Source organism: Schistocerca serialis, chromosome 1, assembly GCF_023864345.2.
Source record: "Schistocerca serialis cubense isolate TAMUIC-IGC-003099 chromosome 1, iqSchSeri2.2, whole genome shotgun sequence".
Lineage (NCBI taxonomy): Eukaryota > Metazoa > Arthropoda > Insecta > Orthoptera > Acrididae > Schistocerca > Schistocerca serialis.
In genome coordinates this window covers 578,202,636-578,490,993 of record NC_064638.1, presented here as the reverse complement: position 1 = coordinate 578,490,993, position 288,358 = coordinate 578,202,636, and the positions used below count along the sequence as shown (strand labels likewise).

The window sequence follows — 288,358 nt, the reverse complement described above, 5'->3', positions numbered from 1 at the left end:
AAAGAAACAAGCATCTCACTCGTAGGCAGATCGCTGCAAACGTTGCAACCGCTACCGGTATACGTGTCTCTGCCAGAACTATTTTGCAGCGATTAAATCAGGCTGATTTCTATCCCCGGAAGCCTATTAAAAGCACCCTATTTCAACCACGGCATCGTAGAGGAAGAGTTTGTTGGTGTAGGGTGCATGTTGGTTTGGATCAGCAACAATAGTCCAGAGAGATTCTCTCCGACGAATCTCGCTACACTGTGGCAGTGGTTCTGGCTACCTGTTAGTGTGGAGAGAGAGAGGGTAGCAAATTACGTGCGACAGAATGTTCTTGGGCGTCACCGGTATGGCCTAGGCCTTATGTTGTGGCCAGGTTTTATGTACAGTGGCCGAACACCGCTGCATATCTCTGAGCGAGATACCGTTACAGCACAGTGGTATCGCAGGGAGATTATTCTGGATCATGTTCGTCTGTCTAGGGATGCGGTAGGTCCCGACTTTCTGTTTATGAACGACAATGCCCGCCCACACAGGACCGCTGAAATATCAGACGCGCTGGAAAGTGAACCTATGGAATGGCTGCCGTCTCCCCGGACCTGAACCCTATAGAGTATAGAACATACCTGGGACGCCCGTGAGAGACGTGTCTCTCTACGAACACCCTCTCCCCGAACCGTTCAAGAACTGAAAAGAGAGAGAAGTGGGACAATATCCCCCCAAGGACTCCTCAACAGTTTGGTAGCCAGCATGAATAACAGGTGCAGATGTGGATTAACGCCAGAGGAGGGCCCTCTACCCTGTGTCAAACATGAACCTTATTTATGTCTGTTGTCCGCTTTTTCATGTTGTGAAAGGTATACCATTTTTCGTTATAATTATACCATTCCGCCACTATTACGTGTGTACTGCGTTTCATGCCGTCCATCATTGCCTGTGATTATACCTGTCCAACAATGTCTCTGTACCTTAACAATTGTCAAGCAGTGTAACACATACGTATTGTGATGCTGTCTGTACGGTAAGTAGCGTACACAAAACGCCAATAATGTTTTTAAAAAATAAAAAGTTTCTGTACAGCGGTTTGCAGATGTTAGAAGCGGTCAGCACGTGGGAAGCCGACAGGGTCCAGCGCGTCGCTTGAGCGGTGCCTGGTGATCGTCAGATGGCGTGCGCGTCTCTGTTTGTTTGTTTCCAGTCGCGCTGTATAAACGGGACTGTTCGTTTATTAGCACGGCCGGGGGCTAAAACCAGATCCTTTAATTCACTGACGCCTCACTGCTTCCTGAAGACCTGAACTTCCATAGCTGTCCGCATCTGGCCTTCCAGCCAGCACACACTGACACGGCACAAGCTCACGTTACAAAGTGTAGACAAGCACCAGCATCTTATATTTACATATAGACATAAAGAAAATTATAGTGTCAAGCTACACACTCAGTATCTCAAGTTAGTTACAATATTTTTAAAAAAAATTTCTGTTGCTGCACGTGGGTTATTGGTGAAACATTGCAAATAATTCTACACGAAGAAATACTTTTTTGACTATGCTCTAAAATTTTTTTAAATTTAATTCACACAACTGAAACAACTATGATCCTCTATAGTAAATAATGCCATTGTGTCAGTATAGTGTTGTAACTAAATACTATGTTGTAAGCAACTCTACAAGGTGTAAGAGATAACAGTATACAAATTTTGGAAATCTGTGGTAAGTTCCTATGGGACCAAACTGCTGAGGTCATCGGTCCCTAGGCTTACACACCACTTAATCTAACTTAAATTAACTTACTCTAAGGACAACACACACACATGCCCAAGGTAGGACTCGAACCTCCGAGGAAGGGAGACGCGCGAACCGTGGCAAGGCGCCCAAAACCGCGCGGCTACCACGCGCGGTGACTGTATGTAACGTAACACAGTGGTGTAGGTGAAGTCGTGACGAACAATTTGGTACAGGACACTTGCTGTCTATCAAGCCGGAAAACAACCTCAAAGTGGCCTACAAAACTCACCTAACTAGAGAGCTTACGTATCGCCAGGGGTTTAGGCTAAATCGTCCTTGAAAATTAAAAACCCCTTGTTCTCGCGCTTACAAGATATAAAATTAATATTTGTGTGATACTTATCTCGAAATATTGAGAATTTTAACAGCATAAAGCCAACAAATCATTTTGTTTGTCTGACCTCCTTACTACTAAACTACTGTACTTGTAAGGGCTATGTGTAAATGGACTTGTAATTAGTTTCTGCATAATGGTTACAAAGTCTTTTTTCTTTCATTACCTTCGTGGCACAGTTAAAATCAACAGTGTTAAAGAAATAGCCGACTAAGGCGGTGGTGTAAGAAAGCAAGAGGATATTGAAAATCCTGTGCGCCGCTCGCTCATCGGCTAGTTTTTGTAGGCCAGTTTGAGGCTGTTTCCCGGCTTGATAGAGCGCAAGTCTCCTGTATCAGATAGCGTGCCTCGATTTGCCCAGACCACGGCGGTCGGTTGTAAACAGCTATAGTTTACACCTGTATCTTTAACTCGTAACATATTGTATAGTGCTCCGTCAACTTCTCGTATCGCCACTAAGTTTCCCTTTTGGATATTACAAGATAGGGATGTATTTCATATTGCCACTTAATTTCTTTGGCAGTCTTTATTGCATACTATGCTGCAAGATGTGAAAAACATCTTTCGCGCCGCAACAGTAGGTGGCATTAATAACTGTGAAAAAGTGTAGTTTCTTGTGTAATAAATGTATGCGTTCAGCGTGCTTTTGCAGCAAGCTGTTCCAGTTTCACTACATGAGTTATCTAATTGGCACGTATAACTGCAAACTCAGATTTCTGCAATGAAATAAATGGAAGCTATAGCCTTCATTGTCAAACATAAATGACAACATCGCTTCTTTTTAGTAAATCAGCGTAACTGTATCTTCATTGCCTCATGCTGTTAAGTCGGTTGTCACAACTCGTTTTGGCAGCGTTTTGCTATCTTCTGGTGGCTACACACTTTGCTAATGACCAACACATCTTCCACAGAATTCATAACCAGAGACGCAACTGGCTACACCTCTGCCAATTCTGTACCCAGACACGGATCCCCACAAAATCATTTTGCTAAATGCATTTTTACATACACTGAGGTCCGAAAGTTATAGGATGCCTTCTAATATCGTGTTGGAGCTCGTTTTTCCCGACGCAGGACGGCATGTCGACGTGGAGAGGAGTCAACAAGTCGTTGGAAGTTCTCTGCAGATATACATAGCAATGTTGCCTATATAGTCGTCCATAATTCCAAAAGTGTTGTCGGTCCAGGATGTTGTGCACCAACTGACCTCTCGATAATGTTCCATAAATGTTCGATGGGATTCACGTCGGGCGATCAGGTTGGCCAAATCATTCTCTCGAATTGCCCAGAATGTTCTTCAAACCAATCGCGAACAGTTGTGGCACAATGACATGACATCATTGTTTGGGAACACGAAGTCCATGAATAGCTGCAGATGATCTCCAAGTAACCGAATATAACCGAAGACCGTGTAACCACAGCCGACAAAATTGTGGAGCCAACTTCCACAGTGTCTTGTCGACAAATTGGGCCCATGGCTTCGTGAGGCCTGCGTCATAATCGAAATTATTACCAACTGAATCTGGACTTATCTGACCAGGCCACGGTTTTCCAGTCGGCTTGGGTCCAACCTATACGGTCACAAGCCAGGAGAGGCTCTGCAGACGATATCGTGCTGTTAGCAAGGGCAGTAGCGTCGGTCGTCTGTTGCCATAGCCCATTAACGACAAACTTCTCACTGTTCAATAAAAACAATACCAATCGCGGTTGTATAGGTTTATTTCTAGGCAACCGGTTTCGACGTTACACTACGTCATCTTCAGGCCTAAACTGCTCCAATCCAGTAGCTTTCGTGTTACAAATAATGACGTAGTGTAATGTCGAAACCGGTTGCCTAAAAATAAACCTATACAACGGCGATTGGTATTGTTTTTATTGAACATTGAACAGCCCTAGTCTCATACTCCACCAGAAGATGGAGTTACATTCATTGAAACTTCTCAATGTCCTAACGGGTTCGTTCGTCATACACCTCTCATTGATTTCTGCGGTTATTTCACACAGTGTTGCTTGTCTGTTAGCACTGACAACTCTACACAAACGCTGCTGCTCTCAGTTATTAAGTGAAGACCATCGGTCACTGCATTGTCCCTGTTGGGAGGTAATGCCTGAAACTTCATCTACATCTACATCTACATTTATATTCCGCAAGCCACCCTACGGTGGGTGGCGGAGGGCACTTTACGTGCCACTGTCATTACCTCCCTTTCCTGCTCCAGTCGCGTATGGTTCGCGGGAAGAACGACTGCCGGAAAGTCTCTGTGCGCGCTCGAGTCTCTCTAATTTTACATTCGTGATCTCCTCAAGAGGTATAAGCAGGGGGAAGCAATATATTCGATACCTCATCCAGAAACACACCCTCTAGAAACCTGGACAGCAAGCTACACCGCGATGCAGAGCGCCTCTCTTCCAGAGTCTGCCACTTGAGTTTGCTAAACATCTCCGTAACGCTATCACGCTTACCAAATAACCCTGTGACGAAACGCGGCGCTCTTCTTTGGATCTTCTCTACCTCCTCTGTCAACCCGACCTGGTATGGATCCCAAACTGATGAGTAATACTCAAGTATAGGCCGAACGAGTGTTTTGTAAGCCACCTCGTTCGTTGATGGACTACATTCTCTAAAGACTCTCCCAATGAATCTCAACCTGACACCCGCCTTACCAACAATTAATTTTATATCATCATTCCACTTGAAATCGTTCCGTACGCATACTCCCAGATATTTTACAGAAGTAACTGCTACCAGTGTTTGTTCCACCATCATATAATCATACAATAAAGGTTCTTTCTTTTATATATTCGCAATACATTACATTTGTCTGTGTTAAAGGTCAGTTGCCACTTTGTATTCTCGGCATGCTCCTGACATTGTGGATATTGGAATATTGAATTCCCTAATGATTTCCGAAATGCAATATCTACATCTACATGGATACTCTGCAAACCACATTTAAATGCCTGGCAGACGATTCATCGAACCACTTTAAAAATTCTCTATAGCACGCGGAAAGAACGAACACCTGTATCTTTCCGTTCGAGCTCTGATTTCCCTTATTTTATCATGGCGATCGTTTCTCTCTATTTAGTGTTAGTTCTCCCTTTACTTCTGCTAATGTTTATTGTTGTACATATCGGTCATTCGGTGCGGCAATTTGGAAACAGAAAACTTTCCGACAAATCGCGTAACAAATTCCACCGTAAAGCGGCGCTGCGATTAAGATATGGAACAAAAGTTACTAAAGTATGGCACCGGAATGGTTGTAACAATAAGAGAGAACGTACATTCGTGATAAAATCAGACCACAGATAAAAAATAATCCTGTTTCTCAAATATTTATACTGGTTAGTTACGTGTCCCTCTGTGAAACTCGCGAACGTACACTTCGTTCAGAGGCACGCATGGCCTGTCCCTTGTGGCCTACGTAAAGAAAAGTTGGGGGGAAAATACATTTATTTTATATTTAAAGAAACAAACTGGATCGGACTTCATGAAAGGAAAATAGTTACAGGCCCCTGATCGCGGCTTGCCATGACCTAAGAACTTAATTAAATATGTTGGCCACAAAAGGAAGTAGATAAGTGCATCCACGTACCTCAGTTATTACGCATCGTCGTATCGAAGATCAGCGACCAATCTTATACGAGATTTTGAAAGTATAATTTCCAAGAAATAACTTCGAGGGATTCCAAGGTTGTAGATTCGATGGACCGTCAATGAAAATCTGTCGATACGGGGCCAGCATATTGCACACGACCCATTCTCATAGGTCTTTACAGTTCGACTCATAGAAAACGAAAGACGACTCTTCGCCGAAGAAAAAATTGAAGGTGAAGCGGTTCTTTGTTTTTCCGCGTTATCCCATCCTACAGCTTACATACATCTTTGAAAATAAATCTGTTTGAAAATTATTATAATATTTACTGAAAAGAGAAAAGACAATAAATAGAAATAAAAAATGAATATTTAAATAGTTCTTCTTCAGTAGGCCGGCATCAACAAAATATTTTCGCATTCAGAGGAGAAAGTTGGTGATTGGAATTTCGTGAGAAGATTCCTCCGTAACGAGAAACACCTTTGTTTTAATTATGTCCATCCCAAATCCTGTATCATTTGAGCGACACTCTCTCCCCTATTTTGCGATAATACAAAACGTACTGCCTTTCTTTGAACTTTTTCGATGTATACTTATATGGATATGGTGTCTGTTCTTTCGGACAGTATGTAGTTCAGGCAAGGTATAGTTCTGGCAATACTGGGCATGACCTTCCTCTTCTGTGCGTATGACACATATTACCCGAACTCTTACGGGACTTGGTAAGAATGTCTTCCACGAGAAATGAGTGTGTTGGGTAGGGACACTACGAAAATAGTGTGTGGACATACAAGGTGAGAATGTAGGTCTCGCGGGAGGCGTCTGCGAGATAGTCCCTGCAGTTGCACTATCCTCTGTGCCCTCGGTGGCTCAGATGAATGGAGCGTCTGCCATATAAGCAGGAGATTCCGGGTTCGAGTCCCGGTCGGGGCACACATTTTCACCTGTCCCCGTTGATATACATCAACGCCCGTCAGCAGATGAAGGTATGAATACATAATTATAATTTTCTCGCTGTAGTCCGTCAATCCTATCTGGTAAGGATCCCACGCCGTGCAGCAGTATTCTATAAGAGGACGGACAAGTGTAATGTCTCCTCAGTAGATCTGTTACATTTCCTAAGTGTCTTGCCAATAGAACGCAATCTTTGATTGGCCTTCCCCACAACACTTTCTATGTGTTCCTTCCAGTTAAAGTTGTTCATGATTGTAATTCCTAGGCATTTACTTGAATTTACGGCCTTTAGATTTGACTGATTTATTGTGTAACCGAAATTTAACGGATTCCTTTTAGTACTCGTGTGGATGACCTCGCCCTTTTTTTTATTTAGGGGCAACTGCCAATTTTCGCACCATCTTTTCTAAATAGTTTTGCAATATGTTTTATCTTCTGATGACTTTACTTGTCGATAAACGACAGCGTCATCTGCAAACAACCTAAGATGGCTGCTCAGAGTGTCTCCCAAATAAGAAACATCAAAGAGCCCACAACACTACCTTGGAGAACGCCAGAAATCACTTCTGTTTTACTCGATGACTTTCCGTCAGTTACTAGGAACTGTGACCTCTCTGACAGGAAATCACGGATCCAGTCACATAACTGAGACGGTATTCCATAGGCACGCAATCTCACTGCAAGCCGACGGACGCGTTTGTGGTGGTGCCGTGACAGGGAAGCATGTACTGCTGATGAATGGCGCCGCACTGCGTTCAGTGATATAACGTGGCTCTGCGCTACCCACGATGACCATCGTCGGCTGGTATGAGGAGAGTCTCATTCTTTCAATGACTTGGAGAAGCACAGCGGTATTGCTCCTGACGTCATGCTGTGGAGAGCCATCGGGTATGACTTCGGGCTGCGGCTGGTAGCGATTCCACCATGGCACGTGTATCTATGAATTCTCTGTGCTATACCGGAGCCAAGGTAGCCCCTGAGGGCCGGCAACCCATATTACAACACAGAAGACGACGTTGTCTATGCCCAAGGCGTACCAAAAGCATCGTGGTAAGCACCGGCTATTTACATACAAGATAATGGAAACAGCACTACTTCCTGCAGGGGGAGCTCGAGCCACGGCCTACAGGAACTATCAGTTCGCCAAAACCTGATTGGCTGCAGACAGCTATTTAGGGGATAGAACCAGCTCCGAAGTTCAGTTCGCGCCAGATGCTGACCTCGTGTACTGCGACCGTTGAATATTGCGTCTTCGTCTCTGACTTAGACTGTTACTAGCGTGCGCGTGCGCGTTACCACGAACCTTTGTGGAAAATTAGAAGTGAACTTTTGTTGGCCTCAATTAGGAGACGTTTCTGGGATCTCTATTGTTACCTCTCGTTTGTTGTTCAGTCATCAACCTTGTGAACTTACATCAATAAAAGTTGCTTGTGAAAAATTGTGAATTGTCAGTAACAACAGTCTGCATGATGTTGAGGTACTCCTGTGGCAGGCAGGAGCCCTAGATCTGCTCCCTATAGTGCATGTGTGGGACCAGCTAGAACGCCAACTCCGTCTCAGTGTTAAAATCCAGGATATCAACGACCAGAAAGAACAGTTGTGAGCCTACGTGTCCCAAGAGAGTAACAACGGCCTTATGACAGCTTTCCCAACAGAATCATGGCATACGTGTAGAATAGAGGGGGTACAACGTCAATCTGATTAGTGGCCCCGTACCACCAAGTTCTCTTTAAAACCTGACTCGATGTTGTACTTGTTGAAGTAATATCATGTTTCCTCTCATCCCGTGACGTTTCGTTTCGTTTCCTCCCCACCCCCCTTGTAGCTCCTCCACTACTTTTGTCAGGCAGTGTAACATACCGATGGTCTGTAACTGAGAACAGCATCCGTTGACACAGAAATCTGTGCTGGCTCTCGCAGAGCGGCTTTATTTGAGGCCGAATGTCGAACAGCGATTAGCCGGTGGTATCTCATAGGCAATACACGGGGCGACGTCACCGATGTGCGCTTCGCGGAGTCTGGCATCAGGTCTACCCATTGGGCAACTTTCATGACGTCATAAGAAAAACAGCTTGGGCGTTTAGCACGAACCAATAAATTTCTCTGTAGTCTTTACATGTTGCTCACTGTAATGTGTCAATATGCTTTCCAAGATAACACGTAGGGTCACTACTACTTAGTGTGTTCCTGCACTTCTCTGGGACCCAAACTAATCTTTCACGAATTCAGTTTGTGTCAATCTTTAAAACCTTCTACAACAGCTCGTGTTAGTATTTTGCAACCGTAGCATGTTAAATCCATGGTTCGCTAATATTCACATCTGTCAGCACCTGCCTTCCCTGGACTGGAATTATTACACTCTTCTACAAGTATGAGGATATTTCTCATGTTTGATACATCCAGGATACCATGTGAAATAGGTTTGTCATGGCTGGCTCTCTCTGAGGGAATTTTGTCTGCTTCATCTGCTTTAAATCGACTTAGATCTTTCAGTGCTGTTTCAAATTCTTCTCACAGTGTCATATCTCCCGTTTCATCCCCATCTTTTTCATAATACTGCCATCATGTTCGTTTCCTTTGTATAGTCCTTCTATATATTTTTTGTGCTCTTTACCTGCTCTCATGTTTTCAGTACTGGCTTGCCGCCTGAGTTCCTAAAATCCATGCTGCTGCTTATCTTTTCTCCAAAGCTATCCTGAATTTCCCAACGCGCAAAATCTTGTCCGTAGTTATGCATGCTTCAACAGCTTTGCCCTTCTCCTCTTACTGTTCTTGCTTTGGCCTATAGCATGATTAATATACAGAAGTCTCTAATTGGTCCTCCAGTGAACAGTACTGCCTGTGTATTCTCCTGCATTCCTCTGTATAGGCAAGCGGATCATCCACTTGATCAGCAGGTTGCAGCACTCTAGGAGTAAAATCCCTGTCGTCGCAGCATCCTGATTGTAACGTAGCGGTGCGGCGAATGTTCCCTAACGGTATCATATAACATGAGGTAATATCAGTATTGAGCCGTCTGCCCACACAATCCATATGCACCTCATAAACATTTCACGCAAAGTCACCGCTTTCCTTGCATTGTTAACGTTCACGCGCAGAGATTTTTTTTGTCAAAGCCACTTTCATTTTTATGTAATCTTCCCTTATTAACACTCCGTTTTGGGAATTTTTATGTTGAGTAATGTTTACGTATTGAGAAAGACGTACTCCTTGTTTCAAATCCGACACTGGAGAACCGGTTCGAAAAATACATAGCACATCTGAGTATAGACAATTTTATCGTTCGCTAGTCCTCCCTGACGGTCACTTTAGCGACATTTGGACATGAGAAAGAAAACATTTAAAGAAGTCAGCCATCTGCTATTGACTCAAAATTCTTTATTAGCTTTAGATGTTCTTATTAATAACGGTTTAATTTCTTTCTTTATTCGGGATTGTACAACTGCCATTCCAAAACAGGTCCTCAGAAGGCTTCTATACATCCTGCGTTGGCTTTCTTTTAATACTTGAAACTTCAGCGATAATAGTGTTCTTCCCCTCTGACCTGTCTGTTAAGAGTTATATTGTAGTTCGGTGTAAGATGCCAGTCAGTGAAAGATGCCACAATGTTCATATTTCTGCTAGTACTCAATGAATGACAGCACTATCCATCATCAAATTTTACTGAAAATGTGCTGTGTCTACGAAGAAGAGAGTTGTCCGCATTTATACATAACAGACGCAACATCGGAGAAAGTAGTGAGTTAAATAGTCGTAAGTACGCAGTTTATAATTCCGTTCTTGTTAATAGTAACGATTTTCCTCGTGAATGTTTGGCTTATGATCATGATTTTAATGGGTACTTTGAAACCGCATTGTATTGCTTTCAGATAGTGAGTTTACTCGTAGTCATAACGGTGGTTACGTTGAACAAAATGTACGAGGGTGAGTCAAATGAAAACCTTAAATTTGTAATAATAAATCGAAATTTCGCGCCGTTATCCTGTAAGTTGGTAAGCGCTTTACAAACAGCGTGCAGAATGGCCTGTAGGTGGCAGCGTAGTGCAGATGCAAACATACCGTCGCAGTATCAGTATAAAGATGGCCACTCTACTTGCGACTTGCACCAGGGAAGGACAGCGTTCTGTTGTTCGGTTTTTGCGTAGTGAAGGTGTGAAACCTATTGAAATTCATCGACGAATGAAAGTTCAGCACGGTAATACATGTTTGTCACAGCATCAAGTCCACGAATGGAGTAGGAAGTTCGCTAATGGTGTGACTTCAGTGGAAGATGCTCCTCGTCCAGGTCAGGCACAACGAGTTGTGACTCCACAGAACATTGCAGCAGTTGAAGCCATAGTGAAGGAAAACCGCCGAGTGACACTGAATGACATTGCAGCATGTTTACAGATCAGTCATGAGTCAGCACACCACATTGTGCATGATGTGCTCCAGTTTCACAAAGTGTGTGCAAGATGGGTTGGTTGGTTGGTTGGTTGGTTGTTTGAGGTTAAAGGGACCAAACAGCAAGGTCATCAGTCCCTTGTTTCAAATAGACTCCATTCTGCTAACGGGACATCTCAGTATAGTCAGAAAAAATAAAACGGATAAAGGGGAAACGTAAAAGGGCAGTCACGTTGTCATTAGTAAAAACAAATGAGGGAAGTTGGCAAGAGAACGAACCCAACACTATGCTGAAACAGCATAGGCAAGACCACCTGTGACTTAAAAGGTACAACTGCTATAATGCAGAAAGTACGTATGGGAATAGAAAAACTAACCAAGCCTTAAAAAGAAGGGGTAAAAACAGAGTAAAAGGGAAAGAAAAGAGGATTCCGGTCAGGGAGGTGAATCGGGAATCTCTGAACACTGCCTACAGTGGGAGACACCCAAACACTCACCGCCCTGCCCCAACACCAGAGGGAGATTAAAAACTTTAAAACTGAGAATAAAAACCACCCTCCCGGAGGAAACCTAGAACCAGAGAGACCATCCGGGAATCGTCAGCCAACATCAAAGGTAAAGTGTGGGGGAGTCTGTACTTAGCACGCAGAGCCAAAAGAAGGGGGCATTCAACCAAAATGTGGGCCACTGACTGGAAGGCTCCACAACCACATAGCGGGGGTGGCTCATCACGCAAAAGGAAACCATGGGTCAGCCTGGTATGGCCAATGCGGAGACGACACAGTGTGGTCGAGTCCTTGCGGGAGAGGCTAAAGGAAGAACGCCATGGGCCTGTATTCACCTTAATGGCACGAAGTTTATTAGACAGCGGAGTAGCCTCCCAAGAATTGGCCCATGACTGTGCAAAGTGGGATTTGATGTGAAGCCGTAAATCCGCTGCAGGAGGGGTTACAGAAAACGGGGGGTAAGTAACTGCTCCCCCAGCCAAACGATCAGCGAGCTCATTACCCGGGATACCCACATGGCCCGGGACCCATAGGAAGACAATGGAACAAGCAGCACGGTGAAGATCAGCGAGATGGTCATGGATGGCAGAGACCAAGGGATGGCGCGAAAAACACCGGTCAATAGCAAGAAGGCCACTCATCGAGTCCGTACATAACAAAACGCGGTTGTGTTGGGATTGTTTAATAAAGGTAAGGGCCCGGGAAATTGCCATCAATTCCGCAGTAAACACCCCACATGAGGGTGGCAGTAGATGATTTTCCGTTCCAACGAAGGACGTGAAGGCATACCCAACATGATCAGCAGATTTAGAGCCATCAGTGTAAAAAACAACAGCATCCCGAAACTCCCATAAAATTTGGCGGAAAAAGGAACGGAACACCACCGGGGGGATGGAATCTTTCGGACCGCGGCGGAGATCCATCCGAATTCGAGGCCGAGGAACTAACCAAGGAGGGGTGGAGGGGAGGGAGCAAGGAAGACAGGACAAAGAAGGAAGCCGAAAATCACGGGTAAGAGACGCAAGGCGCAGCCCAACCGGTAAACCCGCCCGAGGGCGGGAGTCAGGCGGGCGACGTCCATGGTCTGGGAATAGGATAGAATAGGAAGGATGAGCGGGAGAAGAACGGATAGTAAGGGCATAAGACACCAGAAGCTGTGACCGCCGAACAGAAAGGGGGGGGGATCCCAGCTTCAACCAGGAGACTATCAACAGGGCTAGTAGGGAAGGCACCGGTGGCCAAACGGATACCACGATGGTGGACTGGATCCAGCACGTGCAGCGTGGAAGGAGCAGCTGAACCATAAACTTGACAACCATAGTCCAAACGTGACAGAACTAGAGCACGATAAAGACGGAGGAGGAGGGAACGGTCCGCACCCCAGGAGGAGTGGGCAAGGAAGCGAAGGACATTGAGTTTACGGAAACATCCTACCTTCAGGAGTCTGATATGGGGCAGCCAAGTGAGCTTGTTGTCGAAAAGAAGACCTAGGAAACGAAACTGTGGAACCACAGGCAATCTTTGTGCAGCGAGATAGAGCTCTGGATCAGGGTGGACCGTAGTACGGCGACAGAAGTGGACCACCCGCGATTTTAAAGGAGAGAATTGAAACCCGTGGGAGAGGGTCCATGCAGAGGCACGCCGTATAGCCACCTGGAGCTGCCGTTCTGCAGATGGCATCGAGGAGGAACTAACCCAAATGCAGAAATCATCCACATACAGGGCAGGGGCGACCAAGGGACCGACAGAGGCCACAAGTCCATCGATAGCAATGAGGAAAAGAAGGACACTCAAGACAGAACCCTGTGGGATGCCCGTCTCCTGGGTCCGGGGAGAACTAAAAGCAGTACCAACTCGAACTCTGAATGACCGATGGATCAGGAACTGGCGGATAAAAATCGGGAGTGGGCCCCGAAGACCCCACTGATGAAGGGTTAGTAAGATGTGATGGCGCCAGGCCGTGTCATAGGCCTTGCGAAGGTCAAAAAACACTGCAACCAAATGGCGGCGCTGGGAAAAAGCCTGCCGAACTGCGGATTCCAAGCGAAGCAAATGATCGATTGGAGATCGTCCCTCTCGAAAGCCACACTGGTAAGGGGACAATAGATCCCGAGATTCGAGGACCCAAGTGAGACGACGGGCTACCAGCCGTTCAAGTAACTTACAACCAACATTGGTCAAACTAATTGGCCGATAGCTGTCAACAGATAGGGGGTTCTTACCAGGCTTAAGGACAGGAACCACAATGCTATCCCTCCACTGAGAAGGGAAGTCACCCTGGAGCCAGATACGGTTAAACACCCGAAGAAGATGGTGCCGTTGTGGAGCACTGAGATGTTGAAGCAGCTGGTTATGAATGGAATCTGGGCCAGGAGCTGTATCATGAGAAGCAGATAGAGCAGAAAGAAATTCCCATTCAGTGAAAGGTTCGTTGTAAGATTCTGACTCACAAGTGGTGAAACATAAGGTGACAGCTTCAGCCTGCTGTTTTTGATGAAGGAAAGCAGCTGGATAGGAGGCCGACGCTGATGCCACTGCAAAATGGGTCGCAAGATGTTCTGCGAGAACTAATGGGTCCGTACAAATGCCATCTGGGAGGTGAAGGCCTGGGAGGGTGGACTGCCGATGGCAACCTTGGAGAGAGCGAAGTGTAGCCCATACCCGTGACAGAGGGACAGTGGAACCAAGGGAAGAAACGAATCGTTCCCAACATATCCGCTTGCTCTGTTTGATTAAATAACGGGCTTTAGCGCGAAGGCGCTTAAAGGTAGAAAGGCTGGCTACAGATGGGTGCCTCTTAAACTGTTGCAAAGCTCGACGGCGATCACGGATGGCAATGGCAATGGCCGTACTCCACCACGGGACTTGCCGACGACGAAATTGTCCAGATGAGCGCGGGACAGCAAGGTTAGCAGCGCGAACAATCGCGTCAGACACGTCACGTAGGACGTCATCAATACAACCCGACAAAGAGGGAGAAAACTCGACCTGTGCAGTATATAGAGGCCAATCGGCGCGGTGGAAAGACCAACGAGGTAACCTCTCCATCGGGGAGCGGGAAGGGAGCGTGATAATCAACGGGAAATGGTCACTATCACAAAGGTCGTCGTGTGGCGACCAGTGTAATGAAGGGAGGAGAGAGGGAGAAGAAAGAGAAAGATCAATGGCAGAAAAAGTACCATGACCAGCACTGAAATGAGTAGGGGAGCCATCATTAAGAAGGCACAGGTCGTGGTCTGCAATAAATTGGTCGATAAGAAGACCTCGTCTAGATGGAAAGGCACTGCCCCACAAAGGATGATGAGCATTAAAATCCCCAAGGAGGAGGAAGGGAGGAGGAAGTTGCTGAAGAAGGGTGGTTAAGGCAGCAGGTGTAAGAGTCCTGTCAGGAGGGAGATAAAGATTGCATACTGTGACTGCAGAGTCTAAGTGGACCCTAACAGCAACTGCTTCCAATGTAGTTTGGAGAGGAATCCACGTGCTAGCAATGTCTGTACGGACCAACGTACAAACGCCACCAGAAGCCCGCAAGGGTCCGACCCGATTGCGACAGAAAACACGGAACCCACGGAGGGTCGGTGAGTGAGCATCAGTAAAATGAGATTCCTGGAGAACCACACAAGCTGCTGAGTAGGACGAAAGAAGGGATTTCAATTCCGGAAGGTGACGATAGTAGCCATTACAATTCCATTGGAGAACCACAGAACGATGGTTTAAATGAGGGCTGAACACGCTAAATCCAGTCATACCGCCTGGTCCCCACCCGTCACCGACAAGGAGGGGGCGACATCCATAAACGACAGGTCAGAATCCGGTTGTGAAGCCGGGGAAGGGACCTCCGGTGACACCAGAGGCTCTTTGTCCCGGGACTTATGTTTCTTCTTCTTTTCAGGCTGAGATCGAGGAGGGCTGTGTGGCATAATGGAGCCAGCTGCAGCAAGATCAGGAACAGAAAGAGACCGGGCGACTTGGGGGCCGATAGACCGCGGCTCTCGCGGTCGCCGCGCTGCAGCAGACCTTTGACCTGGAAGGTGCCGGGAAGGGGCATCCCGGGAGAGGCGCCCTTGACCGGCAGACGCCGAAGGAGTGGGACACTTCTCCGGCTGGGGAGGGGGAGCGGCGCCCAGAGGAGAAGGTGTGGGAGCCGCAGGGGAGGGGGTAAGGAGAGGGGTCCGGGAGGGGGGTAAGGAAGGGGGAGGAAGGGATGAAGATGTAACCAAGGCGTAACTAGATGTCATGGACACAGGGTGCAATCGTGCATATTTCTTACGGGCCTCTGTGTAGCTTAAACGATCAAGAGACTTATACTCCTGTATCTTTTTTTCTTTCTTATAGACTGGGCAATCTGCTGAACGTGGAGAATGACTACCATGACAATTTACACATACAGGAGGGGGAACACAGGGACTCCCCTCATGGAGTGGACGTCCACAGTCACCACAGAGAGGGTCCTGGGTACAGCGAGAAGACATGTGGCCAAAACGCAAGCACTTAAAACACCGCATAGGAGGTGGGATGTACGGCTTCACATCACAGCGATAGACCATAATCTTAACTTTCTCAGGAAGGGTATCCCCTTCAAAGGCCAGGATAAAGGCACCAGTATCAATACGATTATCTTTAGGACCCTTCTGAACACGCCGAACAAAGTGAACACCCCGCCGTCCGAGATTGTCCCGAAGTTCCTCATCAGTTTGAAGGATGAGGTCTCTGTGAAAAATCACACCTTGTACCATATTTAGAGACTGGTGAGGGGTAATGGACACGGGAATTGTGCCAAGATGGGTACAGGAACGAAGGGCCGCAGATTGGGCAGCCGAAGCAGTTTTTATCAGTAATGAACCCGACCGCATCTTGCTCAGGGAGTCCACTTCGCCGAACTTGTCTTCAATGTGTTCCACAAAGAATAAAGGTTTGACACTGGTGAAAGTATCTCCATCAGTCCTGGTGCAAACTAGATAACGGGGGAAAGGTTTTGCCCCTAGACGACGGGCCTGACCCTCCTCCCAGGGGGTAGCCACGGAAGGGAAGGCCGAAGGGGCAAGAGAAGCAGCACTTGAGGAATCAGTACCACGCAGAGAGACGGCCGCAGAAGAGCGGCCAGAGGTTTGGACCCTTATGCGTTTCATCTGCATAGCGTCCGCCCTGATACCACCCACTCCGATCAGGGGCTCTCCTCATGGGCGCCACCCAGCCACAGCAAGGGCCGTCTGGCACGGCGGCCATTGCCGGGAGTTCCGATGCTCCAGGAGGACGAGCAACCACTCCAAGGCATGCATGAGGAGGTCACAGCTCAGGTATCAGAAGTGTGATCCCTGTGTGTTCAGGGGGCTCAACCAAAAGGGTACATAGCGACCCCACCACACGGGCTGGCTACCGTGCTGGCTATGCACCCTAGCATCAGACAACGACGTAGAAGAAAAGGTGGAATATACTAGGAGGGCACACGTCGGAGACACTAGGTAAGGTGCTCTTCCCCAAATGGCTCACACTACGGAAGAGAAATTTTGGAATGGAGGTCAAACCCCAGAGGGGGACCAAGGAATGCCAAAAGGAGGAGATGATTACGCAACAAAGCCAGAGTGTAAAACCAACAGAACCAGGAGGATAGCGGGGGCCAACATAAGCAAGGACACCAATAGAGGGAGAGGAGAGGGCGAGGGGAAAGGGGTATGGAGGGGAAAGGAGGGGAAGGGAAAGGAAATGCAGCCCGGGAGAGAAAGAAGGCTGCAATGGCTCGGGGCCCCGTGCTCGCCACGCACGTATCCACGAAAGAGTTGTGGACCCCCTGGGGGGTGCAAGATGGGTGCCACGGAAGCTGACTCCTGAAATGACAGAACGACGTGTTGATGCTTGTGAAGAACTTCTTCGGCGCTTTGAACGAGAAGCTGATGGCTTCCTTGCAAGAATCGTTACTGGGGACGAAACCTGGATTCATTTCCACCAACCGGAAACGAAGAGAGCGAGCAAGGAATGGCGCCATTCCTCATCACCAAAACCAAAGAATTTTCGAACAGAACCATCAGCAGGGAAGGTTATGCTGACTCTCTTTTGGGACGAAAAAGACGTCATTTTAGAGCATTACATGCCTAGAGGGACCACTGTCACCAGTGCATCATACACAGATCTCCTAAAAAATCACCTGCGGCCTGCAATCAAATCAAAGCGGCATGGATTGCTGTCAGCATGTGTCCTTTTGCAACATTACAATGCAAGGCCCCACACCACCCGTACACCATTGCAACAATCACAGACCTGGATTTTGAGTGTCTTCCTCATCCACCATACTCATCAGACCTTGCCCCAAGCGATTTCCATATGTTTGGACCACTCAAAGACGCAATGGGATGGAAGAAGTTCCGTTCTGATGAAGAGGTACGCCACGTGTTGCGTGAGTAGTTGCGTGGAATTTTTTTCTAAAGGAATGTATGTACTCTGTTAGCGCTGGAGGACTTGCATTGAGCGTGGGGGAGAATATGTTGAAAAGTGATACAGCTTTGTACCACTTCTGCACAATAAATAGTATTTTAAAAAATATTTAAGGTTTTCATTTGACTCACCCTCGTATGTTGCATCTTCCCCATATAAAATGGATAAAATTCCACTTCATTAAAGGATTATTCTCCGTGTGCCAGGTAAGTTCAAAAGATTTGTGTATTTTTAGGTATTTATTTTAATTACTTACGAATGATTAATTACGTAAGTAGTACATTTAAATTTTAGTTTTAAGAATTGGTTTTATTTGAGGTGTACAGTATAAAGTACCTCACGTGTAAACTTTCAGTTTTCATTTAGGGCCACCTCGTCAGTACGAGAGAAAAACAAATGGTGCTTCATGGTCAGAAGCTAATCTTCTAATGGCTGTAGAAGATGCCTATAGTGGGAATATGTCATTGTGAGATGCATCTAAACTCTATCAAATACCATTCAGAACACTGAAACGGAGGAAGCAAAACAAAAATTTAACCAAATGTTAACCAGGCCCTTCAGGTAAGAAACCATACATATTATAAAAATGGATGTACATATTCATTCGGGGTGAATCACCTAAAACTTGCGCCGCAAATATTGCGGAAATGGAAAGTGCAGTTAATGCGCGGTTTTCACAGAATGGATTGGTAGCCAGAGGCTCGTGTTGTTGGCCAATAAACAGATTGTCGTAATACTTTAAATGGAAAAATGCCTCTTGATATCAACAAACTAAAATTAGTGTAAATTAGATTGTCAGTGGTGTTTGTTACAGGATTCTAGTACGAGTCTTTTACGTGATATCGCATTTTGAAAAGATAACTGTAATATTCTAATTATTGTGCCAGTTGTCGTTCAGCTGATACAGAGAAATGACCAAGTGCGATCACCAGGAACGGGATTTTGTGCTCTGGCTGAAAAATAAAAATATTCCAGACAATATAAACCAGACTCGTGCTGAACTCTTGCAGTTCGTTAATTTATAAAAGTCATGTGACAGAATGTACAAATTTGACTTTCTTACATGTGAATGTGGTCACACAGTTTTGCGTTTACCCACATATGACTGTCAGTATAATCCGATAGAATTAATTTGTTCACAGGTAACAAGCTATGTGAGGAAAAATACCAAACATTCAAGATAACAGACACCGGAAGGCTTGTGCTTGAAGCAATAGACAGCATCCCTCTTCAATGTCGGCACACTGCGTGTGTCATGCTGAAAAGTGTAAAGAATAAGACTTTCACAGGGAGATGAAGATGGTTAACAGCCTTGATTGTATCATCCTAAATTTACAATCAAATGGTTCGGGCATGGACTCAAGTAGTAGATGGTATTATGATGGAGACTTTGAAACAAATTAATGATCTCTCTTCGTTTTAAAGACTCATGGTTTAAAAACGTTTTGTCAACATATCAATTGCATACACTGTACATGAGAGCTTCCTAGCTTTTATTTATTAGGAATATGTAGCCTGTGAAGAATTCAGACTATAATGTTCAACACATTGCCCAAGGAGAAGTTAAACTTTTCCCAGCCTGTTGTATTACTTGCGAGAACGCGGCTGGATAAATTCGTCACAAACTCCAGTACGTCGACTTGTAAACCCCTGTCATTTTCATGTAACGAAATGAAAGGGAGGGTTACCTGTCGATGTATCGGTGGTTTTCGACGTTAGTGGTCAGCATTCCTTCGAGTTATGTACAGAAGATGGTTAGTTGTTAGCTTGTTCAATGGACCATAAGTGCGTTCTCACACTGTAATGTCGAACGAGTTAGTTTAAACTCATAATGTCTGTTGACACTGAAAAATATGATAACGTACTGACAATTTTTACGATAGTCTTTTGCGTTAGTGTTTGCTACCTACATCCAACTTCACTACCTTCTCTGGTTTCGGCTCTTGAGGAAGAAAGGGTTGCCGTTTCGTCCACAGAAATTCAGACACCGCATCGAAAGAGTCCCCAGCAGAGTTCAAGCCGTCATAAAGGCGACCGGCTGAATATCTCATGTTAATATCCACTAACAGGTGTCCGGATGCTTTTGCTCAGCTAGTGTATTTCTCCTCTCGTTTCGTTTCTTCACATTCGCTCATATTCCTTCTTTTCTTTTTTTTCTTAGTTTTGTTTACCGCAACACCACAACAATCTGGGTTTAAATGGAAAGTCGACTAAGTTTCAACTTACAAATAGTACTCCAAAAACTGCACACTGTGTTTTCGAAAGGATATTTGAAAATGCAGTACCACATTGCGCCTTTATTACTCCTGCCCCAGAGTCACATCTTTGCTCTACCTCCAGTTCATCATCTCTCAAGAAGTATATATCTAAGAACTTGGCACTTCGATTCGATACAGGGGGGGGGGGGGGGGGGGGGGAACTATGAGTTATGCAGTCACTTCACCCATTTTCACCTTCGCCCTCAGCTACAAGGGTGCTACCGGTGCCTTTACTGTCACAATAATTTTTTTCACATACGTAGTAAGTGACACGTGTGCCAAGTTTGAAAGGAACTGCTTCAGTTTTTACAGAGATATGTTTATACATTACTGTCTTTGCAGTCCCATCTTCCCCCGGCCGTAAAACGTCATCGGGATTGCCACCAATGAGTCGAGTGACTCCATGAAGCTATGATTCTAATACTAATATCTGTCGTTAGCCAATGTTTTGACCTGTCACGGCATTTCACACCAGCTTACCCCTAGAGGTGGTAATGCTACATTACACCCAAAGAATTTTCATACACATAATTATACATCTAACAGATCCAGTAATTTAGGAGGAGATGTGGGACGTACATGTTGTTGTTGTGGTCTTCAGTCCTGAGACTGGTTTGATGCAGCTCTCCATGCTACTCTATCCTGTGCAAGCTTCTTCATCTCCCAGTACTTACTGCAACCTACATCCTTCTGAATCTGTTTAGTGTATTCATCTCTTGGTCTCCCTCTACGATTTTTACCCTCCACGCTGCCCTCCAATGCTAAATTTGTGATCCCTTGATGCCTCAGAACATGCCCTACCAACCGGTCCCTTCTTCTTGTCAAGTTGTGCCACAAATTCCTCTTCTCCCCTATTTTATTCAATACCTTCTCATTAGTTACGTGATCTACCCATCTAATCTTCAGCATTCTTCTGTAGCACCATATTTCGAAAGTTTCTATTCTCTTCTTGTCCAAACTATTTATCGTCCATGTTTCACTTCCATACATGGCTACACTCCATACAAATACTTTCAGAAACGACTTCCTGACACTTAAATCTATACTCGATGTTAACAAATTTCTCTTCTTCAGAAACGCTTTCCTTGCCATTGCCAGTCTACATTTTATAACCTCCCTACTTCGACCATCATCAGTAATTTTGCTCCCCAAATAGCAAAACTCCTTTACTACTTTAAGTGTCTCATTTCCTAATCTAATTCCCTCGGTATCAGCCGACTTAATTCGACTACACTCCATGATCCTCGTTTTGCCGGCCGCGGTGGTCTAGCGATTCAGGCGCTCAGTCCGGAACCGCGGGACTGCTACGGTCGCAGGTTCGAATCCTGCCTCGGGCACGGATGTGTGTGATGTCCTTAGGTTAGTTAGGTTTAAGTAGTTCTAAGTTCTAGTGGACTGATGACCACATATGTTAAGTCCCATAGTGCTCAGAGCCATTTGAACCATTTGATCCTCGTTTTGCTTTTGTTGATGTTCATCTTATATCCTCCTTTCAAGACACTGTCCATTCCGTTCAACTGCTCTTCCAAGTCCTTTGCTGTCTCTGACAGAATTACAATGTCATCGGCGAACCTCAAAGTTTTCACTTCTTCTCCAAGGATTTTAATACCTACTCCGAATTTTTCTTTCGTTTCGTACATACACATATAGAATGATTGTTACAAATATGTACATTTTTCTATAGGGTTGGTGAATAAGTTCGTGGCGTTTTTGTTTTGTCTGTTGGTATTCCGGTTGCTATGAATTTACTTATCGATTTTAGTTCACTGTTCCTTTTTCAGTTTGTGTTGTCATTTTGTCATTCAGAAATGGTGAACAGAACTGTGGGCTATAGGAAACGGAGTGTCCAGTGGACAAATCGGAACTTTTCCGACATATTCTTCTGTACGGGTTCAATAGAAGGGTGAAAGCAGCGGAGACAGCCAGAAACATTTGCACCGTGTATGGGGTAATGCCATTGGACAGAGCACGGCAAGAAAATATGTTTCTCGTTTTAAGAAGGATTGCTTTCTACATCTACGTGATTACTCTGCTATTCACAATAAAGTTCATCGCGGAGGGTTCAGGAACCACCTTCAAGCTGTCTCTCTACCGTTCCATCCTCGAAGAGCGCGCGGGAAAAATGAGCACTTAAATTTTTCTGTGCGAGCCTGATTTCTCTTATTTTATCGTGATGGTCATTTCTCCGTATGTAGGTGGGTGCCAAAAGAATGTTTTCGCAATCGGAGGAGAAAACTGAAATTTCATTAGAAGATCCCGTCGCAACGAAAAACGCCTTTGTTTTAGTGATTGCCACTCCAATTCACCTATCATGTCTGTGGCTCTATCTCCCCTATTTCGTGATAATACAAAACGAGTTGCCCTTCTTTGTACTCTTTCGATGTCATCTGTGGGTCCCACCTGATTCGGATCCCACACCACGCAGCAATACTCCAGAATAGGGCGGACAAGCGTGGTATAAGTAGTGTCTTTAGTAGACCTGTTGCACCTTCTAAGAGTTCTGCCAATGAATCGAAGTCTTTGGTTTGCTGTACCCACAACATTATCTATGTGAACGTTCCAATTATTTCTAATTGTAATCCCTAAGTATTCAGATGAATTTACAGCCTTCAGATTTGTGTGACCTATCGTGTAATCTAAATTTAGTGGGTTTCCTTTAGTACTCATGTGAATAACTTCACACTTTTCTTTATTCAGGCCGAATTGCCACTTTTCGTTCCATACAGATATCTTATCTAAATTGTTTTGCAATTCGTTTCGGCCCTCTGATGACTTTACAAGACGGTAAATGACAGAATCATCAGTAACAATCTAAGACGGCTATTGAGACTGTCTCCTATGTCGTTAATATAAATCAAGAACAACAGAGGGCGTATAACACTTCCTCGAGGAACGCCGGATATTACTTCTATTTTACTCGATGACTTTCCGTCCATTACTAAGAACTGTGACCTTTGATGTTAGTGACTTTCCTCATTCAAGAAGACCTTCGGGGATCGATGAAAATCGTTTAAACGCATTAAGCTACAATGATCGGCATCAGTGTAATCGAGAACTGGCAGATGTGATGAACTATTATCGCACGACCTGTAATGCAATGGGGGAGGCTAAAAAATCGGGTACATGGGTACAGCATGCTCTAAAACAAAATCACAAAAATCTGCAAGTGGTCATATGTGCATCTCTACTTGCTCGTCATCAGTCGGCTCATGAACAACACCGATCATTCCTATCCTATATCGTTACTAGCGACGAGAAACAGTGTCTTTATGCCAACATAAGGAAAATAGAACGAATGTCTGAGCCCAAACAAAGCAGCAACGCCCCGTAAAACGACCTGCGCGAATCAACAAAAGATAATGACATACTTTTGGTGGAACAGCGAACGTGCGGTCTACTACGAATTGCTTCACCGAGATGTAACCATCAATGCTGACATTTATTGTCAGCAACTGAGACTCTTGCAGACGAAATCCACAAACAACGCGTGAACTGATGCTATGCCACGATAACTCCCGCCCGCAACCTGCTCGACCGATAAACAGTACTATGTACGTGTTGGATTGGGAAATTATTCCGCACCCACCTTATTTGCCTGATCTTGCGTTCTTAAATTTTCATCTTTTCTGTTCTCTATCGAACAACCTTCAAAGCACTTCGTCTCAAAATCACGTGATTTTTACAGTCGTGGAAACGAAAAATTGTCCCTGCACTGGCAGACTGTTGTGTGTGAAGGTGAATATATTGTTCATAACTAAAGTCTTTATTATGTGTATTTTGTGTTTATTAAATTTATGGAAACGCTACGAACTTACACACCAACCCCATACTTTCTCATATCGCCATTTTTTTGTAGAAATAAGTATGTTATTCCATACTTTAATTAAAAAATAACTTCTTGGAAAAGTGATAAATTCGTTGCAAAGAGTCGAAACCTATGCACCTTAATAAATCTATTCTTCTCAAAATCTCGACATGAATCACACTTGTTTATCTACATCTACATCTATTACGCAAACCACTGTACGGTATAGGTCTACGTCTTACCAGTATCACCGATTTTCTTTCCTGTTCCATTAGCATACTTGGCGAGAGAAAAATCACTGCCTCTGTACGTACCCTAACTGTCTAACATTGTGGAGCGATAGGAGAATGGTTACACACCGTTTTCTTCGAACATAGACGTCATGCCGGCATCTGGGAGTGGTATCAGTTGCACCATATGGGTAACTAAAATTCGATTTTCAATATTTAGCTTAATTGCTGACCAGATTTAAAAAATTTAAATGCTGTCATAATCTACTCAGTAATAGGTTGTAAAGGAACATATTAAAGGCTTTACTTCAATGAAGTATGCGATACCCTCCAAATTCAACCAGTTTAACGAGTATTTATGATTATAGAAAAGTTATTGTGTATGTTAACAATGATTGCACAACATGTCTCCATAAACAGTCAACCCATTAAATTATACTGAATAACTGACCCACACAAAAGTTATATCACTTGATCACTGATACAGCAAATGTCATCATGTAAAAACACTAAGTTTATCTTAAATAATTAATATGAAGTACGAAAAATAGTGGCCAACTTAGGTATTTTGGATCTCCTTAAATAAAAATCACCCAGTGAAACCTATTTGTTCACTAGGAGCGTTTTCACTCAGTATTCACGTAATCAATCCTATTTTAGACGAAAACCAATGTAACTCTTAATAATTCATGTTACTTACTTATTTATGCAAATTAGAGAAGTCAATTGACAAACTTCTAAAAAACGGCCTTTTCGTAACAAAGAATTATTCTGTCAAGTCAACAAATCTGTCTGTCATTTTCATAACATGTTAAATTAAGTCACTCGATGCAAATTAATAACTTATCTGCACAAATTATGGTAACAGATGTACATGTGACTTATAAACTATATCTCTTTTTAGTAGTTCTTTGACAATGTTATAAATACAAGCAGCAAGAAGGGTCGAGGGTGCAGTCGGAATGTCACTTTGATAAAGTGTGTTTGTGTGTTATTGTTTGAGGTGGATAAACAATGCAAAGAACATGTAAAGGAAGTACTATTTTGTGTTGTGTCATGGTCTTTGGTGGACAGTGGAATTAAGATGGCCACCAGAGTAATAAATATTTGAAGTTTACATATTTGTTGGTTTCGCTCGTTCTTTATCATCAAAAGCACATAAAAAACACCCTAGACAACCAGATTTAGAGCCAGCATCAGCATCAAGACACAGCAGCGATCCAGCAAGCAGCAGCGATTACTACAATGCATTTTAATGGCGCCAACCTAACATCAAGTGCTAACAAGCTCCGTAAATTGGAGTGAAACAGTGCGATTATAGTAATTAGCAATATCTACGACTAGGCGACCATTACAAGGTACACGGAAGAGCCAAAGACACTGGTACACCTGCCTAACATCGTGTAGGGCCCCCGTGAGTACGCAGAAATGCCGCAACACGACGTCGCATGGACTCGACTAATGTCTGAAGTAGTTCTGGAGAGATCTGACACAATGAATCCTACAGGGCTCTCCATAAATCACCAAGAGTACGAGGAGGTGGTGGTCTCTTCTGAACACCACTTTGCAAGGCATTCCAGATATACTCAATAATGTTCATGTCTGGGGAGTTTGGTGGCCAGCAGAAGTGTTTAAACTCAGAAGAGCGTTTCTGGAGCCACTCTATAGCAGTTCTGGACGTTTGGGGCGTCGCATTATCCTGCTGAAATTGCGGAAGTCCGTCGGAATGCACAATGGACATGAATGGATGCAGGTGATCATACAGGATGCTTACGTACGTGTCACCTGTCATAGTTGTATCTAACGTTTCAGGGGTCCCACATCACTCAAACTGCACACACCCCACTCAGTTACAGAGCCTCCACGAGCTTGAATAGTCCCCAGCTGACATGCAGGGTACATGGATTCATGAGGTTGTCTCCATCCCCATACACATCCATCCTCTTGATAGAATTTCAAACGAGACTCGTCCGACCAGGCAACGTGTTTACAGCTATCAACAGTCCAGTGTCAGTGTTAACGAGCCCAGGCGAGGCGTAAAGCTTTGTATCATGCAATCATCAAGGGTACACGAGTGGGCCATCGGCTCTGAAATCCTATGTCGATGATGTTTCGTTGAATGGTTCGCACGCTGGTACTTGTTGATGGCCCAGCATTGCAATCTGCAGCAATTTGTGGAAGGGTTGCACTTCTGTCACATTGAATGATTCCCGCAGTCATCGTTGGACCCGTTCTTGCAGGATCTTTTTCCGGCCTCAGCATTGTTGGACATTTGATGTTTTACCAGATTCCTGATATTCATGGTACAAATCCCCACTTCATCGCTACCTCGAAGATGCTGTGTCTCATCGTTCGTGCGCCGACTATAGCACACGTTCAAACTCATGTAAATCTTGATAAGCTGCCATTGTAGCAGCAGTATCCGATTCAACAAAAGCGCCAGATTCTTGTCTTATATAGGCGTTGCCGACCGCAGTGCCGTATTCTGCCTGTTTACATATCTCTTTATCTGAATACGCATGCTTATACCAGTTTCTTCGGCGCTTCAGTGTATAATCTGTATGTCAAACGTTCCACACAACAAGACACGTATTAAAATGAGAAACTGTGTTTCTCTCGAAACAGGAAGATTATACAATGTGACGTGCCGAAAATGTTGACCACCAATCTTCCTGTTTCGAAAGAAACACACAGTTTCTCATTTTAATACTTGTGTGAAACGTTTGACATATGATTATACGCTGAAGCGCTAAAGAAACTGGTATAGGAAAACGTATTCAGATACAGAGATATGTAAACAGACAGAATACGGCGCTGCGGTCAGCAAGCCTATATAAGACAAGTGTCTGGCGCCGTTGTAGGATAACACATTCACAACACAATACATGCACAAACACAAATAACTCATGCAAATAAACTACCATGTCAAAACCCCCTAGCTCGTGACAGAAGGCAAAATGGCGAAGTCCACTGGCCCTTCGGACGCTAACGGGCAAGACCAACAAGCCCGACATGATACGCCGTCCGTCCGTCCGTTGTAGGATCGGTTACTGCTGCTACAATGGCAGCTTGTCAAGATTTACGTGAGTTTGAACGTGGTGTTATAGTCAGCGCACGAGCAATGACACACAACATCTTCGAGGTAGCGATGAAGTGGGGATTTTCCCGTACGACCATTTCACGAGTGTACCATAAATATCAGGAATCGGGTAAAACATCAAATCTCCGACATCGCTGAAGCCGGAAAAAGATCCTGCAATGACCTTCTGCCTGAAGATATGTAAAGCTTCATTTATGCTTTTGACCACGTTATTTCAACTGAAGAGAGAAATGATGTGTCGGCAGAAGTGCCAACACCGTGTTGTTTGAGGAAGCCGAAATGCACGCTATAAGCTCACGCAGGCTGGCGTGAGGTCTGAAACAGGATACGTAATGAATGCTATAAAGAAAAGTACGTAGCTGCTGGAATACTTAACTTTAATCCACAATTGGTGAACATTGGTCTTGTTACTGTACATGCTTCATTAGATACATAGCAAAGGATAAATGGCGCCTTGCTAGGTCGTAGCAATTGACTTAGCTGAAGGCTATGCTAACTATCGTCTTGGCAAATGAGAGCGTAATTCTCAGGGAACCTTTCCTAGCAACGTCGGCTGTACAACTGGGGCGAGTGCCAGGACGTCTCTCTAGACTTGCCGTGTGGCGGCGCTCGGTCTGCAATTACTGACAGTAGCGACACGCGGGTCCGTCATGTACTAATGGACCGCGGCCGATTTAAAGCTACCACCTAGCAAGTGTGGTGTCTGACGGTGACACCACAAGAAATATTGCAATGACTGAGTGAAAACTATCAAAGCCCTAGATCTGTTGTCCACCTATTGCAAGAAAAAACACCTGGAACTAAATGCTTCAAAAAGAAAGATGTTTACATTCCACTGAAAAACAATGAGGCCACAGGAAACTAGCATATCGCCTGGGAAGAAATGTTGCTTTAATAATGCATCAGATACCTTTTACTCATTTTGGACTTTGTTCTGACCTTTAGGAACCATAATGTCAACATCATATAAAAAATGGGTGGAAGCAACAAGCTATATTTTTACTTTTTATTCATTTATTCATAAATTCATTTGTTGCACAATAACTAAACATTGTACAGATGTCATACATATTGCATTTTAAAGATAAACTCTGAAAGCATTTTTTACAAACATTTGATATGCAAAGCATGAGTGACCCAGCAGACGTCAGTACGTTAATGAAATTCTTGCCATACCTGTCCCAGTATGGCATCATCGACGGTGCAGTTACTACCCGTTTTCTCTCCCTACATCACGTGGTAGGGGCGGTACATACACCAGATCTTTAATGTGTCCCCACAAAAGGAAAGTCACACGGAGTGAGATCTGGTGATCATGGAGGCCATTTCATGAAACAGCTGTCCCCTTCTGTAGCATAGCCGATCCATCGATGTGGCGGCTCCATGTTCAGGTGCCCACAAACTTCACGATGAAAATAGGGTGAAACCCCATCCTGCTGAAAGATAAATGGAGAGTCGGACTGCATTTGAGGCATCAGCCATTGCTGCAACATGTCCAAGTATGAATATCCAGTGACAGTGGTCTTGGGGAAAAAGAATGGCCCACACAGTTTTCGACATGACAAGGCACAAAGAACATTTACCTTTGAGGAATCGTGCTCAAATTCAAGGCATTTGTGTGGACGCTTTGTACCCCATATTCGGCAATTATGCCTGTTCACTTTCCCATTAGTGTGAAAAGTGGCTTCATCGCTAAAAATTAAGTGATCAACAATGCCATCCCCATCCTCATTCAGTTGTCGCAACTGCAAACAAAACTCAAAATGCTTGTCTTTGTCATCATCATTTAGCTTCTGCGCTAGCTCCAATTTGAATGGTTTCATAGACAGCTTCTGTTGCAGGACTTTCCACACTGTCATCAGAGCCATTTCAAATTCACAGGATGCATGACACAAGGATATCTTTTGATTCCTTATGAATGTCTCTCATATGCGCTCCACATTTACTTCACTGACACTGAGACACCCGCTTCTTTTTGCCGGACACAAGGAAACTGTCATAACGAATTTGTTGTGCCAGTGGTAAATGGCATCCCTTGTTGGTGGCTTCTTACTGTACTTGGTTCTAAACATCCATTGAACAGCTGTAGCACACTTGCTTTTGTTTCTCGTGGTCGTGCGGTAGCGTTCTCGCTTCCCACGCCCGGGTTTGATTCCCGGAGGGGTCAGGGATTTTCTCTGCCTCGTGATGGCTGGGTGTTGTGTGCTGTCCTTAGGTTAGTTAGGTTTAAGTAGTTCTAAGTTCTAGGGGACTGATGACCATAGATGTTAAGTCCCATAGTGCTCAGAGCCTTTGTTTTTGTTGAACTCCAACACACAGAAAGCTAACTTCGCACCTGAACTTGCCATGTTTGCGACTAGCGCTAACTGTCAGCAAATTACCGAACTATAAGTATAAATGAAAAAAACTTGCAGGGTTTCTCTTCAAAATGACATATATATGATATCTCTACAATGTTTGGTTCTTGTGCAATAAATAATTGAGTGTTCCCAGAATTTTTGTGCACCCTGTGTTAATTTTATACTATAAATAACACAGACATATCTTAATTCAGCCAAAACTTATCATCCTTAAATGGAGTCTACTGTAGCCTGGGATACTACCCATCTGCTTCAACTAATGATGTTTTCACCATGCCAAAAAACCCTATTTTGAGTGTATGACGTCACACAATACATCATGGCCCAGTGCAGCTATGTGATGGGTCAAAGCAGACTGGTGAAATCCTACAACCAAGCATACCCCTTAGATGAATATCAAAGACAAATCAACGATTTCCTTAATATGAGGTGGATAAGATAAAAACATGATTAATCACACTTTGTCATCCACACAAATTCTTGCACTCATCTTGACATTTTCACTATTATAGGCTTACACCTTCAACATTTCACTTTTGCAACATACATCTCACACTCACTAATCTTCACTATCTTACACTCTGTCAACTTCACTTTGTAGCATCATGTCTCTCCAAGGCACGTGGGGGAGAAAAAGAGCATCCACCATTGGGATCATTCTTATACAACAAGAAAGTATGTGCAGTGTATGTTTATGTCTCGTGGTTTATGGAAACACAGCTCTCTTAACAATTTTTTGTTTGAAGGAGATCATCTCTACTGTTTAGCTTCTAAGTATTCTTTTGGACTGTATAGTGACTAAGAGAATTAAGAATCTCTTAATTTATTTTTGAATATATTTATCTTTACAACGCATTACCATATAACTGCATAATGGATTAAGATGCAAAATAAATATGTGTGGCATGCACACATGATTGCACATGCTGTGAAGAAGAGTTACAGCCACAAATGAAATCTAAATTAATTAAAAACAATGTACAGTAAGTTCATTATGTCGTAATGATATATATCCATAGGTAATTATGTGTAAGACTACTTCACTGGTTGCACAATACAATAATACAATATGAGTGTACATCGGGTATTGACAAGTAAAATATATGCAAACATAGTCACCAAAGAAACATAATAAAAATATAGTATTGCCCGTGGATTGCAAAATAAATTAGAAAAAAGTGTGCCGAAGTTGGTACTACTATTCAACAGCATTGCTGAAGCAGAGATGTGGAATAGGTTATTTGAGTGGAGGATGTGTGTGTCCATGTGTGTGCAATAAAAATGAAAGTTAGTAAGTTGTGGGAAGTCATATGTTACTGTTGTCTCTCTCTCTTGACTGCAGCAGCTGAGTATTTGATTGAGTCGCATGTGTTTCAGAAGAGTCTGGATGGCACAGAGTGAGAATTCTTTGTGCTAAAAACGAGTTACTGCTGAGAAGTTGGATGGTACAGTGGCCACTCAGATGCAGTGGCAGGTCAGTTGTTTACATGAGTCACGTGTGTCTCAGAAGTGACTGTATGCTGTGGCATGCAAGTTCTTCCTGGTGGAAACAGTATGACAGCCACACATAGCAGCATGAGTGCCAAGCATGTCTGGCCTGGTGCAGAGCCTTGGGAGCTACTGTTGAGCACTGCAGATGTGTTCAGCATAATGTGACATCTCTCCCTACAGACATGTTATAAGTGGACACAATGTGACTTTGTATTTTCATGGTACATTCTGTATGTTAAGCATTAGTGGCATATTATGGATGTGTGTAGGGCAGTTGGAACTGCAGACTCTTCCTATATGGATACCGCCTAGTTATAATAGAATTATGACCATTCTTAAAGTGATTGTTTCATGAGTTCTTTGGCTTTGCCCAAAGAGGTGTTAGCAGCTAGTGGGGTATTACACTGGTTGGGATTATTTGCCGTGCAGTTGTGTTGCGGCTGTGTCTAAACTAAACATGTGACTTGTTCCTAAAGTACTTGTGTTTCAGGGAACATGCTGTGATTAAGTAAGAAAATAATCTTGTTCAAGTGTGTGAAGGACATGTCCATGGACCTGATTTCTTATTGGTGTGGATAACCACAAATAATAGATTTCAATCTATTCAGTTCCTGAAGGGATCACTTTGTTGCCCATCTGTCTTTCTGCCTGTCTGTCCAACTGTTAAGAACCCTTTTTCTCAGGAACAAGTAGATATATCAAGTTCAGATTTATAGTACACACTGAGGTCTACAGTCCCCTGGTGGCACAATACATTTAAGCTTGTAAGTCAATGCAATCAAAGATACAGATATTTGTGTAGCTGTCACTTCAATCTTTTGCTCAACCTTCATTTATTCCATTTCTGGTACTACAAAACATGTCTTCAAATGATCTAGGCTAATCTATATAATCCTAAATGCCCTTTACTATTATTATCATTATTATTATTATTGTTATTAGTGTCATTTATCATTATCTTTATCATTATTATTATTATTATTATTATTATTATTATTATTATTACTATTACTGGAGATGTTTTGTAATATCTCTGGTGTGTGTTACTTCTGATCAGATGCAAGAAAAGGATTTGAGACCACAGGCTGATCAGGCTAAAAATAGCAATAAATAAATACATATTTTGTTACTCACAAACTCACTCATTGAAACCTATAGAGTACATTCGATGACCTAGAATCATACTCACAAAATTCACTCACTGAAACCTGTAGGGTACATTTGTTGACCTAAAATCTTGAAATTTAGCAAGAAGCTAGATTTTTCAGCAAAAGTAAAGAAAAGAATCTGAAAATTGTTAATTTGTAAATACATCACATGAATAATTTTTTCGGCAGTTGTTGTCTGATTGTCTGTCTATCCGGCTGTTAAAACCCCTTTTTGTCAGGAATGGGTAGATGTATCAAGTTTATGTCACATTTTAAGGTATATTGCCCATTGGCAATATCAAAAAATTAAGCTTCTAAGTCAATGCAATTAAAAGATATGGCCATTTTTATCACATATTTTGATACTCACTCATCAAAACCTAGGGTACTTCACATTGACCTAGAATCATGAAACTTGGCAGGAAGCAATGTTTCACAGTGTAAATAATGGAAAAAAATATTCTAAAAACTCTGAAATTGTAGTTAGACCACATAAAAAATATCTTTTTGTGATTGGAAATTACATTGCATTCATCTTCTGTCAAAAGCTTAATAGAAAAATATTACTGCAGACAAACATAAAATATAAGCTGTAGTTGTGTTTCAGTAAGTAAATAAAGTATTTTATTAAATCTTCTCTCCCTACATATGTATGCTGAGGCCACCTGCTTGCTTCTTTGTGTATGTCCACACTTATCTCAGAGACTACTGTAGAGATTTTGACAGCATCCTGGAATTCTTGGGACTGACATCTTTGCAGTATCGACATCTGGCAAAAATTATTGACATTCTCGATTCCTGAAATGGATGAACTACCTGTATAGATAATTTGTACAGAAATATTATAATCTGTACAGAAGTCACTTGTGGCCAATATTAAATTAAAAAAACCACTAATGATTATAAACATTTCCTCAGTTAACTTTTTTATTATTTAATAAATTGTTGGAATTTTGATTGTGCGTGTATCCTTTTGAATGATAGGTTTATTATGTGGCAAGATGTACAGCCAATATAAAATTATTATTGAAAATTATTTATTGGATTCTGATATTATCTTGCTGATTTTTCTAAAATACCTGGTAGAGGGGTTATGGATGCTGCCTATTTGAGGAGAGGTGATCTGACTTACGAACTCCAGAGATGAGGCATGGAATCAAAAGAAAATATAACAGAACAGGTAAATCAGTAAAGACAAAACATGCAACTCCTGGCTATACAGAAGATCACAGAAAAGAATTTAAGTTTGGCTGCTGATACCATTTGCACCACTCTGGGAGAAATGTTAGAAAATATTGAAGGAGACGACAAGCCAGATATGCACATTACACTGATTGCTTGGTGAGTGTGTACAAATAGACAGTAGAGGGAATGAAATGCTATGTAAAAATGGTTGGTGTTTTGCTTGCTGACATAGGATGGGCTGGGAGTGAACCTGGAAATATTGTGGGGAAAGGTGAGCAATGTCAGTTGAGGGAGTGTGCAACATCAGATAACCATTTGCAGAGCTAGCCAACCCATTTCAAGGACGTTCGGTAGAGTGAGAGAACTTATCATTGGATTTGGTTGAGGAAGTTATTAGGTTTCTGTATTTCATTGTGGAGTTTCAACAGAAACCTAGAGTGGTTGATATGATGGATGTGGAGATTGAAAGTTATTAATGGGGAAGGTTATGGGTAGTTTGTTGAAACAAATGTTGGGAGCTATACAAGAAAGCAGATGATAAATCAGTTTAGAGCTGAGATATGTAGACCTATTTCACAACGAGAATTGCGGGAACTGATTTATATACAATATGGAAGGAAACAGCATAATCAGGAAACTATTATTAAGTATGTGTAAGAGTAAAATGAAGTCCACTAGTTTTAAGTTCAGAGTTACTGCGAGCCAGGACTGGGCCCAGGGCAAGCTGTGTGACTAGGCCCCATCTGTAAATATAGCAACCCAATTTTATTGCTATTTTAAAGAGGTTTGACATGATTTAAACGTCACTAAACTGGGGGAATAGTTGAGAAATGCAAGAGTTAATAATTGGGGTGAAATGCAGAATAAATATAATTTCTTATTAATCACTGAACGTATCTTCACAAATGCAATTCATCCATACATGACAGTGCTCTTTACCAGTATCTTATAAAAAACTGTACGCAAAAATGCAATTTTTCAGAGTATCGTATCGTAGGTTCTACCGATCGCAGAGATAAGGGGTCAACTGTTTTGGATAGTTCTTGGCCAAGCGATCATTTGTATACCTGCAGGAAGAACTAGCATGCTGTAGCTATCATATAATACAGGGTCAAAATTTAAACATTGCACACTTTCTCCAGCTCAGGTAAATTGAGTAAATTGGTTGGTTCTTTTGCATTAGATGTGGTCAGGGGTGGAGGGTCGGCACATAAAAGCACAATTTTGAGCGGTTTGTGAGTAAACCCAAAAACCACAATTTTTTGGACATGAAGAGTGCCAGTTATGGAGATGGGCACTTTGATTATTTCTGTTCATGGCAGATCATCAAAAATTTTACCATATGTTCTGAAGATGATACTCTTGGGGAATGGAGAAAACTGTAAAAACTGTTTTTGCACAGTGGGCCACAGTTATCTAAATAGCTAACCATAACAAATGGCTCAGATTTTAACTGTACATTCTTCAGACATTCAGGTAGAAATTCCATTTCCAAGTTTTTGAAAATTTGTACTCGTTATCATCATATCCCCAATAACCTTAATTTTTAGGTACCAAAAGCACCAATTGTGAGGATGACCTCTTCTATAATTTCTATTAATGTCAGAACGTTGAAAATTTTACCATATGTTCTTAAGATGATATCCTTGGGTACCTTTGAAACTTTTTTTAATATCTTTATCCATTACCAAGAACCAGAGATTCAAATTTGCCATACTTATGCAGTAAAATAAGCACGTAATATCTGGCCTGTGGCATAAATGTAGTTTTAACTCAAATAGCAAACACATGGCAAGGGTTCAGGGGCATCACAAGGGTACTGATATCACCAAACTATAATTTTAGTTAGCATTTTTTCACCAATAAAGCTTTATGATGCACTGTCTCTGCATAATGGGCACTTCATGCCCATATTTATGTGCCCAAAGTGGTACTGCAGTTGCAAAAAACTGGGCTAAATTGGTCTATTAACATAAATATTACTACATTTAATTCAAACATATCAGTGTCTCAAAATAAATTAATATGTGAAACTGGAAAGACTGCAAATGCATTGTATTATGGTACAAATCATGATCCAGCTGTTTTCGATGAATTGCGACTGATGAGCAAAGAATTGAAAAAAGAATATAAAGCAAAAAATTTTGTATTAACCTTATATTTTACATAGTTATTTGTTATATGTGTCAAAGTATGTAAATGTATCAAAGTATGTAAATAAATTATCAAAAACTTTCTGACTTATTTTATCTGCTTTATATAAGCTGTATATGCTGCTGCAGGAGGAAACCAATAGAAAAATGATGAACCTGTCATAGCAGAAAAAGGCACATGTGTTCCTCTTCAAAAGACTGGCAGGAAAGGGGGGAGCCATCTGCCTCAGTCCTCATTCTGCTCTCCTTACCAAAAATTTTTGCTTGCGAACATATTCGTGCTTTTTTGTGCTGAAAGAGGATAGCAGAAAGACAGTGATGGTAGGAGAGAGAGAAGATGGTGCCAGTGTGAGAAGAAGAGAGAAGAAACAATAATGGTGGGACAAAAAGTGGCAGGGAAAGAGAGAGAGGGGTGGATGAAGGCAACAGCAGTAGCAGCTAAAGGGAGAGGACATGCTGATGATCAGTGAGGACAGAGGCAGTAAAAGAGATACATGGAGGTAGAAGCAGTGGGAGGAAAAGAGAGAAGAGACAGTGGAAATGAAAGAGAGATGAGTTGACACAATATGTAAGCCTGGGGGTCTGGATCCTTCCAGACCGATGAACTTTCACTCATAGGTCTAGGGGAGGGGGCATTTTGTCTATTGCAATGGGAGAAAAAGGAGACAGTGGGAGAGAGAAATATATAGACAGTGGCAGTGAGAGGGAGATGGTGAGTATGGTGGCTTCACTACAAAGAGAGAATGAATAAATTGATTTAGAATGTTCTGTGTTAAAAGAGCGTGAACATGTTCCCATGCCCAAAATTTTTGGTGAGGAAGGTGTAATTAGAACTGAGACACCTGATTCCCCACTTTTCTGTCAGTCTTCTCAAGAGGAACAAATCTGCCTTTTTTTTGCTCCGACAGGAGCACATCTCTTTGGTTTATACTACGGTTCTATTGTTGTCAGAATTTTATTTTAACAGTTGCTCATGTAGCAATAGGTTGATTCAAAATGCATGGTACACATGTGTATCTTTGAGCCACTTTTAACAGAACTAACTTGGGTTGCATGTTGGATGTAATGTTATCCTGTATTACAGAACATGTGAACATTTGAGGAAATTATGCAGACTGTCATATGTCATTAATTGCATTTAGAAACCGGATGCACCCAAAGAAATAGCGCAAAGTGTTCCAACACAGAGCAGAAAGTTTATATGCAGGTATTACCAGAGTAACTATTCCTAATTTCCTGATGTTATAGAGAACAAGGATGCAAACATCACTTATGAATAATACAATGTCTGCAAATGCTTCATTTTCTATGAAAAAACCAGTACTCATCACTCTGTGTTTAGATGCTTTCACTTCACCATTTATTCTTACCTCAGAAACAATGGACTACTGATTTTCAGTTTTTACTATTGGTCACAGAAAATCTTCTATGGAATTTGTTTACATAGTTTTGGGTATTAAAGTATGTAACTTTGTTATTCTATGAAAGTGGCTAAAGAAAGGCTTCCTGATTACAAAACTAACACAAAAAGTTAAATTTGCTGCCTCAGATATGTAATTTTTTCTCAAGTACATTTTCTGCAGTCACATTTCTGATTTCCACACATATTTTCAATCATAATTACAGTATATTGTGGTAGCTACAAATTTAAACAAAATTTATAAATATAATTCCAATTTCAATGTATTTAATTATAATAATTTCATCGAAATGCACTTGTGTGCCATTACTGACATCATCCTCTAAATTTCATACTCAATTTCCAATGAAGTTCTTCCAGAACTTTTATTACAACACATGGTTTCCTCCATCCCAGTGCAAAATCAAAACAACCCATTATTAGACATCACTTTGTTAAGAAAATGTTTAATTCCATGCCCATTTCAGGAAACTAGAAGTAGTTATTATGACATGCCTTATGTACTGCTCTATTACAATTAAAATTCCAAGGAATGTAGAAACACAAAAAATTGTCATAAATCATGTCACCAGTTCCTACTATGTCTTTCAAACAACTAACACAGCAATTGGATGAATCTTGAGTGAGTGCGCAAAGGTTAAATATATCGAGAAATAATACTAGTGCCATGATGCTTTCATGGAGTAGGAGACTGAAAGAATCATAATAAACTGGTTTTAAAAGTATGTTAGTAATGAAGACAGTTGTCAGGAGTCCAAGACCACCACTGTTAGTGAACTGAATGATGGCTCAACCATCACCTTCATGACAATGTAGAAATCTGATATGATTGACAGAGTTACAAGTTTGGCTTCAGTTGCTACTCAATAATGCATTATTGTAAAATGTAAGTGTCGTCCATTTAATTTTATTTTTAAAATTTATTTAATTTACTTTCACTTCACTTTAAAACAAAAGGATGAGTTTTATACTGATTTGTACAGTGGTGAAATGTCTGGTGCCAGCAACACTGCAATACTGTGTTCTATCCCCACTTGTTCCCTGGTGTGCCCACACATTTCAGTTGATAGATATAACTGCACTCACATGTCAACAACCACGGGTCATGCAATGGGTAACATATAATAACCTACTTGCATGCAACAGTGCCAGTGGCACTTTGCTAGCCTTTAATTCAGGAAATGTTTGAGTGACAGCATAAAAATCTGCCAGATTGCAGAATGACCTTTCTGCTTCGCCTAACTCACTGGAAAGAATGTAAATAATACACATAGCTACACATACATTCAGAAGCAACCTTAACATGTTAAGTTTGTCTATCCTATTCAAGAGTTTTAATGGTTCTAAAGTACTGTATTGGAAGTATGAAGTATGAAATGCTTTCAGATATATCATTTCTTCTTTTAAGTCTATTATGACATAATTAGGGTATTCATTGACAAATAACTTGCTCGCCTCAGTGACCTCGTGATCAGTCATCTTTGGGTATTTCCTTAAAAGCCAAACATTTCATCTAAAATCTTCATTGCCTGATATCAGGTTTTCAAGTTAGACAACAGACTGTCAATAATGATGTAAAACACATTTATCTTGAATAAGTCTTCTGAATTCACATCTGTCACTTCATTTCTGGTTTCATCATGAAATGATGTCCTCTTGTTAGTGCACATCTCTGAAAATTCAGGATCAATATTAATTGCACTGGGAATAACTTTAGCTCAGAGATGATGCCGTCCCAATTTTGGGGGGGATATTTTGAGTCATTTAATATGCTTTCAAAGTGACTTCCCTGAACACCTATGGTAGTATTTTGAGCTTGTAGTAATTTGCTTTGTAGTCAGTTGGCACCAAAAACTTTGGTTAAATTGATCCCGTGATTAAACACATTAATGCTCTCATGTAATCCAAGCCACCCCATACCACAGAATGTGTGTCACCTGACAAATTTATCTTACTGAGAGTTCAGCAGCAATGGGAGTCTTATCCAAGTGATCTGCAATTGGTATTGCACTCCAGTGTTTATCAGACATGGAATACAAAGAACTTCCAACACATTGTTTCATAAATTTCCATCACTGAGGACTGCTGCTGAACAGGGTTCCAAGAAGGCACACCCAACATCATGGGCACAATTAGAAGTAAATTCATTCTCACATATCACTAGACAGATAAAAGCACTTGTAAACACTATCCAGCTTCTTGTTCTTCTCTAACCTTGCTAATGTGTTTTGCCAGAACTGGACCATAATGACTCAAGAGCCCTAATATTCTGAGGAAATTTCCATTTTTTGAACCTCCAATTTTCTGAGCTGAGCCTCTGAAGACCAAACCTCTTTCACAGTGGTGGCTGCTGTGTAAGAGCACAAGAGAATGTGGACACCCTAACTTTTGACACCTTGATGATTTATGGGTTATTTTCCTTTGAATGCTGTTAAACACGACATAGACGCTGCAATCTGAAATATATGGCACTTACATCTAGCGCACTACTGCTCCTCAAGACTCTTTGAAACTTGGCATCAGAGATGCTAGCACACCTTCAGTTGTGCATGTTTTAAAGAGCTTTTGTGCATATGGAACTCCCATGACATAATTGCCTTATGGACCAAATCCATATGGATTTGATAAACAGTGCACATGGTTCACAATGTGCCCAGCTAGCCCTTGCCACTCAATTAGAAGTTTACGTCAGTGCCATCAAGTGGTAGCACACTGTGACAGACTTTTATCCCTATTCACTCAGCATAAATCCTGCTAGATCATAGCACACCCCTCAGATATGCTAATTCACTCACTGTGTAGTAAAATTAGATCAGACGTCAATGTATTTTATAGTTGTACTGACAGTAAACTAATTTTTGGGTTTGTGAATGAGTTATAGTATATTAAGTTATGAATTTTATCATACAGTAATCCATTTGAGGTGCTGAGAAGCCTAAGGACCTAAACCACATCACTGGTGATTGTGAGACTGTAGCATTTATTTGTGCTTCTGAAATCTGTTGATCTCATAGTGAGTCAGGTATATCTGTGCTGTAGGCCCACATTGGATGCACGAAAGTTCACAAAAAGCTGTACCACTGGTTTCTCTGATATTCACTTGAATGTGGGACTGATGGCAGTATGCTTTCGGCCCTTATGTATCTCAGTGCTCATCTGTATTCTAGTCAAGTGACCATGTTGGTAGACATTACTACTTGAGTTTAATCATTTCCACAAATGGCACTTTGTGTTTGGAGCTGGTTGTTTACTGGGCAGGAAATGGCTTTCATGTGAAGTGTAAACATGAACTATATTAACCTATGTTAAATACTAACAGAAAAGTAAAGCTGTGAGGATGGGTCATGAGTCATGCTTGGGTAGCTCAGTCGGTAGAGCATTTGCCCACAAAAGTCAAAGGTCCTGAGTCTGAGTCTCAGTCTGGCACACAGCTTTAATCTGTCAGGAAGTTTTATGTAAGTGCACACTCCACTGCAGAGTGAAAATCTCATTCTGGAAACAGAAAAGTAAATTACCAGGCAAAGTTACACACAAAGGGACTAGGGCCTCCGAGAACAGATCCTTTGATTGAGAGAGTGATGAAATCAAATAAGCGTGACTACAAGCAAACATTTAACAAGGCAGCAAACAGTTAGCACAAGTTTCTGTGTGGATTCAGAATAAGAATATCTGATTTTCAGCCTGGAAGTAAATTTGTGAACTAATACATCTCTTAGGAATCTTGTACATTTGTCTGAAAAAATGGAAATGCATGAAAACTCCCACTTACACAAAAATGTAAAACGCAGAGCTGTGAAAGCTTACAAATTATTTTGTTGTTGCCCTAAACTGTATTTAATTATGTACAAGACAACAAAAGTCCACAAAGTAATTCATTCAGATAAGTTATGCATATTATTTCTACTACTACTACTGTTGTTATTATTATTGGCAGTGCCTGTAGTTGTATAAACTTGTTGATTAGCAGAATTGTTATACAGCAGAGGCTATTAATTTCACACTGTCAAATGTATCTGAACACTCACGAGCTGTCACTGCTCTTTGACCAAGAAATAATGTCTCAGGTAAGTTGCTATTCTATGGATGAATGAAACAACAACATTACCTTTTTATTTCTGAGCACCATCAATGTGCTCCTTTTACGTTGTTCCATTCCTTTACTTTTATGATTCTTCTGAGAAAGCTGCATACAAACAGAAATATTTAATTTTGTGTTTACTCTTGAATGCAAAATATTTTCTGTATAGGTTTTTAAAATTACCTTGTGGTGGGATCAGAAGAGCCTTATCTTTCAATGCTGTTGGCAGACCTACCAAATTATAATGATGATTCACAGCTGTTTCCTTATTTATTTGCAGGGGAGATGGTTTGATGGGATTTTCCAACAACATTTAAGGAAAGCGTGTTTTCAACTCCATACCAAGGTGGTTTTGGTGTGTGATGTCTAAACAAAATATAGTGCATTCAAGATTAAACATGAAACACAACCGTATGCATTTTTGATGTCAGGAAGAATTCCACTCACAATTGGTAAAATTGTTATTTGTTAAAACATGACTGGTTTCATGGCTTTAAGCTGCATCATCAGGTGAACAGTGTTAAAAGTTCATAGGCATACCCATCAGTCCTTGTCAGAAGCTACTATTCAGAGAATGTTGTCAATGTTATGGTGAGTGAGAGGTAAAGAAGAAGTGCCCCATTCATTAAAATTTGCCTACATCAGTATGACAGCCTTCTCCCATGAACCATGGACCTTACCGTAGGTGGGGAGGCTTGCGTGCCTCAGTGATACAGATAGCCATACCACAGGTACAACCACAATGGAGGAATATCTATTGAAAGGTCAGGCAAACATGTGGTTCCTGAAGAGGGGCAGCAGCCTTTTCAGTAGTTGCAGGGGCAACAGTCTGGATGATTGACTGATCTGACCTTGAAGCATTAACCAAAATGGCCTTGCTGTAGTGGTGCTGTGAACAGCTGAAAGCAAGGAGAAACTACAGCCATAAATTTTTTCTGAAGGCATGCAGCTTTACTGTATGGTTAAATGATGATGCTGTTCTCTTGGATAAAATATTCCTGAGGTAAAATAATCCTCCATTCAGATTTCCAGGCAGGGGCTACTCAGGAGGACGTCGTTATCAGGACAAAGGAAACTGGTGTTCTATGGATTGGAGTGTGGAATGTCAGACCCATTAACTGAGCAGGCAGGTTAGAAAATTTAGAAAGGGAAATGGATAGGTTAAAGCCAGATATAATGGGAATTAGTGAAGTTCACTGGCTGGAGGAAGAAGACTTTACAAATGTAATGTATTGCGAATACATAGAAAGAAGGATCCTTTATTGTATGATTATATGATAGCGGAACAAACACTGGTAGCAGTTACTTCTGTAAAATATCTGGGAGTATGCGTACGGAATGATTTGAAGTGGAATGATCATATAAAATTAATTGTTGGTAAGGCGGGTACCAGGTTGAGATTCATTGGGAGAGTGCTTAGAAAATGTAGTCCATCAACAAAGGAGGTGGCTTACAAAACACTTGTTCGACCTATACTTGAGTATTGCTCATCAGTGTGGGATCCGTACCAGGTCGGGTTGACGGAGGAGATAGAAAAGATCCAAAGAAGAGTGGCGCGTTTCGTCACCGGGTTATTTGGTAACCGTGATAGCGTTACGGAGATGTTTAATAAACTCAAGTGGCAGACTCTGCAAGAGAGGCGCTCTGCATCGCGGTGTAGCTTGCTGTCCAGGTTTCGAGAGGGTGCGTTTCTGGATGAGGTATCGAATATATTGCTTCCCCCTACTTATACCTCCCGAGGAGATCACGAACGTAAAATTAGAGAGATTAGAGCGCGCACGGAGGCTTTCAGACAGTCGTTCTTCCCGCGAACCATACGCGACTGGAACAGGAAAGGGAGGTAATGACAGTGGCACGTAAAGTGCCCTCCGCCACACACCGTTGGGTGGCTTGCGGAGTATCAATGTAGATGTAGATGTAGATGTAGGTCAGGTGAATACAGGGTTATAAATACAAAATCAAATAAAGGTAATACAGGAGTAGGTTTAATAATGAATTTAAAAAATCTGGGTGCATGTAAGCTACTATGAACATCATAGTAACGCATTGTTGTAGCCAAAATAGACACAAAGCCCATGCCTACCACTGTAGTACAAGCTTGTATGCAAACTAGCTCTGCAGGTGACAAAGAGATTGAAGAAATGTACAATGAGATAAAAGAAATTATTCAGATAGTGAAGGGAGATGAAAATTTATTAGTCATCAGGGACTGGAATTCGATAGTAGGAAAAGGAAGAAAAGGAAAAGTAGTAGATGAATATGCAATGGGCGTGAGGAATGAAAGAGGAGGCCGCCTGGTAGAATTTTGCGCAGAGCATAACTTAATCATAGCTAACACCTGGTTTAAGAATCATGAAAGAAGGTTGTATACATGGAAGAGGCCTGGAGACATGGGCAGGGGTGCCAACTTATAAAAAAAATATTGGGGAGATCCATACTGGGGGTCTTGCCCCAGGAAATTTTCTGGTTTAAGAATCATGAAAGAAGGTTGTATACATGGAAGAGGCCTGGAGACATGGGCAGGGGTGCCAACTTATAAAAAAAATATTGGGGAGATCCATACTGGGGGTCTTGCCCCAGGAAATTTTCTAAGTTTTAGATGAAAAATAGTGAGTTTTAGAGTTTTTTAAGCATTTTAGAGTCATATGATCAACATTAGAACCCCAAAAACTGGAATCTTGATGACTCAACACTCTGGGAAACTTGACAAACCTGACACATTTTTTGGCTTTGAAAAAAGAAACAAAACGTAAACACGCAAGATATTTTCATAAAAAGCTAATTTAACTTACAGTATTAATCATGCTTACAGACTAATACAGAACAGTCAATATATAGCTCTCAAAAGACTGAAATTATGTTTAAATAAATCCTAAACTATCATTAAAAGAATAAAACATAAAATATTGCTGTCGTACAGTAATAGCACTTTGATTAAAAGTGAAATAGCTAATTTAAGCTTACTCTGAATAAGGCTTAGGGTTCATTAAATAAAAACAATATCTCAAAGTTAATGCTTTAATACAGTTAATGAAGTTAATACAGTATGCCTAATACTTTCAGTCAAAAGTTTATAAATAGCAAGTTTTAGTTGGGTCTTACAGCCTAAAAATATTTAATTATTTGAAAATAACTAATACAGTACTATAGTAATACACTACTAAACTAGTACTAATATTTCAGAAATGAAAATTTAATATTATGTATGCATTTAATTCTCTATTTCATAGAGATTTTTAATATTGTTCTAAAAGCCATTATTAAGGCTAGAGTGTTCTTAGAAAGGTGCAAATGTTGACTGTCTAACTGGATTACTGAATATGAAGTCATTGATAACTGGTCAGGTATCCAATTCATCCAAAACATCTCAGTGGATCACTTCTGTCCCATTGTTGATCGGAGATATGACTTCAGATGTCTAAGGACGCTAAATGACTATTCTGATGTTGCTGTCATAATTGGAACTACTTGGAGAAGCTTAATGCACTTCACTATTTCACATAACATTTCTCTAACTGCAGACTCTTGTGTAATGTACTTTCTTACATCACGCATGTTTTTGAGACCAGTTGTTTTTATTAGCAATATCAGCTAACATATTCAAGTGTAAGCTCAGTCTCTCAATATCTAGGTCATTTTTGAAAAACTCAGTTGATTTTTCATAATTTGTTTCACCTCTGTTTACTAAAAGCAAGCACTCTTGTTCAACTGCAATGACCTGTGTGAGTCCAGTTGAAGCAAACTGCTCAGTAATGCAAGATTGCACCATTTCACAAAATTCAATGTAAACAGCTTTGTAGTATTCCTTTGGGGTTTTGAGAGTGTGGGATGAACTGGCTTCATTGTTTTCATACTTTTTTAGTACATTTCGATTCCAAGGAAGTGAAGTATCATCAGCTTGTGTAGGTTTTTCTTTTAAACACAATTTCCAAAAGTGTTCAAAACTATCACACCTTCCGTTCAATATACAAATCAAGCCCTCATATATTTTTTCCAGATCAGCAACACTTAGATGAGAGCATTGAATTTTTTAATTGAGATCCTCTACTGGGTTCACTGCATGGCAATAAAGACATAAAAAGAAATAAGTCTTGAATAGTAACATTGACTCAAGGTAGCTTGCACATTTGTGACCTGCCTCTGTTTTGTCCTCTTCAGAAAATATTTCAAAAAACTCTTCAAGTTTTTCAGTTCTTCAATATTCTCAAGATACTAGAAGCTTGTGGTGAGCTGGCTTCATTGTTTTCATACTTCTTTGGTATGCTTCAATTCCGAGGAAGCAAAGGATCAACAACTTGTGAAGGTGACAGTCTACCACTGCCAAGTCTAAACTGTGAGCAGTGCAGTGCACATAACATACTTTTGGTTGTATATCCAAAAACTAACTTTTTTAGTCCTTTGAATTTACCTCTCATATTCGAGCCACTGTCCTCTTAAGTTATCTGTTGACAAATCAAGATGAGCAAAAGCGCCTTTTAATGTGCTAAACAGAGTTTGTTATTCAGTGTCAGGTGTCTTGTGTAAGCCAATAAAGTCTTCATTGATGATTAAGGACCCATCAACAGTATGAATACAAAATGACACTTGTTCATGAATTAAAGAATCGCTTGTTTTCATCAACCATAATATAAAAATGATTAGCCTTCTAGATTGAAGCCAATACCTTTCCCAACACCGAGTTTCCTAGCATTTTCAATGTTGTGGGATGTCCAGTTATACCCCGAATGCCCTAACCAATCTTTAAACTCAGGTATGTTATTCTTTCATAGTTCCAACAATTGAGAAGAATTTATATTTACATCTTCATGCCCTCTAATTGCTAGTCCTTGTTGGCATAGAAACTGCACGGTAGTAAAAATTGTCTCTAGAGCTAAACAGCCTTTCTTCATATCACTATCTAACTCTTCATTCAATTGGGAGGTCGCACGTCAGTTAGTGATAGAATTTAGTTCAGGACAGCTTTTTTATGCATGAACGTGTTTTCATGAAGACAGAATTTTCCCAAAGCCTTTTTCCAGCTAGAAAACCCTACGGAAGTAAATGCATCATCTTCTTTTGAAGAAAATTGTAATAGATTTTTAGCATCTGCCTCTTTTCAGGTTTTGCAAAAAACTTTTTTGGTAGATGCTTCATATTTTAGCCATGTATATTTGATCAACAAAGACTTCTGAAATGATCTTACCTTAGCGGATTGTCCAAGTTTCGGTTGCAAAAGGTTTTTGTCTGAAGACGACGGAGCAATTGACAGCACAATAATTGTTGGAGGTTGACTTGCAGTATCATCAACTTCCAATTTATCTATTGCAAACTTAATTCTCAATACACTAAGAGACTAAAGTAAATGAATAAAAAATAATCACATAAAATAGTCCATAAGACACTAAAGTTCGAACACTAAACACGTCTGCAGCATGCACTGAACTAAACTATCTACACTGAATGACTGCTTTATAAAGCTGCAGCATCGTAATGTCTCAAAGCGTCAAGGCAATGCAAGGCAGAGGGTTCCAGGCACTTCTGCTACAGACTTTTTAATGTTGCCATGGCCGCAGTGCTGACCCAACATCGCCAGCCTTTACTCCAAGGCTCGCACACCGGGACAAATTCTAAGTGTGCCCACAGCACTGTAGCATTATCATGATTCACGCAACTTGTTTTCAGTTAACCTGCTAACTATTATAATAATTATTTGTTTTAACTCATTACTGAATGTATTTTAAAATGTAACTATTGTCAAACAAGAACAGAAAAAAATTATAATATAGTTTTGTGATATTACAAAGCATAATACAACTAATGATTTTCTCCTCAGGCCCCATGGAATTGCCGCCTGTGGACATGGCAAGGTTTCAGATACACTGTGTGATCAAAAGTATCCAGACACCTCACTGAAAATTACTTAGAAGTTTGTGGTACCCTCCATCGGTAATGCCGGAATGCAGTATAGTGTTGACACACCCTTAGCCTTGATGACAGCTTCCGCTTTTGCAGACACATGTTCAGTCATGTGCTGGAAGGTTTCTTGGGGAATGATAGCCCACTCTTCATGGGGGAGAGGCATCAATGTTGGTTGGTAAGGCATGGCACAAAGCTGGCATTCCAAAACATCCCAAAGGTGTTCTATAGGATTCAGGTCAGGACTATGTGCAGGCTAGTCCATTACACCGATGTTATTGCCATGTAACCACTCCACCACAGGCCATGCATTATAAACTGGTGCTCGATCATGTTGAAAAATGCAATTGCCATCCTCGAATTGCTCTTCAACAGTGGGAAGTGAGGTGTCGTATGGCATTTACCAGCATGATGTGTGGCTTAAGAGCAGCTGCTCAACCATGATATCAAAGTTTTCTCACCTCCTCCATAACTGTCATAGTACTTGCAGTGGATCCTGAGGCAGTTTGGAATTCCTGTGTGATGATCTGGATAGATGTCTGCCTATTACACATTACGATCCTCTTCAACTGTTAGCAGACTCTATCAGTCAACAGTCGAGGTCGACCTGTATGCTTTTGTGTTGTATGTGTCCCTTCACATTTCCACTTCATTATCACATTGGAAACAGTGGGCCTACAAATGTTTAGAAGCATGGAAATCTCACATACAGACGTATGACACAAGTGACACTCAATCCTCTGACCACGTTCGAAGTCCGTGAGTTCAACAGAATACCCATTCTGCTCTCTCAAGATGTCTAATGACTGCTGAGGTCACTGATATCGAGTACCTGTCAGTGGGTGGCTGCACAATGCACCTAATATGAACTCTAAATTAAAACTGAAGAAACTGCAAAAAGGTGGGAATTTAAGGAGATGGGACCTTGATAAACTAAAAGAACTGTAGGTTGTAGAGAGTTTCAGAGAGAGCATTAGGGAACGATTAACAAGACCGGGGGGAAGAAATACATTAGAAGAAGAATTTGAGAGATGACACAGTAAAGGTAGCAAGGGATCAAGTAGGTAAAAAGGTGAGGGCTGGTAGAAATCCTTGGGTAATGGAAGAAATATTGAATTTAATTGATGAAAGGAGAAAATATAAAAATGCAGTAAATAAAGCAGGTGGCAAGGAAAACAAACGTCTCTAAAATGAGAGTGATAGGAAGTGCTAAATGGCTATGCAGGGATGGCTAGAGGACAAATGTAAGGATGGAGAGGCTTATCTCACTAGGGGTAAGATAGATACTGCCTACAGGAAAATTAAAGAGATCTTTGGAGAAAAGAGGACAACTTGTATGAATATCAAGTGCTCAGATGGAAAACCAGTTCTAAGCAAAGAAGGGAAGCCAGAAAGTAGGAAGGAGTATATAGAGGGTCCATACAAGGGTGATTTACTTGAGAGCAATATTATGGAAATGGAAGGGGATGTAGATGAAGATGAAATGGGAGATATGATACTGAATGAAGGGTTTGACAGAGTACTGAAAGACCTAAGTCGAAATAAGGGCCCGGGAGTAGACAAAATTCCATTAGAACTACTGACAGCCTTGGGAGAGACAGTCCTGATGAAACTCCACCATCTGGTGAGCAAGATGTATGGGAGAGGCAAAATACCTCAGACTGCAAAAAGAATATAATAATTCCAATCCCAAAGAAAGCAAATGTTGACAGGTGTGAAGATTACTGAAGTATCAGTTTAATAATTCATGACTGCAAAATACTAACACAAATTCTTTACAGATGAATGGAAAAACTGGTAGAAGCTGACATTGAGGGAGATCAGTTTGGATCCTGTAAAAATGTTGGAACACTTGAGGTAATACTGACCCCATGACTTACTTTAGAAGGTAGATTAAGGACAGGCAAACCTCCGTTTCTCGTATTTGTAGACTTTGAGAAAGCTTTTGACAATGCTGACTGGAATACTCTCTTTCAAATTCTGAAAATGACAGGGGTCAAATACAGGGAGCATAAGGCTATTTACAATTTGTACAGAAACCAGATGGCAATTATAAGAGTTGAGGGGCACAAAAGAGAAGCAGTGGTTGAGAAGGGAGGGAGACAGGGTTGTAGCTTATCTCCAATGTTATTTAATGTGTATATTGAGCAAGCAGTAAAGGAAACCAGAGAAAAATTTGGAGTGGGAATTAAAATACATGGAGAAGAAATAAAAACTTTGAGGTTTGCTGACAACATTGTAATTCTGTCAGAGACAGCAAAGTACCTGGAAGCACAGTTGAACAGAATGGGCAGTGTCTTGAAAGGAGGGTATATGATGTACATCAACAAAAGCAAAACGAGGATAATGGAATGTAGTTGAATTAAATCGGGTGATGCTGAGGGAATTAGATTAGTAAATCAGCCACTTAAAGTAGTAGATGAGTTTTGCTGTTCAGGGAGCAAAATAACTGATGATGGTAAAAGTAGAGAGGATATAAAATGTAGACTGGCTATGGCAAGGAAAGCATTTCTGAAGAAGAGAAATAGTTAACATCAAGTATATATTTAAGTGTCAGGAAGTCTTTTCTGAAAGTGTTTGTATGAAACAAGGACGATAAATAGTTTAGACAAGAAGAGAATAGGAGCTTTTGAAATGTGATGCTGTGCTGCAGAAGAATGCAGAAGATTAGATGGGTATATCATGTAATTAATGAGGAGGTACTGAATAGAATTGGGGAGAAGGTGATTTTGTGACACAACTTGACTAGAAGAAGGGATCATCGGTTGGCAGGCCACATTCTGAGGCATCAAGGGATCATCAATTTATCATTGGAGGGAAGCACAGAGAGTAAAAATCATAGAGGGACACCAAGGCAAGAGTACACTCAACAAATCCAGGAGGATGTAGGTTGCAGTAGTTACTCAGAGATGAAATAACTTGCCAGGATAGAGTAGCATGGAGAGCCGCATCAAACCAGTCTCTGGACTGAAGACCACAACAACAACAACAACAACAGTATGACAGCAGGGTAGCTCAGCGTAGGGCAAGGTAAAAGTGGCTCACACGAACGACAAAGAGAGTCTCTCTCTGACTCAGTTTTGTGGGTGGACTGTGGAGCAATGTTCACTACATGTACCCATGGAGTCAGCTTGTGTGGTAGATTGGAATTAGTGCATGGGGCACAGTGGAACGTAACGTGCCTACTGGAGGTGGACTGTTTAAAGATTTTTTTGATGTCAGCATTACTTAACTGTATTAACCATTAGATTAGACCATGTTGCTATGTCTAGAGACATTGGACTCCTTTCTCAAAAATGCCAAGTCCATGCCAGCTGGAAATCTCAAACACCAGTCGCCACAAAATAAATTCACGAGCTGTTTCTTTACACACATATACTTCACCTGTGTATGTACATTCCATGTTACAGGATATGATTTAACAAAGTACACTATACATATTAGCCTTCCCATTTTCATCCTGTATGTTCTCTGTGAGTTTCCCTTGACAAGTGATGTCATGACTGTTGTCTTGTATAGTGGAGTTCTGTGGTCTGCAGTGAATCTCCACGGTGGGGCAGCATTCTCATGGAATAACTGCCCCAAACAGCAGGTGTCTCCATGTGCAGGAATCCAAGTGTCCATCACCCCTGCCTTGCAGATAGGCTGCATCACTTTCATGACACACACAAAAAGAAAAAAAAACAGAAAATTTTCCGTACAATATGTGGTCCAAAACAAACATTGATTTACCGAAATAATAAAATGCTTGCTCAAGGTCATGACTGTCCTTGGTCAGCTAGAGAGACAAAGGGGAGTAATACACCACTTTCTCCAAAATTATATTTACCCCTAAACAGCAGCATCTTCAAAGTTCAAAAGTCACCAGTGGGTGCCCTTAGTGTATGTGGTGATGCAGACTTAAACTGTATTTTGTGTTATGAGTTACATGCCTGGAACAAACTGTGTGTAAATCAAGGAACATTCTATGCCAGAAAGCAACCAAATGAGGCAGTGCAGTTGTTAAGATACTGACCTCAAACGCGGGAGGATGGATTTTCTCTGTCCGACCATCCTAATTTGGGCTTTCCACAGTTTTCCTAAATTGCTTAGGCAACTGTGGAAATGGTTCCTTAATGAAGGCTATGGCCAGACACCTGTCCTATCCTTATAAAGTATGTTATGGGTTCTGTGTATTATATATTTTGAGTTATAGATTTGCATTGTATTTGCTTGACAATTCCTATATCATTGTAAAGTGATCCTTACATAAATAAAGATAAATATAAGAAATAAATGTACATATGTACTTTCTTTTGTGTTGCAGCTGGTTAATATATTCAACCTATTTAAGTTTTAATTTATTTTAAACTAGGAAATTAAATACATTTTTCTCTGTACTTGTTCTCAGCGTCAAGCTCTGATCACTGTGAAGCAATGTACTATGTTTGTAATAGGGTGAGATGTGTTTCCACAACACTATAAGTAAAACTCTTTTCTTGTAAATTATCTAATGACAACACAGTTATTGTCTCAATGCATTTTCATGTAATTTATGTAACCATACATTTTGATACTAATATTGCAATTTTACAGACGTCTTGGAGTTTGTTAGATGCAGTTTTTTTTGTCTAAGAAGTGAGCACCCAGTCAGAACCTTAAAAATGTTCTACAGTGTGAATCTCTTAAAATGATCACTGAATTTTCTTACACTGCTGAAATATTAACTATGCCAGGTTAATTCTTTAATTACAATAACACTTGCATATCTAGGAGGAATTTTTACTGTGGAGTAGAGCATATACTATTATGGAACTTACCGAGAGGTTACAGTTGTGTCCTGAACCCAGACTTCAACTAAGACCTTGTCATTTGTGGACATAGTTTTGCTGTGCAGCTGGTGGCTTGAGTCTCCCAGCATCTGTCCGCCAGTTATCGAAGTCCACAGAAGCTCACAAGCATGCTCGCTGGACTACCAACACTATAAGAAAGGATATGGTAGCCTACAAGTTCTTCTTAGAATGAATACTTCCTTCTTCAATACAGTTGATGTTGTTTCAATGTTCCCTAGAACGCTTAAATTATGTAGGACATGTGGCTTCCAATTTAAATTTTTGTCTAATTGTAGGCCTAAAAACTTCACCATGATTACTTCATTATTTTTCTGCCCATTAGAAGCTCTATTTATTCCAACCACTTCTAACTGCATCATCTGTGTTTTTGTTGCATTCAATATCAGTTCATTTGAATGAAAACAGGAAAAAGTACACCCACCCACCCACACACACACACACACACACACACACACACACACACACATACACAGTACAAGAAGGACTGAAAAATATTTTAAATAGATGGAAGACTTTTATTACATTCACTTAGCTGTCACAACTATATGTGAAAAACTCAAAATTAAGTGGTTAGTGTTAAAAAGAACTCAGTGGGATTTTGGACATTGTTTGTTCCCCTTGAGAGAATCAATATCTGGATTAAAATGGTTAATTTTAGCCTCAAATCGGTATCTATCTCCAGTCTATTCCTATACTTATTTATGAAAAAAGTAAAGTTGAAAAGGCTTGTTCACACAGATAAACTTTCAAAAAGCCCACCAAGTATCTCAGTATAATTTAGGCAATTGTTGGATACTCTTTCTGAAGACTTACTCAGAACGAGTCTGATGGTGTCATTTCAGAGAACAATTTTGATGTGGTCCCATGATATTTCAATGAATTAGTCTTCTTTACTTCATGACATTTCCAGTTTTTTTAAGTAATCTTCTTCAATGGAATTTCTGATCCAAAAACAAACAAGAAAAGGCTTGTTTACTCTTCTAATAGGTATAATCACTTAATTTCTCATTCATGTGAATGAAGAAAAGAGTGAATAATCACAGTTTAAGACAAGTAATTAAAATAAAGTATAGTGAGTTTTAAAAATCATAGCATTTGAAAAATGTTAGATAATGTTACTGTTTAGCCCCCCTCCCCATTAACCACGGACCTTGCCGTTGGTGGGGAGGCTTGCGTGCCTCAGCAATACAGATGGCCGTACTGTAGGTGCAACCACAACGGAGGGGTATCTGTTGAGAGGCCAGACAAATGTGTGGTTCCTGAAGAGGGGCAGCAGCCTTTTCAGTAGTTGCAGGGGCAACAGTCTGGATGATTGACTGATCTGGCCTTGTAACACTAACCAAAAGAGCCTTGCTGTTCTGGTACTGCGAATGGCTGAATGCAAGGGGAAACTACAGCCGTAATTTTTCCCAAGGGCATGCAGCTTTACTGTATGGTTAAATGATGATGGCATCGTCTTGGATAAAATATTCTGGAGGTAAAATAGTCCCCCATTCGGATCTCCGGGCAGGGACTACTCAAGAGGACGTCGTTATCAGGAGAAAGAAAACTGGCATTCTACGGATCAGAGCATGGAATGTCGGATCCCTTAATCGGGCGGGTAGGTTAGAAAATTTAAAAAGGGAAATGGATAGGTTGAAGTTAGATATTATGGGACTTAGTGAAGTTTGGTGGCAGGAGGAACAAGACTTTTGGTCAGGTGAATACAGGGTTATAAATACAAAATCAAATAGGGGTAACGCAGGAGTAGGTTTAATAATGAATAAAAAAATAGTAGTGCAGGTAAGATATTACAAACAGCATAGTGAATGCATTATTGTGACCAAGATAGACATGAAGCCCACGCCTACTACAGTAGTACAAGTTTATACGCCAACTAGCTCTGCAGATGGTGAAGAAATTGATGAAATGTATGATGATGTAAAAGAAATTATTCAGGTAGTGAAGGGAGATGAAAATTTAATAGTCATGGGTGACTGGAATTCGAGGGTAGCAAAAGGGAGAGAAGGAAACATAGTAGGTGAATATGGATTGGGGGTAAGAAATGAAAGAGGAACCATCTGGTAGAATTTTGCACAGAGCATAACTTAATCGTAGCTAACAATTGGTTCAAGAATCATGAAAGAAGGTTGTATACATGGAAGAATCCTGGAGATACTAGAAGGTAGCAGATAGATTATGTAATGGTAAGACAGAGATTTAGGAACCAGGTTTTAAATTGTAAGACATTTCCAGGGGCAGATGTGGACTCTGACCACAATCTATTGGTTATGAACTGCAGATTAAAACTGAAGAAACTGTAAAAAGGTGGGAATTTAAGGAGATGGGACCTGGATAAACTGAAAGAACCAGAGGTTGTACAGAGTTTCAGGGAGAGCATAAGGGAACAATTGACAGGAATGGGGGAAAGAAATACAGTAGAAGAAGAATGGGTAGCTCTGACGGATGAAGTATTGAAGGCAGCAGAGGATCAAAAGTAGGTAAAAAGACGTGGGCTAGTAGAAATCCTTGTGTAACAGAAGAAATATTGAATTTAATTGATGAAAGGAGAAAATATAAAAATGCAGTAAATGAAGCAGGCAAAAATGAATACAAACGTCTCAATAATGAGATCGGCAGGAAGTGCAAAATTGCTAACCAGTCATGGCTAGAGGACAAATGTAAGGATGGAGAGGGTTATCTCACTAGGGGTAAGATAGATACTGCCTACAGGAAAATTAAAGAGACCTTTGGAGAAAAGAGAACCACTTGTATGAATATCAAGAGCTCAGATGGAAACCCAGTTCTAAGCAAAGAAGGGAAAGCAGAAAGGTGGAAGGAGTATATAGAGGGTCTATACAAGGGTGATGTACTTGAGGACAATATTGTGGAATTAGAAGAGGATGTAGATGAAGATGAAATGGGAGATACAATACTGCGTGAAGAGTTTGACGGAGCACAGAAAGACTTGAGTCAAAACAAGGCCCCCGGAATAGACAACATTCCATTAGAACTACTGACGGCCTTGGGAGAGCCAGTCCTGATAAAACTCTACCATCTGGTGAGCAAGATGTATGAGACGGGTGAAATACCCCCAGACTTCAAAAAGAATGTAATAATTCCAATCCCAAAGAGAGCAGGTGTTGACAGATGTGAAACATACTGAACTATGAGTTTGATATGTCACAGCTGCAAAATACTAACACGAATTCTTTACAGATGAATGGCAAAACTGGTAGAAGCTGACCTCGGGGAAGATCAGTTTGGATTCCATAGAAATGTTGGAACATGTGAGGCAATACTGACTTTACGGCTTGTCTTAGAAGGAAGATTAAGGAAAGGCAAACCTACATTCCTAGCATTTGTAGACTTAGAGAAAGCTTTTGATAATGTTGACTGGAATACTCTCTTTCAAATTCTAAAGGTGGCAGGGGTAAAATACAGGGAGCGAAAGGCTATTTACAATTTGTACAGAAACCAGATGGCAGTTATAAGAGTCGAGGGGCATGAAAGGGAAGCAGTGGTTGGGAAGGGAGTGAGACAGGGTTGTAGCCTCTCCCCAATGTTATTCAATCTGTATAAAGAGCAAGCAGTAAAGGAAACAAAAGAAAAATTCGGAGTTGGGATTAAAATCCATGGAGAAGAAATAAAAACTTTGAGGTTTGCCGATGACATTGCAATTCCGTCAAGGACAGCAAAGGAGACCTGGAAGAGCAGCTGAACAGAATGGACAGTGTTGTGAAAGGAGGATATAAGATGAACATCAACAAAAGCAAAACAAGGATAATGGAATGTAGTCAAATTAAATTGGGTGATGCTGAGGGAATTAGATTAGCAAATGAGACGCTTAAAGTAGCAGATCAGTTTTGCTATTTGAGGAGCAAAATAACTGATGATGGTCGAAGTAGAGAGGATATAAAATGTAGACTGACAATGGCGAGGAAAGCTTTTCTGAAGAAGAGAAATTTGTTAACATTGAGTATAGATTTAAGTGTCAAGAAATCGTTTCTGAAAGTATTTGTATGGAGTGTAGCCACGTATGGAAGTGAAACGAGGGTGATAAATATTTAAAAAAAGAAGAGAATAGAAGCTTTCGAAATGTGGTGCTACAGAAGAATGCTGAAGATTAGATGGGTAGATCACATAGCTAATGAAGAGGTATTGAACAGAATTGGGGAGAAGAGAAATTTGTAGCACAATTTGACTAGAAGAAGGGATTGGTTGATAGGACATATTCTGAGGCACCAAGAGATCACCAATTTAGCATTGGAGGGCAGTGTGGAGGGTAAAAATCATAGAGGGAGACCAAGAGATGAATACACTAAACGGATTCAGAAGGATGTAGGTTGCAGTAGGTACTGGGAGATGAAGGAGCTTGCACAGGATAGAGCAGCATGGAGAGCTGCATCAAACCAGTCTCTGGACTGAAGACCACAACAAAAAAATACTGTTTAGCAGCAATTAGTATTTACAATTAGGCCTGTTAAAATATTTGCATAAAATTTAGGAAAATACATAACTTTAAATTACCAGAGGTTGGAGGTCAATGATTTCAGATGATCTGTTATCATTGTAGCCATTGTTTCGTCAGTATTTTACTTTGTTCATTTCCAGAAAATACATGAAAGGAATCTTGTTCCCTTTTTTGATCTCATTGTTGAAGTTTCATTTAGCATTGTTTCTACTTTATCTTGCACAAAAAAAACTTATAACCATCCTTGCCCTGCAGAGCTGAGGGCACCAAAAGTATCTGCCAAATATGTCCACCATGTTAAACAGTTTTCATTAGTCACACACTCTAAGTAGGAACTTGCTGGTCTTCCACCAAAGTGTCCAACTGTAAATGAAATCCTGACAGTATGTCATGGCTTGACAGCCACTGAACTTTGCGGTGAAGTAGAAGCTGTGTGTGTTCATTGCCCAATTCATCAAGCAAAACACCAAACAGTTTCAAGTTTTTAAGCTTGCTTTAATAAAGTTGACAAGTTATACTGCACTCTCAGGAGCTGTTTGGGACACTCATCCAAATCTTTAACTACAAGAGCCTCTTTATATATGCTGCAATGTGTCCATTGAACCAAGGGAGCAACTGATCTAACCTCGGTGACTAAGCTGGTATGAATACCTGGCAGCATGCGCCCCATCAGTTGTCAAACCTCCACTCTATGACCAGTCTACTCTTTGTTCTTTCATAAATTTGTCAACAGATTTGAAAACCTCTTCACCAGTTGCTTTCAATGCAAAACAACAGTTGTTCTTCAGTATTGCCGTTCAACTGGTAATGATGAAAAGCAAACAAATTAACCTCTCCAGCAACATTTGGACTACATAAAACTGTGGCAAAAAATATTCAATTAGTTTGAAAGCAGTAGTGACAAATTCTTTCATGTTTTCTGACATTTCTTCAATTCTTCTCCTCACAGCTGTATTTAATAACAGAACGACATCTAATTTTTGTGTACATATTTCACCAAACAAAGCATTATTTATTAGTTTTGCTGCAGGTATATTAAGTTCTGCTCCCACAGTGCAAGCTGATGCTTCTTTGCAATTAACAAAAGTACCTCATGACAAATTCTAGTACATAGTATGTTCTGCTCTCAACATATTTCCATGGTGGATTTAGTCATAGAAGAATTTCTTTTCTCGATAATATTTCAAAAAAATCACACACACACACACACACACACACACACACACACACACACACACAAACTCTGAGACAAACTTACAGAATAGGATGTGGCAGTTGGACCACCACTTTGTTGCCTTGTCTTGCCACAAGATCCCATCTGAGAAAAGCACCTATAATAGCATGAAGTAACTTTAACTGACAGCAGACACAACCCTGTCATATAACACCCAGTCACAGATTGATGGGTGGATTTACAAACATAAGTGACTCCGCAATTCCATGAATGACTCATGATTCCACTGATATCATTGAAAGTACTGTTGTACAAATTTAAATAACAGTGTTTGCACTTGTCCTTGGAATGACTGTTACACTGAAAATTGTTCTCTCACTGTCTCCTTTCCTACACATCTTTCAATCTCTTATTGTGTCTGGATATTAAATGAACAAATCCGAGCAAGTCTTTCTTGTGAATTACTGTGACCAAGAAACTTGAAAAATTATAATTGCCTTATGACATGTTACAAGGCCCTCCATATTCTTTATTCTGTTCTCAGTATTGGTTGACTTATTATGTATCATGCATAATACTTAGTCAAGTTTTCCACTTCTTAACACAAATTGAACATTCTGCTGATGCCAAACTGTAGTGTGTAACATGGTGGTGTGTAACGTAACTAAGTTGTAATAGAGTTTCTGACCACAGAAGAGTTTGTCTACACATAGAGCACTCTCTCCTTCAGCATGACAATGCCAGACCACACACGAGGACTGTGACATCTGAAAAAGCCTGACACCTTGGATTCACTGTCATCTGTCATCCTTCATACAATCATGAATTGGCCCTATCCAATTTTTATATGCTTCCAAAATTTAAAGGATGCCTTTGAGGACTTTACTTTGATAGTGATAAGTGGTGCAAGCAGAGATGAAATTGTGACCCTACAGTGAGGTTATCAACAAACTGGTCTCTCATTGGGAGAAAGGTGTTCATCATCTGGGTGACTACACTGAGAAATAAATATGTAGACATGAAGATGACATCAATATTTAAGAGAAAGTTATTTGCACACAACAGAAACAGATTCATACCTAGAATCAAACCGTGTTGGACCCCTTGGCAAATTGTCTTCCAGTCCAAGATATAAATGCTTAAATTTGCTAGTAAAGTTATGCTTTTTTTCCTTTCACTCAAATGTGAAGTGGACCACAATGCACTGCCCTTGACATCATATTTCTATTGTTTGTAAAGATGTAGTACATGAGTTACTGAACTGATGAGCTTTTGTCAGTTCACAGAAAACTCCTGTGTAGACTGCTACTCACTGTAGAAATGACCTGTTGAGTTGCGATAGGTACAACAAATAGAATGTTACAAATTATAGCTTTTGACCAAAGCCTTCTACAGAAAAAAAACCAAAAAAAACCACACACACACATTTACACAAGCAAGCACACTCCATGCACACAGTTCCAACTGCAATGCAATTGTCATGTGAATAGTAATGTGGAGTGGGGCATGGAAAGAGGAGGGATAGTAGGGTACAGGTAGGGAAAGAGAAGAACACTGTCTGGCGGGATGTACAGGAACTAGATGGTTGCCTGACAAGACTACCAGGCACAGCATCAGGAGGTGGGGTCTGAGGGAGAAAATGGGGAGCAGAAATGGAGAGGAGCAGGGAAGGGCAAAGGGCAGGTAGATATATTGGCAGAAGGCAACTGACAGTGAGGGTAAAGGATTGTGGAATGGGAGGAGATGATAGGACAAAGTGGGCAGGAACTGTAGGGTGGTGGATTTGGGGACAGTGGGTTTTGTAGGTTGATGCCAGGCAGATAATGTGTTCTAAGGATAGCTCCCATCTGTGCATTTCACAAAAGCTGGTGGTGGAGTAAAGGATCCAGATGGCCCAGGTTGTGAACAGCCATTGAAATCAAGCATGTTATTGTCAGCTGCATGCTATAGGGTGGTCAAATTTGCTGCTGGCCACAGTTTGGTGGGCAGCTGGTTGGTAGCCATACCAATGTAAAAAGCTGTGCAGTAGTTGCAATAGAGGTGGTATATGACATGACTGCTTTCACAGGTGGCCCAGCCTTTGATGGGGTAAGATAAGCCTGTGACAGGACTTAAAAAAGAATTGCTGGGTGGGTGGATTGGATAGGTGTTGGAACTCGATCTTCCACAGTGATAGGATACCTGTGGCAAGAGATTGGGATTGGGAGTGGCTTAGAGATGGACTACTATGTTGTAGAGGCTGAGTGGGTGATGAAACACCACTTTAGGGAGGGGCAGGAAGGATGTTGGGTAGGATGTCCCTCATTTCAGGGCATGATGGCAGATAACCAACTCTATGACAAAGGATGCTGTTCAGTGTTCCAGTATTATGTGGCAAAGGGGACATCTCTTTGTAGCTGGCTCCTTAGGGTGGTGAGAGGATTGGGTGTGTGGGGAAATGACATGGGAAATCTATCTGTGGGCTAGATCTGGGCGATAGTGCCTGTCTGTGCAGGCCTTGCTGAGACTTTCAGCATACTTGGAAGGGAGTTCTTGTCACTGCAGATGTGTCATCCCTGAGTGGCCTAACTGTATGGAAGGAACTTTTTGGTGTGGAAGGAATGGCAGCTGTCAAAATGCAAGTACTGTTGGTGGTTGGTGGGTTTAGTTTGGACAGAGGTGTGGGTGGAGCCATCAGAGAGGAGAAGGTCAAAGTCCAACAAGGTTGTATTCTGAGTTGAGGAGGATCAGGTGAGGTGGACAGGAGAGAAGGTGTTGAGGTAATGAAGGAATGAAGATAGCATGTCTTGTTCCTGAGTCCAGGTCATGAAGATATCATTAATGAACTCGCACAAGTCCATGGCTTCAAGGCTTTGGGAGCCTCGGAAGGTTTCCTCTAGGTGGCCCATAAACAGGCTGACATAGGAGGGTGCCACATGAGTGCCTGTGGCTGTGCCACAGATTTGTTTGTATACATTTCCTTAAAAGGAGAAGTAGTTATGTGTTAGGAGAAAGCTTTTTAGTGTATGAGGAGTAAAGTAGTGAGTTTAGAGTCTGAAGAACATTGAGAAAGGTAGTGTTCAGTTGCAGCAAGACAATCAACATGAGGGATGTTGGTGTATAGGGAAGTGGCATAAACAGTGACCAGTAGAGCACAAGGAGACAAAGGGGTATGGATGGTGGAGAGTTGGTGAAGGAAATTGTAAAGTCTTGTACCACAAGAGAGCAAGGGAGAGGATGTTGTTATGGGTGGCTGGTATCCTCTTTCAACACAAATGCACATGTGGATTAATACGGTTCTTTATTTACATAAACTGGAAGTTTTACTTAACTTTAATAGAGTCCATGTTTGTGGTACAAGCTCATCAGCAATAGTCCTATAATAGTCACTAATCTGATCGCTATGTACTATCATAGCCTGTGATAAGCTAAACCTGCTTTGTGAGTATAAGGACAGATCCCAAACTGAATGATTGAGTGAGGGAGTGAGGCCTTCCAGTCAGAGGCAGTGGCCTAAATACACACTGTTGAGAGGCTGTTGGCAGTGTGTTGCTTGTGGATGTGTCTCTGGCCTCTCTCACGATAGCCGCACTTGATCCTGCACCTACTAATCGATCTATGCACTTCATCTTTGCTGACCAGTGTGCTGGTGACAGCACTCACTAGCACATTCCTCCCCACAAAATGCCACACTGTTGTTGTGTAGGGGGAATATGAATGACATAATGGATGTACAGACCTGAGGGCGTGTCCTGGGATGGTGATGGCAGCAGCAATGATGGGTCCATGTCCATTGGGTTGGCGATTGGGGATGGTGAGGGCGAGGACCCATCATCCATCCTCTCCTCCTGGGGTGTGCTGGTGGCACTAGCAGGCAGTTGCAAAGGCCTCACAGTCCCGTGAAGCTGTGAATCTGGGGTAAGAAAAGCAGTAGAATCACGGGGCAAATGACACTCACGAGTTTGGTTCTGGTAGCGGCACTGCAAACCATCAGGACCTGCAAACAAGAACATAAAAGAGCCAATGTGTTCCTGGATCACACCTCTTTCCCAGTGTCCACTGTTGCCATAAACCCTGGAAAGAACAAGATCATGCTGCAAAGCGATACTTGCAGACCATTGGTGGCTCTGGATGCTGTGGTGGATGTAGCATCATCTGATGATGGTGGCCATGCAGAAGTTCCACCAGTGATGATCTGTCTCATGGTTGGGAGCAATAGGAGTTGAGAAAGAGTTGCGGTGCCTGTTCCCATGTGTGGCTAGTTTGAAGCTTGGCCATCTGTTGTTTAAAAGTGTGTATGAAGTGTTCTGCATCTCCGTTGAACTGGAGGTGAAACGGAGTACTTGTTAGATGACAAATGCCATTTTGTTGACAAAACTGTTCAAAATCATGTGAAGTGAACTGTGGTCTGTTGTCTGACACAAGTACTTCTGGCAAATCTTCTGTGCAAAATATAGAGGACAGTGCTTGAATGGTACTATGTGACATGGTAGAGTTCATAGGTACCGCAAATGGCAACTTGCTAGAAGAGTCTACTGCAATAAGCCAATGATTGTTCCAGGATGGTCCCACAAAGTCTATGTGTACTTGTTCCCATGGGGATTGAGTGTTAGGCCAAGCTGAGAATGTCTATGGTGGAGCAGATTCGTTTTTGACACATGTGTGACACTGTGAGATCTGTTCAATACAGGCGTCCAAGTACAGTGCCAGCACGCTAACTGTTTAGTGGGAACAATTCCCCAATGCCCACGGTGAAGCAGTTGTAAAATACCCTTTTGCAACACTGTGAGAATGAGCACAGGCTTTAAACAAGAATCACACCCTGTTGAACTGAAAGGTTATGGCAACAGGCAAGCAAAGTATCAGTGCACTACTGAGTTCTGAATACTGTTCAATGAATGAGACCAAAACTTGTGAATGTAAGGCAACAAAATCTTGAGATCTGGGTCTGCTTCTGTGACCTGCACAATTTTCCTGCAATGCAAGGGAAAATATTTCAGACATTCAGAGTCCTGTGCATCCATTTGGTAACAAGATGTGGCAGATGCATCAAAATCAGAGTCTGGGCCAAACAGAAGGTGAGATAGGGCATCTGCATTGCCAAGTTTGCCATATGTCTGTACAAAATTTCATACTGATACTGCAAAAGCAACAAAGAGCTGCACGGGGTAGCCATGCGGTCTGAGGTGCCTTGTCACGGCTCGCGTGACTTCCGCCCATCGGAGGTTCGAGTCCTCCATCAGGCGTGGGTGTGTGTGTTGTTGTCCTTAGCATAAATTAGTTTAAGTTAGATTAAGTAGTGTGTAAGCTTAGGGACCAATGACCTCAGCAGTTTGGACCCATAAGACCTAACCACAAATTTCCATTTTCCAGCAACAAAGCCCCACGTTGCAATTTTTGAGCAGTGTGTATAGGAACCAGCTTCGACAGATGAAATAAGGTCTCCAGAGAGTTGTGATCTATCACCATAAAGAACTTGCAACCATACAAATAGTGATGGAATTTTGTCACACCATAGACAATAGTGAGACCTCTTTCTCTATTTGAGAATAATTGCACTGAGTTTGAGTGAGCAACTTTGAGGCAAAAGCAATGGGTCTGCCTTGTACACTAATTCTGTGCAAAAGCACAGCACTGATTCCATAGGAAGAAGTGTCAACTTTCAAAACTACTGGCTTGGCATGGACAAGATGCATTAAACATCTGTAACTGAGCAAAGAATTTTTGAGTTCCTGAAATGTGCCTTGACAGTCTTTAGTCCACACAAAAGGTATATTTCTGCAATTCAAGTGATGCAATGGAGCCGCTATCTGATTTTTATTGGTTATGAACCAAATTTAGTATGTCATCTTGCCTAGTACTGACTACAGTGCAGCCACATTGCGAGGAACAGGCAGGTCACGGACTGCAAGCAAATGAGATTGGATGCAGTGCACACCCTGACTGTTTGTCACATGATCTAAGTACTGTAGTTCAGTTTGAAAAAAGTCACACTTTTTGAGACAACACTTGAGTCCTGCTTCTGATGACACTCAAAAAAGAGTATGCAAATTGGCAGTGTGTTCCCCTGGTGGACAACATGAGACAACAATTTTGTCAAGGTAGTTTGAAGAAAATGGCACTTTTGCAGTCAGCTGTTGCAAGTAACATTCAAAAATGGCAGATGTGGAAGCACTGCCAAAGGGCAATTGCAAGTACTTGAACAGGCCTAATAGTTTATTAACAACAAACACTTTCTGTGATCCTTCGAAATTTGCAAGTAGACATAATGCAAATCTAACTCAGAAAAGTTATGTCCTGCACCAAGCTTGTTCATGAGTTCCTCATGGCAAGGTAATGGATAAGTGTCAACCACTGTCTGAAGGTTGACTGTAGACCTGAAGTCAATACAAGTTGAAATGCGACCAGAAGAGTTAGGCAACAAAACGAGAGGACTTAACCATTGAATGGTTTGAATGGGAGCAATTAGACCATTATCTTGCAATTTTTTCAATTCACTGGCTACTTTGTCTCCTAAAGCAATTGGAATGGGACAGGCTGTGCATCGTCTTTCAATGTAACATGCTCTACAAAGTTATTAGCTTTTCCCATTCCTTCTGTAAATAGTTCAGGAAATTTCTTAAGCAACTAGCTACGCTGTCTTTTGGTCCAAAAGCAGACACTGAAAGTACACTGTGTTGGATGCTAACTCCAAAAAAATCAAAGGCTTCTAAACCAAATATATCTTGCTGCCTCTTGATTTCAGCTCAGTAAAATTCACTGTCCTAGTGTTAGATTTGTAAGTGGCAGGCAAACTACACTGTCCAAGCTTTGGTATTTCCTGTCCATTGTAAGCAGCTTGCTTGATTTAGAAAGGTATGGTGAGTCTAACTGTTCGTACATGGCATGATTAAGCAAAGTGGCTGAAGCACCTATGTCTAACTGAAAGTTCACATGATGGCCAGTAATTTGTAATGAGGCAAATGGTTAGTTTGAACATTGTTGCATAGTACTAGGGCAAGAAGGAGGCCCAATATCAATCTTACTTTTGTCAGAACCTGTTGTAGGTTTTGAAAACACAGCATTCACCACATCTGCATGAGCCTGTTGTGTCTGGGACTGGGTAAAATATAGTGTTTTTGTGCCACTGCAAAGAAACGGCTTATTTTTCCATGCATCTAACATACTGTGTTGTGTGATGGGCAATCCTGTCTTTTATAGCGAGCAAAGCATTTAGGGCAAAACTTCATTACATTCACTGGCCTGTTTACATGTCTTTGTTGCTGTCTGCATGGCTGTGTGCATGCTAATTGCTGTGGTGGCTCAGGGCAGTTGTGAACAAGAGGTGACTCGACCCAACAAATTGGGGCCTGCTCAAACTTATTGGTTGCTATGGCACATGAATTATATTGCTCTAAGATTTTCAATACTTGGGGAAATGGTGGATCAGAACACTTTAAGATCTGTTCCCATATCGTGCTATCTGGGATAATGAATGTTATTGTGCCACATATCATTAAATCACTGTAAGAGTTGCCACAACTAACTTAATAATACACTTCCTAGTCATTCCCATTAATTCTGTGTACCACTGGCAGTAAGTCTGTTCTGGCTTTTTCTGCAAGTGAAAGAACTGATATCTAGCTGCAGCTACTTGGACTTGCTGGTCATAGCATTGAGTTAATGCAGCTGTTACTTGGTCATAGACAAGTTTGTCAGGAGATGTGGTTGGAAATAGATTTTTTTATTAATGTGAACGCTGGGGACCCTGCTATCAAAAGGTGTATTGTAACTTTGCAGAACCTTGAACATGATGAGCTTGACATTGTTCTTGGAACTGAGTCAGGTAATCAACACAGCTTGTGCAGCCAGTATTGTACCATTGTCAGTAAGGCAGTGATGTTTTGGTTCAGAAACTGAAAATGTTGTGTTAGATCCATCACATTGGCCATCTGCGGCTGAGATACGGGGGCATTAGAAAGGTGCTGTTAGCAGTGACTAGAAATGTATGGTGCATTGATGTTCTGGGAACTGTCCTCACTGTACTGCACCTGTCTTCCAATAAACCTGTGAAGAAACAAAGAACATTTTAACGCCCTGTATTTCATGGAGTATTTTGTGTACAACTCTTTCAGATTAACTAAAATAATTCTTCTCTGCATGTGAACCTTCTTGTTATTTACCGTGATGGAAACATGATATTTCCTTCCTTGCATGAAGCCTTGAAAAACTGTCATTTTCGTAAAATATCACTATGTCTTCTTTCACAATTTCAAGTAACATTTGTAACCACTCCTGTATTCTGGAGAAATAATTACAACACTGCTTTCTGATTTTTATTGCTACCCGTATCATGTGCTCTGTAACACCGACACTAGACACTATTCTGAGACTTTTTGATGAAAGTAGAACAAGTGATAAAACTTGAATCTGTTCAATGCAAGTTCAGATCTACATTGCTAAGTGAGAAGCTCCAATACAAAAGAAAAATGGTTTTGCAGTTCACATGGGCTCTCCACAAAATACAGGGCATTAATATGTTATTTGTTTCTTCACAGGAGATCAAATCATAAGAAGGTTTACTGGAACACTGGAACAGTACAGTGAAGACAGTTCCAGGAATATGATCACATGATGCACTTCTAGTCACTGCAAATAACATCTTTCTAATGAAGACACTTTCAGCAGGTGCAAATGGGACCACTGTTCCTACAAAATCTCATGAAAATGTTTTGTAGAAACGGTTGAAAGTCAGGCAATATGTGGCTTTCAGATGCAATGAAAATGTGCATAGGACACACTTCCCAAGTATCACATGAATTTAAAGATGTCGCAGTTATTTGTGTGTCTCTTGCTGAGCCAGTTCCTTTTATAACTCAGCAGGAAAGATGTTTGCGTCCCTTATCCAGTGTTATATGTAAGTTGGATTTCCCTTCATTACAAAGTCACAGTGCATAGTTGTATAAATTTGACAATAAGTGCTATGAGAAAGTGGCCTCTCTCATCGTTAATTGAACTCATTTCGTTTGTGTATCAAGTTGTTAAGGAAAACATAGTTGTATGCAAAGTGGAAGAGTTTTAAAAATGCAATTTCTTTCTTTATATCTAAATTTGTTTGTAAAACTGTCCTTGAATTTTTATATCTGTCCATACTGGTACATATTTAAAATGTTTTTAATGTCTCTGCTTACTGCTTGCATCTCTTCTTTTGTTTCACTGAAGTTGTCTATTTACTTTACAGTAACAAAACAAGGAGATATCATCACATTTGTGCACCCAAGCTGTCTCTTGTAATTCTTTACACTGAAATCACATTTAACAGTGAAATACAACATGTGTTTTCAGCTCTCATCTGTTTACAGTTCTGACTTACAGGAAAACCACAAATATTTTAGGAACAATTTTTCAAGGAGTACACATGGTTTTTATTTATGGTTTTTGTTTATGGTTTTTATTTTTGGTTTTTATTTAACAATTCCTTGTAGTGTTGAATGTGGATGATATGAGTAAATGGCATTTTTATTTAAATATTTAGCAATGAATAAAGGCAGTGAGGATATTCTTTCTTGCACCTAAGATTGCTTGCAGATATTTAACCATTTCAGAAAAATGTCAAGCTGAGATTCAACTGTCTACATACATTTTCCCATCACTGCCAAACAGTCAAGAGAGTCTTGTGCAGAATTAACACTCTTAATGGAAAGGATATAGTGGAGTCAATAACTTAATTTCATCAAGACTTACCAGATTAAAGTATTTTTGTTCAAATGGAATATATTCTTTGCAGAATGTGTTTTTAATTAGTTCCAAGTCTGAGACTAGGAATTACCTATGTAAGAATACTGAGTTGCTAAGTAAGTTATACTCAGATGGTTCAACTGAATAATCCCTGTTCATCACGATGAAGGATTCTGACAGTGCAGGGTACAAACAAGTATGAAGACAGTAATCCACATTCATAGCATGCTGTTTCCTCTTCTCTCAGTGACATAAAGCAGTGATTAATGTTATGACCTCACAGGAGGAGTATGGTTCAAGTCTGCATCTGGCCATTGAGATTTAAGATTTCCTTTGAGCTTGTTCTTCAAACTTAATTATCTTGTTGTCAGTGGATCAGTAAAATACTGACCTTCCTTTTCCCTTCTTCTTAGCCATGCAAAGACAAACAAAATATTGCAGGGGCCATTCATTATTTTGGCCTCTGGAGTTTATTTAATATCTCTTCAGTGGCTTCGGAAACTTTCACATCCAACTTGAGAAACAGTCTTTTTATTAAACAAGAATCACTAAATGCATGAAGACAGTCTAGTATGCAAATGATTTAAATAATGAAACACTGTACCAGTTATGTGTATTTCATGCTTAGCATGATGCATTTCAAGCACTTGTTCTTATTGTCAAGTGCAGATATTTATGTAAGTATTTTTGTGTCATATACATATTTTCATTTGACAGTAACAAAAAATTCTTGAAATGTGTCATTCTGAGCATAAAAAATATGTAACTGGTGTGGTGTTCCTCATTTAAATCATAAATGAAACAGTTGAAGGCTTTCTAAAAGCATTGATTATAATGAATGAAGTGTAGCATCCACAGTTGTACCTGGAAAGTCACCAATTGGGGCATGTACATGGCAAAACACTTTACATCTTTAGCATTGCAAACATGTCCTTATCCATTCTTGACAGTCTTTTTCCATGCCTGGCCACACAAAATGTTGGGAGATGAGACAAAAAGAGGGATGTACTCCTATATAGCACAAGTTATGGATGTTGTTGAAAGCTTATTTTCTGAATGCTGTGAAAGAAATGGGCAACATCATCCATGAAAGAAGTCACACTAGAGCAATACCAGTGAGCTGCAGTTTTAATGCTGGTGACTCATCATTGATGAACATTCAGAGTTCCTCATCTTCTTGTTGCATGCAAGCCAGTGCAGGAAAGTCAACAGGACTCATCATGCTGCTGACTCATGAAAGACAGACAGCCACAGTGTTATTGAGTCCCAAAATGCGCTTTATGTCAGTAGAAAACTGGGCTACAAATTCTAGATTTTTTTTAAAGAACATCTTATTCACCACTGACTGTAGACGTTATTTATTTCACAATTTCAATTTCGACTTTTGAGCCATTTTCAGGTGGTACTGCAAAATATTTGCTTCAGCACATGTCAGACATTAAAATCCACTGACATGTGTACATGTCATTGTCAAAAATAGGTCTTTTCACTGTACAGCAGTTAGCTGAAATAGCACCTGTGAAACAAATAATTTCTACAGTCAACAGCAAATATGATGTCCTTTAAAAAATTCTACTTGACTGTGAACCCTGAACATGAGAAGTTACTCAGAACTCAAGATGACTGAACTGGTGAGGACAGCATTTGGCACTGTTCCATTTGAATGCAAAAGTCAATAATTTATGGTCCATGAATATCATGAAAACTTGCACTTCAACTTGAGGGCAGAAGTACTTCACTGCTTCATATACTGCCAGAAGCTCACAATCATAGGAGTTCCATTTTCTCTGAGATGGTGACAGTTTTTGCAAAAAGTATGCCAGTGGTTTCATGAACTGTCTGACCAATGGTGTAGTCCATGCCAGTAGCTATCTGGCTTGCATCTGCCACTAATGCCCCAGTCCACTGCACAGGGGAACTGCCTTTCGTCCAGTCAGCACCACTGTCAATGGTTCGTGCAAATCTGTTGTGTGAGGCAAGTGGCAACAATAAAAATTCAGGATACCAGGCACTTGATGCAATTAATTGATTGTGGTTGGCCTAGGTAACTGCAAAACTGCATCAACTTTCTCTGTCAGAGGTGTGGAGGCTGAAGCAGAGATTCCATGTCGCAACAAAGCCACTTAAGATTGTCCAAAAACACACATGGTCACTTTCAACATGATTTCATAATGCTCCACAATCAGGGACACCTCTTGTAAATGTTGTTGATGTTGTTCCTTAGTCTCCAAGAACATGAGCACATCATCCAGGTACACAAAATGAAATCGGAGGCCTTAAAGAACAGAGTCAATGAGTCTTTGCTACATCTGCACTGCAGTTCATAATCTAAAAATCAAATACATTCTCTCTTTGAAATGTCCTCTTTACCCACATGTATCTGAGTATATACCTTAGCAGAGTCTAAGATGCTGAATGTCATCACAACATGTAACATAGTTCTAATCTCTTAAATGGTACAAGATATCAGTCCAGCACTGTTCTTGCATTCAATGCATGATAATCCCTGCTTGGTCACCAGACCCCCAACTTCCTTTGGCACCAGATGTAAGGCAGAGGACCATGGACTATTCAATGGTCTAATGATGCCCTCTTGCAGAATGATGTCAAAAATAAATTTTGCAGATGCAAGATAATCCAGTGCTAAATGTCTAGGTCAGCACAATACTGGTGGTCATTCCACTGTCTTGATGCAATACACTGTATCACGCAGAATCTATCTGGGTGTACCAGGTGGCCTGGTCAAATTTGAAAACTGTTTTAATAGTGAAGCATATTCACCCTCAGGTGCCTGCATGAGCTTTGCACTGTGGGTCGTTACACTGCAATGAAAACCAGTGACAGTAAACCAGTAACACTGTCCAACAGTTGGGCATTTGGCACACTAGAGATTGTAATGTGCCAGAAGATACGTGCTGATAATTGCTAGTAGGATGTCTAAAACAGTGAAATTCGATGTGAATGGATGATGAGAGACCTAAGTTCAGCTCCATTCACTAGGCTCTGTAGGTCGCAATAGTCGAATTATTGACAGCTGCTAGATAGATGTTGAACACCCATGAGATCTGTTGCTTCTGCAAAAGCTGCTGGAGACCTTAAAATATTAATTTTCTATAAAAATCTCTGTACATTCTTTTGTGTACCAGTGTTCATTTACAAAGATGATATTGATATTCACACATCCTGAAAGCATTACTTGAAGTACGTCAGTCTTAGAATACCTAAGGTTTGGAAGCTCTGCAGCTAGTCATTTATATACCAGTGCATTAAGGAAGCATATAGTTCAGCTCAAGGATCATTTTGGGGTCACCACTTGTTGGGATTGGTGTAATTCAAATGATCAACTTAATAATACTCTTTCCATTTGATGCCAGTAGTGATTGTATGAGATCTGGCAGACGAAATGGTGCACTCCTACTGAGCCATGCCTCCAGCAGCTCATTACCATGACAAATGAAGAAGGCACTTCAGTTTGCTTAACAGGTTGTTGCAACTGGAAATAGAGATTTATTTTCATTAACACAGCAACTGATCTGCATTTAGGACGGCCAGTGGTACCCAGATGCCTCACTTTGAGCTTGGAGCCTCATCACTTTGGCACCATCATTTGTGCTTAGTTCAGCAAGCCTCATCCTAGTTTTTATTGTATAAGCTTTATTTGCTGCATTATATGTAATGAGTGTCATTCACTTAGAGAAATGCAAGTTAAGTAAATCTTCTGTTTATCATGTTAACTTGTAGGCTAATCATTTGTGCTCCTGTCCAGCTTTCTTAGGATGACAGTTGCTGCACCACTCATTAGCCCACCTCTCCTTACCATTGTGTATGAAGCAACACACAACAAACAGGAAAACTCTGTATCCAGTGACAGCAGGAGCCTAAATGAACTGAAACCCAGAGTGACAGTGTAAAATGTAAAACACAAAAAAAACGCTGGTATAAACATCATGCAAGGAGAAGGTACAAGTACATTAGAAAAAATAAAAAAAGTCAGCAACTCTGGTGGCTGTGATTCACTTATTACATGCAAAAACACAGCACCTCTGGTGGCATGGAACTACAGCTGTGATTCAGCTTTAACATATCACATGACACTGCATATACACACAATATGTGAACACTTCACCTTTCTGCACTAGCGCATAACAACTGTCATATTGGATACTACAAAATATTCTCTTACTCTATGATTTCTTGAGGTATGATAGAGAATGCAAGAACACCCATGAGATCTGTTGCTTCTACAAAAGCTGCTGGAGACCTTAAAATATTAATTTTCTATAAAAATCTCTGTACATTCTTTTGTGTACCAGTGTTCATTTAGAAAGATGATATTGATATTCACACATCCTGAAAGCATTGCTTGAAGTTCATCAGTCTTAGAATACCCAAGGTTTTGAAGCTCTGCTGCTAGTCATTTATATACCAGTGCATTAAGGAAGCATTTTTATCCTTATGCATGATTTAATCACAGCATTAGTTTGTTTACATATACGCTTATTTTTGATAAGCACTTTTGGTTCATTACTTCTGTCAGATGATCTGATGTCTTTAAATGTTTGTGGTAGTTTTTATCCTTTTCACTTTTATCTGGGATGAGTACAGAATTTATGCAATAAGACAAAAATATATTCTAAAGTTGTTGTTTGTGTTTTTTAATGTATCGTGGAGTCTGGATGTCAAAATTCTACTAGATGAGAAAGGCATGCTTTTTGAGCACAAAAAAGAGTAGAAAGCTGGGATAAAATTTATGATAATAAAAGAAGCTGAAGATTACATCACATCTAGGGATGAAATTAACCAACAGAGATGTGCCCAGTAGTCAGAGACAATAAATGCAAATTCCTTCACAAGAATTATACAGAGCAATGAACAGCAGACTCCAGGAAATGACTACACAATGAAAAAGATTTTTCTAAGAACTTCTGGAAGTGACAATGATGTGATTTAGGTTGGAGAGCTATAGACTTTTGTGATGAATGTAAGAATATCATTCTCAAAATTGAAGGGAGAGGAACTTTTATAGTTAGCATGTGAAGAGAACAATAACAGTAAATACAAATGGTCTGATTGACAAAAGTAATGCACCAACAAAATTTGTAGCTTAGATTTAGTTACAAGAATAATATTTCATCCGCTATGTTAATGAAAATAACTGTATATTTCCAGTTGCAACAATTTATTAAGCAAACTGATGTGCCTTCTTCACTTGTAGATCACAAACTCTTTCTCAAGGCACTAGTCTGACTAATAAAAATGTCACACATGACATGTACATGTGGGCTGCAGATGAAGATATAAAGTAAGTATTAGTGCAGCCTTAATACTTTACAAAGGAAGAATCATCAGGTGCAGTGTTGGCTGTCTGCAGGATACATAAATGTGAGAGGCAGACTGTGTAACAGCAGCTCTAGGTGGTATGATCAGTGATAAACTCTGTCACTAATAAGTGAATGAAATTTTTATTAGTTATCATAAAAATGAGATTTTAATAATTTTTCAGGCGTCTTGAAGCATTTTGAAAAAGGTCATTTAAAAATAAGCTATCCCTTCCACACTTTTAATTTACCTCTATGATTGGATAGATTAATGTATATATTTTTCTCACTGTTCCCTTATGCCACTGTTTAACTTCCCTGTGTATGTTTGTATCACTTACTGATTTCCTGCATAAAATTTCACTGATTAAATAGCTGTCTCAGTCAAGTATCCAACAAGAATTGGTTATGCTGTCTATTACTGCTTGCCCTACAAACTGTATATTCAGAGTTCTTCATTAGTTTTGACAAAGTTTGGGTAGAAAATATGAACTTTCAATTAGAATAGTGTAGGGCCAATTTTGCACCAAAAAGACTCTGAAATCTTCCAGGGATATTCTGGGGTATTGTGGATGAGGGTAACAAGTCTCTTATGGTTTGTGTAGCATTCATGATATAGGCACAATAATTTTCATATTTTGAGGCTTTGGTGGCTAGATAATATGTGTTATTTCTGCAAACCAATCTGGAATGTTTTTAATACTGTAAAAGGAAACTTCTGTCTTTGAAGATGCAGTTTTCACCTGGGAATAATGTGTCACTGAATAACTATAGTCACTAAAGTGGTTCCCAGTTATTTGGCAGACAGGTATCCTACCATTGTAACTATAAAACCCATTGAGAACTAGGAAAATAACCAGTCAGTCCCTTACATAACTCCCAAGCATTGTGGCCCACCGGTTCTAGGCGCTACTGTCTGGAACCACGCGACCACTACAGTCGCAGGCTCGAATCCTGCCTCGGGCATGGATGTGTGTGATGTCCTTAGGTTAGTTAGGTTGAAGTAGTTCTAAGTTCTAGGGGACTGATGACCTCAGAAGTTATGTCCCATAGTGCTCAGAGCCATTTGAACCATTTGAACCTTACATAACTTCAATCATGATTTACAGTTATTAAACAGCAAACTGGACTACACAGTTCTCCTGGTGTCCTCATTACATAAAGAACAGTGTAAAAGTAGATACAATGGATGACATTACTATTAGAATGTGGTACATTTATATTTAGAGTATTGGTAGTGTCAAGAGAAATCTCAACAATGAGTGTGTATATGTGTACAGCACATCAGTCAGTCAGTTCTGAGCCATGAGAGTGTTCACTCCATAGGGACTGATGCATGTTGTATCTACCTTGTTGTTGATAAATGTTCTTAATATGGTAGCAGTCTGCAGTTGTTAACTATAAAAAGAAGGTTGTTATTTGGAAAAGTAGTGATCAATTGTGAACAAAATAACTGTTATTCAAAAAGTGTGCTTTTTGAAATTGGTCATGGCTGACATTAAGAAAGCACTGTTTGATGGAGAAGAATCTTGGAAGTGAAAATGGTCAATGTAAATTTATCTGAAACTGAAGAAATGTCACACAGTGGTTTCAAGAGCAAAAACAAGCATTGGTGATGTGGATACCTGGGATAAGAAAATTTGACCACAGTGGGCTGTGCATATGAAGGATTCTGAATGAGCAACTGCAATTTGTAAGTGATCAGGAAAATGCATTTGAAATAATGAAAAAGTTTCACAAATTATACTCCAAGCAATCAACAGCACAGCAAATTGTTTGCAGAAACAAGTTGCACAAATTAAGGTTAAAACTATAGTGACATGGCAACATCCTTCAGTATTTTTGAAGACAGTGTGAATGAATTTAAATTAGCAGGTGCAAAAGCGACAGAAAAGAAAAGGTAAACTACACATTGAGAATCTTGTTGGAATCTTTTAGCTGTATTGGTGACTTGATCACTGTTTTGAAAGAAGATCAGACAGCTGAATAGGTTAAAAGAATGGTTCAGATGATGGATTTAAAAGACAATGATGTAACTGAAGGTGTAAAATCCAATCAATTCACACTGAAAACAAAACCAGTATCAGGTACCAGGAGCAGTTATGTTACAGATGTGGCAAACCAGGACAATGCAAGAGGGACTGTCACCAGTCAGGAACAAGCACATATTCATGGACACTTGGCAGACTTCATCGAGAAGGTGGTCATGGCAGTTGGAAACATGGACAAATTGATCAGCATAGTGGGGATAATGATAACTGGTCGAGTGGTTGAAGTAAGAGATGGTCATCATCCAGAATGCTGAAGCTCTCAACAGAATGGAACCACCATGAGCAGTTTTGTAACAGAGGTATAGTCTAAGATGGCATGTAATAATGTTGAGTCAAGTAACTAATGGTTCAAATGGCTCTGAGCGCTATGGGACTTAACATCTTAGGTCATCAGTCCCATAGAACTTAGAACTACTTAAACTTAACTAACCTAAGGACATCACACACATCCAAACCTGAGGCAGGATTCGAACCTGCGACCGTAGCGGTCGCGCAGTTCCAGACTGAAGCACTTAGAACCGCTCGGCCACTATGGCCGGCAAGTAACAATGAACAGAATGATGGGTTATTGGATAGTGGTTACACAAAACATGTTATTAATAATGAAAATTATTTTTCTGGGTGTATAACTTTTAAAAAGCCTGTGAGTGTAAAAATTGTGAATGGTCAAGTTTTGCAAGCCACAAAAAGAATAACCATAATTGGTTTTTTTCAGTTTATGATGACATGATTTCAGTTGAAATGAAAAATATATTTCAATTGAAAGACATGATAAAAATTAGATTAGCTATGCTAAAGTAACTGAAAACATAAAATTGTATGTATAGGCAATATCTCAAAAGCTTTTCATAAAGACAATAACCTACTTGTGATTGCTTTGAAAGAAGACAGGCTGTATAAAATGACAAGTAGAATTTATGAGAGAAAGATTAATGTAAATAGGGTGAGTAGTAAGGATAGTATGTCAGTAAAGTGGAAATGACACCATACACTTAAGCATATGAATTGTAACAATTGTAATAAGTTATGTAAACATCAGTTAACAAGTGGTTTGCTACCAAATTCAGAATCAGGATTAATGAAGTGTAAAGTTTGTACTGAAAATAAAATTCACAACTTGCCCTTTGAAAACAACAGAAGCAAAGCAAAAGAAACACTGGAGATTATTCATACTAATTTGAATGGGCCTCATTCAACTCATGGTTTGCTCAGGGAAAGACATTTTCTCACTTTTACTGATGACTGTAGTTAAGTAGCTAGAGTCTACACAGTCAAATTAAAAAGCAAGTTTATGATTGTTATGTGAAATACATTAATTAATTGGAAATTCAGCTAGTAAAACTATTAAAAAACTGAGATGTGACAATGGGAAGCAATACAGGGTTATTACAAATGATTGAAGCGATTTCACAGCTCTACAATAACTTTATTATTTGAGATATTTTCACAATGCTTTGCACACACATACAAAAACTCAAAAAGTTTTTTTAGGCATTCACAAATGTTCGATATGTGCCCCTTTAGTGATTCGGCAGACATCAAGCCGATAGTCAAGTTCCTCCCACACTCGGCGCAGCATGTCCCCATCAATGGGTTCGAAAGCATCGTTGATGTGAGCTCACAGTTCTGGCACGTTTCTTGGTAGAGGAGGTTTAAACACTGAACCTTTCACATAACCCCACAGAAAGAAATTGCATGGGATTAAGTCAGGAGAGCGTCAAGGCCATGACATGAATTGCTGATCATGATCTCCACCATGACCGATCCATCGGTTTTCCAATCTCCTGTTTAAGAAATGCCGAACATCATGATGGAAGTGCGGTGGAGCACCATCCTGTTGAAAGATGAAGTCGGCGCTGTCAGTCTCCAGTTGTGGCATGAGCCAATTTTCCAGCATGTCCAGATACACGTGTCCTGTAACGTTTTTTTTTTTTTTTCCGCAGAAGAAAAAGGGGCCGTAAACTTTAAACCGTGAGATTGCACAAAACACGTTAACTTTTGGTGAATTGCGAATTTGCTGCATGAATGCATGAGGATTCTCTACTGCCCAGATTTGCACATTGTGTCTGTTCACTTCACCATTAAGAAAAAATGTTGCTTCATCACTGAAAACAAGTTTCGAACTGAACGCATCCTCTTCCATGAGCTGTTGCAACCGCGCCGAAAATTCAAAGCGTTTGACTTTGTTATCATGTGTCAGGGCTTGTAGCAATTGTAAATGGTAAGGCTTCTGCTTTAGCCTTTTCCGTAAGATTTTCCAAACCGTCGGCTGTGGTACGTTTAGCTCCCTGCTTGCTTTATTCATCGACTTCCGCGGGCTACGCGTGAAACTTGCCCTCACGCATTCAACCGTTTCTTTGCTCATAGCAGGCCGACCCGTTGATTTCCCCTTACAGAGGCATCCAGAAGCTTTAAACTGCACATTCCAACGCCGAATGGAGTTTATCAGTTGGTGGATCTTTGTTGAAATTCGTCCTGAAGTGTCGTTGCACTGTTATGACTGACTGATGTGAGTGCATTTCAAGCACGACATACGCTTTCTCGGCTCCTGTCGCCATTTTGTCTCACTGCGCTCTCGAGCACTTTGGCGGCAGAAACCTGAAGTGCGGCTTCAGCCGAACAAAACTTTATGAGTTTTTCTACGTATTTGTAGTGTGTTGTGACCATATGTCAATGAATGGAGCTACAGTGGATTTATGAAATCGCTTCAATCATTTGTAATAGCCCTGTATTTAAATTCAGTTGTTTATCTGTTTATAAGAAAGGAAGGAATTATTTTAAATGCATGTACTCCCTATGTATGTGAGTTAAATGGTACATCTGAAAGATACAACAGGTCAATTGCTGATATGTCATGATGCCTATTAGCTGAAACAAGAGTAGATAGGAGATTCTGGTCTAAAGTTATTTGTGCAGCTGCATGCCTTAAAAGCAGAACTGCAGCTGATTCTACTGAAAGGAAAACTCAATGAGTTTTTGTTTGGGAAGAAACCTAATGTCAAACATTAAAGTGGTATGTAAATAGGGATTTGTACATGTACCAGAACAACTGAGAAAGTCAAAGTGGGATTGTAAATCAGATTTGGGGAACTTTAATAGGTCACAGTGAAATTGGATACACTGATTAACAATAAAATTATCATTGCTGGATATGTTGTTACTGTGGAACATTTCAATGATTCTGATTATAAAAGTATAGAAAATAAATCTATAAAGGAACAAATAGGAGAAAAGTATATTGAAGAGAGTTCAATACATCAAAGCGAGGTCAAGAATGCAAGCTGATATGGTCAACTAGATAATGTAGAGTGCCTCATAGATTTAATAACAGATATTGTGATGCAAACATTGAAACTTTCAGTGTCTTATTGTTGTGAAAAGCTTTTGGCTGTATAAGAAATAGATCTACATGCTGTGTTTCTTAATGGTAATAGTTTTTCATAAATTTGTGTAGAGAAATCTCAACAATATGAGTATGAAAGAGAAAAAGTTTGTAAGCTATGTGAAGCATTATATGGTTCAAGAAAAAGCCCTCAAGCATGATATAATTGTTTGGGTGAGTTTTTAAGAAGTCTGGGTTTTAAAAGGAGTAAATACGGTTATTGCCTATAGGCCTGTATATTGATAGCTGCAAATTATGTGATCTATATAATTGTGTTTATTGAAGCTTTGCTAATTTATGGTAAAAGCAAAGGTAAAATACAAGAAACAATGAATCTGTTATCCAAGCAATTTCAAATGAAAGACTTAGGTGAAATGAAGAATTATTTTGGGATAAATATTTAATATGATGATGCAAAGAATATAATGAAAGGAAACTTATATTGAACTACCAGCTAAGAAATATCAAACTGAACAGTCAAAGTTGACAGTAAACCAATGGATGTTAATTTGAAATTAAAGCCAGCACAAGCTCCCTTCTGTACATTAGCTCCGGAACAAGGCCAAACACAATTTATAGTGTAAAGTCAAAACTGTTGCAATAATACTAATTTCAAGTATGCTATTTGAGAACTGAAGTACTTCTATTTAACAAAATGTTAGGACTTAAAGTTTTGAAGGATTGAAATTACTGATTTCTTAGATTGTTTTGTAGAAGTGGATTGGGCATGTGATTGTGAAGATTGTAAGTTCACATCAGGCTCTGTAATTAGACTATTTGGAAAAATAATATTTTGGAAATATAAGAAACAATCTTTTAGTTTTGCTGAATAGACAGTATTGTCAGAAGCTGTCACTGAGATTAAGTTAGTAGTTATTCACTGTACCCTGCCACGAAAGATGGATGAAGAGTAATAATGTGAAACATTGAAATAGTACTACATGACAGATATGATAAAAGATGGATCTTGCCATTGGTGGGGAAGCTTGCATATCTCAATGATACAAATATCCTTACGACAGGTGTAACCACAATTAAGGGTATCTGTTGAGAGGCCAGACAAACTTATGGTTCCTGAAGAGGGGCAGCAGCCTTCTCAACAATAACAGGGGCAATAGTCTGGATGATTGACTGATTGGACATTGTAACATCAATCAAAACAACCCTGTTGTGCTGCTATTGTGAATAGCTTAAAGCAAAGGGAACCTACAGCTGCAGTTTTCCCCCGGGGTATGCAGTTTTACAGTATGGTTAAATAATGATGGCATCTTCCTGGCTAAAGATGTAAAGATGTAAAATAGCCCCCCATTTGGATCTCTAGGTGGGACTACTCATGGGAATGTTATCATTAAGAGAAATAAAACTGGCATTCTATTGATTGGAGTGCAGAATATTAAATCCCTTAAACAGGCAGGTAGGTTAGAATACTTGAAAATTGAAATGGACAGGTTTAAGTTAGATATGGTGGGGATTAGTGAAGTTAAGTGGCAAGAGGTACAGAACTTCTTGTCAGGTGAATACAGGGTTGCAAATACAAAATCAAATAGGGAAATGCAGGAGTAGGTTTAATAATGAATAAGAAAATGTGTATGCAGGTAAGCTACTGTGAACTGCATAGTGAACACATTATTGTATCTGATACAGACGCAAAGCCCACACACACCACAGTAGTACAAGAGAGATTTCAGAATCAGCTTTTAAATTGTATGCCATTTCCAGGGGCAGATGTAGATGCTGACCACAATTTATTGGTTATGAACTGTAGATTAAAACTAAGAAATTAAAAAAAAGATAGGAAATTAAGGAGGTGGAAAGAACCAGTAGAGTATGAATTTGAAGCTTTGAGAGATGAAATAGTGAAGGCAGCAGAGTACCAAACAGGTAGAAAGCTAGTAGAAATCCTTGGGTAAAAAAGGAGACTAATTAATGAAAAGAGAAAATATAAAAATGTAGAAAATGAAAAAGGCTAAATGGAATACAAATGTCTAAAAAAATGAGACTGAGAATGGCTAAAGGACAAATGTAAGGATTTAGAAGCATATATCACTATAGGAGAAACAGTTACCACCTACAGGAAAATTATAGAAACCTGTGGGGAAGACAGAAGCAGCTCTATGAATATCAACAGCTAAGATGGAAAACCAGTCTAAGCAAATAAGGGAGAGCTGAAGGGTTGAAGAAGAACATAGAATATTCAGAAATTCCCATTACAAACTTCAAGGACTTGTGCATAATATTCTGAATATGAACTCGTGCCCAAAAATGTACTATTTCTGTTGTATGATGGTTTCAATTCAGATGTTTAACTCATTCATTTCTGAGTGAGAAGCTGAATTAGGCATGGCACAGTACAATTATTAGATAACAATTCAAATGGAAACATAATAAAACTTCTATTTATCACTTAAACAAATTTGTCTGCACTAACACACAAACTGTACTTTTTTTCATTTTCCCAAAAACAGAAGAAAGAAACAGTGTACTGTACACGCAGAACAGTACTGATGCATTACAACAGTGGCTCAATGTGACAACCACAAATGTTGTTACAGACATTGTACCTAAGGAGCATGTTCTGGTACACACTTTTCATCCCACCTAATGTCTCTTCTATTTCCAACAGTGGCCAAAACTTGTGCTAGCAGATCTTCCTCTATATACACAGGAGTAACATAAAATTAATCTCTGGATGTGACCCCACAAGAAGTAGTCCATAGGAGTTAAATCCAGTGATCAGGCAGCCACTTGGTTGGACCATGTCGGCCTATCCATCTTTCACCACATCGTCCGTTGCAATGTCTCCAAACTGCATGTGAATAGAGAGCTGGTACACAGTCATACTGGAATTCCATTTCCTGATGGATACAGCTTCAAATAAATGGTCCAATACATTTTTTACGAAGATCAAGTATGCAGGACCATTTAGCTTGAGTGGAAGGAGGTATGACCCAATCACATGACCATTCAGAATACCTGCTGACATATTAATGCCAAATCAGTGCTGAAATCCTGAACAAGCATGGCATAATAGTTTTTGTCTGGTCAGGCATGGCTGTCTTGTGAATTTAGAACATAGTCCCTGGTGAATTAACATTCACCTGAGAACATAACCAAATGTGGAAACAGGGGTGTGTTGATACAGCAGTGCAGGAAACACATGCAGTAGGCAACATACTGTGAAAATTCAGCTGGACCCATAGTGTGTACTGTCCATAAATGGCATGGATGTAATTGTTCTTCATGCAGAACATTTGAGACAATACCATAACTAACACCTATTGCATGCCCAGTTGTATGAGTACTCATTGAGGGGTTCTCTTCATCATGATGCAGTATATCTTCTTCAAACTTGGGCATGGGGCATTGGCGTGGAGCACCACATTCCTGCCTCCTCACAGTGAAGGTACCTGATTCTCATGGCTGCTGTGTAACTTGGGTAAAAAGTTGGTGCGATGGTGTGCTATGTTGCAGAAAATGTTCGTGATTCAGCTGACTAGCAGCTCTTCCATTATCCTGAACTTCGCTATACCCAAGGAGCATGTCTGTACTCTGAAAATATCTGGCAAAAAATGTTTACTGTATCAGATATGCACAGGCATTGAACAGGGATCACAGCAAGGAGACATTAAGTGACATCAGGTGACCGTCTGATGTAGTACACATTATCCTGTCTACCCTGCTGCATACCAGAACAAGCAACTCTCAGACTTTTCTCTTTCCTTCAGCAGATGTGGATGTGTTACACATCTGAATTTAAGCCATCATAGAATGGAAACAATATGTCTTTGGTCATGGGTTCCTATTCAAAATATTGTGTAATTACTCCCCTCTACAAGTCCTGGAAGTTTGTAAAGGGGATTTCCAAACACCCTCAGTAGACCGTCTACACAAGGAAGGTGTACCTGAAGACAATTTTATAGAAATGGAAGAGGATGTAGATGAAGATGAGATGGGAAATACGATACTGTGAGTAGAACTGATAGAGTGCTAAAAGATCTAAGTCAAAGCAGTGTCTCTGGAGTAGATGACATTCCCTCAAAACTACTGATAGCCTTGGGAGAGCCAGCCATGTTAAAATTCTTCTATATGGTGTGCAAGATGTATGTGTTAGGTGAAATACCTTCAGTCTTCAAGAAGAACATGATAATTCTAATAGCAAAGAAAGCAGGTATTGATAGGTTTTAATATTACTGAACTATCATTTTAGTAAGCCATTGTTGCAAAATAATAACACAAATTCTTTACAAAGGACTGGTAGAAGCTGACCTCATGGAAGATTAGTTTGGGTTCTGGAGAGATGTAGGACCATATGAAGCAATACTGACCCTACAACGTACGCTAGAAGATAGGTTAAGGAAAGACAAATCTGCACGTATAGCATTTGTAGACTAAGAGAAAGCTTTTGACATTATTGACTGGAATACTCTCTTTGAAATTCTGAATGTAGAAGGGGTGAAATATGGGGAGTGAAAGGCTATTTACAACTTGAACAGAAACCAGACAACAGTGATAAGAGTCAAGGGGCTTGAAAGATAACCAGTGGTTGAGAAGGGAGTGATACTGGGTGGTAGCCTATCCCCGATTTTATTTAGTCAGTACATTGAGCAAGTAGTAAAGGAAACCAACGAAAAATTTGAGTAGGAATTAAAGTTCAGGAAGAAATAAGTAAAACTTTGAGCTTTGCCAGTGATATTGTAATTCTGTCAGAAACAGCAAAGGACTTGGAAGAGCAGTTGAACGGAATGGACAGTGTCTTGAGAGAAGGATATAAGATGACCATTAACAAAAGCAAAATGCTGATAATGGAATGTAGTCAAGTTAAATCAGGTCATGCTGAGGAAATCAGATTTGTAAACAAGACACTTAAAGTAGTAGATGAGTTTTGCTATTTGGGCAGTAAAATAACTGGTGGTGGGTGAAGCAGAGAGGACATAACATTTAGACTGGCAATGACATGATAAGTGTTGCTGAGGAAGAGAGATCTGTTAAAATTTAATATAGATTTAGGTGTTAGGAAGAATTTCCTGAAAGTATTTGTATGGAAGTGAACCACAGGTGATAAGCAGTTTTGATGAGAAAGGAATGATTCAGATTCAGATTCAGATTCTTTATTAGTCATTCAGCACTGTTACATGCAATAGACTTCGTCAGTTCACTTAACTTATTAATTTTACAAAAAAAATTTTTTACACATTTAAGTTGATATTAGGCATTTCTAAAAATTCTTCTAATGAATAGAATGGATTGGTTAACAAGAAGTTATGAACATTGTCTTTAAATAATTTGTCAGGCTTGATTGACCCATTTTTAGACAATTTGTTATATATTTTAATTGCCATATACTTATGACTATTGTTAGTTTTGGCTAATCTATTTTGTGGCAACAGCAGAGAAGTACACGTTCTTGTATAGTAGCCATGTCTTTCATTTGTTACACTTAAATTAGGTAGTTCAGCAAGTATGTAGTTAACACTGTCAAGAATATATAAATTAATTACTGTTAAAATTCTATATTTAGTGAACAATGGTTTACAATGTGTTCTATTATCTACCTTAGCCATTACTCTGATTGCTTTCTTCTGGATCACCATAATTTCATTTATTTTTCTGCTGTTTCCCCAGAGTATTAACCCATACCTTAAAACAGATTGAAAAAAGGCAAAGTACGCTGTCCTTACGTACTCAAATGTCACACAACACATCAGTCTCTTCAACAAATATATAACTCTTGACAACCTAACCACTATGTGAGAGTTCCATGTTAGACTGTTGTCAAGTACAATACCTAAAAACTTTGCCTTTTGTTTTTCTATTTTTGTAGACTTTGATAGACTGAACCACATATTCTGGGTCTTTTCCTCATTTAATAGCAGACCATTGGCATTAAACCATGATGTTGCAGTTTCTTTTGCCAATTTCATATCACTTACAAGGTTATCAAGTACATGGTTTACAGATAGAAAAGTTGTGTCATCTGCATACATATATGTCTTTACATCTATATTTCCTGGTAAGTCATTTATGTGTACAAGGAAAAGAAGTGGTCCCAATTTAGATCCCTGTGGCACTCCATGTTGAACCTCGAGTATGTTTGACAGATGACTTCCTGAACTCACCACCTGGTTCCTTTTATTGAGGTATGATTTGATGAGTTTTAAACTTTTATCACATATTCCATAGTACTCAAGTTTAGAGAGCAGAAGTGAGTGGTCAACACAGTCAAAAGCTTTGCTCAGATCACATAAGGTTACCTGTGCGTGCGCATGGTCCTCAAATGCTGCTAGAATGTCTCTGACTAAGAGCTCTATGGCATGTATAGCTGACCTTCCTTTTCTGTAACCAAACTGTGATGCACTTAACATACCATTTAGTTCTAGGTACTCATACATCTGCTTATATATTATGCCTTCAAAGACTTTTCCTAGTACTGGAATTAGTGAAACTGGTCTGTAGTTTGCAGGATCTGATTTGACACCCTTCTTAAAGACTGGAGTTACCTTGGATAGTTTGAGAGGATCAGGAAAAAACCCTTCTATGAGACACAGGTTTATAGAATATGTTAATGGTGCTGCAATGTAATGTATGATTTCTTTCAATAGATTGTTTGACACATTAAAAATATCTGTACTGTATGAATTTTTCATTTCTTTGACTATTTTAAGAACTTCATGTTGGCATACCTCTCTGAAGTGTTTCAATGATGATCCGGCCCTATTATGATTTAGGTTTGCTCTCTTCAGATAATCTATATATGTTACATTGGGTTTACTGATCAGCTTTTTGATATCATCAGCACAGCTTACAAAATATTTATTGAATGTATCTGCTGGTATTGGGACTGTCTTGTCGAAGTTTCTGACTTCACCTTTAACAGTATTAATTACTGACCAGGCTGTTTTGCATTGGTTTTTACTATTTTTTATGAAATTTGTATTGTATCTTAGTTTCGCTAATTGCAACTCTTTCTTATACAGTTTCTTAGTGATTTTTTCAAGATCCTTAATTTCATTAGAATTGTTTACTTTGGCAAGACACTTCAACAGCAGTAGCTTATTTTTTAGATTCTCCAGTTCTTTGGTGTACCAAAATTTACCTTTTCTTGTTTTATGGTATTTCTTTTGAACAAGATGGGCTTTTAAAATACCTGTTAAGTAATTGTGGAATGTTTCATAAACTGTTTGGGCACTGGAATCACAGTTTTGAAATAATTTGTCCCAGTTTGTTATGCTCAACTGGTGTGTTAGTTTTATGAGATTGTGTTTTGTTAATATTAAGGTATTAGATTTTGTTAACTTTTGTCCAGCCTTGCTCTCATCTCCTTTTATAAAATGTCTTAACTTTACTGTTAACATGGAGTGGTCTGTGAAAACAAACTCCTTTACCTTGGTGGAGTACATATCACGAGCACAGTTGACAAAAGCATTATCCAAGCACGCTTGTAGTCTTGTTGGTTCTGAATTTACATGATGGATGTTGTGCTGCCTCAGCATATTCAGTAACTTATTTACACTGGGTTTGTTACATGTTACATCAAAGCTTGAATTAAAGTCTCCCCCAATTACAGTTACATACTGTTTCCATTTCGTTATGTAGCAGAGTACACTGTCTAAATTATCTAAAAAAGTTTTATCATCTGAGTCAGGGGAATGGTAGATACATATTATGATAAGTTTCATTATATCACATATGATCCCGGTAATTTCAAAGTGTTTCTCTACACATGCCCAACCAAGATCTAGTTCTCTACACTCTATTTCATTTGAAACATAGATAACAGTACCACCATTACGGTACTGAGATCTGCAAAAACTGTTTCCATATTTATAACCTTCTGGTACATAGTATTGTATTTGTTCTGGTTTAAGCCAATGTTCTGATATACATAAGAAAGAATACTTATTCTGTGGCAATGACTCATCCAGAATTTCAACTTTATTTTCAAGACCCTGAATGTTTAAAAATAGGATGTTGTTGTGACTTATCTGTGAGTTAGCAGGCTGGTTTTTCACATTTTTATTTTCTTCTTGGCTTGAAACCATAAAAAATTATCACTGAATGACACAGACGTATTTTTCCTTTGGCTCCTCCTTAAGCATTGCTGTGTTGCTGCTCCAGTCGTTGTTGGTTCTGTTACTGCTGCTGCTTCTGCTGATAATGATGGTGCTGCTGCTGTTTCACTTATTTCTGGTGTTTGTTGTTCCATAACTGCTGTGCCTTTCTGTGAATTATTAACATTTGGAGTGTTCACTTGCATTAATAAAATTTCACATTTGTCTTGGAGAGGTGTAGCTTCACTGATAGCAGATTTCACATTGGATTCTACAGGATACACACACTTCCTGTCCATGAGAGGTATGACTTTTTTATCATCACACTGAACATTTGAGATTTTATTTACAAGTTCTAAAATTTTGGTTACTATTACGTTTTTTCCCAGTACATTTAGATGGGAACCATGTGCTGTGTGAAATCTTTTCCCTAAGTTGCTGATGTTCACAAATGTTACATTTTCAAACCGCTTGCAAATATTTTGCATCTCTTTATTTGCAGTTTCAATTTCTTTATTTACACAAGACCATTCTATCAAGTCGTAACGGTGTGGCACTGAAAAAACAATAACATTTGTTCCTCTCAGCTCATACAGTTTTCTTTTTAGCGAGATTAAGAGATCGTTTTTTTCGTTCCTAGCTATATCATTTGATCTCGCCAGGAAGATGGAAAAGTCCTTTTTGCTCAATGAGGAAATTTTTTCTTGACTCATTGACGTAGCAGCACTGAATTTTGCTCCTGGTTTTATTGTACAGTTAAAACTAAAATTCTGACTACTTGTACGCCGAAATTCAGCGGCTGTATTTCGTCCTTGGCTGTCGGCATACAGTTCAATTTTACCGGTACTTGCTGTTCCGAGATTGCCTGTTTTCTGCCTATCTTTGCAGTAAGCGAAGTCTTGTTTGGCACTATTTATTATGTCTTTCTTGCTAACACATGTCGATATTGTCTCAGTAGAGCAGCTTAGCGGTGGAAGATTTTTCGTGAGCACTTTCGCATATGATCTTTTACTTAACTGCTGCTGAAATATTCCATGTTTTACCTTATTCACAAAGTCGTTTGATTTTCCACATGGTACACTCGCATTGTTAACTTCACTTTCACAATCCGTAGTCGAAAGAGCTTGAAAGTAATTTTCGTTCACTATATTTATGTTTCTTTCGCCGTTTTCTGTATCTTGTATTATCTGTTTGCGTCTTTCGTACTTCACTTCCGTCCAGTTCTCCGACATATTCGTACTTTCATGGCGCGAGTTTTTCATGTTCCGTTCACTTTTTTCTTCTTTAAGTTTCTTGATATCCATCTTCAAGGAACTGATAATAAATTGTAAACTAGACACCCGTTCGCTGAGCTTTGTAATTTCATCCTTACAACTGTCACAATTTTTCTTTTTCACGGCAAAATTCACACTTTTTCTCGGACACGCACAACGAATTTTTACACTAGCCGCCATCTTACTGTGAATGGAAGCTTTAGGAGTGTTCTGTTACAGAAGAATACTGAAAATTAGATGGGTAGATCATGTAAGAAATGAGGATGTACTGAATAGAATTAGGGAAAAGGGTTCAATTGATAGGACACATTCTGAGACATCAAGGGATCACCAATTTAGTACTGGAGGAAATTTTGGTGGGTGAAAATCGTAGAGAGACCAAAAGATGAATATAGTAGGAAGTCTCCAAAGGATGTAGGTTGCAGTAGTTATTTGAAGATGAAATGGTTATACAGGAAGGAGTAGCATGGAAAGATGCATGAAATCAGTCTTCAGACTGAAGACCACAACAACAACAACAGCAATGACAAGAGATATGTAAAAAGCAAATGTTGGTGTCCCAGAGCCATTAACCACTCTCTATCACTCATGTTTACTTCTCACACTGTCAGTGTATGACAAATAACATGTTGCCACAATAGACCCCCCCCTCTGTTTAGTATGGAACAGTGAGTGACCAGCTGTTGAACATTATCAAGAACAAAGCACAGATGGACAATTTTTGCATTGAAACGGTCTTACCAGCTGTACTGTTATTATCTGAGTATGCAAGGCAACAGCTGAATCATCGGGTTATCACTGAAAGAAAAGTCTGCTTGTGGAATCCAGGGGTCCCAGTTTTGGAAGGGAATGAAGGGCATGCTTGCATGCCCCACTGGAAAAAAGAGAGCTCTGGAAGGTCTCAACATTGTAATTGGAACTTTGTTGTGACAGGTGGCTGCCAGGGGAGTGACAAAGTTGGTAGAGGTGGTGATGATGGTGAAGGTTTCTCACCTCATGTGGTGTACATTAGGGGAGCTGCTCCCTGAAGACTCTTCATCCGTAATGTAAGCAGGCTTGAATTTCTCAGTGGAGTCTGCTGTGACTTTGCTGTCTTGAAGTCTTTTGAAGGTGTGCGAGACACATAATACCTGATAGGGTACATCATTAGGAAGAAACAATGATGGCTTGACTGTATCAACATTTATCCAAATCTGTGAACAGTACTGGAGGTCCTTCTGAAAAATATTTGCATGATGCCCTGAGAGGCTGGTGCTGCTGGGACGAGTCACTGCATTGTGTGATGCAATGCTTGTGCATTCTCTTGCAGTATGTAGGCACTGTTACTACTTTGCTCTGTATGAGGTATATGGGAACCCATATATGTTGTCCATAGACTAACTGACTTTTGGCCAGACTAATATCTGTTTTTACAGCAGTTATTGAATACAGTAATACAGCAGGCAATGTACCACTCCAGGTACTTTGGTGGCAGTCTTTCTATCATTCCATTGCTTGCAGGGTATTAGGTAATAGTTTTGAGAGAGACGATTCCCCATAGTTTTTCAAGCTTGGTAAAAAGCATGCAGTCAAATTTGTGATTATTGTGGACAAAACTTCAAATCTGGTAAACAATGTGTGAACTAATTCTTTGACCACAATTTCCATAGAAATATCGGTAACTGACATGGGTAAAGTTGTCTATTGTTGTTAATAAGCATTTTCAGCCATTTTAGTAGGGAAGTGGTCTTACTATGTCCAAGTACACGTACATAAATGTTGTTCTGGGGTAACTATATTGCTGACTGACTGACTTTGTTTTGTTAACAACGTAAACAAGTTTCTGCTAGCTGGTGACACTGTTTGTCAGGTCCTGGTCATTTAAATATTTGAGTTACAACATGCTCTGAAACACAAATGTCTGGGTAGTATAACACTAGCCTGTTGTTATAGGTCACTCTTCCCTAACTACCAAACCTGCTATTCCTGTCCTGGGAAAAGTCACGTATAATGCTAACTTACTGTGAAACAACCTAATGTTACCCTCTGAGAGGATTTTGAATTTTGACTGCACGTGTTTCTAATCGGTGAAGGTATCAGACTATAATTTTGAACAAGGCGAAATTAACAGAAAAACTAAACTGACTTTAACCTTGGGAGTTAATGAAAGTGGTGAAATTCATATGTGAATGAAAAAATGAATGATCACCAGCCCAATTGGGCAAATTAATTTGGAAAGATGTGTTTAAGAAAATTGGATAATGGTTATTAAAGTTACTTTCATTAATGTTTCCCTTTGAATAGCATACAGGATACAAACTGAGCTGTGTGTAGCAGCAGTCATCAATAACACATACTCCAGTAATTATGGAAAGCAAATTTTGCACTAAACTCATACTAATAATGGCTACACTCAGGGTCATAACTTAAGTCAATACTGAAATGTTACTGCAACCCCCCCCCCCCCCCCCCCCCCTCGTCTGCCCCTCTCTCTCTCTCTCTCTAGGGAAACATTCCACGTGGGAAAAATATATCTAAAAACAAAGATTATGTAACTTACCAAACGAAAACACTGGCATGTTGACAGACACACAAACATACACACAAAATTCAAGCTTTCACAACCAACGGTTGCTTCATCGGGAAAGAGGGAAGGAGAGGGAAAGATGAAAGGATGTGGGTTTTAAGGGAGAGGGTAAGGAGGCATTCCAATCCCAGGAGCGGAAAGACTTACCTTAGGGGGAAAAAAGGACAGGTATACACTCGCACACACACACATGTCCATCTGCACGTACACAGACACAAGCAGACAGTTTCCTTAGCATCAGTAATAATTCAGTTATCTATATAATATGTTAAGATTATGATGAGGACCCACAAACTAGTATACCATCACTAGACAAACTCTATATGATTATTTCAGTAAAAAAACTAATTCAAACAAAGCTAATCTTTAACTTCACTTGGAATAGTTTACATTTTACTTTGCAAGGCAAAAAATTAAACACTGAGCTCAATTGACTTTAAAAAAATCATTCATGATAGTAATCAAGACTACATTATGTTTAATTTGAGCTGAACTTATCTGCCTTTTTTATCACCTGTCAAGCAGCTATTTTGGACAATAACATTTACATAATCTGGCACTGTAACCTTGCAAAACTATACTTTGCAATAAACTGAAAGTACTTTAGCAAAATCCTATCTGACTTCACTTTTGTGGTTTTAGCTTTAACTTTTGCGACTCCTTTCACATTTGAAAAACAAAAAAGAAACCACTTTTAAACACTTGAAAGCAGTAACTGTTTATTTAAACATGATACTTGGTTTTAGTATAACTTAGGAGAGTAACCTGCATAGGTTCATGATCAGGATAGAAGATACGATTCCAAACACAGATTTATAGCATTGGGATTATTATTAAAACCACTCTCACAAATTAACTGGTCCATGCTCATATACAAATCTGGATGTATGAAGTTAGTGAAGCAGTGGCAAAGTTTTGGTGGCAAGCGACATGGTGGCTAACTGTACTCACAGCTCTTGAGGAACGAATGCTCTATAAAATCTCTTTTCAACATGTTAGAGCCATTCCTTTTTGCCGAGAATACCAAGTAATAGCCAGAGCCACATCCGAGGTGAAAATCCCTTGCAAAGCTCCTTTCAATTGCCTCTCTTGGCAACGTCAAATTGTACCATGCTACAGCAAGTCACTTACAGTGTACTGTTCCCACCAAGGAGCTGCCCAGTTTGACCGCCAAAACCACCTTTTACATCACGCCATGCCACTTCCATTGCAGAGGGACTTCACTACATCTTTTACATTTTCAATACAAGTGCCCTAAGCATGAACCAGCTTTCAATAAACCTTTTCTTTCTTATAAAGATACACATATTACAAAATTTCATTATTTTAACAAATCATTTTGCTTTTTTTCACATATATATTACAAAACTCTAAATTTCCGGTTACAAATCAGTGACTTTAAATAACACATAATGCACACTCCATAATTGCAGATACATAGTTACATAATATAAACCTGCTTCTAATCAATACAAGTGTTACAGTGGGGAAGATCAAGAACAGTCTGGAATATCCACTGATTGTGTCGGATGCATGTGAGAGACAATCCGTGATAAAGTCTTAGGAACTGCCAATATGGCAGATGTTTATGGTAATTGTCTTATATGTTCTAGGTGTCACAATAGCAAGGGAAGCCTTTACTTTTGGAAGGCACTGTTGTTAGGGTGGTGATTAATGAAGATGGTAAAAGTCTTTGCCTCAAGTTCACTGCAGAGGTATTTTACTGTTTTGTACACTGCGAGTAGTTTCTGGTCTATTGATGGCCAAAAGGTTTGAGCCTGTGTAAGTTTGTGAGAAGAAAACACTAAAGGCTGTCAAGTTTGTGATACCCACTGTTACAGTGTTGAGACAAAGACTATTTGACTAGCATCTACTGACAGTGCTAATTGTATAGTGTGGCTTGGATGAATGAGTAAGGTCACCGTTTCCAATGCATTTTTTAAGTCTATTGCATCATTGTTTGTGGCCATGGTACCTTGTGTCTGTCAGTAGTAGTATTCCCCGATAGAACTGTATTGAGAGGGGGCCTAGGTCTGTGGTACTTTTGGCAAGTATCATTAATAAAAGCCCATTATGTCCATATGTCTTAACTCATGGTAATTTTGGATGGAGCATATTATGAATTGCTTGCAAACTGTTGTTGAGGGGTTTGATAACAGTGTATTTTTTCAGTTTCCCCCACACTTCCTTCACTAGTTTTAGAGTGCCAATCATCTATAAATAACGGTCTTCAATCAGCATTAGAATGATGCACAAGGCCCTCACATTTTTCTTCTTTTTCTCCACATCCAACTGACTGTAACATGTTCCAAATCTGGGTTCTGTGTTATCCCATGCCCCACAGTCTTGTATCAGTGAACAAACATGAAATTAACACACAGAATAGTTATTGTGGCACAGGCGATCAATTTTTACTAATGATTCCATCATACTGAATTGTTTCCTTTGTCATCAGCTGAGGTAAAACATCAGATACATCATCTTTGTCAGTTTTTGTAACTAATGCTATTTTTTCATCAAACTTTCATGCTCACCACACCCATGCACTGACCCCATAACCTGTTATAATTTTTATGTGTGCATGGACATTGGTGGGCGATTGAAATAAAACATGCACATCGTCATTCTTGGTATATGTATTGCAGAAAATACATGCATAGAATACACAGAATGGCACCACCATCCCACTAAATTCTTTCCACAGAGACGTTTTTTGCACCCTACTCGAACTGCACCAAAGAAGCACACACAGAGAAGAGAAGCATACACTAGAAGCCTTTGGCTTCCAAGTGCTCTGGGAATGGCACTGAGTTCAAATGATTGTCACCACACTAAGTAAACATAATTCCAATGAAAATTTTCTAGGACGTTACATGTTATACAATGAATTAAATTCATTACATTTCAGCCAGAGGTTTTATAACTAAGTGATTAGCATTTTCTATTTTTTTTTACTTTCTCCAAAATAATTTTAATTATATTAACACAATGTTTTTATATCAGTTTACTCAGTGTATATATGGTGCAATGCTCTGAAAATTTGAATGCTTTTCTCTAAGTAGTCCCTGAGATTTAGAGAAAAATGCAACTGAAAATGTGAATTTTCAGTATCAGCTTACATGTTATACACTGAATTAAATTCATTGCATTTCAGCCAGAGGTTTTATAACTAAGTGATTAACATTTTCTATTCTTTTTACTTTCTCCAAAATAATTTTAATTATATTAACACAATGTTTTTATATCAGTTTACTCAGTGTATATATGGTGCAATGATCTGAAAATTTGAATGCTTTTCTCTAAGTAGTCCCTGAGATTTAGAGAAAAATGCAACTGAAAATGTGAATTTTCAGTATCAGCTTCTAAAGTTTGAAATGACTAGCTGTTTTCTATTTTTACCCACTCAGAAGCACACTACACTATGTGTAATTTTGTTTATTATTTTATTCTCTCTACTGGATTCCCTAGTTATCATTTCTGCTGGATATTGCCCTTTATCAATTCAGACCTCGTCCATCTGTTGAAATTCTCCGATATATCGGTACATTACTCAAGGAATAATTCCCATATACTGTAACACTTTCACTCTACTAGTCTTGCCATCATTAAAAGCAATAATAGTATAACAGCCCCCCATCTCCAATCAGTTTTAGTGCTCCCCCCAACCCCCCCCCCCCCCCCAAAAAAAGGTATGCCAGTCTATATGAGATTGTTGACTCAGTTGGATTCTCAGTCTGTCCAAGTAGACATTTCAACACATCAAGATGTGATGGGTCTCTATAAATGATTTTTATGACTTCTATGACTACTACTGGAATGGAAAGTTTCTGAAAGGTCACTTGGCAGCCAAAAAGCATTTCAGCAAGTGTTTGGCCTTGGATATCATTCACAGATCAGACAATCCCTGGTTGTCACTGCTTTGGTGAGTAAAAAAGACAGTACTTACTGGACATATGGTGTTTTTAGGATGTCAGTGCTAGGACTTTCCCAGATTGTTATGTCTTTCCTAACATCCAAGAAATTCACAAGTGCATTACGTGGTAGAAATAAAAACAAATAAAATAGTTTCTGGATCATTCTATGCAAATAGACCTAGAAAAGGCATATGACCGGGTTCCTAGGAGGAAGTTATTGTCTGTTCTACGAGATTATGGAATAGGAGGCAAACTTTTGCAAGCAATTAAAGGTCTTTACATGGATAGTCAGGCAGCAGTTAGAGTTGACGGTAAATTGAGTTCATGGTTCAGAGTAATTTCAGGGGTAAGACACTGTCTCCACTGTTGTTCATATTATTTATGGATCATATGTTGAAAACAATGGACTGGCTGGGTGAGATTAAGATATGTGAACACAAAATAAGCAGCCTTGCATGTGTGGATGACTTAGTTGTGATAGCAGATTCATTTGAAAGTTTGCAAAGTAATATTTCAGAGCTAGATCAGAAATGTAAGGACTATGGTATGAAGATTAGCATCTCCAAAACGAAAGTAATGTCAGTGGGAAAGAGATATAAACGGACTGAGTGCCAAATAGGAGGAACAAAGTTAGAACAGGTGGACGGTTTCAAGTACTTAGGACGCATATTCTCACAGGATGGCAACATAATGAAAGAAATGGAAGTGAGGTGTAGCAAAGCTAATGCAGTGAGCGCTCAGCTACGATCTACTCTCTTCTGCAAGAAGGAAGTCAGTACCAAGACTAAGTTATCTGTGCACTGTTCAATCTTTCGACCAACTTTGTTGTATGGGAGCGAAAGCTGGGTGGATTCAGGTTACCTTAGCAACAAGGTTGAGGTTACGGATATGAAAGTAGCTAGGATGATTGCAGGTACTAGTAGATGGGAACAATGGCAGGAGGGTGTCCACAATGAGGAAATCAAAGAAAAACTGGGAATGAACTCTATAGATGTAGCAGTCAGGGCGAACAGGCTTAGATAGTGGGGTCATGTTACACGCGTGGGAGAAGCAAGGTTACCCAAGAGACTCATGGGTTCAGCAGTAGAGGGTAGGAGGAGTCAGGGCAGACCAAGGAGAAGGTACCTGGATTCAGTTAGGAATAATTTTGAAGTAATAGGCTTAACATCAGAAGAGGCACCAATACTGGCACTGAATAGGGGATCATGGAGGAATTTTATAAGGGGGGCTATGCTCCAGACTGAACGCTGAAAGGCATAATCAGTCTTAAATGATGATGATGATGATGATGATGATGATGATGAATCATTCACTTGTTTATTTTACCACTATGCATTTTTATAGTTCACGTCATCATTATCATGTGGAAAATTGTTTATTTATACGGCTGTTGGTGGTGAAGAGCACAAACATCTTTTCACAGTCATAGACCAGGGATAGTGTAGGTTATATTGCATCTTTTGTGAATCATAAAAATTGTTTATTTACAAAGGCACTTTAGAGGTTCAAAACATGAATTTCTGACAGTGAATTCTTTTTACAGGGACAGTATGTTTGTAAAAGGTCTGCATACTGTTTCCTGATGTATGTCCTCTCCATTGCAAATTTCATTTACACTGTCACTTCAAAGATATTGTAAATGTTACAGATATGTTCATTTACACTGGATACAGAAATAAAAGATTAAATGGTTTCTACGTAAATATGATTTTTAAGTAGATATGAGCAGGCTGCATCAGAATATTGACACGTGCACAACTCAGTTATTATATTAGCTAGCTATACATACATTATTTAAAAAAAAATGCAACATTGGATACTAAAATATTGATTAAATGGTTATGTACATAAACATAATTTTCCTTCCATTTTTTAAAAAACGTGTGCATGGGCTGCGCTTTCTGGCAGTTTCCAGCGACTATAGGAAGCCATGTGGTGCTGGTGTGCAAGACTCACATGTCCCCTTCATCATTGGACTTACTTGGAGGTACTTTACTGATCTTCTTTTCAGGATAGCTGGCTGTGTCGATCTCCCGACGCAAACAAGTTAAGAGTTATTTAAAGGTAGACCCGGGTGACGCGATCAACCACTAACTGCCGATAGAACTACATTGCGTGACAAAATTAAGCATTTGAAAGAAGGAGAAAGAGAGCATATGGAAGAATTATTGTGGGAATTTAAGAATTTGTTTTTTTTCCACAAGGGCCATTACCAGCAACTCCATTAGTTCAACATAGGATACCAACAGGGAATGTAGCACCTGTTTACCATAAAGCATACAGAATACCGAGGTACTTGCTGCCGATTGTGGAGGATTTCATTGATCAGCAGCTTGCGGACGGTATTATAGAGCATAGTAATAGTTGCTGGGAAGTGGGCACTGTTGTTATGCCTAAAAAATCTACAGATGGAACTAAGAAATACAGGTTCCGTTGTGACTACCGATACCTCAATAATAAGACAGTAATGGACGCATACCCCATTCCAAACATATTGGAGACTTTGGATCACTTAGGACAGTGCCAGTACTTTTCTACGATGGGTTTGACAAGTTGTTATCATCAGTTACAGGTGGCTCCAGAGGATCGTCCAAAAACTGCTTTCTCTACACCTGGAGGCCATTACCAGTACATAAGAATGCCATTCGGTTTGAAAAACGCTCTGGCAACATTTCAGAGGTTGCTAGTCAGTGTCTTGAGGGGTTTGAAACTACAGCAGTGTCTTGTCTATTTGGATGAAATTATAGTGATTTCAAGTAGTATGGAGCAACATAGGCAGCGGTTAAGGGAAGTATTTATGAGGTTAAGAGCAGCTCGTTTGACGTCGAGCCTGCAGAAGTGTCATTTTGCATTAGAGGCAGTAAAATATTTGCGTCATATTATCAGTAAGGACAGAGTGCAAACAGATCCAAGGTTTGTATAGGCTGTAAGGGATTTTCGGAAACCGAAAACAGTTAGGGAAGTGCAATCATTAATCGGAATTTGCAATTTATATCGAAAGATCGTGAAGGGTTTTGCAGATTTAGCACAGTCGTTGACGTGATTGTTACGGAAGGGTGAGAAATTTGAGTGGACAGAAGTGTCAAAAGCGGCAAACTGAAAGAAGTGTTAACATCAAGTCTGGTTCTTGTGTTTCCAGATTTTGAAAAGAAGTTTATGCTAGCATGCGATGCATCGAATCAAGCATTAGGGAGTGTTCTTAGTCAGGAAACTGATGGGAAAGAACATCCTGTAGCCTATGTGTCGAGGCAGTGTAATGCAGCAGAGAGGAATTACTCAACAACAGAGCGGGAGATGCTTGGCGTAATCTATGGAATCACATATTTTAAATGTTATTTACATGGGAGAAGAAGGGGTAGTGACAGATCGTGCTGCATTGAAGTGGTTGTTGGGGTTGAAGGATCCGTCACTAGACTCGCTCGATGGGCTGTGAGGCTTAGTAAATTTGACTACGAGGTGGTGCACAAGCCTGGAAAGAAGCACTGTAATGCGGATGCACTGAGTAGGAAGGTGGCAAAAATAGAAGTCTTAGATTATGACCTAGCAGTGTGGCAAAAATTACAGGACTCTGACAACGATTGTAAATTGTTTCGGACACAGCCACAATTCAATATGTATGACGGTGCAGGGAAACGAAGTTAGGGTCAAGGGTAGTAGTGCCAGCGAAGTTGAGAGATGAGGTTTTAAAGGAAGCACATGATCATATGTTGTCTGGTCATGGAGGGTGTAGAGCGACGAATAGGAGAGTGGCGGAGAGGTATTGGCGGAGAGGTAGGAAAGGAGATGTGGATCAGTATGTCAAGAATTGTATACCATATGTACAGAGAGCAGATCTGAGTCGGGAACAGATAGAGCTACAACGATTATCAGAAGGGACATGTCCATTTTCTTTGCTGGGGATTGATGTCTTAGGACCTTTTAGACAAACACCATCGGGGAACAGATTCGTCCTGACAATAATAGATCATTTTTCAAGGTATGTGGAGATGATGGCTATGCCAAATCAACAGGCAGCAATGGTCTCGCAAGGGTTCGTAAACAATTAAATTGTGAAGTTCAGTGTACTGGAGACAATAATTAGGCCTACTGACCAAGGAACCAACTTCATGTCGGATTCATTGAAGGAACTGTGTAAATTGTTGAACGTATAAAAGTTGAGGACAAGTGCATTGAATCTACAGGCGAACGGAAGGACAGAGCGGGTACACAGAATAATCAAGAAGATGCTGAGTTTTTATGTGGATTCTCATCATCATCAGTGGGACGAGTATTTGAGGCATATTGTATGCGCATACAATGCAGAAGTCCATACAAATATTGGCTTGTCTCCATATGAGGTAGCGTACAGATGAGAAATGCCATCACTGTTTGATTTAGTGAAGCTACAGAAAGGAAGGACTGGTGAATCTGTACGTCAATTCGCAAGGACAATTCGGGGTGTTTGGAAACAGGTACAAAAGGCGAATACAAAGGCTCTGGAAAGGGAGGAAGACGCAGTGAAATGGAAAGGAAGTTTACCGCAGTATAGAGTTGGGTAAACGGTAATTTTGTCCAGCCCCTATATGCAAAAAGGGAAAAGGAAGAAGTTCGTCACGAGGTATCAAGGGCCATACCAAGTTGTTGAAACTACATCCCCCGTTAATGTTAGGCTTCAGCTGCCAACTAGAGCAACAATAGTACACATTGGGCAGTTACGGGCATTTAAGGGTTGCCCGGTTGTGATTCCATGTGTGTCACAGGAAGGAAAGAGGAAGAAAGAGAGAGTGAAAAGAGGTGCTAAGTGCAGAGAAAACCAGGAAGGTAGAGTACAGTATGAAGTACCGTATGCTTTGCAAACCAGAAAGTAGTAGAGTATGTGTACTTTTTTTGTTTTGTTTTCTTGTTATGTATCATTGGGTTTGCATAGATTAATCAGGCGGACAGCAGTCCTTTTGAAGAGTGAGGAAGGGTGATGGTGATCCCTGTCCTCGGGTTACTGAAAAGGGAAGTGCAGCCTCTGACGTATGTGGAGTGTTGTTGGAGGGGAAGCAAATGCGTCAGAGTAAATTTTTGCATACGATGTCAGAGTTGTACGATTTCCTGTTTAAATTTTGGGTCAGGAAAGTCGTGTTTATTGCACCAGTTCGTATAATGTAAATTAAGGATGAAAGTAGTGATACAATCGGTGTTGAGTTTCGATCAAAAGTAGTAAATGTTGGAGGAAAATCTTTGAAGCTACAAATATGGGACATGTGCACGGTGCAGCCAGGAATAGACTGTCCAAGGTACATCGTAGAGCCTAAATTGAGCTTGCAACAGGTCGGGATGCATTGGATCTTCTCCATCTATGAGAATTTGGTAGTAGTAGCAAGTTGTTTTGAGCGGGGAGTATTTGCGGAAGCGAAACGTATAGAGCTCAAGGGAAGCGGAATTTTAATCAGTGGAACTAAGTGTAACATAATAGGACCAACCTTCCATGTGCCTGCGTTAATTTCAGGAGTCACGCAATTGAATGTTATGCAGCCACAGCTGTACCGGCCAGAAGCCGCTTTAGAGTTTTTGCCAAGGCAGAATCTGACATGTTAAATCAAACTCTGGAGCCAGGTCTGTTGAGATCCGTAGGCGCATATCAGCAGAACAGCTTGTTCAACATGTCGCTCAGTAGAGGGAAAGGCAACGGCAAGTAACGATCATTATGAGCACCTCTGTGCCAAGCGTCATCGCAGCCTTAACTTTGGTATGTGTTGTTTTCTTTCTGATCAAGCGGAGAGCTAATTCCAAAAGGGCACCAAGGGTAGTCCAAGTCCCAGTGGATACCGAGGGTGTGAGACGAGTAGATAAGGAGTTGATCGAGCAATGGTCGTCCAGTAAGGAATTTTTACGTTTTGTTTCATGTCATGGTTTTAAGAGGCACTAGACCACATTTAAGTTTTCTAATAGTAAGGAAATATGCCATAGGTGCCGACGCAAACAAGTTAAGAGTTATTTAAAGGTCGACCCGGGTCGATCAGGTATTTCCAAATGGGGGAATAATGTAGCGTCACCACTGTTTAGGATAGGGAAATTTAGTTTTGTGCAATGTTCTGAGCACAAGTTACAGCCAGGCGTGGGCTTGTTGACAGTAAGTTACACTGACCATATGTTCCGTAGAAGAATGGAGGCCACAGGGCCGTCGAACCACTTAAAAGAGTAAATGCAGCGGTTTGTATGTCGCAAGTTACAGGCAGAAGGGGCCCACTGGCACAACCCGGGTCTTGTGTGTACATGACTCGGAGCAACGTGTTAGCAAAACACAGGGGCACAGCTGAATATAAATAGGTGTTGTTTCCTAACAAGAGTCATTCAAGTGTGGCAGCTCTCCTGGACGGCGGGGCGTGTCACACCACCAGCTGCACGCAGCAGTAGATGGGGCGCCAGCATTCCAGTCCACAGTGGGTCGCTGGTTTGACCCTCTGAGGCCAACGTGGGGTACGTAGCCAGCCAGCCAGCCAGTCAGTGGTGGGCCACTCCACGGCTCACCACCTGGCTTTCAACACACGCCAGAGGCATCCCGAAGGCGAGGCTGCAGATTCGGACGCCAGATTGCAGGCACTTGTGAGTGCCATGATCTCAGCTATGCCAGTGAGGAAGGAAGCAGCGAGCCACTTGGCGGCTCCCAGCAGAGCAGGGCTGTCAATGGGGAGGAAGACCATGAGCCAGCTGCAGGCACAGCCCTGACGACGTGGTCCTACAAGACCGACACACAGGAGCGCGTTGTGCTGTGTCGCTGGGGCAGCGGTCTCAGCATTGTGGGACTCTGTGGTGTGGACTGATGTGAATGGGCACTGTAGTGGAAACAAATAAATCATTTGGAAAGCTTGAACAAGTCTTATTACAGCACCTTGTTGCACCAGCCTCTGCAATATAATGCTGTTTGGAGGAATTTCCTCTACTCTCAAAATGATTCCACACACTCAAGATACTTAAATCAATCCCACTGTATTTTCATTTCCACAAACAGAATACCAAATAACAGTTTTCACATAAATAAACAATATTTCATAAGCACAATGACTCGTGGATCGTCAGAACTATTAAGACTTTTACAATAAATTCAGTTCCAAAAATCTCTCAAAGTTGCGCAAGCCCACCATCAGAATCTCAAGAGAGTAAGTAAGTAAGTGCCTTTTTCTTTTCTTATAACATAATTCAACTGTCCACAATAATGACTGACGTAGCACTGTCACGGAGTAAGGCGCACTTGCTCCTTGTGCTGGGCACGTAGCTTCTGTGGCAAGTGTGGCAACCACTTGATCACATCGATCAACCATCCACATTGTAGCATTCTCTTGATACATGTCCACCCTGTGCCTACAGAAAACCAGTGCAAGGTAGACATTCTCCCATCTCTCACTTTCATACGTCAAATATCAGGTGGTCGAGACGGTGGAAAGCCGAGGGTCTCTAGAACTGGTGTCAAAATCCTTTTTCCAATTGCTGCTGAGTAGAAGTTCCTCAAATGTGTGTGTTTTAATTCAACTGACCACCTACACTCATGTGCCAATACTTGCTGCACACATAAAAACTATAACAGGTTATGGGCCTGGTTCATGGGTGTGGTGAGCATGAAAGTTTGATGAAAAAATAACACGAGCTACAAAAACTGACAGAGATGATGTATCTGATGTTCGATCTTTGCTGATGATGAAGGAAACAATGCAGTATGATAGAATCACCTGGAAACATTGACTGCTTGCTCAGCAATAACTATTTAGCGTGTTCATTTCATGTTTGTCACTGATACAACACTGTGGGACATGGGATGCCATAGAACCCAGATTTGGAACATGTTATGATCAATTGAATAAGAAGAATAATGAAAGGGCCTTGCTCATCATTCTAATGCTGACTGAAGACCGCTACCTAGAGGCGATTGGCACCCTAAAACTAGTGAAGGAAGTGTGGGAGAAACTGAAAAAAATACACTTGACACTACATCCAAGATCAGGGACTTAGTAAATACGAAGAAAGAAGACAATATGACTATGGATGACTATGCAGTGGAGCTACTGGTTGCCAAAAGATTAGTGAAGCAAGGGGGCTTTATCTTTTATGACAAAACTGTTGCAGGCTTTAAACTTCTAGGACTGCCTCTGGAGAAGTATGAAGACCTGATTACAAGTTTAGAAAGAGACCAAGACAGATTGACCACAGACCTTGTCATCAACAGACTGGAATTAGAAGAGAAATTCCTGGAACCAGATTCAAAGTCCACTAAGAGCTGAGAAAAAGCCAACAGATATGTAGCACAAGGTGTTGGTCATAAACAACACAAGTTTGGCTGGAGTTACTTCAAATATCATAAACAATACCGAGAAGGTGAGAAGAATGCACCCAGAAGTAACAGACTATGTTTCTCCTGTGGTGAAGCAGATCACAGTGCAGATGAGTGTCCACATTTCCATGGAAAACAGTGGATGCACCAAGCAAGCAGAATGTTCTCAAGAAATCAGCATACAGTGCAAGTGGGTGCAAGCTCAACAGTGCTAAGAAGTATCCAAACAGTGAAGACTCAAGTGCAAGTTCAAAGGAGGATGATGAAATAGTGGCCATGACAGTGACCAAAAGTGGAGGAGGTGCTGATGGAAAGGTGTGGGTTCTGGGTTCAGGTGCATCACATTACATGACTAGTCACCAAGAGATACTGCAGGACTTTTGGAGAAGTGAAACTAGATGATTGGAAAGTTACTAAAGTGACTGGTAAGGGAAGTGCTACCATGTAAGATGAAAAGTCTTGCAAAGGTAAATCATTCCAATTAATAGAAATGCTTCTGGTGAAAGAACTGAATGGGAACTTGTTGTCTGTTAAGCAAGTTGACAAGATAGGAATGGATGTTAGTTTCGAAAATTGTGATGTTCATGTGCCTGTTGGTGAGAAGGAAGTGTTGAGAGGGAGATCATCAGGTAGTGATGTCTATTTAGTGCACTGTGAATATTACAAAGTGAATAACAAGACAGTGATTCTCCAAAACAACAAAACACATTAACCAATGGAAAATGAAGCAACAGCCAGATGGACAGAAGTTTTGTGGCACCAGAGACTTGGACACAGACAAGCTTTACTCCAAGTATGTGGAGCCACTAAGTACGAAGAAAAATGTGAAGTGTGCGTGGAAGGAAAAATGAAAAGACAGCCTTGCAAATGAAGCCAAACTACTACTGAAAATGTTCTTGGACTGGCACATAGTGATGTGGGCTATATTAGACAGACCTCCTTAGGTGGAGCAGATTACTATGATACTTACCTGGATGATCACTCAAGATATTCAGCAGTAAAAGCACTAAAGCAGAAAAGTGATGTGTTTGACTCTTTTGTGGTGTTTAAGGGATGTGTAGAGTGTGTGACAGGTAGTAAATTGTAGAGTTTCCAATCGTACAATTGGAATGAGTACATCAACAGCAAATTTGAGCAGTTGTTCAAGAAAGAGAGCATATTACGCCAGAAAAGAACAGTTTACTGTTCCCTATCCAATAGAAAAGCTGAGCATCTGGAGCAAACATTTATATCCATTGTGAGGTGTCTACTATTCCAGGGTGGTCTGCCAAACACTTTTTGGGAAGAAGTTCTAACGTTGGCCTGCTACATCTGAAATAGATGCCCAACAAGATTCCTTGGTGGAAAAATCCCTTATGAAGTCAGAAAGCAGAAAGAACTCACTAAAGAAGATTTGAAGATGCTCAAAGTGTTTGGCTGTAGAGCCTGGACAAGCACATTGACATCTGACAAACTTGGGGAATAAGCAGAAGAATGTGTTTATCTTGGAGTAGAAGTAGGATCAAGAGGATATTATATGTGGAGCCTTAGACAAAGAAAAATACTTTTGAGAAGAGATGTCATCTTTGATGAGAGAGTTTTCCCTCTGAAGGTTACAGTAGACAAATAACTGTATCTTCAAGTGGAAGTAATCATGAAGCAGATGGTAACAGCTGATCCACACAGCAACGAGGTGACAGGAGACAACACCAAAATGGTGCACTTGTGGTTTCGTGACCTATCGACAGATGTTGACAACACACCATTGAGGAGTGCAGAACCAGCAGCAAATGATGCGACTGAGTCAACAGCTATTCGAGGAGATGGGAGCCAATCCGAGGTTGGAGAAGAAGATGGATACAATATTGAAGGCAGTGTAGTGACCAGCAGTGGAGATAATAATGTGTGTGAGAAGTGTGATACCATGTTGGGAAGTGAAATTTCTAGTACAAATAGTGAAGTAGAGTTATGACAGTTTTCACTTCTGGCAAAACCAAAAAAGTGTGGTTCATGTCTCTTTATATGTTTTTTTGCCACCATGTGTCAAGTGAATTCATCTGATCCAACATCACTAAAAGAGGCTTTAGCTTCAGTTCACAGGGACAAGTGGTGTACAGCCATGGAGTCAGAGATGAGTAGCCTGAAACAGTACAATACATGACAACTTGTCGACAGATCAAAAGCTGAACATGTTATAGGAAGTAAGAGGTTATTTACAACTAAGGGAAACAGAGAAGTTGAGATTACTAAATTTAAAGCAAGGTTAGTAGCTCTGGGTTATAGCCAGATATTTGGAGTAGATCATTTGGAAAGCTACAGCACAGTAATGAGACAAAGTAACTTGATGATTATGGTAGCAACTGTTGTACTTAGGGGATGTAAAATCAAACTCAATGATGTAGAAACTGCTTATCTCAATAGCCCCATAAGTGGCACTGTTTTCATGGAGCAACACAAATTGTTTAATGGGGGGAATAAATTGTGTTTATTGAATAAGAGTTTGTATGGGCTTCACCAAGCAGGTAGGGACTCTAATGATTTTTTTCTGCTCTGTGATGAAAAAGTTAGGTTTCAAACAATGTTAAAAGGATCCTTGTGTATTCTTCTCTAATCATTTGATCATTGGGGCTCATGTTGATATTGTTGTAATAATTGAGCAAGAGAGGATTGAAAAATTCAGGGATGTTTTGAAATGTCGTGTTAGCATTCAAGAAATGGATGACATGCTGTTTATTTTAGGACTTGAGATTGAGCTGTCTCAAGGACAAGTAAAATTAAACCAAACGAGTTACATTCAGCAGACACTGAGAGAGTTTGAAATTCATGATTTCAGGGGCATAACTACACCATGTAATGGCAACCATTTTGGTCATGACAAGAATGTCAAGTCATCTGACCGAAAACTGTACCTAAAGGTGGTGGGTTGTTTATTGTATATATCCAAATGTACTCGACATGACATTGCCTTTATTGCAGAAAGGTTGAGTCAGTTCAACTCTAAACCAAGTGTTTCTCATTAGACCAGAGTAAAAAGTGTGTTTCATTACCTGCAGCAGACTAAAGATTTGAGCTTATGTTTCAATGCCAGTTGTTCTGACCCTAGTGCATTCAGTGATGTTGACTGGGCAAATGACCCAGCTGATAGTAAATCTGTAACAGGGTATACAATTTTGTTAGGTGGATCAACAATCAGCTGGAAGAGTTGAAAGGCAGTCCATCATAGCCACCTCTACAGTGGAAGCTGAATACATTGCAATGTTCAATACACGCAAGGAAGGGGACTGGTTAGTATATTTTTTAAATAAGATCTGGTGTTCTCCATTTCTTAGAGTAATCCTGCAGGTCAATATTATCAATGTAGGTGCCATTGAGATTACAAAGAAAAAGTGTGAGTCAGAAAGAACCAAATGTGTCAGTGTGTGCTATCATAAATTCAGGCAGACTGTTTTGGATGGTTTTCTTAAGTTTATGGTATGTGTCAACAGATGGTAAATTATTCTTGTATGGTGCCCACTGAGGAGAAGCATTATAATTATGTTTAGTTAATGTGGTGACAATCATTCGAATCCAGCAGCATTCCCAGAGCACTTGGGGCCAAGCATTTCTAGTGTGTGCTTCTCTTCTCTGTATGTACTTCTTCGGTGCAGTTCAAGTAGGGCACGAAAAACATCACTATGAAAAGAATGTTGTGTGATGGTAGTGCCATTCTCTGTATTCTATATATATTTTTTCTGTAATACATTTATCAAGAATGACAATGTGTGTGTTTTAGTTCAACCACCCACCAACATAAGAATCACAATTTTCATGTCCATTACTACAATGGTTTTGAAATACAGGGAAGCCAATTAACAAAATTTAACATTGTTGGTATATGGCATTCCAACTGTGTGCTGTGAACCAATTTTAATTCTGTCCATAATACTGATGGTTGTGTCTGCTATGTACGTATTTTGGTCCTGTCTCAGCATATTTGTGCCACAAGCAAACGTCTCAGTTCACCAGTGTCCCTCTAAGTCATAGATGTAAGACAAATACAGGAGTGAACCAAGGGCTGAAGTCATTAGTATGAAATTTTCCATATTTAATCATGGAAACTAGCTATATGAAAGTCACTGTGTCTGTAGTAGATTAAGAAAGTAAATTGACACTAGATAGAAACTAGGTGTAATGTACTAATAACACCAAAATATTTACAATGTAGTGTGGCCCACTGCCAGATGCAAGCCATTTCCACTGCTTGTGTTTCAACATAGTTGCTTATGCATTCAAATAATTTCATGGTTGCTTGCATGAGGATGAGTACATCTCTGTCAGACATTTCAGTGTTGAGAAAAACTGTTAAGTTTTCTGGGAAAAAACATAGGAACCTCAGTGTCAGAAGTTATCAGTATTAACTGTTAGGTCACCAGAGTGATCTTCATTTCACACTGAAACAGGGATGGTGTATGTGGATAGTTGGGGGACAATAAGTCATGTTCTGTACACCTACATATATCCACACTGTCCTTTACAGGTTACTTTGATAGGATGTAGTTGACATCTTGTCTATTGTTAGCTGTGATAATTCTCCTAGTGAAAAAATAAAACTGTCTATGTATGTGTTAATGTCAAGCTCAGTACTGTATATGGTAAACCTCAGGAGGCATAACATTTACATCAATGTTGGATTTCACCTTCCCCCCTCATTTAAATCTACAGCTATACTCTACAGGTGGCTATAATGTGAGTGGGAGAAATGAAATATTCACTTATCAGAATGGATACAAAAACTATCAGAACCTGACTTTCATGTTTGCATTTAGTGTGTAATATTCCATGTAAACATTCCAAATATGTGTCATAGTGTGAGTGAACTTTAAACTCCGTAAGAAGTGATTAAAGTGATGGACCTGTATGTAGAAGGAGTAGAGTTCAAATCCTCTTTGAGCCATGCTGATTTATGCTGTTGTTAATTTCCTTAAATGTCTTAAAGTGAATGCTAGAACTGTTCCTTTGAAATGATGCTGACTGTTTGCAGATTCATCCTTGTCAGTTTCAACTTGTCTTCTGTCTTAATGACTTCATTGTCAATGTATTAAATCCTAATCCTCCTTGAAATCTTTAAATTTCCACAACCTTACTTTTTCCCATCATTTCCAAACAGGGTAGAGACCATTCTGCAGAATTTACACTCCTTTGGAAGGCTACAGTGGAATCAATAACTGAATTATATCCTCAAGACTTATTAGAAAGAAGTGTTTTTGTTACAGTGGAGTATGTGTCATTAATTAGATATAGGTATGAACCTAGGAGTTACGTACATAAGAAAACTGAGTTTCTAAGTAATGAATACCTATAGGACTCCACTGGCTAGCTTCTGCTTGTCAGCATGAAGGACTCTGACATGAGCCAAACTGCAAGGTACAGACAAGTGTCAGCATTAGATGTTTCCTCTTCAGTGAGCGATAGGGAACAGTGTTTAAGGCACTGACCTCATATACAAGAAGGGTATGGTTCAAGTGTGCATCTGACCATTGAGATTTTTCTCCACATCAAATGATGTTGCTGTCCGTGGGTCGTTGAACAATAACCTCCCTTTTCATCCCTTCTTAGTCCTGCAAAGAGAAATAAAATAATACAGCTGCTGCTCATGATTTTAACTCTGGAAGTTAATTTTATTTCTTGGCATTACCTTCAGAATCTTTCAGATCCAACTTCAGAAACAAGTGTTCTCATACAATAGTTAGTAGAGTAGGGAGGGGGCATAGACTTGAGGGTGCAAAGTATTTCAAAAATTTTGGAAGACAAATGGCAGCTTGTCAGTAGCCATAAAAAAGTTCCAGTTCTGACCCTATTAGAAATATCAACGTTCCATCTTGTTTTTGGAAAAAACCTGTCCACTCTACGGTTTTTCCTTCCCCTGAGAGCTAGGGGATGGGGATTGGGATGTGCAGTGGCTAGAGATGAGCAAAACTGAGAACTCTGAAGAATTGAGCTCTCTTCTCAAGAACCAAAAGCAATCAAATACAAGATCAAGAACTATACAGCACCATCTGTTTTGCCCACCTGAATACTAGTACCTCTTTGCATGCAGTTATAAAGATGATGTAACTTATTTGTGTAACTTGGATCAATGTTTTTCTAGGTAATACTGATTATATTCACTTATCTCATGTATTTTGGAAAGGAAGATTCTTATCAAACTTTCTACACCAATAATAATGAGAAATTATTCAGAAGTTTAAGTGTTTCCTGTTACCAGAAAGCCAGAGAGTCCCAAGTTCATTTCACCATAAGTTTTTGTAGGCCATGAAACATTTTGACTACAAGTGAGATCAATTGAACTATTCTCTCATTCAAACAGTTACTAGTTCTGATATCTAAAAGCCATCATTAACTTTTCTTGATTTCTTAGAGTTTGTAAACAGTGTTTGCTGAATAAGTATTTTAGGAACAAAGAAATTAGTTGCTTTAATTATTGTGGCTTCTTGCTTTCATTACTGATATAGTGGTGCATTCAAAGCACTGTGACAAAAGTTTCTGCCAAGCTCTTCGTAGAATTTGTTCAAGCAGCAGTCTGAAACTGTGATGCTCATGTTCCCTAAGAAAGTGACATAAACACTTATATTGGCTTTTGCAAACCCATTTTGGTAGTGCACATTTCGTGGTAAAAAACCAGCAACTTCGCTGACTGCTGTCAGGAGTCTTTTGCCATTCAGAGTACAGAAAGGCGAATTCCAATAGAAAAGCTTTTCCATGTTCTACATATGTATCTATATAGATAATCTACAGTCCAGCTGTACGGCACATCGCAGATGGTACCCCATACTGCTACCAGCCACTTCCTTTTGTATTCTACTCACAAATAGAGTGAGGGAAAAATGACTATGTATATGTCTCTGTATGAGTCGTGTAAGAGCAGTGACGCATCATGGCATGGGAGCAATGAGGCCTTGGTAGGTCGTTGGAGGGAGTTGACACGACATCTACACACACAAGTCATCTACCTACCGTATTCCAGGGAGGGGAACGATAATCTCTGACGCCATGTTCGATCACATCACAGACGTGTTGAATTCGAATCAGATCTGGCGAGTTTGGGGGGCCAGTATGTCAATTGGAACCCGCCATTGTATTTCTCGAACCATTCCATCACACTCCTGGCCTTGTGACATGGCGCATTATCTTGTTGAAATATCCCACTGACATGGGGAAACATGATCGTCATGACGGGGTGTAAGTCGTCTGCAACCAGTCTACAACACTAATTTTGTCGTCATGATGCCTTGCACGAGCTTCATGGAGCCATGGATGCCTACGTGAATGATCCTCAGAGCATAATGGAGCCGACGCCAGCTTGTTACGGTCCTGCCATACAGGTGTCAAGGAGCTGTTCCCCTGGAAGATGACGGATTCACACCCTCCCATGAAGAAGGTGTTGGGATTCATCAGACGTATCGATCTACCGCTGTGCCAACAACATCCGGTGCCAAATGTCATATACCCATTTCAGTCGTAGTTGCCGATGTTGTGGCGTTAACATTGGCACACGCATGGGTTGTCGGCTGCAGAGGCTCGTCGTTAGGTGTGTTCATCAGTGACCTGAGTGTGTTCTGATACACTTATATTCTGCCCAGCGTTAAAAGTCTGTTGTTAATTCCGTCCGCTGCCTGTCCTGTTTTACAAGTCTGCCTAGCTTACAACGACTGCCAGATGTAATGAGGGTGGCCGCCAAACCGCACGACATCTGGACCTGGCTTCACCTTGGTTTTGCCACTTATTGAAGACACTTACCGCTGCAGTCCTTAAACACCCGACAAATGATGCAGTTTCCGAAATGCTCATGCCGAGCCTCCAGACTACCACAATCTGCCTTCAGTCAAACTCAGATAGATATTGCGCCTTCCCCATTTTTCATACGGACAGCACGCTTATTGATACTATAGGCGCCGTGCATGTGTGTGACTAGCAGTCATTCCTCGCTAGGTGATGCTGTTATCGCCGGGCGGGTTTGGATGTGTATTAGGTCGGTGGTCATAATGTTCTGACTGATCAGTGAATGTTGGAGGCAGTAAAATCATTCTGCAGTCAGCATCAAATGTCGTTTCTCTAAATTTTCTCAATAGTGCTTCTCGAAAAGAGTATCGCCTTCCCTCCATGGCTTCCCATGTGAGTTTCTGAAGCATGTCCGTAACACTTGCATGTTATTTGAACCTATCAGTAACAAAACTGATTTACTTCAGTGTCTTCCTTTAATCCGACCAGGTACGGATTCCAAACACTTGAGCAGTACTTGAGAATATGTCGCACCAGCGACCTATATGCAGTCTCCTCTACAGGTGAACCACATCTCCCTGGAATTCTTCAAATTAATCGAAGTCGATCATTCACCTTTTCTAACACAATCGTCACATGCCCGTTCCATTTCCTGTCGCTTTGCAAGGTTACATCCAGATATTTAATGTTGTGACTGTGTCGAGCACGACACTACTAATGCTGTATCCAAACATCATTGGTTTGTTTTTCCTAATCATCCGCATTACCTTGCATTTTTCTACGTTTAGAGATAGCTGCCATTCATCACAACAACTACAAATTTTGTGTAACTAATCTTGTATCCTCATAAAGCATTCAACTTCGACACCACAGCATCATCAGCAAACAACCAAAGATCGCTGTCCACCCTGTCCGTCAAATCATTTGCGTATATAGAGAGTAATAGTGGTCCGATCACATTTCTTTGGGGCACTTCTGACGATAGCCTAGTCCCTGCTGAAGACTCGCCGTCGAGGACAACATACTGGGCCCTAAAACTTAAGAAGTCTTAGAGCCACTTACAAATCTGGCAACCCATACCATATACTCGTACCTTCGTTAACAGTCTGCAGTGGGGCATCGTGTCAAACGCTTTTCGGCAAACTACAAATATGGACTGTGCTTGTTACCCTTCGTCGGCCGCTGTGGCCGAGCGGTTCTAAGCGCTTCAGTCCGGAACCGCGCTGCTTCTACGGTCGCAGGTTCGAATCCTGCCTTGGATGTGTGTGATGTCCTTAGGCTTAAGTAGTTCTAAGTCTAGGGGACTGATGACCTCAGATGTTAAGTCTCATAGTGTTTAGAGCCATTTGAATCAATTTGTTACCCTTCATTTGTAGTTCTCAGGATATAATGTGAGAAAAGGTCAAGCTAAGTTTCGCACGAGCGATGCTTTCTAAAACCATGCTGATTCGTGCACATAAGTTTCTCGGTCTCAAGAAAATTTATTGTATCCGAACTGAGAATATGTTCAAGAATTCTGAAGCAAACAAATGTCAGGGATATGGCCTGTAATTTTGCAGGTCTCTTCCCTTGCCCTTCTTATAACAGCAGTCGCTAGGAACTTCACGCTGGGCGAGAGATTCGGGCCAAGCGCAAGCTAGCAAGGGGTCAATGCTGTACAGTACTCTTTGAAAAACCCAACTGAGATTCCATCGGAACCTGGTGACTTATTTGTCTTCAGTTCTTTCAGTTGTTTCTCTACGCCAGGGATGCTTATTACTATGTCGTCCATCCGGGAATCTGTTCGATAGTCAAACGACGGTATGTTTGTATGATTCTCATGTGTGAACGATTTCTTCAACGTGAAATTCAGAACTTCGGCTTTCGTTTTGGTATCTTCATCTTCCCCACTAGACTGGTCAACTAAAGAGTGGATCGAAGTCTTAGACCCACTTACCGATTTTACATAGTACCAAAATTTTCTCGGGTTCTCTGACAAATCTTTTGCTAAGATATGACGGTGGTAGTTGTGTGCTTCTCGCATAGATCTTTTTACAGACGCACGACTCTCTACTAACCTCATTACTCTAGCAGTCCCTAAAAAAACAGTGGACCTAGTAAACGAATTCAGTCCGAGGACTTCGTGGCTGGGGATTACCGTTCTCAGGTTCTCTGTGTTTGAGAGTTTGGTATTCGCGGTTTCTCTGTTCGTAGCAGCAGTATCCGTTTATTTTTATTGACGTAGGACCATAGCTTGTTTCTAGATCTGTGATACCGTCTAGTGGCTTTAAAATAGTGAATATTGTTTTCGAAATTGACCATGGCTTCAAGAACGAATAGGTCTGACGTTTGAGAACTTTTTGTGTGATGACTCGTTTCAGTGTCTCGCAACTTACCCCGTACAGAATAAAAATATTTTGGAAACTCTGCAAAAATTTAAAGAAGCACTTACAGCGTATTCAGCCCACATACAGCTTGTGCAGAGAAACTGATCAAGTCACAAGCACAAATATGAAAAACTATGGCGAAGGGCAAGATATAACAGAAGACATTAGAGTGTCTCAAGAAAACATTGCGCGCATTTCGGGTGAAACAACAACTCGTGAGCCGTCCGCTGTGGACGAGCGGTCCTAGGCGCTTCAGTCCGGAACCGCGCTGCTGCTACGGTCGCAGGTCCGAATCCTTCGGGCATGGATGTGTGTGATGTCCTTAGGTTAGTTAGGTTTAAGTAGTTCTAAGTCTAGGGGACTGATGACCTCAGATGTTAAGTCCCACTGAGCTTAGAGCCATTTGAACCATTTGAACAACTCGTGATCAAGAACTTTTAATAAGCAAGAAATCTCACCAGTTGAAACTTTGTGCAGTCAGTGCGAAACTAAGCCTCTAAGAAAAGGAGGACATTGAGTATGCGCAGATAAAAATGATATTAACAAATTTTCAAGCATTTTCTGTTGTTTAAAATTAAGGGTTCTATGAGTTAGTTTACAGCCGGAACTCAAAATACAAATTGCGTTCGTGAAAACAGCCCTGAAGTATCGCTGCCACACTTTTATCAATAATCCAAGAACAACATATTATCAAAGCCGAATGAAACCAATTTTCTGACTGTAACGATAGTCCCATGGTCTTCTGACAGCTCTGAATTGTATGTGGCAATAACATCCCATTTCATACGCCAATATGTTGTGTGCTCGAATTACATTTCAACCAAAAAGATTGCGTCTTCTCATTCTGGAGTAAACTCGTACGCAGGCTGTTGAACATAACATTCAGTGAGTATTTAGAACAAAATCGTAACTGTCATTACTGACAATGCAGCAAATAATAAAAATGTTAATGCTCGTGTGAGGGAACACTACCATCCTTGTGTAACTCACACCCTTAATTTAACTGTGAATGAGGCAATGGAAACAAGTGACACTTTTCCAACATACGGAAAAATTGCTGGACCATTGTGATTTATTTTAAGCAGAGTATTCTGGCTTCAGGAAAACTCAAGTCAACTGAAGAGACGATGGGCCACCAAATTCTTAAAGTAAAGAGAGGCTGTCCAGAGAAATGGAACTCTGTAATTACTATGATAGTGAGACCCTTTTCGTTGTGAGGAACTGTTTAATGACAGCGCCAGATTTCCTAGACGCAGAAGAGTAGAAAATACTAGAAGACAGTGTTTCTTACTGAAGTCATTTAAGTCAGTGACACCGTACACGTCAGGTGAAACTTAGATCACTATGTCATTAATCCCGCCACTGATTCGTGGCTTACAACCTGCAGTGAAAACCCATACAGCCCAGCAGCGAATGCGTTCAGCAACTCCAAACCAAACTTCTAGAAGTTATTGATAGAAGATTGGGAGACCTTGAAATCAACAAAGTTGTAGCGAAAGCAATATTCTTATACCGAATGTTTAAAAAAGTAGGTTTTGGCACCGAAGAAAGTGCTATTATTGCGCGGCGATGGGTCACAGGAAAACGTACAACGATAGTAACCTCGGAGAGAAGCCATCTTGGAAACACTAGGAGGGACTGAAGTTACAAAACCAGCACCAGAAGATGCAGAAAGACCAGCGGCGGATATATCGGCATTTTTTGAAAAAAATGTAGCTCAGATAGTCACATGTTACACATATAGCCGAAGGCCTTGTGTCAGTCAAATAATATTTGGACATACCTTATTTGGGATGAGAGGAAATCCCAAATCATAAACTGTTTTTTTTTTTCAGAACTGTATGCCTTCCAGCAACTACTGTTCCCTCTGACAGTGATTTTTCTAATGCTATTAATGCTCGACAACTCACTAACATGAGACGAAATTGTTTGTCACAAAAAACTTGAACATGATATCAACATTTAATTCGTTGTTAAATCGTTTTTGTGACGTGGTGGAGTACATTACTTACAGCTGGGAGCGTTTTGAGGAAATTATCTGCAGAAAACAGACCCAAAAGACTTGCCATCTGATAGCTGTATTAATATTTACGCATCCAAACAATACTGGGATTACGCAAACTAGTTTCTTATTGTTTTAAGAAGTATTGTCTAGAGAAAGACATGGAGAGGTACTACAGTTTGAAGGTGGATAGTAGCGACTATATCAATGCAGCTAATTTTTTCGTGGTAACTCAGGAAAGGCCATTCCGTGAACCTACAACATGCAGAACGTATACAGGGTGGTCCATTGATCGTGACCGGGCAAAATATCTCACGAATTTTTATTACATATTCGTGTAGTACGTAAAGAAATATTAATGTTTTAGTTGGACCACTTTTTTCGCTTTGTGATAGATGGCGCTGTAATAGTCAAAAACATATGGCTCGCAATTTTAGACGAACAATTGGTAACAGGTAGATTTTTTAAATTAAAATATAGAACGTAGGTACGTTTGAACATTTTATTTCGGTTGTTCCAATGTGATACATGTACCTTTGTGAACTTATCATTTCTGAGAATGCATGCTGTTATAGCGTGATTACCTGTAAACACCACATTAATGCAATAAATGCTCAAAATGATGTCCGTCAACCTCAATGCATTTGGCCAAACGTGTAACGACATTCCTCTCAACAGCGAGTAGTTCGCATTCCGTAATGTTCGCACATGCATTGACAATGTGCTGACGCATGGTTGTCAGGCGTTGTCGGTGGATCACGATAGCAATTATCCTTCAACTTTCCCCACAGAAAGAAATCCGGGGACGTCAGATCCGGTGTATGGTGCTTCGACGACCAATCCACTTGTCATGAAATATTTTATTCAATACCGCTTCAACCTCACGCGAGCTATGTGCCGGACATCCATCATGTTAGAAGTACATAGCTATTCTGTCACGCAGTGATACATCTTGTAGTAACATCGGTAGAACATTAATTAGGAAATCAGTATACACTGCACCATTTAGATTGCCATTGGTAAAATTGGGGCCAATTATCCTTCCTCCCATAATGCCGCACCATACATTAACCCGCCAAGGTCGCTTGTCGCAGACATCGTGGATTTTCCGTTGCCCAATAGTGTCATATTATGCCGGTTTACGTTACCGCTGTCGGTGAATGACGCTTCGTCGCTAAGTAGAACGTGTGCAAAAAATCTGTCAAAGTCCAGTAATTTCTCTTGTGCCCAGTGGCAGAACTGTACATGGCGTTCAAAGTCGTCGCCATGCAATTCCTGGGGCATAGAAATATGGTACGGGTGCAATCGATGTTGATGTAGCGTTCTCAACACCGACGTTTCTGAGATTCCCGATTCTCGCGCAATTTGTCTGCTACTGATGTGCGGATTAGCCGCGACAGCAGCTAAAACACCTACTTGGGCATCATCATTTGTTGCAGGTCGTGGTTGACGTTTCACATGTGGCTGAACACTTCCTGTTTCCTTAAATAACGTAACTATCCGGCGAACGGTCCGGACACTTGGATGATGTCGTCCAGGATACCGAGCAGCACACATAGCACATGCCCGTTGGGCATTTTGATCACAATAACCATACATCAACACGATATCGACCTTTTCTGCAATTGGTAAACGGTCCATTTTAACACGGGTAATGTATCACGAAGCTTATACCGTCCGCACTGGCGGAATGTTTCGTGATACTACGTACTTACACGTTTGTGATTATTACAGCGCCGCCATCTATCACAAAGCCAATAAAGCGGTCCAACTAAAATATTCGTATTTCTTTTGCGTGCTACACGAATATGTAATAAAAATTGGGGTTGCTATTTAAAAAAACGCAGTTGATATCCGTTTGACCTATGGCAGCGCCATCTAGCGGGTCAACCATAGCGCCATCTGGTTTCCCCCTTCAAGCTAGACGAGTTTCGTTCTATATAGTTTTTTCGTTTGATGGTTATTTCGTGAGATATTTGGCCCGGTCACTATCAATGACCACCCTGTATATTGTAATGGTATATGTCATAACAGTACATCATTTAGAAAATTTACAAAGTGTAAAAACTGAAGTATTAGACAAGGTCCCTCAAAAGATGCAAAATAAATTTGAAACCATCCACAAATGAAACCACACTACTTCGAAGAGAGGGATTTTTAAGAGCTCTGTTTGTATTTTTCTTTTTAAATTTGTCCTATCGAGTTCTACCGACCAAACTTTGAGTGAAATACAATATTAGACATGTTATTAATCTGTAAAGTGATCATAAACACTATTTGTTTTCAGTTAATGTAGGTCTCCCACCAGCACCCCTTCTACAGGGTAACCCCGTAATGTTAAAAACTTCCAGGGATGATGGAGAAGGGAAAAATCTATCAATCTACGGTAAGAGACACTGGTTCGGATGCAAATGAATCATAGGATATAAGCGAAATCGTTCTGATACCTCTGTCAGTGGACTACTTTGCTTTCCACATTTAGAGAGGAAGTAGTAGGAACCAAATGAAGAAAAAAAATATGTAGTACACATGGCTGTAAAATGCATACCTTCTGAGCTGGGAGCTTTTGTTCAGTAGAAGAGACAGTTTCACAGTAGTAGAGATGAGCAAGTGCTCATACCTTTTAAGGTATGCACTTTAGAGCACATGTCTACTAGACAAATTTACTGGATACTTTTTTCTTGTTTTGGTCCATATTACATCCTCCCAAAATATGGAAAGCAGAGAGCTTTCAGAAAAGAGGACAAGAGCTCCAGTGTTAGAGGTATTAGAACGATTTTCGCTTATAATTTTCAACTCAGTTGTTTCTGGACCATGGTCCGTTACCTGAATTGATACATTTACCCTTCTCCATCACCCCTGAAATCTTTTAACATCATCAGGAAATCACCCTCTGTAAGTGAGTCAAGACGGTCGCATACACGCACAGTAATTTGTCCACACAGTAAGTACTGGTAACATGTGACTCAAATCGCGTGAAATTACTGCAGCGCTTCAAGAGACACGTCCGAAATATACGTGCATGCTATCGTTCAGATCTCATCATAATTGCTATTATTCCCTACATATTACGTATTACTAACATAAAATTTTGTTTTCACATGTGTAAAAAACAACTAGTCTGATGTAGGTTGACACTATTATTACGAGCCATACCGAGGATGCACTCGGCAATAGCACATATAAATGTCCATGTCCGTCCGTCCCCCCCCCCCCCCCCCACCCAAGACTACAAACGCCTACCTGGCTAACGACTTTCGACTCCTGCAACTCCTGCACAGATGTTTCTTGTGGCTGTTACTCGTGTCTGCGGTGCGCACTTAGAAACTGTTGCCGGTTCCCGTATCGTTAGTTGTTAAACATCTTCATTATTTCATCGCAACTTGTTTGCACAACATTTTCTCCACTTTCATTTTCACAATCATTTTTGAGAGCTAATGAAACACTTCATTAGACAATTCTGTGTATTTGGTGTTGTAAATACAATGTATTTTAATGCATTTTTAATTCGACATTCTAATTTGTTTAAAAAATGAAGATATCAATGACTTTGCCTGAATTCCGGTAAGGCAGCAGCCACAAAATGGAAACAAATACAAATCTGACAACTGGAAACTATCGACTCATTCTGGTCAACAGAAAAGAATATATAACGGAGAACTGAGAAGTGAGAACTATGAAGCGAGAACTTAGAAACGAGAACTGAGAAGTGAGACCAGAAAAGCGGGAACTTAGAAGCGAGAGCTCAGAGACGAGAACCGAAAAGCAGCACCCGAAAACTAAGAAGAATTCAGAAACGAGAACTGAGAGGCGAGACCCGAAAACTGAGAACATAGAAATGAAAACTTAGAAACGGGAACTGAAAATCGACACCCGAAAACGGAGAATTTAGAAATGAGGCCCCAAAACCTGGATCTTTTGCATGGTAACTGTCATAAAAACATTTTAAACACAAATTCTTGTTGCATTATGGACAAAATGACGCAGATGAAAATTTAAACGAAAGGAAAGATTGTAAAACAATATTCGAGTGAAAAGAGAAATGTAAATAATGATTTCAATAATAAATATAAATGACAGAACTGAAGAAATTAAATCAAAGTTAATACATAAAAATTATTTCCAATGGAAAATAAAGTGCTAAGAAAAATAAGGAGGGCAAATCAAGTTAACACGATGATTAACATGATGCAGCAATGGATTAGAAATAAAAAGAAATATTTAAACCAAATAACTGAATAATAATAATTATCGAAGTTATTTCGACAAAGATTTAAAAGTCCTTTCAGTAAATATTTGAAAATATAAATTTTTAAAGAACCAAAAACCAATAACCTTCAGCATGACACAAACATTGATTAATCCCCAAAGCTATGTGGCCTTTACCACATTACTATTAAATTTGATACATCGATCAAAATTCTAGCAAAATGCTACATTACCTGTAATTGTGCCAGCGGTAGTAGTACAAACTTTTGCATCAACAACTGAAGGCTCAAGTGCCAAAATCATAAATTTAAGTATACTAGGTAACAGTTGGCCATAATTGCACTATTAATGAGTTTTACGTGAAAGTTAAGCATAGTATGGATTTAGTTAACAAATTACAAATGTTGTATTGTAATAGTATGGAAAACTTAATGAAAGTGGAAATGCAATGGAAACCTGTAAGTGCCATAGTTCAGTGGTCAGCAAAAATATAGTAAGAGTTAATACTGCTTTTGTAAAACTATGTGTGGCCATCATTTCTCAGATTCTGCGTTATTTCAATCAAATATTTCTTCTCATCTTCACATTCAGGGCAGATAGCTGCATTTTCTTGATGTCCTAAACTTGTACATCTTTTCTCAAAATATGGATACTTTCCCAGGCATCAGTTTCATTTAAGCTTCTTCTGGCCTTAACGACATAAGGCTCACGTTTGTCCAACCATAGCCTCTGTACTTTTGATATATTTACATTCGCTGTATTTATATTACAGTCTGCAGCTTTCTTGAAATCTAAGAAGTTGCTGATGATAAACAACTTTGTCTTAATTGCTATATCAAATCCATTACATCTTCTTGAACAATACATTTTGTAACTCAGAAATAAACATTTTGTCCAGTTATGGTGCATGTTAGCGATCAGTAAGAGACTTGCTTCCTGTGCTGGAGAGCTTTTGCAGGAATACATTTATTACTTTAACTTCCGCATACATTTTTCTCCTGTTTCCTCATTGATGCCACACTACCTTGTCTTTGTCGTTTGCTTACACTCAAAATGCTACAAACATCTGCTGCATCCACCCTTTTATCGAACAATAAGGATTAAGCGAGCGGAAGATAGAGTCTTTCAAACGCTAACAGCAATGGCTGTAAGAACCGCATACTGGTACCATTGCATTTGGTGCTTGCTACATTTTCATTCGTGGCGGTTTGAGCCTTTTATACGTTGTTGAGCTTGACATGTAGATCGCATTTCACACAAAACCTCAGAATTCCTTACTTGGCACTTACAGCCTTTTTTATTTCAACTCTTCAATTTTCTTGCACTACGCAGCGAGAACTGAAAACTGAGAACAGATGTCGGTTCTCGAGAACGACGAAAACTTTTTGAAATCGGGAAGTTTGCAGTTCTCGGTTCTCAGTTTGGTCATCTGTGTCATAGCTCCCACTTGCCTCCGGGTATATGCATTCTTGTTCAGAAACAGTCGTTACACACGAATTACCAAGCGAATGAGGAAAGTTTAGTGCCTTAAGTTCTGTCAATGCGGATATCATTACCGAGGGAGCAGTAGCTCGGATTGAAGAGTATCTGGAAGGAAATACGCCATAGCACTTTCGAGGAAGTCATCCTTTCATTCGAGTGAATCGCTTGGATAAAACGTGGAAAACTTAAATCTGGATGGCCACATGTGGACGTGAAATTATGCTCTTTTACAAGTACCAATATAATTGAAATGCCTTAACCACAGTTTAACTTCAATTAGTGCTAGCTAATTTGTCAGATTGAGATCAAGTGCAGTTAGACATCCTGAAGATAGAGTGAAACACAACGTACATTACAGTTGGTGTCGAAGTGTCTTGTAGGAGAAATAAAAATAATATCTCACTTTTAATTTTTATTAATAAATGGTACACGAATACTGCCAAAATTAAGTACTTATGTAATTGATAAAAGAGCTATTGGTTGTCGCATTTTATGCCAAATATTCAGTTATTCAACAAAGTTAATTTTAGCAAATGGATTTTCTCCTGCGCGCCATCAGATGTGTCTGTAGATGTTGAAGGCACTGTGTTCCAAAGCTCTGAGGCGTGACTGTTCCAAAGAGAGTAACGCCGGGTTGCGCGCAGAAAACTTGATGTCTGCCACCTACGGGTCGTGCACCGTCTTGTAGGTGACCTTTCCGTTGTCGTCCACGCCGACGGTGGCCGTCTTGAAGCTGGTCTTCTTGCCGTTGACGTCGCTGCTGCCGCTGGAGCTGGACGTGAACACGCCGAACGAGTTGCCGGCTGGCGGAGAGATGTCGCCGCCGAACCGGGACGACAGCCCCGTGTCAGGGAACAGGCTCGCCATCTGCAACACGACGCAACGTTGTGTAGATTGTTATTGACTGACGATTTCACAATTAGGATTCACATATACACTGGAAACGTGCGTAGGCCTACTGCCACCATCGCTTTCGGACGCCAGCGAGTGTTTCCACGTCAATGTCGGGATTCTTACAAGCACGGTATCCAACAACTTGTCAACAGAAGTGCTTCGTGCAGGTGTCCAAGCGCTACCGCTGGTTTCAGCTAAGGAGCGAGGCGTCGACAGTGAGGAAGCGGAAATATTTCAGTATGAAAGTGAAACGTTTCATAGTTGCCAATCCAGAGACAGGAACATACGCGTAGGGACTTTTGGCTCGTTTCCCCAAAATGTGGTGGCGGATTTCCATCCCTCCGTAAAACGTAATTAAAAAAGAAAAAGTTGCCAAACTGCATACATTTTAAACATTGAATAGGTCTCTCACCATTGTGTACGGAAAGTTGGCCTATATGGACCTATTTCAGAGGCGAAATGAAGTGCAGCAGGAAAGTATTTTAGTCACTGTCTGGAGAGGGTACGTGACGGGGGAAATACTGACGTGTTTGCTGCTTAGGGCTCCTCGTGCCGACTAGTTCCTTCCTTCTATGGTACAAATTTCGCACGAAAGTAACACAGATTCGGGAATGCGCATTACGAAACAATAATTTTCGATTGCGGTACTTACTCGTAGTAAAGAATGTAAATTAAACTGACGTTATTGCAGTGCAACGCGATGATTAGAACAAAAGTGGCCACTGTTGAGGAGACGCCGAAGCTAGCAATAACCGTAAATAGAAGAAAAGCAACGTAGAGTGCTCCCCATGGGGCTGACATGCGACGACCAAAACCAGAAGCCCTTCACAAGGGCGCCCATACTACAGTTTATAGGGGGGGGACAAGACCTGGGAGTATGGTATATCTTTTGGAAGAGGAAAGGTGACTTATAAGTGTCAATAAAATGTTTTCAGATCTTGTCATGTTAAAAATATTGTGTAATACTAATTTTTCTTGAAAGAAAAAAAACTGAATGTACTATATTTTTTTCTCTCTCCTGGGTGGGGGGGGGGGGGGGGATCGGCTCCCCCTTGCCCAGATAAAAGGTATGGGGGCCCTTGACCTATCAGTCAACTCTTAGCGCTGCTACTGTAATCTTTGCACCATTGTTACTTTCATAGTTACGTTCTTAACTTCCGCGGCGGCAACTGTATTTCTGTCTTTGTTGTGTGTTCATATGTTGAAAATAAAGAATAACAGCTCGCGTGGATCATTAAATGCTTTTAACCTTAACATAAAAGATATTTAAAATTAAAAATAAAAACCAAAAATGAGTCTTTTCTTTTCAGTCACCTCCAATGAAGAAGAACTGGAAATAGTGGGTCATTTCCAGAAGAAAGACTCATTTTCGCTGCGTCTGTTGGCACTTTTAGTAAGAACCACAAAGTGACGTACTGCCTCATATGGCGTAGAGACTAACGGCAGGAAGTTTCCCAAATAACACTGTGAATATTTTGTTTGAAAACAGTGACCGTTCCGTGCACGAAATTGTTAATAAAGGGGAAATGTTACTACTCAATATGTGATTTTTTCCATCAGTCTAGAGATTTTTACGGTTGTAGCGACTTTCAGGACGAACGTAGGACTTTTCACATGTCGTATAGGGACATATTCGAAAGTGAAATGGCAACACTGAAACGTTTACTGACGTCGAATACCCTTATGAACGAATTGTGCACCGACGATTGCCAATCATTTTTAATGTACTAGCTCTTCAGAGCAGGGCATCAACACGTGTAGTAAGTGCAGTCCATTGGCAGGCGTTAATAACTGAAGGGATTATGCGAAAAGAACGTAGCTCCAGTTTTCGGTACACTGAAAGAAATCATTTTAAGAATCATAGTTCTAAGTTACGTGAAAACTTTCTTTCTGAGTACGTTCTGTGGTGGTTATCAGGGCAACACATGACTATGGCAATATTTTCACTCAAAAATACTATATATTTTCCTGATATCTTTCCACATGTTTCATTGCTGGAGCTACCTTTTGTCGCAAGTCCGATTTTATTCCTACTTTTATTAAACAGATGGTATAGGAAAATACTATCTAGAATAATAATAACTGTGCCGTGAAGGGATGGGAACGCCTTTTTAGAATTTTTTTTTTTTTTTTTTTTTCTTTTTGCGAACAGATTACAAACGGTTCAAATGGCTCTAAGCACTATGCGACTTAACTTCTGAGGTCATCAGTCGCCTAGAACTTAGAACTAATTAAACCTAACTAACCTAAGGACATCACACACAGCCATGCCCGAGGCAGGATTCGAACCTGCGACCGTAGCGGTCACGCGGTTCCAGACTGAAGCGCCTTTAACCGCACGGCCACACCGGCCGGCAACAGATTACAGAGTATTGAGAAATCCTTAGACTAACATTCTCTCTTCTCCGGTGATCTCGACTGATACAAATGATGCCTCCTAAAGAAAGGCCTTGTGCTCGCTTTTCACCCCCACCTGATTAAAAGTATCTACTAGACACACTGTTTCATGATCGGTAAGTTTACCGGTACATTTCTACCTACACACAACAATTCGGCGTAATTTATGTATTTACACTTACGGTTTCTTTTTCGTCTTGTCTTCAGTAATTCACCGTCTCCTTAGTTTTGTATCGTTGTACCAAGTTTTAAAACTTATGGATTCTTTCCGAATGGGAATGCGATGGCTGTTTCACCATCTTCAGTAGAAGTGATTTCTTCCCCGTCAGTTAGTTCGAATAAGTCTCTTGATCCAGCGCTAAATCGTCTTTTACCTTCCGAATCAGTCATTCTTTCAACAATACCCTATTATGTTTGTTTGAACCAAAAATACAAGATGCGAGTGAGAAAGATTCCGCTCTTTGTGAGATTGCTGCGTAGCAAGCTTGTAAATAAACCAGTTCAGTGTCCTGATGCGATAAGGAGGTAACTCATGACCCGCCAATTTCTTGAAACGAGCCAACGTTTCGGACAGTTCCCAACTCTTCAGTAAGAAGTGAACCACCGAGTGGAGCAAGACCTTTCTAGGACAGACCGAAAGAGCTTTCGTTCCTTCACAAGACGGGTACTTCAAACACTCTAAGAATAGAGCTACCTCCTTTTTGCAGCAAACCCTTTAATTTCTACCCGCTGAATCACCGTAAGCCGCCTCGGAAAACGTGTATTAATAACTTGGACAGTAGAAAGGAAGCTAGTTTTGCAGCATAACTATCGGAAAATGTAATATGCCTTGGAAGGAAAGTGTCTGTTAGCGATATGAGGTGATATGTTAAATACCAACTCGTGGTATGTACCTCCAAAAGCTAGGTTCGTAGTATTACTGACGCAGGAACTCTGTGGTTTGTTCTTCATACCAGCTGATGTAACAGCAGACGGGAAGTAATTAGTGACATTGATCGCACAATGGTACTCTGACGCATTAGCAGCACAAAAATGATAGAATCGCTTCCTGGGCTCTGTGGTAGGACATCAGGTATGAATAGCATGCGACACGAAAGGGACGCCAGGGATGACCTTAGAATTTTGTACAGCGCTTTATTCAGTCTCTGGCGCTGTTTAAAGCGCAGTATGTAGAAGAAGACACAGTAGTCTCACCGCAAAACTTCCGCGATTCGAATGCTCTATATGTTTACAGACAAAAACTGCAGTTCAGTGCATTAGCCACACGCTGCCTTTCGGTTTTGACGATCTATTTGTAACTATACCTCGGACTTTTTGGGTCGTGTGTATAAAAATGAAATGATCGTATGGCATTCATTGGCTGGGATATCCCCTAATGGGTTCGGCCGCCGTATTGCAAGTCTTTTTAGTTGACGCTCTTTCGGCGACTTGCGTGTCGATGATGATGGATACACAACACCCACTGCCTTCCGGACCCCTTTTCGTGGTAGGCGGTAACATTACCGCTGCGCTACGGAGGTGGACAGATCGACTGTATAAACATCGATGACTGGAAATGAAATATGACAGTAGATCAAAAGTGAACTGTGTTCAGGATTCAGCTCTACTGCACAACACGAAACTTGGATCCTCCGAAGCAAATTCAGATTTGATCTTAGGTAGCACTTGACATGCTTGGCAACACGGCTAAAATCGGCCATTGTCGCAATTATTGTGCCTCGACCGCAGACATTTATCGTACATCATAGATACGCAGTATGTATTATCGAAGGTCTGATGCTGTAACCATGGGAGCAAGTAAACAGAAAAGGGGGCCTTCATCTAACTTTTTTCAATACGAGAAAGATTTGCTGCTGGAAATTGTGTTGGGCCAGTAGGAAGATATAATTTAGTGAAAAAAAACACAGATAAAGTCAGTGTGGCCAACACGGTAAAGGCATGGCGAGACTTTGCTGTTGACTTTTATTCTCTGCTAAGGCTGATACCTTACAGACAGTTCTGCTTTGAACAGATCATAAACCATTATCTGAAAGGTCCCTGTGGCGTAAAATCTTAAGGTTAACAGCAACTTGCACATTGCTGTCAGTGGTTGGTTTTCTTTGATTGGTTTTATCGGATGGTCTCTGAGCCTTAGTCCCAACTGCTCTACAGTACTTTTCTTCAAACGAAATCTCAGTTTAGATGAGGGGTTATTTAACTCCAAGAGTGGGTTCAACTTTTCTCGGAACGTGTGAGGAACTCGTTGGATCTCGTCATAGTTGCCCTCTGTGCACACATCTGAATGCTCAGATGTTCGTAAATTAAACGAGAGGAAACAATGTAATTCACATCGGGTAGGGTTATTGCGCACAGGATGTTGCCCAACAGTGGTTTTTTATTTATTTTATTTATTTATTTATTTATTTATTGTTCCGTGGGACCACATTTAGGAGAAGTCTCCATGGTCATGGAACGAGTCAATACATGAAATTATAACACGATTGTAGAAACAGATAAAATGAAATATAAGAAACATATTCAGGCGACAAGTCGTTAGTTTAAATCAAGAATGTAACACTGGAATTTCCTTAATTTCTTATCTCTTCCAGGAGCTCCTCGACAGAATAGAAGGAGTGAGCCATGAGGAAACTCTTCAGTTTAGACTTAAAAGTGTTTGGGCTACTGCTAAGATTTTTTAGTTCTTGTGGTAGCTTATTGAAAATGGATGCAGCAGAATACTGCACTCCTTTCTGCACAAGAGTCAAGGAAGTGCATTCCACATGCAGATTTGATTTCTGCCTAGTATTAACTGAGTGAAAGCTGCTAACTCTTGGGAATAAGCTAATATTGCTAACAACAAACGACATTAAAGAAAATACATACTGTGAGGGCAATGTCAAAATTCCCAGACTATTGAATAGGGGTCGACAAGAGGTTTTCGAACTTACACCATACATAGCTCGAACAGCCCGTTTTTGAGCCAAAAATACCCTTTTTGAATGAGAAGAATTACCCCAAAAAATAATACCATATGACATAAGCGTATGAAAATATGCGAAGTATGCTACTTTTCGTGTTGAAATGTCACTTATTTCAGATACTGTTCTAATGGTAAATAAAGCGGCATTTAGTTTCTGAACACGATCCTGAACATGGGCTTTCCACAACAGCTTACTATCTATCCGTACGCCTAGGAACTTGAACTGTTCCGTTTCGCTTATAACATGCCCATTCTGTCTGATTAAAATGTCAGTTCTTGTTGAATTGTGGGTTAGAAACTGTAAAAACTGAGTCTTACTGTGATTTAGCATCAAATTATTTCCCACAAGCCACGAACTTATATCATGAACTACATTATTTGATAATGTTTCAATATTACACACAAGATCCTTCACTACCAAGGTGGTGTCATCAGCAAACAGAAATATTTTTGAATCACCTGTAATACTAGAAGGCATATCATTTACATAAATAAGGAACAGCAGTGGCCCCAGCACCGACCCTTGGGGAACGCCCCATTTAACAGTGCCCCATTGGGACTGAACATCATTACCACTCTCAATATTGCGGAGGATTACCTTCTGCTTTCTGTTCTTAAAGTAGGATGCGAACCAATTGTAAGCTACTCCCCTTACTCCATAATGTTCCAACTTCTGCAGTAATATTTTGTGGTCAACACAGTCAAAAGCCTTCGTTAAATCAAAGAAAACACCTAACGTTCGCAACCTTTTATTTAATCCGTCCAAAACCTCACAGAGAAAAGAGACTATAGCATTTTCAGTTGTTAAGCCATTTCTAAAACCAAACTGTACATTTGACAGCAAATTATGTGAATTTAAATGCTGCAGTAACCTTGTATATACAACCCTCTCGATAACTTTAGCAAACACCGATGGCATAGAAATAGGTCTATAATTGTCAACATTATCCCTGTCTCCCTTTTTATAAATTGGCTTCACTAACGAGTACTTTAATCGGTCAGGAAACCGACCACTCCTAAAGGAAAAGTTACAGATATGGCTAAGTACTGAGCTAACATACGTGGAACAATACTTCAGTATTCTGCTAGATACCCCGTCATATCCATGAGAGTTCTTGGTCTTTAGTGATTTAATTATTAACTCAATCTCCCTCTTGTCAGTATCATGGAGGAGCATTTCAGGTAACAGTCTCGGAACACTTTTTTCTAAGAGCGCTATATGATTCCCTGTTGGGACTAGGTTTCTATTTAGTTCACCTGCTATATTCAGAAAGTGATTATTAAGTACTGTACATATATGCGACTTATCAGTAACACGGACATCCCCACTACGCACTGATTCTATATTCTCGACCTGTCTCTGCAGACCAGCCACTTCCTTTACGACTGACCATATGGTTTTAATTTTATCCTGAGACTTAGCTATTCTATCTGCATACCACATACTTTTTGCCTTCCTAATAACTTTTTTAAGCACCTTACAATACTGTTTGTAATGGGCTGCTGCATTTAGATTTTGACTGTTTCTAACGTTTTGATATAATTGCCACTTTGTTCTACAAGATATTCTTATCCCTTTAGTCAGCCACCCAGGCTGCCTGTTTGTGCTAGTACCCTGTTTTGAACGTTCTAACGGAAAGCAACTTTCAAAGAGCACGAGAAAAGTCTTGAGGAAAGCATTATATTTATCGTCTACTGTATCAGCACTATAAACATCTTGCCACTCTTGTTCCTTGATAAGGTTTACAAAAGCCTGTACAGCAACTGGATCAGCTTTCCTAAAAAGTTGGTAACTATATTTAACATGTGTTGCAGCACAAAAATCTTTTAGACTTAAAATTTGTGCATCATGATCTGAAAGGCCATTCACCTTTTTGCTAACAGAATGCCCTTCTAATAATGACGAATGAACAAAAATATTGTCTATGGTTGTTCTACTGTTCCCTTGCACTCTCGTTGGAAAGAATACGGTTTGCATAAGATTATATGAATTAAGGAGGTCTACCAGCATCCTTTTCCTTGCACAATCACTTATACAATTAATATTGAAGTCACCACATATAACTAACTTTTTGTATTTCCTATAAAGTGAACCAAGAACCTCCTCTAGCTTTAGCAAAAAAGTTGTGAAATCGGAGTCTGGGGATCTATAAATAACAACAGTAAGAAGTTTAGCTCCACAAAATTTAACCACACCTGCACAACATTCAAACACCTTTTCAGTGCAGTACTTTGAAACATCAATTGACTCAAATGGGATACCGTTTTTCACATACATGGCTACTCCCCCACACCGCAAAGAGCTCCTAGAAAAGCTGCCAGCCAACCTGTATCCTGGTAAAGGAAGCCTCTGAATTATCTCCTTATTTAAGAAGTGTTCAGATATACCAATAATTTCAGAGTCAACATCTATAAGCAGTTCACTAACTTTATCTCTAATACCTTGTATATTTTGATGAAATATACTAATTCCCTCATTAATCGGATACCCAAGCTTTGTAGAAAGTAGTTTCTTTGTTAGAGAGACTTCCCTTAAGCAGGAATACTTATCAGCTGACTTCAATCTAAAAAAGGTACAGCTCTAACACCCACAACTACCGGAATTTTCCCATGAGTGATCCCACCACCCCCACCTATGCTGTCACCTATAAGTTTTGCCAACCTCCCCTTCCCATACAGGACCCCTCAGAAAAGGAAGAGTATCGTATGATTTCAGTGGTACAAATGACATGGTAACGTTATTATAATTATTTTTACGATCAATAATGCAGTGCTAAGAAGCGGAAAAAATTTCTAGAACTGACATGGGTTCGAACATGCGATCGTTTGCGTTGTAGTGCACAACACAACCTACGAGCCAGAGAAACGAATGAAACAGATCAACATACTTGCTTATGTTCTCTTTATCGACGCACGTAAATTCTCATAGCAGTTCAAGGATGTGTTCGGTGGTTAACACTTTAATACGAATTACATAGTTACTGCTACTCGAACCGAAAGGGAACATACATAAGTGATGTTGAATTGTTACTGGCTGCCTTCAGAATTACCACACTTAACTATTCACTGCAAATAATTCGAATTTTCCTTCCTCACTCAGCTGCTGAGTGTCTATAAAATGTCTTTGAACTAATCACATGAATTACGATTCGTCTCCCGAGAGCGATTATGAAATTGATCATTAAGTACACTCGGTAGCCGGTAATTTCCTTAACCTAATCTTCCAGATAGAAAAAAAGTACGTTGAACATCAGCGGCGTGGAAATGCCGTGTAGTCACATATTTACTTGCCATTTTTGTGTTAATCACAACTTTTTAAATTATTATTTCAATTGGTATCTGCTAAAAACAAAAGCGATGAATCGTAGTGCCACTACACTATAAACTGACGATTAGAGCTGAACCTGACTTTGAACCGCGAATTTTCGCCGGTCAAATACGACCTGACTTCACGGCGATGTGATCTAGGATTAACGTTTATATAATGCGTATTTGCAGGTTAAGTTTGATATAAGGTCATTTTTTCTCTTAACCTAAGTTTAAATGCTTTATACAATCGGCCCTTTAATGTTCACCACGACGTGACTTGAAAGCTTCTTAACTTTTATTATAACAACACCCTAAACTCTTGGAAAGCTGTTTTTATCTGTAATGTATGAATTAATTTTTCGTTTTGTGAATAAAAATCGCCTTTTCTTGCGGCAATGTATTTTATTTCTTCTAGACGCGTTTCGCCTTTTACTTTAAAGCATCATCAGTGGAATCTAGAATAATACAGTTTTGTTTTACTACGCGAGATTTGTAGATTAAAACAGTTCAAGTCTAGTTTTTTACGTAAGACTAATAGCGCTCCACAGTAATTATGGCAAGCAATATGAAAATTGTGAAGAAAAAAGTTCAGAACATGAAAACGTGCTTATGTGTCGTAAGTGAAGTTATAGTGCGATGTTCAGCATGTGACCAGATGAGAGGAAACGCAGATGCCAACAAAAAACGCGAAAAACTTAAGTAATCACTTATTTACGTAAAAAACAAGATGTGAACTGTTTTGTAATCTATAAATATCGTACATTAAAACAAAGCTGTATCATTCTAGATTTCACTGAGTAAAAGACGAAACATGCCTGGAAGAAATAAAATACCTTGCAGCAAGTAAAGGTGGTTTTTATTTACAAGACGAATATTTCTGTGTTTACTGGGAATGATGGCCACATAAACAAACTTGTTGTTCAGTACTTTTCTTTGTTACTGTGAAACAATACCTCTCCGGTACAAAGTATTTTTCCTTGCCAACACTGCTTTGAGCAAGCTCTAAGGTTTCAGGTAACATAGTCTGGAAAAGTCTGACAGATGCCGTTTCATGGCTTCGCGTCCGTTCCTTGATACCTGTAATATCCACGTGTCTCTTTAAACCAGTGCTGTACTCCAAATGTTCAGTCTACTTTGATCATCTCTTATCATATACACTATTTGATCAAAAGTATCCGGACACCTACTACTGGACATTAATATGAGGTGCGTCCACTCTTCGCCTCTATCACGACTTGATCTCTGTTCGGGACACTTTCAGTGACGTCTCTGAATGTCTGTTGAGAAATGGCTGCCCATTGTTTCTCAACGGTCTAAAACAGAGTACGTAGTGAACTAGAACGCTGGGGTCGAAGCGAAGTCGACGATCGAAGTTCTAACACATCCCAAAGCTATTCCATCGAGTTCAGGTCGGGACTCTGGACAGAACAGTCCATTTCAGGAATGTTATTGTCCACAAACCATTACCTCACTTATGTTGCTTTATGACAGGATGCTTTGTCATACTGATACAAACAGTCATCGTCTCCGAACCGTTCCTTTACTGTAAGCAGTACACAGCGCTGTAACATGTATTCATATTCTTCCATATTTAGCATTTTCTTAAGCCAAGAAGGAGACCACAACACAACCACGAAAAACACCCGCATACCCTAACACCACCTCCTCCGTACTTCACTGTCGGCACTACACATGATGGCAGGTAATGTTCTGCAGGCATTCTCTAAACCCAAACCCTTCCGTCGGATTGCCGCGGGGTATGCGATCAGTCCAAATCACTCACTTCCAGTCGTCCACTGTCCAGTGAAGTCACTCTTTCAGCACTACAGAAATGTGTGGCTTATGAGGAGCTGTGCGGTCGTTGTACCACTTTCTTCATAACAGCGTACACACAGTCACTGTATTCGTTGGGCTGCTGTAGCACTTTGGAACTCGTAACTGATTTTCTTCAGCTGATTTCTTGCGATTTTTTCCATCCAACCTCCGCAAAACAACCTCAGTATATGAACACATCACAAACATTCGACTCGGCCAGCTTTAGAAGGGTTGAAATGTCCCTGATTTATGCGTTACCCAGATGACAGCCAGAGACAAGCCTCTTTCAAAGTCACTGAGCTGTCCTGACTGACCCATTCTGCCGTCACTCCTTGTCTACTGACAATGCATGCAGACACAGCAGCTGGACCATCTTTCTAAGCTCGGCCTGGAGCAGGCTACAAGCAGTGCGCTGTTCCTAAAGTACCTGACAGGATTGGCCTGACGGACTGAGGGTCCTAACAGTTGATTTGGGTTTGTCCAGAGTCTCCTGGAAAGCGGATCACTCCTACAGCTGGTCCGGCCAACGTTCTTGTTGGCTGGTAGTGTGGTTAGTGGCCTGTGTCCATGATGAGCCCGTTGCGGGAGTCACCCTCTTTCTCGTAGAACTTGCGTGCTCAGCAGCAAGACGTCTATGTCTTCATGCAGTTGTTGCGTGGGGTAAGTCATGGGTAGGCGCAGGGCGATTTTAAGCTCCCTGTTTTGGACCCTATGCAGGGTGTCAGCGTCATTGCCTCATACCATGTCACTTGCTCCAGTACTGGACATATCAGTGTGAGGCAAAGCTTGATGTCATTGTGGGGAGGCAGGGTCGACGCCGGGTTGAGCGGAGATTATAAGATGCGGAGGCGCCCTATAGCTCTCTCCCTAATCCAAAGAATCTGAGGGACCACGAACTGATCTAGCTTGATGCCGAGATAAACTGCAGTCTTGTTCCACGGGATGTGGCTTCCTGCGATGGTGAGTGGCGCAAGGTCTGGCAGTATCCTTCTCTAAGCACAGGCTACCGCCTGGTTCTTGGTGGGGTTGAAGTTGAGGCATCACTTTGTGGACCAAGCCCCCAATGCATCACAGCTGAGTTGCAGACGCGTCCTGTGGTGTGAGCGTTCACGGTACATGTGAACAGGGCAGTGTCGTCAGCACAGAGAGCTAACTCCACCCTGTCCACCTGCAGTGCATCAGACATATAAAGGGACCCCTGAGGCACCCCAGCTCGGACGGTCGCTCCACACATATAATGTGTGGCCAGATAGGTATGACTTCAGGAGGACCACATGCGATGTTGGGACCCTGTGTACAAAGAGCTTGTATACGGGGCCGCCATGCTACACAAAGGCCTGGGAGATATCACTCGTCTCCAGGGCCCTCATGTTGGGCTCCACCAGACGTAATAGCTGGCGAGTGGTGGCATGGCCACCCCAAACTGTTCACCCCGGAGGAGACGTTCCTGATCGACATGTTGAAGAAGGCACTTCATGTAGATCCTCTCGAACACTTTCGAGAGGGCCGGTATCAGAATAAAGGGTCGGTAACTTGATGGTAATCGTGGGTCCTTGTTGAGTTTCACGATGGCCACCACTTCCACCTGCTTCCACATGGAAGGGAAGATCTCGTGTTTGGAGGCAACCCGGTCAGGTTGAACGCCTTAGACACACTGTCCAGCGAGTGCAGCAAGGTGGAGCTTCCCTGCTGTTTTGGGTTGGCTTTATATGGGGCCGACGTACACCACTGGTGTTCATGGAAGGCGCCATAACGGCTGTACGATAAGTGCGACCATATCGGCAGCATATTGGTGATGCATTCGTCTTCATGGACGTCTCCATCGTGCACATCTTGTGAATGACTTCCTTCAGGACAACGACATCGCTCGACTTGAGTGGCCAGCATGTTCTCCAGACATGAACACTATCGAACATGCCTGGGATGGATTGAAAACGGCTGCTTATGGACGACGTGACCCACCAACCACTCTGACAGATCTACGCCGAATCGCCGTTGAAGTGTAGGACAATCTGAACCAACAGTGCCTTGATGAACTTGTGGATAGTATGCCACGACGAATACAGGCATGCAGCAATGCAAGAGGACGTGCTACTGGGTATTAGAGGTACTGGTGTGTACAGCAATCTAGAACACCACCTCTGAAGATCTCGCTGTATGGTAGAACAACATACAATGCGTGGTTTTCATGAGCAATAAAAGGGGCGTAAATGATATTTATGTTGATCTCTATTCCAGTTGACCGTACAGGTTCCGGAACTTTTGGAACCGAGTTGATGCAGAACTTTTTTTATGTGTGTGAATGTGAAATCAGTGGACAAATTGAGTATCGCCTTTTTTAGTCGGTAGCATCCACTGGCCGGCTATATTATTACTTAAATAATTATTGAGGTCACCGTGAAATGTTATGACGTGATGGTAAAATTGGAGTAGCAGTACAGCAAACGCAAAATACAGTGTAAAAATGAAACTAAATTTATCTGCTAATGTGAGCATGGTTGAGTCTGGCCATTGTTAGGAAGTGTACTATTTAAGAAATAAAAAAACGAAGTAAATGGTATGAACTGCTAAATTTCAAAGCAATTTTTTCACTTAAATGTGAAGAAATTTAACATTCCTAAGGAAAAGAGTGCGATTTCGCTTTAGGCAAGGGAGGGAGGTACAACCGGTTACATGATGTAAGCAGTAAACCGTAGTCATATACGTATCTGATGATCTGAAACACTTCTTCCTTGGATTTTTACCTTTGTTGCCTCCGATATCCACAGTCATTGTCCTCAAATTTTCAGCACCTTATTCCTCTTTACATGGAAAATCTTTTCTCGGTTGAAACTTATCATGAAGACCTCTATGTTTCTTCAGTTACTATGTATAAACTGTCAGGTTTAAATTCTTTTGATTACACTTCCCTAAATTACTTAAGATGAATGCCATAATGATATCTTGACAGGCACGCTTCTCGGTTCGAATCCCGAAGCTGCACACAATTTTAACCTACGTACAAGTTTCAACCCTATTCCATACACCGTACACTGAATGGGCGACGTATCAAACGAACGTGCAGGCCGGGTAAGCAGAGGTACTAGTCGTTGCTATGCATCTGATGCCTCTGAAAAGGGTTGTAATCAGTGTGTGGAACAATTCTGAATATGGTGGTTAATACGAAAACTACCCAAAAAAAGAGAGTTGCTTAGCGAGCAATGAAGAGATGCGTGTTGGGAAAACAAGTAAATCGGTGGAAAAAATAGAGTAGTAAACCTAATATTGACTGGAATGAAAATGAAATTGAAGTGGATGGGTCAGAAACGAGGGATACGAATATACTTTTAATTATCACATAGATAACTTCATGCACTGTCATTTGAACATCAAGGACCGATCCATATTGATTCCAAGACATACTGAATTACTCGTATAAAAGGGGCAGTCAGATGAATACGAGACAGATGGTAAAATGTAAACTGTTAGTAATTTCAGAAGATATCGCCGTAGCAGTTAATATATTTATCCCACTGCGAAACGAGACCCTCAATTACTTTTTTTTTTAAAGAAAGAAAGAAAAGAAACTTTTGCGGTTGGCTATGGAACTGTAATTGTACCCAGGCGTGCCCATCTTCGACCGAAGGAAATCGACGGCTACGAATGACTTTCTTCATGGCTCCAATAATATGGAAATCACATGAGGATCTGTGAGGGCTACCCAGCAAAACGTCTGCAACGAAGCTGAAAAAACCTTAGGAACAAGCAGGCGGGCAACATGTGTGCGTCCCGCTGTCAATGCAGCGGTGGATGGTGCCGTCAGAAATGACCGACGGTGGAAGGTGGAAGTCATTCTTCTTTTCCATGAAGGCAATTACTGTCTTGTCTCACAGTGGGATAAATGTATTAACAGTTATGGCGATTACTTTTGAAATAATAAATAGGTTACTTACTTTCTTCCATCTGTCTCTTTACATCTAACTGCCCCTTACTTCGATTCCGTCGAAGTTACATGTAGCTTATTTTGCGTCTCTTTGTTATTTCGATAGAATGAAGTAAGCTCGGTTTAATTTTCCTTTTCGAAGTCTCCATTTATGGAAGTAATCACTCAATATCGTCAGCTCACTTGTCACGCGCATTCTTAGAGTGCGAAAAATCTTTACTCTGAAGGACTAAATCTATCCCACCGGATTTTCATGGAGTATGTGTTTGGCATGTGATGGACATACAGGTTAAACAGAATTGGGGCCAGAACCGGTCACTTATGTAGGCCATTATTTAGAGTCCTACATCTGCTAGCAGTTCTTCAGAAACACCTTAAAGCTCCTTTCAGAGGGCATATTATTCACTAGAACCGCCAGGTTCTGACGGGGCATGATTTCAGTAAGCTTCGTCATCAATCTCTCCCTCCACACAGTGTCATATGTTGCCGTGAGATCCACAAAAACTAAATCTGATTTGAGACCTCTTTGCAGACCAGCTTCTACTAGAGTTGTCAGTGTTAAGACCTACACGCAGATGCTCCGTCGCTGCTGAAAGCCTCTTTGTTCGATGGTGATGAAGTGATGTCGGCTTCTTGAATGCTTTTTAGAATAAACCTTTCTGGTAGCTTTTGTGTATTCTGCCAGTGAATATTGCGCTTCTATGCGGGAAAACAGCGGCCACATAACAAAGGTTGATGACAGCTTAATGATGAGCAGGACCGATTCGAGAACGTTTTTCCACGTAGGACCTCGTATACTTTCACCAGCTTTCACAACTAATTGTGATATGTTCTGTATACAACTCTTGCAGCTGTGGTGCCCCTGGTGCCCTCTCAGCTTGGCATCCCAAGGGGCCGATGCTCATTGTGACACGTCCTGTATAAATATCTTACAGTTCTAGCACATCTGGCGCTCCTGTCAGCTTGACACTCCAAGCGCCGACTTCGGTCACTTGAGCCTTAAACCGGCTATGCACGAGAGTCATCACTTGTACGTTGCTATTAGACCTGCACTCATTCAGTCACTAGCAGTCCTAGCTAACAATGTTCCGCGAGATCTGAGGTAATCCTGCTCCAGAAGATCACTTCTCATTGGAACTCAACCTTGTAAGATTCCCTACAAGATCCGCTAGCAACACGTCCGAAATCACGCAAACTTCCCTGGGTTTATTCAGAAAGCATCAATTCTTCTGAAGTGACCTCCAAGTCGCGACAACGACGGAGTATCCACCCAACAGTGCTCACCTGGTTCACAACCCTACAAATAAGGAATTACAACCACCGTGCCAAACCTGATTTAGGGCAGATCGAGGGAGGTCTGGTTACGTCTTGATGAGAATGGGGTTTCGACTCATCTACATCTACATCTACATCTACATTTATACTCCACAAGCCACCCAACGGTGTGTGGTGGAGGGCACTTTACGGGCCACTGTCATTACCTCCATTTCCTGTTCCAGTCGCGTATGGTTCGCGGGAAGAATGACTGCCGGAAAGCCTCCGTGCTCGCTCGTATCTCTCTAATTTTACATTTGTGATCTCCTCGGGAGGTATAAGTAGGCGGAAGCAATATATTCGATACTTCTTTCAGAAACGCACCCTCTCGAAACCTGGACAGCAAGCTACACCGCGATGCAGAGCGCCTCTCTTGCAGAGTCTGCCACTTGAGTTTGCTAAACATCTCCTTAACGCTATCACGCTTACCAGATAACCCTGTGACGAAATGCGCAGCTCTTCTTTGGATCTTCTCTACCTCCTCTGTCAGTCCGACGTGGTACGGATCCCACACTGATGAGCAATTCTCAAGTATAGGTCGAATGAGTGTTTTGTAAGCCACCTGCTTTGTTGATGGACTACATTTTCTAAAGACTCTCCGAATGAATCTCAACCTGACACCCGCCTTACCAACAATTAATTTTATATGATCATTCCACTTCAGATCGTTCCGCACGCATACTCCCAGATATTTTACAGAAGTAACTGCTACCAGTGTTTGTTCCGCTATCATATAATCATACAATAAAGGATCCTTCTTTCTATGTATTCGCAATACATTACATTTATCTATGCTACGGGTCAATTGCCACTCTCTGCACCAATTGCCTTTCCGCTGCAGATCTTCCTGCATTTCGCTGCAATTTTCTAATGCTGCAACTTATCTGTATACTACAGCATCATCCGCGAAAAGCCGCATGGAACTTCCGACACTATCTACTAGGTCATTTATACATATTGTGAAAAGTAATGGTCCCATACCACTCCCCTGTGGCACGCCAGAGGTTAATTTAACGTCTGTAGACGTCTCTCCATTGAGAACAACATCCTGTGTTCTGTTTGCTAAAAACTCTTCAATCCAGCCACACAGCTGGTCTGATATTCCGTAGGCTCTTACCTTGTTTAGCAGGTGACAGTGCGGAACTGTATCGAACGCCTTCCGGAAGTCAAGGAAAATGGCATCTACCTGGGAGCCTGTATCTAATATTTTATGAGTCTCATGAACAAATAAAGCGAGTTGGGTCTGACACGATCGCTGTTTCCGGAGTGTGACTGCGAAACGGAGGAGCCAACAATAGAACACATTAGTAAGGATTGCCCACTTCCAGCATTTGACGGTGGTCTGAGGATCTACACCAAGTGCCTCCGAATGGTCTGGACTGGTTGTAGAACTTGGACATCTGCGTTTGGTTGTAGCTACTTCATGTACTTGTTATATGTATATCACTTGGAAAAAATAATGATGCATAATTAGTTTTTCGTTTATCGAAATTGAACTTACTTTTCACAAGTGATTGTTATTTATACAAAACAGATTTAATTTCTGCGTGATTGCCTGTCATTTTGGAATAAAAACAGCAGTCAATAGCGAAAATAAAACTGCTCTGTAATTTTTTTGTTTGTTTGCAATGGTACATGGACAGCAGGCATGTAACTGCAAAAAAAAAAAAAAAATAATAATAATAATAATTACGTAACCTTATTTTTTCGAGGTGGTAATAAAAATTTTATGACCACTCAATAGCAGGAAGAAGTGCAACTCTTAGTTTTTTTACCTGGAATCCTCCCTGAGGCCCTATCGCAGCAGAAGCGGCAGCTCCCACAGCTCCATCACCACCTCCGGCTCCGCCACCGAAGCCCGGGTAGCCGCCTCCGAAGCCAGGCTGGGCCCCGAAGCCCTGACCACCAAACCCTGCAGGCCCACTGCTGCCGAACACGAAAGGCTGCCCACCGGCACCACCTCCTCCAAATCCTGTTAAAGTTACACAAACGCCACATTAAAACCCGAATTTCTGCCTCATTTCACTATAAAGGCCTCTAGTGTATAACGTACTGGACCACAAACTAATAATCCTGATAGCACGTAACACTGTGTCCACAAGTTTTTCAAGTACTAATGATCAGACCTCATCGGTGTACCAATCTATACATAACACCTGCCTCGTTTCACCTGTTATTCCAAATACCCCTTCCTTCTAGGTGAGATAGTGTGTCTGAATGTTCGTCAGTCAAAGGAAGTAAGGGTGCATGCAGCCCATGAGCTTGGAAGATGGGAGTGGTGCACAGCAAACTCATAATGAAGATGTAGAAGAAAGAGCATTTCTTGGTTACTGAGAGTGTTCGAATCACCAACCTAGTTCGTGCTCATGGCAATGTAAATGAATGGGCTCCCCAAGTTATGACGCGAAAAGCACAACCAAAACATCCTCAACCTGTCTCTAGCCCGAACTGCACATTACACACACATTAAATCACCAGTGCACCAGACTTCTTCCATCATCCACACAATCACAATTAGTCGGACCACGCTACATGGCTCCATTCAGTGTTCGGCCAGTTTAGCCCATTCAAGGCATACAGCCTGATAAGCCTTTGGTCTTTTGCGACAAACTAGATTTCAAACGCCCAGCGAATGGAGTTCCCGTCGCAGCGTTCGTTCGGAAATTAGTTGAGATGGAGCTGTTTTCACTGACAGCAGCAACTTTTATCGTGCTTGAAACCTATGTTAACTAACAAGGCACGACACTCACTTCCACTTGGTCAAAATCTTTTTCGACCACTGTCTTTACACCATGTTACATGGCTGCGAGTAGTATACCGTTTCTTCTCTACATGTTGAACAGTAGGTGTTGATATAAAAAAAGTTGGACAGTTATTTATGGTGTGATCGATAGCTGATTTTTACTATTCTTTCAGATCCCTACCTCGATGCATCTTACTATGCTGACTCCATGTAAAAACCTGGCGTATGCACCCCATTTCTCTGCCCTGAGTTTCGTCAACAGTACATAGAGGGTCACATGGCCCCATGACCACCTGTACAGTGCCCGAAAGAGACCAGTGTGGTATTTTGAGGGGGTAACTAGTATGTTGTCCGGTGAGGATCCTATTGTGAGTGAACCGACCATTTAGGATGACGATAAAATTTTATTCCGTTTTGTTTTCCTTAGTCTGGAGTTTTCTCTGCCTCTTGTGTTCCGTCTTGCATTCGCTGTTTCCTTTTTTCTCTCGTCTAAGTTTCTCAACTCCTTTCAGCTCTTGCTTCACTTTGAATTCCTCCCAAATTTAGCACTTCGTTCTTAAATGTGCTGTTTCTAACATTTGGGCCTTTGTGATGCATCCTTAACCAAATTGTCGTGTCCTGTAACTTCCAGGGACAGCTGAATATCTGTTTCTTTAACATATTTTCGTTCATTCTTTATAGATGTCCAAAAAATATCAGCCTCCCCTTATTTACTCCCTGAAATTCTTTCCAATTTCTAATAGACTTCTCCGTTCCTTCACACTTTCTACTCATTTTCAGTCTGAATTGTGTCCATGATATTGCTTACAATTCTGTCCGCCATGACCTTCCGCTTCTCAATGCTACAGTTTATCATCAGGCATTCATTAATGTAGAGATATTCTCTTTTAACGTCAGTGCTGTAATGCTTTATTTTGACATTGTAGGAGATGCACTTGTTACTATACTTAATTTAATTTAATTTTCTTCAATCTATTTGCTCTTTCTGTCTTTAGCTGAGATCTTGAACAACTATTTTTTCTAATCTATTTTTTTCGAGCGGTTGATTGTGTCGTTTGACACTTATAGGAATAGGGACATACTTCGACACTGGAATGTAGAAAATATGGTTGCCACAGTAGAATATAGAATGAAGGCTTTCACGACCAGATGACATAGCTGCTGGACAACGACCTCACATCCCGAAAGGTTTACCAGCAACATTAGAATATATTGACGAAAATAGGAAGCTTCTTGCTACAGCTTCAAAATTATTCATTACACCAATCAACATTTCGCATTCAAGGCTGCTCACATGGATTTCGAAAATCCAACCTGGTAAAGGCACAACTCTGGACAAAGGCCTGGAAAAGCAGTTAGTTCGTCATCTTTTTGGGTTACATTCGAGAGGCTTTCCTTTAGCAGCCATAGAGGAAAAGAGATGAGTTAAGTTTGCTATCATGAAAAGCCTCAGGAAGAAGGTTAACAGTAAAAATTGGACAGCAGGATATGACTAGCTGCATTTTTTAAAAAAAGAAATCTGTAACTGTTGTTCAAAGCACAATGGCTTGTGGTAAACGTTGGGTGAAAAAATAGTTGCATGTGAAGGGAAGAATGACACTATCTCATTTGGTCACTACAAAAGAGTCCAAGTTAAACAAACACTCAGGCTTCAAACGGTATAGAGATCACCTTCATTCATGAAGAAATGGACATTTAGACGTGTATTATAACTATTAAAATACCCATATGCAATAATACTACCGTATTTGTCTGACAAATAATTTAATTACCGTGTCTAAAATTACTGGCGTTATAAGATTTAAAAAAATGTTATAAATTACGTATGTTTTTCTTAATCTGTTCAGATGTCCTTAAACTATTGTACTTCTTTTCGTTGTTAACTAAATCACAGAAATACACCTTTTAGATGATCTGTGTTAGTAGTGTTCATGGGTTCCCGTTCAGACGGAGGAACCATTGAGTGGAACATGTGTGTGCCTCACCTCCTGTACCGAAGCCTCCAGAGCCGGAACCGGAACCAGAGAAGCTTCCGCTGTAGGCGCCGCCGGCAGCGCCGCCACCGGACGCCGCTCCAAACCGCTCAGCCAGGGCGTTGCTGTCTAGGTCACTGTAGCCACCAAAACTGCAAGTGTTGCAACTCTGCGTTAACTCCAGAAATGTTACACCACACAAGCACTAACATATCTTTGTTTCACTTTTGAACTGAATAAACATTTATCTTACTTTAGAAGAACATAAGCTTCAGTAATAATTACATCAAAGATGAACTGGTAAAACATATTCCAACAACAGTCGTGAGGCTCATTCTGTCATTACTGCATTGATGCATATCTGTCTCCAGAAGGTCTGACGTCACACAGAGAACCTGAGTCCATTCTCAGTTTTGACGAGCCATTGATTAAAAAGGATTGCAAGTGGGCGCACTCAGCCTTATGGAGACAACTCATGAGTTGGGAGAAGAAAAATAAATAATGGTTACCATTTCGAGAATTACTGTAACGTTAACGGCTTTTCTCAAGAACCCTTGTCCAAAGACACTGAACGGAATCTGTAGCCATGGAAAATATATATATATATATATATATATATATATATATATATATATATATATATATATATAAATGCCTTGCACTACAATAGAACTACTGTTTGATTTATACATTGTCGTTTGTAGTTGAACATTAGTATCTTTAGCCATGAATTTATACAACAGATTCGCACACTACTCTGACACTTCCTTGACAGAAACATGTCGATTTGCGTTTGAGTCTAACCAAGTTATCTGTGACCTATGATAGTCACAACTCACGTATGACGTTCAATTCATTCGAAACAGCAATTTTGGATTCTTACAGATTTGCATTTAATCGATTAACCCCTTTATCGGTGGCATCTATAGCAACAACTGACAAAAAACTGAATTGAAACCTTTCTTTAGGGGTAACATCTAGTCTTTGTCTTCAATAACGATTTGTTGCTATGCTGTTGATGAATCATTAAGTAAATCACACACTTCTGGCAGGCTCTTATACAGAGCAGCATATGAGTGACTTCAGGCTTTAAGAGAGCAATGAAGCTGAATAATGCAATTCCTAAGATCTTACAGCTTTTCTTTGGCCATGATCGACTGAGTGTTGTGTCAACATCACTTGTTTGTCAGAGAAAATATTTTCTTCAGATATTATCTTCATCTCTCCTTCATTTATCAGATCTTGCTATTGTTATGCTCGTGCTCAGTCTTATACTGGATAACAAGGGCTGATGTATGTCAATGCTTTATGTGTTGTCAGATGAATAAAAACAATTAGAATTTACTTTAAAATGATCGAATATTGATTCTTATTAATTTTAAATGATGGTAAAGGTTGATGTTTTAAACTCAGACCAAGACCCAGTTGTTGAATGATGTTGAGAAAAACGGCGATGGTGCCGGACAAAATATTGTTTGAAGTAAGGCGAGGTGAGTGTATTGAGAGAGGAAAGAGTGATTAGTTGTATGGAGTTTTTAAGCTTGACGATATGACAAAGGAAGAGAAATGATTTGGGGAAACGTATATTATGTGAGGATCTGTAGCCGAAAAGTCGCAGATGATGAAACAGTGTAATGTAAATCGAATCACGTTTGGAAGAGGCTGAGGAAACAGAGACCTGCTCATATAGCTCAGTGTGCAGTGTGCTACGTTGTGATACAGAAAGGTGTGTCGGATCCAGATCAAAACCACATAATGTACTAACCATCTTTGGTCCGGCACACTGGCCAGCCTGACTGGTTTTTAGGCATCTCCACATTAGAAAGTATGATACACAAATATAATAATAAACAGAACAAAGTTTATATACTTCAGACACAGATGCCACACATGACTTCTCTATCTTATCTTTGCTAGCGAGGTATAGCATCCTGCCACGAAGTCAAAATAAAATAAATTTGCAAATACACTAGGAAAAACCACGATTTCATGGCCTGAAATTGGAAGACATGTGGTGTAATGTTCGCACTACGGTGGGAAAGAGATCATGTGGCAAGAGTGACCTGTCATGGCGTGTATGCTTTTTGGAAGGAATTGATTTGGATGGGTTTTTGCTGGAAAGTGGTTACATATTATATGAAGTCTTCAGCCGATTGGCAATGGACCAAAGCTAATGGTAGTATATGGAGAGATATCAAAATGTTGGCTAGAGGGATTGGTGGATAGAAATTTAGATTTGTTTTTGAAGGATTATTTGGGATTGGATCAGGTGAGAGACTAAGTGAAGTAGGTACATGGCAGAGAAACAAGAATCTTTACAGTCAGAATCCTACCCCACGCTAAACGGATCTGCTTTTTTGCTTCATTTCATTAACACATTAAGGTGACACTACTCTTTCCACAGAGGCGCATCATCTGGTAACTAGAATCTCTGACAAGTCTCGCGCAGTGCTGTTTGCATACTTTTAGCTAATCAGACACTTTTCCACGAAGAGTTCGATTGACAATAGTGAAATTTCGGAGTCTGTCATCGTCTGTTGGTCGATGGTTATGCGGTCTGAGGTAGTGGTTCGTTGGTTGTCCCGCAATCGATCAATCTGCCACCGCCTATTGATGGTGAGATAGCTACACACTTTTGGCTTGGAAATGCTTTGGTGCTGCTGTATACTGCGCTCCCTCATGAAGAGCATTTACACTCAAATAGATCTCACAGTTTCGCGTCAGCCGCGCGGAGTGGCCGCGCGGTTTGGGGCGTCACGTCACGGACTGCGCGGCCCTTCCCGCCGGAGGTTCGAGTCCGCCCTAGGGCATGGATGTGTGTGTTGTTCTTAGCATAAGTTAGTTTAAGTAGTGTATAAGTCTAGGGACCGATGGCCTAAGCAGTTTGGTCCCTTAGGAATTCACATACACGCACATCACAGTTACACTCAGTAAATTCTTTCATTTTTCTTTTCATTTTTAATTGAAACTCGAACTTGATTTTAGAAATGGGCTTGAGTCATGTGGATACGTGGGCGGGATACCCACTCATTCCATCGGCATACGTACATGCCCTTTTCCGACTGCTAGCAAGTGAGGTCGATTCGAGGTAATAGTTATTTAAAAGTCTTTCCTTCAATATAACCTATTTTGTATTTGTTTTATATATCACTTCATGGGTTCACGTACTATCGATTAAAAACACTAAAATGCACTTGTTTGTCTCGTCAAAGATATTTTCGCAAAGAATTTCTAACAAATCTTGCGTCCATATAACTGCTTTCTTTCTAGATTGCCCTTGTATTTCTTACACCATGTGTTTAACTATCTTCACAACCTGCACCTGTCTCTACAAATATTCCGCACACTTCCCAGCACTGCACCTTTCTCCATTTTTTTATATTATATGGTTTCCAGCAGCGAAAGGAGAGTCGTCGAACAAGAAAACCGATGTCAATAAGCAGCAGCACAGTCAACACTCATTACAGGCCGTGATTTACCGAACATTCTCTTAATAGCTCCCATTTGTACTCAGGGACATTATGCGATTTGGGTGCTTAAGCAATGTTCATAGATGTTGCAGTTTATACAAACAAGGTCTATATTTGTGGGGCACAGACGATTCGTATAAGGAAGGCACGCCGAAAGTTGTAATTCATTTTCTGTGCTAGACGTTCATTTTTGCAATTAATTATGTCAAGTGAAACCTGACAGTTTGTGTCTGTTGGACTTTATACTACGAAGGTTAACTGTTGTCGCCACATTATATTGTCAGATGTGTAATTAAATGGGCCTGACGTGGTAACTACTTCAATCAAATAACAAATATTGCTACCGGAAGTTAAAGTAGTAGGCAACAATTGACTTTCAACAGGACGTCTTTTTAAGGCCAAACAGGCTCAGCAAGTAGCTCATTTCCTGCAGCTACAATACTGCTGATATTTTAGAAGATTCTAGACGTCAGAGCTTTGGCGCAAAGGGTCGTAATTCCCTGGTAGACTGCACGCGCTTTGTGTCGGTCGAGAGAGAATCCGTGGCAAGTAGTCAAGCGTGACGGTCGGGCTTCGGCCCAAATGCGCGAATGAAAAGTTGATCTTGAGAAAGGAACGGTTTAATAGTAATAATAAGAAATGTTTCGAGCCGTGGAGGTAACAAAGTATTCACGGGAATTAGTTTTTGGGAAAATAACTGTGCATAATCTTGAGTTATTTTCAGCTGAAGCCCACAAAATGATGTGTCACTTATAGTAAACGGAAAATTAATATCTTTATAGGAGACCGTATTTAAAGCGTTTCATACGGGAAGAAGTTTTAAACAAATTAGTGTGGGCAGCGAAATAATCATTATTTTCCTAAAGTGTATTTAATGAATGTGATCTATGTGGCTAACCGACTAGTGCGTTGCTGAACTGTGTAAAACTAATTAGGGGTAATTTATTTGATGTACCGGTAAGTGAAGAAATAAACAGTGTTTAAATTGTATAACTTGCTATTAATGAACAGTTTTTGTATATAATTCCCTATAATTATAGGGTGCAGAGCACAGGATGATTGTATGCACGCAATACTGTAGTACAGCCACCAGTGTATCTGATGTAAAGAATGTCTTTGGTTCGATTCCCGGCCGGGACGGGGATCCGCCCGGGGGCTGGGAGTTTGTGTTGTCCGCATCATTTCATGATCATTCTGAAAGTGGCGAGACTGGAAATGGAGACATTATGAATTTGTACTGACGCTGATGATCACGATGTTGAACGCCCCACAAACCAACATCATTATCATCATCATCATCCTCTCTTGTCTGAAAGCCATAAGCTTAAGTGAACATTTATGAACTTAGTACTTACAAATAAGCTGCCTAACAAAGAAAAAAGTAAAACACTCAGAATGGGAGGAGAAAACGAAATGAAACTTACCAAGTTTGGAGGAAACAATACGTTATTTCAGATTACAAAGTGGAATAAATTTACAAAGAACTTCACAGCATGAATCTACTTATTATTATGACGTTGGATCCCCTCTCGCCTGGATGTCTCCACTGATTCGGCTGAGAAGGACGTCACTAAAATGTTGAATCGTCTCCTGAGGCAGGTTGGCATACAACTCTCGTAATTTGTCCTTGATACCCTGGGTATTGGCACTGAGTTGATGTTTGACCTGATGTCACACACATTCTATTGGAAACATATCTGTGGAGGCTGCTGGCTATGGGACTACTTCACCATCACACAGACAGTTCGTACAGACACATGCTGTGAGTGGACAGGCATTGTCCTGTTGAAAAATAGCACCTCAATACTGTGGCAAGAGACATAAAACATGGTGTCTGTGACGTATCGCGCTGTCAGAGCTCCTCAGTCACTCCCAACCATGGCCTGATGTCAAGCCCAGAGGCTCCCCACAGCATGACATGAGGAGTAACACTGCTGTGAGTCTTCCAAAGACTGGAAGAGAGGGGTGTTCCCCAGGGTGCCACCATACTCTCTGATGACAATCATCTGATGCAGAACTACGATTCATTGCTGACATGAAGCGCTGTCATTCGTCAACAGTATGTGTCATGACCGCAGCACCACTCGAAATGCAGTTCGTGTTATGATGTTAATGTCAGCTTACACATGGGATGGTAATTCCCTAGCCTCGGTGCTGCTAGTCACTTTATGATGTTGTGGAATGACAGTGAATATTGCTGGGAGTCTGTTACTTGTTCTTGGAAGTCAGGCACAGATGTGAAGGGGTTACGATGTGCTTGGTGCATAATACAGTGACCCTCCCTTGCGGTGATCAGGTGCGGTCGACTGGAGCCCTGACGATGACTGTGCCTGCTCTCGTGTTCCCATGCCGTCCAACTGTCAAATCTCAATGCACCAGAAATCTCGATATTGCACTGTTCGACTAGATGGCTAAATTGAGACCCTGAATGAGCCCTCTTTTAATTTCTGTCAGGTGCTGACAACACAGTCTCACAGGAGTATGCGCCATCTCCATGCCTTTCATACTGACTACTCAACATCTGATGCTGTTCATGTCCATTGTGTACTACAACATGCCTGGTAACAATGCTAATACAAACAACATTGGCGCACTCTGGTAGTTGCTCCACATGCCACAGAGAAGTGCAGTCCTAATTATTTACATACCTGTCGATGTGTGTGTGAACACCAAATTACACTGACATCCAAGCATGTCTTCTGGGGTGATTTACTTTTTCTGTCAGGCAGTGTACTATGTAAGAGGAGTTTATAGCTTCACAGTAGAACCTTCAACACATCACATTATATTGTACACTTCTCAAATGAAAGTACATGCTGTAAGATTATGATACAAATTAATTTCGTGCACAAAAGTTTGTTCATGCTGTAACAACGTTATTGTTTTGAAAGCCCAGCTACAGGAAGCATTAATATCAAAGCATGGCGTTAGGAGCCAGTCTGCAGCTTTTGCCGCAGAGCAGAGTACACGATGCGAACTTCTGTTCCAGTCTGTCTGTTAGTCTACTGGTCATCAACTCACACTGTCAGACTAGATACAAGATGCGTGGTTTGTGGCTGGGGGAATGCGCAGGCTTGGTCAGTGGGTAGACAAGCGGGCCAACGGGCGTGGGTCATGCTCGGCTGGTTACCCTTTGTTGAAGAACATAGCGTTAGAGTGGGCAAAGGAGGGCGTCCTCCGCCAGGGGTCGCCGGCGATAGCGGTGTGCCAGGAGTGGACTCCGTGCGGCCGTGGCGCCTCCCTGCGGGCAGAAAGCCCTCAGCTCAGCTACTCAGCAGGGCTTCTAGTCACCGGCGTCTCGGGCAATATACTCAGTGTATATTTGTGTGTGTGTGTGTGTGTGTGTGTGTGTGCGTTTTGTGCAATCAGGTAATCATAGTCTCTTTATTCAGTCACTTTTGTAGCAACTTTGTTCACAATATGTGCACAGTATGTATCACAATAGCGAAATGTAACCCTGGTGAAAGTGTACTACAATAGAAGCAGATACCTACCAGTAAACATGGTTCCGCAAATGAGCCGTTTGCGATGTAACTACAGGTGTGCGTTTACAAGGCGACACTGACTGCAGTATGATTAAGTGCTGTTCTAACTGTGGTTATATTTCTCCCACGGCTCATGGTTAGGGCGTATGGCATATGCGTTTTTGGAGCACCATGATGATGTAAGTCGAAATCTAATGCCCGAACATGATCCAAGATGGATATTTTGAACAGGTTACGAACTTTAGCCTTCAAGATCGCCTGCCCTCAATTCTCTGTATTTTTCTGCCTGGTGTAGCCTCGGAAGTGAAATGTACAGGACTTACGTTGATACGGTTGAAGAACTGGAGCAACGAGTTATACTGTCTTGCCAAGATTTACAAGATGATTTGGGGGTGTTTGAGAGAATACATAACTCACCGCAGAGCCGACAGAAATGTTGCATTCAGTTGGGAGGACATATGTGGAACACCTTCTTTCACCGGTGCTACAGTATTGGAAATCAGTATAAAGGCGTGGATGTTTTTCCGAAAATTAAAATGTCGGCTGGACTAGTTGTGCACAGTGTATATGTAATAGTATGAGATCCAGTATACTCACAAATACAATGAAATAGTATCGCGTTTGATATATATAACAAGACATCAACGATTCTGGTGGTAGAGAGTGGAATTCTGTGATGTTAGTGTGTGTGTGTGTGTGTGTGTGTGTGTGTGAGTGAGTGTATGCCTTTATTGCAGATAGCAAACAGGTACAATAAGTGACAGTGCGTGTTGTGTATATAAATCACGACTGTGGCAATGCCACGCAGAGAACAGTTATCTTGAGATGAAAAAGCAAAAATCGGTGCTTACTAGGAAATGGTACTCTCTAACCGTCAAATCGCTAAGAAGTTGAACGGTTCAACTACAATGATTGATAATTTCGTTAGACTGGCGCACGATATGGGCAGGACGGAAAATATAGGCAAAGTAGAAAATTATTTGTGGCATTGAAACGGTTTCTTTTGCGCAATGCAAAGGGCACATGCCATCATTCTTCTTACCGTGTTGCTGATTTACAGAAACCAGTAACTGCCAGACGTATACTACAAATTTTGTCAAATGACAAACATTTCACATTCAAGAAACGACTGCAGAAACCTGCTCTGGCAGCCAAACATAAACAAGCCAGATTGGAGTTTGCTGAAAAACATATGTCATGGACTTCAGAATGGGTAAAGTGAATTCAGATGGGCCAGATGGATTGCAATATTATTGGCATGATCTGAGAACATAATATCAGAAATTTTGATAGTGGAAGTGTTATGATGCGGGCAGCCTTCTGCGCTGGAAGTAAATCGTGACTGAACACCACAATGAACCTTAAGACGTACACTGAATTGCTAGAGACAGAACTGATTAGAATGTATGAAGATTTAGGGAACGAAAGTAGAATGTTTCAATAAGATAACGCACCTGTGCATGTTTGTGCTACGACCAAAAATGGTTCTAAGATAAGCATATGGATGTCTTGCCCTGGCTTGCACATAGCCCGGATATAAAACCCACGGAAAATCTGAGGTCGTATGTGAGCCGGAAAGTGCGATGAGAGAAAGCGGGGCAACAATTTCACGCCAAGAACCACAAACCCTAACAAAATAAATGCTGAAGAGAATTTTTGAGGTAATTAGCGAGATCAGAGACTGTACAAATTTACATTTCAGATACATTTGTACTGGTTAGGACAACACTTCATACTGAAATCAGTGGCGACTCGTAAGTACACACTCGAAATTGTGTCACAAACAGTTCTTTTACGGACCCTTGCTTAGTGAAACGCTTTTGCGTCTTTTACGGTATACTTATCAACCTTATCAGTCTTCGCAATTAACTTGTCTTGTACAAATAACCTAGCGGATAAATGAGGAGCTCCATGAACTTGTTTACAAAGGGTGTCCTCGCGTATAGAGAAGTTACAACGCTAGAAAATTGTAGTGAAATGCGGGTATTGACAGCAACTGTCTGAAACTCTTTTAAGAATGTTGCAGGGTAGGTTGTGCTGAGAAATAATTGCTACGAAAAATATTCGATACTTTGCGCCGTTTCCGAGTTACTTAGCATTACAGTTAGTCAATCAGGTCAATGTGTTTGCAAATTCAAGCTGTCCGCCATAGACGGTGTCGCCAAACGTGTTCTCCGTTTGGTTTCCTAACCCTGAACAAGAGAGCGATACAAAACTTGGACACGGGTCGGTGGTATGGCTCAAACCCGAGGCAAAGGCTAAGCACTCCCTTGCGCTGTCATCCCGCCATGAGAAAAACGTACACTGCTATTGTATCTGGCGGGCGCTTGAAATTTGCGAGCGCAACAGCATGATTGGCTAACTTCAATGCTAATTAACTCGAAAACGGCGCAAAGTACCGAATTTTTTCATTAACAGTTATTTTTGCAGCACAACCTACCCTCCAACACCCCTACAAGCTTTTCACTCTCTTTCTGTCTACCTCGTACATGCCATTAAAATTACATCACTACAAAGGCGGCATGCAACGAACTTCAGATTGGTATGAAGTTAACTGTATGATTGGATAAGCATACGTTTGGTATTTGAACACAACTGTACTGCAAGTCACAGGTTTCTCCTTCAAAAATCGCCTCTGAACGTTGTTTGTTTATTAGAAGGTTGCGTTGTACGTCGGATAAGAAGAAGAAACGGCCAGCAGCACGCATCGGAATTTTATTTACTGGTTTAGCTACACAGGCTTTCAATGTGACCATAATCCTTTCCTCTAGGTACCGAAATCTACAGCTGTCGCATGCATATTTTGCTGGACAGGCATTCTGGGGAGAAAGAATATGGCAGGAAAGAGTGTAAACTCAACCCAAGGACTGCCCTACAATATTTTACTCCGCAGGACAGTTTACTCTCAAATAAACTTGTGTGTTGAACAGATTCGAACCTGCACCTTTGCCGTTCATGTGCACTGCCCTAATCGAGTGCGCAATACATTCATCACTCACAACTCGTCGCAACAATGTTTTCAGTTGAGCCGTAAGGTGTGCTTCAGTAACTTCATTGGTAACGACAGTGTCCGCAAAAGGCAATGGTCCACATTGGAGTCTCTTCTGCAAACAGTTTTGATCTCCCAGAAAACTCCAGACTGGTAGTTACCAACATGCAGATTGCCATGAGGTTGGTAGACGTAGCATCGTGCAAGTGCAATAGAACTCAAAAGCAGCTACGTGGGAGACCTATTTCATTTCTTAAAGAGGACACTTAAGCGGGAGAACGCAGCCACATAGGAGACGCTATTCGATTCACAGTGCTTCGCTCTATCCTATTCGGTCGAAGCAGTCCACGAACAATGGTCCCCGCGCTCTTTGTCTTGTCATAGCTACGAGCTGCGCTGACGTGGTGGAACTCCCGCCTCTACAGCTGGCGGCTCCGCGACCTATGCTATCCCAGCCTCAGGATCGAGGACACGCCAGCCGGTGACGTGCCGACCGAGGCGTGGTCGCCTCTACCTTGTGAGTGCGCTGTGTGGCTAGCGCGGCTATCCACAGTGGCATCTCTACACTTTCCCGCTTCTACTATGAAGTGTGACGGTGACGAAAGTCGTGGAATAGCGATATGCGCATATACACATGGCGGAAGTACCGTGTACACTAGGCGCAAAAGGACAGTGCACTGTCGGAGCAGTCATTCGTACTCAGATGATTCATATGAAAAGGTGTGCGACGTAATTATGACCGTAAGACGAGAATTAACAGACCTTCAAAGTGGAATGGTAGTTGGAACTAGATGCGTGGAACATTCCATTTCGGAAATAGTTAGGAAATTCAGTATTCCGAGATCCACACTGTCAGGAATATGTCGAGAATGCCACAGTTCAGGCATTACCTTTCACTACGGACAATGCAGTGGTCGACGGCATTCACTTAACGACCGAGAGCAGCGGCAGTTGCGTAGAGCTGCCAGTGCTAGCAGACAAGCAGCACTGCGTGACGTAACCGCAGAAGTGATTGTGGCACGAACGAAGAACGTATCCGTTAGGACAGTGCTTCGAAATCTGGCGTTAATGGGCTGTGGCAGCAGACGACCGACACGAGTGTCTTTGCTAACAGCGCAACATCGCCTGCAGCGTGTCCCCTGGGCTCGAGACCATAACGGTTGGATCCTTGACGACTGGAAAACCGTGGCCTGCTCAGTTGTTGTTGTTGTTGTGGTCTTCAGTCCTGAGACTGGTTTGATGTAGCTCTCCATGCTACCCTATCCTGCACAAGCTTCTTCATCTCCCCGTACTTGCTGAATCTGCTTAGTGTATCCATCTCTTGGTCTCCCTCTACGATTTTTACCCTCCACGCTGCCCTCAAATGCTAAATTTGTGATCCCTCGATGCCTCGGAACATGCCCTACAAACCGGTCCCTTCTTCTTGTCAAGTTGTGCCACAAACTCCTCTTCTCTCCAATTCTATTCAATACCTCCTCATTAGTTATGTGATCTACCCATCCAATCTTCAACATTCTTCTGTAGCACCACATTTCGAAAGCTTCTATTCTCTTCTTGTCCTAGCTATTTATGTCCATGTTTCACTTCCATACAGGCTACACTCCATACAAATACTTTCAGAAACGACCTCCTAACACTTAAATCTATACTCAATGTTAACAAATTTCTCTTCTTCAGAAACGCTTTCCTTGCCATTGCCAGTCTACATTTTATATCTCCTCTACTTCGACCATCATCAGTTATTTTGCTCCCCAAATAGCAAAACTCGTTTACTACTTTAAGTGTCTCATTTCCTAATCTAATTCCCTCCTCATCACCCGACTTAATTTGACAACATTCCATTATCTTCGTTTTACTTTTGTTGATGTTCATCTTATATCCTCCTTTCAAGACACTGTCCATTCCGTTCAACTGCTCTTCCAAGTCCTTTGCTGTCTCTGACAGAATCACAATGTCATCGGCGAACCTCAAAGTTTTTATTTCTTCTCCATGGATTTTAATATCTACTCCGAATTTTTCTTTTGTTTCCTTCACTGCTTGCTCAATATACAGAGTGAATAACATCGGGGAGAGGCTACAACCCTGTCTCACTCCCTTCCCAACCACTCCTTCCCTTTCATGTCCCTCGACTCTTATAACTGCCATCTGGTTTCTGTATAAATTGTAAACAGCCTTTCGCTCCCTGTATTTTACCCCTGCTCAGATGAGCCCCGATTTCCGTTTTGTAAGAGCTGATGGTAGGTTTCGAGTGTGGCGGAGATCCCACGAAGCCATGGAGCCAATTTGTCAACAACGGACTGTCCATGCTGGTAGTGGCTCCATAACGGTGTGGGCTGTGTTTATATGGAATGGACTGGGTCCTCTGGTCGAACTGAACCATTAGTGACTGGAAATGGTTATCAGAATGAAATTTTCCACTCTGCAGTGGAAAGTGCGCTGATATGGAACTTCCTGGCAGATTGAAACTGTGTCCCGGACCGAGACTCGAACTAGGGAGCACTTGCTCGCGAAAGGTAAAAGTCCCGAGTTCGACTCTCGATCCGGCACACAGTTTTAATCTGCCAGGAAGTTGTAAATAGTTATGTTCTGCTACTTGGTGACCATTTACAGCCGTTCATGGACTTCATATTACCAAAACAACGATGGAATTTTTAAGGATGACAATGCACCGTGTCACTGGGCGACAGCTCTTCATGATTACTTTGAAGAACATTCTGGACAGTTCGAGCGAATTGTTTGCCCACCCAAATCGCCTGACATGAATATCACAGAACTGGGACATAATCGAGAGGTCAGTTCATGCACGATGTCTTGCACTGGTAACAACTTCGCAATTATGGACGGCTATGGAGGCGGCATGGCTCAGTATTTCTGCAGGGGTCTTCCAAGGCGTTCTTGAGTGCGTGCAACGTCCAGCAGCTGAACACGCCGTGCGAAAGGAGGCTCAACACGGTATGAGGACTTACCGCATGACTTTTGTCACTTCAGCGTAGATTAGTGTCTTGTAGGCGAGAAGGTATGAGGGTTGCTGAGTAACAGCTTATATTCAGTCGAGTGGAACAAAGTTGCTAAAAACATAAAGTAAGCACACCTGGCAAAAATCGATCTCCACTCTGAGGGGTCACGATAATACCGCGTTGCACCACCTCTAGCCGTGATAACGGCTTCAATTCGGATAGAGTCTACAAGTTTCTTCACATATGTCATAAACATATCAGTGACTCTGTTTTAACTAGATCCCTTAGAGCTACCGTATTGTGGGGAAGCTGAATGCTAACTGGTTGCTCCAAATACTTCCAAACCTTTTCTATCGGGTGATTTAGCGAACGGGTCGAAGTGCGATATCGTGCCAGACTGTTCGTCAAACCAGAAACGAATGTGTCCAGTCTTGAGAACAAGGCTGCTGTGGTCTTAAAAGAAAGGGTGACATTGTAGTAGTCATGAAGGTATAAAAGAATCAGTGACACTTGGTCGTTGAGAATATTTAAATAAACATCCCAGTTCATGTTCACTGTAGCCTAAATGATAGGGACCAAGCCCCGGGTCGGAAAACACCCATAGTTTAACACAGTGCAACCTCTGAGATAAAGTAGATCCCCCACATTGGTCAGTCAGCGCACTCGACATTTTGCGTCAGTAAGGAAGAAGCAAAATCACGACTGATTAGACCATATTACTTATCTCCAGCCAGTTACTGTCCAGTTTCCGAGTGTTTGGGTCACTGAAGACGTAGAGCCTTGTGTGCTGCTGTGAGCTGTGACTTTCGCGAGATATCTGATTCCAAATGTCCTTTACATGCAGTTCCCTTCGCAGCTATTGGTTGGAAACCGGCTAAGACGAAACTGCGCAGTTCTCCGACACCACCATTTCTGTGGAGGCTCGAACGGGTTGTCGTGGCGTGACACTCGTCTCTGCGCCCTGTCGTGTAGGATCGTTTTTCGTCCGCCCTCCATACGCCATGTTAGAAGGGTGCGGTGCGAGTGGTGCAGCATCCATTGCAGAAACGTACATACACCAACCAATAGGACCAGTTCATTTACAAACTGATTATGTGCATGTCCAAACACGATGGCTCGTTTCTGCCATTCTGTCACGTCTCCAGGTCGACCCATCCTTCTGCACTCATCTCATATAAGGGACTGAGTCATGCTCACCACTTCACTGTCAGGAGTGGACGGCCACATAATCAGCCCCTGGTGGTAGCAGTTCTACAACCTCTACAACGCTCCAAAGCAAAAAATGTGTTCTTTTAAGGCGGTGACTTATATTTTGTCCGTTGAGGTTACAAGACAGTATTTAGTAGCTGGTAATACACTGACGCAAATGGAAGGTGTTACACCATGACGACCATGTGTGAAAGCAACCAAACTGATATTTCAATATTTCCGTGCCTGTGACGTGTGTTAGTTAAAATTTCATCCTTATATGAGCTTATTTTTAGTACAGTAACAGCCATTCCTACAAATGTAGAATAGTGTGGTAAGTGACGACTGCTGGGTGTGTTGAACGTTACTGGAGCTTTTCAGACGCAGACTGGAACAGAGTGTACCTTGAGGAAGAGAACTGGCTGCGTATCAACATCTTTCGTACTATGAAAAAGATCGAATCATTGACACGGGAGTCACAGGAGCTTCAGTTCGCACGACAGTAAGCTCTAGCACATTAACTGCAGAAGGATGGTAGAGTAAAATCGTATGGCATGAATGGCTGGGAGACCCTGAACGGCTGGTTCAATCGCATGATTGGAAAGGTTTTCCCTATACTTCGCGCCCATAGGCGAAGTGTGAATGTTGTGTGCTGTTTAAGTATAGCTGTTAAGTAAAGGTGACTGCAATACGTGTGTGTGTAGTTTTGTGCCACGTACGTGTTGGATGATTATGAGAGAAGGGAGAGGGGCCACCGACCTTAACGTTCCCATCTGACAGACGGATTACCATCTACCTCGCCACACGCCCTCACTTCACGAGACTCTGTAAAGGGGTTTGGAATTTAATCCAGGACATAGAGACTGGTGATCAGGGACTTAACACCATCACCCCTCCTGTCCCCTCTGCCGTAAAGGCAAAGGGAAAATTGTCGACAGCATGTGGTGCGGCTGCACACTCACCCGCCCGAGTATTCCCCAATTCTAGTGGGGTGACGAGATGGGCTCAGGACAACAGTGTGCAAAGAAGGGAAAGAAGAGTAGGCACCAATCCATCTATGTGGTCTAAACCACGAGAAGACGGTGGAATTTCTCAGCTAGCTCTGACAAATAGATGGACGACAGTGGTTGAAATCTGGGCACAAGTTACATCAAGAGTGTCACGAAGAATTGTCGGGATCAAATTACTGAAAACTCAGTTGCGGAGTTCCCTAGTTGCCATGTGCATTTTACCACTGACACTACCACAGGTAACAGAGACTTGCATGTGCATAGCCAGAGTCAACTGAGACACTGAGTGGCATTCTGCGATATTCAGTGATGAGTCTCACTTTTGTTTATGGCGCTCATATCTACGCCAACGTATCCGTAGACGACCTAGTGGAAGGTCACAGGAAGCTGTCATTCTCGGTGCACATACTTCTCCTCCTCCTGGAAAAATAGAGGGCGGGTGAGGAGGGGAGGGAGATGTGTCATATGGCCACAAGACTGATGTGGTTGTTGTTGAGGAGAAGTTGAGTATTCGCCAGTACATGGCAAGAAGTGTAAACCCCGTTCTCGTACCCCTCATGACTAGAATACCATATGGCATATGCCAGTGGGTTAATGCCAAAGCACTCACCACAGTTCACACCACAAACGCTTGAGGAATATACGGATCCTGCACTATCTTGCCCGGTCCCCTGATCTGTCACCCATAGAGAATGTCTTGTATGCAGTGGGAAGACTTATTCTTCCATACGAACCTCTAGCGAGCAATCTTCGTGAACTGACATACCACTTACGGTATATTGATAATTTTTACTTATGGACCGTCTGACAGCAACTGAATAAAACACAATTTTAGTGGCATACGCGTTTCGCCTTTATTTTGTGCAAGGAATCATCAGTGATCCGGAATATGTACATATGTTAGCTATTTAATTTACATTTTTGTCACTGTGCCTATAGGTTATAAACAGTTCTGGTGGTTGGTATTTCCTATTAAGTAGTAATGTTTTGATCTGTACTTACAGGTTGCGTGGACAATTTCTTACGTATTACGCTCTTGTTGCATTTTTGGTGTTGTTCTTCTTCTTATGAATGCCAATTTGCGGTTTTTTCCCCACATTCCACAGCACTATGAACTGAACGCTTGTTCGAGTGTAATTATTGAAGTATCTGTGATCTGTTCGTGTATACATTTGTGTGTGCGTTTGTGAATGTGTTGTGTGTGTGTTTGTGTTTTGGTGTGATATAATTTTTTGTGCTGTGTGTGTGTTTGTGTTATGGTGTGTTTTTTTGGCTCTGCTTAGTGTGTATGTATGTGTGCGTGTGTGTGTGTGTGTGTGTGTGTGTGTGTGTGTGTGTGTCCAGATGGTGTGGGGAAGAGTTTTTTTGTTTTCTGTTATGATTTCCTTTATTAAGTGTAGTAGGGAGCCTGTGCTGATGTGTGTTTGTTCATTTATCACATGTTTGTTTTCTGCTATGGCTTTCTGGATGTGGAAATTTTCTTGCATTTGTATGTTTGTCATGGTTGCTTATTCTCATTATTTTTATTTCGTGTTCCATGCTGGTGGGATGATGGTTATGGTGTTTTAAATGCTCTGCAAATGTGTAATGGTTTGTTTCATACTTCCAGCATCTGATATGTTCTATGTGTCTTGTTTCAAAATTCCTGCATGTCATGCCTATGTATTCCGCATCACAACTTTGGCATTCAAGTTTATATATTCCTGATTGTTGGGATTTGTCCCTCTTGGTAGCTGGCTGGCTTAGGTGTGATTGGAGAGTTTGCCCAGTCTTATATGCTATTTTGAAGCCCTGTCTCTTTAGGATGTTTGCAACTCTGTGTCTTAGTTTATGTGTGTAGGTCACGGTGTACCATCTGGTTCTTTTCTGTGTGGTGTTGTCATTGTGTGCGTTTGTTGAGTGTGTTTGTAAGTTTACAGCTTGTGAGTTCTTTTGTATTCTGGAAATGTTGTGTTTGTTTTGTATTTGTGTTTTTATTTTTTGATTGAGCCTGTGTACCACATGTGTGTCATACCCACCAGAACTGTTTATAACCTATAGGCACAGTGACAAAATGGTTCAAATGGCTCTGAGCACTATGGGACTTAACTTCTGAGGTCATCAGTCCCCTAGAACTTAGAACTACTTAAACCTAACTAACCTAAGGACATCACACACATCCATGCCCGAGGCAGGATTCGAACCTGCGACCGGAGCAGTCGCGCGGTTCCGGACTGAGCGCCTAGAACCGCTAGACCACCGCGGTCGGCCACAGTGACAAATATGTAAATTAAATAGCTAACATATGTACATATTCCAGGCCACTGATGATGCCTTACAGAAAATAAAGGCGAAACGCGTATGGCACTAAAATTGTGTTTTATTCAGTTGCTGTCAGACGGTCCACAAGTAAAAATTATCAATATACCGTAATATTACACGCAACTGAGGAAGACAAGACTACAAAAGTTGAAGATGTTGACACACCACTTGTTTCTGGCTTGGCAAGAAATGCCTCAAGATGACATTCAGACGCTTCGTGGATACGTAATACACAGAGTACAAGAGTGTTTTGCTGCCCGGGGGAGTCGCACCTGAAAATGCTGCTGATGGTGGATCTGTTCCAAACTGAATGAAAATTTAATAATGTGATGCTCGTTATGTGACGGACGTGTCCACCAAGTTCGATAAATATTGGACTGATGTGTCACGGTGTATCATTTTGCTGTTCCGTGAGTGTAGTTAAGTGACGACGCAGTGTGTTTCGGTGTAGCGTGTGAGTGTGTTGCGGAGGCCGGCAGAGCTGAAGCAAGTCGCGTGTCCTCACCCAGGGGCGTAGCCGCTGAAAGCGAGCTGATGCTGGCGCTGCTGCTGCTGGACGATGGCCTGCAGCTGCTGCAAGTACCGGAACAGCGACGCGAAGTCGAACGGCTGCGCCACGGGCGCCGTGTGCACCGTCGGGTAGTACGGGTACTGTCCGCCTCCTTGATAGCCCGCGCCTCCTTGGTAGCCGCCGCCTCCTTGGTAACCTGTGCCCGCTCCTTGGTAACCGGCGCCGCTTCCTTGGTAACCACTGCTGCCTCCTTGGTAACCTGCACTGCCTCCCTGGTAACCTGCGCTGCCTCCCTGGTAACCTGCGCCGCCTCCGTGGTAGCCTGCGCCGCCTCCCTGGTAACCAGCGCCTGTTGATTGGTAACCGACGCCTGTTCCTTGGTAACCGCCGGCCGCTTTGTAGCTCTTTGTAGCCGGCACGTGATGGCCAGTTCCTACCGCACCAACTCCTGCAACACAAAAAAGCAAAGCGTCAGTATGTCGAGCTCACATACAATTTTGTAATCACCAATAATTTCACGCGTCTGATGCAGTCATCCCTAGTATGAAGCGATACCTGAAACCTCCAGAAATACGGAGGGGTCCAGAAAAATGCATCCACTGTTCTGCCTCTACATCCATACTCCGCAAGCCACCTGGCAGTGTGTGGCGGAGAGTACCTTGAGTACCTCTATCGTTTCTCCCTTCTATTCCAGTCTCGTATTGTCCGTGGAAAGAAGGATTGTCGGTATGCCTCTGTGTGGGCTCTAATCTCTCTGATTTTATCCTCATGGTCTCTTCGCGAGATATACGTAGGAGGGAGCAATATACTGCTTGACTCCTCGGTGAAGGTGTGTTCTCGAAACTTCAACAAAAGCCCGTACCGAGCTACTGAGAGTCTCTCCTGCAGAGTCTTGCACTGGAGTTTATCCATCATCTCCGTAATGCTTTCGCGATTACTAAGTGATCCTGTAACGAAGCGCGCTGCTCTCCATTGGATCTTCTCTATTTCTATCAACCCTATCTGGTAAGGGTCCCACAATGCTGTGCAGTATTCAAGCAGTGGGCGAACAAGCGTGCTGTAACCTACTTCCTTTGTTTTCGGATTGCATTTCCTGAGCATTCTTCCAATGAATCTCAGTCTGGCATCTGCTTTACCGACAATCAACTTTATATGATCATTCCATTTTAAATCACTCCTAATGCGTACTCCCAGATAATTTATGGAATTAACTGCTTCCAGTTGCTGACCTGCTATATTGTAGCTAAATGATATGGGATCTTTCTTTCTATGTATTCGCAGCACATTACACTTGCCTACATTGAGATTCAATTGCCATTCCCTGCACCATGCGTCAATTCGCTGCAGATCCTCTTGCATTTCAGTACAATTTTCCATTGTTACAACCTCTCGATATACCACAGAATCATCCGCAAAAAGCCTCAGTGAACTTCCGATGTCATCCACAAGGTCATTTATGTATATTGTGAATAGCAGCGGTCCTACGACACTCCCCTGCGGCACACCTGAAATCACTCTTACTACGGAAGACTCCTCTCCATTGAGAATGACATGCTGCGTTCTGTTTTCTAGGACCTCTTCAATCCAATCACACAATTGGTCTGATAGTCCATATGCTCTTACTTTGTTCATTAAACGACTATGGGGAACTGTATCGAACGCCTTGCGGAAGTCAAGAGACACGGCATCTACCTGGGAACCCGTGTCTATGGCCCTCTGAGTCTCGTGGACGAATAGCGTGAGCTGGGTTTCACACGATCGTCTTTTTCGAAACCCATAACTGGCAATCTAATTGACGGAGTTGTCTCATCTTTGGTAGTGTAATTGTTTGTAGTTCCGGCAATCGCCGCACAAGCGTTGTATTGCGTTGTTTTGTTTTGTCAGATGACAGTCCCCAGATAGTCAGTGTTTTGTTCTTAGTTGCATCTAGTTACCCTAGTAATCATGGCTGGCGCAAGGCTTACATTCGATGAAAGGAAGTCAGTTTTGAAGTGGTATTTTAAGTATGAAAACATTAATGAGGTTCAACGGCAATGGCGAATTGAGTATCAGACAGAGCCACCGACACGTTTAACGATTCGTCGCATTCGAGACAAATTTGAAGCCGAAGGCTGTGTTAAAGATGTACACAAACAACGATCTGGACGACCTGTAACAGTAACAAGTCCAGCTAACTCCCGTCGTGTGTTACAACAATTCACTCGCTCACCACAGAAGTCTGTGAGACAGTGCGCCCGTGAAACTGGAGTGAGTCGCTCAAGTGTTCGGCGAATTTTGAAGACAGCAAAGTGAAAGTGCTACATCCCCCGATTGCTACACGCAATGAACGAGGACGACCCAGATCGTAGAATGGAGTACTGCGAGTGGTTTACTAAAATGGTGCGCAACGATGAAGAGTTTGCAGAGATGATTGTGTAGTCTGAGGCACAGTTCAAACTCAATGGTAAGGTAAATCGCCACAGTTGCATCTACTGGGCCGCCGAAAATCCGAACGTCCATGTAGACAAAGCCGTGAATTTACCAGGAGTAAATGTAAGGTGTGGGTTGTCTTATCGGGGCTTGATTGGGCCATTCTTCTTTGACGGCACAGTTACCGGTGAGGTGTATCTTCAGAAGCTTTAAACATCCATTTTACCTGCCATCAGAGACTTGTATGGAGACGGAAGAGTTTACTTTCAACGAGATGGTGTCCCAGTCCACTACCAAAATCGTGTTAGGGCGTATCTCGACGAAAATCTACCAGGAAGATGGATAGGCCTTAGAGGTGCTGTGAAGTATCCACCACGTTCCCCAGACCTAACTCCTCTGGACTTTTACCTGTGGGGAACACTAAAGGACGTCGTTTATCGACAAAAGGCACGCACATTGGATGAACTTCGAGAATCCATTGTACATTCATGTGCAAATATCCAACTGAACACGTTGCAGTCAGTAGTACTGCAGTTCGGCGGCATCATTTGTGTGTGGATGTTAATGGTGACCATTTCAAACACTGTGATATCTTTAAGTTGAACTTTAAGCTACACTTTCACCAAAAATGATACAACTCCGTCAATTAGTTTGCAAGTTATGGACTTTAAACAGTGGATACATTTTTTTGGACCGCTCTGTATATTAATTTCAATTATTACGTATTACTTGCTCTTTTTCTCCAAGCTTGGCAGCTAATCTACAGACCAGAAAGTTTCTACCACGTTTGGAATGCATACTAAATTCGCATTTATTAGGGAGTTCAGTTTCTTCAGCGAATCTGCTTCTATATCTTCCACTGTATTAAAGCTTCTCCGCCCGCATCTCGTGGTCGTGCGGTAGCGTTCTCGCTTCCCACGCCCGGGTTCCCGGGTTCGATTCCCGGCGGGGTCAGGGATTTTCTCTGCCTCGTGATAGCTGGGTGTTGTGTGATGTCCTTAGGTTAGTTAGGTTTAAGTAGTTCTAAGTTCTAGGGGACTGATGACCATAGATGTTAAGTCCCATAGTGCTCAGAGCCATTTGAACCATTTTGAAAGCTTCTCCCCTTTACTGGATTTTCATCTTAGGGAAGACATAGAAGTCACATGCATCTAAGTGTGGTGAGTACGGTGGGTGGGGAACAACTACCTATTTGTTTTCAGTCGAAATTTCCTGAATAGTGTACTCCACACGGCTGTGCATTTACATAGTAGAATATCCAGTCGTTTGTACTCCATCCTCGTGGACGTTTTTTCTTCAAGTTTTCACTTAAACGACTTAAAACCTCGCGATAGAACTCTTTATTGACTGTCTGATCAGGAGAAAACAACTCGTTTTAACAGTCATGTTGTTCACTACAGGAACAATGTCAGGGATCGGTCATAGTACCATCTGTCTTTTTCTATTACACTGCAGATCTAGGTTTCAATTGACGATGCAGCTGTCAGTTGAAACCTAGATCTGCAGTGAAATAAAAAAGCTACGAAGATGCTGACCTTATTTTTGACCTAGATTACATCACGGTCGTGGGGCACAACCACTCTCATGGATTCGGACATGATGAATAATTCTGTTGTTGTTTAACGTTCCTACATACTTCCAAGCGAAATTGCTTTTGATCTTCGTAAAGCAGTCAAACAATCGTGGCATGTTCAATTTTTCCGAGAGAATACGTTCATAGATACCATAACTTATACCCAAGGTGACACGGAGGTCTTGAACGGTTTGTCTACGATCTCGCATAATCACATCGCTCACTTTATGGACGTGCTAGTTGACGGCCGACAGGAACGGTCATCATCAGTTAACATACTCCCGTTTTTGAAACGCTTGTATCAGTCATAAGTACCTGTCTGACATGAGGCTTTGCCCCCAAAAGTTGCTTCAAAATTTGGTGGTTCCTACAGCGGTTCTGCCAAGTTTAAAACAAAACTTTGTACGCTGCTCTTTCATGTGGGCCATCGGAAACTCACGAAAACATGACTATGGGAGTATTTTCGCCAACAACTAATCAAGCCAATCAACTCGCAGCCACTTGCCATACCGATTCAAGGATTTACTGGGTAAAGTGTGGCGGTTTTTCAGTATGTTCTTAACCATTTGTGCGGGAAATTCAAATTTCGGGAACCTTTTGGTACCATCTCGTACCTTGATTTTTACATGCATGTGAATCCATTTCAAGATTAACTTAAATATAAATGGCATCTCACGAAATGGAAAGACACCTAATATTCTTAAAAATATCGAAACAATGCTTGTTGTAAGTGATGATACGGAAAGAGGTAACTATTTTTCCATGTTTTCGTCTATTGAAATGTTTAAGATACTACTGCTTTTTAAAAAAAATTAATCTTAACAAAACTGGATACCAAGGCATGGCAAACAATGGTATAAAACGCACGACGGAGTTTCGAAAGAAATGATTCGGAAAAATAGCTGGGAAACCTGAAAATACTGATGTGTAAGCAGATTTTCAGGCTTGTTGTGCGATGATAACGTGGTAATGGTAGTGAAACTATGCTGTGCCAGCGTCTTTCGTAGCAAACATTTACTTTTGGAATGTTCCGTCATAACAATGACATCTACTATGCGAGGGAACGCTTCTTCCTAAGAGCTATCGAATGCTGTTAGAAATACACTCCTGGAAATGGAAAAAAGAACACATTGACACTGGTGTGTCAGACCCACCATACTTGCTCCGGACACTGCGAGAGGGCTGTACAAGCAATGATCACACGCACGGCACAGCGGACACACCAGGAACCGTAGGATCCTACGCAGTGCCGTAGGGGACCACACCGCCACTTCCCAGCAAATTAGGGACACTGTTGCTCCTGGGGTATCGGCGAGGACCATTCGCAACCGTCTCCATGAAGCTGGGCTACGGTCCAGCACACCGTTAGGCCGTCTTCCGCTCACGCCCCAACATCGTGCAGCCCGCCTCCAGTGGTGTCGCGACAGGCGTGAATGGAGGGACGAATGGAGACGTGTCGTCTTCAGCGATGAGAGTCGCTTCTGCCTTGGTGCCAATGATGGTCGTATGCGTGTTTGGCGCCGTGCAGGTGAGCGCCACAATCAGGACTGCATACGTCCGAGGCACACAGGGCCAACACCCGGCATCATGGTGTGGGGAGCGATCTCCTACACTGGCCATACACCACTGGTGATCGTCGAGGGGACACTGAATAGTGCACGGTACATCCAAACCGTCATCGAACCCATCGTTCTACCATTCCTAGACCGGCAAGGGAACTTGCTGTTCCAACAGGACAATGCACGTCCGCATGTATCCCGTGCCACCCAACGTGCTCTAGAAGGTGTAAGTCAACTACCCTGGCCAGCAAGATCTCCGGATCTGTCCCCCATTGAGCATGTTTGGGACTGGATGAAGCGTCGTCTCACGCGGTCTGCACGTCCAGCACTAACGCTGGTCCAACTGAGGCGCCAGGTGGAAATGGCATGGCAAGCCGTTCCACAGGACTACATCCAGCATCTCTACGATCGTCTCCATGGGAGAATAGCAGCCTGCATTGCTGGGAAAGGTGGATATACACTGTACTAGTGCCGACGTTGTGCATGCTCTGTTGCCTGTGTCTATGTGCCTGTGGTTCTGTCAGTGTGATCATGTGATGTATCTGACCCCAGGAATGTGTCAATAAAGTTTCCCCTACCTGGGACAATGAATTCACGGTGTTCTTATTTCAATTTCCAGGAGTGTACATAGTTGTACGCTGAGATAACAAAAGTCATGGGATAGCGATATGCACATATACAGGTGGTTGTGTCGCACACACCATGTATGAACGGGCAACTCAGCGGCGGGACTGTCATTTGTAATCAGGCAATTCATGTAAAAAAGTTTCCGGCGTGATAATGACCGATCGACGGGAATTAACTGACTTTCAACGCGGAGTGGTAGTTGCAGCTAGAGGCATTAGACGTACCGTTTCTGAAATCGTTAGGGAATTCAATATTCCTAGATGTAAAGTGTCAAGAGTATGCTGAGAATACCAGTTCTCACCACGGACTACGCAGTCGCCGGCGGCATTCACTTAACGACCGAAAGGTTCGGCATTTGCGTAGAGTTGTTAGTGCTAACAGACAAGCAACCCTGCGATAAATAAAGCCACTGTAAAAGGTACGACGAACGTATCCGTTAAGACAGTGCAGCGAAATTCGACGTTAATGTACTATGGCAGCAGACGGCCGACGCCAGTGCCTTTGCTAACAGCACGACATCGCCTGCAGCGCCTCTCCTGGGCTCGTGACATTGGTTGGACGCTAGACGAGTGGAAAGCAGTGGCCTGGTCAGATGAGTCTTGATTTCAGTTAGTAAGAGTTAAAAAAAATGTTCAAATGTGTGTGAATTCGTAAGGGACCAAACTTCTGAGGTCATCGATCCCTAGACTTACACACTACTTAGACTAACTTAAACTAACTTACGCTAAAAACAACACACAAACCCATGCCCGAGGGAGGACTCGAACCTCCGGCGGGAGGGGCCGCGCAGTCCGTGACATGGCGCCTCAAACCTCGCGGCCACTCCGCGCAGCTGGCAAGAGCTGGTGATGGGATTTGAATGTGGCGCACACTCCTCGAAGCCATGGACCAAATTGTCAACAAGGCACTGTGCAAGCCGGTGGTGGCTCCATAATGGTGTGGGCTCCGTTTACATGAAATGAACCTGCTTCTCTGGCCAAACCGAACCGATCAGTGACTGGAAATCGTTATGTTCGGCTACTTGGAGACCATTTGCTGCCATTCATGGACTTCATGTTCCCAAACAATAACGTCATGGCACGGTGCCACAATTGTTCGCGAGTGTTTTGAAGAAAATCCTGAACAATACGAGCGAATGATTTAGTTGCTCAGATTGGCCAACGTGAATCCCATCGAACACTATGGGACATAATCGAGAGGTCAGTTCATGCACAAAATCCTGCACAGGCAACACTTCAAGCTATAGAGACAGCATGGCTCAATATTTCTGCAAGGGACTACCAACGACTTATTGAGTCCATAACACGTTGAGTTGCTGCACTACGCAGGTCAGAAGGAGGACCGACACGACACTGAGAGGTATCCAATGATTTTTGTCATCTCAGTATATATCACGCATGTAATCCAACACTGGAATCGAAACTAACTTCACTGCGCGAGGTGGTTCACGCACTAGCCGCACATTCGAGAGGGCTTGGTTCAAATCCTTGTCCGGCTCTGCATATTTAATTTGTCACGGTTTCTCCGCCTAAGGCAGATGTCAGGATGATTTCCTCCCCAATCCGAGATTTGGCTTCGACGTTAATTACGTGACGTATTATGAACAGAAACGTTAAACATGTGATACAATAAGAAGCACTCGGTGTCACACACAAATAAAGTTATTTTTAGAGTGTAGATGCAGATGTAGATACGGTAAAGAAAGTACAACGACAGTGTACATGAAAGAACTGTAATACTGATGTGTGTCATAGCACTGGTCGTGATATTAAATCGCGAGAGAAAATTTACTTATTGGAATCAGCCGTAACTATGTTACACTTGCTGAGTCATATCGAAGAGAGTAACTGTTGGGAAGAGGGACAGGGAGGAAGATGCACTGAGAGAGCGGTTAAAGTGGAAATTTCAGATACCTATGGTTAGCGTGACATCAGATGTCCTAACTCTCCTGCAGGGCATGCACGTGTCGTGATTTTCGACAACTTGCACTATCACACGAATGCTGCCGCTGAGGTAGGCGGCTTCCGAAGGGCAGACGCGTCATCAGTGTACATTACGCGTGTTTGTCCTGGTGTTTACCGATTCGCTCGTCCACTGTCATGGGGCTTTTTCCGTGACGGGCTTATTAAGCAGTGACGAAGACTGCACCCACCTGTGCAGCTTCCCTTACACATGCGATACAGTCAGTCTGCGCAGGGAGGTCTGTGCGTGACGATATCGTGAGTGAAAGAATATTGTGCTTTATTTGTACGTCTTTGACGCGCAAGAAATCTTATGAAAGTTCGTCATGTGTATACACACACGTATACTTCAGTAACGAAACACTTGATAGTCTGTAACTTTCGGTGTCTTTCCCGTCGTCAGATACAAATGAACGTTGCAACCATGTATAAAAAGACTTGTGAGCTATAGAGATGTTTAAGATACAGAAGCCGAATATTGACAAATCCACTTCTTTATATTATAAATGAAATCGTTACGTTTAAAAGTGATTATTAACGACGTTGACTACATATAAAATTTGCATATTTGAAACTCAGTTTCACATTGTGAATAAAGAAAAAGTGTTTGGACGTTTAAGAATGAACCAGCACGCAGTCAAATAAGTCAGCTGATTTCAGGTACCTGCAGTAAATTTATTTTGAAATTATTAAGCATATGAAACCGAATGTAAGCTTAGTTTTAAATGACAAGCCACAGTTTGCCTCTTCTCTTTTTGTGAAATCAAGTTTCAGTTATGCAAATTTTAAATTATAATAATACAATCAATTTTGTTGATAATCTTATTCAAATGTAAAGGTCTGTTTATTATAACATAAAAATGTAATACTTTCGTTTGCAAACATCCTTTATCAGGATCACCAATACCTGTGCAAACCGCACGACTCTTTATCTGTGATTGTGACATTCAGTTGCCATCTGACACTGGCTTAAGATGACGAAACCAATTTGTGATTACATAAATAACAGTTGCAGAACACAAGGAAAGCCTTTTCCTCCTTGACGTTGTTTGAAGTTTTGTTTCGCATCAACTGTGAATTAATTAAATTAATTATATAAGTTGTCTATTTATTATCAATCTTTAAGCATTTAAATGCAGTCGATGTCGTCGCTTTTTGTACATACACAAATTTATACAGGTACATACGTACATAGTGAAAGGGTGTGGTAAGATAATTATATTAATAGCCTACCAGGGGAACTGTGCGAAACTTTCGAACTTATGTAGTTTTAAATAATAACAGTAGTTGAAATAAATATAGTCGCTGGGATAAGGATAATTGTGAGAATGAAGAGAAAAACATGTTTAAAAATAAAGCGAACGACGTAAATAATAATCACGAATTTATGATATATCCTCATTAAATTTCCATATGTCCAAAAATGTGTTTTGCAATCCGAATGTTCTTCTCGCCTTGTACAGTAGGTAGAGATCAGTAACTGTCAGTAGGGGCATATAATCTATAACTTCAATTAGACAAACATTTTCAATTACAGTAAACACTTTAAGCTGTACTAGCAGTAGAAAAATCAGAACTGACGGCGACAATGACTAATATGTTGGTCGTTTTGGAAAGGATATTAGTTTAGTAAAGTCAGCTTGTTCGTTGGGCGGGGATAATGGACTACTGCAGTGGTCACAGCTGTTATCTATGTCAATGCCGTATATAAATTATCCAGTTAATAAGTACTTTAAAACAAGTAAAATGGTATTCATAATGAGATAATATGGAAAGGCAATCTCTTATTTGTGATTAATAAGTTAGCTTCTTAAAATATATATATGAAACTGGACATCCATGACGCTGTTTTACCTATGTTAGTTAAAGGTGTCTTTTATGCTAAAAGTCTTCATGAACAGGGTGTTTTAGCGAAAAATCGCCTTGCAATGTCAGAAGCTGATTAAAAAACCTTTTTAACGATACCTGAATCATCCCTGTACGAATAGCATCTGTTAACAAAAGCAGGTGCTAACTTGAGAAACAATATGAATGATTACTAATACAGGTCAAGATACTTTTCGTATCACACGCATGTAGACAAATATGTGCGGGCCTACATTATAAATGAAAAAGCCTTAATAATTAAGATCCTCTTTAGGACAATTTTTGAATCTTCCCCTCGAATTAATTTTTTTCCTCTAAGGTATGTTTCTGAACGCACTCAGTGGCATACCATATACCTGTGCTGGCAACATGTTACATAATTGTAGATCCATACATGAAAATTTCTTAAGTCTGGCAGAGTTCTAAGACAGAGACCCTTCCATCCATCCTGTCACCCCTTTGTGGCCTGAAGATAACCTATAGCGTGCGTCGTAAGCGTTCATGTTGTTTCGAATTACAACTTTCATTCATAGGCTTAGATTATGTATTTAAATAATATTGTAATTAATGAAAAATAACGTTTATAAGGAAAAAACTTTGAGTCAAAGTTGTAATGAATGTGCGTAATTCTCAAAATAAGTTTTGATATATCAAATGATTGATGTGTGTTGTGGATTAAATTTGAAGTAGACTGTGACTCCCCGAATTTCAAACTGAGACGTATGCAGCCTATTTGCACGGAAGATTTCATCTCGAGATTGTCACCTCGATATAACAAAGTTACATGATTATTTTTGTTGCTTGCAGTCCTATGTCTATATAACTTCATTTATGGTGCACCCTGAAATCCTTGCGTCGTAGTACCATAGCACGCTGGTCGACTATCCAAAACAAAACTGCACAGCCCATGAATAAACTTGAGATTGGCTCTGTCATTTTGTATTTGTTAGTCTTGCGGCGAGCTACGGTATCACGCCGCGGGGATTTCAGTGTGTACCAGAAATGCAGACCTATGTCTATAATTACTTACGTAACATCTTTCCGAAGTGAAAATTAAACCTATTGAAGCCGAAAAAAAGTGATCGCGACAACGGAAACTATGCGATGGTCACCTACACGTTCAGAGTTGTGGTAGTTCTCATTTGCTACACATACACGCACTTACAAATTCGCTTCACCACGAGATTTTATTCCTGGATGGTTTTTTAAGAAATTTTTATGCATTCAGTAGTTTGATTTTTTTAAGGAAACTCTTATGATATGTAAGGACCCGTGAAATGGATGATATTGCCACATGCTGCATATTGCAGTATTGTACGCGGCTACAAGAGACGTCAATACATCAATTTCTCTTGGTTACGTATTTCTTTGACTTGACATGTGTAAAAAATGTAATCATATTTTCTAGAATTTAAAGTCCATTGAAAAGCGATGCCGTTTCCGGAGGACGAGTAGCTAGACAAGGACAAAAGATATAGTACGTAATGGGAGGAAAGTTAGGAATTAACATTTCATCGACATGGAGATCGTTAGAAACTCTAAATGCAATGCTATTTTTCATATGAACAACTAAGAATTCCTCTAAAGCAATTTACGGGTAATTTGGGAAACCTAATCTGCAGTGACAGAACAGGTTGGTAATTGATGTTAAGAAACATGCACTATAACGGCGTACAATCTGCAGTTACTTAGCTATTGCTACATATGAAAGTGTTATCGGAATTAATGTTTTTATTATGCGACTCATGTGTCGGAACACGATGTAACAGTGTAATTCAGGGAAAAATAATTAAATAAAATAAGTTCTGTCCATCGGCGAGATCTTACAGTTTGATAGTGACTGATACTCGACTTACCCCGTACAAGAAGTATTATCTCTAGAGGGACTAATGTCACATAAATGTCTGTAATTTGTAACCGTCACACGTAAGCTGACTGACGTATACAAATAATGTTTCACCAGTTAAATGTTGGGAATTATGGATGTTCGCCTGAAGACGAGTCGGGTACTATGCAACACACAGGAAAAACGCAGTAATCTCAGCTGCGTAAAGGATGAGGTTATGCTTGCCGTGCAGACAGGTTACAACACTAGATACTTTCTCTCACACTTACTGACGTTTTATAATCTAGGAAACTAACCGATTTTTGTAAACTGCGCGTATTATAATATCTTATGATGTCACAAAAGCACACTAGTACACACACGGTGCACTAAAGAATCTTAGCGACTGAACTCTGCAAATGTAGGTTTCCGAAAAAAGTAGTTACATAATATCACTATTAGGTCAGTAATCCACAGCACGGATCCTTACACATCTTATATACTGAGACTGAAGCCATTAAGTGTGTAGTTGAAGTTTAAGAGAATTTAAAAGTTTCGATATTGCATAAGTAAAGCTTAGTACACTAATCTAATTGCTGAAGATACATTAATGCAAGCAACAGAACATCTCATTAGGGAAGTGGAATACAATAAGAAATGCTTAAGTTTTCGGAAAGTGAGAAATGGCTCAAAACACAATGTTATGACACAGCTTGCGAACACCAGTACCTCTTCAGCACAGGAGATGACTGTCGGAACAGGCAGTGGCTAGCGAGAGATTGGTTGTGGTGTTGTGTGTCGCCTCCTGGAAGTCTCCGTCTGCTATCCGAGCCGGACACTCACTGGCCTGAGAGCATCCAAGGTCCTGTTTGTGAGTTAGCGCTAATGGCCTACGTACCTGCTGACTCATCGCCTTCCCAGGACACCGCCCACGCGAGCTTCTCACCTGACGCCGTACAATGCCGGCTGGCCGTTGCTGACGCTTCTCAGAAAAGAGACGTAGAAAACGAAAACTATGGACTCCTCAACGATAAGCGTCATCTTTACTACAGCCCTAATAACTCAATAACATTACACGTGCCGCGCTTAGCCGCAACATTATGACCACTCCCTCTGTGAGACTGAACGGCACCTGATGGCGCTCCGGCTAAGGAAAGTATATAAGCGCAGCAGAGACGAAGGGGGAATCATTCTCTCGGCGACACGGGCCGAAAATGGGAATGTCCAGTGACATACACGACTTTGACAAAGGGCGAATTTCTACGTCCCGGCCACGCGGGATAGCCGCGTGGTCTCAGGCGTCTTGCCACGGTTCGCGCGACTCCCCCCGTCGTAGGTTCGAGTTCTCCCTCGGGCATGGGTGTGTCTGTTGTCCTTAGCGTAAGTTAGTTTAAGTTCGATTAAGTAGTGTATAAGCCTAGGGACCGATGACCTCAGCAGTTTGGTCCCATAGGAACTTATCACAAATTTCCAAATTTTTCTACGTCCCGGCGTTTGGGAACGAGCATCTCGGAAACGGCGAAGCTGGTCGGCTGTCCGTGTATTGCTGTCGTGAGCATCTATGGAAAATGGTTGAAGGACCGTGAAACCACAAGGAGAGGAGAAGGTGTTGAAAGTCCACGCCTCAACATAGAACGTGGAGGCCCGAAGCTTGCCCCCTCTGTAAAGCACAACAGACGGTGGTATGTGCCAGGTTTGACGACAGAGTACAACGATGGGGCAGCCACAGGCGTTTCGGAGCACATCGTTCAGGGCATATTATTGATGGTAGAACGTAGCAGACATGTTGATCCAACGGAATCGCCAATTGCGGCAGCAGTGATCAGGGAATCATCGAGTCTAGGCAAAGGAGCAATGAAACCGAATCATCTGGTCAAATTAATCACGTTTCTTGTTACACCAGGTCGACAGTCGAATCCGAATACACCTTCAACCAGGAGAACGGCCGCTCGAAAGCTGCACCGTGCAAGAGACGCACATTGCTGGAGTCCGTACGTTGCTAATGGGGACATCCACTTGAGTTCCATTGGAACTGTGGTAGTAATCGGAGGCACCACGACGGCCATGGAATAGGTGAACACTGTTGCGGACCACCTACATCCTTTCAAGCTTGAAGACATCCCCATTGGTGATGACATCTTCCACCAGGATAACAGTCCTTGTCTCAAGCTCACAATCGTGCTACAGTGCTTTGATGAGAGCGAAATCACGTTGATGTCTTGGCCATCAAAATCGCCTGAAATAAACTCTGCGGAACACATCTGGAACGCGACAGCTCCGCACCCTCAAGCCACCAGTCTGTACGGGAACTGCGTGACCAGTGTGTAGAAATCTGGTGCCACATATCTCTGGAAGCCTACCAAGGACTTTTTGTTTCCATGCCACGCCGAATCGCTGCTGTATTGCGTACCAAATGCGGACCAACACGCTATTAAGCAGCTGGTCATAAAGCTTTGGATCATCAAAATGGTTCAAATGGCTATGACCACTATGGGACTTAACAGCCAGCCGGGGTGGCCGAACGGTTCTAGGCGCTATAGTCTGGAACCGCGCGACCGCTACGGTCGCAGATTCGAATCCTGCCTCGGGCATGGATGTGTGTGATGTCCTTAGGTTAGTTAGGTTTAAGTAGTTCTAAGTTCTAGGGGAATAATGACCTCAGAAGTTAAGTCCCATAGTGCTCAGAGCCATTTGAACCATTTGAACTTAACACCTGAGGTCATCAGCCCCCTAGACTTACAACTACTTAAACACAACTAACCTAAGGACAGCACACACATCCATGCCCAAGGCAGGATTCGAACCTGCAGCCGTAGCAGCAGCGCGGTTCCGGACTGAAGCGTCAGAACCGCTCGGCTACAACGGCCGGCTTGGATCATTAGTATACAGGCAGATCAGGCTTATGTAACCGAGGTCACTGATCCATACTTGTGGAGTGGCGCCTAACCTGGACGTAGCCGACTCGAGTATGACGCTAGTAGAAATTTTCATCACTTTCATCTCCATTATTTATCTGGCAGGGAAAGACTGTGGCGGAAAGATACTGATCACCTAACTTTCCGTGACTGTCTTACTTTAAAGTCCAAACATCCCCACAGTGTCTCGCAAAGTAAGGCCCTGTGATGTTGCTCGTGTTGGCCTGCCCGTCGGATCAGGACGTTCGGCATCCCCCTTGCCGGTGTTCGAGAAGAATAGGCTATACGTCGTCGGCACCGGATTTTACCCTCTCCGTTCGCTCATCGTCGCAACATTGAACTGTATACGTATTAAATACCTGTGCAAGACAGCTACAATAACGACGCTGGATATGCAAGCCACTCGAATCTCTGTTCGGTACAGAAGGTGACTGAGCACGCTAGGGGATAGCTAAAGCTTGTTGCACCAGGCCGACGGCTACACTAGTTCACCCTTTTTCAGTGGTGTACCGTGAATATCGCAAATCGTCTGGATAAAAACCCGATAGCGACAACATGTTGACAACAGGGGTCACCGTCGACTACCGAGGATTATACAGCGAATAGACGGCCAGTAGCAACGCAACACATCAACGATCAGCGAAATCTTCCAAAACCACCTTCTCGCTTTGTGGTATAGACACCAGCGTCTTACACGTGTTTCTGGTCGACGAACAAAACAGCCCATCGAAATTAGCATGGGCAGGAAAACTGCCAGCGAACTTTCCGAACAAGAAAAAGTATTTCCTGAAATGATGAGTCTCGATACAGGATGGTTCACGCCGGAAGCAGGCTACGAGCGTATCGAAATACATACGTACTCGGTAAGTCTAGATTATCAGTCTCGGTGAGTTGGTACCTTAGACGTATGCTGCATACATAGAATTGGAATTCACAAAGATATCTTTATTAGTGTGTCCGCAATCCGCTGAATTACTCCTCGGGCGTGTCTGCAAGGAGTAATAGGTTAACTTTTTGGCTTTGTTTCATTAGTTATCGCAAAAAACCTGACCTAACACATACGACAAAACACATCTTTGTTTGAAACGTCCACCATTTTATTATTTTGTCAAATTAAAAAAAACTGTAGTATTTCTCGATGCACAGTATTCTATAGATTAAGAAAATTGTTTGTTTTTTGATTTCAGATAAGATTTGCAGGCTTCAGTCAAGGACACACCTCATTTTGGACAATGCGACTTTAACTCCTCAGCTGGCGGGCTTCATGATCACTGAATTTCTTTAGAAAAATCAGAAAATGTTGTCCCAAATTCAATAAATAATGTGTAAAAAGATTTACTTTGATTGTTTCATTAGTTTTTCCAAAAAATCGAAAAATAACTTATATTACGGATGACTAACGAGAATCCCTGCAGACATACACTAATGAGCAAAAACTTTACGACTACCTGATTGATAGCTTGTTGGTCCCCCTAAGAAAGGTTTTACAGCAGTAATTCTGCGTGTCATGGGTCTGACATGTCCTTGACGGCTTCTCGGAGGTATGTGGTACTAGATGTCTAAGCACATGTCGCACAATTCCAGTAAATGATTTGTGATGTTCGACTATTTGATCAGATTTCACCATCATATGCACATGTGTGCAGACAGAGCGGAAATTTCCGTAGCCTCTGTCTTCTGCACTGTCTTACCGCTGAACACTGTCCCTACTGTCCCTCCTCGACCTTAACGCTCTTGCCTACTCAACACGGTGGAAACACCTGCTCCAATCAGCGCAAAATCTTTTCTGTCCAACTCTATCGGTCAGCCACTTTGTCGAAGCCCCTCTCAGTGGCAGGAACCCAACTCTGAAATAACCTATCGCATTATGTCAGAGAACTGAGTACCATCTCCTGCTTCAGAAGACAGTTAACGGCACGTCTATTAAAGCAACAATAATGATTACCACTGTTCCTATACAAACTCGTTACCCTTGTACAACACATCCAACCAAATCTTTCTCTTTTGCCAGTATTCCTAGCCTATCCTGTTACTTAAATTTCCTTTTCCCCAGAACTCGCTATATCAGCTAGGCAACACGGCCCACTGCAGTCGTAATTTCAAATTAATACAACACGCTGGCCAACTTCTAACCGCACTGTTGCAAATACTGGGTTGGTGTATAACTTCGTAGCGTAAGTTTAATAAACACAACAGATACACATAACAGGGACAGTAGCCACCAATAACAGATTAACAGATTCTCCTTCTCTATTTACAGCAGTCTGTCAACGCTGGAGGTACCTTTTCCATTCCGCGACTGTAGAAATCACTTGGTTTTGAGGCGATAAACTCGTCGAGCCATGTACGGAGCGCATTTTCATCCGGAAAGGGAGTTCCTTGAAGGTTGATCGATAGAGAGCGGAAAAGGTAAAAATCCGAAAGCGCAAAATCAGGTGAATAAGGCGGGCGCGGAATGACTTCCCAACCAAACTCCTCTTTAGTGTATTTTGTCAGTCTAGCAGAATACAGGCGAGCATTATCGTGGAGTAGCATCACTTCACGCAGTCTTCCTGGTCGATGGCCGGCCGTTGTGGCCGAACGGTTCTAGGCGCTTCAGTGTGGAACCGCACTAGCTCTACGGTCGCAGGTTCGAATTCTGCCTCGGGCATGGATGTGGGTGATTTTTTAGGATAGTTAGGTTTAAGTAGTTAGAAGTTCTAGGGGACTGATGACCTCAGATGTTAAGTCCCGTAGTGCTCAGAGCCATTTGAACCTGGTCAATGTTTGTGGACTTCGGCTGCAAGACGTCTCAGCTGTTGACAATAAATATCAAGAGATGCATATGTTATGTAGTGTGGATGCGCGCAGGTTTCTGTACGGGGAGTTTCTGCTTTGTTTGGGCTCAACGATTCCTTTCTTTTCTTTACCTTAATATAAATACACCATCTGTCGTCGCCAGTAACGATGCAGAATACGGATGGTCGGTGTTGTTCACGAGGTAGTTGATGACGAGCAGGCAGGGATGTACATATGGCCACCCGCAGATTTGTGTGATTTTGGCTTAGAGCATGTGGTACCACATACACCCGATTTTTGAACCTTCCACATTGCATGCAAATGTGGCACGATGGTGGAACGATCACAGTTCATCGCATTTGGCACTTGTCGAATACATTGACGTAGATCTTTGTGCGTCTGAACGATCTTCATCAAACACCGGTCTGCCTGAACTTGGAGGGTCACTAATATCAGAAGATTCCTCCTTAAAACGAGAAAACAATTTTCTTGCCGTGCTCTGTCCAATGGCATTATCTCCATACATGAAGCAAATGTTTTTGGCTGTCTTTCCTGTTGTCATCGTTCTACTGAACCCAAACAGAAGAATATGTCGGAAACTTTGCGCTTTCTCCACTTGGCACTCCATTTTCTAGAGTCCACAGCTCCACTCACTATCTCCAAATGACAAAATGGCAACATGCAAACTCAAATAGAAACAGTGATCTACAAATAAGGAACGAAAATCGATAAATAAATAAATCCTTAGCAACCGGGATACCAACATGCAAAACAAAGATGCTAGGACTTACGCTCTAACGTAATAAAGCAAATGCAGCGATTCGTGGCAGAAAAAGAAAAAAACACAGGTTGCTAGCTATATCGACTAAAATATTGTCACAGCTTCACACGGGGGTGGGGGTGGGGATGTATATATACGAATCAGAACAGAAGATGTTTCAGTGCAAGAAATCAAAGTAATTGTTTGATGCAATCTGTAGAATAGAATGAAAAATAAATAAAACTACTTGTTATGAATTTCAAGTGACTGAAGCGACTGGCGACTCGTCCACTGAAGAGTCGATTTGAGAGCCGAATCGCTTTAATCTATCTCCGGGTTCATGAAAATAAGACAGTAAAGCAATGAACGAGAGAGGAAAAAGGAATGAGTTTCTTCGGGCCTGAAACAGTCGACCGGAGCTTCCGTTTTTTGTAGATGAGCGCAGCATGACCCAGCGGGAAAGGCCGTCGGGATCGAATTAGACGCCGCGCAGCCATAATTTACGGCGCCCTCTGGCGGTAAACATCAGGTACCGTCGTGCACGTTAGTTCTGTGAATCTGTCTGCGATTCGTCCTAGGGTAATAGTCGGATTCCAGAGATAATGATGCGTACCAGCTCCATTCTTGTGCCTTTGTTTTTGTTGTGAACGCGGACGTTCGTCGTAGTCATGCTGGCTTATATGTAAATGAAAATGCTGCATCCCTAGACCGGTTTTTCTGGTTCCGCTGTGAGCTGCGTCTGTCATCTGACGTACATCCTGCTTAATGTGATGTTTTCCTTTTCCATGATTTGATTTCCTTATTTATTTAAGAATTTTATCTAGCAACTAACCAAAAATTTGCTTCGTTTCATGGTGCACAATGATTGGTTTCAGATTCAGAAAACCGCTTTCAGATGCAGAGATTTCGAACTGCGGTGTGTCACCCTTAGATGTGTACGACTGAATACGTAAGAAAAGAAGGAAATACATCAGTTTTCCACAGTTCAGTGTGTCTCTCCACAAAGATGTTTTCTTTGGCCCTACCGCTGTGGTAACTGTGGCAAAATGACTGTCCATAGTCGCTGTGCGAGCCCCAATTTTCCTGCACTTATTCGTGTGGTCACTGTGCGAAATAAGCAGTCCCAAGGTGAAAACTGCTTGGCACAGAGAAGGCGATGACGTACATAAAAATTTGTTTTCTTCACCTTGATACCCGCCGAGCCGGCCGTTGTAGCCGAGCGGTTCTAGGCGCTTCAGTCTGGAACCGCACTGCTGCTACGGTCGCAGGTTCGAATCCTGCCTCGGGCATGGATGTGTGTGCCGTCCTTAGGTTAGTTAGTTTTAAGTTGTTCTAAGTCTAGGGGACTAATGACCTCAGATGTTAAGTCCCATAGTACTTAGAGCCATTTGAACCATTTGATACCCGCCGAGCAAAAACTAGAGTCGGGTGTCAACTTGAAGTGCGTGAATAAGATTTTAAAAGATAAAGATAATACGACAATGAATACAAAGAAGAGCGAAATTATCACATACAACGGCAGTAAACATTATATTTAATCATATATCCTCAGACAGGTAACTTAATTAGGAAATAATCTCAGTCCAGGTGGTAAACGTTCAGCCAACATAAAGGGCAGGACTGCACAGGCTAAGGCATCCTATTACAACAAAACAGTGCTGCTTACAGCAAGGAACCTAAATGTAGAGACCAAAAAGACATTCTTTTAGGTATTCATGTGAAGAGTGGTCTTGTATGGCTGGAAAAGGGGACTACCGGTGCGCGGGGCAAGAGACGTCTGGAGTCATTTGAAAGATGGTGCTGGATGAGAACAGAAAAGATTTCACTGAGAATTTTTTTGTAGGAGAGGTAGTGGAAAGGTGTCTGCCACTGCAGGCACCGAAAAGAACAGCTCACTTAATTTTCCACCTCCATCGACATAATAATTTTCTTGTTTATGTAATGGTAGCAGGGGTAAAATACTTGACGCGGGAAAGCTATTTACAATTTGTACAGAAGGCAGATCGCAGTTATAAGAGTCGAGGGGCATGAAAATAAAGCAGTGGTTGAGAAGGGAGTGATTAAGGGTTGCATCCTGTCCCCGATATTATTCAAGCTGTACATTGAGCAAGTAGTAAAGGAAACCAAAGAAAAATTTGGGGTAGGAATTAAAGTTCACGGAGAAAATTTTTTTTTTGAGGTTTGCCGATGACATTGTAATTCTGTCAGAGACAGCAAAGGACTTGGAAGAGCAGTTGAACGGAATGGACAGTATCTTGAAAGGAGGATATAAAATGAACGTCAACAAAAGCAAAAGGATGTTAATGGAATGTAGTCGAATTAAATAGGGTGAAGCAAAGGGAATCAGATTAGGAAACGAGACACTCAAAGTAGTAGATGAGTTTTGCTACTCGGGAAGAAAGTTAATTGATGATGGGTGCAATAGAGAGGGTATAAAATGCACTCTGACAACGGCAAGATAAGCGTTTCTGAAGAAGAGAGATTCGTTAACAAAGAATATAGATTCAAGTGTCAGTCTTTTTCCAAAAATATTTGTATGGAGTGCAGCCATGTATGGAAATGAAACATGGATGATAAACAGTTTAGACAAGAAGATAATAGAAGCTTTTGAAATGTGGTGCTACAGAAGAATGCTGAAGATTAGATGGGTAGGTGACGTAAGGTACTGAACAAAATTGGGGAGAAAAGAAATCTGTGGCGCAACCTGACTAGAAGAAGGGATCGGTTGATACAACACATTCTGAGACATAGCGGGATCGCCATTGGAAGGAAGTGTGGTGGATAAAAATCGTAGAGGGAGATCAAGAAAAGAATATAGTAAGCAGCTCCAGAACGATGTGATTTGCAGTAGTTATTCGGAGATGTAGAGGCCTTCACAGGATAGCATGGACATACGCATTAAAACCAGTCTTCGGAATGAAGACCACAAAAAGAACATGTAATGGAAGGAATTATTGAAGGCAAGACTGGAAGAGGAAGACCTGTACTGAAGTTAGACAAGATGCAGAGGCAGAATCATACTAGCAAATGAAGAGACTAACAAGGGACAGAGAGGAATGGAGAAGATGACTCGCTGCCAACCAATTTTCACATTAAGTCCTAAGAAATATGACCACGTATGGAGTTCCAAACTTGATTATGTAATACAATACGTCAGGGCCACATACATGCAAAGTGACAAATAATCACGAATTACATTTTATAGATGTAGATTTGCGGTATTTATGATGAAAATATTTGAATTTTACTTGATAATGATTTCAATGCTTAAACTACTCGTAGTTGCAGGATAATAAAAATAAAATTCCTTAGCAGCTTGATAGCTACTTCCAACTAAATATTTTATGAAAGCTTTACAGCATGAATTTAAGAAGATTTTACTAACACTATTCAGTTTTCATAGCAATGCACTACGTAATTAAATTTACATTTTTAATTTGAAAATCTGTAGGAGTCTTCATTTCCCCATTTTTCTATAGCTTCCAGGCAATGTAAAGTTGGCCATTCAGATCTTACAGATAAGCCTAAAACGTATTTCACCCAAAAAAAATGCGACGTAACGTTTTATAGAAATCACGGCGATACCGTAAATCTGGTACTCAGGATATGAACGGTGCCAACACGCTTCTTTGCGGGCCAACGGACATTACGTTTTTCATTATAAATACTCGCTATGCATAATAACTCCCTACTTTGTATTCTTCGAGCACCTTACGTAATAAATTTACGAAGCATTTTCGAATCTTTGTCGTCACCGTAAAATACTGGCTTACGGATCAAACTCTTTGTCTGTGTCTATGCAGAACGGGAATAATGTCTAATAAATAGTCTAATAAATATTTAATAAGAAATACCCCTGTCTTGTTTCTTGCTGTGCATTAAGCATATTAGTAGCTCAATCATGATGAAGAGTCTAACTATTCGACGAACTCGCATTCGGGAGGACGACGGTTCAATCCCGTCTCCGGCCATCCTGATTTAGGTTTTCCGTGATTTTCCTAAATCGTTTCAGGCAAATGCCGGGATGGTTCCTTTGAAAGGGCACGGCCGATTTCCTTCCCAATCCTTCCCTAACCCGAGCTTGCGTTCCGTCTCTAATGACCTCGTTGTCGACGGGACGTTAAACACTAACCACCACCACCACCTATTCGACGAAATTTACATTCAATGAATCAACATTGCAAGTGGAGAATTTGTTATTACGAAATAGCGACATGGCTTCTGAGGAACCTAGTGCTTACCCACCACATTGCTAGCATGACTGACTCGAGATACGGCGTGAAGATGGGCAGACTGCGCTTCAAGGCAGGGTGACGTCAGGCAGTTAGGTGAATTAATTGGCGGAAACGTACTAGCGTGTATCACACCAGCTGCGCATCAGGATGTGGCGGGCACAACACAGCTGTCCAAGGCCGCGGACCCGTTTGGAGCTTTCTGCCGAAGATAACCGCAGGAACGCTTTCCATAAACGAGGAATAGCGAGCGATAGGTGTCTCACAACACACAGGTTTTCGTTCATTGATTTTTCACTTAAATTTTGGCAATCATTTGGCAGTGCACGCAATGTGAAATTCAAAGCCAGATATAGGATTCCTGTGGGTTAAATCTCACAATGAATAAGTCGATACTCTTGCTGAAGAAACCACAAAATCCCGAGCTTTAATCGATCTTATACTTTCGTGGTCACAACTGTACCGTCCGTAATGTTTCATTCCTTTGCTCAGTCTGGTATTCGTCATAAACCGTCGTTTCAAGAGTTTTTCCTGCCGAGATGGCTGATATTCATTGTCTGCCTGTTACTGCACTAACACTACGGAAGGTGACATCAGTCGCATACTTTCTGCAACAGCTACGTCGCCTGATGGCAGAGTTTCCCACGAGTATCGCCATTCAACCTTTGTTGAGTAGTCCCCCATATAATAAATAACTTTTTAAATTCTTACAAACTGCCAAAATATCTTTTTAATAAGAACGAAGCACTGGGTACATGTTAACTGTTGTTTAATATTACGTTTTATTTTGTTTATAAGTCTACCTGAACTTTTGCACCTCTGTTGTTCCTATATTATTTTCCTTTTATGTCTTAAATTTATGTTGCCTCAACGATAAACTCTGTTAACCTGCTCTGTGAAATAATACACGGTTTATCAAAGGCCATAGTTAAACATGTACTTCTACGATTATTTATATTTGTGCCATGATACCAATGTTAATTGTTAATGCTGTTCTTCCATTTTTACAAAACCTGTTGTTCAATATTTTACATGTATGCCAATCAACAGCAGGCTTCTAAAGCCCTCTGTTTAACTTATGTCCTTGTGCTTTCGTATAACTTTGTCGCATACTGTATCTCTATCACTCTAAATGACCGTTAGATCCCGCGGCCAAATAAATAAATAAAATAAAAAAGTAACATAGCCGAAAAAAAGGTCGCAAACGCACGCCTGTGAGGTCCACCTCTACTTGGAGGTACCAGTTCGAATCCTGATGGTGGAATAAATTTCGCCTACCTTATTTGAAGAGTAGAAGTGGCAAACATATTAAGAGCTATTTTTGTTATTTTTTTTTTGTGCAAAACGCGTGTTCAGTGCTATTGTGATCCCACCACTTTGTTACCTGCCCCTGGACTAGATTCAGATGCCAAACAGCGGAAAAAGTCTTTCAAACATGCATTTGAGGACTTTTCTTGTGCCTAGCCGTGCTTACTTCTGGAGTTACAAAATTTAAAAGATATGAGAAATAGTTTTTGTTGACTATAGCTCTACAACTTAAAAAACTAATGCTGTATTTATTTTCTTGCCTCATCGCAAATAAAACGTAGTGTCTCAGTGTTAATCGCATCTGAACAATATTTATTCCTGCTGTTTTGTCAAAAACCGACATTTTTGAGACCGTATCTCTATATAAAATACAAGCCCTGATTCCTGCAAAGAAGAAAATAGTAACCAGCCGCTGTTAATATTGCTATTTGTTTGCACAAATAGCGCCATTACCTGTTTCAAAACAAAAAGGTTCATCCTCATCTACTGTTCACATCTGTGTTCCATTTTGCCGGCCGGAGTGGCCGTGCGGTTCTAGGCGCTACAGTCTGGAGCCGAGCGACCGCTACGGTCGCATGTTCGAATCCTGCCTCGGGCGGGGATGTGTGTGCTGTCCTTAGGTTAGTTAGGTTTAATTAGTTCTCAGTTCTAGACGACTGATGACCTCAGAAGTTAAGCCGCATAGTGCTCAGAGCCATTTGAACCATTTGTGTTCCATTTGTTGTTGTTTGCGTAAGATGTTGAACAAAAACAGTCAACGACTTACATAAGCAAACAATGTAAAACCAAGCAGTCGTCTTAAAATGAAGCTGTCGGCTCGAACCGGTAACGGCGCAGTTTGTGAAAATAAGCAGCTGTATTGATAGTGTCTGATTGTTTTCTTTTTCCATCCAAGCAGTCCGTTTCCCGGTGTGGCACTCAGAACGTCCTTAAGAAAGAAATTATTTTCTAATTTGCGTCATTTTTTGAGGTGATGCGGTGAGCAGCATATTCTAGGGTACCAGAATACCTTTTCAGTTGTTTGAATGCAAATCAATTACGTACAGAGATGCATTGTTTTTTGATTCTCCCAACAAATTCAGATTTGGGACTTAGAACATTTTCCCTTTTCCACTAGTTATTTGGCCGGTAAGGTGATGGCATAACATCCTTGAACATCATACTTCGCGCCAATCGCCTGGATTAACTTCTAAACATCTCCGCGGTGTCTTGTGGATGGTGGACATGTGACACTGTTGATGGGACATTTAGCCTGTCGGCCCCTTGGTGCTTTTTAAGCGGAGCTGGCTATGTACCTGCACCGGGTTTCGCCATCTCTCTTCTCTCGTCGTCGTGTAACACAAGAATGACGTCATACTACACACACACACATCCATTTGGCCCCTACACCCATTTACTCTCAACAGATACGCTAACGACTCAGGCCTCACACATCGCAGGAAAAATGGTTCACGGAAGGCCGTGAAACACGACGAGATATGTCAGGTTGCACCACCCACACCAACCCCCGTAAAGATCGATACCTCATCGTCTAAGGCGCTGCAGTCATGGACTGTGCGGCTGGTCCCGGCCGATGTTCGAGTCCTCCCTCGTGTATGGGTGTGTGTGTTTGTCCTTAGGATAATTTAGGCTAAGCAGTGTGTAAGCTTAGGGACTGATGACCTTAGCAGTTAAGTCACATAAGATTTCACACACATCTGAACATCTGACACCTCATACGAATGGCGTTGCAGGACAGATCTGCGTCCTCCTCGGCTCTGGCGCAACAGTGATACAGTGTAACACCATCGTACACTATCAGGGGTGGCAGTCTGTCTCCGTTTATTACGGCATGGGGTACGTGCACGTCGTCCATTTCTCCACCTACCTTTGATGAATGTGTAGAAAAATGATAGACATCAATGGTGCATAGAACGACGTCACTGGGGACAGGAATGGCATCAGATAATGCTTTCGGACGAATCCAGGTTCGGTCTGTTTGAAAATGAAAGTCGCGTTTTGGTTCGCCGCAGGGATCACAGTGACTGCATTCTCACAAGATATACAGCGCCATCTCGAGGCCTTGTAGTGTGAGGTGCTATTGGGCCCAACCACAAATAACGGTTCGTGCGTGTCCAGGGCACGGTGCCCAATAGACGACATCCTGCGACCCGTAGCCATACCCTTTCTGCACAACACCCCAGACGCCACTTTTCAGCAAGACAACACACTACCACATGTTACTGCAACGAACACTTGCCTTTTTGGTGTCACAGACTGTCAGCCTTTCGCCCTGGCCCACCAGATCACCAGACTTGTCGCCAGTCGAAAAGGTGTGGAATGACAGGTGCAGGGCTGTGACCCAATGCCAACCACCAGAGATGAACTTGGAACCATGTGCATGCAGCATAAATGGCTATACCACAGGATGCCAATCGCACCTTATACGCGTCGATGCCACCATGCTCAAGTTGTCAGGGCCCATGGTGAAATGAGTGTCTACCAGGCAACACGGCACATGCTGGTCCGAGGTGCCTAAAGTGCTAATTCTGTAGAATATACTAATATACAAGTCCTCTGAATACGAACGTCCTATCTCTAGTCGTTCAAGGTATTCTGTTCTTTCTGAAAATGAGCATATGTGGATTGTGTCGTAAACACACCTTGTGAAACGGGAAGCCGGTTCCTCGCGTGCAGCAGAGCATGTAGAGCAAAAGGCTGACAACCTGTGACACTAAGAAGACAAGTGTTCATTGCAGCAACATGTTGTCGTGTGTTGTCTTGCTGAAAAGTGGCGTCTGGGGTGTTGTGCAAAAAGGATGCGTGCTGTGAAGCGAGGGATTTGAAAGTGATCTGATGTTCAAACTCATTTTACATCCAAACGGTACATTTCTGGACATTGCTCCCTATCAAAACTTTATCTACTAGGTCCCCGTCTACAACCCCTAGAAGCTGGTAATAGGTAGTGTGAAACAATCTCTGAAAGCTGATGAAATCTTTTCGGACTTCCATCCGGGTAGCTGCATCGAAAATCCGCGACGTTTTGATGAGTGTCATTCTCATCATCTTCGCCATAAGACGATCAGAATGACACTCATCGAGACGTCGCGGCTTTTCGACGCAGCTACCCGGATGGAAGACCTAGAAGGTTTCATCAGCAGTATACACCGGGAAAGCCTACATTAACATATAATCTCTGAAAGGTAGTGAATACAGTGTGTTCACTTTTAACTTTCCACTGGCTATAAACAAGGATAACAAGTGAAAGGTCGGATATTTTACCGTATGAGAAACTTCAAATTTTTTTCTCCACAGAGATCACGAAACGATTACTTTTTTTAATTGCCCAGGAAACGAAAAATGCGCGAAGTGTGAACGCCTAAATTGTTATAACAGCAGAATTCCACCTCTAGTACCACATAAACGTTGGATCACCTAGCAATGGCAATATGTTAAAAGCGTTGACTCATTTTCCAATCCGTACCAGAGCGTAGTCGAAATGAACACGTTAACAGGCGTTGTGGGATGTACGCTGAGGTGACAAAAGTCAAGGGATATGCACATATACAGATGGCTGTAGTATCGTGTACACAAGGTATAAAAGGGCTGTGCATTGACGGTTCTGTCATTTGTACTCATGTGATTCATGCGTAAGGTGTCCGACATGATTATGGCCATCCGACGGGAATCGACAGACTATGAACGCAGAATGGTAGTTGGAGCTAGAATCATGGGGCATTCCATTCCGAAAATCGTTTGGGAATTCAGAACTCCGAGATCCACGGTGTCAAGAGTGTGCCGAGAATACCAAATTTCAGGCATTATCACGACCAACGCAACTACCGACAGCCTTCCCTTAACGATAGAGAGTTGCGGCGTTTGCGTATAGTTGTCAGTGCTAACAGACAAGCAACACAGTCTGGAAAACCGTGGCCTGGTCAGATGAGTCCCGATTTCAGTTAATAATAGCCGATGGTAGGGTTCGAGTGTGGTGCAGTCCCCACGAGGCAAGGAGCCAAGTTATCAACAAGGCTCTGTGCAAGCTGGTGGTGGGTCCATAATGGTGTGCGTGTGTTTGCATGGAATGGACTGGGTCCTCTGGTCCATCTGAACCGATAATTAACTGGAAATGGTTTTGTTCAGCTGCTTGGAGATCGTTTACAGCCATCCATGCACTTTATGTTCCCAATCAACGATTGAAATTTTATGGTTGGCAATACGTAATGTCACCAGGCCACAATGGTTGGCGATTGGTTTGAAGAACATTCTGGTCCGCAGCTCGTGGTCGTGCGGTAGCGTTCTCGCTTCCCGCGCCCGGGTTCGATTCCCGGCGGGGTCAGGGATTTTCTCTGCTTCGTGATGACTGGGTGTTGTGTGATGTCCTTAGGTTAGTTAGGTTTAAGTAGTTCTAAGTTCTAGGGGACTGATGACCATAGCTGTTAAGTCCCATAGTGCTCAGAGCCATCTGAACCATTTGAAGAACATTCTGGACGATTCGAGCGAATGATTTGGCCACCCAGATTGCACGACACGTATCCTATTTAACATTTTTGGGACATAATCGAGAGGGCAGTTCGTGTGCAAAATTATGCGCCAACAACATTTTTGCAACTATGGACGGCTATAGAGGCATCACGGCTCAATATTTCTGCAGAGGACTTTCAGAGACTTTTTGAGTCCATACCACGTCGAGTCGCTGTGCCCGCCGGGCAAAAGTAAGTCCGACATGGTATTAGGAGGTATCCCATGACTTTTGCCACCTCATGTGTTCTCTTTCCAAGACCGCTCGACTGTCTATGAAAACAGGTACAACATTGCATCAAACAAAATGCTTAGTTATTTAGTACTCTTGTCGATAGAAAATTTGCAGGTATAACCAGTTCAGTTTAATAATCTCTCGTATGAGAACTGTAACAAGTCGAAAACCTTATACTGACAGCCTGAACCGTTACGTGTATAAGCACGTACGTCGTCTACCTGAACAAGTGATATAACCGTGGTGAAATAAACCTTTCAACCACTACTGCAATCAAAATTGGTGGCGCTTTTCATATTCCTCGTGTATGCTATACAATGAAATGTTTGAGGTCTAGTGACTTTGGAAAAAGCCACGCTGTCTCTGCTTTAGGCCGGCGACGATTTAAAGAAATTTTTGCCATCTCATCATGGCCAGTGAATCACTGGACGTTATCAAAGTAGTGGTGGAATAACTTTCTCTCTATCTCTCTTTTCTGTCATTATACCCGTTTCAGGATCGACACATAACAGATGTTCTTCTTCCTGGATTTAGCATCTGTTACATGTGTACTCTTGTCGATAGAAAATTTGCAGGTATAACCAGTTCAGTTTAATAATCTCTCGTATGAGAACTGTAACAAGTCGAAAACCTTATACTGACAGCCTGAACCGTTACGTGTATAAGCACGTACGTCGTCTACCTGAACAAGTGATATAACCGTGGTGAAATAAACCTTTCAACCACTACTGCAATCAAAATTGGTGGCGCTTTTCATATTCCTCGTGTATGCTATACAATGAAATGTTTGAGGTCTAGTGACTTTGGAAAAAACCACGCTGTCTCTGCTTTAGGTCGGCGACGATTTAAAGAAATTTTTGCCATCTCATCATGGCCAGTGAATCACTGGACGTTATCAAAGTAGTGGTGGAATAACTTTCTCTCTATCTCTCTTTTCTGTCATTATACCCGTTTCAGGATCGACACATAACAGATGTTCTTCTTCCTGGATTTAGCATCTGTTACATGTGTAGCGGAACCCATTTGTCACCACATCACCATTTACACACAGGTGGAAAAGAATGGTTTGTCCAGTTTGCTTCGATCAATCGTGTGAACTCTATTCTGTCAGTTTTAGTGTTCCAAATTGGTTGTGCTGAAGATGGAAAACCAGCCCTGCATTTTCGTAGATAAGTGTTGGAATGCGACCTGAGAATCACACTATGACTGTCCAGAGTACATCTACATCTACATCTACATTGATACTCCGCAAGCCACCCAACGGTGTGTGGCGGAGGGCACTTTACGTGCCACTGTCATTACCTCCCTTTCCTGTTCCAGTCGCGTATGGTTCGCGGGAAGAACGACTGTCTGAAAGCCTCCGTGCGCGCTCTAATCTCTCTAATTTTACATTCGTGATCTCCTCGGGAGGTATAAGTAGGGGGAAGCAATATATTCGATACCTCATCCAGAAACGCACCCTCTCGAAACCTGGCGAGCAAGCTACACCGCGATGCAGAGCGCCTCTCTTGCAGAGTCTGCCACTTGAGTTTATTAAACATCTCCGTAACGCTATCACGGTTACCAAATAACCCGGTGACGAAACGCGCCGCTCTTCTTTGGATCTTCTCTATCTCCTCCGTCAACCCGACCTGGTACGGATCCCACACTGATGAGCAATACTCAAGTATAGGTCGAACGAGTGTTTTGTAGGCCACCTCCTTTGTTGATGGACTACATTTTCTAAGCACTCTCCCAATGAATCTCAACCTGGTACCCGCCTTACCAACAATTAATTTTATATGATCATTCCACTTCAAATCGTTCCGTACGCATACTCCCAGATATTTTACAGAAGTAACTGGTGAATGGCTCTGAGCACTATGCGACTTAACTTCTGAGGTCATCAGTCGCCTAGAACTTAGAACTAATTAAACCTAACTAACCTAAGGACATCACACACATCCATGCCCGAGGCAGGATTCGAACCTGCGACCGCAGCGGTCACGCGGTTCCAGACTGAAGCGCCTTTAACCGCACGGCCACACCGGCCGGCTACAGAAGTAACTGCTACCAGTGTTTGTTCCGCTATCATATAATCATACGATAAAGGATCCTTCTTTCTATGTATTCGCAATACATTACATTTGTCTATGTTAAGGGTCAGTTGCCACTCCCTGCACCAAGTGCCTATCCGCTGCAGATCTTCCTGTATTTCGCTACAATTTTCTAATGCAGCAACTTCTCTGTATACTACAGCATCATCCGACACTATCTACTAAGTCATTTATATATATTGTGAAAAGCAATGGTCCCATAACACTCCCCTGTGGCACGCCAGAGGTTAATTTAACGTCTGTAGATGTCTCTCCATTGATAACAACATGCTGTGTTCTGTTTGCTAAAAACTCTTCAATCCAGCCACACAGCTGGTCTGATATTCCGTAGGCTCTTACTTTGTTTATCAGGCGACAGTGCGGAACTGCATCGAACGCCTTCCGGAAGTCAAGAAAAATAGCATCTACCTGGGAGCCTGTATCTAATATTTTCTGGGTCTCATGAACAAATAAGGCGAGTTGGGTCTCACACGATCGCTGTTTCCGGAATCCATGTTGATTCCTACATAGTAGATTCTGGGTTTCCGGAAATGACATGATACGCGAGCAAAAAACATGTTCTAAAATTCTACAAGAGATCGACGTAAGAGATATAGGTCTATAGTTTTGCTGTATCAGACTAACAGCCGTCAACCCGGCGGGCGGACTTGATCTGGAGCTGTATCACCCTTCCTCTTGTAAACTAGTGCACAATCAGTTACGCTCATGAGTGCATTATCAGAAATGGAATTAAGGCACAAAGCAATGACTGACATTAGCTACTAGAGGGCGCTGATCAATGGGGAAACTTGAAAATTTGTGCTGGACCGGGACTCGAAGGCACGTCTTCTGCTTACTAGGCAGATGCGCTGACCACTGCACTATGCGGACGCAGTGGTCATAGTAACTGCATCGACTACTCCACCAAGTCACCTGTCACATAAAAATTCTCAACTTATCCTCACACTACTGATGTAGTGCCCCTTGTCCATTATTCTCATTTTTCGCGGCATTTCGGGTATACCAGGATAGTCAGTGTAGCTACAATGACCTCTGTGTCCGGATGTCAGCACAGTGGTCAGCACATCTGCCTTGTGAGCAGGACACCTCGGTTCGAGTCCCAATCTGGCACAAATTTCCGCTTTCGCCATTGATTTAAATCAGTGCACATTAGCAACTAACGCCAGTCATTTCTTTGTGTCTAGATTCATAATAGCTTTGGGATTAAAAATACGTCCGTTCTTTCGGACAAGACCAGAAGGACAGACACTGTATGCAAAATTGGAATTGATTCCTCCAGCAATAAAGTGTGGAATATCTTTGAAAATACAGACCCGTCACCAATGCAAAATCCTAGCAAATCTCTTAGACTGGCTTCAGCCGAAACAACCGACATCTGTGTCCTCAGCATGAAGTGATATTCAACACTACCGTGCATATGGTTAGGTGTCGCCTCAAGCTGTTGATAAATAAGCAAAACCCGCATCCTGGAGACATGAGTTGGCATTTGGAGAACCTGGTGGGCGGGGACGAAGTGCATCGGTACACAGCAGCCTATACAGGTACCTGCGTGCTTCTCTGTCCTCTGGGACTTTTCTGACGCACTCAGTTGAGTCACCGCCAGGTTTAGAGGCTGAGGTGAAAGCTTCGACGTGCCAGTGCGAGAGATACATCTTGTTAACAATCCTTTGTGCGCTGGAAGCACGATTTACTGCTCAAATGTCCTGATGTTTTTACGATGTAACCTTGCGTCATGCCGACAACTGAACAGATGTTTTCTCAGTCAGAAGAGTTTTACCTGATACATTTATGCACATTGTGCTTCTGAACTACAGTTTCGTCACTTTGCTCCAGTGCCAGTCATAATGATGACCGATGCACGAAAAATAATAAAATAAAATAATAAAGTAATAAAAAAATAGAAGAACATGGGGGAAAGTAGTCACAGCGGGAAAATTGCCACTGCATTATTTTTTGCCTTGAACAGTGCTGCTGTATGCTGACAAGTGGCCAGACTCGCTCTAACGTACCTCATCAGTGATGCCAGTGAGTTTGACAGATGAAGCTTGTTCCGTTATCTTTCAGTAAAATTTTTTCTGTTTTTCAGTCGTCTGATGTAAAGTATATCATTTATATTATTCTTGTTATCTCATTCGTACAGCAATACTCTTTTACAATGTCAGCGTTTACACACTGTCTTTTGGGCTACAAATGTAGTTTCCTACTTCTTTCCGTTTGATAGTTTCATCCGTGAACCTCTAATGCCGAGACGGAGTTCGATCGGTAAAAGTAGATGAACCAATTGTCGGGAAAAGTGGCCTGGATTTTTACTTCCATGTATCGCTCGTAAAACATCTAGGTTCGAGTTCTGGCCCAGCACAAATCTTCAAGTTTTCCGGTTGATTTAAATCAGTGCCCACTAGCAGCTAATGTCAGTCATTTCTTTGTGTCTTAATTCCAATTCTGATAACGCACCCATGAGCGTAACGGACTCTGCACTAGGGGAGCTGGTACAGATACAGATCAAATCAGCCCGCCGGATTGGCGGCTGTTACTCTGATACAGCAATGTACACCGGACAGTCTTAGTGCGGGTTTCAGGTCGCAGATCAGGTTAATTTCTGAAACTGTCATCCGTCTCTGTTCTGTTATATTTTTGGCCTAATATAGAAAACCGACTGCAAACTATCTGCCTCAACCGCTTAGTACGGTTTGAAATACTAGAACATCAACATGCCTATACAGTACCTGTCGGGATATCAGAACAACAGATATATGATCCCGTTGCGATGGCAATGGGTACATAATCTATAAGCAGGGGAAAATGGTCACGATATGCCTTGAGAAAAATGAATATAGTTCCAGCTCTCATTTCTCACTTAAAAATATTTGGTGTGGTACCTTATAGATTCAAACTGTGAAAGCAGCAAACTTCTACCAGCAACCATCAGTCGGGAAAATTTAATTACCTACAGAGCAAAAATTTTAACCCACCATTCCTTGTGATGCCATGTGTATAGAATTTAAACATATAGAATTTAAACAACGGCACTACACTCTCTGTCTTGATTTTGTGGTATATCTCTCCAAAACGATTTTGAGCCGATCTACCCAATCCTCAGACATTTCACTGTGCAGATGTGCACGTGGTGTCTGCCGTAGTTGAGCCATCTGACCAGAAGGAAGGAAGATTACGATTTAACGTCCTGTCGATGACGTCAGACGGACCACAAGTTTGGATTGCGGAGGTCAGAGAAGAAAATTAGGGGTAGCCATACAGAGGAACCATTCTAGCATTCATCTCAGGAGATTTACGGAAAGCACGGTAAACCCAAATCTGTATGACAAGGCGGGAATTTAAATCGTCGGCCTCCTGACTGCGAATGCAGTGTTCTAACACTGTACCACCTCGTTGGGTATCACTGGATCTAAACTTTTAGTACAATACAAATTGACGGGTTTTCTCTCTTTAGCGTTGTTGCCATTTTTTTAAAAATTGGATTCAGTGCACCGAGGGCTTTCGTCTGTTCTGGATTTGGAATTATTATACACTCCTCTGCAAAATTCATGGACAAGATAGATAAAGTAACGAAACGTATTGAATACTCGCTGGAACTGAATAAAAGTGCGGGAGCATGTTGACAGAGGTCTCCCAGTGCTGCACAGAAAGCTGCATGTCACATGTAGTGTGGTCAGCGAGACTATAGCGTCGTATGGGGCCGGCCCCACAACACTAGGCAACTGAAGGAACGAGAAAAGACAGTGTCTATCAATCAGCGATCAGTTACGATGTACTGTGATGGTGGTCTTGATTACAACATTGACTTCATACGGGGAAGAATCATGGGGAAACTGGAAGATGTACGAAGTGTGACGACTCTTGCCCAGTGCTTTGGTGTTACTCACAACATTGTTTCAAGTGCAACGAGCGTGTTACAAACCGCAGGCACTGTTGCCTAAAGGAGAGGAGGGGGCTGACCACGGTCAACTAGAGAAGCAGACGGGAGCTACCTTGTGTAACAGGCGGGAAGCGACTCATGTCAAACAGCGGGTGGAACTGCAACCACACTTAACAGGACTGAAATGCACACAGTCTCACTCCCCACAATGCCACGGCGACAGCATAGGGGTGATCTCTTAGTGTGACGACCAGTACGTTGTGTTTCACTGAGACCTGTTCATCGGCGGTACCGTTTGCGATGGTGCCAAGAGCAGAGGGACTGGACCTACGTAGAGTCGTTATTCTGAACGTGCCCTCATGTGGTGAGAGATGGGAACACGTAATGGACCCAGGAACGTTGTCGAACATGATGGTTTTGGTCGTCCAAGTTTTATGGTGTGGGGAGGCTTAATGCTGCATGGGCGTACTGACCTACAGGTCTTTGAACGCGGTATGTTCGCAAAAAAATGGCATATGTGTGTGAAATATTATGGGACTTAACTGCTAAGGTCATCAGTCCCTAAGCTTACACACTACTTAACTTAAATTATCCTAAGGACAAACACACACACCCATGCCCGAGGGAGGACTCCAACCCCCGCCGGGACCAGCTGCACAGTCCATGATTGCAGCGCCTTAGACCGCTCGGCGCGGTAAGTTCGCCAATGAACGCTATTGTGGCACTGTGGTCCTTTCCCATGTGCGTCTTTTCAGGGATGCATTCTGCTATGACTTAATTTTTATCGATAACAATAAAGGAGCACATCGAAAATCGCAGGCGGAGGAGCTCTTGGGAAAGAGGATATTCGATGAATGGACTGGTTTCTCGTTCCCCGACTTGGAGAGGTGTATTATGGCATGTCTACAGGCATCTACATCTACATCTACATCCATACTCCGCAAGCCACCTGACGGTGTGTGGCGGAGGGTACCTTGAGTACCTCTATCGGTTCTCCCTTCTATTACAGTCTCGTATTGTTCGTGGAAAGAAGGATTGTTGGTATGCTTCTGTGTGGGCTCTAATCTCTCTGATTTTATCATCATGGTCTCTTCGCGAGATATACGTAGGAGGGAGCAATATACTGCTTGACTCCTCGGTGAAGGTATGTTCTCGAAACTTCAACAAAATCCCGTACCGAGCTACTGAGCGTCTCTCCTGCAGACTCTTCCACCTTAGTTTATCTATCATCTCCGTAACGCTTTCGCGATTACTAAATGATCCTGTAACGAAGCGCGCTGCTCTCCGTTGGATCTTCTCTATTTCTATCAACCCTATCTGGTACGGATCCCACAATGCTGTGCAGTATTCAAGCAGTGGGCGAACAAGCGTACTGTAACCTACTGTAATCATATAGGAGTTGTCGACTGCAGTGGTCGAGGAATGAAACGCCGTAGCACAAGAACTCCTTAGAAAACTTGTGGTCAGAATCGGAGCGCGTTGCATATCATCCACTGGCGTCCGCGGTGATAGCACGCCCTGTTAAGAACCGTGTCCCACCTTTTGTAACGTACAGGGGACCATCACACTCGTAAATCGCGGTGATTTTAGTGTAATTACTGTCTACGAATAAAAATGTCATTTCTGTGCGTCTCATAAGGTCTTCGTTTCAGTTATCTTCTGTACTAAACAGTGGTAGTTCTTTCTATGCGTGGTCGAGATTTTATCGTACTGCTTTACATTGGCAGTGACATGTCATGGAAATGTCAGTTTTGCCTCTAAGGTTTGCACACCAACGTGCATTTATTGCCAAACGCCATGACATTACAATGACCCGAGAAAGGAGAGAATCGGGGACGGGAGTAGAGTCGACAACAGAAGCAGAATTGTTCCATCAATCATGTTCCCGCAAACGGGCCGTTTGTGAGGTAACTGTGATTGTGTGGTTACTTCAGCATGAAGCATTTTCTTAGTACAAATGTATCTGAAATATAAATATTTCAATTTCATCCCTATCTATGGTAACTGAAGAAAACTTCAAAAACCAAGGTTGCTAGAAAAAAATATTATTGGATGAATGGTTTCGACGGAGCTATGCTGTTATCATCGGATCTTCTACTTTGATGACATTATAGCTCTGTCGAAACCGGTAATCCAATAAAATTGCTTTTTTAGCGATCTTGGCTTGTGAAATTTTCTTCGGCTACCACACACTACAGATCGCCTCCTGCTTGAGCATGTCAGGAATATACAATGGCGAAAAAAAAAAATCGCAACACGAAGGAGTTGTACGACATAAACGAAAGTTGGTAGGAGTGTTTCTACACATGAAAGTTGACGTCGAAACTTAGGCCCGATCGCATAAGAGTGGCGTTCTATGAGGTTGCAAACTACGTGTCCTGTAAGTAGCCGCTGTAACGGTCGTGAGAGTAAGTTACCTTTTAGACTGGTCGCCGTGAGTTGACGTCAGTCAAGAATGCCTTCAGGGTGACAAAGACGCCATTATCGACACCTCACTGAATTTGAACGAGGTAGCAGGCATCCAAGAGAGAATTGAAAGCGTGAAGTGGCAATGGATCGGACACGTAGCTCAATAAGATAACAGGAGGTGGACCCCTAGAATTGTTCACTGGAGACCACGGGACCACAAGAGAGGCACTAGAAAATTCCAGAAGAGATGGCTTGATGAGGTGAAGCCGGTAGCTGGAACACGATGGTACCAGGCGGTTCAAGATCGAAGACAATGAAAAGGTATGGAAGAGACTTCTACCCAGCAGTCGAAGAAGTCAACGTAAGACCAAGTGCCCATCATAAATTAAGTTAGAAGCTAAACAAAGGGAGTGTATGTGGCTTTTCGTGACAATGACGAACTAATGACTTCACCAATTGTTGTAACTGGGAAATGGATGCTTCACATCAGAAACCGATCATTAAATAAATCTGAGACTGTATACTGTGCTATATTGCTGTAATAGTATTCAGTTGGACCACATACTCAGTCAAAAAATAAATAGTTATATACGGGATGCTGAGTGCGTCACACAGTAGCTAAGAAAAATAAGCACTTTACGTTGTCTCTTTCCTTGTTTTCACGCTCGACGTTCAAAGAAGCCAGAACTTTTTCGAAATGCCAGTAGCTTGTTTTAGAGTGAACTCTGGCTACATCGTCCTGATTTTTCTCTTAACTCAGTAATATATCTCCTTGTTAACTCTATCACATTTAGTTGGTGTTAACTCAGTGGATGTCATAACAGCTTTAAAGTGCCAATAATCCTTCTGATAAAGTCAGAGTTCATTGTTAATAATTGGCTGTCAAGTGTGATTACTTCTGTGTGCAGTCCAGAATTGTCACCACTTGTTCTTTTCACTGCGCGCAGTTCGCGCCGAGGTTGACATTCACGTTGCTGTGTTACATGGAGAACGATGGTGAGTGACACGGTTTAAGGAGACAGCCGACTGATCGCGACCGGCGCAGAGGTGTGTCAGCGGTCAAAGCGAGGCCCGGAGGTCGGCGGCGGCTTGGCAGCTGCTCCGGCCAACGTGCGCGCAGTTCATCGTCACACATCTGGACTCTCCGTCTCGGCTGTTTATTTTATATCTGGGGATGCGTTTTAACGCTCAGTAGCTCGGTAAACAGAAATCTGAGAAATTCTCCAAATATTAGTACGAAAAGCTTGTAACTTGTTCCTCGGCTGCGTTAGTGCTACGTGTACAATTTCTGGAGGAACCCTCCCGAACTCTGCTTTAGACGAGCGCGCCGTCGTCTTGTGGCTTCCTTTCACTGTACATTTCCCTTCACCTGCCTTCTTTTCATCTCTTAGTGCCCAGCGTTACACTAATGGTACACTTGACAGTACTGGACTTTTATCGATTTTTGGACAGCAACGAACTTCTATAACCTTGTTACTCTTATTTAAGGATTGTTTATAACATTTGTTCTTTCAGTTTTGTGTTAGTAGTTGTGAGAAGCAGTCCACTATTGGCAACAATTGGCAATTGAATTTAAACAATTTTTGTACACCCAGAATCTCACCCCGCCATCGATTCAAGTAAGTAGAACGATTAAAACATTTTATCATTCAGGTTCAAAACCGCAGATACTTTCTTAATAAACTAACAGTCGCTTGGTATTTACTGAAATTTGTGCAATATTATTTGTATCGCAGGGTCATGTTCTACAGTTTCAGCATTACGTAAAAGTAGTATTGAGATACTCGTAGAACTTGAGATATTTGTGCAACTTGTTTGGAAGTTTGACTTTGTTAACCTTTTGTAAAGAACAAAGTTTTGGGGGTTCAGGAATTGTGACAGAAAATCGTATTGTCCAATGCTGTCTCCTTCCACAGAAGAAAGAAATAGAATACGATGGTGGAGGTACTATTCATTCTGAAAAAAAAGAAAAGGAAATACCCCACTGGACAAGTCCGATAGGTCTCGTGCTCTAAGGGTTCAATTCAAATCTAACTATGTATATAGACAGTTCATCTATACGTTTTGATGGGTGAATTTACGAATATCAAAATATCTGACATTAATGGCTGTATCTTTTGATTTTATTAACTTCGAAGCTTCACTTTTTACACCCCCAACAGACCGCACTCCCTAGTAGTCGACGTAAATTTCAACATGATACAGAAACAGTGGTGTTGATCGACGGCCAGGCCGACAACAGGGTGATACTGTAATAGTATGACAGTTCGATTGTTTCTGCAGCATCAAATACAACTGGTGTGAACGTAGTAACGATTGTTGAAAGCTACTCTCAGCGGTCAAGGAAACACATCCTTGACAAAATACAACATGGGTGGAATTGATCTAATGCATCAAAATGTGAATCAGTGCAGGACAGAATCCGTAAGGGGAAATTGTACAAGACTCTTTTTCACTTGGTTACTGGTATCACCTCACAAAATGTCTGGATTTTCTCTTCAAAAATGGAAATACAATTTCACATGCGAATTTTCGGAGGGAAACAAGGCTGGTGTACTTGAGGAGGTATGCGGCGCCTCTGGAAGGACCTGGACTTATACCGCACTCCACTAGTGTAACAGATGAGTTCCAGATTAACAGCTACTGAACAGAAGACGATGGGCTGGAATAAATTGTATAACATCAGCACATACCCAGCGGAGAAATGTGATGTGGAACTGTGTGGTGACTGCTTTGCTGCTTATCATGCCAAGTAATTTGTAACTTCTGTTTCTGATTTTTAATGTGTACTTGTGTTCAATTTATTTCACTCGGTATTAAAATGTCTAACTTTTCAGATAAATCTATGTTTTGGTCTCTCTAGTGCCTAGTAGTGCTCACAGGCTGATTCAGCTGCCCCTACCTATCCGTTTTAAGTAACCTGCAATGCCTTCAAAATCTGCATATGACATATTCCTATTCTTTCGCTCGTTACACAGAGTCAGTTAGTCATACAGAAAAAAAATGAACTAAAATTTTTTGTAGGAAATTTAATGTAGTTAAATTTTGTACTGCGATATGTTGTCGCTAGAGGCCGTAGTTTTCGAATTATTCAAGAGAAATGTATCTGGAAAAGTTACCTTCAAACGCATTTTTCTTGAATAATACGAAAACAATGGCCTCCAGCGAAAACGTATAGCAGTACAAAATGTAACTACATTAAATTTCCTACGAAAACGTTTAATTCATTTTTTTTGTAGGATTAATAGTTTGTGAATGACGAGGGAGGGAATATGAAAATCTTGCTCGTAGTATTTGAAGGTGTTGCGAATTGATTAAAACCCATAGTTAGGGGCAACTGAATCACCCTCTATATGATATGTATATTATACGAGTATTAAATCTAGAAAGGTAAAATTGTTTTTTCACTGTAAATGCTCGTTTTTCAGTGAAACAAACGGAGCATAAACAATATACGTCCAATGTGTTAATTACACACACAAAAATAACATAAACTGACGGAAACAGAAAGTATTATACCTTGATCGAACGCTACCAAGCTGATACTCCAGTATTTCCAAGCCTTCAGGGTTCGTTGCTTAAAATTTCAACCCTATGTGAGCTTTTTTCTGTACAGAAAACAGCCATTTCCCCAGATATGGATAGTTCCAGACTACACCGCTAGAAGATCGTAGGCCTGCTCGGTTGGCTCTGACGAACAGAGGAATGACGAACAGCTGAAATCTGGACGGGGCTTAGAGGTAGAGAGTCACAGCGAATCGTCGGGAGCAGATTAATGAAAGCTGCGTTGCCATGCATCGTTTTCTGTGCGACAGACAACAGTCAACTGGAAGAGTGAATGGCGTCCTGGAGTGTTCAGCGATGAGGGTCACTTTTGTTTCTGGCGGTCAGGCCGAAGCCAGGGTTTCCATGGACGGCCTTGTGAAGTGTTACAAGAAGCAGCGATCTTCAAGAGCCCTAGCTCTCCATTTCCTGGATTCATGGTGTAGCCAGTTATTGCTCAGGACAACAGGAGTGATTTGGTATTTGTTGAAGGGAGACTGGCACACTGGACTGTGGCAAGACATGGTTGGTGAAGGGATAACGAGGATGCCAGCAACTTATTCCAGCATGACAGCGCTAGACTAACTCTGCATTTCACATCACAAACACTTTTTTCGATAAAGAGAAGTTCACCGCAAAGTCGGGCCTCTTACCTGCGCCGGAATGCGAGCTGGAGCTGGAACTGGAAATGGAACCGGAGCCAGAGTAGGCGCCGCTGGGAGATCTCCGGACCCTGATATAGCTTCCTGCAACAAACGTGAGAAAAGCATCTGTCAGACCACGCGCCAGACCGTATGTGCCAGTATAACAGCGTACGCCTCGATGTATTTTCGCCCTCAAAGGAGACGGGACAGACGCCTCAGCTGTTGGAAATTGCTGTATCTTCCCTTTCTATGCAGAAGTAACAAATGGGATACCTTTCGCCTATTTTCAGAAATTTTTTTTAGGAGTGCCGTTTATTTATAACGAACGTTCCTCAGAAATAATTCTACTAATATCATTTGAGTGATATTTCCGCAATTTGAGTGTACAGAGCCAGAGCCACACAACATGTACAGCAAACATGGTGTGAAAATATACCGTATCTTTTCAGGCCAAGTTCATTGTGTGATCATATTATTTTATGGCTGGAAAACATGTTTGTTACCTGTCTGCCACAAATTGCGGTGATATTGTACATACGTATATGCTGGGACACCCAGTTAATAGATCTTGACGATGATTTCTCTCAATAAACTCTAATTACATTCAACACTGTTGTATTGATAAAGACTTAAGGCCGAAATCGCGATGGTGATAGAATAGAAAGAAGTTTGTACAGTCAAAAGACTGTGGGCTAAAAATATGAAAAGGTTATCTATTACTAATATCGTTTCTAGATAACTGGCTGACTAAAATAAAATACGCTGCCTGACAAAAGAAAGAGAACCACTCAGGAGGGGAGGAGGAAACGAAATGAAACTTCGCGGATTGAGAGGGTACGTGATGTTGTTTTACTAATCACAAATTGGAGCCAAATTTACAAAGAAATTAGTGGTATGAACCCACTTATCAGTATATCGTTGCATCCCATCCGGGCTGACCGCATGCACTGATTCAGTCGGGAAGGGTATCAGAACTGCTGTAACTGGTCCTTGATATCCAGGATGGGGATGATGTTCAAGTTGGTCCCATACTTCTACCGGGGACAGATTTGCTGATCATGCTGCCCACGGAGGTAGGCCCCTCTACCTTAGCATCATGCAGACAATTCTTAGGGACACGTGCGATGTGTGAACCTGCCTTGTCCTGTTGAAAAACGGCACTGCGGACGGTCACCTGAGAGGCAACACAAGACGACTCAGGATGTCTGTGATGTACTGTTCCTTCCTCAGTCATTACCACCCGTGAGCTGAAGTCATACCGGACGACTCCCCACACGATGACGCCAGGAGTAACCCCGCTGTGCCTCTCCCAAACACTGGCAGAATAGGGCCTCTGTCCAGGTCACCAACATACTCGTCGTGTGGAACCCCGAATCATCTCAGAACGCAATGCGAAGCAATTCATCAGCAGTCATTGCTTCCCGGTCACGGCACCTCTTCCAGCTCAACCGCTTGCCTTGTGGTGTAAACAGCAGCCTAGGCATGGGATGATAATTTCCTAGTCGTTCTGCTGGTAGTCTCCGAACAATGGCGAGGAATGACACGGAACGCAGCAGGCAGGCCATCACTTGTTCACGGATGGCAGGCGTAGCTGTGAATGGAGTGCGATGTGCTTGTTGCACAGTATGGCGATCGACCGGAACCTTGACGACCAGTATGTCTGCCCTCACGCTCACATGTAGTCCAACATCGACCAGCGTTACATTAGAATGCCCCATAAATCTGTATATTGCACGATTAGAGCAGCTGGCCAAATGGAAATCCACAATGAGGCCCCTTTGAAACTTAGTCACGTGCGCTGATAGCGTTCTATCGTACGATTATCATGATTTTTGGTTTCTGGGGGGCTCAACTGCGCGGTCATCAGCGCCCGTACAAAGCCCCATTTTTTTCACTGTCCAAAGTTTTACACAGTCCAATCTAGCCACTGTCACGAATGATGATGATGACGATAATGAAATGATGAGGACAACACCCACTCCCCGGGCAGAGAAAATCCCCAACCCGGCCGAGAGTCGAACCCCGGGCCCCATGATCCAGAGGCAGCAACTCTAGCCACTAGACCACGAACTGCGGACGTATCGTACGAGTACGCGGTATACAAGTGTCCTTCACAGTAATCACTCAATACCTAACGCTGTTCACCTTTCTCATAACTCTTATATACCCTACCAGGCCTGGCCACAATACACATGAACAATACTAATGCCTTCTGGCGGTTGTTTTACCTGTCACAGAGGACTGTAATCCTAATAATTTACGTACACCCCGATGGTGTGAACGTGTACAAAGTAACCCTGACCTCTGACCGTGTTTTCTGGGTGTTTCACTTTCCTTGGTAAGCAGTGTATTTCTCGTAGTTTTACGTTCACTTTAATTTATTCAGCCCATTTACACGCATCTCACTTGCAGAATTCTTTCACAGGAATTCAGCTTTCTAGCCATCTAAACAAGAACACATGATGGAAGGTCACCGAGTATCACCACCGCCTTGACGCTACCAACTTAAAAATATCCGATGCACAGAGCCACACGTGCTTTCATTCTTAAAAGATTCGCCTGGTCCGAGGCATTTTCAGCGCTGCCTTTTCGTTTCCTAAAGAATGTTAAATAGCTGAGGGTTCAAAAAAATTCAATGAACTTTGAAATGCATTCGCAGTTGCGAATACGGACAACCAGCAGCTGTATAATGGCATCACGACAATGAAATCTTTTCCGCTCCGGGACGCGAAGCCTATTTACAGTTGTACGCGATCGGTCGGCTTAAGCGCTTTGGCTGTCCGTGCAGGGTTCACGGCCAGACCCAAACTTCCATATGTCGTCTTTCACTTGTCAGTACATGCACTCGTTACACGCTACGTAATTCCCGTACACGCGAAGGACACTTTAAGTTGAAAGTAGCTACCCGATATCGGCGAATAATTGCGATACTGTAGTGCCTGTGTTGTTAAGAATTACAATGCAATGTTCCTACGGTCATGCACGCATCCAAAGGAACAGGCACCATGGCGACTACAGCCGTCATGGAATACATAAAATGTATTAGCAGCTGCGAATACGGACAACGATCAGCTTTGTAGTGGAATGACGTAAATGAAAATTTGCATCGGACTGGGACTCGAACCCAGATTTCCCGTTTTACGAGATTAGTTGCCCTAACTGCTTTGGCTATCCGTGCAAGACTCACGGCAGACTAATAATTTCATATATTGTCGTTCATGCGTCACAACCTGCTCTCGTACGCATTATGTAACTCCTGTGCAGGGAGAGGACATTTTTTTATTCAAAGTCGTTACCTGGTGTCGACGGATGAATACAAAGTATTCATTGTTGTGCAGCTGAACTGTTCTTCTCAAATATTTCCGATAGCTTTAAAGATATCGTTATTATTTTTGCTCTCAGAGCAACTGTGAGGGAGTTACCGGTAAACAGTTTATATTCTCTTGTCATAGCTGTGCTACATTCTCAGTTCTACACAGCAGGCCTAGTTTCGCTTTTTGAAACTGGACTGTAGCAATTTCTGATGCATCTAAAAAGAGACGATTTCGATTGCATTTCACTTTCCGTTATCTGGCAAGTGCTTTAGAAGAAATTACAATATTTAAAACTTGGATTTATCTGCCTTGAACATCAAATCGATTGCCGTCTTATTTACCGTACGTTATCGTACAGAGCTGTCGTGTCCGCTTCATGGAGCACTCCGGCTTGACGCGGTTAGGGAACTGTACTTACAAACTGAGAGCAGCTAAGCAAAGTTTAATTTAAAACTGAAACTAATCACATCTGACTAAATGTTTCCCTGAAATACTAATCGGATTTCGGAGGAAGATGTTCGATGTCGGCTGCAGAAATTATCACAGTACCATATGAAGACGTGGATTCGATACTGACGCCTCTATAATCAATGTAGCTATGACAATATACTATACGTCGTTTAATGAAGACTTCCTTGCAATTAATCTGGATGAAAAAAGAGTTGCTATACCTTAAAGATTAAACGGTTTTGGAATGATGTAACATTTACAGCTTAGCTGTATAAAGGGCGATCGAAAATTAATACACCGACTAGAAACGGCTAGAACTATTTAATACGTACTGATACATGGATAAGAATTACAAAAAATTTAAAAGGAAGTTCAGAATTTCGCTCGTTGTGTAAACGATCGAATAAATGAAAGGTTCCGTGTCATGAGTGAAAATGGTGAATCCTGTACAAAAGTTGAAATTCTGTCATCAAAGTGCAGAGCAGATTTCAGGAAAGTTGGGCACCTTCACGTTTTGGTATGGGAGATGGGCACATGTTTAAATCAGCAACTTCCAATACCGTTGTATCAATCGGTCGTGATGGACATGAGGACCCTGCTCTTGGCCACCTATAACTTCTTATCCAACAATCGTGATCTTCCCTTTTTGAAAAATATGAAAAACCTTGTGTATGTGCCTCTTTTGCCACAAACAATGCCAGAACTCAAAATGTGTACTTCTAATATGCTGGAGTCGATGACTTCACATACGCTAGAGAACGTGTAGCGTGAAATGGATTATTAGTTATATGTTGTCCGTGTGGCCTTGTGGAGCCATAAGGAACTTTGTTTTACATTCACTGTAATTACCATCAATGTATCACTATGCATTAAATAGTTATAGCCGTTAAATCAATGTATTACCGCCTTTTAGTTGGCTCGTATGGACATTTTATGCACCTGAAAATGGGATAGTTGCGCTGAAACCTGGTTATGCTCTGCTTTTATCGGAAAATAAAATTTATTACAACAGCATGTGGATGAATGCAGATGAGTAATCTATGTAACAGAGTTGTGGATGTTCTGCCAAGAAAATCAGTGTACAGCTCTGCACTCTTTTTGTTGACGGAGAGAAAAGCAGTAGTCGAGCGACCGGTGGCGACGTTCAGGCCGAAAGGCCTTCGCCCACCTCGGCGATCATGTTCAGAAAATCGTGTACCCAGTAGGTGCCGATCAGAGAACTTACGGTAGAGGCTGGAATCTCAATTGGTTCACTCCGAAGCGGTTCCGTGAGAAAATACGCAAAACGAGTCCGCGGTTGGAGCACGACAATTCGTGGTACTTTCACGATGATAACGTGCCCGCCAACTCTGCTTTGTCAATTCGCTTTGTCCAAAATGTAAAAGCCGTTCCTCTCTTGCAGTCCTAATACTCAAACCTTCTTACGTGTGACTCTTCCTTGTTGATCTCGTTTTGACGCGATTGATGACGTGAAGAGAATTCGGCACAGACAGTGAAGGACATTCCCACTAAAGCTTTGCAGCGGTTTCTTGATGAACTGTAAACGCCAGTGAGACAAACGTGCAGATACAGCAGGGAAATACTTTCAAGGATATTAGAAGTACACGAGCATTGCCCAGAAAGGAAATGTTCCACGTTTGAGTCCCGATCCGGCACACTATTTTAATCAGCCTGGAAGTTTAAATACATGTTTAAGTTGAATAAAAATATTACTTGGCTGTTCGACTTCAAGAGCCGTTTTTGTTATGGTCTTCAGTCCGAAGACTGGTTCGATGCAGATCTCCACGATATTTTCTCCTGTACAGGCCCCTTCATCTCTGCATAACCACTGCTGCCTACGTCAATTTGAACCTGCTTGCTGCAGTCAGGAATGTATGTCCCTCTACAGTTTTTTACGTCCCTCACTTCCCTTATTATTCATTGATGTTGCAGGATGCGTCCTCTGAAGCGGGTCCCTTCTTTTAGTCAAGCTGTGCCTTAAATTTCTTTTTTCTCCTACTCCCCCTGAAGTGACCAAGTAAAATCTCATCGCCAAAATACTCTCGCCCCGCCTGAATGGTACGTGAGTTCTGAGCCAGAAATCAAAAGAATGAGCCAACACACTCACCGAGAGAAATATCGTATTATATTCAACTTTGGCACGGATCGTCCTTGTCGAAATCCATGTACACGTCCTTGGCAAAGCCGGAATAAGCGGAAGTGTTTAACTGTTCACAATACAGAAATAACGTAAGTCTTGAGACCATTTCAGATGAACTACCCAGTGCAGAGAAAATTGCGACTGCAATATGAGGATCCTCGGCTGCTGCTAATTGGAGTTACTCGGCAAAAACTGTCTAGAGCTGTAGTCGGGCGATCTCTTATCCACGTGGTCTGTGACGCCTCAGCGCAGGGGGCGTGGCACTCGTGCGTCCCACTATTGGGCGGCGCCGGTCGCTGCCGCTGTCAGATAACAGCGGAACCTCTAGTGCCAACCTCCGTACACTTAATGGTTACTCCTGTGTGGTGCCGACTGGCAACTATAGCACACCTACTCATTAATTATTCGATATACCCACCTAATTTTCAACAATCTTCTGTAGCATCACCTTTCTAAAGCCTCTGTTCTCTCCTTGTTTGAAGAATTTATCATCCACGTTTCACCTCCGTGTAAGGTTACATTCAAGACAGATACCTTTAGAAAAAAATTAATAATTGAAACTTCCTGGCAGATTAAAACTGTGTGCCGGACCGAGACTCGAACTCGGGACCTTTGCCTTTTACAGGCAAGTGCTCTACCACCTGGTGACCCTAGCACGACTCACGCCCCGTCCTCACAGCTTTACTTCTGCCAGTACCTCGTCTCCTACCTTCTAAACTTTACAGAAGATCTCCTGCGAACCTTACAGAACTAGCACTCCTGAAAGTTAGCGGAGACATGGCCTAGCCACAGCCTGGGGGATGTTTCCAGAATGATATTTTCACTCTGCAGCGGAGCGCGCTGATATGAAACTTCCTGGCAGATTAAAACTGTGTGTCGGACCGAGACTCGAACTCGGGACCTTTTCCTTTCACGGGCAAGTGCTCTACCAACTGAGCGACCCAAGCACGACTCACGCCCCGTCCTCACAGCTTTACTTCTGCCATTACCTCGTCTCCTACCTCCCAGGCTGTGGCTAAGCCATGTCTCCGTTATATCCTTCCTTTCAGGAGTGCTAGTTCTGCAAGGTTCGCAGGAGAGCTTCTGTAAAGTTTGGAAGGTAGGAGACGAAGTACTGGCAGATGTGAAGCTGTGAGGACGGGGTGTGAGTCGTGCTTGGGTGGCTCAATTGGTAGAGCACTTGCCCGCGAAAGGAAAAGGTCCCGAGTTCGAGTCTCGGTCCGGCACACAGTTTTAATCTGCCAGGAGAGCTTCTGTAAAGTTTGGAAGGTAGGAGACGAGGTACTGGCAGAAGTGAAGCTGTGAGGACGGGGCGTGAGTCGTGCTTGGGTAGCTCAATTGGTAGAGCACTTGCCCGCGAAAGGAAAAGGTCCCGAGTTCGAGTCTCGGTCCGGCACACAGTTTTAATCTGCCAGGAAGCTCAGCTGCAGAGTGAAAATCTCATTCTGAAATTCATAATTGCTTAAATTTATATTCGATATCAGATTTCTCTTTTTCAGAACGCTTTTCTTGCTACTGCCAGTCTGCATTCAAAATTCTCCCTACTTCGACTGTCGTCAGATGTATTACTGCCCAAATAGCAGAACTCGCGATGACTAACAGTATGTCATTTGCTTACTTAATCCTATCAGCAGCATCTGATTTAATTCGATTACATTCCATTACCCTTGGTTTACTTTTGTTGATATTCATCTTATAAACTCTTTGCAAGATAATATCCATCCCCTCCATCCCTTTCAACTATTCTTGTCAAATCTTTACCAACTCTGACAAAATTGTAATGTCATCGCAAACCTGGAAGTTTTTATTTGATGCTCTAGAACTTTAATTCCAAATTTCTATTTGGTTTCCTTCACTGTTTGCTCGATTTTCAGAGTGAATAACATCGCAGAGAGGTTATCCTCCTGTCTGATTACTCCTGATTTAAGATCTGCGCGGTTATCAGCGCCCGTACAAATTCCCAATCTCTACTCTGTCCAATCTCGCCACTTTCATGAATGATGATGAAGTGATGAGGACAACACAAACACCCAGTCCCCGGGTGAAGATAATCCCCAAACCGGCACGGAATCGAACACGGGACCCTGTGATCCAGAGGCAGCAACGCTAGCCATTAGACCACCAGCTGTGGACCCCCGATTTAAGAAAGCGAAGTGTCAACGGCGACGTCAGCCCAGTATTAGAATCATTTAGATATGTTTCGGAAAAAAATGTCTAATGTGGCCCGTCTAAAAGTATCTAACAAATTAAAGCCGTTTCTATTTAGGAAAGGAACTGGCCTCAAAATGGACCAAGATTCTGGAGTTGGTGGCCATGTATGCATGAGGTTTGCTTGCTTGTGTGTATGAATGGTGTCTGTTTCTCTTTTGCTGATTAAGGCTGTGGCAGAAAGCTTTTTGTAAGTGTCTCTTAATTGTGCCTGTCTGCAACTCGGCGGGTCTCCTTTACGGTAAGGAGCAATCTGTCTCTTCCTCCATTATTGTTGATAATAAACCGAGATTCATAACTAGAAAGCTCCAAAACTGTGAGTGGCAGTCACTGCTCTCTCTCTCCGTTAACGTGGAACATTTGGGTTAAAGAAACCAGCAGGAAACGTATACGGTGTTTTGTCTCGCAGTTCCTGTAATTCCACCTCGCCTCAAACACAAAATCACGCTGCCGCTACACCAGGAAATGGCTTAATTATACGCCCGGAGGCACGCCGTGGTAGACTTGGTACGAGATCGTATCGCGCTGGGGTGCTGGAAAATCCGAAGTGGAATCTCATTTCCTGTAAACACTCGAGCGCGAGATATTTCCACCGCAAAGCAGCCACGGGTGCGGGAACCTTGTGGTCGCCGTTGCTGCGTCCCCTTCCTGGTGACACGGATTCCGTATCGCGGGATCAAGGAGTGTAGCCTGCAGCTGGTGAATAATCAGCCCCAGAGTCACATGTGGTAGCTGCTCAAAATCTTCTTGCACAAGGTGACACTTTTCCGAAAGTATTTCATTATAAGTTGCCAACATGTATTTTCGCGAGGCATCCTATCTCAATTAAACAATACTTGTTCTCATTTTTGCGCAAACCGCTCCCGTAATCGCTTTGTAATTTGAAGGTAAAGGTTCTGAATGGAGTGAAACTTTCTGGTAAATTAAAACTATGTGCCAGACGGTTGTCTACTGACTTTGCTATCCAAGCACGCCTGGCGACCCGGCTTAATAGCTTCACTTCGCCCTGTACCTCACTTTTATAAGGAACAGTCAAATGAAAACCGAATACGCACCGCAGCGGGACTATGAAATGGGTCCATTGAAAAGTAATCACCAAACACCTTAAGACACTTATACTTCTGGGACACGAGACAATCAATTCCTCTTTCGCAGAACGCGGCCCGGCCGCTGACGGATCCGCTATTGCACTTGCTAATTCGATTGAAGCCGACGACCATGCATATCTTTCTTCGAGCGCCAAAGCTGTGGGAACTACATCGTGAAAGATCCGAGCTGTCGAAGGATGTCGCAGGGTTTTCCAACAAAATCGTTGAAGAGTAACCTTCGTCCGATAGGCAGTGTTGAGTCCGGCATTATCGTACAGCAGCATGATTCCGCCCGACAGTATTCTCGAGTGTTTTGACTTTATGACGCGTCGCACTTTCTGCAAAGTGTCTTCATTGACTGTGGTTCATTGACTGTGGTTCCACGCTCGAGGAACTCGACGGGCAAAGATCATCATGAACATGCGTGAACAGCTTTGGATTTCTTTGAGGGCGGGGGAGGGGGGGATGTCTCCACTGTTGAGGCGGCCGCTGTGGCCGAGTGGTTCTAGGCGCTTCAGTCTGAAACGGCGCCACCGCTGCAGTCGCAGATTCGAATCCTGCCTCGGGCATGGATGTGTGTGATGTCCTTAGGTTAGTTAGGTTTAAGTAGTTCTAAGTTCTAGGGGACTTATGACCTCAGAAGTTAAGTCCCATAGCGCTCAGAGCCATTTGAACCAATCCACTGTTGACTTTGATGCTTGCCCACGGACTCGGAATGGTGGCGACACGTAAGGCGAAGATGATTTTTTTGTCCGACTGCAGGAGCCCCATTGTGGCAGGTGTTTGGTTTTCATTTGAATGCCCCTCGTACCTTCCAAGGAGTGCTAGACCCTCAAAATATGCAGGGAATCTTACGTGAAGTTCATAAGGCAGCTGAAATGGTTCTGGTGGAAGTGAAGCTGTCAGGGAAGGTCGTGGGTCGTGTTGAGGTTGCTCAGCCGGTAGAGCGTTTGCCTGCGTAAGACAAACGTCCCAGATTTGGATCCCAGTCGAGCAAGCACAATTCTGGCATGAAGTTTAAAATCAGTGCACACTCCGCTGCAGATTGAAAATTCATTCTGGTACTGAATGACGCTGAATGATGTTTGTGCACAAATAAATTGACGCAGATACTCAGTTGCTATTCCCTCACCATAAGCAATACCAGTGCTCCAATTATTGCTTCATATGCCGGACTCTTGTTAAGAAACCAAATGAGGTGGCGCATTGGTGGTCTCAATCTCTATTCCATTACAGTACTATGTAGACATACTGCACGATTTTCAGCATTGGAAACTAACACGTTCTGCTTTGGCGGAACTGGAACAAATCCAAACCTTTTAGGTAGTCATGAGACCGAAGACTCGTTTTATGCAGTTTTCTACGCTAGACTATCTTGTGGAAGCCTTTTCATATAGCTATTGTATCTTACATTTCAATCTGATTATTGTATTCAAGCGTCTGTCTCTTTCGACAATTTTCCCTCACGATTTACTCCATTAACAAATTAACTACTCCTCGTCTCTGCAGAGTGTGTCTTATAACTCAATCTAGTCACGTAGTACCAATAATATATTTTTTCTCTGGTTCTGAAAAACTTACTCCAGTAGCTTTTGACTTTGCGGGTGATTAATCTGGAAACCCCACTCTCAAAGCTCGGTAGGGACTCCCATTCGAACACCTGCATCGAAAGGGATCCTCCATTCCATTCATAGAAAAAGTCAAAAGTCATCATTATTTGCAGCGCCTCCTGCTCGTTCCAGAAAGTGTAGCACTCTCGGAATCGAACATCCAAATATTTTCTGGGTCTAAGATTTCCTTGACGTTACAGAACATTTCCTGGTGGTTAAGTACATGCACCGGAGCCTGTGGAAATAACTGGTGACCTATTAGCATAGTTTCTCAGAACTACAAAAAATATCCATCCTTGCTTCCTTGTATCGATTTTAAGGCCACTCAAGTGGCTCATTAGTAAAATAACGAGTCACCCACACTGGAAAATCTCCAGCATGTGGACTGGTTACCATATTGTCACGATCAAAAATTTCACACACTATATTTGTGTACACTTTCACTCAATAATTTAAGTCTGCAGATGAATCATAACAACCCTTGCCGGAACGGAAAAGACAAACGGATGACATGTATAAGAAAAAACAATGAAGGAAAATGACGTTAAAAGGACTGTGGAGAAACGAGGTAGGTATTTGGCGTTTTCTGAAAGTCGTTCAATCAAGCTATCTCTTGCAGCTGCTACATTGCCTTTGATATTTTTGATTACAGCCTATTCACTATATAATTACAGCTGATAGATTGGTCGTTGGATAAATTTTTAGTTTGTTACAAGCTTTTCCAATTGTTAAAAACTGTTATATTTATTTTCCGTCGACTTTCCAGCGATAAGTGTGTGGATGTAGACAAGCTTTTATACAACGCTAGCGTCTCCGAATTCTTCACTCTGTATGAAGCGGTCAATCAGTGAATTGAAAGTGAAAATCAAGAAGCAGCCTTTTTAATGCTCCCCTGTCTTATTGTTTCTCCTAGAACTGTAAAGTTCGTATAGACGAAAAAATAAAGAGAATGAACGTAGGGTCAATTGCCAATTGTCTTAAATGTCTGACAAGCTATGGCACTGACTCTGTACGTATTTCTCATACCTGAGTCGACGATAAGGGACGTCATGCAGGGTGACTTCAGTAACGTAAGTGCGCATAATTTGAATATAGTTTAAATGTTCGATGAAAAAAATGTTATTGTAAATTTCTTCCTCTCTTTTAAAATTACTTTCAAAAGACTTTTCACTGTATATCACAAAATACCGCTTCCAGGAACAAGAAGTTTTCCCTCGTCCCTCATTCCTCTATGTCAATAACAGATCTTTCCTCACACGTTTGAGGCCATCGTTGTCACAAGCGTCATAAACTAGTCGAGGATGGCCATTTCCTGCTTCTCCACTGCCGCTTGAAGGCTGTTCAAGGATGTTGTGAGGAGCAGGCGTCGTATCTTCGCATGACACATGACTCCACTTGCAGGCAGGTTCTCTAGAGGCCTTTCGAATACAAGAGGAATCCCTTAGTATCATAATACAAAGCCATCGGATCCGGTTCCTCAAACTTGCAAACACTTGAATATCAAACTGAAGGATCATTAAAAAAAATTGCGATTTGAAGAGTTCTTGGCGCTTGCGGAACCATTGATAAAATTTTGCGAAGCAGCATGGTGGACATTAGGTAACGCACGCTAGCCTACCGCTTCAGGAAACGATGGTGCTTTCCTAGAATGTTACCTACCTAACTGTAATAGTTACTGTGTGGGCTGGATATTCAGCAGTGCATGGGGGCCCGAACAACAAATGCGCTCTGTCCATAAACACTATCTAGTCTAAAGCGATAGAATATTAGCTCTCTCATAATACATTTAACATATATTGTGTCATTCAGCCACATACGTCGTTGAATTTCGTTAGACCCAGTCCTGTAGTTCTGTTTCCTGATTACGCAAAGAAAATAGGTCCGGTGGAAGACGTTGAAGTGTACTCGTACATACCACGTAACAACCGTTTGCAGCAGCATGTAAACTATATCTGTGTGCAAGCCATATTCTCAGTCTGAGCCTAAGTCAACGTAGAGGTGGAGAAGAAAACACACTTGATACAGTTCTAAGAAGCAGGCATAAACGGGAGGCAATAATTGAAGAAGGACGTGAAGTAAGTTGTAGCCTATTCCCCGTTGAGCTAGGGAATGAAGTAGAAATCTGAAAGGCAGTGAATGTTCAGGGAAAAGAAATAAAAACTTAAAGGTATGCAGATGACATAGCAATTCTCACAGGGGCAGGCTCTGAAAAATCAGTTGTTCGGAATGAACAGTGTATTGAACACAGGTTATAAGATAAACATAAAAAAGGGTAAAACAAGGGTATTGGAGCGCAATCGAATTCAGATGCTGAGAGGAATAAATTAATAAATGGGACGCTGAGAGTAGTTGCTGCGTTTTGCTGTTTCGGCAGCAAAATAACTGAGTACGGAAAAGAAAAGAGGTGGTAAACTCAAGTTTTTTACAACAAAAATAAATTTGATTGTTAGGAAGTCTTTGCTGGAAGTATTTGCGTGGAATTTAGAGTTTGTGTGGACAATAAACAGTACAGGCAAAAAGAAAATATAATGAATTCATATGCAGTTACCGACGCTGATCATCAGATCGAGAAACTAATGAAGAGGTAATTAATCCAATTGGAGAGAAAAATCTCTGTGCCAACTCGAATGGACAGGAGCTACAAACCCCAGACTAAAGAAGTGGTAGGTCGACTGGATATTCCTTGAGGCATCAAGAAATAATTGATTTGGTAATCAATGGATGTACGGGCGGTGGAGGAGCAAAAATTGTAGACTGAGACCAAGGCGTGAGTACGGTCAGCAAATTCAGATGGGTGTAGCAACTATGCAGATGTGTGTAAGAGACTTGAACAAGGTGGACTGGTGCGGGGAGTTCCCGACTAGACTGCAAACTGATGATTCCAACAAAAACTACATTTCGAGCTGTAATAGGTTAAGATCCTAGGTATGACACCCTGCAGTCATTCACCCTGGTGGGCCCTCGTTTGCGAGTAATTGACGATGCTGTGAGGGATAGGATAATGGGTTCTGGGATGCGAATCTCCGCAGATGCAACAATTTTTCTGATTTTTAAATCTTTTCCGAAATGACTCTGATTATTATTTTTCTTCAATTGATTGGTTACGTGTAATTTTTGTTATTTCTATTACTTTGTCACATTATGTTAATCACCCTGTGAAATTCTTTCATTTGTTTCATTTTTTCTTTATATAATTCTTTTTCCGATTGGGATTTTTGTGCATATGAATTAAATTATATTTATCTGTGAAATATTCAAGTATTCCGATCTATCAGTTAAAAAACAAAAGCTCAAATAATCTTTATTTTGACTGTGCAGTGGTGTGAAAAATGTATTTTTTTCCCATATGCGCAATTTTTTATGGTAATCGTCATACAAACGATGTAAAGCATAATCTAAATACCTATTGCACTATTAACAAAATAACGCAGATGAAGATTTAAATGAAAGAAGGGTTCACAAGTATATTCAAACAAAATGAGAAATAGATTTAATGAACGCAATAATTGGACGAAGAATCAGGATTGTAAAACAAAAGAAATTAAATCGAAATTAATACATAAAATTAATTAAAAACACTTATACAAAGATTTCAAGTGGAAAAAGAATGATAGGAAGAAAAATGAGAGCAAATGAAGAAGTTGATTTTATGATTAAAAGAATGTGACAAACGAGTGAGAATAAATTACATTTAAATCAATTAATTGAAAGAAAGTGATGATCCAAGTCATTTCGATAAAGATTTAAAAATAAAAATAAATTTGTTGCACCTGGCTAGATTCGAAATGTCTTTCTCCCGCATCTGAAGCTACTCTCCTATCCATTACTCCACGTAACCACACTGTTTGATATAAGTATTTTAACGCTTTTGTGCTCAGTAATTTTTCGTAAATTACTCGCAAATGAGGGATCGCCAGGGTGGCTGGCTGCAGTGTGTGATACCTAGGATCTTAATTTACAAAACCGTATAGATGGTTTGAAGAAGTCGATCCCACGCATATGGACCTCTACTTGTGACTAATTTCCACTGTTGAAGCTTGTTAATATGTTCTTCAAAACTACGTCTCATAGGAAGAAAGTACTGTACTGCATTATGTGCTACATTGTTAAATTATCTGTATAATGAATACCTACTGAAAACCAGAAATCAGTTGTGCGTAGCAAGTTGAAGACTCAAATATTCTCAAGCGAACGCTAATGAACCAGTGCCGAGCGAACACTCCAAGGAAACACTCGAGAAAAATCCATAACCCATTCTTTCATGGTCCTTACTCGCAAAGTATTGTAGACACATTCTCTAATTATGTTCCTGGAGAACGATTCCAAAAGAGACAAAACACAGGTACGATGTAACTAACTTTTTATCTCCATATTCCTTCACCGTCTTTTTTGATAATATTCTGTGTGAATTCTCAAGACCACGGCTGTATCAAGAACTGATTTTTTCTAAACTCTAACTACTCCGGGTTGCAATGCGTAAACAGCCAAACTTTTTGCAAAACATATATACAGATGAAAAGACAATAGTTCTCATATTACATTCTGATAAAGCATGGAAAGAGACTAAGCGATACGTCACCTCTTCTATGAATTAGTGCCTAACACCAAGAGGAACAGGCACGATGACACATGCAGTTCCTTAAATAGCGTTTTTCCCACTTCGCTTCCAGTTATTAAAACAGTTCGCCCGAGCAGTATTCGACCCTAAGTCCACTTTTCGTGATTACGTAAAATTGATGCATCGAGGCTTGCGTGAAGACTGGTATCAAAGTTCCAATGTGCTAAAAACTTTATCTCCCGCATATGGATATTTTTCAATCATGGCAGTTAACCCCGTTAGGCAGACAATCTGCCGGAAGCTAGAGTGCACTTTTTACCTACTGCGACTTGCACTTGGGATGAATTAGTTGATGAACGTTGTAATTACCAGCAAACTTTTCCTTTTCTGTCGTTGCGGCTTCTCAGTCGTGAGTGCTTGGAGCTGTTTTTCACGTGACACAGTGATCGCCAATCGTGGTTCCATATTGCCCAGTTTTTCATATTACTCAAACGAAAGCAGCTTAGCCGCCTGCTTTTCGTTGTCGGTGACGACAGAACCGTTAGTCGACCAGCGTTTCCCTCACATTGTATGACGGGCCTATCGCTTATGAGTCACTGGTTGCTCGTATCGGCCATTGCTGCCCGCGCGTTCATGTAGCAATGACTGAATCACTCTTGCGCTGCTCAGAAGAGGCGATTGTAGGTAAACCAGTGACATACTAGGATTTACCCACTTGTTTCATAGCACAGTCGTAGGGGAAGGTCACCGGACTGTTCCGTTAGCGGTTCTACTTCTGATCTGCAGGATATCGCTTGACTCTACAGGGTGTTCAGAAATTGCCGTTACAAACTACTAGAACTTGTAAAGGGAGTGAGTACATAATATTTGGAATTGGAACCCAAGTCCGGAAAACATACCTTTTCTGTTCTACGACGGTTTCAATTCAGATGTTTAAGTCACCCACTTCTGTTTGAGGAATTAAATTAGGCGTGACGCAGTACAGTTAGTAGGTAACAATTAGGAAAGAAACATAATGAAACATCCGTTTATCACTTAAGCGCATTTGTTTGTGTTAACACTTAAACTTTCGTGTATACATTATTAAAAAACAAGAAAGAACCTAGCGTACTATACGTACAGAACATAATGTTGAACTATTAATACAAAAAGATTTGCTTAAGTGATAAATGGATGTTTCGTTATAGTGCCTTTCGAATTGTTACCTAATAATTGTATTGCGTCAAGGCTAATTCAGTTTCTGAAGCAGAAGTGGGTGAGTTAAACATCTGAATTAAAAACGTCTTAGAACTGAAACGGTACGTCCCTGACATGCATTCCTAATCAAAATATTAAATACTCACTCCGTTCTACAACTCCTAGAAGTCTGTAACGGGAATTTCCGAATACTCTGTAGAAAAGAAACGTAATGGGTAAGTCGACGAACACCGGCAAATCGTAAAGATAGCAACAAGAGGGCATATCACATGTCGTTCACGTTTTTCTCTATAAATCGCAACTATACACCAATACAAATGTCTGTCTGTGTCTACATTTGAATATTATCGACAACTGAAATATCAGAAATGCGGAGCAGAGATAGAAAAGCGTGAATGTTAATCGGATATTGGCTTCCAGGAGGCGTCCGTTACACTTCCACATCGCCGCATTATGAACGAAATACGAGTGTACGGAATAAATGACCAGCTGTGTGATTGGACTGAAGAGTTTTTTGTAAGCAGCATGTCATTCTTAATGGAAAGAAATATTCAGACGTATAAGCAGCTTCGGGCGTTCACCAAAGCAATGTTGTCGGACCATTGCTTTTCACAATATACTGGGTGTTTCGCAATTCCTGTTACGGGCTCCTAGGGATTGTAGATGTAATGTTGTAGACAAAGCTTTGACAACGAAGCCATAATCGGAAATGTGCCGTTTGGATGGAAAATAAGTTTGAATATTGGGTCACTTTCAAATCTCCGGCTTCACGGTACGCACACAGCGGAGACAATGAGCTCAGAGTGCTCTGTTCTATAGGAACCCATGGCTTGGGCACTGTTTCAATCACTCGTATTCTCTCCTACGTCAAGAAGGACGGCCTCTTCTAAGTTCACAGCGTGGAGCGTCCTTGGAGTACCACAGTCAATGCGCGCAACTAACTGGAACGCACCAGTTTCTCGCTGCCATTGTTGCAGTTGGGCGAAAATGGCCTTTGACGTCATAATTACAGCACTGTCAGAAGACTGCTTTTCTCATTTTGAGTGAGTACCATGAAGCGCGAGATTCGAAAGTGATCAGATCTTGAAACTTATTTTATATTCAAGCGGCACATATGGGGACAGGAATTCCTTATCGAAACCTTATCTACTAAGTTCCCTCTAAAAAGCACTAGAATCCAGTAGCAGGAATTTTGAGACACCCTGTACGTAAATGAGCTAGTCGGTACCATGGGAAGTTGATGAGGGTTTCGTGGATGATGCTACTGTGTACAGAAAAATCGCAACGCTGCAAAATATAGCAAAACGCATGAAGATCTGAAAAAGATCAACGTTTCGTACTGGGATTGATAGTTGACCCTCAACATAAACAAATGGAACGTACTGCACTGAAGCAGGCTGGAAGACCCATTACCGAACGATTACACAATTGCATAAAAATCACTGGAGTAGTCACATTCGTAAAATATCTAAGAGTATGCGTACATAGCCATTTAAAATGGACCGAACGACCACATAAAACTGAGATTCATTAGAAGAATCCTCAAGAAGTGTAGTTCACCTACACACAAGGTAATTGAGAAAAACTTCGTTCGATAGTTAATTTGTATTCTGCTCGTCAGTCTGGGAAACGTACCAGACAGAGTTCCTGGTAGAGGAAACAGAGAAGATTGAAAGAACGGGCACAGCGTTTCGTTGCAGATTCGTTTAATATCGGCGAAAGACACACGGAGATGCTCAGCCAACTATAGTGGCAGACGCTGCGGGAGAGGCGTTCTGAACCACGATTTGCTTTACTGTTAAAGTTCCGAGATCGTACATTCCTAGAAGAGTCATCCAATATGTTGCTACCTCCTATGTATATCTCGGGGAAAGACCGTGTAGGTAAAATTAGAGACGTTGGAGCTCGCTCGTAGGATTATCAGCAATTACTCTTGCCGGGGACCATTCGCGACTGGAACAGGAAAGGGAAGAAGTGACAATGGCACTCGAAGTATCCTCCACCGCGTATAATAATGTGGTTTACGGGGCACAGATATAGATACACATGAAGGTGGTAAAGTGTTTTCTCAAAGTTGTCGCCGAATGCAGCAATGCGCAATTATTTTTCAAATATTTTGTCTGCAAGTATCATGAGATGCAATGGTGTTCGCAGCTGCAGTAATTCAGAACAACTGAACAGCTCCTCTAGAGCACAAGTTTGCTGAAAGCAATTTTATTGGTATTTGGTGTATATACAGTTCAACCAACATCTTATAACATTATTTGTATATCACATGGTTACAACAAACTTATGTTACTACGGCAGTTTCACATTGTAACTCACAATTAAACATGTGCTTTAAAATTGCTTAGCAATCCAACGATTAATTAATATTTTTGTTTTTTTTCTATTGCTAGTGTAGTTGTGGTATTGGAAGGAAAATCTGTGTTTCAGTTTGCCTAGCTCTCGCACGAAGGTACTTGCTGATCGCCGTGAACTATAACGAAAAGAACTTCTGATTTAAATCTCTCTTGGGCGTCGGGTTTCACGAACAAGCTGAAGAGTCTATCCGCTATCCTGTAATGGAAACGGGGGATGTTTTCCTGATGAAAACACACCCTATCACTGACGATCGTCTGACGCATGTCGAATTCGTAAACCGCGATCTCCTGAGGATTCAGGTTTCACATTATAGTACTGGTGATCTCTCTGTCATCTTGTTTCCTCGCAGTTTTCTATCTATAGTTACCTGCAATAACTGTAAATTCAAAGCAGAGCCGGTTTAAAGCACAAGCGACACGAGCTTTAGGGACGCGAAAGGAGCTGCAACTGTAAGGTTTGCATACAGTGTGGTGTCACCGCCAGACACCACACTTGCTAGGAGGTAGCTTTTAAATCGGCCGCGGCCCGTTAGTATACGTCGGACCCGCGTGTCGCCACTATCAGTGATTGCAGACCGAGCGCCGCTACACGGCAGGTCTAGTCTAGAGAGACTCCCTGGCACCCGCCCCAGTTGTACAGCCGACTTTGCTAGCGATGGTTTGCTGTCTACATACGCCCTCATTTGCCGAGACGACAGTTTAACATAGCCTTCAGCTACGTCATTTGCTACGACCTAGTAAGGCGCCATATTCAGTAATTAGAATGAATTCTGAACAGACAATGTTGTGAATCATGTACCGTCAAGAGCGACGTTCATCATTAATGGATTAAAGTTAAGTATGAAACTAATTACGTAAGCTTTCTGAATTCTTATTCCTTGTCATGTTCCAGACCTCACGTCAGTATAGTTCTTCCCTTCTCACGCCAGCCTGCGTGAGCTAAACGCGTGCATTTCGGCCTCCTCTAATAACACGGTGTTGGCTCTCCTGCCAACACATCATACAGGACGTATCACAGTTAGTAGCTCCCGCAAGATTTGCATACAGTATCACAATTAGTAACGAAAACTGATACAGGGGAATGTGTGCAAGGGAAAAGGTCGGTGATGGCGAAGGGGGAGGGGGGGGGGGGGGAGGGGAGAGTGAAGGCGCTAGGCGATAAGCTACTTGTGTGTGGAAAAGTATTCTCGAACCGGCCCTGGTTCAGATATGTGGTCGGAGGCATTGAACTTGGGGATAAGCAAGTGACTGTTGTACGTTACGTCCTTTGTTAGTATATCCACGTATTGGAAGTACACTGCACAATCAACCAGTCACTAGTCAGTGTTATTTGGCCCATAAAATGTCTTTCTTTTAACAAGTATCGCTTTCAGGTTTTGCATCTTTTTCGAAGCTGACACATACTTCACAAACAATTATTGTGGCGATGTACTAATTTCTCAGACACTTGCTAAAGGTAGAACTCTTCATGAAACATGGAACATGGGTAATGAAAGGTCACTAGTCGAAATCAGTAATGCCAACAAAACGTCATGGAGCTGCTGGTAACTTACAACAATTTTTCTGTTGCTCTGATATTTAGTTTTTGATGTCTGTCGTTAAGCCTAAAGCGAATGTCGATACACCTAAAGAAATCAATCAAAGTTCGTGCACAAGCACTCGCAATAGACGAAACGTGGAAGTACAAAGAGAAGTAAATATACACCAACATATATGTCAGAAGGACGTCTTTGCGGTTAGATCGGAGCACAGACGATATTTCAGTGCTTGTCACTTACAAATCTGAATGTTTAAAACAGAATGGCTGCAGGAAGCGAACAGACAGGTGCAAACTGCGGCCGAGGGCCTGAAGTATGACGCCCAGGAGGCGCAACGTAACGGGCTGGACTCGTCCAACCGGTCTGTCCAGCTGTGCTCGTGCCGTGGGTAATCCCGGATGGCGTACGCCGGGGCCAAGGCGATTGCCTGGCTGGATCCATTGCGACACAGCGCCTCTTTTCTGTACCGCGGATCCTGAACGTTGACCTCGGCAAAGTGGAGGAGAGGACCCTACAAGAGAGCTCCAGCATGGCGGTTGGGAGATGCAGACGCGTGGATGGAAGTTCCAAAGACAAAGCCAGTATTTCCAGTTTGCGTAGGAAGACCTTCGGTACAGCAACACTGTCAATGTAATACACTGCGGGACAGTTGACTTACATTAGTCTTATCCAGGTGCAGTAAATTACCTGTGGCGCTGCAATATCCATGGTCTCTACTTCTCAAGTAAAGTGTTTCTTACGCGAGGCTCAGCGTACACTTAGAATGACAGCCCTGCCTTTCTTTCATGGTCACTTTCACTCGTAGATCTTTTTTTACTTGTTCATTCCGTACGTCCGATCACAGAATCTATAGAGCAAAGCTTCATTTGTTGTAGTTTCAGTCCACCCAATTCTCAACAGCCTTCTATAGCACTACATCTCAAGCGCTCCGATTCTTTTCTTTTCTTGTTTTCCCAAAGTCCATGATCCATTTCCAGATATTGACAAGAATGGCGAAAAGGACGATAAGAGACAATTGTGGTAACATATCAGAGAATAACTTCGATGGTACTTCAGGGAGCTATAGAGGACGAAAACTGTATGGGAAGACAGGGTTAGGGGTAAAGTATAGTTACGGTTCAGTGGTTCTCCCACTGCTTGCTGCTGCAGGCAATTCGCTCCCACAAATACTCAAAATCCTTCAGTCTTGGCCATACTTCATTATTTCTGATTTGATAACGCATTTCAGCTAACTGCTATTATCAGATCAAGTAGTTTAACAATTTAGTGTATCTTTAAATAGTACACACTCATACAAAGTGTAGTTTCCCCTAGACTTTGTACGAATTTGACGATACATGTTGTACTGATGTTTTGAAGTATTTGACCCGATGATGGCAGTTATCCAAAACGCGGTATCAAATAAGAAATAATAAAATGTGGTCAAAGCTGAAAAAGTTTTACGTGTTTCTCCATGATTTTGGCCATTGACCTATGCAGGGTGGTCAGAATCAACCTGAAAAGTTTGTTCAGCATAACGTGTTCTGAGAAGTAACTGTTAAGAAAAAAATCGATACGTTGCGCTGTTTCTCAGTTAATTGGGTTTGAAGTTAGCCAGTCAGGCCGTAGTGCGCACAGTGTATAAACACCTTCTCTCTACTATTTTCACTTTGCTTTCGTTGGTCACGGCCAATCGGGCGATGGTACATAGTACTCAATGAGAAGCGCTGAATCTAATGATTTAATTCAGCGGAAGATACTTTTGTTTTCGACATGGGTAGCGCGAGATTAACGGTTACTGATATAGCTGTTATGGTTTATAAAGTTGTTTACTGATTTTCGAACGTTTTTCTTGTATGTTTCTCGGAACATGACAGTATTTCTTGGTAATCTGTTTCTTATTCCAACTCTGTAGTTTGGTTGTGAGTTGGCGAAGGCAACGAAGGTGACAGGCAGAAAAGTGGCTGTGGTGACGGACGGCTCTGTAGCGTAGCCCAATGGTCGTTTCCACAACTTTGTGAGGTCTTTTCGAAATGTCTCGATTTCCGAGGTTGTCCTTACCCAGGATCCTATCAGAGCACTTTACTTTTTACGAAATATTCTATTTTGTGTGATAACATTCTTCACGATATATATAGGCGCGTAAGTGCAGATATTCTGATCATTGGTACCTTAATGTGTACCTACTTCAGTCGGTTAGTTGTTTTTTCTCTGCATCCAACACGTCACATAAGTTACTATCTAATGTTTTCTGCATGATCATAACTGCACCAATAAGTGGACTACGACTGTCAGTTTCGCGTCCACACATCCACACTTCAACGCCTGACGTGCTGCCCAGGGGAAAATAAGTAATAATGGCTTGCTCCTGCCACGTGTACTTGGAGGTACTAACCAACCTAAAAACATTATAGTCATAATAGTTATAATTATTGGTCTGCAAATGAGGTAAATACTGATGTACTGTTGTTCAGTACACTGTCTTCGGTCACAAAAAAAAAAAAAATCGGCACTTATACCCTAACATCCTGTTTTCCATTATGCCGCCACGTTCCACACCATGACGACGTTTATCGAACACTAATTTCTACTGGTTGTGGCATCTTGTCTAATCGTCCAGATGGTCATTCGCCATGTGCACTTCCCATCATTCTCCGCGCATACATCTTCATCTACGTGATTACTGTACTATTCACAATAAAGTGCCTGGCAGAGGGTTCAATGAACCATCTTCAAATTGTCTCTCTATTGTTCCACTCTCGAACGGCTCGAGAGAAAAACGAGCACTTAAATTTATCTGTGCGAGCCCTGATTTCTCTTATTTTATCGTGATGATCATTTCTCCCTATGTAGTTGGGTGCCAACAGAATGTTTTCGCAATCGGGAGGGGAAAACTGGTGATTAGAATTTCATGAGAAGATCCCGTCGCAACGAAAAAAGCCTTTGTTTTAATGTCTGCCACTCCAATTCACGTATCATGTCTGTGACACTGTCTCCCCTATTTCGCAATAATGCAAAACGAGCTGCCTTTCTTTGAACTTTTTCGATGTCATCCGTGAGTCCCAACTGATGCGGATCCCACATAGCACAGCAATACTCCAGGATAGGGAGTACAAATGTAGTGTAAGCAGTGTCTTTAGTAGACTTGTTGCACCTTCTAAGTGTTCTGCCAATGAATCGCAGTCTTTGGTTTGCTCTACCCACAACACTATCTATGTGATCGTTCCAATTTAGGTTATTTGTAATTGTAATCCCTAAGTATTTAGTTTAATTTACAGTCTTCAGGTCTGAGTGACTTATTGCGTAATCGAAATTTAGCGGATTTCTTTTAGTACTCATGTGAATAACTTCACGCTTTTCTTTATTCAGGGTCAATTGCCTTTTTTCGCGCCACACAGATGTCTTATATAAATCATTTTGCAATTCGTTTTGGTCATCTGATCACTTTACAAGACGGTAAATGACAGCATCATCTGCAAACAATCTAATAGGGCTCCTCAGATTGTCTCCTATGTCATTAATATATATCAGGAACAACAGAGGGCCTATAACACTTTGTTGGAGAACGCCGGATATTACTTCTGTTTCACTCGATGACTTTCCGTCTATTACTTTGAACTGCGACTTTTCTGACAGGAAATCACGAATGCAGTCGCACAACTGAGGCGATATTACATAGGCAGCTTGTGAGGAACGGTGTCGAAAGCCTTCTGGAAATCTAAAACTATGGAATCAAGTTACCAAACTGAAGGAGGTGGAGCAGTGATTAGCACACTGGACTCGCATTGGGGAGGACGACGGTTCAAACCGCATCCGGTCATCCTGATTTAGGTTTTCGGTGATTTCCCTAAATCGCTTCAGACAAATTCCGTGATGGTTGCTTTGAAAGGGCAGAACCGATTTCCTTCCACATCTATCCCTAATCCGATGGGGCCGATGACCTGGCAGTTTGGTCTCGTCCCCCAAACCAACAACAGTTAACAACTACAGCACGCAGCACAAAAGCCGCCGACATCGTTCTGCACTATACTGAGATTGGAGTACATCTAGCTAATAATTGAGGACGTTTGGTGCAAGAGCTATTTTGAACTGAAGAAGGTCGCATAGCAGGGGGATTTTTGGCGGGCTTCATCATACCAGTCAGAGGATTGATGCACCTCGCTTCCAAAAAAGGTCTCGATGTTACGTGTTTACCTCATCATTTGACTTACATCTTTCGAGCGAAAGTAACAACAATTTCGCCTTCACTGAACGCCGCACATCTGACTAGCCCTTTGCGCCCCTTCCCGTCTGAAATATTTTCTGATCAGAGCGCTATTAGCTTTTCTATCCTGGCCTCCGTTGAAATACGTGCATTTGCTTATCTAGGCTGCGGGCGCCCTCGGAACGACGTGAATGCCCGGTGCAGCTGACACGGCGTTTGTTTGCTATGTGTGGGAGGGAGTGACGACCGTGCTGCATATGCAGACTGCCTGGCTGCACTCCAAAGAAGCGCATCTGCCCAGGGCCCTCCAGGCGCTGCGATATTCCGGGAGCCGTCCTTGCATCGCCGCGGAGTGGTACCCCACACATGCCGACCAGCAGGCGGAACTCGTCGGCCAAGGTCAGTTGGGAAGGGGGGGGGAGTGGGGGCGGGGGGCGGCACAGTCTCGCGTATCACATACGTCACAGCGTCAGGGGCCTTCCTCAACCAGGAACTCGGAAACGACCGTCTGCGCGAGTGGTTACATGCTGCTCCACAACGCACAGCACGAGGCGCCAGTAACGCTCATTCAGTACAAACACGAGGGACTAGTACATTCTCAGATGTGGCGGTAGTGAAGAATACTGAAGATTAGGTGGCTACATCGAGGTAATTGATGAAGAGGCACGGAATCGAACTGGGAAGAAAACAGGCGTACGACACAACCTGATTGAAAGAAGGCGTGGGTCGCGCTTAGTGGCCGCACAGTTTGAGGCGCCATGTCACGGACTGTGCGGCGCCTCCCGCCGGAGGTTCGAGTCATCCCTCAGACATGGGTGTGTGTGTCGTTCGTAGCATAAGTTAGTTTAAGTAGTGTAGGGACCGATAACCTCAGCAGTTTGGTCCCTTAGAAATTCAGACACATTTGAACGTGTGAAAGAGGGCGTGGGTTGATAGGACAGATGCTGAGACACAGAGGAATAATTGGAAGCGTGTGTACGAGACTGGATTGATAAGTCCATGATAGAATTGAACATTTTTGTTGCGCCTTTATGGCTGGTAAGCTTGATTACTCCAAGTATCGTACAGAATTTCAGCGATGTAAGGCGCGCAGTTAACCGTCGACAACCGTCTGAATTGATCAGCGTGCCGACTGCCATTGAAAATCGAGAAAACCGAGTTTTGTGCTATTACTAAACATTTTAATTTGAAGGGTTCGATTGCCACACAAGTCAAAACAGAACTGGATGAAATTCACGCAAACTCAAACACCACCATTGAAGACCATTTACTTCCGGATTAACGAATTTAAATGTGGTCAGACGAGAACCGAAGACTTTCCTGCTGTCCAACTGAGATCACCACAAAGTAAATCATCGGCAAAATCCATGATATGGGAATGCAAGACCGCCGAATAAAAATTCGTGAGATTGCTGAAACTGTAGGCATCTAAACTGAGCAAGTGCATAATATCCTACACCGAGAATTGGCTACGAAGTAGCTGTGTGTTTGGTATGTGCCACAGCTGCTCATAGTCGACCAAAAGCGCATCCAGCATAACATTTCAACACAATGTCTGGCAATGTTAACCCAGTCCGCAAGACTTCTGGCGTCGATTTGGTGACTGTTGATACAACCTGGATCCATCATTACACAAGAGAGTCAAAACGGCAGTCAAAACACTGGACAAACGCTGGTGAAAGTACACCGAAGAAGGCGAAGATCACTTTGTCAGCCGGTAGTACAGGTATACATACCGACGTCGCAAGCTGAATATAAAGTGATACAGAAAGTATATGACGATACTGAAAGGGTAATACAGTATGTAAAGGGACATTAAAATCTAGTAGTCATGGAAAACTGGAATGCAATTCTAGGGGAAAGAGTAGAAGATAGAGTTATAGGAGAATATGGGACAAGGATTGAGAGACGAGAAAGATTAATTTATAATAGGTTTGTTTATAAATAAATAAATCTTCTGCTACCAGTCACGATTTTTCTTTATTTTACTATTCGCACGACGCGTTTCGAGAAATAATTCCCATTTTAAAGTGCGTTTTTTATGTGTGTTAAGCCATTTCTTTTGATGTTGTCAGTGTGTGTGAGTCTGCTTCATTTTGTCGACTTTTAAGTTTTCTAATAGTCCATTTGTGTAGAGTCTCACACACACTTAACATCACACACAACTTGTACACTTTACACATCGAAAATATCTTATATAAAGATATATAAGATATATATAAGTCTCACACACACTTAACATCACACACAACTTGTACACTTTACACATCTAAAATATCTTATATAAAGATATGGTATAAGATATATATAAGATATTTTCGATGTGTAAAGTGTACAAGTTGTGTGTGATGATAAGTGTATGTGAGACGCTACACAAATGGACTGTTAGAAAACTTAAAAGTCAACAAAATGAAGCAGACTCACACACACTGACAACATCAACAGAAATTGCTTAACACACATTAAAAAAAACGCACTTGAAAATGGGAATTATTTCTCGAAACGCGTCGTGCGAATAGTAAAATAAAGAAAAATCGTGACTGGTAGCAGAAGATTTATTTATTTATAAACAAACCTATTATATCTACAGTCGCAGGCTTTCAAAAAACCATTTATAATGGATCAAATAAGATTAATTTAGTTGAGTTTAAGCTAGTAATATTATAATTTTTGCCTAGAGTGAACTAAGTAGGCGTAAATTTCTATCACAGTGATAATTATCACTTTAAAACCGTGTAATTGTAGCTGTGTAAAACGAAATTGTCGTGTCACACGCGTTTCACCTTCATTATTTGGGAGGCATCTTCAGTGGGCTGAAATATAGGCATATGTTTGTTTATACAGGATTATTTTGTTTTATGTATCGGACGTTGTATACCAACGTTACAAGGATTTCTGCCACTTTCATGTTTTCGGTGACATTTAGATTTCTACTTACAAATTTCGTTGATGGTGTCCTACACGTGTAGAGCCTTAGAGCTATTCTTCTGCTTACTACCATTCGAAATTTCATTTGCACAGGACTGGGAAATGAACTCTCATGTATTTCATATTGCGTTTTGGATGCATTTGCTAACTAGCGAATGTGTGTCTATGTGTGGGATTTTGTATTTGCTTAAATATGGTTAGATGTATACATGGTGTAAGGAGTACAAGTGCAAATATTTTTAAGTGTTGTACCTTAATATACACACACACCAGTGTGCTGGTTGTTTTTTCTCTGCGTCGAATAGACTCCTCACAAATACTTCACGTAATTTACTACCTGATGTCTTCTCCATAGTCATAACAGCACCATTAAGTGGACTACGTCAGTAGTATAGACTAACCGTTTTATGTCCATACACCAATACTTCAACACCTGACGTGCTGCCTAGGGGAAAATAGGATTGACGGCTTGCTCTTGCCACATGTACTCGGAGATGCTAATTAATCTACAGGGTTATTACAAATGATTGAAGCGATTTCACAGCTCTACAATAACTTTATTATTTGAGATATTTATGTGCCCCTTTAGTGATTCGGCAGACATCAAGCCGATAATCAAGTTCCTCCCACACTCGGCGCAGCATGTCCCCATCAATGAGTTCGAAAGCATCGTTGATGCGAGCTCGCAGTTCTTGCACGTTTCTTGGTAGAGGAGGTTTAAACACTGAATCTTTCACATAACCCCACAGAAAGAAATAGCATGGGGTTAAGTCGGGAGAGCGTGGAGGCCATGACATGAATTGCTAGTCATGATCTGCACCACGACCGATCCATCGGTTTTCCAATCTCCTGTTTAAGAAATGCCGAACATCATGATGGAAGTGCGGTGGAGCACCATCCTGTTGAAAGATGAAGTCGGCGCTGTCGGTCTCCACATGTGGCATGAGCCAATTTTCCAGCATGTCCAGATACACGTGTCCTGTAATGTTTTTTTCGCAGAAGAAAAAGGGGCCGTAAACTTTAAACCGTGAGATCGCACAAAACACGTTAACTTTTGGCGAATTTGCTGCACGAATGCGTGAGGATTCTCTACCGCCCAGATTCGCACATTGTGTCTGTTCACTTCACCATTAAGAAAAAATGTTGCTTCATCGCTGAAAACAAGTTTCGCACTGAACGCATCCTCTTCCATGAGCAGTTGCAATCGCGCCGAAAATTCAAAGCGTTTGACTTTGTGTCAGGGCTTGCAGCAATTGTAAACGGTAAGGCTTCTACTTTAGCCTTTTCCGTAAGATTTTCCAAACCGTCGGCTGTGGTACGTTTAGCTTCCTGCTTGCTTTATTCGTCGACTTCCGCGGGCTACGCGTGAAACTTGCTCGCACGCGTTCAACCGTTTCTTCGCTCACTGCAGGCCGACCCGTTGATTTCCCCTTACAGAGGCATCCAGAAGCTTTAAACTGCGCTTACCATCGCCGAATGGAGTTAGCAGTTGGTGGATCTTTGTTGAACTTCGTCCTGAAGTGTCGTTGCACTGTTATGACTGACTGATGTGAGTGCATTCCAAGCACGACATGGAGGATGCTAAGTTCACCCAACCTGGATATGATGTGACGTCATTATGACGTATATACGCTTTAGTCGATTAACACACCTATCGACTTTTACGAACGTTCGAGATTCTAAACTGTCGTCAGCTAGTGGTTTGTTTTGACACGTACGATTCTGATAACAGCTCAGTGTGGCAGCGTATATGTATTTCGCCAAAATAAAAGTAAAAGAGCTGGACATTAATAGAGATATTCCTGACCGTGGCCTTGAAAACACCACAGACAACACGTTTCGTAAAAAAGTGAAGTCTTCTTATGTCCCGACCAGATTAGATTGTGTGATTGTTGTATTGAACGCTTACGCCGAAAATAACATTTATTTATTATCAATATTTTAGTATGGTTTCATACAATTGGTCTTGTCAGTACATATTAGAGTGTAGCAGCATACTCTTGCTGACTTTTTTTTCTTAATTTATATAGCTGAAAGAGAACGCGTGCAAGTTTGTTAGCTAAGTAATTTATATGTCCATTCCAAGATAGTCTTTTATCAACCATAATTCCAAGTAATTTTACACTGGGACCGCAGAGACAGGTACCTTAGTGTCCAGTAATGACTGGTGTGTAGAATGATTGAATTTCGAACTTAAAAGGAAAAATATGAGGCATTGTTGAAGAAAAATCGTCGACCGGAGATGAAATACGAGGGGAAGTGGATTTCTCAGTGTAATCTTAACCAAAGGTTAGTGTCTTGACGCATCTAAAGATTTTGGCTGCTGAGTGCTGCTTCTCACCGAGTACGAATAACCGACGCACTTCAGCTGGGTCAGAAGTACATCAATTTTTGCTTGAGATTCACAACAACCACGCAATTGCCCGTCGTCATCGATGCTGAACTCTTTCAGCTTTTCTCTTATTAGTCTCTCGAATGCTGAACACATAATTAGAGACGAGCAAACGAAAAACAACACACAGGACACAAACACAGTACAATACACGATTTAAACGCAAGGAACGCAAAACACATTTAAACGAATGGTGCAGAGCACAGTGCTACCCTGTCACAACCTCTCGAAACTTCACAAAAGTCGAATAGTCGATATACGGTTTGTATCGTTTTCGATGTAGCGTGTATACGTCATAATGACGTCACATCGTATCCAAGTCCGGTGAACTTAGCATCCTCCGCACGACATACGCTTTCTCGGCTCCTGTCGCCATTTTGTCTCACTGCGCTCTCGAGCGCTCTGGCGGCAGAAACCTGAAGTGCGGCTTCAGCCGAACAAAACTTTATGAGTTTTTCTACGTATCTGTAGTGTGTCGTGACCATATGTCAATGAATGGAGCTACAGTGAATTTATGAAATCGCTTCAATCATTTGTAATAGCCCTGTAAAAACATGTACTCCTAATAGCTGTAATTATTAGTCTGCAAATGAAGTAAGTACTGACGTAATTTGTTCAGTATACTACCCTCAGTCACCAATAAAAATATCTGCACTTACATCAAGTACACCCTGTGTGTGGATACGGTCTTTTTTACCTTATCATTCCTGTTATTAGGTTTAGCAGCGAGTTTGTGTTGATACGGTCTGGACATTTATCATCTGCTCATTCTCTGCAGTGGATTTCTGGATGTATTAGTTGGCCTACATTACGATAAGGTATTAATTGTGGTTATTTTTTGTTGCTATTTATCATGATGATTTACATGTCTTTTTCTAAGTTGATAGGATCATCTTTCGTTGGTAGGATGAAGACATCTGAAAGGTTAGTTCACAAATACTTGTGTCTTTACCGATATTGTAGTCTGTCGTCACATCTCCAACAAGTAACCGCCTGTTCTGATTTACAGAGCGGGAAAGCTTCCTAACTCAACGTTCCGTGATGAGCCGTGAAAATCCGACACCTTGTCGCCTACTCGTGATTTCACCGTCCTTCCGTAGTTGTTCACAACATTATCACGTAAAGAGACGAAAATTTCACGGTTACAAAATTTTCGCTTCCAGGCACTGGGCGATAGTTATCTGGTCTTTGTCATCGTCGCTTAAATCGTTGGATTTCCACGTTTGGGCCTGCGTCGTCGCCAGAATGATTCACCATTCGTGTCTGCTTCCCTTATATACTTTCCTGACCGCTTACTTGCAACGCCAGCAGCTGGAATTCACTTTCGCGATAGGCGGCGATCATAATGTTTGGACTCATCAATTTACACTGTCCAGTCACATTAGTGTGGACACCTGTCATAAGCCTGAATAACCATCTTTTGCAGAGCTGATCGCTGCGAGACGTGCAGAAAGAGGGTTAATGCGGTTCTTGGAGGTACCTACATCTACATATATACTCCGCTAGCCACCAAGCGGTTTGTGGCGCAGGGCAGAATTCGCGCCAAAGTCTTATTTCCCCTCCTCTGTTCCACTCGCGGATCGCGCGAGGGGAAAACGACTGTCTGATCGCCTCAGTACGAGCTCTAATTTCCCTTATCTTTGAATCGTGATGATTGGGCGATTTGAAAGTTGGTGGTAATGATATATGCTCTACATCCTCGGTGAAGATCGGATTTCGGAATTTAGTGAGCAGTCCCTTCGGTTTAGCGCGCCGCCTATCTGCAAGTGCGTCACACTTCAAACTTTCTATGAGATTTGTAACGCTCTCGCGGTGGCTAAATGTATCAGTCAGGAATCTTGCCGCTGTTCTTTGGATGTCCTCAATCACTTGAATCAGACCCAACTGGTAAGGGTCCCGTACAGACGAACAATACTCTAAGACTCTACGAACTAACTTATTATAAGCTATTTCCTTTGTTGACGGACTGCATCGCTTCAGGATTCTACCAATAAACCGCAATCTAGAGTTCGCCTTACCCGTTACTTGTGTAATCTGATCATTCCATTTGAGATAATTTCGAATAGTCACACCCAGATACTGGACGGATGTTACCGCTTCCCAAGACTGGGCATTTATTTTGTACTCGTGCATTAATGGGGATTTTCGCCTTATTATACGCAGTAGGCTACACTTAGTAATATTGAGAGATAACTGCCAATCATTACACCACCCATTAATTTTCTGCAAATCCTCATTGATTTGTTCACAACTTACGTGTGATACTACTTTCCTGTAGACTACAGCATCATCGGCAAACAGTCTGATGCCGCTGTCAATACCATCAACCAGATCGTTTATGTAAATCGTAAAAAACAACGGACCTATTGCGCTGCCCTGAGGCACACCTGAAGTTACGCTTGTTTCTGTTGAAGTCACCCCATTCAGGGCGACATATTGCTCTCTGTCTGTTAGAAAACTTTCTATCCAACCACATATGTCATCGGATAGACGGTAAGCGCGCACTTTTTGTTGCAAGCGACAGTGCGGAAGTGAGTCGAATGCCTTTCGAAAGTCGAGAAATATGGTATCAACCAGGGAGCCGGTATCTAGAGTCTGTTGGATATCATGCACAAAGAGGGCCAGTTGTGCGTCGCATGACCGCTGTTTCCTAAAACCATGCTGGTTTCTGCAGATGAGCTTCTCGGTGTCTAGAGAGGTCATTATCTCTGTACACAAAATATGTTCCATGATGCTACAACAAATCGATGTCAGTGAAATTGGCCGTTAATTATGTGCATCCGATTTTCTACCCTTCTTATAGATTGCTATGACGTGGGCCTTCTTCCAGTCCCGTGGAACTTTCCGCTGTTCCAATGATCTCTGATAGACGATGGATAAGAATGGTGCTATATTTGTAGCATAGTCAACATATAATCTCACGGGGATAACGTCTGGACCAGATGCCTTCCTGGCGTCTAAGGATCTTAACTGTGGAATGTGGAGCCATGCCGACTGTAGTGCCGTGGTCAGCTGTGCTAGGTTTCTCGGTGAGGATCCATGGCGATCGAGGTGGCCGCGCACGTCCTCGATTGGGTTTTAACCCGGGGAGTATGGTAAACTCGCCCCGGTAAACAACGCATCGTCTCGACGAGTTGTACTACACGTTGCATTGTCCTGCTGGTAGATGTCATCATGCCTAGGAAAAACAATCTGTATGTACGGGCGGACATGGTCCCCAAGGATGGATGCATACTTGAGTTGATCCACTGTGCCTTGGAATGACGAGATCACCCAGGAAATGCCGAGAAAATATTTCCCAGGTCGTAAAGTTCTCTCCTCCGTGCTGGACATTTCCGACGAGTGTTGCAGGATATTTGCTTTCAGTCCGATGGAGCATAAAACGTGCTTCTTCTGAAAAGGTCACATGTCGCCAGTCAGTGGGCGTCTAGTTGCGGAAGGGCGTGCAACTGCCTTCATCGCTGATGAAGTCAGCACAGGTGGATGAACCCGGCGCCTGCTGCGGAGGCCCACACACACAGCAACGCTCGCTGAACGGCCATTGAGGAGAAACTGTTGGTAGCCCCTCGGTTCATCCAGGCAGTCAGTTGCGCAACAGTCGCACGCCTATTCGCCCGTACACGTGTGCGCAGCCCTCATTCAACTCCTACCATCCATGGCCCCGTAGTGCGCCACAGCTGCCTCGGAACCGTTTTGGATAGCGCCATTTTGCCATACGGGTATACTTTAACCATGGCGGCATGCGAACAGCGTACAAACTTAGCCGTCTCAGAAATGCTTACGCCCTTGACACGAAAGTCAATGGTCATGGGCGGCCGCTGTGGTCGAGCGATTCTAGGCGCTTCAGTGCGGAACCACGCCGCTGCTACGGTCACAAGTTCGAATCCTGCCTCGGGCATGGATGTGTGTGATGTCCTTAGGTTAGTTAGGTTTAAGTAGTTCTAAGTCTAGGGGACAGATGACCTCAGATGTTAAGTCCCATAGTGCTTAGAGCCATTTGAACCATTTTGAACCAATGGTCATGCCCTATTGGACATACAATAAATCGCTCCGTTTCCGCAATAGATCAAAGACTGTACTGTTTCCGCATCCCCCAGCCACGCTTTGTATACCTTCCACCGCTAGTGCTGCTACCTGCCGTCTGTGAGTGTTTTCTGAACATTTACGTCGAACATAGGTGGTGGTCACATTAACGTTACTGGACCGTGAATGTAGTTGTAGGCGGCCGTAATAGATCATCTCCGACCACGCACTGGAGATGAATCGCATTATATTGGACTGCACAGACGTGCAATCGTGGAGAAACGACCGCTCGCAAAAATGACCGCTTCTCTTTATTTAGCACCTATCAGTTTAACGGCCAGTTGTCAGATTCTTATGTAAGGTAACGATCGGGAGAAGTTATGTTTGAAGCGGTAAGAATGTAGTGGGTTGCCAGAGAATGGGTGTCTGGGCGCTCCGGAGAGCTGAGTGGGCAGCCACTGAATGCCAGGAGAGCGAATCCGAAAGGTCGACGGCGCCTTCTGCAGCTGTCGGCCGCCAGCCACGAGCACCCGGGCTCACCTTGACACGGAGCCTCCGCGCTGCGCTGAGGCGTCTTCTGCTGTGCAGGCTGCCACAAAACGCGCCGAGCGGGCAGCTCGCCAGCCCGTGTTAAGCGCTCTCCGAGGTCGCGCCTGACGCCTCTGCCGGGAGCTTGTCGGACAACAGCAGTGGGCACGTGCATCAGTGGTCACAGTCTCTGCGTCTCCGTTTACAGGATGACTGGACAGTAGGAGCACTGCATCTCTAAACTAGCTTACACCAGACAACGGAGATAATACTGAAGACGGCCAAGTATTTCGTTTCGGTCATGCGCATCGACAAATTGTTATTGCTGTTGCACCATCCTCGCAAGGAAAACACCACTCTATTGGCTTTGAGCACTACATCTACATCTACATCTATACTCCGCGAGCCACCTTACGGTGTGTGGCGGAGGGTACTTATTGTACCACTATCTGATCCCCCCTTCCCTGTTCCATTCACGAATTGTGCGTGGGAAGAACGACTGCTTGTAAGTCTCCGTATTTGCTCTAATTTCTCGGATCTTTTCGTTGTGATCATTACGCGAGATATATGTGGGCGGTAGTAATATGTTGCCCATCTCTTCCCGGAATGTGCTCTCTCGTAATTTCGATAATAAACCTCTCCGTATTGCGTAACGCCTTTCTTGAAGTGTCCGCCACGGGACTTAACTTCTGAGGTCATCAGTCCCCTAAAACTTAGAACTACTTAAACCTAACTAACCTAACGACATCACACACATCCATCTCCGAGGCAGGATTCGAACCTGCGACCGTAGCAGTCGCGCGGTTCCTGACTGTAGCGTCTAGAACCGCTCGGCCACTCTGGCCGACACCACTCTATTCCTGTGGACTACGGTGGAGTGCGTGGTACCACACGCTAGCGTTTCTTCCGGTTCCAGTGTAAAATAAACTGCTCGCAGAATCTATGTCTACATCTCCATACTTCGCAAGCCACAATACGGTTTATGGCGGAGGTTACTTCTACCAGTCATTCCCCTTCCTATTCCACTCGCAAACAGAGCAAAGGAAGAACACTGATGTGACAAAATCTCTTAATACCGTGTCGGGCCGCCCTTTGCCCGGCATAGTGCAGTAGCTCGACGTGGGATGGACTCAACGAGTTCGCGGAAGTCCCCTGCATAAATTTTGACCCATGCTGCCTCTATAGCCGTCCATAATCGCGAAAGTGTTGCCAGTGCAGGATTTTGTGTACGAACCGATCTCTCGATTATGTCCCATAAATGTTCGATGACATTCATGTCGAGCCGTCTGGGTGGCCAGTTCACTCGCTCAGACTTGCATGAACTGAGAACAATTCTGACCCGGAGACACGGCGCATTGTCATCCATAAAATTTCCATCGTTGTTTGGGAACATGACTCCTTGAGTGGCTGCAAGTGGTCTCCAACTAGCCGAACATAACCATTTCCAGTCAATGATCAGTTCAGTTGGACCAGAGGTCCCAGTCCATTTCGCGTAAAAGCAGGCGCTGCAGGCGATGTCGTGCTTTTGGCAAATGTACTCGCGTCGGTCGTCTACTGCCATAGTGTATCAACGCCAAGATTCGCCGCATTGTCCTAACGGATACGTACGTCGTACATCCGTCATTGATTTCTGCGATTATTTCACACAGTGTTGGTTGTCTGTTAGCACTAACAGCTCCACGCAAACGCCGCTGTTCTCGGTCGAAAGTATTATCCATGGTGAGAGGTAATGCCTGAAATTTGGTATTCACGGCGCGCTCCTGACACTGTGGACCTCGGAATATTGAATTCCCTAAGCCGCGCTGGATTAGCCGAGCGGTCTAGGGTGCTGCAGTCATGGACTGGGCGGCTGGTCCCTCCGGAGGTTCGAGTCCTCCCTCGGGCGGGTGTGTGTGTGTGTTTGTCCTTAGGATAATTTAGATTAAGTAGTGTGTAAGCTTAGGGACTGATGACCTTAGCAGTGAAGTTCCATAAGATTTCACACACATTTGAACATTTGAATTCCCTAATTTTCCCAAAGTGGAATGTCCCATGTGTCTAGCTGCAACTACCTTTCCGCATTCAAAGTCTGTTAATTTCCGTTGCGCGGCTATAATCACATCGGAAACCTTGTAACATGACTCATCTGAGTACAAATGACAACTTCGCCAATGAATTGCCCTTCTATACAATGTGTTCGAGATACTACCACCATTTCTGTATGTCCATATCGCTGCCATTACTTTTATCTCCTCATTGTACATCTGCAACACTTTGCACACCGCAGTACGGTGTATGGCGAGAGAGTACCTCGTACCGCTACTGGCCATTCCCTTACCTGTTCCTGTCGCAAATGGACCGACGAAAAGAACGACTGTTTCTATGCTTCTGAACGAGCCCTGATTTACCTTATCTTGTCTTCGCGCTCCTTATACAAGGTGTACGTTTGTTGCAGTACGACCGTTCTGGAGTCTGTAAGAAATACGTAAAAAACATTTTCTTCTCCTTCAGCTCACTTCAGAAGCGTTTCGTAATAATCGCATGTTGACCAAATCTGCCGGTAACAAATCTAACAGGACTCCTCTGAATACTTGTCTTTGAATGACTGCTTAAATGCTTCTGTGCGTGGTGTGATTAGTCTACTCATGTGTTCACGATCACTACGGGCGTGAAGAAAAAAGCCTCTGTAATTGGCGTGTATTTTCAAGCGTCTGACGATTCAAGTTTTTCGGTATTTCCATGTCGTCCTCCCGTAAATCAAACAGACCTGTAACCACTTCCCCCCCCCCCCCTCCTCCTTTTTTATTTCCGTTCAAGATCTCCTGTTGGTTTTGATACGTATCTCATATTCTAAGATTTGAGGCACAAGTCATTCGTACGCAGTGGCGTATAGACACTGACTGCATTTTACCTTTATCTTTCAGTGAATCGAACTTTGCCACCTGTTTTACCTTTGACTGAGCCCATGTAATTATTCCATTTCGTAACCCGTCAAATTGCTACACGCAGGTATTTGTGACTCATTAATATTTTAGTCACAGGGCGATTAGCTTTTCGTGTCTTTATGTGTACAGGTTTACATTTATGAATATTTAAAGCAAGTTTCCAATCTCTCTACCACTTCAAAAATCTTATCAAGGTCTGATTGAATATCTGAGCAGCTTTTTTTTTGTTTTTTTTTTTTTGTTTTGACAGTACTTTATTACAAATAACTGCATTATCTGCGAAAATTCTGAGGTCGTTAATAGGAAATGTGAGCCATAGGGGCCCCAGTACACTTCCAGGCCCATGCCTGATGTTAATTTTCCACGGTAGTATACTGGCTACGATCCCCCTACCAAGAAATCCTCAGCCTAATCACAAATTTTGTTTTATACGCCATACGCCCGTACTTTTCACAATAGTTATTGGTGTAGTTCCGGGTCAAATGCTTTTGACATGCCAAATTATATGGCATCCACCCGACTGGATTTTAGGATGTCACGAGAGAAAAGTGCCTGATTGATGTTTCCGGAATCCAAGCTGGTTGGCAGCGAGGAGGTGATTCTGTTCGAGATACCTCGTATCTCCCCTATAGCTCAACTCACGGAATTAATACCAGGAGAAAGAATAACCGTTATGAAGACTTCAGGTCACTCACTTTGGTCCATAGACCTTTCCATTATTTAGAAACACATATTTTCAGTAACTTGCCAGCAACCATAGAGTGTTTAGTTACCAATAAAGTACGCTTTAAGGGGGGGGTAAAGAACTTATTGGTGGCCAACTCTTTCCACTCGGTGACGAATTTCTTCATAGGACCAACTAATGTACTCATTATTAACTACGTCTCATTCTGTGACTTCAGTGTAACTTCAGTGCAACAAAACGATCTATGTAAGTAAGGCTTGCCAGTTGCTTTTGTTTTTGATAATGCTCGGCTACGACGGCCTAGGAATTACCTTCCAATATTCAATACGTATATATTTAAATGTTCATGATAAGCTGCCTGATTGTCGAGTGCTGTGCCTGTATCGTTCTGAATGGTAAGACAATGAAAAGAAGGGACAAACTCCGGTCTTGATTCATAGCCTATTCCTCCGGTCACCGAGCGGGGCTGTACAGTGTTTAACACACTCTTTTGGGGAAGAATGAGGTTCCATTCCATTCCGGACATACATATTTAGATTCCTCGTGATTTCCTAAAATCTACTGAAGTGATTGCCTAGTTGTTTCCTTTAAAAAGACTTTGCTGTTTTCCTTTTGCAGCCATGCCCAGTCCGTGGTTATACAGCATTTAGTTTCTAAGAATGTTGTCGCCAGGATGTTAAACACTGCACTTCCTTACCGAACTTCCTCGCTGTTTCCTTCCTGCATACGAACGAAACCAATACGCGGATCACTATAACATTTTCATACGACATCACTGAAAACTGCTTAGCGGTCAGGAATGCAGGAAAGGAAACTGAAGAGTAGTCTGATGGTCAGAAGCAATTACCGCTCCTCCCACGGCTGGTCAACTACTGTTGGTGGAAAGTTGTTTCAGCAACAGGAATCGAATCGGTGATCCTCCCCAGGTTGGCGATCTTCATAACAGAGGCAAAACGGGTGTCTTGATGAAAATACATCTCGTAACTATGGAAGAAACAGAAAGTAAGGCAAGCCTGATTTACAGGCCATTGTATTCTGCAACGAAAATTGTCTTTGAGAACAGAGTATTATTTCTGCTTTAATAAGAACACGGAAAGGACTTGGTCGTCGTTTTACATTTTATTGCGTAGCAAGGATCCATCCAAAGAGCGTATCAGGAAATACATCATCATCGTAATGTTCAGGCAGAAATTTAATCCTAGAATCTCTTATTTCCTTGCCGGCCAGGGTGGCCGAGCGGTTCTAGGCGCTACAGTCTGGAACCGCGCGACCGCTACGGTCGCAGGTTCGAATCCTGCCTCGGGCATGGATATGTGTGATGTCCTTAGGTTAGTTAGGTTTAAGTAATTCTAAGTTCTAAGGGACTGATGACCTTAGAAGTTAAGTCCCATAGTGCTCAGAGCCATTTGAACCATCTTATTTCCAGTCTATTACTGTCATGCAGCTTTCATGAGACAAGCTTTCGGAAGAGCAAACACGATAATTTTTATTTGTACTGTATGTTAAGTTATTAAATGTATTTTTTCAACTGTGACGTAGTTTTAATACAACGAGGGAATCTGTTCAATAAACAGATTTTCAGAGGTAGTTTTATTGGATCCCTCTGTGTGACACATGGTGAATATTTCCGACGTGAAGACACTAGTTAACGAGACTCAAGCTGAAACACTCATGGATCTAGTTATCTGGATCGTCAAGGCAAATAGAGACGTCAGCCTCCTTGAACACTGAATCGTGTGTTTAACTGTGTGATGCTTACAGCTCCCCATGATGATGGATGGCAGCACTTTAGAGAAACAAATATACTGAACACGGGCATGCATTCCTCTCTGACACTTGTCTTCGGAATGTTTCAATATATTTACACTTAAGAAAAGGAGTATTGTTTATTTGCCGATAAAGTCGCACTCTAATCACACATAATAAACGGTTTTGGAATGAGGTTTTGATGTCGCGTGTCCTTTATAGTGCCAAGGCAATATCTCATGATATTTGCTGGAGTTAACCGTAAACCAAATCTGGTGGTTGTGTGACTATAGTATGATTGTTTCGGCGAATAGACAAACTTTTAAAGTGAAACAGTTTATGCTTTAATCCTGTGCAGCGTTAATAGATAGTGCGTTTTAAGATTTTGTTGCTGAAGGATATGTCTTACGACATTTTTTTTCGCGTATAACATCTTTTTTGCCGCAACCTTTCGGGTGGTCTTAAATTTCTGTGAACCTGATTTATTCTTTGACGTCGCCGAGAGACAATCTCTAAGGTGGTGTGCAGCGTGTTTCGATCACAGGTTGGTTCCATTCCAAAAAGTGAGCAACGAGATTTGCACCTGAAGAAGACAATTAGGGAAGCGCTCCAAATAGTGTAAAAAGAAAACGACAAATCGACTGCAAACTCAAAAATTTGTAAATCATCTATTTAGACGATCACTAAAGACCACATGCAGCACGAATGCTCCGTATTATATGGGACGCAGCGTATGACGTTTGTTGTTACTCCAGAAGGTCGCCGTTGCGTTGTATTCAGCGCGGCTGGTTCTCTTATGCAGCTGTTTGCGCCGTGACCTCCCAGCTAACGTATTCCTCCTACACGTGTAAATATTTCAAAGGAGTAGGAAAAGAGCCTGGCGGGTCGGCTTTCTTGCTGCTAGCATCCCTTCGCATCCGAACGAGAGAGGAGGAAACGTATTATGTAAATCTACAGCGCACAGCCTCGCAATCTAATTTGAGCACAGAACGTGACAGGAATCGCAAACCGAGAAGACTCTTGACAACACCTTATTCTTTTCGCTAACACTGCCAGTTTTCGATTAGTTATATCTACACAATGTGCAACTGTAATTTATCGATCAGTAGTCCAATTCATGCCAGTTTTCTGTTACTTCTTTTTCTTTTTACTTCAACACAGCGACAAAAGGATTTATGGCGGACTCGTGGTTTTACCAGGCTGTTTGCTGTAATAAATTCCACTTCAGCTTCCACATGAAGAGCTGCCGAATTTCAAATACCGAAATCCTGACAGTTCCTAAACGAAATATGATGGTCTCATGATTTTCGGAAACTGAGAACATAACAGCCTTTAATATATGTTGTTCCTCTTTTTTAAAGCTAAAACTAATTTTCCCTAAGTGCTTAAGGATATATAAAGTTCATTATATACAATACGGAACATTTCCAAAAATTGCAACACCTAACAACATGCATAGTTCTCAAACTTGGTGGTGTGGCGTTGAAAAAGATTGCTTTAAGAAAAGTAATAAACAACAGAATTGAAAGTAAATGAAAAAGAAGACCTAAAATGGCAACTGAATCCTTGCAAAGCTTTATACTCTAAAAGGATAAGACATTATCAACCGGAAAGACATTTAACAGCAAAGAACATTAATTTTTAATTAATTTATTATTTTTCAAAGAATCCATCTGCACCGGCGTAACGGTTAAAGACCTTATAAGTGCCAGATTTGATTCCTAAGGAAGTTAATTTATGTTTTGATCTATGTAATAAAAAAATTTTGTTTGTAAAACTTAAAACTCCTTAAAAGTTTCATGTCATACATAACCTAAACATGTGACAGGCAAGTAAGGCTGTACTTAGCCCGAAAGCTCATACAGTGACCTACAATAAATCGTATTTATAGGGAAACGATACCAGGTGGCAAATTTTTCTATAAATCGTGTGTTTGCAAAATTCCCTTTGCGTACTTTAACTGCAACCAGGTAATGAAATTACTATTGGAGCCAAGAAGATGTCACGACATCTGTCTGGAAGCGTACTATTTTCTTGGAACAGGAACAAACGTATAGAAAGAATAATAGCCAAACATGTATAATCCACTTCGATTCATCTGCTGGCTGAAACAGAGATAGTAATTTACTGTCCCAATTAACTGTAGCCAGATATTGCAATTACGATGTTCAGCGTTAAGGGACAAACGAAACGTTTCAGTATTTACACGACACAGCGTTCATTCTACGTATGTTTTTCCATCGAAAGCTTGCATCATATTCCGCTTCTACGACAATGGTTAGCATTGGGCAGTATTATAATGCGTGTCACTTGACTCTAACAGTAGCCACAGAGAACTAATATTGGTATGACACCAAACAGTTTCTCTAAAGCTGAATACATTTTTTTCCAAGCTTGCCCCTGTATGAAGGAAATCGCACACGTGCTCAAAATGCAGAAAATATTTATTTGGTCCTTGCTATAAGCCATCGTGTATGGGAATATAGAAGCACTCTATACGTAAACCATATTGAGCAAAGGGGAGATATTTCTGCACCGGATAAAGCTAAATTAAAAATCCGAACACACATTGGTAACCAATTATTTTCAGTTTCGAAAATCTTTATTTCACCTGCCGTCTTCGTTGATATTACTCAATGGGAAATGTTTAAAATAGCTAGAGATTGATTTGATAGGTCAGTGTTTTTTGATTAACAAAGATTATTATTAATTAAGATACGCCGAACACGAGAAGGGCTTACGTCCAGACGAGTAGAACATAAAGCGTTACGGTGGCCGTACCTTCAGGTGGAGTGAATGCGATAGTCGAAGCTGCCGCGACGAGCAGCAGGAAGATGGTGCTCGTTGTCATGACGATGTCGTCGGTAGCTGCCTTGCGATGTACAGACGGCGACGCACAGACAGCCAGTGTGCCGAGGTCGCAGGCGCGACCCGTTTTAAAACCTGGCGCCTGCGCCGAGCGCTGACGACGCTCGCCGGAAATTCCCGAGCTGCATTGACCGCGGTCGTGATCGCACAGTCGTGCGCGATTCGTCAGGTACACGCCGACCTCCGACCTCCCATCTGTTTGCACGTGCCAGGCCGACTCGTCTTCTTTGTACTCACTGTGACCACCTGTGGACAGTTTTAGTCATAAAATATTGGCATACGAAGTAAATAACCGTGACGTAACAATCCACGCAACGTTTAGCGGTTTCAGTGGTATTGTATTACTTTTTAAAATTAAAGTCTACATTAATGAAAGGATCGATTTTGTTCTTTTTGATGTGTCTTTTTTACAGCACTAGTACTGCTATAGATCTTCATTTGAAATTAACGAAGCATGCTGTTGATGTATCCTTTCTTCAGCAAAGGTTACCTTGAGAAATCTAAACCTTAAAAAAGGCATTTATTTAGTGGCGTGACTGTTTCAGTCTTGCGTCTCTTCGTTGTTATTGATACAGTCTGTTTAGATATTTGTTATTATTATGAGTGCTAATCAGCACTGCAAAACATGTGATGTTAATATATAAAGGTTGGCGTGAAAGGGTTTGAAATGAATCAACTAAATTATAAAGCATTCTTTGGGTAGAATGTATATGTCGAAAAAGAGGTGACCTAAATAATACCATTTTTGCAACTTAAATAATATTGAGCAATATACAGTAGGTTACAGGTTCTCCATTTTTATTAATATACAGAACAGTTAGGGGTTTCTGCATGTAGTAACAGTTCATAAATATGAAAATAGATGAAAACAAAATTATTCCGAGAACCTTTCAACACTTACCGAAACACACGAATTATCACTGACTTCCAACAGTCAAAGCTTTCTTTATCATAAGACCCAAAAAGCTTCAAAACCTAAGTATTGCTGTCAACTGAACCTGAACTCGCAATTTCTCTTCTTTTTGAGGTTTAAACCAAACACTACTCTTTACCTCCTAGAATGTAATCAATAAATTTTTGTTCACAGATGATTCCAAAATTCCTTGAGCTCTAAAAGAAAAGTTACATACAGCTATGAGCTGTGTATAATTACAGAATCGCACACATAAACTCACTCAAAACCTGTTCTGAAGTTGCCTATCCTCGGATATAGTCTTGGTACGTCTGATATCAAATAAATATTTTTTCATTTGATAAATGCTCGCCTTGATAGTGTGGCTAATATAAGATCTAAAAACTTCGGCGGATTTTGTTATGAAACAAAAGAAAGATACGTATATCCAAAAAACCTTCATTAGTCTTTCAAAGTTATTTCCGTTGGTGACAATTTACTTTGGTAAAGTTAATACAGCTGGAAGCATTCGTTTTCGAAAGCTTTTTCTGGTACCATTTGATTCAGTGGATGTCATGGTTGCCTGGTCTACTCCTGATAAGAATGGTAATACTGTTCTTATCTCCTTTGATGATGCTTTGGAGAAAAGTGAGCCTGGGTCTTATAACGCCCGTTCACGTTTTCTTGTGCGACATCTCAATTTTTGTGACACTGACTGGGTACATATCTTCCACATATACAGACAATTTCGAATATTCGAGTTAATAATGTCCTTGAACATTTCTTGTGTATGCTTTTCTCAGGACTTAACAATTAAAAATTTAAAAAAGCAACTCTGGTGGGTTATTATTAAAAAGTATGCAATTCATACAATATTGTCCCTTGTACTTTCTCCGTAACCCTTATCAGATAGTCCTCGATGTTCTGATGGTACCCATCTCAGTTGCTCCACATGGAATGTTATAATAAACTTGTTGAGTGTCAAACCCAATTGTGACTCATCATCAGCAGTTCCTTTTTCTGTCTTACCTCGTCTCAATTGGTCAGTGGTTCCTAACCCTTTTTAAGACCATTACCCTTGTGTGCAACCAGATATTAGACAGTACCCCCCAATTTTTCCCATCCACCACTCTCCCACCATTACCAACTTTAGCACCTAACTAAACTTCAGAATGAAAAATAATCTTCATTGAACACTTCTATTTTAAAAATACTGAAAGAGGAGTGATATTTAGTTTTGTGGGTATTTTATTAAGTCACAAACTAATGAGTCACTGAGGCAGTTGGTAATGCTTATGTCTAACAACCATTTTTATATTTGAGTTGTTTTCAGTAAGTGCACATCACAAGTCATGCTCCAGATCCATTCAGTTACTTGTTTTAACAACAATATTATTATTCAGTCCTTGACTTTGCCATTACTTTTTTTATTTTTTTTTGCTTTCATGAGTAGTAGGACAAAGAGAGCGTGAGTATGTTTATTAGTGTGGATTGCCTACATCAGGGATAGGTATGCACTCAGGGGCAAACCTATTGTTCACCTTTGATTGACAGATCATTCACCTATTTTTCCCCTTTGACAGGTCCTTAACCTATTGTTCTCCCATTCCCTCCCACTCCCACCCACCCCTCAGAAACCATACAACTCACTCCCTCCCCCTCTCCCCTCACTGCTACAGGTACACTTTCAGGTCTGAGTCATTCGAATACCCCCTCTCACTCTTATCAATTTGACTGACTGCTTAATTAAGTTGCTCAATTAATTAACATCTCCCCCTCTAGTAAACTCCCTCACCTCCCACCCTCTCCTAGAAATTGGCGGGAAAAAGACTCAGTTGATTGGTCATTTGGAGGGAACTAGATTGCAGTGTATGGAATATTGTTTAAACAATTTAGACAATGTATAGAATATTATTTAATTATTTATAGCAGTGTATGGAATATAGTTTTTTTATTTAGTTAAACAATTTGTCCAGAAATCAGTTGCAATATATAGAATATTGCTTAAACAATTTAGACAATGTGTGGAATGTTGTTTATTTAAACAATTTAGGGGATTCAAGCCAGTGTATGGAATATAATTTATTTATTTATTTGAAGAATTTTTCAGGAAATCGGTAATAGTGGGACAACCTTCATGTGGCCCTACTCTTCATTGTTGCCACTACTATCGCCGCCATCTTGGATCCGCCATCTTGAATAAATTTGGCAACAATGCAAAAAAAAATGGTTCAAATGGCTCTGAGCACTATGGGACTCAACTGCTGAGGTCATTAGTCCCCTAGAACTTAGAACTAGTTAAACCTAACTAACCTAAGGACATCACAAACATCCATGCCCAAGGCAGGATTCGAACCTGCGACCGTAGAGGTCTTGCGGTTCCAGACTACAGCGCCTTTAACCACATGGCCACTTCGGCTGGCGGCAACAATGCAGTGTGGGGCCGTACGAAGGTTGTCTCACCACTATCATGGTCAAAAATCTGCTTTCACATCTATAAATCTTGAATCCCACATTACTTGTCGACTGGAAGAAAGCGCAGGTCGTTCCCATTTTCAAGAAGGGTCATAAATCAGATGCGAATAATTATAGGCCTATTTCGCTTACGTCAATCTGTTGTAGAATAATGGAACATGTTTTGTGTTCTCGTATTATGACGTTCTTAGATAATACAAATCTCCTTCATCATAACCAACATGGATTCCGCAAACAGAGATCATGTGAAACTCAGCTCGCCCTATTTGCCCAAGAAATTCACAGTGCCGTAGACACTGGCGAGCAGATTGATGCCGTATTCCTGGACTTCAGGAAGGCATTTGATACGGTTCCGCACTTACGTTTAGTGAAAAAAATACGAGCTTACGGAATATCGGACCAGGTTTGTGATTGGATTCAGGATTTCCTAGAAGAAAGAACACAACATGTCATTCTTAACGGTTCAAAATCTGCAGATGTAGAGGTAATTTCGGGAGTACCGCAGGGAAGCGTGATAGGACCTTTATTGTTTACAATATACATAAATGACTTAGTTGACAACATCGGTAGCTCCGTGAGGCTATTTGCAGATGACACGGTTGTCTACAAGAAAGTAGCAACATCAGAAGACTCGTACGTACTCCAGGAGGACCTGCAGAGGATTAATGCATGGTGCGACAGCTGGCAGCTTTCCCTAAACGTAGATAAATGTAATATAATGCGCATACATAGGGGCAGAAATCCATTCCAGTACGATTATGCCATAGGTGGTAAATCATTGGAAGCGGTAACGACCGTAAAATACTTAGGAGTTACTATCCGGAGCGATCTGAAGTGGAATGATCACATAAAACAAATAGTGGGAAAAGCAGGCGCCAGGTTGAGATTCATAGGAAGAATTCTAAGAAAATGTGACTCATCGACGAAAGAAGTAGCTTACAAAACGCTTGTTCGTCCGATTCTTGAGTATTGCTCATCAGTATGGGACCCTTACCAGGTTGGATTAATAGAAGAGATAGACATGATCCAGCGAAAAGCAGCGCGATTCGTCATGGGGACATTTAGTCAGCGCGAGAGCGTTACGGAGATGCTGAACAAGCTCCAGTGGCGGACACTTCAAGAAAGGCGTTACGCAATACGGAGAGGTTTATTATCGAAATTACGAGAGAGCACATTCCGGGAAGAGATGGGCAACATATTACTACCGCCCACATATATCTCGCGTAATGATCACAACGAAAAGATCCGAGAAATTAGAGCAAATACGGAGACTTACAAGCAGTCGTTCTTCCCACGCACAATTCGTGAATGGAACAGGGAAGGGGGGATCAGATAGTGGTACAATAAGTACCCTCCGCCACACACCGTAAGGTGGCTCGCGGAGTATAGATGTAGATGTAGATGTCGACATGTCATGTGTTCTGGTCAGATAGAGAGAAAGAGAGAGAGAGAGAATGAATGATGAAGTAATTTCCAGTGCATTGCGAGTATTAACGGCTCCTTCTCAGATAGGAAAGCTAACTAGTGACAGTGAGAGTAGGCACTTGCTACAAATCATGCTTCCCCTGCGCTGCTGCGTTCCCCAGTGACACTCGCTTCAACTACAGCTCTGTTTAAAATGAACCAAGTTAAAATGTGTTGCTGGATTCCTTAATTCTGAACTGGCAGAAATTGGAAGACTTCATGCCTTTAACGCTTTGTGTCCGACCACTCTAATAATAATTAGTAATAGTGATAATACTGTGTATAGCGCTATAGCAGCTTTTATACGGGGTGTCCCAGGGGGAATGCTCAATATTGAGGGATATGGCAGGAACGATCATTCGAAGCAGAAAAGTCTAGTAAGCATGGGCTACAAAATGTTTGCCTTAAGAGCTACGAGCACTTCTTCATTTTCGATACGGTGAAACAAATCTCTTTTACTGCAAATTCCTTGCTCGCCATATTTTGAGAGGAGACAGTATGGAGCAAAAGAAGAAAAAATTGTTTAGTACACTTAGGCTCTAGAATGCACGTGTTCAGTAAGAGAGATGTTTTTCACACTAGCAGAGATGAACCAGTATTGATAGCTCGTAAGATATGCACTTTACAGCCCGTGTTTACTGTACTTTTATCCTTGTTTTGGTGCATGCTACTGCCTCTCAAAATATGGAAAGCGAGGAGAATGCAGTAGAAGAGGTGTGTTTCACAGTATCAAAGATGAAGAAATGCTGATAGCTCTTAAGGTATGCATTTTAAAGCCTATGTTTACTAGACTTTTCATTCCTGTCATATTCTTGAATATTGACCATTCCTCCTGGGACACCCTGAATACTGTTGTCGTGCTGTGAATTAGTTTATTTGTCTGTTTCTAAGTCAGCAATGAAGGAATTTCTGGTCTATCGAAGAAACAATCTACAACTAGGAGAAGACACTTTCATGAGGTATTTAGCATTTGTTACATATATGTCTAACTTTTACCATGATCAACATGTGATATGAAGCACAAAGTATGTGTGTAGTTGGTAGACTATATGACAAACCTGTAATCTTCATAATGCCAGTAACTGCGAAAAAAAAATGATTATTGATAACTTACTTAGTTAATATTAAGCTTACAAAATTGTGATAGTGATAAAGACCTTTAAAAAATAGTTTAGTTTCATGACTACATCAAAACCAAACCTTTTTGTTTTTACCCGTCAGAAAATTTCATTTTACCCCTCAGTGGGTAATTAGCCCCAGGTTGAGAACGACTGCAGTAGGCGATATCAGCAACACACGCTTGTGCTGTGTCGCTCGAGTGGGGAGTCTCTGTTTCGAGTCTCTTATGGTGGAGGAAATTTTCATCGGCCACAGCTAATGGGAGATTGGGAAAGGTTCCTGATTATCAGATTTTGCGTCATTACCCTGGTTTAAATTGTTAGGTTTCCACAGTGTTTCGTGGAGTGATGTTGCGTGTCTCTGTTAATGAGGACCCGTCCGTCGGATGGAGACGTCAACCCCGGCGGTCCCTTTGGTGCTAATCGAGGAGTCAGACAGTGTGAAGGCACGAAGCTTTACCCTCTCCCTTCTTACTCTCATCGTCATTATCAAGACAAACACAACACTGACTGCCCACATCGACTCTTCACAGTCACCTACACTGGTCACCGGAGATCGGAATTTTGGAAGAATCCTTCTTTAAACGAGCTAAATCTATCTACAATTTGAACGCGAATCTGAACGGTTTACATCTTCGTGACTGAAACGCCTCATTGTAACATTGCTTTTCTCAGTCTGTTCATATAAATGTCCTAATTTCCGTAATAAATACCTTTTGTGTCCTTTTTATTAATATTTATTCTTTTATTATTAAACAGAACAAGAAGTGTCGCCACGAAAAGAGGTAACAGTGGGTGCCTTTTTCGTTATTATTTATTCCTTTGTTATTAAAAACGATAAGAAGTGTCGCCGTAAATAGACATAACAATAGGCAAGGGTTTTAGTTGCAATTTGTTCACTTGGCTTCCTACCGGATCATACCTCCTTCAAAATCAGCCATAACTGCCGGAGCTAAAACGAGGTTTCGTTATTCTATGTTTCTCTTTCTTTCGGTTTCACTGCGTTCTTGTTGTCCAATGCAGCTAGCAATTCAGTATTGCCAGCCGTTGTGGCCGAGCGGTTCTAGGCGCTTCAGTTCGGAACCACGCGGCTGCTACAGTTGCAGGTTCGAATCCTGCCTCGGGCATGGATGTGTGTGATGTCCTTAGGTTAGCTAGGTTTAAGTAGTTCTAAGTCTAGTGCTTACAGCCATGCGAACCATTTTAATTCAGTAGTCCTTTACGTAAACACTTTCATTTCTTGTCACATCACTACAATCAAAAGCACAATGCCCTTTTCAAGATTGTTGGGAAGAAGATTTGTTCACTTCTGACGGCGACAGCAACATCGAATCGAAAATCGTTATTCGCATTCGACTAATGTTAAGCTGTTATTGATGCCTGTGTTGCTTTATGGAAACTGCATACTACTAAGTTAACAGTTTTTCAAGAGATATACGGACGAATCTGTGTCCAGTCGGTCAAGTTTGCGAAAATGTTACTTAAGTGAATGTTACCAGGAAGTAGTGACGATCATTTAAAGTAAAAAGATAAAAAGATCTGGATTTCAATCGACAAGCCAACGGATCCTACTGATCATTTTATTGCCAATGTTACTGTTGGGCCATTAGGTCCTTCAGAAGGTGAATAAGCAAAAGCATTCCTGCTTGCAACAGACGATTCAGCTACAAGCATAGTTATTTACTGATTTATTAAAGTTCGTGTGACCGGAAGAAATTGAGTACGACGACGTACCGCTTTTCATCTCAGACGCTGCACCATAAAAGAGAAAGGCTGGCACAACTTAAAAAATTCTGATATCAAACACCCTTCACACGACACACGTAGCACATGGTTTACACAGGGTGTCAGAAGAGGCACAGGGTGTCAGAAGAGGCACGAGGCTTATTTCCGAATGTCGACAGACTGATTTCCAGTATAAAGAAGGTCTTTGTGGAAACCCGCCCGGATATACATCTGCGTTAAAGCGTCGCTTTCGGGATGGGGAGATGCACAGGTCTCGGATCGAATCTGCCCCACTGACTAACGACGAGGGTCTGTGTGCCGGGCGGCCAGCGTTGACGTGGTTTTACGGCGGTTTTCCACATCCATCTAGGTGAATGTCGGGCTGGTACCCAAGCCCCACCTCATTGACACGATTCGCACTCATTTAGACAACTTTCACTCTCTTTCATGTGGATAACACTACACACAGACAGATGGAGTACGGACATTCAGTCCCCAGGGGTAATGGGATGGCGACAGGGACTTCATAAACTAACCATGCCAAATCCATTAATAACCACGCCGACGCAGGACAAAGGCACAAGAAAAAGAATCAGATATTTGTGAAAGCCCCGTCAAGAACTCAGACATTTAAAGATATAATCTGCCCCCACAACCTCTGCTAACGTGATGGTGGACACGGATTTTACCGTTAGTTCACTACACTTCAAATTTCTCGGGTATAACTAAGCTGGTCATCGCTCTGGAGGATGAATCATCTTCAGGTGTAGCAGCAAAGAAATTTCTCGAACCTTCAGAAGTGAGAAATGACTTAATTTTCATTAAGGTCGAGTTCAGCTTCCTGCCACGAAAGATCTGCCAGTTTCAAAAAACAGGGCAACCTTTGACGAAGTCAGTGAAAATTGTGGACTATTTAGTGCAAAGACTGGAGAGTATGCAAGGGAAATGGGGTTCATTAGTTAGGGAAAAGTGTAAAATGGTGTTTGAGAAAAATTATGTTCTTGACAAACTTAGAGACATTTCAAAAATTCTACAAGGTGACAACTTTATATCAGCAGAAATACACCCTACAATAGTTCAATGTCTTAGCTTTGCTCCAATTACCTCCGTAGGTGTTGCGATATCATTTTCTAAGGTGGAGAATGTGTTATCTGACAGGAGACTTAACATGACTGCAGAAAATTTAAGAAAGCACTTGTTTATCATGTACAACCAGTAAGCTGATAAGGCATTGTAATCCATAGGGGTTCTAGAAACTTCTTCATTTTTCTGTTAAGAACAAGTAGCATATTGTTTGAAATTTTAGAGTTACTGTACTTTAAAAAGAAATTTAACGCCTATTAGCGAACATATGCTGATTGCATGATTGTCTGAATATTTCAATATAGTAACTAAACATGCATATGTAAGGTTTTTTTGTATTGTATTTAATTGCCTGTTTTACCTATTTGTAACGCCTTTTTGCCTGTCTATTTTAACGATTTACAATGCCAAAACTTCCGGTCTGTGGTCATCACGAACAAGTAAGTCACAATTCCTGATGGTACTTTTGTTTTGTCGTTACAACTACAAGAAAATGTGTTTTTCTCATCAGATGCGTATCGGTTTATTGAGGTAAAGCATCATAAGTGGTCAGTAATTAAAGATATTTACAGTTTGATTTGTTTTTAGGATCGATAACAGTTCATCAACAGTTTGTTGGTTTTTACTTACGGTGATTTCTGCTTGATTTCTCGCCTACATTTTTCTGTTTAGTTTGTCTACCATTGGTTCTTTATTTCCATTTTTCATGCTATTTTTTCATAATGGCCAGCACTTTTTGGTAATCAGAAGTGTTTAGGCGGATCCTGTTAAGTCTGTTTAACATTTATCTGAATGCAGCCTGTAACCTATTCGGTGAGTGGTTTGAGGTTGCATTTAAGATTGTGGTTCTTGTATATGTCAGATGTGTGTTTGTGATTGTCTTTTCTTATGGTTATGTCTGGAAAGTTGAGTGTGTTTTCTTATTCTTCTTCTATTGTCAATTTTATGCTTTTGTTTACAGTTTTTATATCTTTGTGTAGTTGCTGTATTCGATTTTTAGGTCAACCTACCATGTCTATTATGTCATCGACGTATCTATAACAGTAGATGAGGTTGTAGCTTTTAGTTGTTATTACGTCTTCAAGTACCAAGTTTTCAATATGATTGAGATGAGGAATACCCCAGACCAAGCAATACTGAAATAGTTATGAACACCATAAGAAATGAATAATTTAATTAAGACACAACTCCCGCGCTCAAGGAGAGATGCCATTGTCCTCAAGGAAGAAAACATTTCCAGTTTAACTGCCGAACAACCCCTGGGCGGTCCCCAGCGAATAATTCCACACGATATTGGTTTTTCTCGGGTATGCAGCTTTTATATCGGCCGTAAACACTTTTCTATTGTGTACAGTTGCACCCTCGTCGCCATTGCCATTTTTCGCAGTTTGTTAACAGAATGTGATATTTATTAATTGTTGCAAAGCACTGAAATAACTATTTTCCTCTCATCACTTCATTTGGCTGACCTCTGCTGACGAATCTGCAACTTTTGAACCTGAGTCCAACTGAAGACGTGCAGTGCTACAGATGCATCACATCTGTGTCATAAAATATTCTAACTGAAGCCTTTGTAATGAAGTTTTATTCATTTTATAGATTAAAGTACTCATGTATGTTCTTTCAAAAATATTGAAAAACTTTTGTTGAAATATGACAATAGTATGTGAATAGCTAGCCAGTAGCACCCAGGGAATTAGATGTTATATGTAGGACCCCCATTCATGTATATTCAGTACCAGGGAGTTTTCGTCAATGGTTTGAGTGAAACAAAGCGTATGTTTTGTGGCATGACATTCTTTTATTTTAATTCTAACGTAATCTGCGTAAGTCCCGCTTTAATTTTTAAACTTATTTGTCTTGTAGATCTGAGGAGGGCCGTCTAATTTCCTTTGAAATTACTGTGACTGTGCCGGACAATAAATTATTTTCAACTCTTCATCTTCTCACAGCATGGCATTTCTTGAAATAACTCTGTCTTTACTTCCATATGTACGCAATTTTGACGCATGATGTCGTTTACATATTGCTCGATTTTCCGAAATTTGTAGACTCACTTTGTAACTAGCGCTGTGTCACATAAATCATCCACCCAGTATGCGCCTTTGAGAGAATACTTTTTTTTTTTTTAAGTCATCAGTCTTCTGACTGGTTTGAGCGGCTCGCCACGAATTCCTCTCCCGTGCCAACCTCTTCATCTCAGAGCAGCACTTGCAGCTTACGTCCTCAATTATTTGCTGGATGTATTCCAATCTCTGTCTTTCTCTACAGTTTTTGCCCTCTATAGCTCCCTCTAGTACCATGGAAGTCATTCCCTCATGTCTTAACAGATGTCCTATTATCCTGCCCCTTGTCCTTACCAGTGTTTTCCACCTATTCCTTTCCTCCCCGATTCTGTGTAGAACCTCCTCATTCCTTACCTTATCAGTCCACCTAATTTTCAATAGTCGTCTGTAGCATCACATCTCAAATGATTCGATTCTCTTCTTTTCCGGTTTCTCCACAGTCCATATTTGACTACCATATAATGCTGTACTCCAGACGCACATTCTCAGAAATTTCTTCCTCAAATTAAGGCTACTATGTAATCTAAAACGCTGTGTTGGACCAGAATTCGAACGGCAACATTTAGCTTTAGCAGTAATTGCTGTATGGGTAGCACAGTTGGTGGAGTGTTGCCCACGAAAGGGGAAGGCTCTTCCTGGAATCCCGAGACGGCACATGGCAGAAGTTTCACTCTCTGCTTATAATGGTTCTGTTCTCTTGGATATAAAAGTATACAATTTTTAAATTCTGTTGTGGTCTCACCGAATTTATTAGTAGTTTGCTCTTGTTCTTAACAGATACTTTCCCCATCTAGAGTATGATGCTATTTTACTACCAGTGAACAACAAATTCATAAAAATTTTTTCATGCAGTTTTAGAAAAGGAGTAGAAAATCGATTAATATTAGTTCTACATAACAAAATATAGGTTTGCGACATTCTATAAAACTGGCAACTGTTTCTGTACTATTACGTAATTTATTTTCATTTAGTTTTGAAACTATTTCATATTCTTGTTCCAATACACATTTACGAAGATTTACCAGATTTCATAGCAACTGTTAACGTGCATCTGAAGTAACGGAATTAATTGACTTTCCGTTTCCTTTTTTTAAACGGCACTTGTAAAGCAGCAAATCGAGAAATATCATGGATATGTAGAGAAACATAAATATAAGTATTCATGTTAAATTAATTTTGTATCGTATACTATTCTTTAAACAAGTCATATGTAACTGGTGCTTTGTTGTTGATGTTCAGATTCAAAATTTCTAGATAGAACGACGTACATTCGATTACATTTGTACTATTACCTTGACCAGTATGAAACTTTAAGCTTTTTATGTTTTTTACTACATTGTAATTTATGATATTGTATTCGGACCAGTGAGTATCTTTGAAGTGAATGTTGCTTAAGTCACTAACTTTTCTGTATTTTCATATCGTGTTTCGTCATTCATCGTGTTTTCGGTAAGGAGAGCTTTGTTTCAGTTGTGTTTGAATTAGTCCTCCTCCTTTATGATGCTCCTTAGGAAATTTTTGGAAAGCTAACACTTTTTATGCCTTTTTCGATCGATATTTGTTTTCGTATAAGTGTAAATGCAGTTTGTGTGTCATTATGCTTAGATGGGGCTCCCAGAACCTGATTTCGTAAACCGATTTCACAATACCGTTTCTGGTTGGTCATGTAGACACTTCAGAATCTGTTCTGGAAATCCCGTTTCTAGCTGCCAGTTTTGCACTTCCTCAATAGATTTTATCTCGCATGTAAACGCACAACCATTTTTGAGACACGTTTGGATTGTCAGACTGCGTCTTGTTTTAAAAATATTCGGTGGGGTGACGTATTGTGCAGTGAAGGAAAAGCGGAAGTATTGGACTGAGCGTGAAATTGTCCCCCTCAAATATTTAAGTGAAGAGAAACAGCGATATTGTCGACTAAATAGGAAACTGAAGCATTTGTTTTTCAATCGCCATATCTAACTGCGCTAGCAAATCCGCTTCAGACCTTAACATGTAAACATGACAGCGAAAAACTGTTTCCAAAATTCGATTTTCGTCTTTCGGAAGATGTGTCGCACGTAAACGTAGTGTGTATTAGCCGGTTTCTTCTCTAGAGTGTTGCATGTCACTGATATATGGTTGGTCGCTTGATGTGCTGATGTCCTTTATGAATCATTATAAATCGAGTATAATTTCAGAAATTCAAAATGAGATACGGTTGTTTTATCTTGTAAAAATGCATGTGTACTTTGAAAACTTCTTGTTAGGTAATTGATTTCATTCTGTTTTTTTTTATCGTTGCCGTTTAGAAAAAACAATTTGAAGAAAGTTAATTTAATGATTTTATTCGATTTTTTGTGAAGTGTCATTGTTTCTAAAACAGGGCCAAAATTCCGATATAGCAGAATTGGCGTGTCAGATAAAAGAGAAAGCCGCAGGTATTTCTAAGGAAGTTCCCGATAGTAGAAACTATATCTGGATTAAATACACACAGCAATGCTGTCGGCGGATATTCATCGTAATACATCGAATATGCGTAGAACAGCTCTCAACATAATGCGCAAATAACAGTACAAACTGAAGGAATGAGACAGTGTGTATCGTTCTGCACGACAGAGTAATGTTAAAAGGTATAAGTCACTGACACTACCGAAGATATCAGCCCTTTCGCTCAATATTTCCGAAATGTGACACGGTATCGTCGTCGTTGGTCCGTATGTAGCGTGCCTCGCATTCAGGAAATGTCTACCAAAACTATTAGTAGCTTGTCTTGTGCGAAATAATTTCGTAAAAATGGTTCTAAATTACTGCCTAAGACTTTGATCATAGAACTGATAGGAAACAATAAGAGTAACCACTGAGAAGCAACGAAAGTCCAAATGTCAGCGATGAAATCAGTTTCCACCGAGTTTCATCCTTGTAGTATGTTTATTTCTTTCATGAACCGCGTTCCATATGAACCTGTTAAAAAAATTAATCCCTTAGTAGTATCGCCTTCACAAGTGAATACACACGGATACGGAATGACCATTATATTACGCCGACGTTACCAACTATGTAGTTGGCCTGTGGCCACGTCATTTCTATGACGAATTATCACGCAACTAATTTCTTAGAAGGAAGTTAACGTTCGAATGTAGTGGCTGTTTGATAAGCAAAGGCCGTGATGACTCGGTGGGGACTTCCGTTTCCATCTCGTTATTGTCTACAATCCTGAGGTACCGTAGTTAACGTACAGCGAGACTGGTATCACGTAGGAGAGGTGATGAATCGCGGACACGGCTTATGGTGACAGTGACAGGTTCACAATTTAGCCGAGAATTCGATTCGTGGAGTAGGCTATGCGCAGAAGCTTAGCTAAAAGTAAAGCATTTTTTTTAAATATATAGTTCCGCCATTTGGCTGTATATATCGTTTATTCTACTGTACGATCATGATTCCGGTCTTTGGTTATTTTCAGTTACCGAAATATTGGGCATGACGAGACTTCTATAAGCGAAGTCATCGTCGAAATATATTTCTCGCTGGTGTAAGACTGAAACACACTGGGGATTTTTGATATGAAAACTGTAGGATAACAGGAACTTACCTGTATGTTCCGTAATTTGACATATTCCGTTCCTGAAGTCGTGAGTGAGTTTTTTTACGTTTCAATAATTTTTGGGCCGTATCAAAATTTATAGGGTATATTTTAACTAAGAATTTACAAGATTTTTAAAATTATTTATGTTTATTAATTACCATCGTGACTTTTACAGTAACTTCAATATCTAAACGGAGTTTCCGTTTCTTATGTAACTGTTGTTCCGTTGCAGTTCTGAGCTAAATATTTAGGCACTTACACGGTAAAAATTAGATACTTCAAAATCTCACTCGCAACAGGTCGATGCCTAAAGGAAGAAGAAGAAGAAGAAGAAGGAGAAGGAAGATTAGAAGAAGGAAAACAGGACTAGCACTGCATACATGGGTAACTTAGGAGTAGGTATTGTCGGTGTACCGAAGCAGTTGAAATCACTTGATTAAGTCAGCTCTTTCGGTCCTGGTAGTATGCAAATTAGGTTCCTTTCGGAGTCTGGTGACACAGTTGTCCCATACTTACCTCGCTCGACGAAGGATCCGAACTAAAGATTGGAAAGTTGCACAGGTCATACCAATACTCAAGAAAGGAAATGAATTAAAGACCCATATCACTGATGTCGAATTGCAGTATGAATTAGGAACTTTAGCAATTACTTCGATGCAAACTGTCTATTGAGACGTAGCACGGTTTAGGAAACTATCATTCTTGGGAAACACAACTAGTTCTTTATTCGTAAGAAGTAATGATTACTCTCTACAGGGGATCAAAAATTGATTCTACATTTTTATGCTTCCAGAGGGCTTTTGACTCTGTTCCTCATAAGCGACTTCTAATCAAATTGTGTGCCTATGGAGTATCGTCTGAGTTGTACGACTGGATTTGTTTTTTCCTGTCAGAAAGGACACAGTTCGTAGTAACTAACGGCAAGTTATTCAGTAAAACAAAAGCAATATCTGGTGTTCCCCAAGGAAGTGTTATAGGTCCTCTGCCGTTCCTGATCTACATAAACGATTTAGGAGACACTCTGAGTAGCCTACTTCGATTGTTTGCAGATGCTGCTGTCATTTACCGTCTTGTAAAGTCATAAGGTGAGAATTGTGCAAAAAATGATATTTGACTCTAAATAGTCAAACGTATGAAGTCGTTCACATTAGTATTGAAAGGAATCTGCTAATTTTCATTTACACGATAAAACACACGTATCTAAAGGCTGTGAATTCAATTAAACACCTATGAATCAGGGATTGTGGTTGTCGATAAAACAACCGTTTTCTGTTATATCATTTTTTTCACCCTAGTATAACGCGACTGTTATAACCGTTCAAAATAACCGGTTTTTGGAATATATGATCTTCAGTTTTCTATTCTTGCTATTGCTGCTGTTGTAGTCTTCCGTCCTGAGACTGGTTTGATGCAGCTCTCAATGCTACTCTATCCTGTACAAGCTTCTTCATCTCACAGTACCTACTGCAGCCCACATCCTTCTGAATCTGCTTAGTGTATTCATCTCTTGGTCTCCCTCTACGATTTTTACCCTCCACGCTGCTCTCCAAAGCTAAATTGGTGATCCCTTGATGCCTCAGAACATGTCCTACCAACCGATCACTTCTTCTAGTCAAGTTGTGCGACAAAGTTCTCTTCTCCCCAATCATATTCAATACCTCCTCATTAGTTATGTATCTACCCATCTAATCTTCAGCATTCTTCTGTAGCACGACATTTCGGAAGCTTCTATTCTCTTCTTGTCCAAACTAGTTATCGTCCATTTTTCACTTCCATACATGGCTACACTCCCTACAAATACTTTCAGAAACGACTTCCTAACACTTAAATCTGTACTCGATGTTAATAAATTTATCTTCTTCAGAAACGCTTTCCTTGCCATTGCCAGTCTACATTTTATATCCTCTCTACTTCGACCATCATCAGTTATTTTGCTCCGCAAATAGCAAAACTCCTTTACTACTTTAAGTGTCTCATTTCCTAATCTCATTTCCTCAGCATCACCCGATTTAATTCGACTACATTCCATTATCCTCGTTTTGCTTTTGTTGATGTTCATCTTATATCCCCCTTTCAAGACACTGTCCATTCTGTTCAACTGCTCTTCCAAGTCCTTTGCTGTCTCTGACAGTGCTGTGAAAAACATAAGAAATGCTATTATCTGTAATAAAAGTAAAAATCGAAAGACATCTCAATACTTTCGACTCTCTCAGTTTCAAGATATAAAGAATCAAAATACTAAATTAAGTAGACAAATAAAACTTTATCTGCTCACCATTCACTGATTTTCTCGAAAAGTGGTAAGTGGTTGGCTAACACAAAAATCACCAGTATTCTCCTATTGATTCTAATTTTTTGAAACTCTGCTCGAAAATCATGTTGTAGTGGGATTGGTGGATACCGCTATTTGGGCACGAATAGTCAATGCTAAAGGGTGAAAACCGAGATTGAAGAATTTTTTTCGTGTTAATTTGGCTGTTTTCAAGGGCTAGTAGCAGATAATGGCGTAGTATGTAGACACAGGCAGCAGATCAGCTCTTTCTATTTTTATTGTATACTGTGAATGAATTGTTGTTACATATTTTTATTTATTACTGTTACCATAATGTTCTTCATCTTTTATTATTTCACAGGAATGGCGAACAAATCTTAAATCTTTTAAAGGTAATGAAGCATCGTACTTCATTGCTACGTCACTTGGTAAAAATGTTTCCGGGCTGTGGTTAATGCCATTCTGCAATGCAGCGGATGTCCGGCAATGACAGCGAGAAACTACTGTGCAGGATACGTGGGGGCAAGCCTTGCACACTGCACGTAAAAGCATACTTTAAGCCACGACACACAGCAACAGGAACATTTTCGTCTCAGTAATGCTGTATCAATTCTTATACCATGTGTTTGTTGCTCGTTCCTGTGGGCATTGTTATTAAGATAGCACTGATCGCTTTTCCCATTTTCTCTCATAATGCAATATTTCAAGTCAATGGAAATTTTAAAAAATAATTTTTTTTCCCTTTTTGCAAAAGGATTATTTAAGAATGAAACATTTTAGCACTAATGCTGTGGCTATTTAATATTTCATTTTTTTACTCGGTTAATAGCAAAAAAAAAACCACCTGTTATATCCAGGACTAAACAAATACAACAAATACGAGTTATTCAGAACTACAAAAACAAACAGTGGTGTGCAAAAAATTGTGCTGTGAAAAACATAAGAAATGCATAGTGCTGCAGATAAACTAAAAATTAGACAAAAATTATCAGTGTGTAACGCAGACAAACAACGATGTGGCAGCAGACGGCATTTCCCGATCTAAGCGAAAATCACCATAAGCACAAATCAACATATTCTTAACGAACTGTTTTTCGGTCTAAAAGCAAATGAAAATGTAAGTAACTTAATTACAGACTGCTGATGATGCTTTATCTCAATAAAGTGAAACGCGTCTGATGAAAAAAAAAAGTAGCACATTTTTGTAGTTGCCGGGACGTGATAAGAACAGCTGTGAAGTGCGGCTACCATGGTTGATTACCCTAACTTACTCTGGTTAGACTAGCAGCATCAAGTTTGGGCCCCTGTGATGGTGGTTTACGGAAAAGGTGGATACCGAAGTTTGCATTAGTATTGTCTTTCATCGTTGGACTTCTTTTTTAATTTTTTTTAGTCATCAGTCCTCTGTCTGGTCCGTGCGGGCCACCACGAATTGCTCACTTGCGGCAATCTGTTAATCTCTGAGGAGATCTTGAACCTTCGGTCCTCAATTATTTGTTGGATGTATTTCTGTATTTTAATCTCTGTCTTTGCCTATAGCTTTTACCCTCTACACCTCATTCCAGTACCATTGGAGTTATTCCGTGGTGTCTTAACACCTGTCGTATCCGTTCTTCTTGTCAGTGTTTTTCGTATGTTCCTCTCGTCGCGGATTGTGTGGAGAAACTCCTCACTCAAAATTAAGTCGACTGATAAGATAAGGACTTTTCTCTCAAAAATTAAACAAAATCTGTAACATTTCTAATTTATACTGGAAAGTCACTAGGAGGGTTTATATGAATAAATATAAGAAATTACAGCCGCTAAATTAAATCGCTATGCATGTTTCCCACATGCACAATGCGTTTTAACGTGCTGCCGCGTCTACTATGGCGTGGCACCGTAACTTACACGAAACTATATAGTGTCTCAAAAGGCGAGTTACAAGTTCACTGTGTTACAGTACCAAAAGTAACTAAGACATTCACACTATATTTGGCTTATGCGGTAGACAAACTCACAAATTTGGCTTGTCTGTGTTCCAGGTTGTCGTGAGTGAAGAATAATGACAACAGTTCAAGTAAAGGCACAAATGTCTATTAGAATGGTTATTAAGATCAAATAGAACTCGCAGGTTTCATGGAACTTTCAAGCACAGTGCAGGAAGCAACCAGCCTCGCAGACGACGATACACTAGTGGTACATGAATTTTATGCAGACAGGAAGCGTTGGTATGAAGCATCATACTGGATGACCTGGAACAAGTGAAACAGACATTGAAGGGATTGACAGGGGTGGTCCAATTCCCTAGCCTCTTAGGTCGCCCAGTATTAGAACGATAGACTTCTTTCTATCGGGTTATGTCAAGTACAGTCTGCCAAACGCCTGACAACCACATCAATGATTAAAGAACCAAATCGTTGCTGCCAGCTTGAATACAGACTGGATGCTGTGCGTGCCACCAAAGGCGCACATGTTGAAATTGATTGAATGGCATAAAACCATTCTGGGATAGTGTCACATAAGCCAAACGTGGTGTTATAACACTTTAAAGTTGTACTGTTCGTTTTGCAACATGCTGTATTTTGTCTTAGTAAGTAGAAATGACTTCAGTGTAAAGTTTTTTTCCCTTTCCTTTTGTTTTGCGTGTATTAGCTCAGAAGACGAGCAATGATTGATCGAAACTACTGAACACTTGTGATATTGTACAGTGACTGTGCCAGTGAAATAAACACTATAAAAAACCTTAATCAGTCGGTTTTCCTCTTAGCACATATTTCCTTATATTTGCTACTGTTTCTCTGAAAGGAAACGGGAAACATTGTCGGCATTTGTACGAAGAATTCTGATTTTCTCTACACTCACAAAATATTGGAGAAAATTTTCTATAGGTCTTGTTCTGTCCAACCTCCACTACAGTGCTAACGTAAGCACGCCAGAAATATTCAGAACTCTAGACTATAAGAACTAAATATGATGCCTGTTTCTGTTACGCCTGGAACGCACACCTGGTGGCCAATGTCAGTGGCTCACGTGCCTAGTTGTGATGGTTGCAGTCAGATAAGTTACGTGACGCTGTCTGCTTCGTAGGCTGCCCATTGTAAACGCTGCCCCGTATCTTGCATCTGTCATTTCATGATAATCATTACGCAATGGCTCATTTATATAGTATCTTAGCTGTACACATGCAACAAAATTATCATCAATAAGCACTCGTGAAATGGATACTTACATGACATTTGTAGAGAACTGGAAGTGCAGCAATACACTCCTATCGTAAACAACATAAACAGCTGATAACGACCGTGACGTGTGACTGTATACGTTGCATTATGCGATCATACTGTATTCGGCATGCCTGCAGTAACACACACTTTAAAACGGTCTGGAAACTAAATGTAAACCGGTCGTGTAAGTAAGAAACGGTTTGATAGGCAATTGCAGCACACATTTCAAGACACTTAAACGCTTAACGATAAGAAACGTATCATTCTACTAAAAGAATTCTACAATGAAAGCATGTAGAAACCTGTTATTTTTCTGATCGACTATTTGAAGTACTCATCACGTCGTGTTTAACCAAATCGTCCAACGCATTCTGATACGATCGTGCTGGAATTGGGCAATGTATCCGATAACATTGTATGGTTTTCTCAAGGAACTTACATGCAGACCGTTGGAAGAAAGACGAATTTGTTTTCACGAGATGCTTTTGGACGGATTATGTGAGACAGACTGAAAAAAAATACCCTTGTGCTTCCATAATTTATTTCTCACTATGATCAGGGGAACATAATAGGAAGGATTGAGATGTGTAAACAGTTATGTAGACGGTAACATCTGCAAGAGGAATAATAAAGGGAGTGACAACAGTACCACGCAGTCAAGCTGCCCCTAACTATTGGTTTTGCACAACCCACAACACCTTAGAAAACTATGTGCAGTATTTTCATATTCTGCCTCTCGCTACGCACAAACTGTGAGTCCTATAGAAACAAACGAAGAGGACTTTTTTGTTGGACATTCAATGTCGTTAAATTTTGTAGTAGCATAAGCATTCTCTGGGGGCCACTGTTTTCGAATAATTCATGAAAAACGCGTCTGTTGACACTTCTGTTCGTTTTTCATGAGTAATGCGAAAACTACCACCTCTAGCGAAAACGTATCCCAGTACAAAATTTAGATACACTACACAAAAAGCCGTGTTCACTTTATCTGCACGACTAATAGTTTTCATGTAGAGATGGAGGAAATATGAACATCTTGCTTGTGTTTTTGGAAGGCGTTATGGGGTGCATAAAACCCATAGATAAGGGCAGCTGAATCACCTGGCATATGCAGACGAGATACAGAGAGGAGAGCGCGTTTCTAACTTTCGTTAGTTGTTATGGTTGTTGTGTATCGTTTCAGCACTGCAATGCTGATATGGCAGACATTTGTCCTCTTCTGGACATTACACTGTCTTTCATAAACTGCTTTCGTTCGACATGATTTGCAGAGGCTACTTATTTAAACGAAGTCATTTTCTCCCGGCCGTACTTGCTGTAGATCTGTAGTCCCAATTATCTGTTGGTCTGAGACATAATTATCACGTGTTTCACAACACGGTGGTAAGAACGACTCTACACTTACGTTTGTTCGTTGATGATTCAGAAAAGTTGCTTCGCTTCAAACGTAAAGTATTTGTAATGGTATCAATGGTATAATCAAGTATGAAGGCCGTTTCGCTAGAGACGGAATGGTAAATAGTTGCAAAAGTCCTGTTTTTGCCAATGAGAATCTCCGCGCCACAGTTGTGAAGATCCATCAACATAGACTTTCAGTCAACGTGTGGCCAGGGATACGTACTAGGCCCGCTTATCCTTCCTCCTCGCTTGAATGCACCCGTGCACACAGTGTTTATCAGAAACATACCAAAACCGATTTCTGGAACATAACCCACTTGTTATTCGTCAACAGACGTGGTTCCAACTTTGTGGAGTTACACCTTACTTTGGATTGAGCTTTGTGAAGCCTGGTTCGGATGTTCCCTGAAAAGTGGATAGTTAGAGAAGGTCCTATTTCGAGGTCAGCACGTTCATACGCTCTAACCACACTTGATGTCTTCTGCATTGACGCTGAAGGACGCCATTTTGAACAAATGTTGTAAATGTAGCAGCTTGTGAAATTTGCGCAGGTAAATGGAATTCATTATTTCTCTACCGTAGACAGGGATTTCACCTCTCTGACATCAAGTTACACGACCCGACCCGTTACTAGTCCAAAATGGTTCAAATGGCTCTGAGCACTATGGGACTCAACTGCTGTGGTCATAAGTCCCCTAGAACTCAGAACTACTTAAACCTAACTAACCTAAGGACAGCACACAACACCAAGCCATCACGAGGCAGAGAAAATCCCAGACCCCGCCGGGAATCGAACCCGGGAACCCGGGCGTGGGAAGCGAGAACGCTACCGCACGACCACGAGATGCGGGCTTACTAGTCCATCAACAGGGGAAATTGTCTATGGGTATTCGAGGGTGTTCAGTGGGAATTCTGTACGTCTTGAAAGGGTTCGGAAGTTGGGGCCCTCAGTTTGAGCGCTGCAGGAGGCTGATGTGGAAATTGAGTAGGTTTTCACTTTTAGCTTTCGAATTTGTCGTTTCTGGACTACCGTGCCTTACCACAAATTGATACATTTATACATCTACATCATCTGTGACATCATCACGGAATCACTTTGTATAGTCCGCAGCTCGTGGTCGTGCGGTAGCGTTCTCGCTTCCCACGCCCGGGTTCCCGGGTTCGATTCCCGGCGGGGTCAGGGATTTTCTCTGCCTCGTGATGACTGGGTGTTGTGTGATGTCCTTAGGTTAGTTATGTTTAAGTAGTTCTAAGTTCTAGGCGACTGATGACCATAGATGTTAAGTCCCATAGTGCTCAGAGCCATCACTTTGTATATAATCGACATGACAGGCAACGTTCGTTGCTTCTCAGTCTATGTGCAGACGACGTAATTATACACAGGTAGATCACGACGTTAAGAAATTGTTATAAAATGAGGAAAGGCTTGTAAGTGATGAGCACTTGATGCAAAGATTGACAACTGGCTCTCAACAGAAACAAATAAAACTTAGTGAGAGGAAATAAACGAAAAGGTTAGATATTGTTTCGCAGTTGGATCAACAGCCATTTCGCCGGAGTCAATCACAGTCGTACGTATGAGTGTCTGCTGGAGTCATTCGCAGCCGTCGATAATGCAGAAGTGTCTGCAAAGAGCAGTTTGAGGTGGAAAGACCACAAAACGTAATCGCAAGGAAGGCAGCAGTTAGATCCTGAGTTATCTGGATAAAGAAATGTGAGTCAGCCACGAAGGAAGTTGTATACAAAACTCTCTTTCAACCATTTATTGAGTATTGTTTGTCGATTGACACACTTACCAAATCATCGCGCGTTGACTGTCAACGCAGAGATGCTCAACAAACACTGTTGGGAAACACCTCAGGATAGTACATACTCATACCATAGATTTTAATACAAGTCAAGAAACATATACTTTCTCCGATTTATTTTTGCGGTGGGAAATTTAGGCTATTTATTTCATTTTTATTTCTGTATCTAAAAAGCTGAAATTTAGCGCTTTTCACTTTACCTGCAATCGATTTTGAAGTCGTAAGCATGTTCAGGCACATGATAAGAAGATAGAAGTACACTTCAAATACTACATCTGCACTTGAGGCGGCTCTGGAGTAATATTACTGCAGTTAAGCCACATTTTCAGAGAATACACTTGCAGATATACTGTACGTCTATTCCAGTACCATCTGAAGATGGAGTCTCTTTTATTCGAAATCTGTTGCAAATAAAATGGGAAGTAATAAAAATACAACAGTTCAGATATAGAAAAGAGAAGGGAATAAAAAGAATATATTTTGGACTGTGAAAATGTTAGCATCTGACGTCCCCAACTGTTCCATCACTTTGAAAGCTACAAGATTCTTCCGTAATGAGCTTGATGGGAAAATTTGAGAAATTAGGGCTTCTAAAGGGGTATGATGACAAAATTTGTTTCCATAGATGAAGTAGGGCCTGTGGAAAATGATTGTGGCACAATACACATATTCTATCTCATACCTTACGATGGATTTTATAGTGTGGATGTAGATCTGAGTTACCATCCATCAGCTTCTCTTTAGCCCCATTAGTCGCTTCAAACCAATCCCGAGATGTGAACCTACTAACAAGGGAACCTCCCCATCGCACCCCCCTCAGATTTAGTTATAAGCTGGCACAGGGATAGGCCTTGAAAAACTGGACACAGATCAATCGAGAAAACAGGAAGAAGTTGTGTGGAACTATGAAAAAAATAAGCAAAGTATACAAACTGTGTAGTCCATGCATAAGGCAAGCAACATCAAGGAAAGTGCCAGCTTACGAGCGCCGTGGTCCCGTGGTTAGCGTGAGCAGCTGCGGAACGAGAGGTCCTTAGTACAAATCTTCTCTCGAGTGAAAACTTCAATTTTTTATTTTCAGACAATTATCAAAGTTCAGGCACTCACACATAATCAACTTCGCTCTCCAAAATTCCAGGACATGTTCAGATTTGCTTGGACATATGCAGGATTTGACGGTCTACGCACGGAAACATTTTAAAACGTAAAAAACATGTTTTGACAGAGCACAGGGAAAACTGTGTCACAGGGAAAACTGTTGCATTCATTTGTTGCAGTTTATGTGACAAACTCTTATGTTTTCGTCACTTTATTGGGAGTGATTATCACATCCACAAGAAAACCTAAATCGGGCAAGGTAGAAGAATCTTTTTACCCATTCGCCAAGTGTGCAAATTAGGTGGGTCGACAACATATTCCTGTCATGTGACGCACATGCCGTCACAAGTGTCGTAAAGAATATATCAGACGTGTTTTCCTGTGGAGGAATCGGTTGACCTATGACCTTGCGATCAAATGTTTTCGGTTCCCATTGGAGAGGCACGTCCTTTCGTCTACTAATCGCACGGTTTTGCGGTGCGGTCGCAAAACGCTGACACTAAACTTATTACAGTGAACAGAGACGTCAATGAATGAAAGGACAGATCGTAACTTTGCGAAAATAAAGAAAGTAAAATTTACACTCGAGAGAGGACTCGAACCAAGGACCTCTCGTTCCACAGTTGCTCACTCTAACCACGGAACCACGGCGCTCCTCAGCTTAGATTGTCTTTGATGTTGCATATCTCGCACATGGACTACTCAGTTTGTATATTTTGCCTATTTTTTCGTAGTACCACAGAACTTCTTCCTGTTTTCTCGATTGATCTGTGTTTAGTTTTTCAAGGCCTATCCACTGTGTCAATTTATAACTAAATCTGAGGGGGGTGCGATGGGGAGGTTCCCTTGTAAGCACGAACGATGGCTCCAAGTGCAAGTAGGGTGTGTGTCTACCGCTGGCCATCCTGTATCGTGGCAGCAGAGGGCGCTCTTATACCAAAGCCACTGGAAGTGTGGCTCAACAGGCACAAACCACTGGGTCCGCCAGATCCTGTGTAACCACAATCGGCATCAGACGGAAACTTGCAGTTCTGTTGCCAACAGTGATTCCCCTGGGATAGTATCGATACGCGATACCACAGCTCAGCCACATAGTAGGATATGTAGTGAAATATATAAGTCACTGTAGCTCGGAACTACATAATGATGTGTGGACTATAGATTTAAGCCTTGTAGAGTATCACGGAATAGGTTAAATTTCTGATATGAAGTGTAGTTTCTGTACATATGTACAGCTGAAATATGTGATGGATTTGGGTTCATGTAAAAATAATTCCATCTAAACTTGTCAGCAGTTAGTGTGAGCTATTCTTTCAGTTATGATTATGTACAATACGGCCCGCCGGGGTGGCCAAGCGGTTCTAGGCGCTACAGTCTGGAACCGCGCGACCGCTAAGGTCGCAGGTTCGAATCCTGCCTCGGGCATGGATGTTTGTGATGTCCTTAGGTTAGTTAGGTTTAAGTAGTTCTAAGTTGTAGGGGACTGATGACCTCAGCAGTTAAGTCCCATAGTGCTCAGAGCCATTTGAGCATTTTTTTTGTACAATATGTAAACACTGTACAGTCATCCTATCATTAATTCTTGAATAAACAAATGAAACAAAGGGAGAAAAAATAAATGACCTGCAATCAACAATGCGCTTACTTTTACATATTCTTCTAAATTTAAAATGAAAAAACGAAACTTCGAAATTATGAAATTGTTACATAAAAGGTACCGAACAAAATTTTATTGCTTAACACTTAATTACATGTCTCTTGAGTCGAACTGCGAAATTCGTTTGGTGAAAATATGTTATTTAAACAAATATATCAAAATAATATAGTAAAATATCTCACTAATTTTCGGAAATTTGGAAATTCGTGGTAAAGGCCTATGAGTCGTAACTGGTGTGGTCATCGGTCCCTGCTTACACATTACTTAATCTAACTTAATCTAACTTAAACTAAGGACAACACGCACACCCATGCTCCAGGGAGGACCCGAACCTCCGACGGGGGCAGCCGCTCGAATCATGGCAAGACGCCTATGACAGCGCGGCTACCCCGCGCGGCCCACTACTTTTCGAACCTTGGTTTATAAATGAGAATTTAATTTAAAAAAGCAGAAACTGTATTTTTTGTTACAATTAGACTGCAGTTTGAAAACATGTCCATATTAATGGTAATTCAGTTTTCTTCAGAAAGTTGTTTGTAGTGGGATATATTTTACCTTCTTGAATGTTCGCACGCGTAACTATATGTTGTACATAAGCAGAAAGCGCGCCAACCGTAGGTGGTTCAGCATGTCAGTTGTTATTTTGACTGCCGTGCAGATGTTAAGAACTATTTATGTGAATTTTCCTACAAAAAATTCGAGTATTTGATCTGTGGGCTGAATTTTTTAGAAAATGTGTTTAGAAGAAAAATAAAAAAGAATGGATTAGCTACAAATTAGTGTTCTAATGTCCGCCTACAATCCAGAACTTCTTGACAACAAGATTACAAAAGCATCTGTAAACTAATTTCAAGTCGCCAGCGTAGAAGCGAGTACCTGCATTAAATGTTATTTATAATTTTCACTTTCCAAAAGGACACATCAAGTGCTTAATCCTAGAACATTAAAGGGGGGAATATGTTACATTGTTACTAAACCATCGTAAATTTTACTATTCCATATTTTATTCAAAGGAACTCATAATTGGCCGCGCGGGATTAGCCGAGCGGTCTCAGGCGCTGAGTCATGGAGTGTGCGGCTGGTCCCGGCGGAGGTTCGAGTCCTCCCTCGGGCATGGGTGTGTGTGTTTGTCCTTAGGATAATTTAGGTTAAGTAGTGTGTAAGCTTAGCGACTGATGGCCTCAGCAGTTTAAGTCCCATAAGATTTCACACACATTTCAACATTTTTTTTTAACTCATAATTTATAGTCTATGCGCTAGTTAATTACAATTATAAGGTCTCCAGTGTACGTCATATACAAAATAAGTGCAAAATGTCCCGCCTACACATTATACTGACAATACCAATACGGGAACCACGATTTGCCACCAAAAATAATCGCAAATTTTACTAGGGTTTGGTAATCCAGCGTTGGATGGCTGTAATTAATACTAGAGCAGCACTTAAAAGTACTCACATGACATGGGTTGTGAAGCATTGTTAAGCTACATGAAATCATTTGCCGGCCGGAGTGGACGAGCGGTTCCAGGCGCTACAGTCTGGAACCGCGCGACCGCTACGGTCGCAGGTTCGAATCCTGCTTCGGGCATGGATGTGTGTGATGTCCTTAGGTTAGTTAGGTTTAAGTAGTTCTGAGTTCTAGGGGACTGATGACATCAGGAGTTAAGTCCCATAGTGCTCAGAGCCATTTGAACATTCTGAAATCATTTGTACGTTATGCAGAGGTACACGTTACAATAAATGTAGCTACATCTACATCTACATTGATACTCCGCAAGCCACCCAACGGTGTGTGGCGGAGGGCACTTTACGTGCCACTGTCATTACCTCCCTTTCCTGTTCCAGTCGCGTATGGTTTGCGGGAAGAACGACTGTCTGAAAGCCTCCGTGCGCGCTCTAATCTCTCTAATTTTACATTCGTGATCTCCTCGGGAGGTATAAGTAGGGTGAAGCAATATATTCGATACCTCATCCAGAAACGCACCCTCTCGGAACCTGGCGAGCAAGCTACACCGCGATGCAGAGCGCCTCTCTTGCAGAGTCTGCCACTTGAGTTTATTAAACATGTCCGTAACGCTATCACGGTTACCAAATAACCCTGTGACGAAACGCGCCGCTCTTCTTTGGATCTTCTCTATCTCCTCCGTCAGACCGATCTGGTACGGATCGGAATAGGGAAGCGAAATTATAATTGCACTGGTCGTCCAGAGTTTATATATCTCGGGCTCCTAGCGGAAGGTGAACAAGTCAGTACCAGTTTCACGTGCGTATACAGCCCAGAGAGTGAACATGAACGCCGGCAGGTGCGTGACGTGTGTACCGGCTGCGGGTGACCTTGAGCATACGCAGGCAGTCGCAGCGGGGCGACCACCGCACCTACTCATTTCGTGGGCTACGAGGCGGAGCTTCGACGCTGACCACTGTCCGCCGTCTTTTGAATCCCCAGTCACGTCTGTCCAGTAAGCACTCTGCATAAGGAGAGGGCCTTGTTTTCACTGACGGCGCGGCGAGAAATGTAAGGCAGCCCAGTTTTCTCATTGTCACTGCCGGGTTAGAGCGTCTGCAGGGAAACCTCTGCCAAACACTGTACATTGATGGCGAAGCATTTTGTCGTGTCCTGACATAGGCGGGAGAGGGAAAAAGGGTTATTGGTCAGTCTGCGCTCCCGAGCGGTACAGAGCAGAAGGCAGAAGAACGGATCACAGTGAAGGCGTCTAATTGTTTTCTTCTATCTGAGCCAACACTGGTACAGGCATTTAATAGAAATGCAGGTGGTAAGACTCGGTAGGGAACTCGTTGTGGAGACTCTTGGACAAACAGGGTTTTGAAATAGTTGTTTATTCCAGACAGGACTAACTAATACATTGGAGGCTAGTTCTAGGGTTAGGAAAAGCATGAATGACACTGTTACAAGAGAAGCCAGTGCAGAAGTCCCAGGAGTGAATGCTAACCACAGTAGCAAACACTAGCAGCATCTTAAGGCAACAACTTAGTTGCAAAACAAAACATACTGAATGTGACACTGTTCACTGAGGCACTCCAAGTGAGGGAGTAGACTTACGCGGAGCTGGACCGAGGCTGGAGTCGACGGACGCGGATTCGGCGCCCAATTCCGGAACCAAGGGGTTTTAAAGAGTCGTCTGGGGACACTGTTTTTCCCACTTAAAGCCACCCAGCCAATCCCGTAGGTCTCTTGCAGGTGCCTCCCAATCACTGTTTAGTTAGGTCCCCTCTACTGCTGCCAAGTTGCACTAGCTAAGTCCGTATTGGGTATCAACATTGTTCAGCTGAAAGCTAAACGTAACTGCTCTCCCCGGAGTAGGGACTGGTGGGCCAACAGTTTTTGGCGTGTTAGCTCTCTTTCTAACCCTTGTGAGCCTAATGACGTTGCTGCTCTCAGGGCTGTTAACAAGCTGGCTTTAAACGCTAGTACGTGCCTGTTGGTTGCAAAGTTCTACGGTGCTAACCTACTACAGCGTCTAGACGACATATGAAGTTACATGTTAATTCCTTGAAGAGTACCTAGCGCCCTGGCACCGCTTCTGGGGGCGTGTGCAGTTTAGTAAGTCTCTCCCCTTACGGTTTACTTCATGTAACAATATCTCTCCTAGTTTAGTCTGCCCTCAGCATCGTCTCTGCTTCAGCGCCTTGAAACGCCTGTCCTCCTTCCTCACAGCTTCAAGATAACACTACAGTAGCAAGGAATAATCAATGTATTACAATTTATGTTGATGTCAGTCGGTTGTTATTTAGCCGAAACGTTGTAAAAGGCCATTTACAGTGGCTGATCGTGTGTTGTCAGACTTCGTACATGACGCGAACATTTATGACTTTAAGGATACAGCAGCTAGCGTCACGTTACGATCGGTCAACTGACCTATATACGGAAACAAGAGAAATATTTCTGGTAGAATATGACAGAAAAATTGAAAAATATTTCGTGGTGTGAATGTTATTTGAGTAATAAAACCGAACTAACTTCGTACAGTTCTGAAACATACATAACAAAATCTTAGTTACGTGATTTTTGATGTGGTGGCTCTCGGAAGTCTGCGAATCCGATATCCCGCGTGTGGAATATTATTGTTTACGCATTTAACTTTGTTTATACATCACAATAAGCGCGCCGATTGTTCCGCTTCAAGCATGAACGCGTCCACCTAAATAAGCAGTGTATAAAGAAATCTAGTATTTCGACCACCACAGTACATACAGGGTGTTTCTGTGAGAACGTGCAAAAATGTAACAGGACACAGAGAATGCTCCACTGAACAATTTGAGGTAAGGAACCAGGTCGGAGAAGCCAGCTTAAGGAACTATGGAAGTAAACTTGTTTACCGCTTTATCTAGCTTTACTGTTTTCCAGCTTATTTCTAACTATAATTCACTCACGTTTACACCTATTGTGGTGTTCATTTACATGTATATTCTTTATTTCCTGCAGGGAAACATGGAGCACGGCCCTAATTATTAGGAAGTCTACGTGGCCGTCTGAATGGCCACCTGTACTTGAGGTTCGTGCAGAGAGTTCTACCTGAGTTGCTGGAGAAGGTGCCTTTGGTTGTTCGTAGAGAATGTGGATACAACATGACGGTACACCGCCTCACTTCAGTGTGAATGTCCACAACCATTTCAATGATGGGTTTCCTGGTCGCTGGATTGAACGGGGAGGTCCTATTCGACGGCCTGCGAACTCACCTAACCCGAATCTCCTTGGGTTGGGTTGGGTAGTTTGGGGAAGGAGACCAGACAGCGAGGTTCAATAATGGTTCAAATGGCTCTGAGCACTATGGGATTTAACTGCTGTGGTCTTCAGTCCCCTAGAACTTAGAAGTACTTAAACCTAACTAACCTAAGGACGTCACACACATCCATGCACGTGGCAGAATTCGAATCTGCGACCGTAGCGGTCACGCGGTTCCAGAGTGTAGAGCCTAGAACCGCACGGCCATTGCGGCCGGCTCAGACAGCGAGGTCATCGGTCTCATCGGATTAGGGAAGGACGGGGAAGGAAGTCGGCCGTACCCTTGCAAAGGAACCATCCCGGCATTTGCCCGGAGCGATTTAGGGAAATCACGGAAAACCTAAATCAGGATGGCCGGACGCGGGATTGAACCGTCGTCCTCCCGAATGCGAGTCCAGTGTGAATCTCCTTGATTATTTCCTATGGGAATATGTAAAGTCACGTGTGTATGAGACCCCAGTGGATACGGAGATGGAATTAGTTGGCAGAATTGTAGCTGTCTGTGATGTGATTCGAAACACGCAAGGTATATTTGTGTGGGTGCGTCAGAACCTTGTTCGCCGATGTCATGCTTGCATTGAGGTTGATGGGCGTCAGTTTCAGCACATTTTGTAAGACACGGTACAAATAGTACGTTATTTGTGTCAGTGATGGTATTTACAGCTACCTGTAACCAATGTAAATAAAAAAGTATCCAGTAACGTGGTTTCTTTTTTGGTCATCAGTCTTTTGACTGGTTTGAGGCGGCCCGCCACGAATTCCTCTCCTGTGCCAACCTTATCATCTCCGAGTTGAAATTGCATGCTACCCTCCTCAATTATTTGCTGGATGTATTCCAATCTCTGCCATCCTCTACAGTTTTCGCCCTCTACAGCTCCCTTTAGTACCCTGGAAATCATTCCCTGATGTTTTAACAGATGTCTTATGATCCTGTCCCTTCTCCTTGTCAGTGTGTTCCATATATTCCTTTTCTGTCCGATTCTGCGTAGAACCTCCTCATTCCTTATCTTATCAGTCCACCTATTTTTCAACATTCGCCTGTAGCACCACATCTCAAATGCTTTGATTCTCTTCTGATCCAGTTTTCCCACAGTCCGTCTTTCACTACCATACAATTATGTGCTCCAGACGTACATTCTCAAAATTAGCCTATGTTTGATAATAGTAGATTTCTCTTGGCCAGGGATGCCCTTTTTGCCAGTGCTAGTCTGCTTTTGATGTCCTCCTTGCTTCGTATGTCACTGATTGCTTCGCTGCCTACATAGTAAACTTTCTTAACTTCATCTACTTCGTGACCATCAGTTCTCGCTGCTCTCGTTTCAGCTACTTCTCATTACTTTAATCTTTCTTCGATTTACTCTCAATCCATATTCTGTCCTCACTAGATTGTTCATTTCATGCAGAATATCATGTAATTCTACTTCACTCTCGCTCAGGACGGCGATGTCAACAGCGAATCGTGTCATTAATAGCCTTTCATCTTGAATTTTAATTCCACTCCTGAACATCTATGTCCTGTTAAATATTTGCGCGCTCTTACGGAAACACCCTGTATACCAAGAAATCTAATTCTGTTCCTCTCATTACCACTTCGTTCAGTCTACTTACGTACCGCAGGAAAAAGCTACACTGCTCCCTACTAGAGAAATTTAGTATCGCGCGCGGTATGGTGTAATGTAGGGGTACATTTCCATGTCTCAGTAACACAGAAAAAATCGTGTTACATCTTGCGTCGAACTCACGTTAGGGATGGCTGTTATCGGTGAAACAACTGGTTTTCGTTTATGTCGGTTTTTTACAACTCCAATTTAATTTATTAAAATTGCTCAAAATAATCGGTTACTGGAATAACCGAGTTTCAATTTTTTATTCCTGTTATTTCTCGCAACAAACGTGGAAACAGAACAAAGTCAGAAAATTTTTGACTCTCTCAGTTTCAAGATACATGGAATCAAAATACAAAATTAAATAAGCGAATAAAAGAAACCTTACTCAGTCCATCGTTCGCTGCTTATCTCGCTAAGTGATAAGTGGTTGAATGCTACAAAAAATCGTCAGTATTCTCCTACTGATTCTACTTTTCTGCAGCTCTACTCAAAAATTATGTTTCAACCTAGGCTCACAACACCATTTGCGCATTACGAATAATCAGTGCTAAAGGGTGAAAACTGAGGTGGAAGGACTGTTTTTCGTGTCAATTTGTCCGTTTTCAAAATGGTTCAAATGGCTCTGAGCACTATGGGACTTAACATCCGAGGTCATCAGCCCCCTAGAACTAAGAACTACTTAAACCTAACTAACATAAAGACATCACACACATCCATGCCCGAGGCAGGAGTCCAACCTGCAACCGTAGCGGTCGCGCGGTTCCAGACTGTAGCGCCTAGAACCGCTCGGCCACCATGGCCGGCTGTCCGTTTTCAAGGGCTAAGAGAAGATCAAGTCATATTGTGTAGACACAGGCAGCAAATCAGCTACCTTCTTTCTAATAATTTCCGGGTATGCAGCCGGATCCCGTCGACATTCTGCCACGATATTTCGGCCCAGAGACGTCCGGCCATCATCAGGTGAGTACACAACTACTGAAGAGCCCAGGTGCAGTCGCGGTATTTATGCCGAATCTCGCGCATGCGGAATGTACTGGCATCCTACAGCGCATGCGTCAGGTGTTGACATGCGCAGCATAGCCGAGTTGTACGTGCTGCCCTCGGTGGTGAAAATAAAGGTTCATCTAGTCATTGAGTATCGAATGACACTGTCGATTCCGCTGTGATTGTATAATTTTAATAACAGAATTCCAATTTTTATCCAGCTGAAAGCCGTTGTCACGATTTATAAGATTATTGGCAAGACGTATTTCCACTGATTCCTTGATTCCGGAATCCCAAAAACCGGGGCTAGGAGAATTTTGTTCCATTGTATTCCATTGAATGTCCCAATGAAAATTATACAATCACAGCGGAATCGACAGTGTCATTCGATACTCAATGACTAGATGAACCTTTATTTTCACCACCGAGGGCAGCACGTACAACTCGGCTATGCTGCGCATGTCAACACCTGACGCATACGCTGTAGGATGCCAGTACATTCCGCATGCGCGAGATTCGGCATAAATACCGCGACTGCACCTGGGCTCTTCAGTAGTTGTGTACTCACCTGATGATGGCCGGACGTCTCTGGGCCGAAATATCGTGGCAGAATGTCGACGGGATCCGGCTGCATAGCCGGAAATTATTAGAAGAAGAAATACGCCGGGAAAATTTCAGAAGTCACATCAGCTACCTTCTGTTTTCATCATAAACTGTAAGTGAATTGTTAAGTTTTAAGTTTTCTCTTCATGTGATGTCCCGTGTTTCTTGTGGCTCTTCCCGTTTTTAATATTTTAAAACAAATGGAACATTGTATTTCATTGATACCGACTTCATAAAATACTTCCAGACTAGGGATGGTGCCATTCATGTGATGCAGTTAATGTCCGACGATGACAAGGAGAAACTAGCATATAGGCCAGATGGGGGCAACTCTTGCACACTGCACGTACACGCTTGAGGGCTAATAGGCCGCCCAACATGGTGGAAGGCACGTTATTCTCGCAGCAGCGCTGTACCAATTCTCATGCGATGTGTTTATCACTCGTATCTGTCGGCATTGTTACTAAAGTATCACCGGTAGCTTTTCTCATTTTATATAATAACACAACATTTCAAGTCAATGGGAATTTTACGAATAAAAATTACTCCTTTTCTAAGGAAGGTTTATTTAAAAACTAAATTTTAGTACTGCTGCTACGGCTTTTTGATATTTCGTTTTTTTTACCCAGTTATTAGTCAAAAATTAAAAACACCTGTTTTAACCGAGGGCAGACAAATACTGAAAGATACCAGTTATTCAGAATTAAAATACCTGTTTCGATTTTAACCGGTCGGTTTTCCCCATCACAAAATTTAGCTAGTGCAACGTAGAATTCCGACGAGCCTACACGTTAGACGCCGGAAAGAACTGTGATTGAACTGAGCTTATGTTTCACCTGAATCAAGAAACAAAAACTTTATTAAGGAAAATACTACTATTATCATCGTGACATAAAAAGAAACAATCAATAATAATTATGTTGCGCAGGAAAGAAACCGATTCGATGTTGTGTGACTAGGGCCTCCCGTCGGGTAGACCGTTCGCCGGGTGCAAGTCTTTTGATTTGACGCCACTTCGGCGACTTGCGCGTCGATGGGGATGTAACGATGATGGTTACGACAACACAATACCCAATCCCTGAGGGAAATCGAGTCCGCGCCCTTAGGACTGACATTCTGTCGCGCTGACCACTCTTTTTTTTTTTTTTTTTTTTTTTTTTTTAGCTCTCTGACCGAACACACTGAGTTACCGTGCCGGCTGACCACTCAACTACCGGGCGGACAGGAAAGAAATGAAATCTACGGAATGCAATTTGTAATCTACTGGAACAAAATTAAAAAAAAAACTTGCTCTCGGTTTTTTTTAGAAAATGAAGGAGGACTAGTCTTTGACGTCCCGCCGACAGCGCTGTCATTCAAAGGAACCATCCCGGCATTTGTCTGGAGCGATTTGGGGAAATCAGGAAAAAAGTACATCTGGATAACCGGACGGGGATTTGAGCAGTCGTTCTTTCGAAATGCGAGTCCATTATGCTAACAACAGCGCTACGTCGCTAAGTCTCGGTTTTAACAAACACGCACAAACTTTCTAAAACAGTCTCTACTGTCAGTTAATCTGAGAAGCAAGGAAGGAAGATTTGGGTTTAACATCTCGTCGACAACGGTGCATGAGAGGTGGAGTCCTCTGTATTGAATTATGGTTTATTAACACTGACAATCAAGTTTATGTTTTAAATTTCTCAAAAACTGTAGAAAAATTAGGATGATGCCTTCAAAACGATAGGTAGCCATGTAAATTTCGACTGGCTGTATTGATACACCGGAGGCCAATTAATAAATAAGTAAAAAACTTTCAGTGTACTGATAATTAAGTTATTTCCATTGCATGTCAAATATACGATAATACTTCTTGTTAATACTACGTAGAAGCACCTCTGATATCGCAGTTAGCACTGATCTTCAATAATAAATATTTCTTTTAACAGGACATGCAAGTGGGCGATTTGGATATTAACCGTTCTTAAATACTTTTCGTTGTAAAGATTACCGCTTAACACTGACTTTTTACATGCTAATTCCAACTGCTGATCATTTCGAAACGTGGGCTAAAATACTGCGCGTCCTCTGTCTTTCACCATGGGCGGATAACGTTGTCGTCGCTTTCCTGCTAAGTTAGTCAGTCAGTTGCTGCCGTATGGCACACCCTTCAATCTTTCTTCCCATCCATATTGGTTATGTTTAAAATGCAACGAAAAATAATCATACAGTATGTTTTTGTCTTAATTTCTTAATTCCTATTTAAGTTGTAAATATAAATAGCTAAATCTTACGTTATGTACGTCCGCGATCAAAAAAATATTGGCATCGTCTGGAAAAACGAACTCAGTTACTTTCATCCAAAAAATCACAAGAAAGGTGACACAACATCATCAGACATTTGCGGCATTATAGCTCACGTACAAGATGAGGAACTATACCACTGGCTTAAGAAACTGAGAAAATAACATTATCTTGCACCTGCTGAAATCACTTGGCGTCTCGTACACAACTACACTGCGTCGAACGTCGATCCCGTACGTATTCCAGTCTGCAACAGCCAAGGGCCACATGTGAGGAAGGGGGGCGGTCGCCCTACCCTAGTTCTTAGAGAAAGGCAAAAATACAGTCTACAAGGGTATTTCTCTTTCGTACATGGTTTAAAAGTCGGTATTACGTACGTTTTTGACAGGGTCGGAACCGGAACTTTTATACGGCTGCTTTCAAGTCGCCGTTCATCTTCCAAAATATTTAAAATACTTCACACCCTCAGGTCTTGGGTCCCCCCCCCCCCCCCCGCCCCTCCGACAAACTATCGTATAAATTTTTTACAGTACAAGAGATACTTGGAAAGTAAGGTCGGACCGATGGGGAAATGGAAACCAATGTAAAAATCAAAAATTTTTTATTCGTAACAGTTAGCTACACTTTCAAGTTACTTCTCTACATAGTCACCGGTCCGACCTAGACCTGTTTAGCGTTGTACCAATTTTCCAATACCCTCGTCACAGAAGGCCGCAGCCTGTGCTTCCCGCCAATTCTCTACGCTGGACTACAGCTCGTTGTGTGTGCCAAAATGTGGCGTCATAGCCAACGGTGCATGTGAGCAGAGATGAAACTCAGGGGAAGCCGAATTTCGGGCTGTATTGCGGATGATCAGACAGTTGCCATCATAAAAGCTGCAGGAGCATCTTCATTGCCCCTGCAAAGTGCGGCAGATAATTGTTATGAAGAAGGAAACCGTAACAGTTGTATTAAGTGGGCTGCATAGCATCAAGCGAAATCTCTCACCAGGCCCTCATGCTTAGGGAGATACAATTTTCTAGGCACCTTTCCGTGTTCACTTTGCGCTTAAAACTGAAAAGAGCAACGCGCTGCGATCTACGGGAATACTAGAGACATTGCCCAACACATCTGTGCAAAGCTTCATCAGATTTTTCTGTGATTTCCATTTGGAAGCCGACATGACCTTACTTTTCGAATAACTCCCGTATCCTTTTTAATGATTCGGTTTAAGATGATTGCTACAGTTAACAAGGTAAACTAAAATTTTTCCAAAGTCTTGCTAATGCCTTTTCGGATAACGGTCGCGCGTGGTTTGTTTGAAACAGGGAAACGTAGATACTACCCGTCTAAGCTAAGGCGACGGCCCGTTACTACGTTATCACCTCGTCTTCCACCTGCATTTGTATCGCTACAGCGACAAATCCAGTATTGTAGGATGGAATCTTTCAAGACAGAGCGGCAAGCAATGAGATTATACCACCGAAGTGCCCACCGTAGTGTCAGTATGGTGATGAATGCTTCTATCGAAAAGACGAAAATCTCCTGAAGCGACTGCATAGTACCTCTACGTTGTTGCAGCAATGGAGAGAAATACCATCTCGTGAAGAGTGCATTACTTTTCACTCCCTGGTACTGCATCAGCTGGCAGCTCCTGGTCGTACCTACGTTCCCATCAAAAATTGTTTCTTAACAGTTGTTCTTTTTAAAAGTTGATCAGATCTGCTTTAAGCTAGTATTATTAAAAATCAAATGCGAGTGTTAAAAAATGTAATTCATAAAATATGGTTGGTGCGAGTTTGTATTACGTTTTCCATGATTTTCCACCCCAAATGAAGTCGACTTTCCAGTGACGATAAAGAATCACAAGTACAAGATCGGACAGCTAAAATTTTTTGTGTGTGCGTGAATGTGTCGATGAAAAAATATTCATTTCCTGACGATTCAGTGTTATACTTCGAATTTACCTCATCACGAATGTAGTCTACCACTATGACTATCATAATTATTATTTTTGTTCCTTTCCGAAAGAGTCATTCGCTGTAGCGATGCGAATGGTTAACGTGAAGTTAGGAAGGAAAAAAGAATGACGACACCTGAATGCAGTGCGGACAGACTGCTATCCTTTTTCAGCTGGATGTTCTGTCGTCGATGCCCGAGGGCTAGCATTCCCACGTGGTATTCAACAGGTTCGTAATATCTTTAAACCTCCTTTTCTCGAAAACGCTTGGGAAGCAAATCGTATTAGAACAGCATTTGTTACATCCAAGTACGTACTACAGTCGTGCGAAAGATGAGAAAAATCGGTGATCCGTAGGATGTATATTTGCCTTCTCAGACTGGAAAAGTAGTTTGTTTTGGTCTTCAGCAGCACTATTCTGGCAGTGTGGCATGGACAGGTTTTCTGCTAAAAGATGCCATCGCCGCTGGGGATAGATTACCACCACAGGTCCCATGGAAGCCCAAGTGAACGTCCCTCATAACATAATACTGCCCCCAAGGGCAGCGCCCATGACGTGGTGCGTGTATCGAAGAGCCGTTCGCCTGGATGACGGGGTACCCGGATAAGACCACAGATGTGGTGTAACGAGAAAGGCGACACGTTTTCACTGACGCACGGTCTAATATTAATGATCCAGTGCCGAAATGCGATCGGGTAATTGACGATGTCACTAGGAAACATGGGAACACATGGGGTTTGTCTGCTGCCAAGTGCCACGTTATGCAATATGTGCTGAACACTGAGCTCCGAAACACATGACCGTGCATCAGCATTGTACCCTGTTGTCAGATTTGCCGAAAATCGGCGCCTATCCAGCCTTACAGAACAGGCAAGGCAAGCCCCCTCCAACATCCTGTCGCATACTCGTGGTTTCACTATCAGTCAAATACTTCCCGTATATTCTGATGACAGTAGCACGCAAGACGCCAACCACCTCGCCGTTCCCAAGATACTCGTTACCAGGTGCTGGGCCGTAACAATCTGCCCCACATTTAAGTCTCAAAAGTCAGTGGATTTTCACATTTTCAGCCTGTATCGTCGCTGGATCCGTTCTCCATTTGTCTCTGCTCAGCTTATATACTTTACTTATGACTTCAGGTGCCCGCAGTGCCATCAGTCTGAATTCAGTCTCGTGGTGGGAGGTAGTTATAATTTTTGGGCTCACCAGTGTATTTTGCAGGAACTTTTCACTTTCCACGGAATTTCAGAAGTAGGCACCAAACTGTGTTGTGGTATTGTCCAGGGATCGTGGTGCCACAGCAAAGCCGGTAACGCTGAAACCTCCCCTTAGAAAAATTTATGAATTGCTGTGCTGGTAAACCTCTACGTTATTTGATTTTCAGCCAACTGAGCAAAACTGAACATACTCAGACATTTCTCTCTTTATTTATTCCGATCATCAGTAAACTGACATACAATATTTTTAGCGCAACGCAATCTGACTTTCAATAATCCCTACAAAAGAATGGTCGTGACTAACAATAACCTATACCTTTCATGAATCACTTACCTCACAAAAATCTTCGTTACTAGAACTACTGCAATACAGCGAGCGCCAATACTGCCAGTTAAATAAAAGATTCTAACTACTGAAGGCACTAACTACTGATAGGCATAGTTAGCAAATGAAATATTTTGATAGAGAACAAACAATGTATTTACCTTAATAGCGTTCAAAAGTCATAATATATATATCAGTTCATGACATCCAGTCTTACAAATTTCGTTTCTCTGACGTCCAGATCGTCCGCTCTCAAAACTCTGCCGTCTCTCTCCCCACATCCACCACTGCTGGCGGCTCACCTCCAACTGCGCAACGCTACGCGCTGTTCACATCCAACTGCACAACATTACAATAACGAACATTCCAACAATGCAAACCAGCCACAGACTGCACACAGCACAGTCAGTGATTTTCATACTGAGTGCTACGTGACGTTACCAACATAAAAACCTAAACAGCCTACTTACAACGCGAATCGATACCATAGATGTTAATGAAGGCTCTTTGCAATCCGCAACAATCCTGAAGACCACGCTCTCCTCCAGTGCTGCAGAGCCCTCACATTGAGGTCAATATAGCTTTGAGCATCCAACACACTGGCCAGTTCATGACCTCGTCTGAAAGACTCAGCATATAGTACAGGACAAATGGGATAGGGCATGTTTGTGATGGACTTGTTAATTTAAATGTGGAACATCGAACTGGATAAGAACAGTTGTTCAGTCCTGCGCCAAGTTACACATTGCTAGTCTACGACAGTTTGGAATTATGCAATACTCCTGTGGCAAAGAAGTGTGTCAAAGTTAAGTAAATGTTTTATTTATTACTGTAATAAAGTGAACCAATATTCCATGTGTTCTAGTTTGATGAGTCTTCTCCCAGAGCAATCAAAGAACCCACAGCTGTGGGTGGACGAATGTAATTTCACCTGATCGCAACAAGTGTGTTTTAAATTCCCATCTCACACTCTGAGGACAGGAGGGACGGAATACGTATCATGTTGGATAGGAACCATTGTCCTGAGGACTACCTTTTCTTGTTAAAAATACAATGAAGGTGTACCATTTTCTCGCATCAACTGGTTGAAAGAGTGATTATAATTTACTACGGCCCTAGTAATTATTACGCCCAGTTATTTAATTTTGTTACATTGCGCACTCTGACGGACAAATAAAATATACGGTATTAGAAGGTTACCTTAAACCGAAGTAATCAGCTGGTTAAGAATGAAGTTCTTACCAGTTAAACCGAAGTAATCAGCTGGTTAAGAATGAAGTTCTTACCAGATTCGCAGTAAATCACTATCGCTATTTTACACGGTAAAAACTAGAGAGGAAGTCATTAGGAGAAGATCGGCTGCTATCCGACAAAGCATTTTCGAAATTATTGACTGTAAATAGTACTATGATATGTTAGTTAATATTTCCGATGCCATTATAATGTACGTTCCTTGACTTTGTATATTTTTCCAGCGTTTGCAATTTGATAGTTTAAATTTTCTTGTGGATTCTATGAACCATGAAATTGTAATGTCTAAAAAACTTTTTTCTTGCAAAAATGTTTTGATTGGTTCATAAGTAACTGTGAACTTGAACTTGTCCTTCAGCTCATTTAGTTTGTCAAAGACAAATTGTTCTTTGCTGAAATCTGCTCCTCGCTGCAAACTCGTGGATCCAGCTGTCCTCAGCCTTAGTCTTCATTCTTTACTTAAAATCATCGTAAAAGTCTGTATCCGTCTTCATTTTCGTCTTACTGGACCGATGCTTTACTGTCATTATGTTTATGGAGACACTGTTTTACTGTTCTTTATTTAGGTTATTCTGCGTAGTTTCACACTAGATTTAAGAACTCATCTTCACCCAGACGCATCAGCTAGCTATCTAAATTCTTAATGTGATCGAACAATTCCATTTATTATTCGTAACTGAATGTTCCCGGTGAAGAAGTCAGTTGTTCGTTAAGATACAATAAAAATGTAATGCTTGTGGGTTGTAAGGCTACCTTGACTGCTTGAGAAAGTGGATGTCAACTCCATTATGTTGGTTTCTACTACTCCAGGCTGGTATCGGAGAGAAACGCAAAGCCACAGATGCAATTTTGAAAAGTCGAATGCATACCGCGATCAGCCAGCCGCGTTATGCTCTGTGGTTACCTGAGTGTCGGACTCCGTTTCTGAGATACGGTATCCTGTAGGTTCATCGTCGCACAATAAAAGATGTAATAATATTCTAATTAGTATTTGGACACGTCGATGGCGGACAGCTTCTCGACAACACTTTTGCATTTCTTTCACGAATAGTTGCTAACAAACTTGATAATTACAGCAAATTAATACGATAGGATATTTTTGGGTTGCGAAATAAATAAATCTGAAAGGTACGAGGGTAATCCCAAAAGTAAGATCTTATATTTTTTTATAAGTGCATAGACCTGCTTATTTCTACAATGGTTTACATCAGTTTACAGCTTGAACATTTTGCTATTTTTCGACATAATCACCAACCTCTTCTTTCACCTCGTCGTCGGAGCTGAATCGCTTTCCGGCCAAATGTTCTTTTAACATAGGGAACAGGTGATAGTCACTGGGCGCCAAGTCAGGACTATAGGGTGGGTTATTATGTTCCACTGAAACTGTTGCAGGAGAGCAACGGTTTACCGAGCGATGTGTGGGCGAGTGTTGTCATGGAGAATGTGTACACCTTTGCTCAACATTCCTCTTTTCCGGTTCTGAATTGCTCGTTTGAGTTTTTTCAGAGTCTCACAGTACCAGTCAGCGTCAACTGGGGTCCAGTGGGCATAAAGTCGACCAACAATGCCCCTTTCCGATACCAAAAAAAGTTGTCATGGCTTTACCGGCAGACTGCAAACTCTCTACACCACTTACGAAAATTTTTGACATCCATGCACGACTCACCATTCATTTCCGTCAATTGGCGATGGATTTCAATCGGCGCAGTGCCCTTTGTGTTCAAAAATCGAATAACTGCGCGCAATTCGCACTTGGCGGTAACATCCAACGGGAGCTCCACTCTCAACGGCTGCCAAGCCAAGACTGAGCGCCTCAGCGCGGCGTGCGCATGTTTACACACAGCGCGTGAAGCACTCTTCATAACAGTATGACCAACTGCCACAAAGAGTTCTGTACTTATAAAAAAAATAGGAGCCCTTACTTTTGGGATTACCCTCGTATTAATTCAAATATACGTAAATATGCTCATGATTGTTAACGGGATAGAAGCTTCCACGGCGAAAGCTGAGGAAAAGAAGACAACATGAAACAGATAGGCTGAGCTTTCCTTTACTATCACAGAAAGTCATAGGAGTATTGGCCTATACATTTCATAAGCGTAAAGAGAGAAACATTTCTTGGAGGTCCTACATGTTCTTACTTACAAACAAAACACAACATTCCAAAATTGAGTTCGTGCACCGAAAAACTCAATGCAAGCAGGCAATCCGTTGCCACTGCACCGTTTTTTTATTTCAAAACAGCGTGAGCATTCTTGTTCCGCCATAGCTCACACGGCAGATGGCTCCACTAGCGCTAGAGCTCAGAACCAGTTCGTCTCTGCTACAATGCGCTGTCCGATACAAATCGACCAGCTATTATATCACGTCTCTATTCTTGTAGCAGGTAAAAGGGTTGTTCTTCAAACACTTTCTTTCGTTTGAACTATTATCTCTCCAGCGATCAGTACACATCGGAGGATATACAAGGGCAGACTGATTGATGGACGTCCTGTGCAGTCAACACTTTACATAGAACAGATCAAATGAATATAAAAGTTGTAGAAAACTAGCGAAGCATTCGCCGGCAACTGTGGTCGCGCGCTTCTAGGGGCTTCAATCTGGAACCGCTCTGCTGCTACGGTCGCAGGTTCGAATCCTGCCTCGGGCATGGATGTGTGTGATGCCCTTAGGTTAATTAGGTTTAAGTAGTTCCAAGTCTAGGGGACTGATGACCTCAGATGTTAAGTCCCGTGGTGCTTAGAGCCATTAGCGAAGCAGTCGCTACCAATTCTTGGCGTGTCGCCTGGTGGGTACTCTTAGGGATCTTCGGACAACGGTCGTTTTGTGATTTTTCTGACGTTTTGCAAGTAACAGAGAGGAACATTGTCAAAGATTCCGCAGTGTCGGTGATATTTTGACAATGCTAACCTGTAGGGCAGGCGGAACCTCAGGCAGACCACCATCAAGCGATCTTCGGCTGCATTTTCAGTTTGCCATATTAGCCGGCCGCTTCGTGTTGATAGCAGCCGCTGCTGGAGCCATTGGCCTGAAGATGGCAGCGGGTACGCGGAGGGCGCCGGCGGCAGCGCGTGTGTTTTGACGCCGACGCCAGTAACTTAGTCTGCTCCGAGCAAAAATGGTTACAATGTGTCAGAGATTTTTTTGGGTGTCCGCCGAAATGTCAACTCAGCCTGAAGTGCTGCTGGACTTTGATCTGGCGGATTTCTTATTTGTTGACACCGGCACTTTGGCGATGTATGTGTCATTTAGTCTGTCAGCTGACGTTTCGAAACATTCGCCGACGTCATCAGGTAATTTTAGACTGTCACACGGAACACTGGCTGGAAATATACACACTCCTCTTAAAATAGTTATTGTGATACTCAACGGACACACACACACACACACACACACACACACACACACACACACACACACACACACACACGCACTGTTTTCATTCAGTTCACGACACATAAAATAAAATATTTTCCAAAGAAAATTTCCTATTGAGTCTCCACTCGTTTGATATTTCCGGACTCCAACTCTCCATAGAGACCAGTGTTTGTTTCTTCAGACAGAATAACAATTTTTTGATGTACATGTTATTCTGTCTCTTGGGGGGGGGGGGGGGAGTCAGCGCAGTTGAAGAATGCCATGGAACGTTATTCAATACCGCAAGAAATCCTACACAATATTTATATTAACATTAACGTAATAATAGTTGACCAAGGACCCCACCATAACAGATACACGGTTTGCATAATACAGTATGTGGACACTACAATAACCTGGGAGAGATTAGGGAACGAGACGAGGATTACGGTAATTTTTCCCTCGCTGAATAAAGAATTTCAATGGCACACAAAATTGCGATGATATGTGCAAACTACCATCCGTCACGGAGGATTAGGCGAACAACCCAATTCTCGAAAAGTGATCTAATGTACAAACGTCTTTTATTTCCCCCTCACACCACAATATTTGTATTCGGTTGGTGCATAAGTTCGTAGCGTTTTTCCATAAGTTTAATAAACACAACAGATGCAAACACAACAATCTGCCAACGTTGGGATGTGAGTGTGATTTCGAGTCACAGGCTCAAGTAAACTATATCTTGTTTTCGTGTTCCAAATTTGACAATGAACGATTCTAAATTTTTGAGGACTTCTTAATGAGTATGGGTTACCTTCTATCTCAATCTTCTCTTTTGGCTTCTAAAGAAATTCGACTGTATAAAGTGATTGTCAGTTTTCTTAAGAGTATAGGGAAAATCTCTAGGACTCATATTTTCATTTATCACTATCACTTACTATCAAATGTAAGAAGTAATTTGAACTGATTACATAAATATGTCTAATCTACTTATAATTCTCCTTGTTAAACATTTGTTGTGGTAAAAGTTGACAGCTTACACTTTCAGTTCTGTGCATACGCATTTTTGTATTCTGTGTAAACATAGGTTCTCGATTTGCTAAATAGAGTACAAACTCCGGACGCCAAATAAATAAAAGCAAACAACAAACAAATTTTCGATTCCGCAACTGTAAAAATCACACGGTTTTGGGGCGAAGACCTCGTCGAGCCATATCCGGGGCACATTTTCA

The 288,358-nt window shown here is 41.7% G+C and overlaps 1 protein-coding gene across 1 annotated transcript; it reads right to left on the bottom strand.

Annotated features, from left to right (window-relative positions):
• Positions 1-120,292: 120,292 nt before the first annotated feature.
• On the bottom strand, positions 120,293-249,880 carry LOC126416613 (uncharacterized). Its single transcript, XM_050084403.1, has 8 exons — positions 249,862-249,880; positions 242,904-243,236; positions 200,257-200,349; positions 159,125-159,578; positions 147,820-147,930; positions 141,232-141,371; positions 138,279-138,475; positions 120,293-120,760 (listed from the first exon to the last, which is right to left on the bottom strand). The coding sequence occupies exons 1-8, from the start codon at positions 249,878-249,880 to the stop codon at positions 120,557-120,559; spliced, it is 1,551 nt and encodes a 516-aa protein (XP_049940360.1). The 3' UTR covers positions 120,293-120,556.
• Between the last annotated feature and the right edge of the window lie 38,478 nt (positions 249,881-288,358).

Coding starts and splice junctions, on each gene's coding strand:
- LOC126416613 (XM_050084403.1), bottom strand. Junction 200,350..242,903: donor CGCATTCACTCCACCTGAAG/GTACGGCCACCG, acceptor CGTTTGTTGCAG/GAAGCTATATCAGGGTCCGG. Junction 138,476..141,231: donor TGGAGGCTTCGGTACAGGAG/GTGAGGCACACA, acceptor TAACTTTAACAG/GATTTGGAGGAGGTGGTGCC.